The sequence below is a fragment of the Podarcis vaucheri genome (genome assembly GCF_965113315.1).
Source record: "Podarcis vaucheri genome assembly, chromosome: 13".
Taxonomy (NCBI): domain Eukaryota; kingdom Metazoa; phylum Chordata; class Lepidosauria; order Squamata; family Lacertidae; genus Podarcis; species Podarcis vaucheri.
The window spans coordinates 19163441-19449740 of record NC_138751.1 but is presented as its reverse complement, the minus strand read 5'-3'; the positions used below and the strand labels follow the sequence as shown (position 1 = coordinate 19449740).

General features: G+C 46.6%; 8 protein-coding genes and 2 long non-coding RNA genes across 19 annotated transcripts in view; 6 read left to right on the top strand and 4 right to left on the bottom strand.

Moving 5' to 3' along the window:
• The window catches only part of LMTK3 (lemur tyrosine kinase 3), a 34151-nt gene extending 505 nt beyond the window's left edge, over nt 1-33646 (bottom strand). Inside the window, exons 1-15 of one of the 6 annotated variants that reach the window (XM_082196885.1) lie at nt 32642-33642; nt 28111-28244; nt 26775-26925; nt 25793-25869; nt 24681-24799; nt 23621-23708; nt 23193-23341; nt 21743-21827; nt 21000-21121; nt 12942-13091; nt 9128-11571; nt 7773-8140; nt 7206-7317; nt 4658-4918; nt 1-3465 (exon numbers count right to left, since the gene is read on the bottom strand). The exon at nt 1-3465 is cut by the window's left edge and continues 505 nt beyond it. In XM_082196885.1, the coding sequence (XP_082053011.1) occupies nt 3449-3465; nt 4658-4918; nt 7206-7317; nt 7773-8140; nt 9128-11571; nt 12942-13091; nt 21000-21121; nt 21743-21827; nt 23193-23341; nt 23621-23708; nt 24681-24799; nt 25793-25869; nt 26775-26925; nt 28111-28244; nt 32642-32729 (4365 nt within the window). In that variant the 5' untranslated portion in view covers nt 32730-33642 and the 3' untranslated portion in view covers nt 1-3448. Of the gene's footprint in view, nt 3466-4657; nt 4919-7205; nt 7318-7772; nt 8141-9127; nt 11572-12941; nt 13092-20999; nt 21122-21742; nt 21828-23192; nt 23342-23620; nt 23709-24680; nt 24800-25792; nt 25870-26774; nt 26926-28110; nt 28245-28588; nt 29242-29665; nt 29843-32641 lie in introns of those variants that run through there. The other 5 variants (XM_082196886.1, XM_082196889.1, XM_082196888.1 and 2 more) reach the window with 5 other exon arrangements.
• A 7096-nt stretch (nt 33647-40742) lies between these two features.
• RPS9 (ribosomal protein S9) lies at nt 40743-45496 on the top strand. 3 transcript variants are annotated; one of them, XR_014213039.1, is made up of 7 exons: nt 40744-40883; nt 42497-42616; nt 42718-42840; nt 44100-44286; nt 44432-44456; nt 44501-44626; nt 45227-45460. XR_014213039.1 is itself a non-coding variant. In XM_082195657.1 (5 exons), exons 2-5 carry the CDS (start codon nt 42520-42522, stop codon nt 45402-45404), a joined length of 585 nt encoding a protein of 194 aa, XP_082051783.1. In that variant the 5' UTR covers nt 40746-40883; nt 42497-42519; the 3' UTR covers nt 45405-45496. The 3 variants fall into 3 exon arrangements, 1 of the variants encoding a protein (XP_082051783.1); XR_014213040.1 differs by having other exon boundaries at nt 40743-40883; nt 44432-44626; nt 45227-45349; XM_082195657.1 differs by lacking the exons at nt 44432-44456; nt 44501-44626 and having other exon boundaries at nt 40746-40883; nt 45227-45496.
• A 2411-nt stretch (nt 45497-47907) lies between these two features.
• On the bottom strand, nt 47908-54030 carry LOC309517712 (suppressor of cytokine signaling 3-like). The gene is made up of 2 exons (XM_082197142.1): nt 53205-54030; nt 47908-48694 (listed from the first exon to the last, which is right to left on the bottom strand). Exon 2 carries the CDS (start codon nt 48641-48643, stop codon nt 48029-48031), a length of 615 nt encoding a protein of 204 aa, XP_082053268.1. The 5' UTR covers nt 48644-48694; nt 53205-54030; the 3' UTR covers nt 47908-48028.
• A 29405-nt stretch (nt 54031-83435) lies between these two features.
• On the top strand, nt 83436-127446 carry CACNG7 (calcium voltage-gated channel auxiliary subunit gamma 7). 3 transcript variants are annotated; one of them, XR_014213220.1, is made up of 8 exons: nt 83436-83705; nt 84783-85036; nt 99590-99829; nt 102315-102419; nt 111209-111349; nt 116173-116318; nt 121145-125853; nt 126204-127446. XR_014213220.1 is itself a non-coding variant. In XM_082197095.1 (7 exons), the coding sequence occupies exons 3-7, from the start codon at nt 99634-99636 to the stop codon at nt 121400-121402; spliced, it is 846 nt and encodes a 281-aa protein (XP_082053221.1). In that variant the 5' UTR covers nt 83436-83705; nt 84783-85036; nt 99590-99633; the 3' UTR covers nt 121403-127446. The 3 variants fall into 3 exon arrangements, 2 of the variants coding, with proteins under 2 accessions (XP_082053221.1, XP_082053222.1); XM_082197095.1 differs by having other exon boundaries at nt 121145-127446; XM_082197096.1 differs by lacking the exon at nt 83436-83705 and having other exon boundaries at nt 83744-85036; nt 121145-127446.
• Nucleotides 127447-127760: 314 nt separating this feature from the next.
• LOC309517729 lies at nt 127761-174177 on the bottom strand. Its single transcript, XR_014213241.1, has 3 exons — nt 173956-174177; nt 143544-143577; nt 127761-128191 (listed from the first exon to the last, which is right to left on the bottom strand). It is a non-coding gene; the product is annotated as an uncharacterized lncRNA (long non-coding RNA).
• CACNG8 (calcium voltage-gated channel auxiliary subunit gamma 8) lies at nt 140327-165654 on the top strand. The gene is made up of 5 exons (XM_082197073.1): nt 140327-140831; nt 149490-150849; nt 155206-155289; nt 162987-163127; nt 163877-165654. Exons 2-5 carry the CDS (start codon nt 150627-150629, stop codon nt 164518-164520), a joined length of 1092 nt encoding a protein of 363 aa, XP_082053199.1. The 5' UTR covers nt 140327-140831; nt 149490-150626; the 3' UTR covers nt 164521-165654.
• A 165-nt stretch (nt 174178-174342) lies between the features above and the next one.
• CACNG6 (calcium voltage-gated channel auxiliary subunit gamma 6) lies at nt 174343-204764 on the top strand. Its single transcript, XM_082197124.1, has 4 exons — nt 174343-174871; nt 200897-200971; nt 202707-202844; nt 204133-204764. The coding sequence occupies exons 1-4, from the start codon at nt 174547-174549 to the stop codon at nt 204369-204371; spliced, it is 777 nt and encodes a 258-aa protein (XP_082053250.1). The 5' UTR covers nt 174343-174546; the 3' UTR covers nt 204372-204764.
• Nucleotides 204765-217589: 12825 nt separating this feature from the next.
• On the bottom strand, nt 217590-268131 carry PRKCG (protein kinase C gamma). Its single transcript, XM_082196955.1, has 18 exons — nt 266838-268131; nt 248800-248831; nt 242825-242907; nt 240771-240882; nt 238808-238939; nt 235817-235973; nt 235539-235673; nt 235005-235092; nt 234643-234672; nt 231854-231991; nt 229831-230004; nt 229050-229141; nt 225285-225347; nt 223907-224045; nt 222726-222806; nt 222440-222547; nt 221278-221418; nt 217590-220317 (listed from the first exon to the last, which is right to left on the bottom strand). The coding sequence occupies exons 1-18, from the start codon at nt 267002-267004 to the stop codon at nt 220045-220047; spliced, it is 2145 nt and encodes a 714-aa protein (XP_082053081.1). The 5' UTR covers nt 267005-268131; the 3' UTR covers nt 217590-220044.
• A 124-nt stretch (nt 268132-268255) lies between these two features.
• On the top strand, nt 268256-279558 carry LOC309517669 (beta-2-glycoprotein 1-like). Its single transcript, XM_082197041.1, has 8 exons — nt 268256-268592; nt 274930-275085; nt 276316-276501; nt 276714-276825; nt 277586-277662; nt 278073-278252; nt 278420-278617; nt 279214-279558. Exons 1-8 carry the CDS (start codon nt 268523-268525, stop codon nt 279276-279278), a joined length of 1044 nt encoding a protein of 347 aa, XP_082053167.1. The 5' UTR covers nt 268256-268522; the 3' UTR covers nt 279279-279558.
• On the top strand, nt 272778-274923 carry LOC309517730. The gene is made up of 3 exons (XR_014213242.1): nt 272778-272937; nt 273185-273946; nt 274210-274923. It is a non-coding gene; the product is annotated as an uncharacterized lncRNA (long non-coding RNA).
• Nucleotides 279559-286300: the final 6742 nt, after the last annotated feature.

The following is a 286300-nucleotide window of genomic DNA, read 5'->3' as shown; positions in this document are numbered from 1 at the left end:
AATCTGGTCGGTGGTGCTTCTTGTTTTTAAATCTGGCCCCCAGCATCTCCTGCTGCTTTCTTCAGAATATACAAAGAGGGAACTTGGTACTAATGTGGGAGAGCCTTTACCTTGAGTCAGAGCGGCCATTTTAGTCTCAGCAGGTGAGGAATCTAAAATCAGCCCACAAGACACGGGACAAAGATGGCCAGCCTGACAGACCTGATGCTGATTTCCAATCTAGATGTTTTCTAGATTTTTCTGCTTCCTGTTCTCCCTAGCACCGCCTGAAAAAGGCTAGGAATGCGATGCCATCGGTAAGGCCATTTTGGGGGACGGGGAAACATCTTAGCTCAGAGGCATCGTCCCTTAATCTACGGGTAGCTGCCATGGCACCCTTTAGATGCTGTTGAACTACAACTCCAATCGTATTCCTGACCATTGGCCCTAGATGGCTGGGGCTGATATGAGTTGGGAGCCCCACAGCATCTGGAGAGGGTGCCGTGTTGGCTACCCCTGCAAAGGGGTTCTCACAGTGGATAAGCAGGTCTCCTGATGGAGGCACCAAGGGTGGCCATATATCGTGTGAAGACTGGGGGAAAAGAGTCGGGGGACCAACACAGTCCTGCTTGTGAGTTTAGGGCCAGAAGTGATGTGGCTTGGTCCCACCAGTGTTGCCATGGGTGAAGATCACGGGGGCAACTTTTGGAGGTTTGCAGGAGCAGGTAAGAAAAGAGAGCTGCGAGCTTTTGTGCTTCCAGGCAACTCCTCCTATGGGCATGGGACTTCTTAACACACATTTAATGGGATAGCTCAGCTGATAGAGCACAAGACTCTTAATCTTGGGCCCATGGGTTCGAGCCCCATGTCAGGCAAAAGATTTCTGCACTGCAGGGGGTTGGACTAAATTATCCTCGTGGTCCTTTCCAAGTTGTCAATTCTATGATTCTATGACATATCAGGAGGGCAGAGTGCCTTAAATGCCTTTGGGGAGGGATTGGCTGATCTAAGGCGGTAGGAGACTCAAATGAGAGGTTCTGGTAGCCAGACTGAAGGGCCTTATCTTCCTTGCCACACTGCGATAGCTTGGCAAAAGAAGCACATGCTAGCCTGCTCTTAGGTACACATACGTGCCTGCTCAGAAGTAAGCTCTCTTGAATGAAAAGGGACTTACTCCCAGGCAGGGATTGTTAGGATTGCCACCTTAGCCACTCGATATAGCTAGAGGGCACTGTGGCAGCTGCTAGTTCACTGCAGGTCAGAGGACACACTTCTGCCTGGCTGGTAAAATAAAGCAATTTGATTTCAGGATAAAGGGCAGTTTGCAGCTACTTGCTTTCCTGCCTCTCAGCTCACGTGCTCATAAGCACACCTGATCGCTTGGAAATATGCTAGCGCCCCTCCTCTCTGTCAAGTGCATTTGTTGACATCTCTCCAGACCCCTTGGGTTAAGCAAGTAGAGGATGGGTCTCCCTGTGGCTGCTAGCTCTGCAAGCCAGCAGGTGCAAGCTCTAGTTTCAAAGATGGGGCATCTCTGCCACAAACCAGCAATGGATGTTCCCAGCCTGCCTTGCTTTGGCACCTCCCTGTGGCATCTGGCTGGTCATCTGTCTTGCCTCCCCGCAGGTAATTCTGAGTTCCTGTTCACCTCCTTTCCCTCCTTTATTATCTCTCTCCCATACACATGCACCCCAAGTTCAGAATTAAATACCTGTTTCTTATCTGGGCAGAAAAAATATTTCTGAGGGGTGGGGGAAGGAAGGAGTTAGCACTCTAAATCAACCCTTCCCCTAGAAGGGCAGAATGAGCTTGTATCAAACTGCCTCTTATTGTAGGCTCGACCCAAACCAGCAATATGCCATTTGTGGTCCAGTGAGTATTTACTTCAGAAATCAATGCTGCGAGAGCTCAGGAGGAAGTCGACATCTAATCCCACCCACCCAGGCTGGAAGGCAGGTTCATGCATATATCTGCCCACTCCACAAGACCAACCCACATACTGCCTCACACAAAAGATGAGGAACCTGTGTCACCCTCCAGATGTTGCTGGACTCCAACCCCCATGATCCCTGACAGCTGTCTATGCTCCCTAGGGGTGATGGCCATTGGAATCCAACAACAACTGGAGGGCCACAGGTTCCCCATCCCTGCCCCACACCGATGCTTCACTATTGCCACCACAAGCAGAGAAGGGAGCGAGCAGATCCATCATCTCAAGATGCTCGCGGAATAGATAACTCCAAAGTTTCCCTACCCCTCCAAGCTCCTCGTTCCACTCCTAATACAATCTCAGTCTTCACGTGGTGCTTTTGGCACAATTGAATGGTGGCTCCGCAAACCCCTGGAACTTCCAGGAATTTCAACTGTATCCCAGTAGGGCCCAGTAGCCTTTATTAACCTCCCAATATCAACCAGTGGAGGGCTGGGAAGGTCAGGAAAAGGCCAATCCCAATAAAAGCTAGCCATCTCCGTCAACGCTAAGTATGAGCGATGGATATTTTTTTTCCATGTATGACACACCAAGCAGCCTGGGACAATTAACCCATGGCTGTCCATTATATGGCCACTAAGCAGGTGTTGTGACCAAGTCAACATCCTCCCATGTCGGTTCATCCCAATGAGTGCTGAGCCAATGTGCGTCTCTTCTCAAAAATGATACTTCTGGATCATGCCCTTGCAGAGGTGTCAGATCAAAGGGCCCCTACCCAACCAAATCTCATCCACCTGCCTTGTGGAGTCCAATTGTCCGCTGGTAATTCCAAGGCTTGGTGATGCCGACAAAACTCTGTCCTGAGTTTTGAATCAACGGTCTTTTCTTTTGTATATAACGCTGGTTAAAAGGGGAGGATCACCAGCCCTATTCAGTTCCATTTGGCACAAAAAGGGTGTCGTTGTTTTAAATTGGCAGCCATGTTCCACATTCCAAGATGCAGCTGATGAGGTTCGGGGAACTGCAGAAGGCGGCTCATGAGCAGGTCAAACGCCACTTCCTGGAAACCCCTGTTTCCCAACCCAACCCTCTCAATTTGGCACAGAGGGTCCTTATAAGGGACATATCAGATTGCTGAAGGGAAGCCAGGAGGGGGCACAAGGGTTATACATTCAATAGCCAGTGCTGGGCAGGGGCCCCTAAAATCGAGGAAATGCCCCCCTCCTCATCACTCATTGGCTCATGATTGTTTATACAAAAAGTTCTGCCCCTTCCCCGGAAGTGGGGGTGAGTTGTTGGGCAGGAGAGGGAGGGCGAAAACAGTCCCTGTGATGTCAGGCTCCAGTTAGCAACAATGGCCCCCCCAACACACCATGCACGCAAACGCACGCACGCACACACAAACACATCTGTCTGTCCGTCCGCCACAGGAACTGGCGGGTGAAATCTTGGCATCATGGGCAAGTCAACTGGATGACTGGGCGTCGTCCCTGAATGTCGAGAGAAGAAGAGGCGGGGTTGTCCGATTTCTACTTGGTCTCAGTTCTCAATGGGATCTGGGAGAAGGGAAAAAAGGCTTCTTTTAACACATTAACTTAAAACCAGGTCACCTCACTCCACCCTACTGCATTTCACATTACATTTTCACATTGTTGTACATGAAAGTCTGTACCAGTGGATGGACTGTAGTTTACCCACCACGTGTAGGAATGGATTTAAACCCTAGGAGAGGATAATATGCTTGTGATTACAGTGGTGCCCTGCAAGACGAATGCCTCGCAAGACGGAAAACTCGCTAGACGAAAGAGTTTTCCTTTTTGGAGGTGCTTCGCAAAACGAATCTCCTATGGGCTTGCTTCGCAAGACGAAAATGTCTTGCGAGTTCCTGCGGGTTTTTTTCCCCTTCCCCCCCTTTTCTAAGCCGCTAAGCCGCTTATCAGCTGATCCGATAAGCTGATAAGACACTAAAAACCACTAATCCGCTAATCCGTCAATAGGCTTGCTTTGCAAGACAAAAAAAACGCTAGACGAAGAGAATCACAGAATGGATTCTTTTCGTCTTGCGAGGCACCACTGTATTCTTTCCTAACTCACATGAGTGCCATACTTTACAGCTTAAGCTTGGAGACTAAAACAAGGTTGCTTTAACCTCCTAGAAACAATAACCCAGGATGCTTTAAGGCTGACTGGATTTCCCTGGTAATATACCCCTTTCTCCCCCTTAGCAACAACAATCACACACGCACATTGTTTTGTGAACAAATAAAAGTGGTATTTACTTACATAATCTAGGTCTTGAAGCAGCAATTATAGTAGCAAAATGAAGGTAGGTTTATAACTACTAAGTTACAAAAGTATGAAATGTAAGTTCAGAAATGGTGTCTGAGCTGCAGAGCTCAGGTATGCATGTGTGGTCAGCACGCTGAAGAAAAACAGGCTGCCCAGGCAGGAAGGAAGTGTGTAGCTTTACAGCTTCCTGCCAAGGCAGACAAAGGAAGTGATCTCACAGAGTTCTCTCTAGCAAATTTTACAGGAAAGCCTCTGCCTCTTCATGTGCCTATCTGGCAAAACATGAATTGTTGGTTTGACTGCAATAACATCCCACACCAAAGGGGTACAATTCCAGCTACAAAATTACAATTTTCAGGATCTTTGGGGAGAAGATATATGGCACATACGCAGCCATGGCCCATCAGCCCCACTCCATGGATAAGAACCATGTGCATCCATATCCATGCGTCCACTTACCAGCCGTGGGTCCCAATTCGGTGTCACAGGATGAAGAAAGGTGTGGCTCAAGGGCAGGAGAGACGGTGAAGCGAGAGAACCTCAGGGCATCCACAAGGCCGGACTCAGCCCGCTTGGCTGCTGGCAGCAAGGCAGGGGCCATGGGCACAGGCGAGGACATGACCGGGTGGGGCTTGGCTGCGTTGGGGTCGGGCACCACGGAGACGTAGGATGGGTTCTGAGCCATCAGGGGAAAGTCATCATCCCACTCAAAACTGCCACCTGAGTGGAGAAGGAAGAATGGGGAGGGTAGGAAGGAGGCCTAGATTGAAGCGATAAGGAAAACAGCCTCTCCCAGCCTGTTCCCTTGGTTTGATTGGCATCATCTCTCTCTCTCTCTCTCTCTCTCTCTCTCTCTCTCTCTCTCTCACACACACACACACACACACACACACACACACACACTTTCCGGTGCTGACATGCACAGGGATAAAACATCCCTGGAAACAATGAAACGTGGTTATGTAGCAATACTTCTAAGAATATTTATGGTCCTTGTCTTCCAAGAAGTGTTGGGAAATGCCTGAAGCCCTGGAGAGCTGCTGCCAGTCAGTGAGGGCAATACTGAGCTAGATGGACCAAAGGCCTTACAGTGGTACCTCGGGTTACATACGCTTCAGGTTACATACGCTTCAGGTTACAGACTCCGCTAACCCAGAAATATTACCTCAGGTTAAGAACTTTACCTCAGGATGAGAACAGAAATCGTGTGGTGGCAGCGGGAGGCCCCATTAGCTAAAGTGGTGCTTCAGGTTAAGAACAGTTTCAGGTTAAGAACAGACCTCCGGAACGAATTAAGTACTTAACCTGAGGTACCACTGTACTCGGTTTAAGGCAGTCTGCTATGTTCCTGTTCTGCTATTTCAATGAGATAATTCGTGTACTATATTTGTTTGTTTTTTCTCATTTTTATTTGTTTGTATATACACGTGTGTTTTAGTCTTGAAGCTGCCTCGGAGGCCTTTTGCAGGGTGTGGCGGCAGGGCCACAGAAAGCAGAGTAGAAATGTCCTAAAACAAAAATAAATGGAATCACTTGCGCATCCTGTCTTCACTTCATTTGTGCTACGGCACAAAGCTGCCCTGAATCCATTTTTTATAACCAAGAAGGCTCTGTGCTACCATCTGCCTTATTGAGTGTGACAATTTTAGACTGTGTGCTTTCAAGCAGAAATCTTTTAGGAGTTTATCTCCTAAAAATAAACTATTCATGGATTCAATTAAAAAAAAAATCAACACAAAACACACCCTGGCAATATTTCCCGAAGTTCTGTTAGCCAAATTGCACTGGATCAGAATTAATACAGGAAGCACACACTTCACTAATACATCTGAAGCTGGCTTACTTTTAAGGTTGTGGAAAGAGAACAGAATCCTAAAGCTGGTGGTGGGCACCTCAAAGGCCATCTAAGCTTAACCCCGCCAATGTGGGAAACCCACAACTGTACCACTCCTTTGCAAACATCCTGATCCAGCTTCTGCCTAAAAGCCTCTAAAGAAGGGAAGTCCACCATCTTTCAAGGCAGTCACACTGTATGGTAACACCTGCTTTCAAAACACTTGGTAGAATCTATACTACCCCATTAGTTGAACTTAGATCCTAATAAAATGGCTGGGAGAAGAAAGCCACAGCCTGTAATCCTGTAGGTTTTTATTTTAATTATAATCCTTCTCTTTTCTTTTTGTTTGTTTTTTCAGAAAATTTATATATCGCTTGATTATTTTTATTTTTAATAAAAGGCAAACAAAGTGGTTTTGGTGCTGTTGTTAAAACCTTAATTCAAAAACTAAACAAAACAAAACATGGTTGCTAATATGCCACAATAAATGCACCAAGGATGAGGAACTCCACATGTAGTTAGGCTCCAACTCCCATCAGCCCCAGCCCTCATGGCCAATGAAAAGAGTTAAAGTCTGGAAGGCCACAGATTCCACAATGCTGAAGTATGTTAATGAAATAACAAGATGGCCCCAGCCTGCCTTCAGCCAAATTGCCTCTGCTGTACCTCCTTGCCCTCAGCCCGCCAATGGCAGACTAGCATGCCCAACAACACAGTTGGACAGCCATATGCTCTTGAAGTACAGCTCTCACCAACTTTGGCCATCTGCCATGTTGGCTTGGGTTGGTGGGAGTTGGGAGTCCAGCCACCTCTGAAGGCCTCTGCACTGGCTACCCCTGCTCTGGCCCTTTTGATCTCCATCAGCATCCTCTTGAGCTCAGCCTCATGCTTCAAATCCTGGCCTTACTTTAGAACTGGACCTTGTCTGTTTTGGACCAGGCCCCCGTCACAACCTACCCCTCACCCTCCGCACTTAGAAGCTACCTTCCCCTGGAAGCCAGGACATTTTCCTGAAACTCATTTCATATTTTCACACCAAGCACTGACTGAAGTGACCAGGTTACTGTTTCTTTGGCTACACAGCTGGACTAGCTCATTCTGCATTTCAGATTCCTGATGGGGATGGCGACTATTTCCCACTTGCTCTCTCCTCCTTGACCCAATACTCACTGAAGCCATCAGCAGAAGGGAAGGCATCAAGTCCTGGTTCTGCCATTGAACCAGGGGAGGGGGAATCACCATCTGGAGCTCCCTGGGAACTCAGCTCATTGGTTGGTGTCTCCTGCATACAGAAGAAGACAAGAGATTGTGATAGAGCTCCTCCCACTTTCAATTTGTTTCTGACATTCCTACCACAATTAAATATGGGCTGCTGCCTGCTACCTGTGCATAATATATTTTCCACTATTGCTCGATATCACCGAATATTCACTAACTCGCTGAACTATTTAGGAATCTGTTGCCTACGGAATGTTGGCTAACACTTTGTGTGAGGGAAAGTGAAAGGTCAGTATGGCTTAGATTAAACCAGGTGAATGCTCTGTGGGTAGACAAGGGAGCTTAAGTGTGGAGTGCTTAGTAAGAAGACACCTCAAAATAGGAGTGGTAACAGAAAGAGGGGAGTAGAGCCAAGATGGCTGAGGGGAGGAGGACAGAGGAGGGAGCTGAAAGAAGCCCTTCTCACCTCACTGTGGCCAAACTTTCACACCATCAACCTTGGTGCTCTTGACAGCTCACCTGATCAAAGAGGTAAACGGTGACATCATCAAAGAAGGAGACCATCTTCCGCTTACGGTCGAGCTCAGCCGCCGCCTCCTCCGCTGAGCGTGGTGACTTGAGGAGGCCCCGCAAGTTACGGGCGTCATCGCTTTCGCTCACCACAATGGGGACACCCCGCCCTCTGCCTCCAGCCAGGCCTCCTTCCTCTTCCTCGTCATCCTCTTCCTCCTCATCCTCTGCCGCTATGGAAGCCTCTCTCCCTCCCAGCGCTGGACCCTCCCCCAAAGCCGCTCCTTCCCAGAAGGGCCCTTTCCTTCCCCCGCCAAGCGGGGGGAACGTCTGCAAGGCCAGAGGGGGAAGCGACAGAGATAAGCGGGAGAGCTTGGCTGGAGGGAAGAGCCAGACGTCAAAATGGAGGTGGGAGGAGTGATTGGGTCAAAGAGCCAAGATTCAGAAGTCAAGAAGACCAAATGGTACGGAAGCAAGGTGAGGATGGAAGGATTGGGATGAGAGAGACAGAAAGAGAGGGTTACTTCATTAAGAACACGTCCCTAGAATTTCTACCCAAATGTATCTATCCAGGCAGAGGGCCTTCTCGGCAGTGGCGCCCACCCTGTGGAACGCCCTCCCATCAGATGTCAGGGAGATAAAGAACTATACGACTTTTAGAAGACACCTGAGGGCAACCCTGTATCAGGATTTTTTCATGTTTCATGTTTGATTATGTTTTTATATTTTGCTTGGAAGCTGCACAGAGCAGCTGGGGAAACCCATCCAGATGGGTGGGGTATAAATAAAGTTGTTGTTGTTATTAGTATTCTCCTTGTCAGCATTACCATACTGTACACAAACGCATTCCCTAATGCAGCCACACCACAGATTTATATGAATACATTATGATACTGATTGTTTTTGCACATAGATACCCTTAGCATCCAAAACAGCACACACACACACACACACACACACACACACACACAACCTGACCTGTGGGTCTAATTAATTCTGGCAGGTCTTCCCATTTGTCCAATGGCAACATTTTTTGTTAAGCCACACCCACCTGCCCTACTCCTGAGATCATCTATGGTGCCAGGAGTGAGGCAGGGAAAGACATAGCGAGGCAGTGCTTGTGGGCACCACTTGCAAGGGCCCACGGATCAGCTGATTGTTGACATGTACAAAGGCACAACAGGGCTTTGCAAGTGCTGCCGATCAGCTGATGGGCTTGAAGACACGCAGTGTAACTGCCAATCAGCAATTAGACTATAGGTTAAGCCACCGTCCCCCAGCTGGCTTCTCCTTCCCCCGTTTGTTCTAGGAACATCCCAACCCTTTGTTCGTACTTCCACACCAATCACAGATGGAACCCTCACCTTTGATATCGTCACTGGCTTGGTTCGCAGGGACGCCAGGTTCCTGATCCTTTTTGGGCTGCTCAGCTGCTACATATCTGTCTTCCTGGGCAGTATCCTGTGTTTCGACCACAATGGGCACTGCTACACTTTGGGTCTCCATCTGGCTTGGCCTCTCCCCTTCTTTCCTTTTCTCCTCCTCCTCCAGCTCTGACGGCAACTTTTCAGAATCTCCTCTTCCCTCTTCTTGCTGCTGCTGCTTCTTCTCCTCCTCCTCCTCCTCTTCCTCCACTTTATCTTCTGGCCACTGGGAGTCCGTTGCATCTCCATTATGGCTTTTCTTGGCCTCTTCCTCCTCCGTCTCCTTCCCCTCCTCTGGCGCTAAGGTCCACAGCCTGAGAACAGCCTGCTCCTTCAAGGGAGCCGCTGGAGAAAGCCTCACAGTCGGGAGCCTACTCTGACTACAGAGTAGGTTGCGTGTGACATTCTCTTGCAGTGTGACCAACAGCTGCTCCTTGCACACTTGGACCACAAAGCCTCCGTCTACCGTCACCTTCTCTGTGGGCTTCCTGCCCTCAGGCCCAGCAGCAGCCGGTGCTTCAGCCGGTTCTCCCTCCCCGTCAGAGAAGTAGGCTGAGTCCCGGTGAGGTGTTGCTAGCCCCAGGCTCCTCCCTATTTCCTCCTCTAGCTCCGCCCCTTCTTCACTTACTGACAAGGTAAGATCACTAGTGGACTGAGAGATGGATGCTGTTGGGAGTTTGCCAGAATCTTCTTCTGCCTCTGTTTCTTCCTCTTCTCCAGAAGGTGGCGGTGGCGGTTCCTCTTTGAAGATGAATTCGGGTGAGAAAGTGCTCTCCGTTTCGTAGCCGCTGTCGCCAAACTTTTGCCCTGGAGAGGAGTAGTGGGATGCTGGGCTGCAGACATCCGAGGAGCTGGTGTTGGAAGGAATGTCCAAGGAATCCACTGAGTCCAGCGTTCCCCGTTGCCGATCTGGTACCGCGGGGGAGAGGCTTAAGGTCACGGGGCCAGTGGAGAATCCATCGATGACTTCCGGGAGGATCGCGATGGTCTCCTCATCGTTGCTTTCGGCTAGAGTAGACAATGGTGGTATCTCCACCGGAACAATCACATTGCAGCAGCCAGATGGCAGGGCCGGGAAGGGCGACCCAGGTGGGCGAGCGCTCCCCCCGCCTCTCTGCTTCGGGTAGTCTTGGAGCTCATAGGTCTTCACCGCCGTGCCCATCAGCGGGTCGTAGAATTCTCTGCGCTCCCCGCCATCCCCATCACAGTCTCTAGGGGGCAGCATTGGACAGTCAGAAAGGGAACCCCGCTCCACTTTTAGCGAGGAGTCGTCCTCCGTGCCGTAGCTGTCGCGGTGAGGGCGCCGCAGGGGCGGCCCGTGGTTGCTCCAGCCACTCACCATGTCCCCCCGAGGGATGGCGCACGTGCAACGTGCCCGGGTGCACAGCGGGCACGGCAGGAGGTTGTGGCGCCCGCCCCCGATGCTGCTCCCGCCCCCGTCGGTGCTGCTGCCAGAGCTCTGGTCCTCCATCAGCGACGGCTCCTGTTCCCACGAGGGCGAACCCTGGAACTCCGAGGGGTCCCCGGCCAGCGTCTCCCCTGCCCCTCTTTCCTCCATCATCTCAGCATCCCAGCTGCGATGCTGGTCCTCCAGCTCACGGTACACTGTGAGAAGGGACTCGGCTAGGAACGCCTCTCCCCCCGACGTCGGGGTCTCGGTCAGGGACGTCTCCTGGATCTCGCCATCTACGCGGAAGGGGTTGCTGTCCCCGCCGCCCCCGGCCAAGAAGGGGTTGGTGCTGGGCTGCTCCTGCGGCCGGTAGGGGGCGCCGTGGGAGTCCCAATCCGAGGGAAAGAGAGGCTGGGGTGGGGATCCAGGGCTGGGGGCGCAGACGGGCCCCTCGCAGCTGCCATGGTCCTCCAGGCGGATGTAATACTCGCTACTGACCGAAGGGCTGCGGGCGCTGATGACGGGCACGACGCTGGGTGTCTCCAGGCTGTGCCCACGCTGCGCTGCCTGTTCGTAGAAAGGATTGCTGCCCGGCACTGCCAGCCCGCCGTTGCTGGAGGGGTAGTCGGGCGGTGCCGAGGCAGGGCCCTTCCACCGCCCCAGGCGGGCCTTCTCCCACATGTACTCAAAGTTCAGCCCCCCACTGCTCTCTGTCACCGTCAGGATGTCGTCCATGTCGCCGCCGTGGAACCCGTCCAGCAACGGGTAGGCCGAAATCTCTCCCGAGGGGCGGCGGTGGCACGCCGAGGAAGAAGAGGAGGCCGGGGGCGGCGAAGAGGACCGCTTGGGTTTCAGGGCGCTCCAGCGCCACTCGAAGCTCTCCTCCGCCTGAGCGTTGGAGCGCTCGTTCAACAGGTAGCTCACCTGCAAGTGCAGCTCTTCCATGGTTGGGCGGTGGGAAGCCGGGAGCCAGCAGGACTGCATGACCTCATACCTGCAGCGGGGCAGGGACGGAGGAAGGATAGAGGAACAGTCGGAAAAACAGGCAGAAATAGGAGCAGGAGGGGGGAAACAGTTGTGGGGGGGAGATAGCCTGAGAGAACAGTTGGGGGTGGGGATAGGGAACGGGAACATTTTAAAATAATAATAATAATAATAGAGTTGCAGAAAAGATGGTCACAGGCACTGCGAATAGAGTTGGAGACAGAAAAAGAGGCAGAAGCTAAAGGGGGCATGAGTACTAGAATGGGCAGTGATATGTGGAGAAACTGTCAGGAGATGGGTTGTGGGGCAGAGAACAGCCGGAAAGCCAATTGGAAGCCTTAGCAGACACAGTCAGAACAACAAGCAGACATGAAAAGGCAACAGTTGGAATTTCTCATTTTTCCAGTCTTCAGTTTTCCCCACTTCCACATCACTTGATTTTTTTTAATCCTCGCAAAAATTCATCAGCATTTTGGTGCAAATTTCTCCTTATACACTCATGTTTCATAATGCAATTTATGCCTAATATACACATTTTCGCCAAGCGTTCCCCCCAGTTATGATGTGTTTGTGTGTGTTATTTTCATGAATACATTCACTTTTAGGCACAGCTTTTCTTAATATGTGCATTTTGTAAAACATAGTTTGGCTGGAGAACTGCATCGCAAAATTTCAAACTTCAAAAGATGCCTGCGTTTCAGTTCACATATTGTTTCAGGAAAGTGCAATAGATTCACCTTCAAATGTGAACTGAATCTAATTTCTCCCGCCATCCCTACTCACGAGCATACGTCTTGTGGTTGGGATGGTGGGGACTCTCTCTCTTCGCTATATAAAACTTTGCTTAATATTGAATAAAAGTTACAAATAAGCCTGTAGTGTAGATATGTCCTTATGCAGATATGAACAACATCCACAAGGAGATCCATAGCCCAAAAAACAGACAACCAACTGGAAAAGTTGCCAGAAGAATGGTCTGAAAATACAAATCTGGAAGGAGGGAATTTGATTCACAGACCACCAGCGCAGCTGGAAGAGCAGGCAAGGAAAAGGTATGTCACACAATCAGAGGAAGACCTGGCAGAATGACAGTGCAGGGAGGGAAATGGGCAGGCAGGCAGAGGAATAGTTAGAGGAACACAGAGAGGGAAGAATGAAAGAACGTTAGGAGGACAAGAACAATCTTAATGCACAGGGCTGCAGCTACTCCCAAGTCACTAGCTGCTCAGGAGGCACCAAACAGATGTCAAGGATGGAGGAGACTCGGGAAGAAGGTATCCCAGCTGGTGGGCCTTGCTTTCTTTGGAGGAGAGTCCTGGACAACAAATACTTTTTTTCCCCTTATGGGGGGCAGGAGGGAGAAGAGGAGAATCAACTCACCAATAGTCAGAGTAAGGAAGCTTAAGGCGTGGCTTGGCCAGTTTCATCTGCTGCTCCTTGACGACAAAGGTCAGCACTTCCTCGTCGGAGAGGTGGCGGTAAGGCTGGGAGCCAAACTCAAAAAGCTCCCAGATGGTCACCCCCATAGACCTGGCAAACAAAGGGAACAGAGAGATTAAGCCCAGAACTATGGACTCCAGAGAAGTGCAAGCAGAAAACAAAGAAGAAAATCACTGCAGGTGCCATAGGTGAGGCCTTATAACCCCACCCCTTTTACCCTTTCTTGCTTAGCCCCACAAAAACCAAGAATCCCAGCCCAGACACTGAAGGAAATGGCAGCCCAGGGATTTGTTTCAGGAAAGCAGGGAGCTGCCTTATACGGAGTCTAACCATTGGCTCATCTAGCTCAGTATCCTCTAGTCTGATTGGCAGCAGGTGTCAGGGAGGAGATTTTTCCCAGGCTCACCTGGAGACACCAGGGTTCAAACCTGATAGCTTCTGCGTGCGAGGCAGAGCCGGGGTGCCAACCTGAATAAAATATTGGGGGGCCCAGTTAAGCCCCATCCCACATAATTGATCACACACCATTTGAATGGCAATGCCCATCAACTGAGGGAGTCATCAAACAATTTATTTGAGGGCTCCCTCATTTTATTTATTTACTCTTAGAATAATTTATTTGGGAGTGGACAAAGGGACCTCAGCCCCTAGGAGTTGATTCCTATGGCTGAGGCTCTATCACTGAAGTACAATACCTAGGGTTGAGTCTTAGAACAGCTGAAGATTAAGATGTCTCTGAGAATACACATAGTACGTTTCCTAAATGTCTGCAACACTACAGCCTTCCCCCTTCTCCCACTCCCTAGGGGTAAAGCAGTGGTAAATTTGCCCTCCCTCCCAGATGCTGATGGACTACAACTCCCATCAGACCCAGCAAGCATGACCAATGGTCAGAGGTGATGGGAGCTGTAGTTCAGCAAGATATGAAGGGCCAGAGCTTCCTCACACCTGATGTAAAGGAACACGACAGTATTGAGAGCTTATATGGTGCTACAGGTAGCACTAGGCACCATTTTCCCTGTACAAAGAAAATACAAATTTAACCCTTAAAAAAAAAGAAGTCTGAAATTTCAAGACTGCTAATGTTGGTTTTTGAGGGGTGTCAGGGAACTGACATCAGAGGGAAAGGAGGTGGTAGGGCTCCCAGAGACTGGGAGAGACTCAACAGCCAAAGCAGGGACCAGCAGGGGGAGCACGGGGTCTCTGGAGGGGAATCTCAGTAATACTGAGAGAGACGCAGCAACGCAGGCAGGAAGCAGGGGAGAGAAAGGGGTGAGAGACACTTCTAGCGAAAATAGTGGGGAGGTGTCAGAAGCAACTGCAGGGAGACCCATGCTTCGTCGGAAGCTGTCACGTCGTGAGTCCAGGAGACGTGTTTCCGTTAAGGAACTTCTTTGTTGGAGGCGTTTCCGCAAACAGCCACTGTCGGACTCCACCAGTGACTAGAGCAGACATGTCTGATGAGCTCTGTCACACACAGAGGCTTGTGGAGCCGCACAAACTCTGAAGGGGCACACTTTTAAGCACAAGCAGCTAATCAACCCCCTGATAGCAGTCCGACAGTCTTTGTACGCTGCCTGTGCAGGAGAAAGCATCATGAGCGACCCAGCAGGAGCCGGAGCCGGAGGAGCGGATCCAAGCTTGGAGGAAAGATACCGAGCATTGGAAGTCCAACTTGCGCTGCAGACGGCGAGGCTGGAGGAGAGGAGGGCGCAGGATGCTGACAAGAAGGGGAGAACCACTCAGTTCCCCAGAAAGGTACCAGGATTGGTGCAGAAGTTTGGGGGGGACCCCAAGGACTATCATGCCTTTAGGACAGAGATGCAATATGCCCTGAATGTGCAGTTTGATGAGTTCCCTGATGAGGAATCGCGAGTTGCTTTCGTAATTGGGCATCTTGAGAAGGGCGCGCGTGATTGGGTTCGGCCCCTGATGGCAACGCACAACGATATCCTAAAGGACACTATGAAATTCTTTCGTGCAATGGATATCATGTTTTCCAGCGATATTGAGGAAGGGTTGGTGCGCAGACAGCTGATGGCTTGCAAGCAGGGAAACAGATCTGTCCGTGAGTACTGGACTGAATTTACCATGCTGATTCACAGATTGGGGTGGGATTTATCGGCAGCACCCATTCAGATGCTGTTTGAAGAAGGTCTTTCTTCGGCTGTGAAAGACGAGCTGTCCAGGAGCCCCAGGGCTGTGTCGATGGATCAGCTGACCAAGTCTGCGCTGACCATTGGAGCGCGCCAGGAGGCAAGAGCCTTGGAGAGGCGGGAAGGGAGAGGGGAACGTTGGAAGGAGTTACGCATTCCAGACATTCCTGAGCCAGCTTTCCCGCCGGCAGAGCCGATGGAAATCGGAACAGCCCGCGCGCGCGCAGTTTCAAAGCCCAGTGAGGGAGCGAAGAAGGAGGGAAAGGGAGCCCGGAAATGCTATCTCTGCCAACAGCCAGGCCACTTTGCCAGAGTCTGCCCCCAGAGGAAGGAATGGCAAGGGATGGTGGGCGCAGTGGAGGGAGGAGAGCAGGGAGAAACGGAGCAAGTAAAAGCCAACGCCTGGTTGCCGTCAGGGCACTGCAACCAGGCTCAAGAGCAGTGAAAGTGCCCGTACCAGAAGCTCCTCGACCTGCCCTAGTGATTGAAGTGTCGCTAGAGCTGCAAAATGGACACCCCCTACAAATAAAGGCGCTGTTGGATTCCGGCAGCTCTTGCAATTTTATGAGCAAGGAGTTTGCTGCTGAACATCAGATACAGACTATCCCTTTAAGCAACCCCCTGCAGGTGACCACAATCGATGGCAGGGAGCTGTTGGGAGGAGGAGTCAGCTTGCAGACCGTCCCAATGATAATGAGGGTGGCAAGGCACACAGAACTGATAGCGTTTAATGTGGCCACCTTGGGAGGCGCTCCCATTATTTTGGGAATGAGCTGGCTAGCCCTACATGATCCGCTGGTGGGCTGGCATCAAAGAGTGGTTTCCTTCGGTTCAGCACATTGCTTAGAACACTGCAGGGGGGAAAGGGGTTCAGCAGGGGCCCAAGCCACCCTGGCAGGGACTGAAGTAATGGAGAAAGGGAAGGTGCCACCACAGTATGCTGATTTCAACGATGTGTTCAGCGAGAAGGAAGCTGATCAACTACCCCCGCATAGGCCCTTTGATTGCCAGATTAATCTACTCCCTGGAGCCCAGCTTCCTGTAGGCAAGCTGTATGCCATGTCAGACAGGGAGATGCAGGAGTTGAGAGCGTTCATTGACAAGAACCTGAAGAGAGGCTTCATCAGGGAGTCTAAGGCAGCGGGGGGTAGCCCAGTGTTTTTTGTGGATAAAAAAAACACGGACAAGCCGAGGCTGGTATGTGACTTTCGACAGTTAAATGCAGTGACTGAGCCTGCGGCTTTTCCCATGCCCAGGATTGATGATATTTTGACCAGGGTGCGAAAAGGAAAGATTTTTACAAAGCTGGACCTGAGGGGGGCGTACAACCTGATACGTATAAGGAAAGGGGATGAATGGAAGACCACCATGTTCACCCCTTTGGGGGCATTTGAATATCTCGTGATGCCTTTTGGATTACAAACAGGCTCCGCGTGTTTTCAAAGTTTTATGAACCACGTGCTGGGGCCTTTGCTCTACAAGAATTGCGTGGCCTTCCTAGATGACGTGTTGGTGTATTCGGAGAACGAGGAGCAACATGTGAGAGACGTCAGGGAAGTGTTGAGCAGGCTGCAAGCCAACCGACTGTGGGTGAAACTGGAGAAGTGTCAGTTTCATACCAAGGAGGTGGAATTCCTGGGGTACCGCTTGTCCGATAAGGGGTTGGCTATGGACCCCAGCAAGGTTCAAGCGGTGCTGGAATGGAAAACACCCAAGACCAAGAAGGATGTGCAGAGGTTCCTAGGGTTTGGAAACTTTTATCGTAAGTTCATCCGGAACTTCGCCCACCTGACGGCGCCCATCACGGACTGTCTCAGCGGCAAAAAGAAGTTTGTTTGGACGGGGGAGGCGGAGAGAGCGTTTGATGAACTGAAAAAGGCCTTCGCCTCTGACGAACAACTTCTACATGTGGATTTACAAAAAAAGCTGAGGGTCGAAACAGACGCGTCGGACAGAGCCATAGGGGCGGTGCTTCTTCTGCAGCCGGGGAAGGAGGGGTCAGAGTGGCGACCGTGTGCCTTCTTTTCGCGAAAGCTGAACAAATCTGAGAGGAACTACACGGTGTACGACCGGGAACTTCTTGCCATTTATGAGGCCTTCCGGAGATGGAGGCATCTACTAATTGGTGCACAACAGAAGGTGCAAGTGTGCACGGACCATAAGAATCTAGAGTATTGGAGAACTGCGCGAGTGCTCAACCAACGGCAGTTGAGATGGGCCCAGGAGTTCTCCAAATTTAACTTTGAGATTTGTTACGTACCAGGCCCGGAGAACGTTAGGGCTGACGCTCTCTCACGCAAACCTGAATATTTGGAGGGAGAGGGTGCACCCGAGGAGACCCATGTCATTCCCGAGGACCGCTGGGTGTGTGGGGCGGCATTGGTGGGGCAAAGGGAGCTGGTAGAGGGAACGGTGCAGGATGAATACGCCCAGGACAAACTCAGGAGTCTCAGGAGGGAGGGAGACAAACCCGGGGGTTTTGAGGAGAGAAATGGGGCATTGTACTACAAGGGAGCGTTATACATACCTGAAGGGGAATTGAGGGAAAAGGTACTCAAGCAACTGCACGATAACCCCACAGCCGGGCATTTTGGGCAACACAAAACCATGTGGCTGGTCACCAGGGAATTCTGGTGGCCCAAGGTCAGGGAAGATGTGCGGGAATATGTGAGAGGGTGTGACAGATGCCAACGAGCCAAAGGGGAGAGGCGGGCACCGGCAGGTTTATTAGAACCACTACCCACGCCGGAGAGGCCATGGGAGGCAGTGGCAATAGATTTCATGACTGATCTGCCCAGGTCCAAAGGGAAAACAGCCATCATGGTGGTGGTAGACCTGTTAACCAAGATGGCCCACTTTATAGCCTGCTCACATGCGGTCACAGCAGAAGAAACCGCCAAATTGTTTGTGGAAAATGTGTTTAGGTTGCATGGCGCCCCCTTGAGGGTGGTTTCGGACCGAGGGAAACAATTTACTTCCAGGTTCTGGAGGAGACTCATGAGCTTATTGCATGTAGAGGTCAATTTCTCTACTGCCCGTCATCCCGAAACCAATGGGCAGGCGGAAAGAGCCAATGGTGTCCTCCAGCAATATTTGAGGTGTTATGTTAATGACAGAGAGAATGATTGGGTGGAGAAGCTGGCGTTGGCAGAATTTGCCTACAACAATGCAGAGAACGTGTCCACGGGGATGAGCCCCTTTTTGGCCAATCACGGGTGTCATCCCCGAGCCTTCCCAGGGGGGGAGGGGGAGAACTGGAGCGTTCCAGCCGCAGAACAGTTCGTTGAAGAAATGGAAGCTATCCACCGCCAACTTCAACTTAATTTAAACCGGGCGAAGGAGGAATATAAGAGGCAGGCAGACAAAACCAGAAGGGAAGGGGAAAGCATTAGGGTGGGGGACCAGGTGTGGCTGTCCACCCAAGGGTTACCGTTTAAAGGAGGTTGTAAGAAGTTAAGACCCAGAAGACTGGGTCCATTTGAAGTCACGCAACAGGTCAACCCAGTGGCTTTCAGACTCCGGTTACCGAACCACATGAAGTTGCACCCAGTGTTCCACAGATCGTTGCTGTCACCGTATATAGGGGACAGAGAGGGGAGGGTCAATAGGGGACCAGCGATGGAGGAAAAAGAACAAAGCTACCATGTAGCGGAGATTCTCGATTCCAGGTGGAAGGGAGAGCAAGTAGAGTACTTGGTAAGGTGGGAAGGGGAACCGGAGTTGGAAAACACCTGGGTCAGGGCAGAGGATGTAGATGACGAGGTTCTGATTGAAGCCTTTCATCAGAGATTCCCTCGTAAACCCCAGCCAGTGGCGAGGTTCCGGAGGGAATACTTCGCCACCACCGACGAAGAAGAAGAGTTGGAGGGGTTCGCTGATTCCGAGGTGGAGGAGGATTCAGCGAGTCGGAACGAAGACCGATGGAGGGAAATGTTCGAGACGTCTGAAGATGAAGAGGATTCGTTTCGGGGTTTCAGCTCCTCACCGCCCAGAGGAGAGGGAGGGGGCGGGGGGGAAGGGGGCCCTGGAGGGGAGGTGGATGTCAGGGAACTGACATCAGAGGGAAAGGAGGTGGTAGGGCTCCCAGAGACTGGGAGAGACTCAACAGCCAAAGCAGGGACCAGCAGGGGGAGCACGGGGTCTCTGGAGGGGAATCTCAGTAATACTGAGAGAGACGCAGCAACGCAGGCAGGAAGCAGGGGAGAGAAAGGGGTGAGAGACACTTCTAGCGAAAATAGTGGGGAGGTGTCAGAAGCAACTGCAGGGAGACCCATGCTTCGTCGGAAGCTGTCACGTCGTGAGTCCAGGAGACGTGTTTCCGTTAAGGAACTTCTTTGTTGGAGGCGTTTCCGCAAACAGCCACTGTCGGACTCCACCAGTGACTAGAGCAGACATGTCTGATGAGCTCTGTCACACACAGAGGCTTGTGGAGCCGCACAAACTCTGAAGGGGCACACTTTTAAGCACAAGCAGCTAATCAACCCCCTGATAAGGGGCATTAACAATAAATTATTCTAAGAGTGTTAAATGAAATAATATAAGGTATTAACATACCAGATTGAAAATTCTATACCCTGGGTTGGTTTATTTATGTGTATGTTTGTTTTCTTGTACTTGTTCCTGCCTTTTTCTCTCAGTGGGACCACAGAGAGGCCGACCGTACATTATCACACAGCAGCACACAACAACAAAATAACACAACCAGAAATCAGAGCAGAAGTGAAACAGCAATAAGGCTCCCAGCCTCTCACAAAATCCCTAAACCAAAAGAGCATCAATAAACTAGACATGTTATTTTAAAATTTCAAATCAACTAGGCCCCAATTGAGCTGGATCCAGCTGGATCCCTTATCTCCCCCCCACCCCCTGCTGGTCAATTTTTAAACTAGTGGGTGCCCACCTGTCAATCGCCTGATGTCATAACATCAGGTAACCACTTGGAAAAGGCTCACTCTCAGCACCAATCAGCTGATGGATACTGAGAGTGAGCTCCTTTGAAGGAATGGTGTTAGCGCCAATCAGCTGTTTGAGGCTGACAGTACATCTTCAAAGAATGCCCTTTGAAGTTTCTTTACAGGGAGGGTTGCAGTCAGACTGCACTTGCAAATGAAGAGGGAAAATGTCAAGTTTGCAGGTATGGTTTGACACCAAAGAGTGCCTGTAAATGTGCTTTGAAGGCACACAGCCAGGCAAAGTACTGATGATCAGCTTTTGCAAAAGCACAGATCAGCTGGTGTGGGGTGCCTGTAAACCCCACATTACTACATATTTACACCTGACATAGGGCAGATGGTCATGACTCAGCAGAAACAGCCTCATGAGTCATATGAGGCCTGCTGGGCTTAATCAGGCGCACTGGCCAGTGGTTCCCCACCACTGAACATGGTGGATATAAATTTTAATATTTGTAAGCAAAGTTCGGAGCATTCCCTTAAGGATTTTAAAACCAAGTTTGTTTCAGCTCTAGCCCAATGTGGATCTAGGCGTGCAAAAATGCAAACTAAGGTTGAAATCCTATGCACATTTACCTGGGCGTAAGCCCTGTTAAACTTGGTGGTGCTTACTTCTGAACAGACATACAGTCAAACCTTGGTTCCCGAACGGCTTAGTTGCCGAACAAATCGGCTCCAGAATGCCGCAAACCCGGAAGTAAGTGTTCTGGTTTGCGGACGTTTTTCGGAAGCCGAACATCTAGTGCGCCTTGGTTTTTGAATGGTTTCAGGAGACGAACGGACTCCCAGAATGGATTAAGTTCGAGAACCAAGGTCCCACTGTATAGGGTTGCGCTGTGAATTCCCTCAAGCACAGGTGCGTGGGGTGTGAGTGGCTCTTAGCAACTCACCAGACATTGCTCTGCTTGGTTTGATCCACCACAATGAGGCTTCCGTGCATCTCATCCAACAGTTCCGGGGCAACCCAGCGCAAAGGGATCCAGAGCCGGTCCGGAGTGATGTAATAGTCTTCCTATGAACAGATATGAGGAATGGGTGGAACAGGGCTGGAGATGCAGACTCTCCAAAGCTTCACAGATGAAAACAGGGGCGTTGAGCCTTTCCAAGCAGGTGTCTTTCTGTGGGTATATTCCACAATATGTCCCTGACACAATATTGGTGCATTTACTGATGGATTTAGTCTGCTTTATTAACTGTTCTGTGGTGCTTCCTCAATGCTACCCAGTGGCGTAGCGTGGGTTGTCAGCACCCGGGGCAAGGCAAGTAATTTGCACCCCCTAACCCTGGATTTGCGCCCCCTAACCCGTGGATTTGCGCCCCCAACCCTAACCCCCAGATGTTGCGCCCGGTGCGGCTGGCCCCCCCGCACCCCCCACGCCACGCCACGCCACTGATGCTACCCTCTTACCGCTGCCCAGAGGGGCTACAGAACAACAAAAGCAGGACAAAAATAAACCAGATCCTTTGTGATAGCAAAAGGGATTTCAGCAGAAAGTTACTATATATGTGCTGATTGGAAATTATGCAGGAGGATCACCCAAAAAAACCTGATGTCACCAGACACAGGCAAACAAGCAAACACATTTCAATCTACCTGCAGGGGCCTTGTGGCATGGATGGCCCCGCCCCTCACCTTGTAGTTGTTGTGCGACAGGCCGTAGTCTCCAACGCGCACTGTGAGGTCAGAGGTCAGCAAGCAGTTCCGAAGGGCCAGATCACTAGAGTGGGATAGAAAAATACCCAGTAAGGGTGGCTTGGAGGTGGGTGGGCCAGGGGATGGAGAGAGAGAGTAAAGAGCACCTTTCTTCACCAGCTTTCCCTTTCTATTTATTTAATGCAGCCAATTGGCCCAAACTAAACAGAACAGCACTAACTAACCAGGTGCCACCAAGAGCTTGGATAAATAGGGGGGGGAATCAGTAGAAAAAAATTGTAATGGACACCATTACAAGACCAGGTCCACTGGTTGGAGGGAGATAGGGAGGGGGAAAGATGTGCCCTTCTTTGGGCGGAAAGGAGTTTTTCTGTTGCAGGGAGCCAAAGCAAGTGTCCCCTGGATGCCATGGGAAATCCCATGGTGTAAAGCAGTAATTCCATTGGTAAAATGATGCATTCTTGCCAGGGGCAGGCAGAGCAGGAATGGCCCTGGATACAAAGCCTCTCCACCCCCCTCAAAAATCCCAGAATGAAGCTAATCAGCTATACCAGCCTGGTGCTAGCATAGCTAATCTCCCACCCCTGAAGCCTATGGAGGGGTTTAAAAACAAACGGAAAACAAGATAGGCTGAGATGAAGATAGACAAAATTTGCCCTTACCTGTCACTCCCCACCCCAGTTACAACTGCTCTGCTGAATGACAACAAAGCATTCCCAACTCTGGGTGGCACCAGAGAAAAAGTCCTGTTTTAGATGCCCCCCTCATCTTCAAATGTGAGACACTCCGAGTAAGGCCTCAGCAGAAGAGCTCAGCAGATAGGCGGGTTCACACATCTGTTCTGCCCCGACCTGCTCAAGCTATACTCACCTGGACTGAATTTGCCTCTCAGAGGTAAAGTAAAGTAAAAGTAAAGTAAAGGACTCCTGGACGGTTAAGTCCAGTCAAAGGCGACTATGGGGCTGCGGCGCACATCTCACTTTCAGGTCGAGGGAGCCGACGTTTGTCCACAGACAGCTTTCCAGGCCATGTGGCCAGCATGACTAAGCCACTTCTGGCACAACCTCACACCTTGATGGAAGGCAGAGTGCACAGAAACGCCATTTACCTTCCTGCCACAGCGATGCCTATTTATCTACTTGCACTGGTGTGCTTTCAAACTGCTAGGTTGGCAGGAGCTGGGACAGAGCAACAGGAGCTCACCCCATCACAGGGATTCGAACTGCCGACCTTCTGATTGGCAAGCCCAAGAGGCTTGGTGGTTTAGAGCACAGCGCCACCCGCGTCTGGAGTATGGCCCGCTACATTTCAAATCATTAAAATTCATATTAATCAGTAAAACCCTTTGAGTTCCAGAGCTTAAACCATACACAGCTCCATACAGCTCAACATTTCCTGAAAAACCCAAGGATCGTGGTCTCTGGTCTACCTGTGGATGTAGTTGTTTTTATGCAAATGTAGCACTCCCAGAGTGATCTCGTAAGCCATGCGCTGTAGTGTGCTGAGGTCACGGGTCAGCAGGTCAGGAGTCATCCCGTCTGCTTTGCGCTGAGCTCGAAGGTAACGTTTCAGATCTCCCTAGAGGAACACAGGGCGAGAGAAGGGTTGGTGAGCGAAGTCAGCGAAGCTAGCACAAAGTTTCCTATAGATCCAAGCAAATTCCCCAACCTCATGTGAAAAAACAGAATGTCCCTTTTTTTCTGGGACACTTGGCAGCTATGGCCAAACAGATGGAGTGATGTTAGGAGAACCTTCCCCACCACTGCCCACAGCGATCTGTTTGGACCCCTGGCAAGAGCAATCTATTCCTTTTGTGTTTTCCCACCCAAATTCATCTCTCGGCTTAAGTATACTTACCAGCTGGCAGAATTCCATGATGAGAAGGAAAGGGATGGTCTCTGTGCACAGGCCGAGGCATTGCAATATGTTTGGATGCTGGAGGCTTCTTGAGGGAAGTGGGGGGATGGAGAGAAGGGTAGAAAGAGGAGGGGGAAAGAAGGTTTTGCTCCATTCATCACAAAGAGGCGGCACCTGTTTCTGCTCAGTTTTCAAGGGCTGAAAGTGTACCCCAACTGCATTTTAGCAAATAAAATTAAAAAGAGCTGACACTACAAAGTGTTATGTACTGAAGTTCTCACCCTGGGCCAGCAGGGGGATACTGTAGATAGTTCAGGTCCACATATGCAAATAAGGGATCGAAAGTAATGTTCAGTGATTGGATAGTTACAGAAAGTTGTTACAGTTACGTTGTACTGGAGCTCTATATAAGCAGGCTGGATGAACCCTTCAGTTCAGTTCTGTTCTGGCCTCTGAATAAACAAGAGCTGTTTGAAGAATCGCTGTGTCGTCTGATATGTTCACCCACAACTTAACACAAAGCTCGACTGGGTTGAGTATAAATCCATTTAAAAAAGATTCCTTCTTTCCTATGCTCCTCCCTTTTCTTATGTCCCACCAGGCTTTTTTATTTAGAGCAGGGAGTACAGTCGTACCTTGGAAGTTGAACGGAATCCATCCCAGAAGTCCGTTCGACTTCCAAAACATTCGGAAACCAAAGTGCAGCTTCTGATTGGCCTCAGGAAGCTCCTGCAGCCAATCGGAAGCCCCGTCAGACGTTCGGCTTCCAAAAATAGTTCGCAAACCGGAACAGTCACTTCTGGGTTTGCGGTGTTTGGGAGCCAAAACGTTTGGGAATTAAGCTGTTTGACTTCCGAGGTACGACTGCAATTGTGTTACTGGAGTCTCGCCTTTTACATGATGATGGGCTACTGGGGAGACTGGCATGAGTTATAACACTTACTGGAATCATGGACAGCTTTAGCTCTTGCAGCAGCCGCCTCAAAATAAGGTAGCTGTTTATATGGGGATATTTTGCCCCTTGTTTCTTCCTCCCGCTTCAGTTTCTCCTGCTTCTTACCGATATGGTTGGGCCTCTGACAGGAATTTCCTCTGCTCCAGTGGCCCAGCACTCACCCGTAGCTCCTTCACTACCACCTGTGCAGGGGTGAAATCTGAGAATATTTCACCCAGGATAACCTGTGGAAGGGGGGGGGGGAACGGTTACTAACCAGAGCTGTGAACACACGCTCCCATCCAGTGTGATCCTACCACTGGTTTAGGGAAGCGGTGTCCACACGACATTGGGCATGATCCATATCTATCCTGTCATTTCTTATGAAACATTGCACATCCATTTTTTCTCTCTTCCAAACTAGCTTCAGAGTTCAGAAAAAGAATGACCTGGGAGAGATTTAAGCCAGGGATATGTATGCAGCCTGGAAACAACTAAACAGAACACATCTCGCCAGTTATTACAGGGCCACTCTGACTGCCAGTTCATTTCTGGGCACAATTCAAAGGTAATTCGTAATTACCTATAAAGCCCTACCCAGCTTTGTGTCCGGATACCGCCTTTTACCACACAAGACTCACTGAACCTTCTGTTCATTTCTGAAGGCTTCTCTCTATGTCCCTCTAATCTAAATTTGGGCAGGTGGCAACTGGAGAGAGAGGACCTTCTCGATCCTGGTTATTTAAATGTAAGATGGCTGTAGGTTTTCTTTTATCCTTTCCACCCAATATTGAGATTTATTTATTTTTCCTGTATTGTGCAATTGACTGGTCACACCCACACTACACAGTTAGAGAACATTTAACGCACATTTAAAGGACATAAGAATCTGCAGAACTGTCGTTTACCCCTCACAGAGCTACAATTCCCTGCAACCTTAACAAACTACACTTCTCAGGATCCTTTGGTGGAAGCCATGTGCTTTAAAATATATGGCGTGGATGTAACCATGGTTGTTGTTTTATTTACTGTTGTTTCATTTTGTGCATCTGCATTACATAAGTGTCCTGTTAACTCTGTTGTTGTTGTTGTTAGCTGCATAATAATATTTCAAATTATTGCTATTTTTAAACTTACAGTGGCTCTTCATATTCCCTGAGAATAAAACTGGAGCCCGCAGGAAAGAACCTTGGGTCCCACAACAAAAATCACATCCCCAACAACAAGCTTTTGCTCACCTTTCCAAACCAGCCATTTCCAATCTCCTGCAAATAACTGAGGTGTTGTCTGCTGAGTCCCAAGTGTTTAACTAGATCTGAAAGAGAGAGAGAGCGTGGCAGTAACAGAAGTCAATGTCATGACCCGATGACGTGAGCATGAACCTCCCAATTTTGTCCCCCCCCCCCCCCACGTTCAAAAGTTAATAGACAAGCTACTGGGACATAAGCTAGCAGCAGCAGCTGATGGGGCAGGATGGTACCAGATTCCTGGCAAATATAATGAGCGCTGCTTCTCCCTTTGTAGGCCACCTATCATTCCAGGCAAGAATGGAGAACCTTTGGCCCTCCAAATATTGCTGAACTACAATTCCCATCAGCCCTAGCAAACACAGAAAATGGCCAGAGGTTGTTGTTCAACAGTGTCTGAAGGACCAAAAGCTCCCCATTCCTGCTCTAGCCTTTCTGCCATCTATATGGGACCAAGCTGGTGTGGGAAATGTCAGTGATTTGTTTATTTTTACAAATTTATAATCCACACTTCCATAAAAATAGAACTAGGCAGAGTACACATATAAGGGTAAAATCAGAAGAGCCATAATAACAGCAATAAATATCAATAAATACTGGCTGCCTATGAGGGGAGGGGGGAATATTGTAAAAGAAAAAGTTTTCAAACGACGTCTGAAGGAAGAGAGGGATGGTTCCTGCCAAGCCTCCATTTGTAGGCAGTTCCACAGGGCAAGGTCTGCCATGCAAAAGGCCTGGGACCTAGAGATGGCCAACTGATCCTTAGGGCCATGGGGAGCCACCAGAAGGGCCCCATCAGAGGATCCCAGGGATCAAGGTGGAGCATGAGGAATCAGGTGGTCCCCAAGGTACTTTGAGCCCAAGTTGTTTAGGACTTTGTGGATAAACACAAGTACCTTGAACCTAACCCAGTAGCAAATCAGCAAATAAAGAGACAGGCAGGTGCATGCAGCCCCTCTCCACTGCATCTTACCTGTTTTGGGCATCTGCTGGTTGGAGGACGGGAGAGAGACCTCTGAGAGAGGCAGAATGTAGACATCCGGGATAGACTGAGAGGAGGACGTCTCCTCTGCAGGTGGTGTGTATTCTCCAGAATATTCTTCTCCATCAGGGTTCTCAAATTCCTGCCAGGTGGGCAGAGGTGAGTGTAAGGGTGATAAGATATTCTGCTGGTTTCCCCATTATTTCCCAGTCTGTTGCCTGAATTAGCAACCTCAGTGTTTCCCCATGGCCTTGCCATCCCCAAGCGTCAGAACCCACCAACAGGGCTGGTGCCAGGTTTAATGGGGACCTTGGCATGGCCAATGCAACACCACCATCACCAGAGTTACCCCTGCTGCACCTGATCTTCCCCTTTGTGGGACAACACTGCCGCCCTCCTCTTCCCTTCCGCCCTGACCTCTCTCTTAATCCTGTTTTAAAACATTCTTCACGGCTACAATAACAGCTTCGCTGGCACCTCCCTCAGCACCTGGGCTCTGAGAAAGGGCCAAAGACATCCTTTATAGAGACAGGCATTTTGGTGATGTGGTGGCCTGGAGAATGCCTCTGTCGTCACTTCTGCGGTTTGCCATGGTGGCTCGAAAGACTTTTTAAACACAGAGGACTGACCTCTGGCGCTCCTTTCTACTCTTGCGGCTCATTTAATAAGAGCATGAGACTCTTAATCTCACGGTTGTGGGTTCGAGCCCCACTTTGGGCAAAAGAATCGTGCATTGCAGAGAGTTGGACTAGACAATTCTCTTGGGCCCAACTGTACAAGTCTATGATTATTATTTTTAACTTTTTCAAAAAAATAATTGATTTTTTAAAGCCTTTTTAGCTATCACGGCAAACCGCACTGGCGCAGGCAATGCCTGGCCATCTCACCAAGAATGCCAGAATCTGAGAAGAAGGACCCTCTTGCCCCTTTCTCACCAGTGCCCAAGCAAGGAGGTGGAGGTTGCTAGCCAGCTGCTATGGGGTGGAGCTGGACCCAGTGGTGAGCTGGTGGGCAGCAGATCAGGCTGGTGAGGAGCACTTTAGAGTAATGGGGCCCACAGGAAATGCCCAATGTGGTTAACCGCTGGTACAAGGCCTGCTCACCAACACGAGGGATGGGGAACTTGTGTCCCTCCCATCATCCCTGACCATCAGGGACTAATGGGTGGGGTATAGGTTTTGCTTAGGAAACTGTACACTCCAATCCATGATGCTGTTTAGCTTCACAGAATACAAGCCACAAATGCCTCTCAGCAAATAACAACAACAGCAGCATCCCTTCCCCAAAGCATTCCATGTCCACCTCAAATCCCCACAACCAGGCTCACCTTGAACCCCACATCGCCCCGCTTGCAGCACAGGCAGGTGAGGAGGAGGAAGATAAAGGCCAGCAAGCCTGAGCAGGAGATCAGGACCACAGCATAGGGAGGGGCCAGGGGAGCCCGGCCTTGGGACAAACCATCTGCAGGGGAGGCAAGAGGCAGAGGAAGAAAGGGGACAGGGTCTTTCTCTAAAGCACATTTGTCAAAAGCTATGTTCGTCCACAACCCATAATATGGCATTTATAAGAATCTGCCAAAACAGCTGGGCTGACCCAAACTTTTTTCGCTGCCTGAGGCAAAATACAATATGGCACCCTCCTATTACTTGTAAAGAAGAAATGAGACTAGGTTGTACACACATTGAAAGTATATTGCTTCCCCGCGCAGAATCCTGGGCGCTGCAGTATGTTAAGGGTGCTGGGAACTATAGTTCTGTGAGGGGTAAACTACAATTTGCAGGGTTCTTTGGGGGGAATCGATGTACCTTCAATGTGCTTTAAAGACATGGTGCATATGCAGCCTGAGAGCTGAAGACGGGCGACAGGCTAGCCTCCTCCACCTTCCCTGAGGGCAGCATACGTGCTTAGGAGGTGCAGAGAAACCCCTAGGGTACACACAGCTTTGTCCAACACCTCGCTGCCATTGCCTGTCTTCCACCATCCACCACCTAAGGCACCCGCCTCACTCTGCCTAACGCTAGGATCCGGGAGTGAGAGTAAATAAGCAAGCATTCAAATTTTATTCCAGAATTCTACATCTTGGGACTGAGATGCAGTCAATGAGAGAGAATGGAGGACAGATGTCAGGGGTGTGTGTGTTTTTCAACCCCCCAAATGTAAACAGATTCTCTGTGGTTTCAGCCCTTACACATCTGTTCAGGACCTACAGTACCATTCTCCATCTGTTATTTCGTGTTTAATCCGGTTCCTCTACAAATCTGGCTACACACTTATCTAGACCAGGGCAGAAACCGTTCCTTCCACTCATCATCATAAACATTCCTCCACTCCTCATCCTCTTAACAAACTACAGTACTACTTACCCTCCCAGCCACGTGACTCCACTCTCCTCTTTTCTTCACATGCAGACCTCCTGACATCTAGCCCTACAGCGCCCAGTGTGAATGAGTCCTCAGCAAGCTTTTCTCCCAGTCCTCCACACTGCCATGTTAGTGGGCTTTTCCAGACAAATGAAGACACCAGCGCCTTGCCACTCACTCTGCTGCATGTTGGGCTCAGCACCACCACCCATCCCTACCAATTCTCACTCCCCACAACCTTACTTGGACACCCCAGAAGGTTACCAGCAGCTGAGGAAAGCAGCTATAGCTGCCACCATCTTTCCCTCCCTTCAGAATGCCTTTGGGCTCCATGGACTTGAGGCCTAGACACATTCTAGGCGATAAAGATGGCTGTGGCAGCATTTGCTCCCCTATCAAAATGCTTAAGCAAAATTTATATGAAAGGATGGTGGCACCCATCCAGGAGGGTCCTGACATTTGCCCTGACATGCTGGGTGCTGAGGCCGGGTCTTCCCCAATGGAAACTTTTTACCAACTCACTGTCAGTTACTTTATCCATCCCACTTTCAATTCACTGCCAACCACCTGTCCATTTGGTGCCTCAGAAGCAGAACTCTAAACTGAAACTGTGCAGATGTATTTTTCAGATCTAAAACTGAAAAAACTAAAAGTCAATATAGTGCCATGGCTATATAAACTGTTTTATACCTCTCTAAGTGCCATTATAGGGACGTGGGTGGCACTGTGTGTTAAACCACAGAGCCTAGGACTTGCCGATCAGAAGGTCGGCGGTTCGAATCCCCGCGACGGGGTGAGCTCCCGTTGCTCAGTCCCAGCTCCTGCCCACCTAGCAGTTCGAAAGCACGTCAAAGTGCAAGTAGATAAATAGCTACCACTCCGGCGGGAATGTAAATGGCATTTCCGTGCGCTGCTCTGGTTTGCCAGAAGCGGCTTAGTCACGCTGGCCACATGACCCGGGAGCTGTACGCCAGCTCCCTCGGCCAATAAAGCAAGATGTGCGCCGCAACCCCAGAGTCGATCACGACTGGACCTTTACCTTTAACTGCCATTACTGCCACCACCCCCCAAAAAAATAATTCTGGAAACTGTAGTTTGGTGAAGATGCTGAGGCGTCTAACCCCTTCCTCCAAAATAATTACAATTCCCAGGGTTTTGTAGGAACGGGAAATGACCGTTAAACCAGTTTAAGCCTGCAGTTGGAGGTGTCTCTTTTCTAATGGCTTGGGGGTGGTTACATGGAAAAAGTTATACCAGAAATGGAAATCCAGCTGGATTTTCCAGGAAAAATATATGAATCCCTACATTAAAAGAAGCCTGGCAAACAGTCTGTGGTGAGCCCATAGACTTTTTGTTGGTGATGCAAAGAGAAATGTCACATCTTCTGTCCCGAGACCATCATGAAGTCATGGGACTTCCCATCAAGCTGTTTTTCTGACATCACCCAAATGGCCTTGATTAGCCTGTCCCTAAATGGGCTACTAGAACAATCATTTGTTTCCCTATGGATTTATCTGCCCTTGTGTGCAGAAGAAAGCATCTGGGCCAAAAAGGTCCAAGGTCTGCCAAGGCCTCCTTAGCACTCAATCCAGGACGCCCTACCCTCCGGGTGACATCATGGCAAGTAAGCCAATGGTAGCCTGAGCCCCACGGCTCCAGCCTGCAGTATGGCACCAGAGCATGTATAGAACGAGAGGTGAAAAAGAGAGAGAAATATTGGAAGGGTTGTACATGAGGGAACACACTGACTTTGCAAGAGAAAGGGCTTTGATTATAACTCAGGGGAAAACGTTCCAGCTGTTGGAACAGTAGGGGTGACAGGATCCTGAAATAAAACTCATTAGCTACTTTGTCAAGAATAACACTGAATTTGTCCAATGCTGCATACGCACTATAGCTTTAAAGCACATTAAAAGCACATTCCCCTCCCCCTCAAGGAATTTGAGGCAGTGTAGTTTCTTAAGGATTTCTGGGAACTGCAACTCATGAGGGGTAAACTACAAAGCTTAGAATTCTTTGATGAAAAGAATGTGTTTTGAATGTCCTTTAAGGGTATAAGGAAGATAAAACTCCTGGCCTGTTTGACAGGCCGTTTGATGCAACAGTGTTTCAGAATTTACTGTGAGGAACTAATCTTTGTGATTATTTCTGTCTCGCAGAAAACAAGAACCCTATCGGATCGGACCAAAAGTTGATCCAATGCAAACATCCTGTTTCACGCAACAGGCCAGGCGGTTACTTCCAGTAAAACCACAAGCAATGTTCCCTTGTCCTAATTTCTGGTCGCAGCCACGTTATACATTTAAAGAGCATGGTTTCCCCCAAGGAATCATGGGAAGTGTAGTTTGTTAAAGGTGCTGGGAATTGTAGCTCTGTGAGGAGTCATATGCTTTAAATGTATGATGTGGGTGTGACCTCTGTCCCCCACCCCACCCCACCCACCCCACCCTCTCTCTCACACACACACTTGTAAACACCCCACAAGCTAACATTAGGAGGAAAGTCTTTATTGCTTCCATTTTGCAGAAGGTAACCAGTGGATGAGGTCCTGTCACTTACTCTTACCTGTATGATCCATCAGTACATATCCACCCACCCTTCCCTTCACCTGTCCGTCCCTTACGCACACACCCCTACCTTCCTCTCTCTTTCAGCTCATCTTCACAACCCCCCTGTTATCTTCGGGCCCCAAGTACCTTCTCTATCTCAGGCCCTCCCAGCACTTTAGCGGTCCCACAGCACATGCCAATTCCCACAAAACTCTACCACCACTAGACCCTTGTGCCAAGGGCACATCCATAGTGAGTCACGCCGCTCTCTCCAGATGGCTGCCAGACCAAATGTGGCTTCATGCTATATATTCGAGATGCCACAGACCTCACGCCCACCCCTCCCCACCTCTCTCTCTCTCTCTCTCTCTCTCTCTCTCTCTCTCACACACACACACACACAAAACACACACACACATTCCTTGTTTTCTTCACACACTAATCCCAGATCTTTGCTGCTGTTCTCTAATCATGGGCCCCCACCATGTACAAAAACATATTTGTTCTCGTAAGCCCCAAATAACTTCTATTCTTGTTTCCCACTCCTTCAGCCCCTCCAGGTCTACTCAATTTCCCTCGCCAGGGTCGGAAAGGAAGAAGGGATGGGGGGAATCCAGTCAACCAGCAAACACGGCCGGCATAGGCATCTGACGAAAACCAGCAATGATTAATTTGGTCTGTACAGGAATCCCAGCCTTCTCTCCGGAATGGAATTTATTAACCCAGAAAACACCGCCAGCCTCTTGTTTGGGAAGCGAGAAATCCCACAAGCCCTGCCGCCGTGCCCAGCTTTGCACACATGAAAGTGGGATGGTTGTCTGATTTGGGCAGGTAACCCATCACACAAACAGGTGGCCACAGATGGTGGAGGCGAGGGAGGCAAAGGCAAGGAGGGGTGGCCACTGTCACAGATGAATGGGAGCCCTCGCAACCTGCCAAGAAGACTCACCGTTTTCCGAAGGCGCTGCCAAAGCTTTCTCTGGGTTGAAATACGACATGGACGCAGCCAGGAGAAGGAAGGGGCCTTGTCTTAGCATCTTAGGGGGTGTCTGGGATCATGGATCAGGAAGGCGGGGAGAGGTCTCAAGACGTAGGTGGGGGGTGGGGGTGGGGAGTGGAGAGAGAGAGAGAGAGGGAGAGAGAGAGAGGGAGAGGGAGAGATCCGCCACCCAGCAATGCACAGAAAAGCAGAGACACGGTGGGCATCAGTCATCAGAAGGGATAGAGCAGAGCTGAAGACGCCAAGAACAATGGTACCCAACAGATCGTTGTGTCGCCTGCATCCTTCGGAGGAGGATGTGCGACCGCTTGGCTGGCTGCTACCTGGATCTCATCCCCAGGCATCATCTTCTCTCATTGCCCGAGGAAGGGGAGGAGATGGGAAATGGAATAAATAAAGAGGGAGGGGAGGGCAGAGGATAGTCAAAGGTGGCTGAAGAGAAGTGGCGGCAAGGATGGAGGGGGGGCGAAGAAAGCCATTGTAACAATAGGTGATCTCACATGGGGAGGGGGAGGGAACAGGAGGAAGCAGATGTGTGGGGAAGAGGGGGGGTGGGGAAGAGGTGAAGGAGAAAAACCTAAAATCCCAGTTGAAAGGAGGAAGGAGGAAGGAAGGAAAGAGGAGAAAAAAAGAGGGGAAGAGAAAAAGGGGGGGAAGGAGGCTGGGTGTCCCCCCCCCTTCGGAAACCTTGCTCTTCGGGTAGCAGAGAAATTGATGGAGATCAAAGCCCTCCCATGCAGCCGGGGTTGTGGATTGGACAATGGGCATGTCACTTAGGCTGAAGGGAGGAGGATGCAGGAATGGATGGGGGGGGTGTTATCACCATGGAGACCTGCTCTTGGGTAGCAGCAGCAGCAGCAGCAGTAGGGAGTGCAGGAGCAAGAAGGTGAAAGGATGGAGTGATTAAAAGAGGGGTTCAGGGCAGCGAGGCAGAGAGAGTTGCAAAAGGGGAGTGGATATTTTGCACACAAGTAGTGCTACGCCGCTGAGCATCTGCCAGATTCAGTGTCATATTCCATATTCCACAAACACATAAGCATAAGGCGAATCTCCTTCTCTCTCACACACACACACAGGCATAAACAGAGTCTCTCACGCACAAACATACACACACAAACATAACAGATCATGCACAATATTTCATGCTTGCAGAAAATGTCTTACACGTAGATAGGAAGTGTTGCTGTATTTATTTACAGTAGCTGCATGCTGCTTTTCGACCACCAAGCAGTGTCCAACAGTGATAAAAATATTTAAAACGGTATTCCTGTGAAAACAATTAATTGTTATGTAAACAATAAAATTAAAACACTGAATAAAGGGAAACAGCTGCTGAAACAGTGGTGCCAGAATCCCATAATTATCAGATAAAAACAAACAGGAAAAGCAGAATGAAATATATTTTTTCCCTGTCCTCTGGAAGGAAGAGGTGGCAGAATGTGCGAACAAGAACCACAGAATGGGTAGGAGGGAATCCCAGAGCTCAGAGGCTGCCACTGAGAAGTCCCTGCTCCTTCTCAACGGCAGACTAGACTCCATTCCCATGGTGTTATGAACTGTATTTTTTGTCACATAGAACCATTTTCTCAAGGTCATCCATACACGTTGCCTCATGCATCCCAGAGAAAGATTCCCATTCGGATCAGAGAGAATAAATCTTCAGATGACCCATCTTCAACAAACATATGGGGCAGGGGATTGGACCTGCTGCAAGCCACAATCACAGCACTGGATGACACTGAGGCCACATCTGCCTGATAGCCACTCATTCAGCTTTGGTCTGAAAAGAGGCCTGTGTACAGACAGGCCTCCACAATTCTGACCAATGAGGGGTGTGGCCAATTGGTGTCAGAAGGCGGAGTTAGTGGGTGCACTGACCACAAGGCGAACAGCCTTAAACAGGGGTTCATTGTTGTTGTTGTTTAGTCGTGTCCGACTCTTCGTGACCCCATGGACCAGAGCACGCCAGGCACTCTTCAACATGGGTTCAAAGCCTTCCTCAACTCTGATAATCATATTGGATGGTTTTGATCCAGTTACTACCTTCCAGCCTAAGCCCCCTCCTAGGATTTTGTAAAGGAAAATTATGGGATGCTGAAAAATACTCTGCCCTGAGTTTGTTGGAGGTAGAATGCAAACAGGATGAATAAATAATCCAGTGCAAAATGGCAGCAGTTTCCACACATGCTGAAACGGTCTTGGAATCATACGCAGTGTGGTCAATTAAAAAATAATACAGTAAGCCTGCAACTTACACACATTTAACTTGTGCACATTTAGCTTTACGTATGTGGCAAATATAATATTAAAAAACCTAAAAGGGGTTCTGGGGGAAACGACTTTGGCAATCCTACCCGCCATTGAACCCAGTGGGTCTTGACTAGATGTGATTTTGCCTTCAGTCGCCATCCCGAGAATGTAACCCCTGTGTGAGTTGTGGGCTTACAGTAATAATTTCACTGTGTCAGCCATTAAAGCTGCGGTGAGAATTTGATTGTTTAGTGTGGCAGAACTCTGGAACTCCCTACCTATTGAGATCAAGCGGGTGGCTTTGCTATACTCTTTTCGGCGCCTGCTAAAAACATTCTTGTTCAGACAAGTCTGCTCAGATGCTTAGAAAGATGAGGTAATTTTAATCTGTTTTAGCATTTTAAACTTTTGTACGTTGGCTGTGAATTATTATCGGTTTTATTGTTTTACTTTGTCGTAAACTGCTTTGAGGTTGTTGTTTTTTATTACAGCCAAGCGGTGTATAAATTTTATGATATAACTAAGTAAACAAATAATCACAGGCATGCAGACCCCAGTTGCCACAGTGTTTCACTCACACAAAATGGTGGCGCACAGATACCTGGTGCTATTCCTCATGCACCACGGAGTAAGAAGACACACAATTTGTGCCTTCTGACTACCAGGTACTGAAGGCATACAGTGAGAGAGGGACCCTTGCCATCATGCTACTGGTTTGTGGGCTTTCCAGCAATAACTGGTTGGCTACTCAAAACAGGATTTCCAGGGGTGCAGCTAGCTCCATGCACACTATAAATTTAAAGCATACCTCCCCAAATAATCTTAGAAACTGTAGTTTGTTAAAGGTGCTGGGAATTATAGCTCTGTGACGGGCAAACTAGGGTTCCCAGGGTTCTTTGGGAAGAGCTATGACCATTTAAGTGACGTGGCTGACTCTGGGGTTGCAGCGCTCATCTCGTTTTATTGGCCGAGGGAGCCGGCGTACAGCTTCCAGGTCATGTGGCCAGCATCACTAAGCTGCTTCTGGCGAACCAGAGCAGTGCACGGAAATGCCGTTTACCTTCCCGCCGGAGCAGTACCTATTTATCTACTTGCACTTTGATGTGCTTTCGAACTGCTAGGTTGGCAGGAGCAGGGACCGAGCAACGGGAGCTCACCCCGTCGCAGGGATTTGAACCGCCGACCTTCTGATCGGCAAGTCCTAGGTTCTGTGGTTTAACCCACAGCGCCACCCGCATCCCCCACAGTGCCACCCGCGTCCCGCGATACCACTTCTTGACTCTCAATTACACCCTCCTCAAACCATTTTTCTCCTTTTAACAAAAGGGAATTTAAGCTCTGGTGCACATTTGCACATAATGTAAAGTTAAGCCCCTAGTGGTAAACCCGGGTTATTTGTCCTGTAATATGCCGAACGTTCTTAGGGCTTGGACCAGAGAGGCCTGTGTTCAAATCCACACTCAGCCATGAAGTTACATGAGAGAAATGGACAAGATGTTAAGGATCCTGGATACTTTTGTCTTGAAGGCAAATAGATGCCTGGAGCCATGTCTTCTGAGAGGATCATTTGGAGGGAGGGAGGGAGAGAGAGAGAGAGAGAGAGAAAGCGGAGCTTTAAGGATAGAAGCAGGACAGGAGGCTGAGCCACAAACAAATGCTTACCCAAACCTAACTTTATTGTTTTCCCCCCTGCTTTAAAAGACACCCAGTAAATTAGCAGCTTCATTTATCTAGCATTTTCTGTTCCTCAGCACTTTATTGCTTACCAAATGAAAGTGTCTAATGAAAGGGGTGTGATTTACAAGCCTTCAGGCTCCCTGAGCCAAGAGCAATTTTCTACATCCCAGAACACAACAGTGCAGGAGAAAGGGGAAAGAAACTCATTGTCTGGGCAAATTCAGCCACCTACTGAAGAAAGAAAGAAAGAAAGAAAGAGAGAGAGAGAGAGAGAGAGAGAGAGAGAGAGAGAAAGAAAGAAAGAAAGAAAGAAAGAAAGAAAGACACTTTACATTGAGCAAGTTAAAATCCTAGTCATCTAATGTGTGGTTCTTGCTCCATATTGTTCTTTGACTGTATTTACCTCTTAGCGGCATCCAAATGTGTCTATCCCTAAGATATATTTGTCCAGGTCTGATACTTAGTGAAGCATTCCTAATCATTCATTTAAAGAAAAAATAATATGAAGCGGTTAGTGCCTTATGTCTCATGCTTCCTGAGTTCCATATGTTCTGCTGTATTTGCATTCGTTAATGTGGAAATAGTTATGTACAAGCATTCTCAGTGTCGTTCAGGGCCAAGCAAGACACACCATCATTCATACAATTAGCAATTTCAGGCATTAAAGAAAGTAAATCAGAGGCGTGGCAGGTGGCGGCTGCGGGGGGTGGGGGTGCATCTGTTATTTGCCTTGAAATGCAAGCTCCCATTTGTTCAAATAGAAATCTTAATTTCAGTGTAAATATCACATACAAGGAAGACCATTTTCACCCTCTTCAAAACTGATTCTAGCCCAAGACAGAAATGGGTTTGAGAGGAGACCACAGCTTGAAACCAGAGCCTTGCGGGATATCCAGCCTCATATAACCAAGATGCTTAACTCTGATTAAAGTATGAAGAGGTTAAGACCATGGAGTAAGCTGTTCTGCCAGGCTTAGCTGGATCACTCCACCTCACCTTGGGAGGAAGGGTTATCAAACTCTTTGTTCTCTCAATTGCACCATGTGAACCCTACCAATAAGGAGGTCCAAGCTGGTTGCTGCAAGCCATGTGGCTTAAGAAAGCCATCTTTATGTTTCTGTAAAAATAATTTAGAAACACTTGCCATTTTGGAATCCATGTTGTACTGTACTGCCTGTATTTTATTGCTGCTGCATGGAAAAGCACATGAATCTGACCTTTGGAGAGTTTGCAAGTAAACCATTTCTAGCTTACCAAACTGGTGGCCTCTTTCTAAGCTAAGGGAAGTGGGGGACTTTAGAAGCAACTTGGGGTATTTTAAAGGTCAAACGGTCTATATTTCCACACTTTACTTTGCTGCTTGTTTTGTGATTTTTAATCTCTCCTGGGGCTCTCTCACCAAAGAGTACTTGCCCCCAACCTGACTCTAGGCATTCAGGGAATTCTATTTTTAACTTTACCATATCTCTCTCTCTTTTTTATCAAACCAAGAGGCTTGAGGTGAGTGGGGAGGATTGACCAGCTTAGATACCACATAGTAAACAGAGTGCCCAGGTGCTGAACATAGCACATAGCATAAGAATACTTAGCCAGCAGCTGGACAGTGATATGCACAGAAAAGGCCCCTGTGTAAGCAGAAAAGTACAGATGGAAGGAGTTCCACTACCTAGGTGCATTCACACAAAATGCCCTCTGTCTTGCAGAGACTGCCTCTCCTGCCAAACATAAAACCTGGACAGTTAGATATGAAGACAGGCGGTCCCTCAAGCAAACTGTTCAGGGCTCTATAAACTAGCTAGCAGTAAGACTTTTAATTTGGCCCCAGTAGTATATAGGCAGCCACTAAACATCCTTAAGGAGAGGGGTTCTGTGCTGTTGATATGAAACCCCCATCAGGAGCCAGGCTGCTGCATTCTGCACAAGTTCCTGGGAAATACAAGGGAAACCTCAAACAAAACTCGTTGCAGTAGTCTACTTCCAAAGTTAGCAATGCTAGAAATACAGTGCCCAAGCTATCTAGAAAAGTTAGATCTCTCTTATGCTGGATGAAGACCACTTCATTTTCTGAGGCCGTTTAAAATTGCAATGGCATTTTTAGGATTTATTCCACCACTGTGATTACCGGTATATTTTTTGCTGCCTTGCTTTTTATATATATTATTATTTTCATGACATGCTTTATTATTTTCTTGCTAACATGTTCGTTTTACTGTTTGCCACTGTCAGAAGCAGCAATACCGAAGGACATTAGAATACAGGAAAATAAATATAGGCAAGCAGAGCCACACACTTAGACATTGATGTATTTTAATTTCTTTTATTGTAATTTTCATTATTTGTACAAGTTTTTAATTGTTTTAACTGTTTTTATTGATAATTTTCATATTTGTTGTAAATCGCTTAGGGTTTTTTACTACAATCAAGCCATATATAATTTTTGTAAAATAAAGTATTTTAAATTAATGGTGGAGAGGTGAGACCCAAGATAGCTACTGCTGATCCCATTTTCAAACTCCCTCCCCATGCCACAGGCACTTGGTGGACTGACCACTGTGCCCTCTAGCCTGGTGGTGCTGTTGGTGAATACCAGGTCAGTTCACATTAAAATGAAATCTCCCCCATCTACTATTAAATCATGGATAAGGAAGTTGTGCCAGCACGTATTACTGAGACCTGTGTGAGTGTGCAGCATCAAGACAGACTTGATTATTGGGTTATTGTTATTGTTATTGGGTTATTGTTGGGGAGGGTTATTGTTGGGGAGCTGCCACCATGGGAGGAAGTTGTGGGATGTAAACAAAATAAATAGTCCACACAAGTACCATTTCACTAGCCAGGAAACCCCTCCATCCTTGGTCAGGCAATGAGAGTCTGCATTTGGCATAAGGCTAGAAGACATACAGGGGCCTCCTGCTGGTATACCATGCACCCTGCTGCCCAACAACTCTGAAGCATGAGCTTTTCTTGGGCATGGTGCTGAAAAACCCTAAGGCCTTGTTCCTGGAGGTCTTCAACATCCATGCCAAGACCCAGCACTGGACTTCATGACAACCATGGGGCTGTCTCAGCTTGTCACTGGTCTAATACAGAAGCGAAGGCACACCCTGGATTTATCACCTAGTTATGGTCAAACCACTTCCCAGTGGAGTGACCCTCTGGTATAGTTTGAGTACCTGGGTGGGCAAAGAGATGGGCCACTCCACACACACACACACGTCTCTGCAGCGCATGCCGTCTCGGGAAATCAGGAAAAAGAAATGTCTGGGTACGTAGGTAGGTCATGTATGTATTGTATGTATAATATAGTTTATGTAAACTGATGTATAATACTGTTTTTGTCTATTAAAAAAATGTCTGAAGCTGCCTGAGCTCCCAACACTTTCTCTGCCCATGTCCCCCTGCCCCGCCCCTTATTATTTACTAAATCAATTAGCCACTTTTTGCCGCACACGCTCCTTGCCACCACCCTTGTCACAGAGCGGCTGTGACTGAAGCACCATCTTTTCCCCTCTGCCTCTCATAAGGTACTGGCCAGTTGCTGTATACTAGGGTACTACTGGGTGAGAGCATGGAGACAGAAAATTCTAAGAGCTGACACGCATCCTATACCACACACGCACACAAACAGAAAAAGCCGTCACTGGTCACGCGTTTCTTTTGATAGAAACAGAGTAGAACGCCAGGTCTAAAGACCGGAAGTGAGAAACAGCGGCGAAGGTATGTCCGACTCTAACCTTTTTTTGTGTATCTCTATAGCGAAAAGGGAGCGGAAACACATTGTGGGTTCTTTGGCATCTCTATGGTTCAGGGCATGGGGGGGGAGGTGTTATAGGGAAACTGTTGAGACACTCCGTTTCAGAAAGCAGCAGGGACTCCTGTTTATTCTCTTCAGCCAACTTCAAACCGCAGCAAGGGATGGCGGCGGGCAACGAGGGAGAAACTCCCCGCCCCCAGGGAAGAACTCTGTTAGGGCTTCAACCCCACAAAGCAATGGCGGCTCCACTCGCCACACAGACACTGGACCGTTAATGCAACGCGCTACTCTCCCCTCGCCCTCTCTACGTCTTCCTCTCTATCATCCTTGGAGCAAGCGCTAATTGGTTACAGCGCTGCGAAGCAGCCCTCCGCCAATAGGTTAGGCAGGAAAGACGTCGCCTTGCTATTGGCTAGCGGAGACGGTAGGCGGAGCACCGCACGACATATATAAGCAACCTTCATAGGCCGCTCCCTTCCTTTTAGTAGTGGCCGTCAAGCGCGTCAGAAGGTAAGCGGAGGTTTCGTTTCATGGCTACCCGAGGCGCGGTGTCGGGAATAAGAAGCGCCCCGGTGGCCGAGAAGGACGTTTTAAGTGACTCCGAATAAATTGGTGCCTCAGCGGTTGCGCATCCACTTTAAATCAGGGAGTTGGAGCCTTTATTCGCGCGGCCCCTGCCTCACTCGCTCAGTGCGCATGCGTGGGTTGTAGAACTAGGGCAGCCCCGCGTGCGTAGACCACACGTGTCGGGTGGTTGCTTCCGCGGCGCTGCTCGGCCTATTCAGGGGATTCGTGGATGGTGGGGATTAAACGCGCTCCCTCGAACCGCCGGTCTCACGTGATTTTTTTTTTTTTTTAAAGGGGAGTTAGCCTTCCCTGTCTTGTGAATTTTACAAGTGTCACGTTGGGCAGAAAGATTCCTACTAGATGATCCTCTTGGTCCATTCCAACTCTGCAATTTATGATTCTATAACTTGGTGTCACCCCACGTGTTGCTGAAAAAATAGCAGCTATTTCTAGGTGCTCCTTTTTTCAATAATTTTGGTGGAATCGTTTTCAAAACTTTTGTCAGTTGATTCATTGTTAATGTTTCCTCCCCAGAGGCTGGGTGGGTGAATGCTGCTTATGCAAAATCATCCTTAATATGAGGAGTAGGGAATGTGCCTTTCTTTGAGATTATTTTACTGATGGCCCATAACATCTTTCAGCATTTCACAAATTCTCATACCTCCCTGCTCAGTTGGGAACATTTGGGCTTAACCATTGTTATATGGAATCACACTCTTTTTTTCCCTGCTCAGATTATATCCACATTAGAATGCTGAAGTAGCAGTAAATTGTGCCATATATATTACAGGTCTAGCTTAGCTTAGTTTGTGGGGAGCAGGACTTTAAAAGAGGCCAAAGGGCCTTGCTGGTTTATTGAAATAGTTACAAAGTAATAATAATTATTATTATTATTATTATTTGTACCCCGCCCATCTGGCTGGGTTTCCCCAGCCACTGGGCGGCTTCCATAGAAACCAAAAAAACACTAAAATATCATACATTAAAAACTTCCCTGAACGTGTACTTCCCTGAAAGTGTACTTTAGTTGCTTGCTGTAATTCAGTATCTGCACTGAAATGTGGTGCAGTGTTTAATGCTGACTGGATGCAAGTAGCTGCTTTCTTTTGGATATAGCAAGTGGTCCAAAGTGGCATATTGCTTCAACAAACTATTCTCCCCCTTTCTAATGGGTAAGTTTCCATGATATATATCACCTTCAGGGCTTCAACACAACTTTACAAAGAAAAATTGTGACCCTCTGGTGTCCAGTAGTGTCAGTTAAGGGTCAGTCTAGACTCCAGAAAACAAAACTTGTATTGAATTTACCGTAAACTCAGTTTGGGTGGTGTGGTTCAGTGGGTAGTATTGACCTTACAAGTAGGAAAGGCTGGCTTTAGACCTGAAATTCCTGGCCGGCTTAGCCTGCATCATAGGTTTGAATGAATGTATAAATGACGAGACACTAATAATAAATTATACAGAGAAGTAGCTGTGACATATATCAAAACTTCATTTGCTTCACTTGTTTCATCTGCCTGCTACTTCTATAGATCTCTCAACTTTTTTCTCCACAGAACTGGACTCCCTTTAGGCCAACATGCCAGTTGCCAGGAGTTGGGTATGTCGGAAGACATATGTCACCCCAAGGCGGCCCTTTGAGAAATCCCGGCTTGACCAGGAACTGAAACTGATTGGTTAGTTTATCCTGGATGAAAAAAAGAGAGTTGTTCATTTAAACAGTTACTCTCCAAAGGCAGGTGCATGTTACATTTGAACTTTTATATCCCCCTCCTAGGTGAATATGGGTTGCGTAACAAGCGTGAAGTGTGGCGGGTGAAGTTCACCTTGGCCAAGATCCGCAAAGCTGCCCGAGAGCTGCTCACCCTGGATGAGAAGGATCAGAGGCGTCTCTTTGAGGGTATGTTAGGGCTGGGCGTGCCAGTCTTCGGCATCTTTAATGGTTCTTTTGCTGTTGCAGATCCCTTTAACAGTTACCAGCAGATTAAGGGATCTGGGATGTGAGTTCACTTCCTTTATGAATCCTACCAGTTTCTTGGATCTAGTCCAATTAAATTTAAAACCAGAGATTATCAACTTACTGTTATGGACAGTTGTAATATTTTCATCTTTCCATAATGGTTAGTTGATGGTCTCTGGTTTTAGATTTCAGTGTGTTATATATAGATTTTATTGTAAGTGCTACTTTATGATACAGGTCCCGGTCTCTCTCTCTCTCTCTCTCTGTGTGTGTGTGTGTATATATATACACACACACACACACATTTAATGCCTTTCAGATGTGCTTATTTCTTGTGTTAGATTTAAGGGAATAGACCAGATCTATTGGATTAATATCAGTTACCTATGTTGAATTGTTTTTACTGCTGTAATTATATTTATATATTGTCTTGAGAATCTTTTAAATCAGTCCCATATTTCAGATCAGAGACTAAGGCTGAGAGTGACTGTCTTCTCAAAGACTGCCCACCATTTGTGGCTGAGCTAGGATTTGAACTGTGATTTCAAGGTCAATGTAATATTCTATAGTGCTGCTTAGTAGTATGTAACTAAACATGTCAACCTGTGCTAGAAACTGAGATATGAAAGCTAGGAGCTAAATGGCACCTTAAACCTATGTTATGGGTGTTGCAACAGAGTTTCTAGGTTCACTTTTTTATAACAAGAATACAAAGCTGAAAATGAATGAACTGCAGGTAATGTCTTAAGTTCAGTTTTCACATGGTTTGGTCCTTATCTGAAGACTGCAAAAAACAAATCCATACCTCCCCTGCCTGCCCCTGTAATATTATGAGGGTCCCTTCTTCAGTCTTCAGAGTGGCTGAAAGTGAGGAGGCAGAAAAAAGTCCTCCTTTCCTTCTAGCAGTGGCAATTTTAATCTGAAATCTTAGGCGCAGTACTGCACCCAGAGCTCAGAAACTGCTCACACTAATGAAATTCCCTTTCGCAAAGCACACCTAGAACAAAGGGAGTTTCAGATGCAGGCGTCAACTTGGTGCCATTTCTTTCTCTTCTCTCCCCCACCCGTCATTAACATTTCATAGAGAATGCTTTTTTCATGGCCACTTAAGACGTACCAAAATACATGAATCTTGTGCCCACTTCTCTAATCGTGTGTGGGCCTCTTCAGCTTGTTTACATGTCCATATCTTTTCCTAGGTAATGCCCTGCTGCGCCGTCTGGTCAGAATTGGGGTGCTGGATGAGGGCAAGATGAAGCTGGATTACATCCTGGGTTTGAAAATTGAGGATTTTCTGGAAAGGCGTCTCCAAACCCAGGTCTTCAAGCTGGGCCTGGCCAAGTCCATCCACCATGCCCGGGTGCTCATCCGTCAAAGACACATCCGGTATGTTGCCTTGGAGTATGTTTAGAAGTGGCATTTCGCTTAAGCAGAACAAGTCAAAAGCAATGACTGAGTTGCTGTGGGTTGTAAAGACAGGGTCTACCTCTGAAGTAATGCATCTGATGTCTCTTATGTGTAGCCTGTGCAGGGAGATGTGTGGACATGTCCCAGCCGTGTGTCTTTTTACCCCACCAATCCCTCCCCTGGACTGGAACCCTGGATAACCTAAAAGCCCTGCAGTCTGTCTAATGAGGCTGTATGCCAAAAGCACCAACAGTTTCGGCAAGGTTCACTGCGGCTCAGCCGTACACCTTGCGAAGGTCTTGGCGTGTGGGCAGTAGAGGTAACAACTAGCAACTCTGCTCCTTCTCGGCACAAAGTGTTGATGTTATCCCTCTTGTTAGCGAATTGTCTGCTGTTACACCCAGTTTTCAGTATAACCAGGCATTCATCTTGCCATTGTATACTGAGGGCAACAGCAGTAAATGTCAAACTTGAGTCAGTTTCTCCCAAGCATTTCCTGTTGGTTCGTTCTGAACCTTTGTTCTGTGACCAGTTTTGCGAGTAAAAGTTGTGAGGGCATAGTTGCTTTGAGTTGTATTGTTCAACACTTATTAATGTGTAAGAAAGACCTATTGAATGGTGGGGCTTAGTTCTGAGTATCTTGTTTAGGAATTCATTGCAGTGTTAATTAAGGAAGGGGCTGAGGTTAACCCTGGCTTTGCTAATAGGAGCAGGATGTTAATTTCCATGTTCCCAAATGCTGAGCTTTTAAATTTTAAACTCCCTGAGTGCTGGAATTGGGGGATGATCACTTGATTCCTCACTTGGCTCTCTTCCATCAATCACTTTAGCTCTCTAGTTCTGTGAAAAACCATTCTTAAGAAGAATGCTGCCGGGTTTAGCTGGAACGTCTGTAACTGCTTCCTTTTTCCCTCTTCAGTGTAAGGAAGCAAGTAGTGAACATCCCTTCCTTCATCGTCCGCCTGGACTCCCAAAAGCATATTGACTTCTCCCTCCGCTCACCATATGGTGGTGGCCGCCCAGGTCGCGTCAAGAGGAAGAATGCCAAGAAGGGCCAGGGTGGTGCTGGAGGCGGTGATGATGAGGAAGAAGATTAAGCTGTGGGGTGCCCCCCCTCCGCACATGCTGGTGGGGAATCAAACCTGCCTTAACTGTAACATTACACAATAAAAAATATTTGTGGATAAAATATTGTAGCCCTTCTGGTGTCGGGGGTGCATCTCGAAAATACCTGATAATACCTGCAACAAGTGAACTTGCATGGGGCGCTCTGTTCAGATGAGAAACTCAGTTGAGGGTTGTTCCTAGCAAACAGGACATCTGCATAGGAAGGAGCAGCAGCCAATTGTTGGTTGGGAATGGGGCTAGTAGTGGAGTGTGGCTGAGGAGGGTACAATGCGGCAATACTGTACTCTTAACATATACATGCCTCTTTTCCATCTATGAAATGGTTAACTCCATTGCACACAAGGGTCCAAAAACAAGGAGCGGTAGTTGTTTTTTGTCTTCCGCCAACTCCCTCCCCATTGCCTTGGAAAGTTGGAACTGAAATCTGGAGGAGAGGCCATTCCCAATGGCCTCCTGGGTCATTCATTCCCTGGACCCATAATACTATATTTCCCCTTGTTTTTCTGTACACTCTCAAGGGGGATTATTCCTGGAATTAGCATGCATATATGTATAGCTGAATTGCAACCCTTATCTCCAGTAGATGGAAACGATCGCTGCTGAAAATAGCATAAAGGTGAGCGATGATTAAAGAAATTGGCAGGAAACAAGTTGGGATCTTTCCCGGAGGCATCTACGGGAACAGATGGCAGGTGGAAAAGTGAGAGATTTGGGGTCCAGGAGCAGAATTGAGCGCTTTGGGTGCCAACTTTGCATGCACCTCCCATGTGTGCTGTGTCTCATTGCTTTCAAGGAGACTTCCAAGCAAACAGAAGTTGAAGTTAAATTAGCTTTCAAGTTTTATCAGAGCAGCTTGAAGCTCTGGGTCACCTCGCCTTGGAGGCAAATTGGCAGGGACTCCCAGAGTTTCCAGTAAGAGATCTGGCTTGCCAACAAGAAATGCAGAATCTACAACCCAAGAATAAGATTGAAATCAGACAACACATGACTGCAGTTGATTTAAATGGGGGCAGGGTGGCTCGAGTTAACGTTCGGGTAAACTGGAACAGCACAGGATACAAAAATTAACTTCAATTATTAATTGGTCGGGTACAGTTTTAGACAAAGGTAGCTTAAGTTTTTTTTTGTTTTAAAGCTTTAACACATCTGGTATGGCAGGTTGTTCCTGCTGGTTTGTACAGGGTTTGAGTGCATGGCAAGTGTTGAGCATATATGCTCACTGGTATAGCCTAGTCCCTTGTAATAAACTAGAAGCCACTCCTTTCTTTAAACACTGCTGCAGATCTGTGGCCCCCTCTGCTCTTCCAAGCTCCCCAGTGACACGGCCTTTGCACACACCAGGCTGCTAATGAAAACATACACAAGCTAAAGAGTCGCCAGATGCAGCATCAAGATTAGCTGAGCTTGTACTTTCTTTTTGCCTCAAAACGTCTTTTTCTCAACTAGTTTCCTGTGTCAACATTCTCGAGGCCTGTCAAGTTACAGTAATGACCTGCCCTTAGGGCAGTGACTGGAAAGATTTGTGTCACATGTAGAAAAATGGGATGTGGTGGTGGTCAAACATGAAAAGTGAGTGGGAGAAGGCTCTGGTGCGGAGAGAAGGATGCTTTGCAAAGGAAAACCAGTCTGACCTGTACAAAGAATGCCTTTTCCTTGGTCATGGAATGCCCACATCCTTCCCCATACACTATGGGAAGCAAGGGCTTCTCATTTGTAGCATAGTGCACAATTTCTAGCTAAACGTTTAAGAAGCTTGGCTTGTGGCACATTAAAACAGGTATGGGGAACTTTTATCCTTTCAGATGTTGCTGAAGGGATGAGGGGGCTTTTAGTTCGTCAACATCTGAAGGAACGGAGTTGCTCACACCTAGAAGACTGCAGGTTTATTCTGACAAATTACAGTGGTACCTCGGGTTACAGACACTACAGGTTACAGACTCCGCTAACCCAGAAATAATGCTTCAGGTTAAGAACTTTGCTTCAGGATGAGAACAGAAATAGTGCTCTGGCGGCACAGCAGCAGGAGGCGGCCCCATTAGCTAAAGTGGTGCTTCAGGTTAAGAACAGTTTCGGACCTCCAGAACGAATTAAGTACTTAACCCGAGGTACCACTGTACTATACTTCTGATGGTTGCTAGATTTACTGCATCTACCCCTCATTTAACACTGAGCAGTGCATCTCCTAGTGACTTTCTGGTGAATAAGAGAACTCTTACCTGTTCTAGGGCAACAGTTACATCTTAGGCCATCAAGATTGCAAGTGTGAACCTGCAAGGATGCAACTCCTCCTGAGAGCAGGAGTTCTTTATACCTTTCTCTGAATGTGCTTTTGAGATGGGGGCTTGTCTTACAAGCCCACCCAGGTCTTGGAATAGGCAGCTTTTTTCCTTTTCTCTGCTTCTGGTGATACCTGACATCTTGAGAGCATCAGAATGAATTTGAAGGCTTTTGATGAATGAAGAGATGGCTGCCCCCAGTATACCAGTTGGTTTATTCCACAAAGATAATGATAAACAGGCGCCCCCAGCAATACACTGTGCAGACAGGCCTGCTTATGTACTGTACAAGGAATGTTAGGAAGGAAACGAGCCTTTCAGGTGCACAGCGAGTTCAACAGTCCCTGCGGTACTGGCAGCCCCTGCAGCTGAGCCCTGGCATCGCCTCTGCCCCTCATACTGGCACGCACTGCCCGGCGACTCAGCTCTTGCAAGGTGGGCACTTTGCAGCAGAGAGGATGGGCGAGGGCCAAAGGCACTGGGGGCTGCCCCTCCCTCTCCAGGTAGCAAGGTCCCCCTTCTACCGCTCCCAGGCACAGATAGTGCTCTACTAGCCGGACCACACAGTGGAAGGCCGGGGGGTGGCCAGCGCCTGGCAAGGCCTCCAGGTGGAAAGCTGAGCCCTGCTGCTGGATGCGCAGGTTGGTGATGCCCGTGTTGGTGCGGACGCTCAGGGTGAAGAGGTGGTGGTGGTCGGAGGAATCTCGCACGAGGAAGACGCCGGGCGGCTGGGAGGTCAAAAGGCGCTTGGCTTCGGCCCCAGACAGGCTGCCCCAGTAGAAGCCGCTGGCCTCGAGGCGTTCCAGGGCACTTTCCACCCGCTCAAACTCCCCACAGAAACTCTTGAAGTGGTAGGAGCTTGTGGCCGTGCCCGTCATGGCCGCCGCGGCTGGAGCAGGTGCTGGCGGGCAGCACCAGCACAAGGGGACCATTGCGCCTCCAGGTGGCCGGGAGAGACGCTCAGTCGGTTACCGGAGCAGCATCTGAAAAGGAAGGCAGAGACGGTTCATGCAGCAGGAACCTGCTGGCTTCCAAACTCCAGGTGAAAGGTGCAGGTCTCTCCCCTGGACTCCCGTCTTCTTTGCTCGAGACAAAGCATAAAAGCAGAACCAAGAAACTTGGGAAATAGGTCTATTTCAATATGTGCATAAATGGAGACACGCTAACTAAAAACGCTTCATATTATTCCTGTGCATTTGCTGTGAAAGATCTCAGAGCAGCACAACTGAACAAAGCCGGTTTAGCAAAGTTTGTTGGAAAAGTAGCTTTGACATTTTATCTAAAGTAAGTTTTTTTGGTTTGAGAGCCACATTCACCCTTGGCCAAAAACTTCCAGGTGTTGTCCATCAGTGGTGTGTGTGTGTGTGTGTGTGTGTGTGTGTGTGGCTACCTCACACACTTGCAGACACACAACTCCATGCAGATCAGCTGAGATGGGAGGTTGTGGCCACCAGATCAATCTGCCAACTGGGCAGGAGGTAGTTTGCAACATAACTAGGGCACTAGGTCTCTCTGCCCACTCTAGTGCTGTACCTAATTTTTATTTTTTTGCCACGTCATCAAAATTGGTAAGGCCTTGGGGCGGGGACAGAAAAAACCCCTCTTTTGCTGACCAGATCAAACCAAGGATGTTGTGTTGACATTCCAGTGCATCAAGCTGGAGCACTTGGCTTCACAGCTTTCAACTTCTTGCAGGAAGCCTTAGCTATGTTGTCCAGTATTTGCTGGGCTATGATTGAGCAAACTCAGCTCTTGCACAAGCCTTTGCCACTAGTAGCTATGGGAATCATCCATGAAAGTTATACCCAGAAGAACAAAGGCAAATTTGGGTGCCCAGATATCAAAGCAGGGAGGACATATTAGGATCCTGAGTGATATCCAATTAGTCATACAGGGAATACACCCATTAAAATCAATGACTTGTATCCAACTAAGTTCTACTCAGAGGAGATATGATAATCGTCTTCAGATATCTAAAGGGCTGTTAACATGGAAGATGGAGCAAACTTGTTTTCTCCCACTCCAGAGATTAGGACTGGAACTAGTGGATTCAAGTGACAAGAAAGGAGATCCTGACTCTACAGGAATAACTGTCTAACACCAAGCACTGTTCAACAGTGGAACAGACTCCCTTGTATTGGAAGGTGGCAGACTCTCCGTGGAGGTTTTTAAGTGGAGGCTGGTGGATGCCTTAGCAGAGATTCCTGCATTGCAGAGATGATCTTTGGGGTCCCTTCCAACCCTACAATGCCATCATTCTAAGAAGCAATGATATTTCCCCCACAGTATCATCATCCAGGGGATTGTATATCCAAAACAGGAACAGGCTGCAGGGACAAAGCATTGAGAAGATGCTCTTGTAGGAACCTCTTATCTGCAGTGTACAGTGGTGCTCTCCCTTCCACTGCCTCACCCCTCTCCCACCTTGTTCTGCTGACACATCTCCAAAGCTTTTCCTGTTACTAAACTGGACAGAAGCATAGAAGACTGTTTGATCTCGCAGCAGATCTGGTTGTGTGATTACTTGGAACTAATGGCTGTAGCTCAAACATAGCGGTGGATGAGTTGTGTTGCTCTCCTTGGGTGCCAAGCTGAAGAAGGGGTGTGTGTGTGTGTTGTTGTCCAGCTAAGTTCAGAGTTTGTTGACTGTTCTGTCTACACTGCTGGGGCAAAATCATTGACAGGTAGCTCCGGGATCTTTTCATGAGCATTTCTGGGAATGCCTGGGAGCAACAAGGGCATGTTATACAGTCAGGTTTTGCAACCTTGCACAAGCTACATAACTTGGCAGCCCTACAAAACCAGCCACAGAGGGAGTGCTGCAGGCATCCCTCACCCCAAGATGCTATTTATACTAGGACCAGGCCTGCTTAAAGAGTTGGGTTCAAATCCCTCTACTGAAATCACATCTACACCATACATTTAAAGCACATTTACAGTAGTTCAACAGGTGGCTTCCCCCAAAGTCCCCAGGATTCTTTGGGGAAAGGCAGGTGCTTTAAATGTGCTAAACATTTAATGATATGGATATGACTGGTCATAAAATGATTTTGTAAGAGGCACATAAAGGTAAAGGTACCGGTAACCCTGAGCGTTAGGTCCAGTCATGGCCGACTCTGGGGTTGTGGCGCTCATCCCGCTTTATTGGCCGAGGGAGCCAGCGTACAGCTTCCGGGTCATGTGGCCAGCATGACTAAGCCGCTTCTGGCGATCTAGAGCAGCACACGGAAACGCCGTTTACCTTCCTGCCAAAGTGGTGCCTACTTATCTACTTGCACTTTGATGTGCTTTCGAACTGCTAGGTTGGCAGGAGCAGGGACCGAGCAACGGGAGCTCACCCCGTCGCGGGGATTCAAACCGCCGACCTTCTGATTGGCAAGTCCTAGGCTCTGTGGTTTAACCCACAGTGCCACCCGCTTCTATGGTAGTCAAAACCGAGCAATGGGAGCGCACCCCGCCACAGGGATTCGAACCGCCGACCTGACGATCGGCAAGTCCTAGGCGCTGAGGTTTTACCCACAGTGCCACCCGCGTCCCCTGGACCCCCACTTAAAAACATCAGGTAGCAGGTGATGGGAAAGGCAGTAGGTAGATCTACATCCTGGATGGATCAGCAGCCTGACCAGGCATAGGTCAGCTCCCTATGTTCTTTTTCCCCCAGAAAAAAGAAAGTAAATGATTGACTGTTTTTGTGAGCCAGAAGTACCCATCCACAATAAGGCTGCCTCTCTGAGTGAGTCGCTGCTCTAGCTTTCCAGTCTTTGCTGGAGGAGAGAAATCTGGCTTGGATCAGCTGTGCTAGCAGCTTCCAGTCATACAAGAACTGCTGTCAGATGGGTGTTGCCTGTCATATCTCTGTGTGAGTCGGTGCTCTGGGTTTTCCTTCTGCCTTGGGTGCAGTTGGACAATTCACTCCCGGGGGGGGGGAGGGAGCTGCAGAATGGTCCCCTGGAAGAGGTTACCTGTTGAATCTCTGCATGGGTTTAAATCGAGTCCTTGATGGTTAGCCATAAACAAGAGGCACATAGGAATATTCTTGGCACCGGTGATCTTCTAAGGCAGTTTTACTCCGAGTCCCACACACCTTTTTCTCTATACTTAAGGAAGAGTCTCCTCAACGGTGGCATTGCAATGGCAGAACACCCTGCCAAGCTGGCCACACCTCATTGCCTTTCTTTCTTTCTCTTTCTTTCTCTCTTGTTAGCAAAACTTTTTTGCAATTGCTTTGGACTTGAAGGCTTTAGAAAAGGGGATCGCATTTAAAACGGAAGTCTTAAGCATGGGCGTAAGTTTCCCACTTAAATAAACAGGACTTAAATATGCACATCTTGGGTTGGGCTGTAGGAACATAGTAAAAAGCCTTAAACACAGTCAGACAATTAGTCCGTCTAGTTCAGTCTGAGCACCATTAGCAGTGGTTTTCCAGGGTTTCAGACACGGAACATGCCCAGCCGCACCTGAACCAGGGAACCTTTTGCAATGCAAAGCAGATGCTCTTCCTCTGAGTTGCAGCCTTTACCCCAAAAGGCCCCTCCTTTTCTCGCTGCTCTTAATTACATGTTATTGTCTCCTTCATTTTTAAAGCAGCAACAGTGCCTTCAGAATGGTTTACGGAAAGGCAATCAATACCTATTTTGATGATGGCGATAACAAATAATGATGATGTTGATGATACTAGGGATAGAATTCCACAAAATAGCAAAGAAACACTGTTCATCTTTAGAAGGGGAATATGTGGAAATAAGCTGGGGCTTCCAAGCAAGGTTTTGCTATGGTTCGAAAACCAACTCCTAAATAAATTTTCTGTTGGGTTAGCTGAATTTAAAAATCCTGCTGATTTTCCACTTCCCTCCCAATACTCCCAGTTGTGCAATCCCACTAGGTTTTTTTAAGGCGTGTGTGGTGGAAATGGAAAAGTCCTGAATGTAGCAAGTTGGCTGTGCGTATTGTTTTGTTTTAATTACAACAGCCACGAAGATAGAACATTAATATCCTCCAGAAGTCAGCTCTCAAAAGCAAAATGTTAAATGTTTTGGAAGTTTGCATTTTCTCTGATTTTTTCCCCTTTTTGGTCAGATTTCCAATTTGTACAGATTCTAGTCCTTGTTTACCCCCCCCCCCCAACCAACCTAAACCACCGTGTGCTGCTTTGCCTATAATCTGGATTCCCCTTATTTCCCTAAATAATTAATAACCCTCATAATAATTAATCCTTTATGACGAGGATACAAAATTAAACTTGGAGAAAGTTATTTCTCCCAGGCTGACTAGCACCCGACATGAAAACCACCACAATAGTGCTGGAGCCAAAGTTACCAGGCACTGACTACTCCTCGCTTCCAGCTCTGGGCGGGCTGGTCCTGTCTCCTCGTCTTCTCCCCACCTTCGCAATCTCAGCCCTGTCCCCCACTTCTGGCATCAACAATATAAAACAGGGAGTGGGATGGGGGTTATTAATGCTCTCGCCGTCGTCGTTATTTTAAACTCACTTACCTTTGGCGGCGTGAAAGCAGCGAGGTGCCTGTGTGTGTCTCTCCAAGAGTGGAAGAAAAGAGAGGGAGGGAGAAAACGGGTGGGGTGGGGGGGATCAAAATTTAAAAATGCTCTCCCCTTCGCGGGATCCTCTGCCGAAACCGAGCCCAGTCCGATCGCCTGCCTTTGCCATACTTGCAACGCCGGCGAGGGGGGCGGGTTGTGGTCGGGAGGGGGAAGCGGTGCGCCGAGCAGAGTCTGCAAACGCCCCGCGCGCTTGGGGCGCACCGGATGGCAGGCTTGTTCCCAGGCTGGGCCAATTAATCTCTCTCTCCCCCTCGCATCCCCCTCCCCGGCACGCACACACACACCGACCGGATACCTCCCGGATTAGGACTACTCAAGAGGAGTCGAAAGTGGTGGAAGTTGCTCGGGGCGGAGGAGGAGGGGGGGGGAAGGAGTGTGCGCGCAGAAAGGCCGACCGATCCGTTTCCTCTCGCCAAGAATCGCAGCGTCTTTCTGGTTTCCTGGAAGTGCGTGTGAATGTGCGCGCGCGTTTCTGAAGCGCTTTTCCCGTTAGCAGAGTAAAGCGGGGCTGGTCGGCGGTGGGAGGAGGAGGAGGAAGAGAGCGAGAGCCGGTGAACTCGCATCTCATGTCAGCGTGTGGCTGCTGCTGGCCGCATCGTGCTGGGAGCTGGAGGGACGGAGAAGGGCGGGAAAGAGAGCGAGAGCTACAAGAATAATATTTGAGCTGCTCCGGTTCCAAGAGGAGCTTGTATATTTCACGGGGAAACTGACACGCTGGGGGAAAGAGAGGCGTGGATTCCTGGTGCCTGTGTGTGGCTGGGGTGGAGTGTGGCAAGAGTATTTATTTTTATGAATGGTCAGAACTTTCATTGGCCGCCGGAGGTGGCTGGAAGGCTCCTGATTGGCAGGAAGTGGCTGTGTAAACCCCGCTAGGCTCCCTCCGCCTCGCCCTCCCCCTCCTGCCTTTTTTTTTTTCCTGGGTGATTCCTGGAAGTGTGGAGGGGACTGTTGGTAAGGAGGAGGGGAAAGCGAGCTGGTCCCCGCCTATCCCTGCTGCAGAAGAGGGAAGAGAGGTTGGGTAAGGTGATCCAGGGGCTTGCAGGGAGATCCCGCGGGCCGAAAAGCAAAAAAACAACAGCCACGCGAGACCCGTTTAACCCCCTCGCGGCCAGGCGTCCCAAGAGACGAAGCAGGAAAACCTTCCCCCAAGTGGCCGCCACGGCTCCCGCTCCAGCCACCCGCTTTCACTTTGCACATGAGGTTGCCCTCTGCACATGGGCAGTTTGCACTGACGCGCGTGCACGGAGCAGGAGTTTTTGTTCGTGCGCACCTATTAGGCGGTGTAGGTAGAGCGTCCTGTGCGCGGAACATGGAGAGGAACATCCAATGAGAGCCGGTGTAGCGCAGCGGCTAAGCGACGGGTCCGCGGGCCACAAAGTTCCCGGTTCGAATCTCGGCTCTGCCGTGAGCTAACCGCTAGGCGGTCTTACCCAGGCACTGACTTCCACCCGCCCCCATCGCTCCCTGTAAAATAGAGGCCGAGGCTGTGAACTCAGAGAGGAGAGATGGTAATAATAGTGACTTGGCTAACAGAGTTGTTAAAGGGGTTAGAACTGCTTGGCGCACGGAGAAACGCTCTGAACACTTGGAAGTGCTATAGATAGTATTTTACTGCTGAATATCATCACTGGTTTTGCTTTCTGACTTCGTAGGCTGGTTGTCTCTTAAGTTTATTGCAGTTTTATAGGGATTTTTAATGAAGCATCTCATAAATATAATAAATAATACAAATGTGTTATTGTTATTGCTACTTACTACTACTACTACTGCTAAGGGGTGTATAGTAAAATATAAAGGTCCGTATAGTAAAAGCTATGGTTTTCCCAGTAGCGATGTATGGAAGTGAGAGCTGGACCATAAAGAAGGCTGGTTGCCGAAGAATTGATGCTTTTGAATTATGGAGCTGGAGGAGACTCTTGAGAGTCCCATGGACTGCAAGAAGATCAAACCTCTCCATTCTGAAGGAAATCAACCCTGAGTGCTCACTGGAAGGACAGATCCTGAAGCTGAGGCTCCAATACTTTCGCCACCTCATGAGAAGACTCCCTGGAAAAGACCTCGATGTTGGGAAAGATGGAGGGCACAAGGAGAAGGGGACAACAGAGGATGATATGGTTGGATAGTGTTCTTGAAGCTGCCAGCATGAGTTTGACCAAACTGCGGGAGGCAGTGGAAGACAGAAGTGCCTGGTGTGCTCTGGTCCATGGGGTCATGAAGAGTCGGACGCGACTAAACAACAACAAACTAAGGGGAGCTGGTGGTGCTGTGGTCTAAACCACTGAGCCTCTTGGGCTTGCTGATCAGAAGGTTAGCGGTTCGAATCCGCTGGGTGGGGTGAGCTCCTGTTGCTCTGTCCCTGCTCCTGCCAACCTAGCAGTTTGAAAGCACGCCAGTGCAAGTAGATAAATGGGTACTGCTGTGGTGGGAAGCGAAACAGCGTTTCTGTGCGCTCTGACACTCGTCATGGTGTCCCGTTGCGCCAGGAGCAGTTTAGTCATGTTGGCCACATGACCCGGAAAGCTGTCTGCGAACAAACAGTGGTTCTCTTGGCCTGAAAGCGAGATGAACACCACAACCCCATAGTCACCTTTGACTGGACTTAACCGTCCGGGGGTCCTTTACCTTTTACCTACTATTACTTTTACAGCGTGGTGTTCTGGGAAGAGCATGGAATGGGGACCTGGGTTTATGTTCCTGTTCAGCAGTGAAGCTGGAGATGAACATAAACGGTACTTTACAGTGTGGTGATCGGGTGTTTTGTTGAGATTGGGGAGTCCAGGGTGCGAATTCAAGCTCGGCTGCAATGATGGCTATGATGGCTAGGTGGTAACATTGGGCCAGTTGCTGTTTCTCAACCCAACCCACCTCACAGGGTTCGTGTGAGGATAAATCTGCTGACCCTCATTTGCCCCTAAAGCTCCATATACATTACACATACCGTATTTTTTGCACCATAACACTTACTTTTTTCCTCCTAGAAAGTAAGGGGAAATGTCTGTGCGTGTTATGGAGAGAATGCCTACGGGTGGCATGCCTACGGATTTTCCTCCTCTAAAAACTACGTGCGTGTTATGGTCGGGTGCGTGTTATAGAGCGAAAAATACAGTACATTGTTTGTTATAACCTGCAGATACAGTCGTACCTTGGTTCTTGAACAGAATCCATTCTGAAAGTCCCTTCGACTTCTGAAAATGTTCGAAAACCAAGGCGCAGCTTCCGATTGGTTGCAGGAGCTTCCTGCACTCAATCAGAAGCCGCGTAAGCCGCGGTGGACATTTGTCTTCCAAAGAACATTCGCAAACCGGATTTGCGGTGTACGGGAGCCAAAACATACCTGTACCAAGGCGTTTGACAACCAAGGTATGACTGTATTGTGTTCCTTTATCTACCTAATATCTAGGCTGATGAAAGAGTTCGGAGAATGTTCCAAAGCTTGCTCACTATGCAGCAACATTATGTTTGATCCTGTGGGTTTTGGATATAGGATTATAATGCTACAAGTCTTACACATATAGTGGTGGACTTGGGCCAGGGAGATAGCTGGGTTGGAATGAGCCTTGGAGATTATCCTTAGTTTAGTTGCTGGTTTTGAGCCTAACTTAGGAAGGGGCTGAAACTCCGTGGCTGAGCTCATGCATTCCATTAAGCAGGTCCCAGATTCAACCCCTGGCATCTCCAGATACAGCTGGAAGAGACCTGTGTTCGAAACCCTGGACACCCCACTGCTAGTCCTACACTGCCAGCCAGTGTGCTTGGGCTAGGTTGGTCAACTCTATACAAGCCAGTTTCTTATGTTCTTCATAACTTACCTTGTAGGGCTGTTGTGATGTAGACGCGACGGTCCCATGTCTGCCACCTTGACCCTGATATGATACAAATGTGAAAAAGAAATCAATGCAATACATAGGTGGGGGGGGGTCACTTGCTAGTTTTATTTAATATACTTCTATTGTACTGTACCTCTCGATTTTACAGAACCATTGTAACACCAGTACCAAGTATACACATTTTGGGCAGGTGCAGACATGCAGGTGTATACCTTCCCATATGTATAGGTGGATGCTTGTGTAAAATTGGCATGTGCATGGAGCTTGTGGATTTGCCCTGGAGTGTGTGCATAGTGCTGTATTCCTATGCACATTTACTTGCTTCTTGTATCCGTTTATTCGTAGATCATTCCTTAAGGGTAAATACTGCGAATGCATAGCTATGGTTTGTCTGTGCATATTATTGCAGTGTAAGGTGTACATATGTTTGTGTGTCCCCTTGGTGTGTGCACATGCATTAAAATGCCTTCATATATGATGCCCAATGTGGGTGTGTTTATTTCTATTCCTATATCTGACACATGAGGAGCATGCACACAAATATGATTGTGTGCATCAGTACAGTGTCTGTGTACATTTTGCGGGGGGGGGGGAGTGTACACAGTTTGCACACATGGCGTTATATGTACATATCCTGGTTTGAATGTATAGTGTGATGGCGTTCTGGCGAGTGCTTATGGAGCACGTGGGGTCTGTATGGGCAATGTTACCCATGCGCAGATGTGTTTATATGTAGATGTGCATGCAGTGCTGAATGAGTCTGCAAAAAGTGGCATGCTTGACGTACAATGATCATTTTTACATCCTTCGCCGTTTGCAAATCCCTCTTAATGGTTATAGCGACTGGCACTCTCCCTTCTTTTCACAGTAGCTCCCAGAAGTGTGAGCTTAATGAGTATACACATTGCGTCAGGGATGCAGAATAGGTGCGGGTTGCTGCTGCAACATCTCTTGTCCACCCCCGATCAGTTGTGTGTGCAGTAGAAAACAATGGAGTCAGTACATCCAATATCAATGGCTGGGGGCAGGGAAGAGTGGGGGGGGGGGAGATGTATTTCTATTTTACAGCAATCCAACACACACACACACACACACACACACACACACACACACACACACACACTAAAGGCACCCGCCCCAATGGAGCCACGGAGCCAGCCGCGACTCGCCACTCCCCCTTGGTGAGAGAGCCTCGGCATCCTGACACAGCAGCGCTCTGGACCCCTCGCTCCCTGGCCAGAGAACCCAGGCGTCCTGGCCCTGCGCTCTCTCCCTCTCTCTTCCCTGCTCTTCCTGGCTTGGGTGGTGTTTATGAGCTAATCATGCGCAGTCAGGGCCGTTAGCTGTTCCTGGCAGGTCTGAAGTTGCCGGTAAAGGCACCGCTTTCCTAGCAGTGATTAGGGGGAAGCGAGTGCGTGATGGAATGCTAAACAGCAATAACCACACGCGGAGGCAGCGGCGGCAGGAGCAGCAACGCTCCCCGGGGCTTTGGGGAGAGTGGGGCAAAGGGAGGGTCGCGGGTGGGGAGGAACGCCAGGCAGAGGGTGGCCGGAGAGCTCGCCCCCCAACACACCCCGTTTTAAGGCTGCATCGGATGAGATTGAAGCCTTTGCCCCGGAACCATTTTTTTTCCAATGCAAGGGCTCGTCTGTATAATATGTGAAACCAAGAGGGTGCCTCTGAGCATGTGCAAAACGCTTTACTACTGATTCTTCGTGCATCTAAGAAGGGAACGACAGCTGGGGCGGTGGGTGAGATTTAACCCCGGACACATCTGATACCAGAACCTTGGAGTGAAGAGTGGAATGATGATGATGATGATGGTGGTGGTGAATGCCTCATCTATCCAGCCAGCGCTTAATCTGAAAATATTTGAAATCATTCCCGACCCCACACCCGCTACCATACCTTCACACCCTAGGGATATTTGAAGAAGAAAGAGTGCCTCTGAGGTCATGCCGAGTGCTTCCCTTTACCGCAGGAGAGGAACCAGGTCACAGAAGTTAAGCCCCTGCACTTTTCTTTCTATCCTTTATGAGAGCAGGGGCGGCATTCCGTTTTGATCCAATCCTACCTCCAGGGAGCTCAGACGGAACACATAGAAACCACCAGCCTCCATTTAATCCTCGCGGCAACCTTGCGAGGTAGGCAAGGCTGAGGAGACTGACTGTCCCAAAGTCACCGGGCAAGCCCTGAGCCCAAGGAGGGATGGGACCCGGGCCGCCCCAGCCCAGCGCTCTAACCAGGAATGATGCAGGCAATCATTGTCCAAAGTAACACGTTTGTCTGATGTGATGGAGTAACACCCCCACACCCAGGATGCCGACTGTGGGGGGCTTGTGATCAAGGAGACCCCACCACGTCCTTCCACAGCTGGCACACGATGATGATGATGGAGAACATAAGGACATCATTTTTAACTATTATTTCATCTAACGGTTGTTATTTTTCGGTCAATTCCGAAAGTATAATGTACCACAAACTGAAGTGCTGCTTAAAACATTGGTGGAGTGTGTGTGTGTGTGTTGTTGTTTTTGTTTCACGAAGCATTGCTTGTTAAATAGTTAAGCATTTTTATTTTTAAAGGGGGGGGGGCCTTCAAGCAATCTGATCTCCTTCCGTCTACATGCGCATGGATGGGAGACATCCAGGCAGATAGACAATGCTGCCCCCGGCTGGAGCATACAGGAAGTGCGGATGAGATGAGAGCCGGAGGGCGGGGAGGCTATCTCGAGAGTACGGCGGCTGTTGCTATGAGGATCCCAAGCCGTGACAAGTGCGAAACGTCATTTGCAAAAGGAGGTATCTTTCCTTGACCTAGTTTCTCTCGCAGGAAAAGTAAGGGTGTCTTCAGAGAAAGGAGGAGAGGCTGGGTGGCAGATGGTGAGGTTGCTGGGCTTGTAGGATGACTGAGGCATTTGAGCTTCTTGGCTGGAACATAGAATCGTAGAATAATAGAGCTGGAAGGGGACCACCAAAGGCCATCTAGTCCAACCCCCTGCAATGCAGGGATCTCAACTGAAGCATCCAGGACAGGTAGCCGTAGTGCCTGATAAAAGTCAGACTACAGGTCCATTTAGCTCAGTACTGTCTGCACTGGCTGGCAGCAGCTCTCCAGAGTTTCCAGGAATGTTGTTTTTTCCTTCCCACCTCAGGTCATGTAAAGGTAAAGGGACCCTTGACCATTAGGTCCAGTTGTGGCTGACTCTGGGGTTGCAATGCTCATCTCGCTTTATTGGCCGAGGGAGCCGGCATACAGCTTCCGGGTCATGTGGCCAGCATGACTAAGCCGCTTCTGGCGAACCAGAGCAGCACATGGAAACGCCGTTTACCTTCCCGCCGGAGCGGTGCCTATTTATCTACTTGCACTTTGACGTACTTTCGAACTGATAGGTTGGCAGGAGCAGGAACTGAGCAACGGGAGCTCACTTCGTCACAGGGATTCGAACCACGGACCTTCTGATTGGCAAATCCTAGGCTCTGTGGTTTAACCCACAGCGCCACCTGCGTCCCTTTCAGGTCATGTAGGGAGATGCCAAAGAATTGAACAAAGGAACTTTTGCATGCAAAGCGGGTGGTCAGCCACTGGACTGCAGCTGCCCGCCCCTAAAAAACCGGGACCACCGCTCTTTATTTCTAATAGGAATATAAAAAGATGCTTTTCACTTGGTCAGAGCATTGGTCTTCTAGATTTTCCACTCCTATCTGCAGATACCAGAGTTTGCACCTGGGAGCCTCTGCATACAAAGCAGATGCTCTGAACTACTTTATTTTGCTTTCTAAGGAAAAGCCTGTTGGCATCTGTCTGTCTCAAGAGACAATGGAGTGTGCCTCCAGGGTGAAGCCAAACTTCTGTGTTTGCGGCATCAAAGTGACCTCTCTGGGGTGCAAGCCTGGCCAGCGTGTAAGGAGTAAAAGCCTACACCACCCAGTGGGATGCACTAGGAAGATCTCTAGGGCAAGCCCCACATAAATGAACTGGAAATGCAGGAGGGGGAAAAAGCATAATTTTGCCAAGTTCTTGTGTATTTCTCATTCATTTCCCTGAAGTCCTGTGCAGGTGATCTTCCTGGCAGATGGTGGCTCCTGGGTCAGATCTGGCTACGGTCCGCTCCGCTCTCCTTAATGGTGCCTGAAACCCGACAGCCAGTCTGTACGTTTGAGTGCCACATGTCAATAAAAAGCCATTTTGCCTCCGTCAGGCTTCCCAGTACAAAACGCTGAGCTTGAATTGGCAATTTGGCAGGGATGATTTGGCAGGCCTGGCGATCAGGCATCACACAAAGGCAGCCTGTAAAACCTGGGAAGTTTTGTTACTGTTGTTCAATTGGCTATTCAGCTCACCTTCTTTGAGGGCATCCATACAGCTGGGACTTAACAGGCACCAGGAGTACCATTCCCTGCTCCACTCCCTGCAAAAGATATACAAAAATATTTGCCCCTTCCAGAAAAGTGAATAGGAAGATCTTAACAAAATAATACTACAAGCATGCTGCTGTTTTCATCTGTGGAAAGCAGTGATGCCTGGAGCCCCTTGGGCCAATTCCTAGAGTGGAGTAATAGGCAATCCCTCTTCACAGGAAAAAAAGGGACGTGGGTGGCGCTGTGGGTTAAACCACAGAACCTAGGACTTGCTGATCAGAAGGTCAGCGGTTCGAATCCCCACGACAGGGTGAGCTCCCATTGCTCGGTCCCTGCTCCTGCCCACCTAGCAGTTCGAAAGCACATCAAAGTGCAAGTAGATAAATAGGTACCGCTCCGGCGGGAAGGTAAACGGCGTTTCCGTGCGCTGCTCTGGTTTGCCAGAAGCGGCTTAGTCATGCTGGCCACATGACCCGGAAGCTGTACGCCGGCTCCCTTGCCCAATAAAGCGAGATGAGTGCCGCAATCCCAGAGTCGGCCACGACTGGACCTAATGGTCAGGGGTCCCTTTACCTTTACCTTCACAGGAAACTCTGGGAACTGTAGCTCTGCAAGTGGAAGGTGGGTGGGGTGTCTCCTAACTTTTTTTAGTGTCCATAACAAACTACAGCTTCCAGGATTCTTTGAGGGAAGAATGATGGGTTAAAGCAGGGTCAGCAAACTTTTTCAGCAGTTGGCCAGTCCACTGTCCCTCAGACCTTGTGGGGGGCCGGATTATATTTTGAAAAAAAGAAAAAAAAACAGAATGAATTCCTATGCCCCACAAATAACCCAGAGATGCATTTTAAATAAAGGACACATTCTACTCATGTAAAAACATGCTGATTCCCGGGCTGTCAATGGGCCAGATTTAGAAGGTGATTGGGCTTGATCCAGCCCCCGGGCCTTAGTTTGCCTACCCATGGGTTAAAGTAATATAATGGTGCTTAAAACGTAGGGCATAAATGTGGCTTAAGGAGGATGCTGGCAGCCAGGGCCACGCTCTGAGCTGGTTGCAAGTAAGAAAATGGGCTGAGTGCACACTGAAGTTGGCGAGGCAGCACTCCACTCACCCTAGTGGCCCAGCCTTACATGTTGGAAAGGATGCTTACAGCCCGGAGCTGACAGAGACTCCCTTCTTCTCTTTTCCCATCAAAGAACCCCAGGAAGAGAGCATGGGGGTCCTACCCATCAACAGTGAGCAGTCCCTGGAGAGCAGCTCAAGCAGGACTACAGAAGGCCCCAGAGAGTCTGAAGAGGCGGCTGACAATGCCAGCAACTCACACTAACAGGGCCTTTTCAGCCGTAGCCCCCCTCGTTGTGGAAGGTCCTCCCTCGTGAGGTGCATGGCTGCATCCATCATTATTAAATAGCCGGAGGAATACGAAAACAAGCCTGTTTACCCAGGCATTTGGTGGTTCAAGAATATTGTTCCGGGCAACTCTGTGATCGTTGGACAGAAGAATGCTATTTACTGTCATTGCATTTAGAATGTTTTCAGCTGTAACTGCTTTTAGATGTTTTTCACTGCGATTGTTTTTAGAATGCTTTAACTGTTTCAGAACCCCCCTAGGCTATTGCTTAAGGTACAAAGGAATTTTGTGATATATTGAACACTGGGGGAGGATGTTTAGAATTCTCCACTGCAGCTTTTCAGCTCTGCTACAATTCTCAATCCAAACACTGAGGTGTGTATTTTCTCAGTCCTCGTGGATCATCTTTCTTCTGGATCATTCTGTGGGCAGTCTCTCCTAGGCTGCCCACACACCGTGCACTGAAAGGAAATTGAAAGCATACATCCCACCTCCAAAGAATCCTGGGAGCTGTAGTTTTCCTATCACAGTTCCAAATATTCTTTTTGTTTGTGGGGGGATGTGTTTCTGATGGGGTATGTATGCAAGCCTAAAGTAATCAGTGAAGCTCTATGACATAACAGACGTCAGTCAAAAAGAGGCCCCCAGAACTGCAAATGCGCTTTGAGCTCTGTATAGCAGCGTATTGAATGCTGGCATCTGTTGCAGCCCCCTCTTCCTCCTCCTGGCCAGCTGCTCCACCTCCGCCATCTCCACTCCCCACCCGCACCCCATTCCTGTTGGGGAACAAAGCACCTTGAAAACAGCTCCCTCTCTCTAGCTTGGGGACAGCCATGGTGGGAGGGAGGGGAGGCGGTGGCGATTGCAGCAGCTGCCATCAGAGTTGTTGTGGTGGATTTCAGGAGCTCCCCGTGACAACCCTCTGCGCTACACCCCCAGAGAGAATCCAAAAATGTGTGCTGATCCATTATGTTGTTGTTGGCACCCGTCTGCCTCAAGAGACGATGGAACGCACCTCCGGGGGTGAAGTCAAACTGCTATGTAAGCAGTAGTGGCATAGCGTGGGGGGTGCAGGGGGGGGCGGCCGCACCGGGCGCAACATCTGGGGGTTAGGGGGCGCAAATCCACGGGTTAGGGGGCGCAAATTACTTGCCTTGCCCCGGGTGCTGACAACCCACGCTACGCCACTGGTAAGCAGCACTAAAGTGAGCTCCTCGGGGCACAAGGCTGGGCAGTGCGCATGGAAGTCCTGGGCTGCCCAGACGACAAGGCCTCTCTCTCAGCCTCGCTGACGTGGTCCAGAGGAAAGCAGAGCAATATGTCTGGCAACAGGAGTTGTCGCAAGGAGGCATAAAAGGTGCCATCCAATCGTCTTTGAGGGGGTCCACTCTGGATCTGTGTGGGGTTTACTCTTTTGCCTTTTCTTCTACTGAAGATGTCCCACAATGCAGCGGAGGTTTACGACCAGAGCTTTCCTTCTCCTAGATGGGCTATTTCCCCAAATTGAGGAGCCCCATCTGCCCCTCGCTTCTGCATGTGCAGAAACTGCCTTCTTGACCATCGGACCCACTATTGATCTCATCCGCTGACTCCACTGGAGCCTGTCTTCACACCAGAGGAAGTCCCCTCACATGGCTTAGCTAGCCAGTCAAAGACACTCCCAGGTGTGGCCTCTGTCACATTCTGGCAGCTCCAAGAACCGCAGGTGAGAGCACAGTGCAGGGTAGGGATGAAAGGACAAAGTGCCCCAGAAGGAGCATAACATGTCCCCCACCAGAGGTACTACTCCTCTTACACCTTACACCCCCCGATCCCTTATAGCTATGTGTATATAATACCCACTATTACTGGGGTCCCCAATATGGACTCTGTGGCACCCTCAAGCGCCCCCTTGGGGCCTGCCAAGATCCCTTGCAGCTCCCAAATACCGTATTTTTCGCTCTATAACACGCACCAGATTATAGCACGCACATAGTTTTTAGAGGAGGAAAATCCGTAGGCATGCCACCCGTAGGCATTCCCTCCATAACACGCACAGACATTTCCCCTTACTTTCAAGGAGGAAAAAAGTGAGTGTTATGGTGCAAAAAATACAGTATATATTTTTTATCTTTTACCTGAAATGTTTGAACTTCTTTCTCTTTGAGCTGGATTGCTTGTTTCTCAGGGTGGTGACTTTACTATTTGTGATTTATTTGTTTTATTTTGGAAAGGAGGTAGCTGTTTTCCTGGGGGTTTTTTTGAGGGGGAAGCACTAAGCACCAGCGGTTTTTCTTGTATGGAATAATGCGGTGACCATTGCATTTGCTTAGATTTCCAAGTGCAACCCTGGGGCCCTGTCTCCCTTGTAGACATCTGATGCAGAACCAACAGAAGGGCTTTGGCTTTGTGTGGCTTAAACCAGATGCCTCTACCTATGCTCAACCTGTAAACAAATGCAAATATTACAAAAACGTCAGTAAGCCTCCGTTTACCTCCTACCAAATATATATATATACCTGAATCTACTGCATCCTGGAGCTCCTCACTGTTTGGTGGAAGTGGGTTGGGCAGAGCATAGCAGTACAATTATGGAAAACCTCACTACCCTCAAATGTCATGTCTGCCTTTGTGCCCTTGAGCAGAAGTCTCAGTTGCACCCCGTAGTGCACAACCAGAAGTCTTCCTGGATAAAGAAAGCCTCAGCCATCTCTTCCCTGCTGGCCACTCCCTGCCCCTGGATACCGCAGCACCAACGATGGGAAACTGACTGTGTATTGCTACCACTCACAAGGGCGTGTGTGGACAGCAGGGGCTATGTAGCCTTACAGGGATTGCAAGGGCTGCTGGTCCTTGGAATGAGCAGAGTGTGCATAACAGATGATAGCAGATGCGTTCCTTCCAAGCGCAGTGAGGACACATGGCCACCAGATGGCGAAGGATGACTATTAGCAAGGCCTGGAATCCTAGAATCCTAGAGTTGGAAGGGATCCCTGGGGTTGGGGGGTCATCTAGTCCAACCCCCTGAAATGCAGGAAGCTCAGCATGCAGTCCCCCAGCCAAGACAGAATATTTAACAGATAGACTACTACACAGGACACCATGCTGGTTGTAGTAGGACAACATTGGGCTAGAGGGATCAACCGCCTGGCAGCTTTAAATGTTCTCTTTCTTGTTCCCGTAGCTCTGTGGTAAGAGCGCATAGTTTCCATAGAGAATGTCCTGGGTTCAACTCCCACCATCCCCTGTTTTTTTAAAAAAAAGAAATGTCAAGGTAAGCCAATATGGGGAAAGACCTTGGCTGGAGAGACACTGCCAGTTTAGATGGCTGGGTTTAGATGGACCAAAGTGGTCTGGCATATATTTCATTGTCATTAATGGGGATTTTTATTTTATTTTATGCCCATAAAAACACATAAGAGTGGATAGGGTGAACACCATACTTTTTAATTGCAAAGTACCTGTGAAGATAGCTGGAGAGCATGAGAGAATAATTCAATCATCATTGAAAGTCCTCGACTCAGCACACTTAGGCCACTTAGGTTAGTTACCTCTTCATTTTCTGCAGCAGACCACTTGAAAACTGCAGAGCGTGTTGGTGGACCACTTAATGCTTTTTTGGCCCATAGCGATAATTTAGAATGAGCTGTGGTAGATGCTCTATTATTTGTATTTTAATTACTACTACTACTACTATTATTTATACCCCACCCATCTGGCTGGGTTTCCCCAGCCACTTTTAACACTTCTTTTATTTCTTCTATATTGTATTACATTTTAAATCATTATTTATTTAATTTATACCCCACCCCACCCCACCCTTCCTCCCAAAGGAGCCCAGGGCAGCAAACCACAAGTGATAAAACAATTTAAAAAGTATGTAAAAACCATTCCAATACAGTACATAAGCAGATTTCCACTGGTGTTAAATTCCGTAGACCTTTACCACACTTTTAAATTTGCCTCCTCTCTCTTCCTGGCGCTCTGTCTTTTGCGATGATAATCCTCTCCACTCCTTTCATGGAATCATAGAACTGTAAAAGTTGGAAGGGATCAGCAGGGGGGGGTCATCTAGCCCCCGCAATGCAGCAATATTTTGCCCAATGCAGGGCTTGAACCCTTGACCCTGAGATTAAGATTATTCTGCTCTACCGACTGAGCTATTCCATTGGCTCTGTCCCTTTCACCTTCCAGGCAGGCCAGACTGCTGGCTTCTGAGAACACAGGAAAGGTCCCTGCACCCACCACTCATAGCCACTGCCATTTTTTACCAACATGCCATGGACCACTTGAAGGAAGCTCATGTGCCACTGGTGGTCCTTCCTCATACTATAGCCTGGGAACTCAGATAGTCTCATGCATCTGACAAGGGGGGACAATTTAGAGATGTCAATGGACAGGGCTGCCTACTGGGATAGGGGCTGCAGAGGAAAGCAGATTGCTAAAGGAGCAAGGGTGTGGGTCTCCTTTCTCCAAGTGCTGTTGATTTATTTTTAAAAAACAAAACCCTGGTGTGTTCACCTGCAAGTTTCCCCCCTTCTCATGATCACATTGAACACCAGAGCTGCTGGCAGGCTCATTGGGGTTCCCTTTGCATTTGTGCACATGCAGCCCCCACAACAAGAGCCTCACCCTTCAAACCTTCTGGCACTCTCTCTGTATCCCTGAGCAACATTTCCCAGGAGTAAAATGAACCAGTGTGGGTCATCGCCAGCAGAGGGAGCTCTGGTTCCCCCATCTCAGCCTTGAATCAGACAATGTCTGCTTAATCTTGTCCAACAGGGCACATCATATGCACAGTGTTATACATGGAATAAATGAGACCAGGAGAGGTAAGCAATGTGGTGAACCAAGAGAGAGGGGCAGAGGCTAGGAGTCACAAGGAGAGCGAAGCATTTCCCCCCTCTTTTGCTGCTATGACTGATGCACTTGAAGGAAAATGCCTTTTTGAAAGCCCTAAAACTCAGCCCAAGCATAGGGGGAGAAGGGGATGGGTTACCTGAGTTGGCTGTGGCATCCAGCTAGCAGCAGGAGGGAGGGAGGGAGGGAGGGAGGGAGGGAGGGAGAAGCAACTACCGGTAATAATCAGGGGCACTGAGATCCCAGAGGCAACGGGAGGGAGCCAGCAGGACTGATAGGTTTTGCAACACAGGTAAGGAACCTTAGATCTGGGGTGGGGGCAAATGTGGCCCTCCATTCATCATTAGGCCCTCAGAACTCTCCCTGGGCCTCACTCTGCACCTTCAGTGCATGCTTTTGGCTGGTTGGCTTGTGGCCTTGATACCTTGATTATGCGTCTTGTTTGCCTGGATGGCTGATGTAAAGATTTGTGCCTGTTTAGAAACCTCTGGAGTTTTCATGGGTGGAATGGAGCCGATGGTACAAAAATGAGAGTCATGTCCCTTGCTCTGCCCATGGCAGCCTTTGGCCACGGCCACCTCTTGACATGCAGAAGGTTGTCCACGAAGGAAGGAAGCCCTTCGGCTGATGATAAAGCTTCACCCCAGTGTATGGACCCCATAACATACATGAGTAAGGTCACCCTCTAGCCTCCAAAGGATGCTTGGGGAAGCTGTGGCCCTCCAGATCTTGCTGAAATACAACTCCCATCACCCCTGACCTTTGGCCATGCTGCCTGGGGCTGATGGGAGTTGGAGTACAACAACTGCAGCACCACGGCTTCCCTGTCCCTCACAGAGAACTAGACCTCAGAAACAGATGCTGAGGTGTATTGATTTAAACCAGGCATAGGCAAACTCGGCCCTCCAGATGTTTTTGGCCTACAACCCCCACCATCCCTAGCTAACAGGACCAGTGGTCAGGGATGATGGGAATTGTAGTCCCCAAAACATATGGAGTGTCGAGTTTGCCTATGCCTGGTTTAAACGGTTGTGCTCAGGTCTTGCTTTGGGCTTCCCATAGGCATCTGCAAGAACAAGATGATGGACTAGATTGGCCACTGGCCTGATCCAGCGCGGCTCTTATGTTCTTAACAAAAAGCCAGATTCCCCACCCACTAATGCAAAGTAAAAACACAGCATTAGCCCTGACACGCAGCAGACATTGTCAGGGCTAGCCCAAAGCATGTTGCTGCCTGAGGCAAAGCCGAGTGGGCTGGCTGTTTCATCTGACCATCAATGAAATAGGGGCCTCAGAAACTCCAGTGGCAGACTTTGGGCTCTCCAATTTCAGTGGCACCCCATGCAATGCTAAAATTTGCTGCCCCCTGCCTCTTGCGCTCCATCCTGCAGCATTGCTGTGGCGCCGCTTGCAGCACAGCACATGGTCCAGCCAAACTGGTCACAGTATCCTAAAACCACCTCTGACCACACATGGGGAAGCTGGCTTGTTTGAGAGGCCAGATCAAGCCATGTGCCATACACAGCTCGGTCAGGATGAGTCATGAGAAACAGCCAGCATTTGTCACCTGATGAGGTTGCCTCACTTTGCCTAGTGGTAGGGGCTGCTGCCCTGGACATTGTATTAGAAGGGTGGCTGAGGCAGTGATTAAGTCCAGTTGCGAACAACTCTGGGGTTGCGGTGCTCATCGCGCTTTACTGGCTGAGGGAGCCGGCGTTTGTCTGCAGACAGTTTTTCTGGGTCATGTGGCTAGCATGACTAAGCCGCTTCTGGCGAAACCAAAGCAGCGCACGGAAATGCCGTTTACCTATTTATCTACTTGCACTTTGTTTGGTCCCAGCTCCTGCCAACCTGGCAATGAGGATAGTGGTCCTAAAAAGCAAGCTCCTTTCCCCCCTGTCAGGGAACTGACATCAGAGCGAAAGGCGAAGGAGAGGCTCCCTGACTCTGCAGGAGAAGGTACCAGCACCAGGGGGAGACGCAGCTTGGTAGAGGAGGAAGGAAATTGTCGTAACAACAGGGATCAAGAGGGCAAATGGGGGAAGCGGAGGGAGAGCTCCGGGATTCTTCCCTGGACATCAGTGAGGAGAGCACTGGTCCTCCACTACCCACGCCCTCCCTGCGCAGAAGACTCCCGCGCAGTGAGAGGCGGAGACGACTGGGAGTCAAACAGCTTTCATGCTGGAAAAGGTTTAAGAAACGCCCACAGACAGATTCTGCTAGCGACTGAGGCAGCCACGCTGAGATGGGCTGTGCAGTCAGGACGGTTTAACCAAGGCAATTAAGCCCCCTAACGGGGACAATTTACGCACGAGTAACTCAAACCCATTACACCCCCTAACCTGATCAGTTCTGGAGAGTTGTCAATGTGGAGAGTTGGTAGGGACTAAACAGTCACTCGCTTCAGTTCGCTGCCCAAACGCTGCAAGACTGTCCCATCTGCCATCTCCTCCCTCTGCCCCTGAAGTCCTTTGCCTGCTGTGGTCTGATTTCAAACCATGCTGCAAAGCAAAACACATCATCTAGTGTCATTCTGACACCAGGTGATTGGCAGGTGGGCGGTTCTGCTCACCTATCAAAGAAAAGCCACAGAGGATGGAGGGGACATGAGGATCACCTCTCCACCTCTGTCATAAAGCCTAGGTAAAGGTAAAGGGACCCCTGACCATTAGGTCCAGTTGTGACCTACTCAGGGGTTGTGGCGCTCATCTCGCTTTACTGGCCAAGGGAGACGATGTACAGTGCCCAGCATGACTAAGCCACTTCTGGCGAACCAGAGCAGCACACGGAAACACTGTTTACCTTCCAGCCGGAGCGGTACCTATTTATCCACTTGCACTTTGATGTGCTTTCGAACTGCTAGGTGGGCAGGAGCAGGAACCGAGCAACGGGAGGCTCACCCCGTCGCAGGGATTCGAACCGTTGACCTTCCGATTGGTAAGCCCTGGGCTCTGTGGTTTAACCCACAGCGCCACCCGCATCCAACGTCATAAAGCCTAGTTGATAGCTAATAATCACCTGGATTTAGGCATTGCCTAGGCAGTCATCCATGTTTACTTTCTCACCGAAATACAGACATTGTGCTGGCTTGGTGAAGCTCTCGCCCTGCTCTCTGCAGCGCAGAGTCTCCAGCTAACTCTACCACATGGAGAAGATCTCTGACATGTGACTGTCCTTAAGCTTCTGGTGAGATGTCATGTTTACACAGCCACAGCTCAGAGGTTGTCCTTGCAAGGTGGTTATCCAGACATAAGAGGCCTTGTCCATAAGTCCCAGCGTTCTTACCTGGCCACACGCTCTCTTAGAATAATAAAATCATAGAACGGTAGATTTGGAAAGGACCACAGGGGTCACTGAGTCCAACCCCCAGCAATGCAGGAATCTTTTTGCCCAACGTGAGGCTCGAACCCACGACCTTGAGTCTCAAGCTCTACCGCCTGAGTTACATCCATCATAGGCTCTTGCATTGGTTACCGTCAATGCAGGACTTTAGGGCTGAAGTCCAGAAGGGTCTCTAAACAGGGCCAGTACTCTCACTCTCCTGCTGACGCTCTTGATTCATTCGAAGGATGCTTTGTTCCTCTAGGGAACAGCAGAGAAAGCTTTGCAGTTTAAACTGGTGTTGGGATGAAAGAACAAGGACTCAAAAGCCGCCCCCTTGCTGCCAACAAGTGCTGTTGACTCTCTTTCGATTCCCAGCCCCTTGAGGCCTGCTCTGCACACCCCGCAGAACGATGCGGTGGAGAGATAATGGGATGAACCTGGACCACTTCAGACTGAGTGGGAAAGCACTTCTGAGCACCGCATGCAGAGAACCTGCAAGCCAGCTTCTCGTTGTTATTGTTTAGGTATGGTGAAAACAACAAGAAGAAGAACCTCAGAAAATAATTTTAATCCCTGCAAGCAAGAAATAAAATTAAAAAATACTTCAGAGAGGAGGATTCAAGCTCAGCCCTCTCCCAATCATGCCATTTTTTCTACTGTAGGGGGTTTCATGCATAGGGGAGAACAGTGCTTTTTTTCTAAAAAAATGTTTAGGGGTACTCTTATTTTCCTACTCGTATTGAAATACTGCCCCTCAATGAGGCCAAACTTAGATTCACAAAATGTTTAGGGGTATGCGTACCCCTGCATACCCCCCCCCAAGAAGAAAAGCACTGGAGGAGAATTAAAAAACTGGATTCCCCAGCTGAATTGGTACAATCCACACTAACACCTCGAGTTTTTTCATCACTTCGTTTGCCAGCTTATTTTGCTTATTATATTTAGACCAGGTCTGAATCTCCTTTACCTCTTGAGCAAGGGCTGATACAGCTTTGGTGGCCTCAGTGGCCATCCAAAATTTGCTTGTTGCTAACACACACACACACGGGACAAGGTAGTGTCGCTGACCTTACGCTATATGTCTCGGAAACGCAGTGTGAATTCTGGCAGAAAGCACCTATTCATCTTTATGGCTCTAAGCTTAGAATTGAGGCAGGAGGAGGCAGACAGGGCAGAAATTCGATTTGGTGATTCGCACCTTCCTAAAACAATATGCAAACAAAACAAAAAAAAAACCAGTTACCTTTTGGAATTCTCCAAATTCTGGAAGGCAGTTTTCCAAACAAAAAGCGTGTACTAAAGAATGCAAAACAACAACAACACACCATATTTGTGAAAACAACATACAAAATTGTGTGCAGATTGCTTGTAAAAAAAATGTATATAGTAGGAGAACTGTGCATTAAAATAATGACAAATTGTCATGAGGACTTTCCCCAAAAATTACAAATGGATCTGTAAGGGCAGTGAACCAAACCTAAGACTGGAAAACCGAGTAACTCAGAGAAACCAAAATTAAAAGAGTCATCTGCCCCTAGGGGCAGGGAAGAAAACAAGCTCAGAACCAGAAGGGGGCTGAGGGTTGCTGTGCCACAGCCCTTAGCTCACATTGGCTCTTGGTTCCAATGCACACAGCAAGCCAAGATGCTCTGCTCCCACTTCAGTTCAGAGCGAGAGGGTGAGTGAGATAATCAAACACTGCTTTTGAACAAGTATATCAGAGGTTGAAGAGTGTTCAGAAGTTGTTATCACCCAGACTGACAGCTGTGTTTGTGACATAAATTTGCTAGTTGTCCCCTCCATAATTTCACAGACAAAAATAGGGAAACATTTAATGCACACAAGGGATTATTATTTTGACACATGCTCATCCTGCCCCTTGCACCCATATATTGCCAAAGGCTCTATTTGCTGTGTGCAGTAACATGTCATTTCCCACTTTTCAAAACCAAGGTGTTTTATGCTGGGTGTGTGTGTAGAATTGTCCTACCATCTGTTAACAGAAGTTTCAAAGCCTTACTAGCATTTGAAACTGCTGTTGTGTACACTGCGTTATGCCTTAGTGTTCATGCAAAAGCATTTGTGCACATGTGCACTAGAGGTAGCAAGACTCACCTTTTCCTCGCTCAGAGATCTAACTTCTAGGCACCGAGAGAGAGAGAGAGAGAGAGACAGACAGACAGACAGACACAGATAATAATAATAATAATAATAATAATAATAATAATAATAATAATAATAATTTATTTATACCCCGCCCATCTGGCTGGGCCTCCCCAGCCACTCTGGGCGGCTTCCATAAAAACCAAAAATACAATAAAATATCACACGTTAAAAACTTCCCTGAACAGGGCTGCCTTAAGATGTCTCCTGAATGTCAGGTAGTTGTTTATCGCTTTGACATCTGCTGGATAGACATACAGACAGACAGACAGACAGACAGACAGACAGACAACTGAATTCTGAAGAACGACAACACTCACAACTTGGACTAACACATTTTAACAAGACTTTCTCAAAAGCGAGCACTTTCAGGCTATCACTATTTTCAGGTGGGATTCAATTATGTGCTGACAAATTCAGGTTGGTTTGGAGTTCTTGTGCAACAAACCGGCTTCTCCAAAAGATTGGACTTTTTGCAATAAGTGATGGGGACATGCATTGGAAAGTGAGGGATAACACTTGGGGTGGATCTACACCCGGGGGGGGCACTATAAATAAGTCAGAAATTAAATACAAAAGAAAAAAATGCTATGGAAAAGCACTTAGAATTTTGTTTTGCTCTCCTGCGCCATCTGGTGTTACATGTTTATAATGCATTCAAAACACTGTTGTTTTTTAACTAATGTAGCTGAGTCCTTGCTTTGGTACAATGTCATCTAACCTCCCCAGGAACAAATCAGGACGAATGCTCAAGGAAACAGGTTGTCTGGAAGTATCCAAAGTAAGGACAGTGAATTATTGGGACTGTGATCCAGGGGATGTATACTACACAAGGCAGGGGTGTTAATTATTAGGGGCTGGCCCAAAGGGAATTCCCAGGTCTCTTGTGCCAGGCCCCAGGTCTCTTGCCCCTTCCCTCTTCCTTTTTTGGAAAAAAACCTTTGCTTCCAGGGCACCTGCCTACTAGACCCACCCACCCACAGGCCTGCCATACATTTATGCTCATTCATGTTGGGAGCCTATGACCCAGGCCATTTAAATTCTTAGTAACTCCTGCTGTTCCTGGTCACTAAGGGAGAGTGGGAGCCAGGGCCAGCTCTACTATTAGGCAGGATGTGGTGGCAGCCTCTAGCAGCAGATATAGGTGTTGGGGTCAGCGGTGAGTTGCTGGGATGGCAAAGCTATGTGTCACACACAGCCTGCCCTGTGCCCCCTAAGCAGGTCTTTTGCCCTGAGATATTCTGGAGGACGTTGTCTCATCCACTGAGATTCAGCAACCAGTCTGGTCGGCTTCCGAGCATGGAATGGGTGAGAGGGGCCTCTCATCTTTTGCCTCAGGCAGCAAAATGCCTTGGGCTTGCCCTGAGTTGGAGTTAACAGTGGCATTCCAGGATTTGTTGGGCGCTGCAGCAATCTTCAGGAACTGCTGCTGCTGCTGCACATTGTTGTCGGCAAATCGCGAAAATGCAGGGAACCCAGGGACGCTGCAAGGAAATGAGAGATGTTTTGAACAGTTTTGTGCCAGGGGTTTGGGGGAAAACCAGAAGGAAAGGCCAACTGCCTGTTGGTTTATGGGTGTCCAGGGATCAAGGGTCATCTGCAGGACTGGGCAGGGATACCTCTTTCCCCCCACTTCCTCCCATCCCCGGCAAATTGCCTGTTCAATAAATAATGTTGTGTTTCAAAGCAGAGTCTTTGAAGGGGACGTGAGCTGTGACAGCTGAGCAAAGGGAAACATGAAGCTATTAGAGGAGGAAAATGTACTTGGGAGAAGAGAGAGAGAGAGAGAGAGAGAGAGAAGGCAATTCAGCACTTTGAGCTCTGGGTGCTGAGTTCAGTGTTATCTGACACCCGCCCTTGCTCTTCTCTCTCCCCCCCCCCCAATCTTCTTTTCAAAATTTGACTTTCCAGAGCTCCTTCACAATTGCGCCTGGCTCTCGTTGTGGGGGAATAGTTTAAGAAGGGTGATGGTCAGATTGGGAACAGGCAGACAAGGCATTTAATGGGCAACAGGAGAGGGCGAGGCCTTAAGCAGCATCACAGACTGGCAAGGTCTGAGCCAGCCCCCAAAGGGGCAAGGGAACAACTACTTCTTTCGTTCGTGAGCTTTCATAGTTTGGCAAGGGGGCAGTTATAACCTTCTGTGTTTCATGTGCACATATAGGCATCTCCCCACTTACACGGGGGTTACATTACGTTCCCGGCTACCGCACATATTTGTGAAAACACGTGTAGTGGTGAACATAATCCGAAAAGCCTGCAAACACCCTCAAAACCACTGGGAACCCTTGAAAAACCAGCAGCACTTAGCAGACTGGCATGAATGGTGGCAATGGTGGCTCTCAGTCTTGCTCATCACTGATGATGTGGAAACAGCAATGGGGGGGGGTACTCCGGAGTGCCTGGCTGTGATTCAGAAATATATTGGCACCCCAAAGTCCTTGGGATTGCTCTTTTTGCTCCATTTTTGCAGCTTTCTCACTGTTCTTTGGCCATTTTCGCCCTTTTTGTGTGCCTTTTTTGCAGTTTAAATTGATTCAATTATTTCCCAGCCTCGCATATATATGTGGTCACTCACAGGTCAAATGTGCATATGTGGGGAGACACCTGTACCTTTTCCATCATCCTTAGCCATTGGCCACACTTTTTTATATATATAAATTTTTTTATTGGTTTTACAAAGTTTTTTTAAAACAAACAAACATATAAAAAGACATACAAACACGTATAGTTTCATAACATTTTTTCATAAACCTCTTTTCTCAGACTCCCCCATACCTCCCCTTTCTGCATCCCAATGTCCAAAATTTTTTAGCAGCTTCTAAATATTTCTGTCCAACCTCTGTCGTCTTAATCTTTTCTTTAATCTAATCTTATATCGCTGTAACCCTTTCTTTCTCAAAACCTCAACATTCTAACATTCATCAAGTTTATAATAGTCCTTAAGATAGATTTTGAATTTCTTCCATTCTTCTTCCGCCGTCTCTTTTCCCTGGTCACGGATTCTGCCAGTCATCTCGGCCAATGACATATAGTCCATCACTTTCATCTGCCATTCTTCCAAGGTGGGTAGGTCTTGTGTCTTCCAATACTTTGCGATGAGTATTCTTGCTGCTGTTGTTGCATACATAAAGAAAGTTCTATCTTTCTTTGGCATCAATTGGCCGACAATGCCCAAGAGAAAGGCCTCTGGTTTCTTAGGGAAAGTACATTTAAGTACCTTTTTCATTTCATTATATATCATTTCCCAGAAAGCCTTAATCTTCGGGCATGTCCACCAAAGGTGATAGAAAGTACCTTCAGTTTCTCTACATTTCCAACACTTATTATCAGGCAAATGGTAAATTTTTGCTAGCTTGACTGGGGTCATGTACCACCTGTAAATCATTTTCATAATATTTTCCTTTAAGGCATTACATGCCGTAAACTTAATACCGGTGTTCCATAACCTTTCCCAGTCAACAAACAGAATGTTATGACCAATGTCCTGTGCCCACTTAATCATGGCTGATTTAACCGTTTCATCTTGTGTATTCCATTTCAACAGCAAATTATACATTCTTGACAAATTCTTAGTATTGGGTTCTAACAGTTCAGTCTCTAATTTGGATTTTTCCACCTGGAAGCCAATTTTCCTGTCTTGTTTATAAACCTCCATTATTTGATAATAATGGAGCCAATCTCGTACTTTAGGTTTCATTTTCTCATGACTCTGTAATTTCAATTTGTCTCCATCTTGTTCCAAAATCTCCCAATACTTTGGCCATCCGACCTCCATATTGAGTTTCTTCAGTGCCTTAGCCTCCAAGGGTGACAACCATCTAGGGGTTTTGTTTTCCAACAAATCTTTATATCTTATCCAAACATTAAACAACGCTTTTCTGACAATGTGATTTTTAAAGGCCCTATGCAAAGTGCATAGTGCATAGCCATTGGCCACACTGGCCAAGAATGATGGGACAGACTCCCTGCTCTAAAAGATTTGTGCAAGCCAAGAGATGAAGCCCTATAGCAACCTTTGCAAATGTTTTCCAGTCAGCATGCCAGACCCTTATATCCCCCAACCCTAGGGTGGGCTGGGGGGGGGCAAATTTGACACATGGGTAGGGCTACACACCTGTCAATCACCTAGTGTCACTACAATATCAGATGATGCTGTGTGTTGAAGTTCAGATCGCTGCAACTTCAAAGTGCAGTGTAGGGGCTTTTTGAAAGCCCTTTTGCAAACAGCTCTGAGCTGCTCTTTGAACCTCTGAAAGCCAACAGATGAGCAGTGGGAGCGTTCCTTGCTCCAGCAGCAAAGGAACAATCCTAGAGCTCACAGTTGCTCCATTTCAGCCACATCAGTATTTGCCCCACACCTGACATCACGTACATCATCAAATGTGGAGCAAGTGGGCATGGTTTGGAGGGACATGGCCTTGCAAGCCAAACAGAGACCTCTGGTGGGCCAAATCTGGCCTTTGGGATGGAGCTTCCACACCCTTCGAATACAGTCTCATGATCCCTGAAGATTGGCTTGGGTGGCCAGGGCCGATATGGGTTGGAGTCAATGAGATCTGGAGGGCACAGGTTCCCCATCCCTGTTGTAGGAGCAATATGCTTGCCAGACTCCCAGACTGCCTTTCTGGACTGAAACACATCAAGATGGCCTATGCTCTGCAACTTCTGAAAGTACATTTCTAACACCAAAGAGTGTTGATTGCTTAGCCGCCAAATCCAACATGGTAGCGATGCTGTCATCACTAACATTACCACCTATGAAGCTTGGAACCAACAGGTTTGCAGGCAGTGTGAATTGGCTGAGTAACAACATTAGCTCAAGTCACTTCTTTTAAAACTTATTTCATTCATCCTTCTGAAACAGAAACTTGCTCACAAGATATAAACCCCAATCACCTCCGCCCCAAATACCCACATCTCCCCATTTCATAGGGAGGAAATGCTTTTGAGTCTTTCCCACAAGCATCTCCTCCCTCCCTGGCCATCACATCTTTACTCAAATTTCCTCTTAGCTATGAACTCCCTAGATGTGAAAAACGGGGTTGACAATATGCTATCCTTGGGAACTGTGGTATGTGTTAAAATGGCAGGCTGTGCCCTACATGGCACCTTAGCTTTCATGCCCATGCACTTCATCTCTGTGTGCCCAAGGGACTCAATGCATTTACCCACCCACTCAAATTTCTGATGCATTCACCCACTTCTAGAAACCCTGGGGAGGGAGGCTAAACACTGATGCCTCTCTACAGTGGTAGCTCACTCTAGCAAAATGTCAAATGTTAACCCCAGCAGTATCATGATGGGATACTGCTGAAAAATGGGGGGGGGGGGGAGCGAACAGGCACAGCTGTTATCTCTGGTTGGTAGCATGCACAGGCTCAAATGAGGTAGGGGCAGGATGCAGGGATGCGACACTTGTGGCTGCCATCAACTTACAACTCACTCACTTTCGCCATGTTGTCATTGTGTGATTGTTACTCCGGTTGCATATTGCTGCTCCGACCTTTGATAAACCAATGTATCTCTCTATGAATCTGTAGCCCAAAGCAGATTATATAGGGAAGACGCCATTGAGTAGTAGAAAAAGTCACCAGGGCAATTGAGCCTTCCTGAGTACTGGAGCTGCTGCCAGGTTAGATCTGATTGCTGGATGCCAGGAACAGGGCCTTGCTTGCTGTGGCCCCCTGGTTATTATTTATTAAATTTGTATACCACCCTTTGTCTGAAGATCTCAAAGCATAAGCACACATTCCAGAGGGCTCCTCCAACCCCCATTTCTACTCTCTTTTAGGTGGGATTTCACGAACTTAGTTTAGAAGGCCCTTTCCTGTGATCATCGCCCAACCAACTCTACCATGCTCAGTCGTCCAAGGGTCTCCTGCACCCTGAATGGACTCTACCCACTTTCTCTTGCTGCTGCCCATGCCTGGAATCACCTGTGACCATCAGTCCTGTTTGCTTCAAGTCCAAACCTCACATTTCCCACAAAGCCTTTGGATCTCCCGCTGCCCAGGCCCTAAGCTAAAGAACATTTAATTGATGCAATCACATATTCTTCCCTTGCCTCCTCACGTCTCCATTTGCCCCCTTCACCTGCTGCTTCCCTGAGTCTCTTTTAGATTTTAAGTCCTTTGGGGCTGAGTCCTTTCAAACTTGTTATTTGTACAGCACCATGCACATAGATGGTGTGAAAGGCTTTTGTTTTATGCAGAATCCCTGGATTTTACATGCTTTGTTTTAATTGCTTAATGGTTTGTTTGACTGGTCTTAATTGCTCTCATATTGTTGCTTTATTAGGTTTTACAGATTTCTTTTATGTTGAAAAGCAATATATAAATATTATTATTAATAATGATAATACTTATAAAGCGGTGGCAATCACACTCAGTGTTTCTCTGGCTGCCATGAACAAGCAACAGTCAAGGAAATGGATCAGAGCCCTGGAAATGCTGGGTGTGATGACATCACAATACTGAAGGAGAAGGCAAGGAGAAGGAAGTGTCGCAGGGTGGTGGCAGCTGCCTCTCATGACGCGCAATGATGACCTCACTGCATGATCCAAAGTGGTCTGCAAGCAAGTGATGTGTGACTGTGGCAACAACCCTGAGAAGATTACCTCCGCATCTTTTTCTTTCTTTCTTTTAAAAAAACACACCTCTCAGTTTTGGGGGCATAGATGAAGAATTAAAGAGTAAACAGCTTGGTTGATCACACATTTGATTAAAGAACAGAATAACAGAGGAGTATGTCAACCACAGATCAAGGAATATGTTGTTTTTGTATTCATGTTATTGATTTTAATAAAGGAGGTGATTTGTGCCTTTGTGTTTGCATATTTGAGACATTAATTTTACAAATTAAATATCTCAGGCTATCGTATCTCACAGAAGGAGTTGGAGATTTTTAAATACCCTCTGCAGAAACAACTCAAAACTTTTGCAGTTTCCAGCCTACCCTTTGGCCACCTTCCTCCTGTTGACTGTTTACAGTCTCACCAGCTCTGAGATTTCTCTCCATCTTCCCTCATCTCTGTCACTGGAGCAGAGGGAGGCTGAGTTTGTGGGCTGTGGGGGGAGAAGGATAAAAGGAGGCTTCTGTTCTGTTACTGTCTGATGATAAATATATCTCTACATTCGCCCACTCAAAATGCCTCAAGGCGAGGAATGGACACCATTTGGTGTTTTTGCAGCACCTGGTACCAAAGAAGCCCAGTTCTGCAACAGAATGGGAAGGCCCAGCTGCCTTCTGGAGGGGTAAAGGTAAAGGTACCCCTGCCCGAACGGGCCAGTCTTGACAGACTCTGGGGTTTGTGCGCCCATCTCACTCAAGAGGCTGGGGGCCAGCGCTGTCCGGAGACACTTCCGGGTCACGTGGCCAGCGTGACAAAGCTGCCTCTGGCGAGCCAGCGCAGCACACGGAACGCCGTTTACCTTCCCGCTGGTAAGCGGTACCTATTTATCTACTTGCACCCGGGGGTGCTTTCGAACTGCTAGGTTGGCAGGCGCTGGGAACGAGCAGCGGGAGCGCACCCCGCCGCGGGGATTCGAACCGCCGACCTTTCGATCGGCAAGCCCTAGGCGCTGAGGCTTTTACCCACAGCGCCACCCGCGTCCCATACCCTGGAGGGGACAGGGTTGCAAATTTGGGTTTTGTGGTATCTTATCTTTTCAGATTCTTTGAGTGCCTGGTTGTGGTTTGAAGTTCATTGAAGGCTTACTGGGGAATGTTTGCATGTTTCTACAGTCTACATTTGGAATTGTTTTAAAGAGGGGTTTTTTATCATTTGTTGTTTGCGGCTCTAGGCTCCTTTGGGAGGAAAGGTGCAGGTATACAGTTGACAAACAAATAAATGCAAAGTTGGCAACTTCTTTTTTTCCTAGCAGGGCTGTGTGTTTGTGTTGCTTTTTAAACAAATACATGGCATGCAAAAATTCAAGAGGCATGTGATTGTATGAAGTAGTACAGTGGTACCTCGAGTTAAGAACTTAATTCGTTCCAGAGGTCCGTTCTTAACCTGAAACTGTTCTTAACCTGAGGTACCACTTCAGCTAATAGGGCTCCCGCTGCCGCCGCACGATTTCTGTTCTCATCCTGAAGCAAAATTCTTAACCTGAGGTACTATTTCTGGGTTAGCAGAGTCTGTAACCTGAAGCATCTGTAACCCGAGGTACCACTGTACTAAAAAGAGTGCCTCTGAGCACGTGCAAAGTGTGGGCCCTGAATAGTCCTAGCTCCCACACACAGAGGATCAGATTAAAGCATGCTGAAATCTTGAAACAGACCCTCCTTCTTCCTTCACCCCTACAGCTGTATCTACCTGAGTCTCAGTCCCTTTCTTCCTTCCCACCCATCCCCATCAGTTTCATTGCTCCTTGGGCTCCCACAAGCTCCTACAGCTTGCTCCCACTCTCGCAGGCCCTCACTTTCCATCAGCCCCTGGGTCCCTTTACCTGTTGCCACTTTCCTTGAGCACTGGCTCCTATTGCCTGCAGTGGCCAGAAGCTCAGCTCCAAACAGTAAATCATGAAGTATCGGGGGTTTCAGTGTGGCTGCCCCTGCTCTGTGGAACAGCGCCCCCTGTTGAGATAGGCCAGGAGCCCACTCTCTACATTTCCCCAGAAGACATTTTTGCTGCACCCAGCTGGATGAATAAGTGTTTCCCATACGGTGCTCACTCTACATTGTTTCTGTTTATTTTTGTAACTGCTATTTAGCTGTTTCAATCCTATTTTGTGCATCGCCTTGGGACATGTGCGGAAGGTGATGAATAAATCACAACAATAAATTTTTTAAAACCCACTGATGTGTCTCTCCTGTGACTCAGGCTTCCGCAACCAGGTGACCCTCAGACGTCTTGGAGACTACAACTCCCATCATCCTCAGCTGCTGGCTTGCCTCCCAGTTTCTTGCCTCCCAGTTGTCTACAGCTGCTCCTCTCCCAGTTTCTTCCCATTTACTTCCTCCACATACCAAGGGAACCAAAAAACCCAGTTCTGTAAACTCACTAGATTACCACTTGGAGATCCAAGGAATCTGAAGCTTCCAACGTGACCAAAACTCATATTAATAACTATGGCAATTAGCTTCATAAGGCCATGATATCTAATGAGGATCTGATAAAGGTTTTGCCATAATATGGGATTGGGTCATTTCTTGCGGGTCAACAGGATTATCTTCTGTTGTGTACTGAACGAAGTTGTCATTGAGAGAGACCAGGAGCCCTCCTGACTTAGGCTGGAGTCCCTTCAGCTTCCGAAGAAACCTCAGGAACCGAGACCACAAAAAAAAAGGAAAAAAGAAAGCCAAGCCAGATCTCCCTCCCCTTTTCAAGATTTCTGGCTCCAGAGAGCATCGACGCTCAGTCCCCTCACGGCCAGTCCTAGGAACTCCTCGTATGAAGGCTCATTACAAAACCTCTTTTCTCCCTTCGCCACCCATCCTGATGCTCACACTAAAGGGGACTCCGCGCCCGCGTGGTGGTGAGAAGGAGAGTTACGTGCATTTCATAGAGGTGTGCAGAAAACAAGGTGGTGTTCTAAGGCGCAGGTGCCAGTTGTGGGTGTCTCGTTTTGTTATCATTAACATTTTTAACGAACTGTATTTACTTGGCATTATCCCAGCAGCATCAGCTGTGAATCTTTGGTGCTGCTGATAAAGGTAATAATGATGATGATGCTAATGATAGTTGTTGTATATGACAGGTACCAAGAGGGGAAAAACACCTCCATAGGCTACAATGACTGTCTAAACATTGGTTAACTCTTCGCCTTCATAGACGAAATGCTGACAATCCCAGGTCGGTTTTGTGAATGCATTGGGCTCTAAGGCACACGTGTGGTGTGTGTGTGTGTGTGTGTGTGTGTACCAAAACATACGCAGACATCCAGGCTAGCTCATTGTCCGAAATTTGGTGAAGGCTGACTTTTATATCTGACTGTCGACAGTCTAGACCAACACGCGCGCGCTCCACACACATGTGAATGCGGGCAGAGCGAATGTTACCGCGAGTGTCAGACGTATGGAGAATGTCGACATTCCCCACGTTTCGGATATTCACCGCTGCATCCTGCTCGCTTGCTATCTGTCCTGTGCGTTCCTCTCCTATTCAGATCTATCCGCTTTCTGTCTCTCTCTCACACACACCACCCAGCAGACGAGCCCACTTCCCCCCCGGCTGGCGAGGTCGGGGCGGGAAGCCGGGGCGTCGTGTCCCTTTAAGAGTGGTCCCTCTGACATCACGGCCAGCTGCAGGGAGCCGGGCTGGGGTGTGTGTGTGTGTGTGTGTGTGTGTGTGTGTGTGTGTCCTGGGCTGGGGCGATTGTGAATTCTCCTCGCGCCCCTCGTCAGTTCCCAGCCAAGCGGATCCCGTGATCGTGCGGGATCCGGCCGCGGGGGCGCCCTGTGCGTGCCAGCCTGTGTGTTTGTGTGCGTGCGTGTGAGTGTGCGAGTGTGTGAGAGGGAGAGAGGGGGAAAGCAGGAGGGAGGGGGACCGAGAGACAGGCAGCCACCTCTCGGCACCCGACTGCGGCATCACTGCCCGATCGAAGCCCCCCAGGACAAAATCGGTAGCAGCCTTTCTCTCTCTCGAGCTCCCTCCTCCTCCCTCCTCCGGCGCGCCTCCACCGCAGCCCCCCTCGCCCGCTCTCTTTTTCCATCCAACGATCCCTCCCCCCCCCCGCACAGCCACCCTTCTCTCCCCCCCCTTTTGGGGGTCGCCCTCCAGATAACGAGGCTATCTTTGGCTGAGGGAGACCCTCCTTTTCCCCAACTGGGACTTATTGATTTAATTCTCCCCCTCCCTCTTTTACCCGCATCTCTGCTGCGCTCCCTGACTCCCCCCCCCCAAACGGGTTTTCCTCCTGCTGCGATTTCTGATCGCTCCCCACTCGCTCGTTCTCCCTTTCTCTGCTACTGCATTCCCTTGCCCCCCCCCCCAGCCTCTCGCCATTGCGTGGCTTTTTCAGTCCTTTGCCTCCTGCCTGGAAACACCCCCCCATAGCACTCCCCTCTCCTCCGCCTCCTCCTCCGGACCCTCTTCCTTTCCTTCCCTCTCTCTCCTTCTGCCGGGATCCCTCTTCGATTCTCTCTCCCCCTTTTCCGCTTCCCCGATTCCTTCGTCCCTTCGAGGGCTTCCCTTCCCCCCTCCCCCATCCGCTGCACCCCTTTTCAACCCCCCTCTGCCTCCCCCCTCTCCTGCACCCCTCTTTTCGCCCCTCTGCCTCTTCCCCTCCTCTCCTTCTGCGTCCCTCGTTCTGTCGTCTGCTCGCGCGCTCCCTTCTTCTTCCCCCTGCTGCATTCGTCCGCTTGGCTCCCTTTTTCATCCTGTCATTCCCCGTCTCCCTCCTGCTGCTCCTGCTGCATTCCTTCTTCCGGCCCCCCAGCTCGGCTCCTCCGGCCCCCAGCTCCATATTGACCACCGCCAGCTCGCCCTCCTGCTCCCACCCCACAGAACCGCGGCTGGCTGCTGCATTCGTCGCGCCCCCCCCTTCCCAGAGCTCCCTCCTTCTTCTCCCTCTTTCATTCTGCCGTGTCCCCCCTCCTCGAAGAAGACTGCAGCCCCTTCTCCTCTCATCCATCTCTCTCTTTCTCTCTCTCTCTCTCTTTCCTCCTCTTCTTCTCCTTCTCCCACTTTTTGGATGAAGCAAACTTCTGGATGGGGCCTTCCGCGATAGAGACCCATCGTCGCTTGGGGGTCGCGTAGTCACCGGCCCTTCAAGAAGATACCCTCCCTTAAGAAAGAGGGAACGGGTGACATCCCATCCCAACTCCCAGCCACCCCTTGGAAGGTTGGAGCGAGAGAAAAAGGAGAGATAACTAAGAATAAAAAGCAGGAAAGCGATGCAGGTGCGGTGGAAGAGCAAGGATCTCAAAGCTCCGGTGGGATTCTAACAGCAAGGTGAGAGATACAGACCCCGTCTTAGCCCACCTCCCTTCCCAACAGTGCGCTGAAATCCCTGCTAGTAACACAGCTGCTACATTGTCCTGCTTGGGAATCGCCTTCCCTTCGCTTCAAGGCAGGTTCCTCTCTCTGTGTGTCCATCTGCATTAGAGACCCAGAATGAGGAGAGGGGTTATCATGGCTCAGATCAGCTAATAGTTCTAAGAGGATGGAAGCCTCAGAGTTACACAGGACTCTTCCCCGGCAGCCCCGGAGTTCTGTGCAATTAAGAAGCTTGTAACCTGCTTGGCTGGCCCTAAGTAAAAGAGAATCTCGCTAATGTCATGCTGCTCTTTTGCGTTCCCCCTCTGGATGATTCGCCCAGTGTTGTGTTACTTTGGACAACTTTGGCCTGGGTGTGAGCTTGTGGCCTTTCCTTGAGGGGCAGCGGAATGGCTGTTTTGTAGCACCTGATGTGCATTGCAGATGCTTAACTTTTAAGCCCTCTGGTTGGTGTGTTAGTGAATTCCTTCAGATCCTCTTGGATGAAGGCTGGGTTTTCTCTGGTACATAACAGCACAGACTGGCGATGATGTGTTTGGATTCTTTGGTAGTAAGTTAGTGAAGAGAACACACATCCTTAACTCGTTTCTGTGCGGTTCTGTTATTACACTGAGGTGCATGGGAAGCAATTTTTATTGGCATTATCCTCCTCTCCCCCAGAGATGTGGAGTCTGTGCAGGTGGGAACTTCCCTTGCTAGTACATATATGTGCGTATAGTCAATACAAAACACTGCATGTCACTTCATATGAAATCTCATGTTTTTCAGTGTGTGTGATTCCCATTACACCTAGTAAGCATGTACGGTTCAGCGTCCTTTCTGTAGATTTCTCTGGCTTTCTGTAGAGCCAAGCACGAACACAAAACTGATTTCAAAAAGCTGCCTTCAGTTAAACCTTTCCAACTATAACATTACATACGGAGCAGTGTGGGTTCATGCCTTTATACAACACTACACCCATCTTCCTATTTATTTTTTGACGCCTAGTAGATACAAATCCCTTTAAATGCAATTTGTATGTGTGTTGCAAAACAGCCAGAACTGCTAATTTAGATGAGCCGTATGCTGCACCAGTATAGTGTGTGTGTGTGTGTGTGTGTGTGTGTGTGTGTGAGAGAGAGAGAGAGAGAGAGAGAGAGAGAGAGAGAGGATTGCTGGATGTAAATTCATTCTGCACCTTTCTCTGTGCACTGCACTGCCTGGCAGGCAGGATGTCTGTGATTTAAAAACAGTGTTCTATGTTAGGAGAGTGATTCCAGCCCGTAGTTTGGTGCTGTCCCTTTAGCACACTTCCAACATAGCACTAGTATGTTTCACTGGTTTTGTTCTGTTTAAATACAGCATGCAGCATTAGGGTAGCTTTGACACCTTTGTCAAGGTGTTGCACTGGTATGTAATGCATGTGCCTGTGATTTTCTACAGCACTGTGTGTGTGTGTGTGTGAGAGAGAGAGAGAGAGAGAGAGAGAGAGAGAGAGAGCTCCTCTTCAATCCTTTTAACATCAATCTGTCTAGGTTATCCAATGGTGTGTGTCTGTGTTTGTGATTACTATTAGCTCCTGTCTCTCTAGCTTGTGTGTGCAATTTCACAGGGTGGTGTCAATTGAATTATGTTTACGCTTACCTCCCACCCCTCTTCATGTTAGTGCACATGAGGGTACCTGATTAATGGGAGGCCCCTTTAACGCCTCGGTGCTTAGATTACATGGTGCATAAAGATGAGGATGGTGTGTGTATGTGTGTGTAGTCTTATATGTGCATCTTATTTAACTGTTTGTGTGTGTGTGTGTGTGGCAGGAGTAGATTTAATGTTTGCATATTTCCCATTAATTCTTGGCAGATTGCCCTCTTTGAGAGAGTATGTACTGTGGTCGCGCAAGTGAATTCCTTTCAACGTTGAAGTCTATGTGAATTCTATACCCTCGGTGTGCATGTGAATTCTCAATGCTAGCGCACAAATACAAAATTCTCGGAACGAGCCCTTTGTGTGTATAGACTGTGATATTATAATTGTAACAGCAATTCTGAGGTTTCAGCTTGCGCCCAGGAGCTATTCCCAACCCCTCCTCCTCCCCCCTCCGTGTTTTTCTGCTGGATGTGTGAGTCTACTTGAAAGAGAGATGGGTTTCAAGCAAAAAGAGCAAGATTTTGCATATAATACAGTGTATATTTCTGTCTCACTGCGCGCCCCTGAAAACAAACAAACCCACAAATGTTTAATCCCAGATGGTGACATTGCTGTAAGATTGTATTCCCCGCCACAGATGAATATGGTACAGTATTTGCTGGAGGGAAGAGATGTGGTTGCTGTGGAGCTGGGAGAAAGGAAGAGGTATTTGGGGTGGGTTCTGGCATTGAGCTAAAGGGTGAGATTTAATCTAGCATATTGGTGCATGAGATACAGAGGGGTCAAGCAGAATGTGTGCTGCATTTGTGCTAGGTTTGTTACATTTGTGGGGGGCGCGCACACACAACCAACTATACAATGACAACAGCATGCTGTGGGGCAGAATGTGGGGGGACCAGTGTGGTGGTGGTAGAGGAGAAGGAATCGTTTTAGGAGTTACACTAGTGGTTATGGGGAGGGGAAACACTTTTACACTTATTGTATGGGAGGCAGTGTGGTATAGTGGCTAGTGTCAATCCCTCCTCACCCATGAAGCTAACTGGCTGGCTCTGGGCCTGTCATGCTCTCTCAGACTCACGTTCCTCACAGAGTTGTTGTGAGGATGAATTGGGATGGATGGGACCGTTAGTGCCATCTTGAACTCCTTGCGGGAAGAGTGAGATTAAACTGTAACAAAGATGGTTTCCTTTGGCCTATTTATCTGGCCTATGAACACGGGTGGCCCTTTTAACATGGAAAGTCTGTGTTAGGTTGAAAGTGCACCCGTGTGTATGTGTGTGTACATGGGTGCATGCGCAAAAATCTCCTGGGAAATGTTGCTAGTTTTATTTGAACTCTTTTGGTTTTTCTTGAAATTATGCAGAGGCTTCGCCTGAGAAGGAGCCTACAAGTTCATTTTGGATTTCACTTTCGGTGGCATTTCAGCAGCAGTCCTCATTTATATGTTTAATTCATCACAATCTGATCCAGAGTGACCAGGGCAAAATACATGGGCTTATCCCATTTTACCCTAATAATATCCCAGTGTTAGTCTTGCAACAGCTCTCTTAGGCCAATTGATAGCCAAAATCATCCACTCAGTTTCATAACAGAACTGGGATTTGAACCTGCGTCTCCCTAGTCAGAACACCACACTGCAGTCAGTGGCTTAACAGGCCGTAGAAGTTGGTTCATTGGGGCAAATGGGGCACTGCTCCACAATTGGCCTCCAAACAGCCCTTGCCTGCCTGCCTGCCTGCCTGCCTTCTTATTTAAGGCATTGGCTGTCAGCTTCCTCTTGCTCCTGAATCTCCACGTAGAACTCAGCAGGGAGGAGAAGGATGGGAACAAAACTAGAATGAGTTGGTTCTGCAGGTCATTGGCTCTCTGGCGCCACCTACTGACTAGGCTCCCTGCATCCGCCCAACCAGCCCCAACGGACACCAGCCACTGCAGTTAACGGGAAGCTTTTCCTGCCATGGAAATATGTGGCAGCAAAAGCTCCACCAGCTAAATTTCTATGGAGCAGGCTGCTGTTAAAGGCTCAGGAGCAAGACAGGGGGAAAGGGTGGTCACCCTAACTTAAGGGAAAGGGGTCAAATGTCAATACTCATGGGATCCTAGGAAGCTTCCTTAAACCAGACCAGATGACCAGTATTGCCTACTCTGACGGACAGTGGCTCTCCAGGGGGGTCTCGGGGTTCTCAGGACTTGCTACAGCAGATAATGGAAGCTGGCCCATTAGGGCAAATGGGGCATTGCCATCAGCCATCTTCCACCAGCTCCCTGCCTTCCTGCTTGCAACCAGTCCAGGGCATGGCACTGCCTATTAGCATCCTCTTCCTTGGTCTTGTTGCCCTTGTAGAACTCAGAAGGGAAGGGAGCAAAACTAGAGTGAGTTGGTTCTGCCAGTCATTGGTGCTCTGGCTCCACCTACTGTTTGTCCTCCTTCCTTCCACCCTGCCAGTCCCAGTGGGCACCAGATACTACTGAATGGCTGAGATCAAACCTAGGACCTTCTGTATGCAAAGCATGTGCATCTCAAACTCACAGCCTTGGATTATAGGCACTTCACTGCAAGCCCAGCTGAGGTGATGGGTTTATAGATAGCTATGGGCTTCATTCACTCTTAACAACTGGCCAGCATTGGTTCTTGATCTGTAGGTGCTACTCAATGAGTTTGTACTCAGGCTAGGAGCACATACTCAAGGCAACATAGCACAGATTTGTTGTTCCTTAAGTATCTTCAACCACCCTATGGGACTCACGAGTTGAGTTTAGAAATGGGGGGTGAAAAGGGTAGATGTCTCATACTCTCTCATAACATGTTTATTGAGCAACTGGAGTTTGTGATTGCTATTAAAAATGGACAATGGTTATTCCAGATGGTTTTGAGCATGGAAATATAATATCTTACGTATAGAGAACTTCAGGATTTGTGACAGAGAGCACTTACAGATCAGTATATAATAGGTCTCGGAAAGTTGCATTAGACATATTGTATGATGAACCCTGCAGGCCAGCTCTTTGAATACAAGTTCAATGGAGAGATTTCCACTCATCCTGTTCTAGGTGTGGATCTCCTCTCCTGCCAAGTTATTGTCTTTTGCTCATGCACCTCTCACAATCCTGTCTGTTTTCCTTGTATAACTATATTGCCCTTAATTTTTTAATTGGCCCTATCCTGCAGATTCATAGAATCATAGAATCATAGAATCATAGAGTTGGAAGAGACCACAAGGGCCATCGAGTCCAACCCCCTGCCAAGCAGGAAACACCATCAGAGCACTCCTGACATATGGTTGTCAAGCCTCTGCTTAAAGACCTCCAAAGTAGGAGACTCCACCACACTCCTTGGCAGCAAATTCCACTGTCGAACAGCTCTTACTGTCAGAAAGTTCTTCCTAATGTTTAGGTGGAATCTTCTTTCTTGTAGTTTGGATCCATTGCTCCGTGTCCGCTTCTCCGGAGCAGCAGAAAACAACCTTTCTCCCTCCTCTATGTGACATCCTTTTATATATTTGAACATGGCTATCATATCACCCCTTAACCTCCTCTTCTCCAGGCTAAACATGCCCAGCTCCCTTAGCCGTTCCTCATAAGGCATCGTTTCCAGGCCTTTGACCATTTTGGTTGCCCTCCTCTGGACACGTTCCAGTTTGTCAGTGTCCTTCTTGAATTGTGATTGATACTGTGTACGCATTACGACTTACTCTGGCTCCAGTGCGCTCCCACTGCTGGTGTTTGAAGCGCTGTACACATAACATTAGCCACAATCCCTATGTATCTTGAGAAATACAGCTGTTGGAGGCGTTTCCTCACAAACCAGTTCCCATCTGATTTGAAGATGGAAGCCATGGTGAAGCTGAGGTGTGTACGTTAGAAACAGTCATTGCACATGTGCAGATGGCAGGCCATGGCCAGATGACAGCTTCATTGAACAGGAGTTTGGGGGGGGGGGCGCATTGCAGGCACAGGGAAACATAAAGTGCATCGGGTAAAGACATTCCCGCCCTCAGGCGCATACAGCAACATGCAAGTCGACTTGAAATGGGGAGGGGAAGCGACATTGCTGCATTTTAAGCTGCTATTGTGTGCATCACTTCAATGTGAGAAACAACATACCACTTACAGTAAATTATGCAGAAACTGCATGAAAAACTTATGTCATCAAGCTGAGCCACAGTGCAACCCGTCCGTCAGTACCTATCTGCGCATCCATCATGGCAATAAATATCTGTCTGCCAATCATCCTTCCTCTTCTTCTCTTGTAAACGTCTGTCCACCTGTCTGTCCATCCTATAATCTTACCATCTAGAGTTGGAAAATGTATTTGTAGGCTATCTGGTCCAACCCCCCTGGGTGATGCAGGAATTGAGAGGCAGAGCACCTCCATATCTACTATTATTATATATCAATCACAGCATATCTCCAAATAACTCAAGGGGGTGTACACACTTCTGCCTCTCTCTCCACATCATCCTCACAACAACTCTGTGAGGTAGGTTAGCTTGAGAGATAGTGGCCAGCCCAAGGTCACCCAATGAGCTTCATGGCCAAGTGGGGATTTGAACCCTGGTCTCCCAGGTACTCTACTCCCAGGTTCAGTACTCTACCCACTACACTACGGCGGCTGCCCAGCCTCTGCCTAATGACTTCCTGTGAGTGACAGCCTCACCCAGGTCTTTAAACCTCTCTCTGCTCATGTGATCTTCTGTTTGTTTGGGGGGCCACAGCTCAGTGGCAAAGCACCAGCTCTGAGTGCAGAAGGCCCCAGAGTCAATCCCTGGTATCTCCAAGGTTGGCTAGGAAAAGAGACCTTGCATGGAACCCTGGAGAGCCGCTACTAGTCAAAGTTGACAATACTGACCTAGATGGAGCCATGGTCGGACTCAGCATTAAGGCAGCTGCTTCCCATCCATACCTTTGTCTTTGGCCCCATCTGCACAGTACGTTGAAAGTGGTATCATGCCGCTTTAAACAGTCATGGCTTCCTCCAAATAATTCTGGGAACTGTAGCTCACTAAGGGTGCCAAGCATTTTTGGGAGACACCCCATTCCCCTTAACAATCAACCCCTCTGGGAACTGTAGCTCTGTGGGGGGAAATAGGGCTCTCCTAACGAACAACTCTCAGCAAGCTTATCGGATGACAGTTCCCAGGATGCTTTGGGGTGAGGGGGAGCCATGACTGTTTAAAGTGGTATGATATGTCTTGAAACGGACAGTGCAGATGGGACTTGGGCTGTCCTTGCAAACCTCCTCCTATCCGTTCCCACAAACATATCATCCACTCTCTCCCCCCCTCTCCCGCCTCACACACACACACGCTCCTTCTCCCTTGAATGTTGTGTATGCATATACAGATCTGGAACAGGAAGAGGAATGTGTGTGAGTAGGGTGACCATATTGCGCCGCCTTCTGTAACCAAAATAAAACAATCACAGATGGGAGGAATCGAATAAAGGTTCTCCTCTGGGGGGTGGGGTGACACTTCACTGCTAAGGGGCTATAAACAATGCTGTGGGCAGGCAGTAGGGGGCGCTGTTACATAGGGAGTAGGGCAGGGAGGTTGATATTTGTTGTTGTTGTTTAGTCGTGTCCGACTCTTCGTGACCCCATGGACCAGAGCACGCCAGGCACTTCTGTCCTCCACTGCCTCCCGCAGTTTGATCAAACTCATGCTGGTAGCTTCAAGAACACCATCCAACCATCTCATCCTCTGTCGTCCCCTTCTCCTTGTGCCCTCCATCTTTAAAGAGGAAAGGGGGGAGAGGGTATATTTTTATTTCTCTCCTTAACTAGGGGCAGTGTCAGAGGGTGCCACAAGGATCTGACCCCCCCCCCACACACACACAAGGATTTGGGCCCTCTAACAAGGAACTGCCCCCATTACTCCCCCCCCCTTTCTGGACTCTTGTTGTTAACATATGCTGCTATTTCTCTCTCTCAACTACCTAAAAATATACTTTGTGCCTTCTGCACCCCCCACCCTTTTTCTGGTGCCACCCCTCTCCATGACAGACTCTTTGCCATTCAGACTGCCCCTATCCCCACAGCCCTCCATTCTAGGCCAGATACTATTTTCCTATCCTTCACACACATGCAGAGAGAGAGAGAGAGAGAGAGAGAGAGAGAGAGAGAGAGAGAGAGAGAGAGTGTTTAGGTCTTTTTTTTGGTCCCTCTCTTCAGCACAAATGCAGTCGAGGGCATAAATAGAAACCCCTGGAGACACAAGCCAGGGAAAAAAAGTGCTTGAAAATCCATTGTGAGGGGGATGATGCTGGACTCTCTGAAAGCACAAACATATCTTGGAGAAAACCATAGCTATGCAACAGAAGGGAGCAAAGCCTTGATGGCTTGGGGCGTCGGGGGTGGTGTGGTGGTGGAGATGTGCATATGGGGCAGACTGGGGGGGGGGCACCCTGGATTCCAGAGGCCCAGTAATTGGAGGAGACTGGAGGTTGGGGCAGCAGCCATGTACTTGAAGCAACTCACCTCTGCTCTACATGTTTTCAACCCCCACCCCACTGCTGCAAATGTATTTCTCATGTGATTCCCATATACGGGTCTGGGACATGAGGATAGTTGTCATCTTTGTGTTTCATGACATCAACTTCTGCAAGAGATAAATCAATGGAAGAGATGAGTCTTCCATGGAGTGGGGGGTGGGTTGCACAAGAAGGCTTATCCCCCCCCCATCCTTCCACAGAAACCCATCAAGAGAACTGGCCTGAAATTATGAGCACTGGGGGCTAGGAAATTGAGGAAGGGATGAGGGGAGCTCAGCGCTTCAGGTGAGATCTCACTGCTTTCCATTCCCAGAACAGACCGTTTCTGTATCAGTGCTAAGCCCCAGACTATATCAAGAAGATTGTCTCTGAGCATGTGCAGAGTTCCATCCAGCTCTCCCTATGTTTACTACAGCCAACTCAGGCACAACTGGTGCAGGGCTTTCAGGTCAGACAGGAAATCATAGAGGTGGAGAGGTTCGAAAGCACCAGCCAGTTCAACCCACACTGCAAGCTTGAATCCCAGAAGCCATTGGGTGGGGGTGAGAAACCAGCCGCAGGTGTGATGGATAATTCAGGGTGTGGGAAGAAGAGTGAGACTGAGAAGGTATAACGTTGTTTCTGCTGTTTCCAAATCTCTTTTTAAAACATCTACATGAAGGACCAGAAGCAGAGACTGGTGTTTGGGGACAGGCAGGTAGAGCGTGGCTCAAGACTTTGTGGGGCATGTGTGTAGGGGGTAAGGGGTCACAACACTGGGCATCTGCTAAGGCCCACTCCCTGCAGAGGTCCAACTGCCGGCCTCTGGAGCCTCCTGGTCCCCTTGCACTCTCTCCTCTAAGAGAGGAGGCTACACACGCATTGGCTCAAAAGAGGAACGGCGGCGCATCAACAAAAAGAGAGGGTGCCAGGTCTGCGTCAAATTTCCATACGCTGATTTTCTGTCAAGATGCAAATTCAGGGATGCATCCATTCAACTAAGTTCGGGTCAGAGTAGTAGAAAACGCATGCACCTCAGTAAGTCGTGTGAATTTGACTTCAACGGGTCTACTCGATATACAATATCTTTATTGTCATTGTCCCTTGCGGAACAAGGGGCAATGAGTATGACCAGCACTGGCTCTCGGCATGGTTGGGAAAGGCTGCAACCTGGTGGCCTGCTCTGTCTGCTGTTCAGGGGCTCACCAGTGACGGGCACCTTCAAGGCCTCTCCTGCTTCTCCTTAATCCAGACTTGGACAGGATAGAGCCCTTCAAAGAGAGGGCTATCCTCTGTAAACCAGGGCGCATGGTCACCCTATTCTCCTCTGAGTGCTTGTTTAGATTGGCACCAGAAGGAGAGGGCAAGAGGGAGGAGGTCCCAGTTCATTGTACAGTGGTACCTCAGGTTAAGAACTTAATTCGTTCCGGAGGTCCATTCTTAACCTGAAACTGTTCTTAACCTGAAGCACCACTTTAGCTAATGGGGCCTCCTGCTGCTGCTGCGCTGCCGGAGCACGATTTCTGTTCTCATCCTGAAACAAAGTTCTTAACCCGAGGTACTATTTCTGGGTTAGCGGAGTCTGTAACCTGAAGCGTCTGTAACCTGAAGCGTCTGTAACCTGAGGTACCACTGTTTGTGGATTGCAGTCCCTGCCTTTCCTCCGAGGCGCCCCCCCCTCCACCAATAATCTATTGACAATAACTGCTTCTTATGGACATATAGTAACTTTGCTTAGCTTACCTCAAAGGACTGTTGCAAATATAAAAGGGGGGAGGAAGGGGGAAATATACATGACCTTGAGCACCTAGGCAGAAAAGCAAGATACAAATATATGTCACACAGCACAAAATTAAACTCCTGCCCATTGTAGGTATCCCTCCAAGTCTTGCCCTCACAACCCGAAACAAGCACTAGAATGAATGATTCGAAGGTGATGGTGGTGTACTGCTGTGGTTATAAAGCTTTAGTAGTGGACTAGAGCAGGGCTTTCTAAACTTGGGTCTCCAGCTGTTTTTGGACTACAGTTCCCATCATCCCTGACCACTGGTCCTGCTAGCTAGGGATGATGGGAGTTGTAGTCCAAACACAGCTGAAGACCCAAGTTTGGAAAGCCCTGGTCTAGAGGCTTGCAGCCAAAGGTTTGTCTAGTCATTTCAAATCAACATGTGAACCTTAGCCTTGTGAGTTGCTTAGGGTAGCCATCTTTCAAAGCGTAAAAACCAGCACACCCAAAAAGTTGTTGAGCCAAAACACCACAATTTTCGATTGACAATGTGCAGCCTTTCGGAAATTTCCCCTGGATGTTAATTCTGCCTTTGAAATCCCAGGAAAATCTGAACGGATGGCAGCCCTACAATTACTCCTCTTCCCTGTCCACACACACTCCCTTCCCTCCATGTTTCCTGGCCTTTTCTTCTCTGGCAGCATATACACACTGCAAGCACACCTCGTTTTATTGTGCTTCACAGATATTGCTTCTCACAAGGACGTGGGTGCAGGTGCCAGCAGGGGAAGGAAGTCCGCCACCAGTGCTCTTCTCTCCAAGGGAGTGGAGCTGGCTAGCGCTGGGGCTGGTTCCCCCCCCCCTCCCCAGCAGCCAAGGGGGCCTGGCTTAATAGACCACAGTATAGTGCAAACATAACTTTTACATGCACTGGGAAACCCCCCAAAATATGATGTGACTTGATTTATTGCGATATTCGCTTTATTGAAACCATCTGGAACCAAACCAAGGCATGCCAATATACATTTAAAGTAGATTAAAAGCACATGCCTTCCCCCCAAGAATCCCAGGACATGTAGTTTATCCCAACAGAGTCACAATTCCCAGCACCCTTAACAAACTACAGTTCCCATGATTCTTTGGGGGAAGTCGTGTTTGCTTTAAGTCTATGGTGTGTACGTGAATTAGAGTCCAACAAAATCTGAAGGGCCACAGCTTCCCCACCACTGAACTAGACCCTTCTGACTTCCTAGGAGGAAAGCGAAAACCATTATGCCTCCCTCAGCCCTATGTGGCAGCCAGATTTCTTAGTGTATTACAATATAAATTCTTTACCCATTTATTTTTTTTTGCGGGGTTAAGCCCTTACCTGGAGGCAAGCCCCATTGAACACAACAGGACTTATTTATGAGTAAACATGCTCATAATTCACCATTCCCAATCTATGGGATCATTTTTGGTGTACGGTGGTACCTCAGGTTAAGTATTTAATTCGTTCCGGAGGTTTGTTCTTAACCTGAAACTGTTCTTAACCTGAAGCACCACTTTAGCTAATGGGGCCTCCTGCTGCTGTGCCGCCACTGCACTATTTCTGTTCTTATCCTGAAGCAAAGCCCTTAACCTGAAGCACTATTTCTGGGTTAGCGGAGTTTGTAACCTGAAGCGTATGTAACCTGAGGTACCACTGTATTGGGATCAGCTCTACCCAGAGCATTTAAAGTCAGCAGTGTGCCTTATCTCTGTAACAGGCTTGGTCATTATGAGCTGCTGATGAGTTCTCTGCTTTAGTGGTTGCAACGAGCATGAACCGAATATGCTTCTGCAATATTCATTTTGAGGACTGTGGTGGTCTGTTTTGCATCCTGCATTTTGCTTTGTTAAAAATCCCAACAATATTCTAAAGAAATGGGGGTTTTTTTGTACATAGGTGGCCTCCTCATGCCAAGCCAAAGCCTTTAGTCCATCTAAGCTCAGTTTGGCCTACAGCAGAATTCTACCACAGCTGCTCTGGCTGGAGCTGAAGGCCAAAACATCTGGAGGGTGGCAGGTTGGGGAAGGCTGGTCCACATCAATTGGCAGTCCAGCATATCAGGCAAGGGTCTTTCCCCCATGAGACGCTGGGGATTGAACCCGGGACCTTAACTCGGGACCAGAACTCAGTGGCAGAACATCTACTTTGCATGCAAAAGGTCTCAGATTCAATCCACAGCATCTCCACCTAGGACTTGGGACATGGTCAGAAGGACCAAGAAATTGGGATAAGGCAACTTCCACTGTTCCTAAGATCCATATGCTCTACCACTGAGCTACAGCCTTTCCCCACATACATTTTGAGAATCGCTATTCCTAAACTGGCGATCAGGAATGCTGGATTGTTCTGGGGAAGGTGGCAGGAAGGCCCAGAGCAAGGAAGGCAGGAAAGCCACCTGACCCTTTAAAAGAAAACTTGGTGAGATCATGACCATGAAGTGGATTGATTGGGCAAGTGCTTGGGAGCCCACACCCTGGGAGGGTCCACCTCTGACACCTGCCCTGGGTTCCTCTTGAAAAAACAAAGTCTGGCACGTCAGGAAATTCCAGGAAATTAACAGGGCAGCTCTCAGACCCAGATGCCCAGTGGTGATGGCAGCCCTGCTGCAGCCACTATCTGAGGGAGGAGGCCCAGAAATGTAGGACAGGTCCTGCCAGAAGGCACTTTACTGAGGGCCCCTCAGACATGGTAGACACCAGGGTGTCTGGCTTCTTCACATTAGCTCTGAGATAGCTCAGTTGGTAGAGCATGAGACTCTTAATCTCAGGGTTGTTGGTTTGAGTTTCACCTTGGGCAAAACATTCCTGTGCGGTCCCTTCCACCTCTATGATTCTATGGCTCTTGGAAGAAGCAAGGCTACACTGGTTGGAATGAAAACCCATGAACTGTGAGCTAGAGAATTATGCTGGAATGGCGAGAACTATAAATCTTGCTTGCGTCATGTCAGAAGGCCTAATGGGCTAGCTAGGGTATGGGTGGTGGAGATTTCATAACCCAGATTTTTTTGGGAGGAGAGTAAGGAGAATATGTAGGGATGTGGGTGGCGCTGGGGTCTAAACCACTGAGCCTCTTGGGCTTGCCGATCAGAAGGTCGGCGGTTCGAATCCCTGCAACGGGGTGAGCTCCCGTTGTTCGGTCCCAGCTCCTGCCAACCTAGCAGTTTGAAAGCACACCAAAAAGTGCAAGTAGATAAATAGGTACCGCTCCGGCGGGAAGGTAAACGGCGTTTCCGTGCACTGCTCTGGTTTCGGTGTTCCATTGCGCCAGAAGCGGCTTAGTCATGCTGGCCACATGACCCAGGAAAACTGTCTGCAGACGAACGCCGGCTCCCTCGGCCTGAAAGCGAGATGAGCGCCACAACCCCAGAGTCGTCTGTCAGGGGTCCTTTATGGAGAATATGTAGGTGGAAGTAAACATTTCTGGTAGAAGAGTTTTTAAATTATTTCCAGGAAATCTGGAGCTCCTTAGAAACTTACTGTGAGTTTTTTATTGAGACCAATAATGGTGGACCAGCTGCCTGAAGGATATATTGTGGGCATATTCTAGGGCACCAGGAATAGTGTTATTCAGGGTCATTGTGGGAGTATTCTTGGGCACCCTCTCAGTCCTTGTAATAGGTAATCCCAGCAGACCTGGATGACACCCTACACAAACAGAATACTGCCCCAGAATCTTCTGCAGTGTTCTGGGATTTGAGGACAGTCATGAAGGGGTTCCTCATCAGAGTACGAAAGCTAGGAGAGGGTCGTTAGAAGGCCTCTCAGGGTTGTCATGTAGAGTGGAAGTTTAAAATTCGGCAGGTGCCTGCTGAATTCTTTTCTATTTCATTGGCACTATCCAGTCACCTGATTTGGTTCTTAAATTTGTTTTAGATGTTTGTTCTGTCATTTTTAAAAGCTTCCAACTGTCTTTAAATGCCTTTGATATGTTTTTATTTTGTTTTTAACTGTAATTTTTTAAATCACAGAAATATTTGTTGCCCTGAGTCATCCTTTGGGAGAATGGACGGGATATGGATTTATTTTTATGTTTAATAAAATCTACTGGGTCAGAGCAAAAGGAGAGAACTACTTTTGTCCTGTGGGCTGGATTAAAAAGGTGTCCAACCCTCCATGGGTTCACTTTTGATAGGCAGGCAAGTAGAACTAATCCTCACCCCCCAAAGCAGCAGGGCTTGCATCTTGCATCTTGCACCTTGTGCCCTGCTGGTTGCTCCTTGGCAGCTGCTGCATTGCCTATCCTGGTAAAAGATAGGTGGCCATAAAACATCATATGAGTGACAGATGGGCGTGGCTGGCCAAAAACAGCTTCCGCGGGCCAGATTGGCAGGCCTAGTTTAGCCCGCAGCCTGGAGGTTCCTCACTCCTGAGTTAGAAGAAGGTGAAGGGTCTTGTAGCCAAGACCCCTTGGATTCTTTGGGAGGTTTTAGTGAGTTAGGGTGGTGTTTAGAGCCAGCTGTCATGTTCTCTTAGTGAAAACAAAGATATTGTGGTTAAAGAGGAAGCATATGGGAGCCAGTAACTATTGGGGCCTCTGAGAACCCATCGGTTTGACTAGGAAAAGCTCAAATTTAATGTGAGTATAGCTTTTGGGCGGGGTGTGTGATTTGTGTGAATATCTGGTTTCTCTGGCTGATTGTTATCAATTCCTCCTCCAGGTCCTTGCGCTGCATTTGGCCAGTGGCTCCCCCTGTCACCTAGGATGAGTAACTGCAGCAGCCGCGCCCTGACCCTGCTGTCTAGTGTTTTCGGAGCGTGTGGACTGCTCCTGGTGGGCATCGCCGTCAGTACTGACTACTGGCTGTTCATGGAGGAAGGGATTGTGTTTCCGCAGAACCAGACCACCGAGATAGTCATGGCACTGCACGCTGGGCTCTGGAGGGTCTGTTTCTTTGCCGGTAAGAGCCTTGAAAAGTCAAGTTTCCCCGCTCACACCTGGAGACTCCAGTTACAGATGATGATGTCACTAGGCCAAATCTAAACTGCTTCGTTAGGCTTGCATGGCTTCCTCTGCTTCCATAATTTGTGTTTTCATCTAATTGAAGAAAGTGATCATGAGAGGGGAGTGAGTTGTAAGGCCATGTATTGGGGCTTTAAAAACAACACATATCTGGGTTTTGCTCTGTTTGCCTGCAAGTCTACATGTACTTGCAGCTGAACTCTTGCAAAGCTTAGGCTGCTGGACACAATCTGACTGCTGCTTGTTAAAAGAAGAGCAAAACTCTTCCGAGGAGCTGTGGTGTGACACAGCAGCTCAGCTTTCAAAAAGGTTCCTTGAACAGCCATCATTCAGGAACCTTGTTCCTGAAACAAATGTTTGAGATCAAACTGCCCACGGAATCTTAATCTACCACTCAAGATACAGTGGCATCAATACTGGCAGCGTGTACCTCAAAATGTGGAAGAATTCTGTAGGTTCAGAACTGCCTTCAGAGTGAGGGTTTAGCCTACTTCCTTTAGTTAAAGGAACTAAAACCACAAGACCTGAATCCTGTACAGTGGTACCTCAGGTTAAGAACTCAATTTGTTCCGGAGGTCTGTTCTTAACCTGAAACTGTTCTTAACCTGAAGAACCACTTTAGCTAATGGGGCCTCCTGCTGCCACTGTGCCACCACTGCGCGATTTCTGTTCTCATCCTGAAGTAAAGTTCTTAACCCGAGGTACAGTGGTGCCCCGCAAGACGAATGCCTCGCAAGACGGAAAACTCGCTAGATGAAAGAGTTTTCCATTTTGGAGGTGCTTCGCAAAACGAATTTCCTATGGGCTTGCTTCGCAAGACGACAATGTCTTGCAAGTTCCTGCTGGTTTTTTCCCCTCCCCCCTTTTTCTAAGCCGCTAAGCCGCTTATCAGCTGATCTGATCAGCAGATAAGCCGCTAAAAGCCGCTAATAGCCGCTAATAGCGCTAATAGCGCTAATCCGCTAATCCGTCAATGGGCTTGCTTCGCAAGACGAAAAAAACGCTAGACAAAGAGAATCACAGAACGGATTCTTTTCGTCTTGCGAGGCACCACTGTACTATTTCTGGGTTAGCAGCATCTGTAACCTGAAGTGTACATAACCCGAGGTACCACTGTACTTTGGTTGGTTACTTCGAATTATAATGTGTGTTTCATCGCTCACCCACACAGCTGCAATATACATTCTTGGCCGCCTTTTTCTATAATCCCCCTATCCTACCTGTTCACCTCTGAAACTTCCTTCTGTGGTCACTTTCCCCATGCAAGAGCATACATGTATCTGCTGCCTGTAGGCCTTGTGTGAACTTCTCTAGCTCTCATTTCCCCATTCCTCAAATCCCTAATGCAAATGTCCTGCCTCTTCTTCAGCCAGTGCTTCTTCATGAAGCGTGTGGTTAAACTATGGAACTCGCTCCCACAAATGAAATAAATAATAATAATAATACCACCTTGCTGCCGCCGCTTGCTCTATCTAGTATGTGCAGCTCTACCATTGGGCAGAGTGAGGCAGCTGACTAAAGCTTCAGGTGCCTTGGAGGTAGCCACGATGGCAAGTTGTGTGTGCCACATGGCCAGCCTCACACTCCCTAAGCTAGTCAGCTGCCCTCTTGTGTGGTAGAAGATAACTTTCTCAACTTGAAGGAAGAGTCAACAGCTCAGGAGGTTTCTATGGATGGAATACTGGGGAGGGGAGCAGATCACCTCAGGCAGCAAAATGTCCTGGGGCGGCCTTGCTTCCTAGCCCCTGCTTTGCTACCCACGCAAATAAAACCTGCCGTGTGGCAGCACTGGCATGCATCAAGTCAGCAGAGCAGCATACGCCCTCATGCTCTGCCTGCTGAAATATGCGGCCTGAGTTGAGTTGTGTGCTGTCAGTGGCTCGTTGCCACAGTGGCCATGTTACCTACCAGAGGCAGCATGCTTCTCAAGACCAGTTGCTGGAGGAATCACAAACTCTTGTGCTCAGGTCCTGTTTGTGGGTTCTCCTCAGGCATCTGGTAAGAACAGCATGTTGGACTAGATAGGCCCTGTGCTCTGGCGCTCACTTGGCGCAAGGCTGTCTGTGGCCTATCGGAAGAAGCTGAATGGGTGAGAGGTGCAGGTAACCAGACCCTCCTCAAACCAGACTGGCAACAAGGAAACACCACTGCTGCTGGGGCTTCAGCTCCAGGGAATGGCCATAGGGGATTGCCACTGCCTCCTGCTCCTCACAACATCTACCATCCGAGGCACCTGCCTCACTCTGCCTAATAGTAGGGCTGGCCCTGCTGGTCCTCTCACTTGGCCAGACCTACCTTGGCCAGACATATAGTCCTTTCCACCCCTTGGACCTGTATGAGGTTCCCACCTGATCTAACCTTTGGCCCCTTCCCAGAAGCTTTTGACACCATGAATGTGATGTGTTTTTCTTCTTCTTCTGCAGGTCAGAAAAAGGGCAGCTGTGTTGCTTCCGAGTACTTCCTAGAGCCCAGGCCTGACCCTGACCCTGAAGGCCCCCTCGTAACGGAGAACACAGAAAACATACTTAGTAAGTCGATACACTTCTGTTTGTTGGGCATTGAGAAAAATAAAGCTAAGAGGGGCTCTCTGACGGTCGAACTCAGTCACATCTACACATTTAAAGCATATTTATACCACTGCAACACTCAGGGCTTCCCCCAAAGAACCCCGAGAACTGTAGTTTCTACTACAGAGCTATAATTCCCAGCACCCTTAGCAAACTATAGTTCCCAGGATTCCTTTGGGGAAGCCATGTGCTTTAAATGTATGGTGTGGCTATGACCCTAGACATGATGTTAACCCCACTTGTAGCAATAGGATGAATGGCTTACTTCAACTAAATAACAGGCATGAAGGCCCTGCTCCAGACCAGGTCCCAGCTGGTGGGGAAATGGTTAAATCCCCAGGGCCGGCCCACCCATGAACCAAGGTGAGGTGACTGCCTTGGGGAGAAGGGAGAGTGAATGCCTACCCCTCGCCTTTGGCCTTTGTTTCTTCCCATCCCACCCACCACATCTATGACTCCCCATGCACATTTCACAGATTAAAGTAGCGGTTCTCAACCTGTGGGTCCTCATATGTTGTTGGACTACAACTCCCATCATCCCTGGCCACTGGTCGTGCTGGCTAGGCATGATGGGAGTTGTAGTCCAACAGCATCTGGGGACCCACAGGTTGAGAAACACGGGATTAAAATGAGAAATGTTTGTTTGGCCACCTCCACCCACACACCCCCTCCACAATGGCGCAGGCTTGTAGGCACCCTTCACCTGACTTTATCATGTATACAGGGGTTGCCAGCATGGTGGCTGAGGGTGCTCACAGAGACCTCCCCTGGTGGCCCCAGATTCCCCTCCCCTTGCTGAGATTAGATGGGCAAAAAGCATTCGGTTATAACCAACAGGATAGGTTGTGGCATGTTCTTCGTTGCTCTGTGTGTGTTGCCCACAAGAGTTTCTCGGACTTGCACATTGGTGCTCCCTGCTGTTCAGCTTGCCCTTGGCTGATTTAAAAGCCAAGAGGGTGGTTGTCCTTTTGAACAGAACAAGCACACGTAATGGCCGGGCCCAATGTGTCAGCAGCAGTTCGGAATACCCCTCGGCAGCCACAGTTTGCGCTCATGTTCAGGCATTTGCCTACATGCACTGCAGAGAGGCTATGCGCCCACCCACCTGCTCAGAGATTTAACTTCTAGCGACATGGAGCAGGATTTGAGCCCTTGAAGAATGACAGGGCCAGCCACTCATGCCAGCAAAAGGTTAACAAGCCGTTCAACTCCAACTCTCCAAAGCGTATGGATTTATATCCCACTGCTCTCTAAGAAAAGATTAGGGCTCCGTGAGGAGCTGAGTCCCTGGGAATTCCAATACAAACTGAACTGATCCACACTTGCCAGACTAAGGTGAGGATCAGACTGTTGCTATCCGCTGGATTTCACCCTCATCCAAATGTTACGGTGGTACAGCTCTTGCCTAAAAAATGTATGCATTTTAAAGTGCATGGTTTTGACAAGAGAATACATCTATGACTGCCTATTTTGACAGAAAATACATTTAGAAATGTGTATTTGGGGGGCAAAGTCCATTTAGGAATGCTATTTTGACGCAACGAAGCTGCTAGCAATGCTTCCTGTTCTTGCAGGGGAGCCCACTCACAGGCCATGAGTGCAACAGTAGTTTTCCCTGCCTGCAATTCGTGGCAACTGGTATTCAGAGGCAAACTGCCCCAGGCAATGGAGGCAGAATGTAGCCATAATGGGTAGGAGTCGTTGTCAGTAGTCAATTTTTGTCTAATCCTCTTTTAAAGCCAGCCACACTGATGGCCATCACTGCATCTTGTGCAAGTGAATCTATTATTATTATTATTATTATTATTATTATTATTATTATTATTACTACTACTACTACTACCTGAACTCCAGTCTAAGGTGCAGGCTGGATGTATCTGTAGCTATTAGGGCGCCCCCTGGTGGCCCTGTTCCATTACAATGACTAGTTTTTGAAATGCTGTGGAAGGACACGTAACACAAGCTCTTCTCACACCCCAGTTCTACTCTTTCTTGACTTGCAGGTAAGACTTGCCAGTTTCAGCAGAACTGCCTTCCAAAGGGAGCATTAGCTGACCACTCCTATGGGAGCCTGCGGAAGGACTACTATGGCTCTTCCCCACAAAAGGTGGCTGGCACTGCCGCAGCTTTCTCCCCTCAAACATCCAACACACTGTGGACGCTCACCGTATTTTTCGCTCTATAAGACGCACCAGACAATAAGGCACACCTAGTTTTTGGAGGAGGAAAACAAGAAAAAAATATTCTGAATCTCAGAAGCCAGAACAACAAGAGGGATCAATGTGCAGTGAAAGCAGCGATCCCTCTTGCTGTTCTGGCATCTGGGATAGCTGTGCAGCCTGCATTCGCTCCATAAGACGCACACACATTTCCCCTTACTTCTTAGGAGGGGGAAAAGTGAGTCTTATAGAGCAAAAAATACGGTAACTTGGTTTTAAGAGTGAGGACCGAAGGGACCTTTGCAGTGGAAATCCACTTATCTGTTATTTAAAAACAACAATTAATTAATTAGGTTTTTGACCTACCCTTTACCATAAGATCCCAGGCCAAGTTACAACAATGAAATATCCCTGTGGTTCCCAAACTACCTGCCCTCACAGACCACTTGAAAATTGCAGTCTTGGCAGCCCACCTCATGGTTTTTCTACCTGCTGTGGCAATTCTAACGTGCTAGAAGCTATACGATTCTTTAATTGTATTTCTATTGCGTCTTTTATTTCTTACATTGCATTGTATTATAATCTGAAGTCTCCGATTTGAATTCTGTATGAACCTGAATAAAGTTGGTGGTCTATGGACCACAGTTTGGGAAATATCCACTTATTCAACAAGTAGTGCAGTTTGGATTTTGGTTACCTGCAGCTTGGACAACCAAGCCAGAGACAGCCAAAATTGCTCAAGTTTGGTGTAGTTCACCATTCATGCAACAAAACACATATATTTGCTAACTGCTTGGGACTGTCTGTGTGGCACCTGGCATTTCAGGTGGGCTTGACACAATGCTTCTCCTCCCAGGTCAAACTTTGCCAGTCTAGTGCCCTTCACATGTTTTGGACTACAACTCCCATAAGCCCTAGTCACCACAGCTTGGGGGCTGATGGGAGTTGTAGTCCAAAACATCTGAAGAGCACAATGTTGATGAAGGTCTTTGAGGCATAAGTGGCATGGGGGGGGCTAGAGGGAGCAGCACTCTCCCTGGTCAAGTAACCCTCCATCCCACTGCCACTGCAGGACCCTTATGGCTACTTAAAGGAAAGGCACTTTCCACAGACAGAATAGCGCTTTTTCTTTATTTCCAGCAGACAGAGAGAGCGAGAGAGCAGTTCCCTGTGGGCTCACGTCTGTCCAATGGTGACAGAACTGGGGTAGGGAAGATTTTTAGCTCCCTCAAAATTAATAGGATCTAAGCCGACCAGGTGAATAAACCAGGCAGAGCTCCTGAGTGTTTAACAGTTGTGTAAAAGAGGAAATTTCCACAGGTGATCTTGGCACACCAGTTCCACCTGCTGAAATTCCCTTTTCTGTACAACTGTCACATTCACAGTACTAGGGATAGAGGAACCTGCCAACTTGGTTTCTCTCCACGTCTTGTTTCACCAGTCTTAAGTTCTGTTCTCCAAATTACTGCTTCAGTTTGCAATGTATGCTTTCAAAGTCTCCATGAAAATTTGTCTGCATTTTAGTGCAAATTTCTTCCAATAGACACATTCCTGTATGCAATTTTGTGTGATATACACATTATTTAAAGTAGTTTTCCCCAATATAATGCATGTTATATGGTAATATAGGCATTTTAATGCACATTCCCCCCCCCCAATATACACATTTTTGTACACATTCTTTGGCTGGAGAACCGCACCACAAAATTCGGGAGATGTGTGAATTTTGAAGGATTCTCGGTTCATATATTTTTCTGGAAAGTGCAAATTGGGGAGGTTCACATTGAAATCCTAAGCAAACCTTCTATTTTGGCCACCCTGTACTGGGAACTTCAGAGAAAAGATGGGAGCATTAGCAGAAAATATTGCATTGTTTCGCTTTTAAAAATTTCTTACATGTGGCACAGATCTCTCTCTCTCTCACACACACACACACACCCACACACACCAAATTTGCCCCTTGTGTACCTGCCCCCATTTTCATTTGGGGGAGGGTGGGTGTCACTACTGCTTTAAGCTGAGGAGAGGAGTGGAAGCTACCACCACAGCTCTGCCCTGAAAATATTTAGTTGGCCTTGACAACTGCTCTGTGTGCCTTGGCCATGAAGAGCCAACATAGACAATAAAGCTAGCAAACTGACTGCTAAGGCCTTTGCGGTGGGAGCTGGAGAGGCCAGGTTACCTGAAAGGAAAACCCTACTTCTAACAATAGCTTGGTTTCAAGGTTGCCAACTTTTCAGCCAGTCCCAGTGCTCTGAACAAGTGAACTGACGTGCAGCAGGCATTAGCAGAGGAGCTACCATTGATCTCCATGCCATGAAAAGCCTCACCTGCTGTTCTCTTGCAAAATCAATCTACTTTCAAAAGGCACAAGAGCACAGCTTGGTTTTCTGGTCAGTTGACAACAATTCTATTCTGATTATGACATAATTTCTCAAGTTTCCCTCCTGGAGTACCAAATTTATTTCATGCAGTTACTAAACACTTAATCTTGAAAACAGAACTGAGATAATTGTGTGTGTGTGTTTGATTCAGAGAGAGAGAGAGAGAGAGAGAATATCATTGCCCCCTGCTGGACAAAAGAAGGAATAGTTAGGTTCTTATAATCTCAACTGGAAAAATATTTTGAATTTCCAGAGCAGCAGCAAGATTTCTGCAGCTCGTCATTAAGGGTGATGTCACACAAGCAATATCCCATTTTCAGGCTGCAGCCAAATTCACCACCTCCGTACCCCAGTCTTCCCTTCTATGCTTTAACACCTGGCAATCTAAACTGCATGGGATGACATAATCATCGTGCGCTAAGTTTTATTGCCGTTGCCAAGTGAAAGCTAATGAGGTGGAACGGGGACGGCATCAGGCTTTATATTTATTTGAACAATTTATTTCCCAAGGTGGCATGCAAGAAACATTAAGCTATGTTTTAAAGAAACCACAGCAAACAACAGCAACTTATAGAAAACGTTCAGGATCCTTCCCAGTTTGTGGTAAAATGGTGGCAAGCAGAGAGTTCCGCTGGAGGAGGTCCATGGAGGCTGGTCCATAAGGGTGAACAGGCACTGCACCTCAGTTTGCCCTCAGCCAGGCCCTATCCTACCTACCTGCCTTTTTACAGACAACCAGTCCAGCGGGCAGCTCTGTCTGTCATTCGCTCTGGCGCCACCTACTGTTGGACTCCCTGCCTCCCACCCTACCAGTAGCAATGGGTTCCAGCCACCACTGGAAGCTTTGAGATGGTCTGAGTTCCTCTCTTTTCTTCCCACTGGGCAGTTGATGACTGATGACCCAGTGAATACGCAGCTGGAACAAACTCTGGAGTGATCTTCACCTTACCCCTTCTCTCTCTCCTGGAATCATATAGCATGTTTCCTCCTCCTAGATCAGGAATAGGCAATATGGTGCCCTCCAGATGCTGTGGGCTCTTAATTTTGATCAGCTCTGGTCAGTATAGCTCATAACCGGGGATTATGGGAATTGTAGTCCAAAACATCTGGAGAACACAACGTAGCCACTTAGGAGGGCTATTTTTTAGTTGCATCTGCCTTAATGCTAACTGGGTGAACACACTTATTAGTTAAAGGTTGGGTGGAGATTGCAGAATGCTTTATACTACATCAGCTGCATAGGGGAATCATACTTTTCAATGTTCTCCTGCTTTTTATTATTATTTAAAACCTCTCTGTGAGTAGAAAAAAAACAGAGAGGATAATTCTGGAATTTTTCTAGCATATGTATATGTCAGGGACTGGGCAGATGAAGAGGAATGGTGGAGACAGCCTGCCCAGGAGCCTTCCAGGGAGGAGGAAGGGGCCGATAGTATAGACCTAGAAGAGTGGTTCGAGACAGGTCACAACCCAGAAGAAGAAGTTGGGAAATAATGGAAGATGAGGAGCAAGAACCAGGTAGCACAGAACAGGCAGAGCCTGAGCAGTGGCTGACTGACATGCTGTCGCTGGAGAGTACCCCAGAACCCATTCTGACCCCCCAGACCAGGCGTTCATTGAAAATGGCAGAGAAGAGGGTTCAGAGGTGGGTGGCACTTGACAACTGCCGTAGAAGGGAGGAGGAGTCTGATGAAAAGGGAAGTACAGAGAAGGGGAGGTGGAGCTTCACTCGAGGCAACGCCGGATAATGAACGGTGTGGATGGAATTTTGTCCTGGTAATTCTAATAATAAAAAAGAACTGAACAGTTCGCTTTCTCTCTCTCTCTCTGCTTTACTGGGCAAGCAGCCAGTAGCCACCAGCAGCACCCTGACAGTATATAGTTTTCTACTTGCAGGGAGTATTTACACGGAGAACTATCTCCTCCCCACAGTCCACTCTACCACCTTTGGCATTCGACACCCTACCACGATCCATTCTTTTGGAGGTGTGGAGGGGACCTAGAAAAAGGTGGAAGAATCATAGAATTGTAGACTTGGAAGGGGCCATGACACTCATCTAGTCCAACCTCCCAGCAAATGCCAGAATCTTTCACCCAACATGGGACTCAAACCCACCACGCTGGTATTAAGAATTTCCTGCTCTACAACTGAGCTCTGAGGAAGGGTGTTGCATTTTCAATTCTCCCCTAGCAGAAGAAATCTTCCAACAAGCGCAAACCAACTCAGCGGGGAGCAGGCTAGGCCAGAACCTCCCTAATTATAGTTGTGGTTGTTTCTTTAACTTACAGGGAGGGCTTTACAAATGAAGAAACCGAGGGAGTATTCAAAAATGTGATGCATTCAGCTGAAGTCTGAAATGCTGCTGCACATTTACCACCTCAGAATTCAACCTCCTCAGATCTGCAGCATGTGCAGACCAGGCCTCAGTTCCAGCCAAGAGAGGTGTCTTATTGTTTGGAAGTGAACCTTGTAGTTCCAGAAATGGCTAGTAGTAAGCTGCTGTTACACAGAGTGGAGGGCAATCAACTCTGCACATATTCAGTGGCACTCTTAATTTTTTAAATAACTTGACATTGTCCAAAAAGGCTGGAGCCCTTAGCTAGAGTTCTGAGCCATCAAGGTTTGATGCTTTGGTGTTCAGGGTTGCCAAATACAAATGGGGTTCATGCCCTTTTAACAGAAGCAGGAATCACCTTATCAGGAATCACACTTGACATGCAGTTTAAAGAGACTTTTAGAAAGGCAACTTTTGGGTAATTGAATCTCATGTTCTGGAAAACTCAATTTTTGTGTGTGAAAAAGTATATTTCATGTTGTATACCAAAGTCAAATTTATGGGTTTGGGAAGAGGGCCTGACAAATAGGATAGACTAAGGTCGACCTAAGATCATACTCAAAAATGAAAAGAACACTTTGGATCAGTTCCAGAATGTATTGGTGCAAGCATTTATCCAATGGACTGTGTTGTTTTGTCATGTGGGCCATCTGCATGCAAATAAGAATTCACCTGTATGTGGAAATGTTCCATGTGCTTGGGAAACAACTGAGATACAAGGGATTTAGTTTTATCACCCATGCACATTTGTACATCAAAAAGGTGTGTGTGTGTGTCTAAAGATAAGGACTCTTGAATGTAAGGGCAAAGAGATGTTTTGATATGTGGTGGACATGCATCTAGTGTAGCACTTGTAAGCTTACATTATTATGGTGCATGTATTACGGTTTACATACTTTTGTACGTTTCAATTCAGGCATCTTCAACCTTTGCAGATCCGGGGCCCACTTTACTGAATGTCATAGCAGATGTTTACCTCTGCCCCTGCCTCAGCTCTTTTAATTCTGGGAAGCCACATCTATGGTCCTATAGGAAGAGATGGCAGGTGGCATAGCAGTATGAATTTTTTTGCTCTACCTACTGATCTGAAATAAAATGTCCCTTTAAAGTCAATTTTGGATGTGCACACACCATACATTTAAAGCACAATGCCCCTCCCAATAATAATCCTAGGAATGGTAGTTTACCCCTCACAGAACTCCAATTTCCAGCACCCTTAACAAACTACAGTTGCCATGCTTTAGTTGTACCATGTGTCTGTAGCCTTTGTACATGTTCAGAGGAACTTTGCACTGTTGCCTCAGGCAGCAAAATGTCTTCAGCCAGCTCTGCCTCAAACATTTCAGTCACACATGTTATCTGCTCCCCTCCTTCTACCCCCCCTTCCATTTAATCAAAGCTCAATCCTGAAATTACTTTGGAAATTTTACTACATTTGTTTGCCACATTCAGATGTGAGTTATTTTATGTGTGGAGTATTCCTCTGCGATGTCTATATGACCAAATTCTAGAAACAGGGCTATGTTAGGAATTTCAATTTAAATAAATAGAGTTTGCAGAGAACCAGGCATGATTTTGCATCCAACTCACTGAAACTTGATGTGTGTACTGTGGGGTCATTTCTAAAAGAAAGAGTGCTAGTTTAAGCCCATCTAAAGCCCCAGCCCTTTTACTCCTAAAGGAATGCATGCTGCCTGTGGTTACTCAGGAAGTAGGGGGAATATATCTGTGCGTCCTCAGGGGGGTCTCCAAGGAATACAACTGCTTCACATGTCAGAAATCTGAGCATTCAAACCTGGTTCTAGGACTGCGCTTTGGTGAAGAGGATCGACTCAAATTTAACTCTTCTCTTTCTCTCTTTATCTTGGCAGAGACCATCCGCACAGCCACCCCTTTCCCTATGGTCAGCCTCTTTCTCGTCTTCACAGCATTTGTCATTAGCAACATCGGACATATCCGCCCCCAGAGGACCATCCTGGCTTTCGTTTCAGGAATCTTCTTCATCCTCTCTGGTGAGGTGTGGGGGAACGTTCATCAGAGGGCAATTTATTCCTGGAATCTGTGTGCTAACCATGACATTTGGGATAGCTAAATAAATCCTGTGTAGTAGTCTTCAGAGTGGAGCAGGGTCATGGCAACAGGGGGACTATAACCCTTGAAGTGGGCCGGTGGCTTCTGTTAAGAATTGACAAGCCACAGAGTAGCCTTTCACAACCTTGTTCCATGGGGGTTTTCAACACGGGTGATGGTCCAAGCACAGAGGAGGTCCATAGTCCTAGGCCAATAGGATCAGCACCTTGGAGAAGGGTCAAGGTGTGGATTTCAGGACCATGGTCAGCGATCATGCAGCTGAGCCAGACTGTATACATTACTGAAGCACCTAATAAATAGTTCTTCATAGCCTGGCTTAGCTATTTATTGACTAGCGGCTACACCATATTAATGCTTCATTTGGCCAGTGAGGCCAAAGTTTTTATCCTGCAGCCATTGGCTGCTTCTTCTAGGCCCTGGGCTTTCAAGCTGTGGGGATCTCTTCACAGGGATCTTCCAATCCTCTGAAATCTGTGGTCCAGCCTTTGGTGTCTGGTGGCAGAGGTGACTCCTCGGGGTTCAGGGGAGGAGAGGTAGGCTGTAGCGACTGTAGCTCCACATGAGACTGCCATCATCTGAGGACTGTCTCTGAAGATTCCTAAGGTAAAGGGACCCCTGACCATTAGGTCCAGTCGTGGCCGACTCTGGGGTTGCGGCGCTCATCTCGCTTTACTGGCCAAGGGAGCCGGCATACAGCTTCCGGGTCATGAGGCCAGCATGACTAAGCCGCTTCTGGCGAACCAGAGCAGCACACGGAAACGCCGTTTACCTTCCTGCCGGAGCGGTACCTATTTATCTACTTGCACTTTGACGTGCTTTCGAACTGCTAGGTTGGCAGGAGCAGGGACCGAGCAACGGGAGCTTACCCCGTCGCAGGGACTCGAACCACTGACCTTCCGATCGGCAAGTCCTAGGCTCTGTGGTTTAACCCACAGCGCCACCTGCGTAGTCTAGGGCTATTTTGGACCACAACTCCCATCACTTACCAGCTGACATGGCCTGATATAGAGTTTAGAATGAGCACTTGCCTTTTGCCAAGGCAAACCATTGGTCCACCTAGCTCAGGGCCAGGGAGTCTGTGGTCCTCCAGATATTGTTGGATACCCAGCATTGCCAATTAATAGAGATGACGGGAAATGTAGCCCAACAACACCTGGAGGGTCACAGTTTCCCCACCCCTGATCTCACTGGCAGCGGTTACCTAGGATTTCGGACAAGCATCATTCCCAGCTTCACCTGGAGATGCTGGGGATTGAATTTGGCACTTTCTGCTTGAAAAGCAGGTGCTCTGCCCCTGAGCTATCACTCTCCCCTCCAAGACAGCTTCAGCAACGCTCTCTTCAAACACCCTGAAGAAGCACTGACTAGAAAGGAGCTGGAAAAGGTGGCGATATGCCTTCCCTGTTATACCCTTTCTCTGCTCCCCCATCAACACTTACATTTCAGAAGCCAGGGGCAAGGTCCTACCATTATTTTTTCTACACCCCAAATCCAAAGTCCAGCAGTCTCATGCCTCCCCCCCCACTCCAAGAATCATATTCATAATTTTCTTCTTATTCCAAGACTCCCTGACATTCTTTCCATCCATCTTGGTAAAAGCAGAACTGAAAAATTACAGGATTATTACTATTAATCACCTTCTAAACCACCATCTCAAGGCAACTTACATATAAAATAAAAAAGTTTTTTAAAAAAACCATAAAGGGCAAATGCATTTAAAACAAGGCTAAACCCCTAACTTGCAGACACTTGCTATAAAGACTCATTTATCCAGCTAGATATTTAGAAACTGGATGCTGGTTTGTACAAATGTGGAGTTTCTCTGTGTCCAGCTTTTCTCCTCTGATGCTTTTGTCTGAGAATTGCTAAAGCACCCACTGTATTTTTGCAAGAGAGGAGGACAGGAAAAAAAAACCCAGAATTGCCTCTGGCTTCACCTCCCATTAGCTTCCCTGCCCACCAGCTCCAGCAGTAAGCAGCCATCACTTCAGAAGGCAGGTGAGCTGGCGTTACTGCTAAGGCCTCGGGGGGGGGGCACACGACTCCCTGGCCAGCATGGGAGAAGGAGAGGAAGCGGAGGAATGGCAGCAAAGCAGGGAGCAAAGAGCTGCACCCTGCCGCATCCACCCTCCGCTTCTGTCACGCTCCAACTCAAGCATGACAGAAGTGCCAGAACACAACCGAAGCACAAAACGGCCTTTAGATTTACGACAAAAGCCCAGTTTTGTCCACTTGCTGCCACTGCATTCCCCAGTGTGGGAGGAGGGGGAAGAAGAGGGAAGAGGGCAGGGCAACCATAGGCCCACATCCATACTGGGGTCTGGGGGGCGGATCAGAGGAGGAGGAACAAATGGTGCTGCCTGCCTGTGCATATTTATCAAAACATTAATGCAATAAGTAGCAACAAATGCAGGTAGCAATAAAGCAGCGGGGCATAGTAGGTAGCCAGCATGATGTAGAGGTTAGAGTGCTGGACCTGGGAGACCAGGGTTCAAATCCCCCCTCAGCCATGAAGCTCACTGGGTGACCTTGGGCTGGTCGCTGCCTCTCAGCTTAATCTACCTCTTAGGGTTGTTGGGAGGATAAAGTGGTGAGAGGAAGAACCAGGCAAGCCACCTTGAACTCCATGGAAGTAAAGGTGGGGTGTAAATGTAATAATGAAACACAGGGCTGGTACATCCCATTTTGTAGGGACGCGGGTGGCACTGTGGGTTAAACCACAGAGCCTAAGACTTGCCGATCAGAAGGTCAGTGGTTCGAATCCCCGTGACGGGGTGAGCTCCCGTTGCTCGGTCCCTGCTCCTGCCAACCTAGCAGTTCGAAAGCACGTCAAAGTGCAAGTAGATAAATAGGTACCGCTCCAGCAGGAAGGTAAACGGCGTTTCCGTGCGCTGCTCTGGTTTGCCAGAAGTGGCTTAGTCATGCTGGCCACATGACCCAGAACCTGTACGCCAGCTCCCTCAGCCTATAAAGCGAGATGGGCGCCACAACCCCAGAGTCGGCCACGAATGGACCTAATGGTCAGGGGTCCCTTTACCTTTACATCCCATTTCACCACTTGAGATGAAATGGGAAGCGCTGCTTTCCCCTGCCCCTGCCACCTCCACCACCTACCTTCTCCTGCCCTACCCCCAGCTGCATCTGAAGCCACCTGGCACTGATTTTGGGCAAGAGCACACTGATTTCGGGTGAGATTTCACTCCAAATCACATGAGATCTTGTGTGCTCCTCAAGTCCCCCCCCCCATTTCAGGCAAGATCTTGCTCCAAATGGACATGATCTTGCCCAAAATTGGCACTGATGGCAGTAGCGCTTCTCCATCACTGGTGGAGGCAGTGGGGCAGGTGGGGCACCCATGGGCTTGTTACCTGTGGGGTTTCTGCCTCCTGAAGCAGTGGCTTTACCCCACATAATGGCTGGGCCAGTTCTGATAAAATATATAATAAAATAGTAAACCCCCCCCCAAAAAAAAAACATTCCAAAGCCTTGCAGAGCCTAATCAGTTCCACTTAGAGAATAAGTGTGTTTAATTTGGAGGGGTGAAGGACAGAGGGGCTATGGGGGCCAAGGCAATGGGGCCAGGCAAGTGAGGCTGAACAACAATGTTATAGTTCTAATTGCATGGCAAGGGAAGAACGGGTCATGGAAGGCAATTATGTCCAGGTTGGTCTTCTTCAGTTCAGATGATATTACGAGTTGGTGAAGAGCAATGGCTGCAAGGCAACCCAAGAAGTAAATCTGCGAGCAGCCGAAAAGGGCAGCACTGGGCCCTTAATGGGAAACAGAGGAAGAGCGGCACATAGGCCAGTCTGCAATGCTGCATCACAAGCACAGTACGGCACCGTGCTGCACTACTGAGCCAGCTGCATTTTAGCACTCTTTCTCTTTGTCCCATGCTACTATGACCAAGAAATGCAATGCAGGGTGAAGCTATGCAGCTGAAGGGGTGCAATTATGTAGATAGGAGCAGGCTTGATTTACAGTAGCTCTCGCTGCCTTCTATATGATATACGGCAATTAATAGACAGAAATATGGGCACGCTGTTCACCACCACCACCCAACACATATAGTCTGAAAGGAACCCATAAAGGGGCGATGTGTGTGCATTTGTGTGTGTGTGTGTGTGCACGCGCACTGCGGCTGGTTGCAGTGGCATCTCTGCTCTGAGCTAAATGTGGAGAGTGAGGTAGGTTTATGGTACAACATACGAACCGAGGGAGGTACCTTATACTGAGTTTGATCATTGGTCCATGTAGCTCAATACTGTCTACACCAGGGGTCAGCAACCTTTTTCAGCCGTGGGCCAGTCCACTGTCCCCCAGACCATGTGGTGGGCCGGACTATATTTTGGGCAAAAAAATGAACAAATTCCTATGCCCCACAAATAACCCAGAGAGGCATTTTAAATAAAAGCACACCTTCTACTCATGTAAAAACACGCTGATTCCCGGACCGTCCATGGGCCGGATTGAGAAGGCGATTGGGCCGCATCCGGCTTCCAGGCCTTAGGTTGCCTACCCCTGGTCTATACTGATTGACTGAAGCTCTCTCCCTGGGTCTCAAACTGAAAACGCTTCGCCCTACCTAGATATGTCAGGGATTAGAACTGGGACCTTCTGCACTTGTGAAGCAGGGGCTCTGCTACTGGAGCTGTGGCTCCTCCCCACAAGTGAGGCCTTTATGAACAGCTGAAGATAACAGCCTCTTCCTTCCCACCCCTCTCCCTCTGTGCTCTTTCTGCAGGGCTCTCTCTGGTGGTGGGCTTGGTTCTGTACATCTCCAGCATCAATGACGAAGTGATGAACCGCCCCAGCGGCTCAGAGCAGTACTTCCAATACCGCTACGGATGGTCCTTTGCCTTTGCTGCTTCTTCCTTCTTGCTCAAAGAGGTACACTTCCCAGCATTTATTTATCGATTACATTTTCAGCCAAGGAGCTCAAGGTGGTGGACATGGTTCTCCCCACTCCCATGAGTCCTCACAACAACCCTGTGGTGTAGGTTAGGCTGAGAATTTGTGTGTGGCTGGACCAAGGTCACCCAGTGAGATTCATGGCTAAGCAGGGATTCGAACCCTGGTCTCCCACGTCAAAGTCCGGCACTCTAACTGTTACACAACACTAGCTCCCACACTGCACTTGCACATGTGCACGCGCAAACACACACACACACACACACATTCTCCTGACTCCCAATCTTGAATCGCAGATTTAAATTTTGGCCAAGGGGTAAAGCAAGTTTTCCTTTGCTGGCTTTACGGGGCTTTTAAAGCCAGAAGGCAGAAAGGGCGGCCACTGTACCATTGACAATCCATGTCCTCGTTAGGAGTCTAACAAGTGGGACCATCACATCTCCTTCCTCCTAAGGAGATTGCTCCTGTTTAGGGTTCCTGCCTGTCAAATCACCTAAGCAGGACAGCCCAGAGTCTGCCACTCCCTCAAGTTTAAAGTTATTTTTATACTGGATCAGATTGTTACTATTAATGTTTGCTGTATTATTATTATTATTATTATTATTATTATTATTATTATTATTATTTGTTCTGTTTCTTCCACTACCCCTCAACTGCCACCAATATACTTTTATTTTATTTTAACTTCTGCAAACCCTGGAGTTTGCGTGGCGAGTCCCCTCCCGCCTTGTGAAATGAAGACACAGACACGTTATTTAAGGTTAATGGGGGTAAAAAGGCCACAACTTTATTGATTACAGGAATTGAGAGGTATTGGCCTTAGGCATTGGCTCCTGTCGACTACCAGGCATGGAGACCGGAGCAGCTGAAACGGGGAAGAGCGGGAAGTCTCTGGGCATGCCTGCCTTAAGTGCACTAGGCCACGCCCCCCGGCCTGCTGATTGGCTGCCCGAGGATTCCCCTGCTCTCGCGGGGGCTGTGAGCCAGCCCCTGTGTGTGTGGCAAGGGGGTGGGCCCGCAACCCCACCTCCTCCCCAGCTCGGAAGTAGCTTTCCCCAAGCATGATGACCCCCCTCCCATTTTGGCTGGAGGTTGGCTTCAGGGGACAATTTCAGTTTTGACTTTTGCTGCAACTTGATTAGGGATTATTAACAGGGAATCAGAGTACTGCATTACTCCTATAAAATATTCCCTCCCAGCTAGGGATGGGCAAATGTATCAGTTTTGATTTCTCTTTCTCAATTTCTCGATGGTTTCAGTTTTCCAGATCAATATGCAATTACTTTTTAAATTTTTATTTTTAAAAGTCCTCACAAAAACTGCCAGCATTTTAGCACACATTTCTCAAATATACACACTTGAGCAAGTAGTTTCCCTTAATATAATGCATCTTTGTGTGTTTATTTCAGAAATATATGCACATTTATGCACACTTTCCTTCAAACGTACACATTTTTGTATATAGCTGAAGTCTGCACCACAAAATTCAGAGTGGTGTTAATTTTTGAAGGCTACCTGACCACATGTTGTTTGGGGAAGTGCAGTTTAGGTAGGTTCCCATCAAAATATGAACTGAACCAAAATTCTCCCCTATATTCAGCACAGTCTCTCAACCTGCAGTAAGGATACAGCAGTGAGCTACACCAGTGTTCCCCAACCTTGGGTCTCCAGCTGTTTTTGGACTACAACTCCCATCATCCCTCGCTAGCAAGACCAGTGGTCAAGGATGATGGGAATTGTAGTCCGAAAACAGCTGGAGACCCAAGGTTGGGGAACACTGAGCTACACTACAAGAGCCACACTGTTGATTACTAGTCTCTCAAGCCAACCTGAAACACTCGACTAAAAACTAAGGATAACATTGCAGCTGTGTTGCAAGCTACTGCCCCATGTTTGGTCAAACCCCAGGCTGCAGTAAGGTTCTACCTCTGGACAACATCTCTCGACAGCACTGTAGGACTGTTGCAAACCACTTAGAGGTTAAAATGTTCCCTGGCCTCCATTCTGTGTGAATGTTACTTCAGGGCTGCATTATAGCCAAAGCCTTTCCTAAACAGATATTATATTAGCTCCCAAAACATGGAAGGGTTTTAGAGGGTAAAAAAATCCCTGAATCTGAGATTGGCACATCTCCCTGACTCTCTTTTAACAGGATAGACTCGCTTTTAGTCATACCCAGAGGAGGCCCATTGGCATGGCTAACTTAAGTTCTACTTAAAATTAATGGACCTATCTGGATACAACCCAAGTCTCCTTGTCTATGACAAGAATTAAAGAAGGGGCTCTGCAAGATATTTTTTTAAAAAACCTCAAGTCTACTGATCTACTGGTTTTCCAGCTGGCAATGTGAACCACATTTGCTTTGGAATTTATATTAGCAAAAAAATAAAATAAAAATCTTTAAATGTTTCACACTGAATAAGAATTGCATTAAAAAGAAGAGGAGCTCTTTCGTCTCTTTGCTGCTACCTTTTGGAGTTTTGCTGTCTGGGTGGGTGGACACAATGATGCCCAATTCCAGTTGCGTTAACATTTTGGATGCTATCCACTTATACCTATGGGCAGCTCTTCCTTGCACTTTTCTCTGAGGACATTTAAAAATAAACTCCGTATGAACCAGGAAATTACCTGTCCGGACAAAAATGATGTCCTTTTTATCTCTTTGTGCCTCTTTCTCCATCATCTTTTGGTGTGTTTCTCTCCAGCAAGGAGGGAATCAGAGCAGAGAGTGGTTCTTGCCTTCTTTCACACCTGCCCGAGCAGCAGAGTTTTGAAGCTTCCCTAGTTGTTTCAGCCACATTATCCTCTTCCCTTGATCCTTTCAGCCAGCCAGACGCACACGCACACACCCAAAACACACACACACCTTCAGTTTTCCCTGCCAACTAATTCAGTATTCTGAAGCTACCGGGGGGGGGGAGGGATTCCCCTTAAGTTCTGTTTGTTTGTTTGTTTGTTTGTTTGTTTGTTTGTTTTCTGTACTTCTACAAATACTGGGCTTTCAAGCATGCTAATACTTCCTTGTAGGGAAGAAAGCGAATGTCTAGATGTTTGGTCCTGGCCTTGAATTGCCCCGATTCAGCCAATTTCAGGCACGGTTGGTTGTCCTCAAAAACCGTGATGGGCAAACAACTCACTCCACAGAGCTCCTGGACCAAACAAGCATAGAACTCCAACTCTCTGCACATTCCTATTGTGCATGAATGATTCTATTTTGTCCTCATAAAGACTGGCACTCACCCCCCAAAAAAAAAACATTGCTAAGAGAAGAAATGTTGGTGCATAAGCTAGCCCTGACTCTCACAGTAATTCAGCAGCAGCACAAGACATTGGGCCAAACTGGACATGACTATGGCTGGGGGAGATATTTGATTCAGTTTGCATTTAAATGTGACTCCACCTAAATTGCGCTTTCAGAAACAGCAACGGCACCGAAACACAGCCAACCAAAATTCGCGCGATTCTGAATTTTGCAGTGCACTTCTCCTGTACAAATAATTTGTACAGGAATGCATTTACTAGGGTAAAGTGTCCATAAAAATGCATATTTTGGTGCAAATAACACACAAAAAAGCATTATATTAGAAAAATTGCTTTGCCAAAACATGTAAATTAGAAGAAAGCCACACTAAAATGTGGATCAATTTTCATGAGGACTTTCTTTCTTTCTTTCTTTCTTTCTTTCTTTCTTTCTTTCTTTCTTAAATGCAAAATGATGAAAAAAGTGAAGAGAAAATAGAATAAAAAAGAAGATAAAACAGTGAATAAAGCCAACCAGGATAGATAAATGAAACCCTCTTATATGAAGGCAGCATATTTCTATGTTCCAGTTGCTGAGGAGTAGCAACAGGGGATAGATATCACCCTCCTCACCTGCTTGTGAGTTTCCTAGTGGCAACTCCTTGGCAGCTGCTGAAAACTTGATCTGATGATATAAGGCAGTTCTTAAAGTTTAATTAGTGGGGTGGGGGACAGGATATTTCAGTGCCGATTTCACAAGCACACATCCTCCAGGCTTGAAGAAGGCTTTGGCATAGTGCCTCTAGTGGCTCCCCTTCTAGGCTACTGGGGCCCCCAATTGGTGCCTGATAATTGCCACTTTAATTTCCCATATTGCTCCCTATCTCTGAGGCACTGTGGAAATTAAAATGGTGGCCATTTGATGCCGAACACAGGGGTTGGGAGTTGAAGGATCTTCAATACACGTTGAACAGAAATCATGAAGGACGTTCTTGGGATGTTTGGCATGAGTCAAACATCTATGGGCTAGGATGATCATGCCCACTTGCAAAAAGCTGAGTATCATCACAGTGACCAACAGAATGCTTTACGGCCTTAAGTCTACAAAAGCTTCAGAGTTACTTGTGCATGTGCGCATTCCAGAGCATGACTCCTCATGCCCTGAAGGCATCCTTGAGTGGGATGAAACTGGATGCAGTGAGCCACAGGTGAGCTACAACGAGCGACACGAGTTACAGACATAACACATACACAAACATTTATTTGTTTATTACACTGTGCCCCACTTTTCATCCAAGGAAGTCAAGGTGGCCTGCATGGTTCTCCCTCTTCCCATATTATCTTCACAGCCTTGTGGTGGTAGGTTAGGCTGAGAGACTGTGGTTGCCCCAAGTCCACCCAACAGGCTTCCCTGCGAGGATTTGCGCCCTGGCCTCCCAATACTTAGCCAAGCACTGCAACTGCTACACCACAACATACTGGCACCACAACTTGTGAGACCATATGGTTGCATCTAAGGGGTATGTCTTGTTCTTGATCTTTCCCTCTGTAACGGCTCTTTGCAGGGCGCAGGGGTGATGTCTGTCTACCTCTTCACCAAGCGCTACGCTGAGGAGGAAATGTACCGCCCTCACCCAGCCTTCTACCGGCCACGCCTGAGCGACTGCTCCGACTACTCCGGCCAGTTCTTGCACCCCGAAGTGTGGCACCGTGGACGTAGCCCCTCCGACATCTCCAGCGACGTTTCCATCCAGATGACTCAGAACTACCCACCAGCCATCAAGTACCCTGAACATATGCACATATCCACCTCACCTTGCTAGACGCACCAGAGAACGAGCTGGACAAGGAAGCCAGCTTTCGCTTGCAGACTATATCGTTCTACCCCAACCTGCCTAGGAGACTCCCCTACCAGTGTGGGTTGTCTTCCCCTCTCTAAAGACTCTTTACCACCTACTCTGCTAGAAATGTCCTCTCTCTCTCTCTCTCTCTCTCTCTCTCTCTCTCTCTCTCGTGGGAACTATTCAACCAACTTTTGAGATTGCCAGTGCCCCCCTCACCACCCCTTCCGCCCTCTTGGAAACTGTCCTTATTTCCTTGCTTCCCTGGGAAACTACCAATTTGAAAAGCCCACCCCTCGAAACTCGAAGTCACGCATACACCCTGTTCATTCTCCACAGAGCAGCGGAAACTAAGGATATATCTCCCAGTTCAGTTCTGCTGCCTCAGAATACTTCTCCTTTCACTCAGGTGGTTGGAAACCTTAGTGGGAAATGACTCGTGAAGCATGTTCCCCTCAACCTTCTCCCTGAAGAGGTTTCGACAGCAAGCAGGTTCAAAACCATCTGCATTTTTCAGATCTTGTGAGAGGAACATGCCCAGAAGCCGTTTTCTCCCATCAATCCAATTCCTGAAAGGAGAGGGCTCATTGCCAACATCTCCCTCTGACAAAACAACAACGAAGAAACAAAACTAGCTTGACAAGAAGTAATTGCTTTACCATTGTCATCATTCTCTAGTTTCCTGACCATAAACGACATCTCCTTGACATTTTTACCTCCATCCTTCAAAGGCCCTAATTATTCAGGCTTATCCACCTGACAACAGCCATCCATCCATCCCAGCTTCTTAGGTGATGACAGGAAATACATTAGACTGCCATCTTGGTTCAACCAAAAATGACCAGGTAAAATGTAGTGCTATATTTTCCATTCCCCTTTTCATCGTGCCGGTTTGTGACATAGCTCTACAAATACTGCTATGTTTATTTGTCTCAAAACAACTAGCCCTGAGAGGAATACTCTATTCAGTTTATTTCTACCAATATCTCAATCTCAGTCAACCAAATTATAGCATGAAACTGTTCCCTTGCCGTTCTTCTTTGCCCTAAATGTCCTCTTCCCTCCCCAGCACGCACACACAAACCTGCTCCCACTGTGCCTCATTCTTGCCTTCTAGGTTCTTACAGGAAATGACTAATCATCATTTTTGTATGCCCACAAATGACCAGCTTGGGCATCAATCCTGTAGGTTTCATTATTCTCTCAGGCACTTCCCCTTGGAACACAACAGCAAAGTACTGCACCACCATTTGGGGTTGGCTAAAATAAGGCCTTTTCCTGTCAGGAAATGTGCACGCCCCCACTCCCGTTTCTGTTCTTATTGTTGAAGAAAATAGTCTGACATCTGAATTTTCTTCCAAGATCTCATACCATTTGCTTTCTTCCTGGCTCCACCTCCTGGCTCTTCCACCACCTTTATTTTTGTCAGCGTTTTAGAGGAGAACCCAATGTATGATCTGAAAAGACCTTTTTAAAAAAAAAAAAATGGTGCCCCTACAAATGAGACAACTAAAACACAATTGTGGAGGGGTGAGGAAATAACTGTGTCTTCCAGCCAACAATGCCTCAAAGATTCCCACCCCATCATTCAGTTGTCCATCAGCAAGGGGCCACGGCCATGTCATCGTGGTGCAAATGGAAACTCTTAAGAACTCTTTTTTAAGCATGTCATGATGATGCCACCTGGGGTTTATGAGGCTAAAGACTCAAGGGGAAAGGAAGAGAGAAAGAGAGAGAGGGAGAGAGAATTTATTATCCAGCTGTCAATCATCCACCACACTAGGGAGTAAAGTTTGAACCCCTGTTTCCTTTCCTTTCCTATATTTCTCACTCTTGGTTTTCCTTTGTTTTGACTTAACCTCTTATATTTTCTGCATCAGTTTCTTCTCGTCTTACTTTTATTTTTGTTTCATTTGCGTAACAGTTTCCCCCCCATTTCCTCACTCACTCGTGTGTGAGGTTTTTTCTCCCTTTCTGCACCCCTCTTAATTTTTTTCCTTTCACAACATTTCACCTTCTTGGGCTTTCTGAATTATTATTTTTGGATTGCTAAACACACACAATCATTTTCTAAGGACTCCGTGTGCATAATTCTCTGGTTTTCCTTCCTTGCCTCTGCTTCTTCCTTTTCCCCGCCCATCTCATTTAATTCCTCTTAACATTTCATGCATTCCCCACCCCCCCTTTCATTTTGAAACTGTCTCTTTCCTTTCCAGTTCCTCTCTCTATAATACTCCACTGCGCCTTTGCAACTCCAGCTCCTGCATATGGATACTCTGTGGTTCAACCAAAGAGGGAAGATGGTGCAGGGAAAAAAGGAGCCTGAGATTAATTTTGAGTAGAAGAGGGATGCTGACAGGACACACACAAAAATGGTGGGAGTGGGGGAGGGAAGGGAGCTGCTGAAGAGGGAAACCTGAACGGAAGGAGTATGGGAATGGGGAGGGAAATAAAAAGGGGGGGTGCATGTGGTGGAAAAATTGTAAGAGGAAAATGGCAATGAAAAAAGGGATATTACTGGATGTAAGATTGAATAGAAAGAGAAGGCTTGAGGGGAAAATCTTGTGGTGTTTCTGGCTGCTCAGCTCAAACTATTTTCGCTCTCCCTGTAAAATTTAATCCTGCTTTACCCCCCGCCCCCAGTTTCGCTTCAGCTACAGGAAAAGGCTGTTGCTCAGTGCGGTAAATGAGCCTATTTTTCAGGCAGAAGACAGCAGTATCAGTCTATGGGCGTAGCCAAGGGGAGGCAGGGGGAGCAGCTGCCCTCCATCAAGTAAAACAATAGAAGTACTTAACTGACCAATCACATTGGTCCTTCCCCCCCCCCAACAAAAGTTCTGCCCACTCCCTAACAAAGTCCTCCCCCCCCCAAAAAAAATGCTGGCTACGCCCATGTATCAGTCCCTGGTAGGACTGGAAGTCTTCCTGCCTGAAATCCTGTTGCCAGTTGATGCAGGGCATCGGTCTTCAAGCGATGGGTTGGGCACCCACTACAGAAACACAAGCTGATCTAAAGTGGGTTGAAACTTTGGCATGACTGCCATACAAATATATGGTAAAAAAGAAGAAGAAGAAACTGGGCCTCCCCAAATCCATGTTTGGTTGAAAGATGGGTCCTAAGTTTGAAAAAGCTGGAGGCTACTGGTATACTGACCTAGATGGACCAAAGATCTAACTTGAGCTAAGGAAGAATTCGTGTTTTCTCCCTCTCTTTCTCTCTGCCTATCACCAGCCTCTTTTCCTGTCACACAGTAGTAAATTGAGTGATGGGGGAGGACTTCCGCTCCTGTCCTTTGCAGGGAAAAAGGTGGGGCAGGAAATGACATTCTTGTTAGACTGGGCTAGTCCCACCCGTTTCCCCTAGGGCATTCAAAGGTTTAAGGAAGGGCATTATGTGAGGCACAACGGGAAAAAGTTTCACTGTGTTTGCAGGCAACATTGCAATATGGCTTCCTGTGAAGAGGCTTCATGCCAATGCATGGATTTCCTCATGGCACTGCCCCCCCCCCCCAGTCTTCCCAATCTGAAGCAAGTTTTAGCACCCACTATGTCAGAATTCCCTTGAGCAAAAGATGAATTATATCCTTGGATGCTATAAATGCAATCACAACATGGACCCATCTTACACAGAGGGAAGAGAAGGCAGCAAGGACTTTTGAAGGGTAAGGAGCAGATGCTTGTTTGACTGCTCTCGTGCCATAGCTATGAAAAGGGATGAGAAGAAAGATACTGCTGAATCAGCTAGAGAGAGAGAGAGAGAGAGAGAGAGAGAGAGAGAGTGTGTTCTGATTCTCTTTTTCCGCATGTCCCCCCCTCCTCCCACTGCAGAGTCAGCACCAGCTGCAGTTAAGTTCACCTTCATGCATTGCTTAAGAAATCAGAACCCAGCACTGGTTTCTGATTTTCCTGCTATTTGTCAAGTGGCCTATCTACAGCATCACCATATTTGCACTCCACCCCATCTATTCTTTCAGGGGTCCACAATCATCACCTACTGCAAGAGAGCGCCCCCTGTTTCAGTGAGTAGCCCTTCACTTCTGGGAGTTGTTTCTGTGCCAAAGGAGAGTTAGGGATGAGGTGTCGTCTCCAAGCCAGAAGGCTGTGGAAGGAAGTGGTACATCACAGCACTGTATGCAATCCTACAAATTAATGCTTTACAAATAACATGTTTCTGGTCCACTTGACCTCATCGAGCTAAGGAAACATTGTAGTGACAGATAGCCTACACTTCTGTTTCCCATTTGGTTGGTGCCTGTTTGGTGGAAGGGCCACTGTGGAGGTAGAGGGAGCTCTATTTGGGGTGTAGGGTCTCACTCTCTCTGACCACCCTAACAGAACCATAGAATCATAGAGTTGGAAGAGAACCCCTGGGGTCATCTAGATCAACTAGTTGTTATGCAGGAATCTCAACTAAAGCATCCATGACAGATGTTGTTGTTGTTGTTTAATCGTTTAGTCGTGTCCGACTCTTCATGACCCCATGGACCAGAGCACGCCAGGCACTCCTGTCTTCCACTGCCTCCCGCAGTTTAGTCAAACTCATGCTGGTAGCTTCAATAACACTATCCAACCATCTCGTCCTCTGTCGTCCCCTTCTCCTTGTGCCCTCCATCTTTCCCAACATCAGGGTCTTTTCCAGGGAGTCTTCTCTTCTCATGAGGTGGCCAAAGTATTGGAGCCTCAGCTCATCTGTCCTTCCAGTGAGCACTCAGGGCTGATTTCCTTAAGAATGGATAGGTTTGATCTTCTTGCAGTCCATGGGACTCTCAAGAGTCTCCTCCAGCACCATAATTCTGCTTAAAAACCTCCAAGGAAGACACCAGGTGTGTTCTGACCAAGTCAGAACAGAGCACAACTATTACTTCCCTTGATCAGGACACCATAGTTCTGTTGCTGCAGCCTAGAATAGCATTAACTTTTTTTTTGCTGCTGTATTATACTACTGACTCATGTTAAGCTTGTCGTCCACTAAGACCCCAAGCTCATTTCACATGTACTACTGGCTAGTCAGGTGTCCCCCATCTTATATTGGTGCAGCTGGTTTTTCCTGCCTAAGTGTACAACCTGGCCTTCGTCCCTGCTGAAGTTCATTTTGTTAGTTTTGGCCCAGTTCTCCAATCTGTTAAGGTCACCTTGAATCCCGATTCTGTCTTCTGCAGCATTGGCTACTGCTTCCAGTTTGGTATCATCTGCAAATTTGATGAGCCTCCCCTCAATTCCTCCACCCAAGTTGTTTATAAAGAGGTTGAGCAACAATAGGCCCTGGACAGAACCCTCTGGCACTCCACTGGTCACTTTTTCCAGGTTGATCAGGAACCATTAATAAGCACTCTTTGGGTTCTGTTAGTAAACCAGCTACAAATCCACCTAGTATTTACCTCGTCCAGCCCACATTTTACCAGCTTCTCTGCAAGAATATCATGGGGGACTTTGCCAAAAGCCTTACTGAAATCAAGCTAAACTACATCCACAGCATTCCCCTGATCTACCAGACTTGTAACTCCATCAAAAAAAGAAAGAAGTGAGATTCATCTTGCATGACCTGTTTTTGAGAAACCCATGCTGAGTCTTAGTAATGACAGCATCTTTTTCTAAGTGCTCACAGACCAACTGTTTCTTCCCTGGTACTGATGTCAAGTTACCTGGGTCGGTAGTTACCTGTGTCTTCTTTTCCCCCCTTTTTGAAGATAGGTACAACATTTGGCCACTTCCAGTCTGCAGTTGGGTTGTACCAATCATAGCCCTAAATCTATAATTTGCAAATTAGGGGGAGGGAAGAGAAGGCACTCACTCCTCAACCTTCCATTAATCCCATAATAAGTCCCACCCCATTATTTCCAGTTGTCCAATGCACTCAATCATTGCTGCCCTTGTCAAGCTATATTGAGTTTGGGAACCTGTGTTTCATCTGTTGTTGTTGTTGGGATATTTATTTATTTATTTATTTGCCGGTATTTATTTATTTATTTGCAGGGGGAGGGAAGCTCTGGAAATGCAAGCAGTTGCTCAGAAAGCAGATGGGTGCAACTTTCTTTTTTTTTTTTTTATGCGTAATTTTTATTGGTTTTTCAAAAGTTACAATACATAACAAACTTTATCCAGACTCATATCCATTCACTTAAAGAAAATAAGTTGACTTCCTTCAGTCGTTCCACGAATCGTCCAAAATAACATTAAATCAACCAATCCGCATTTCTAAGTTTGTAAAGCCATAAGTCATTCTCATCTATCTATTTTCTTTTAGCTTTACCCTTTACCTCTTACAGAGCTAGATGGGTGCAACTTTCAGGACTGCTGACACTCATGTCCCTCCCTACTAGGGCCTCAGGTTTTTTTAAAAAAATAACTGGACTGTTGTGAGCCAAGCTTCCATAGCAATACCAGATCAGGGAGGTGGTGGGTCCATAAATGTAGAGATTTAACAAAAATGGCAACTCAGAATGCAGGAAGGAAAGAATACAAAGGATGGCTTCTGATTCCAAAGTGCAAATAAAGAGAGGAAAGCAGAGTGTGTGGCTCAGAGGTTCGGTCAGGTCAGCAGCAATAGCCATTGCCAAGCAGCAACATAGGTGCAGTGATGATGGCTTCTTGTAGGGGGACAGCTTTGCAGCTAATGGTTGTAGGGTGTCAGTCTCCTTTTTTTGGAAAATAGATTTGATAGGCATGGAAACCTCCTTGGAAATCTGCTTGACATAGGACCTGCAATTTTTCCTTTGCAACTGGGCATCTAGTCTCCGTGGGGCTGGGGCTGTGCAATAAATAAATAATTGCCTGAAATGGGAGGCAGAGAGAGAGAGACGGGGTGTGAAGAATTTACAGAGGTCATGGGGCAACTGCAAGCAAAGTTGCCAACTTTCCACGTGGTCACTGTAGTAGTGCTTTTAACAGCAGTTTGATATACAGACTTCAGCAGGTGATGGTGTCAGTCTCCAGGTTTTGAAAAGCATTATTTGCTCATTTTTGCAAGTCAGGTTGATGCTCAAGGCATGAGAGCAAGCCAGCCAATGGTGCAGCAAGGTTGTAGACAGGAAAACAAAGCAGGCCCAGGCTGGCTTATGGGCCCTCAGGTTTCCTGACATAGGTCACCATCAGACAAAGCAGATATTGAACCATCCTCTTGGTTTGTTTTCACAAAATTTGTGCAGAGGTTCTATGACGTCGCCATCAAGTTGTTACCCTGGTCTTCCCATTGCAGTTTTCCACCACTGCTCTTACAATTCAGAAACAAATGTAATGAATGCAACACTCACCAACTTAACTTCTTACTGCTCAACCCTATGCATGTTTCCTCAAAAGTAAGTCCCACTAAGTTCATTTGGAATTACTTCCCTAGTAAGTAGGCTTAGGATTTAAGCCCATTGCACTCAATTAGACTTATTTCTGAGCAGACTTCTAACATTATTATTATTATTATTATTATTATTATTATTATTATTATTATTATTCCGCCCTTCATCAGAAGATGGCAGGGTGGTTCACAACATAAAAATACAAGATGAGAACAGAAATTACATTTAAAAAAACCAAGACAGACTGATAACCCTCCCTCCCACAAACACATTTAAAAGGACACAGAAAGTTAATCAGCCCAAGACTTGGTTAACAGAACTGTACTATAAATCAAATCAGAATAAATGTGCATATAAGGTGGGGGTGGGGAATGGGCTGCATCCAATTAGTCATATTCAGAGATGACCCACTGAAATTAATGGGCATTACTAACGTAGGTCCATTAAGTTCAGTGGGTTTACTCTGACTAGAACCCAGTTGGATACAGCCTAATACAAACTTTGTTTTTACATGATGTTAATCAGGGGCAGCTTTTTTTAGTCAATCAAAATGTTTTAATTGAGTTTACCTGATTGATTGATTGATTGATTGAGCATTGCAGCCCTAGTTATAAGCATGTTATTTAAAAGTAACACACTTGAATTTATGGAGTAGGGAGTAGTGTTCCCTACCCCTCCTCCCAAAGTATTATTTGATACAATATCCCCCATTCAGGATGCTCAATTTTCTAAAGGGTTATGGTGGCTGTTGTTTTTAATGCTACCAATCATACATCTCAAGACGATTCACAAAAAGCAAACCCATTTAGCAGAACCACGACAACATACAGAATCCATACATGAGCAGTTTGAACGCAGGATCATGTTACAGCAAGGAAAACTGAAGCACAATCCAATGTATGTTTACCCGGAAGAAAGTCTCACTATGTTCAGTGAGGGCATACCCCCAGGTATGTCTGCATTGGATTACAGCATAAGGCATGTTTTGTTTTGTTTTGTTTTGTTTTTTAAAGTATTGCAGGGTGTGTGTGGACTTCTCACACATCAAGAAAGTGCCAGTGGACTAGGAATCATGGCCCCAGCAACTATTGCTGCTTTCTGCATGGGCAACCACCTGTGTCTTCATCCATTGCAGTACAAGAGGCAAAACGCTCCAGCAGGAGACCCTGTCCCTAGAGATGCAGCAATGCGGGGGAAACTTCAGCTATGCATTTCTTGAGTGTCACGAAGCTCTTAAAGACACAGGAGTTTGTCCATTAAAATTAAGGCAACTGTCAGCTTCTCGGTAATCTCTATCCCACTTTACATGAATTTCACACGGACGGCTGAGATGATCGCCTACGGTGAAGTTGTTCGCTCCACACTGCAAAATCACCTTTGCATCATTCAGACAACACACACTTTATTTATTATAAAGGATTTATACGTCACCTTTCTGATACCGATGTATCAGGCGGCATCACTTGAGTTCTTTTGACAGGTAACTCAACCACCCACCCACCCCACCCTGATTGAATGTGTGTACCAAATCCATTGGGGGGATAAACATTGCTCTGAGATGATAGGAAAGGTGTATCAATCTTGTCTGGTATCGAATGGCTCATTCACACAGGCAAGTGAACCCTTGCAGTCATCAAAGGATAGACTTGCCCTCTACACCTCTCCATCAATCCAAGTTGATCTGTGTTCCTCTCCCTGCGAGCTGAGGTTGTTCTTGGGGAGGAAGGGAAACCATAGAGAAAATGTAGCAAATTCCCTTTAGGTAAGGTTGGTGGGCCTGCCTCTGAGAGGCTTTCTGTGCCTTTAAGAGTAGAAAAAGCCACACCCGGGAAGAATTTCTCTCCCATGCAAGCCTTGAAGGTACAAGGGGATTCTGAGTCTAGATCTGGCAGCTCTGCATTTGGGGCTCTCTGTTGAACAAACAGTCATGCTAGAAACCAGAAAGAGTTGAGAGAAGCGAGGGAAAACGTTTTGCTTTTACCGTTTTAAGTAATCTGCCATCTTTGGGGAGGGCAGAGCTTTCTCCTGTGGCTTTCACAGGTGCATGAGGACAAACAAAAACTCAACAGGTGAAGCCTTCGCCATCACTGTGAAAAGCTGCACCTGTTCAACTTCCACCCACCGCGGAGTGGTTAGAAGTGCAAGAGCCCCACAGGAGAGGGGGCGAGGGGTGGCATATTTAATAGTGCCGTGATGAATTTTGGTACTGAAAGCATTAAAACATCTCTAAGCCTTGCTTCCTTCCCCCCTGTGCATGGATACAAACAACCCTTGGGATGGAAGAAGTCATATAAGGGCTAAAAGCCATCTTGTACATTTACACAGACTAAGGAGAATGGGAACAGGGGCATTTTGTCAGCAGCATTAAAGCTAGAAGAAGCGTTTTGGAATAAACAGACGTATATCGATATGTGTGGCACACTCAAAGGCAAAGTGTTAGTTTTTATACCAATTAAATCATTTCCTTTCCCTCTTGTGAAAGCTCTCTGCCGCACCTGGGCAGAGGAAGTGGAAATATTCTGGTGGTGCTTACAAGACTTAAATTTGCACACACAGAGAGACATCTTGGAAGCAGCTGAGTATTTTATTCTCTATAAGCGTCTAAGGTTAAATATGGAATGCAACTTTTGGAACACGGGGAGGAGAGTGCCTGCCACGGTGAGAAAAGTGGATCCTGTGGTCATGGAGGCAGAATTGATGCAGCTGGTCTGGAGAGGTGGCACTGATTCTATTTTCTTAGGCTGCATCCTAGAATTTTGGGGTGAATGGGGTTGGGGGGAAGGGGAACCTAAGGGGAGGGGGAGGGGATTAATTAACCAACAAAGGAACCTTTTTTAAAAAAAAGAAAAAAAATAATTAATTACAAGAAAATTGTTATTAATGGTTATTAATTATTATTATTATTATTATTATTATTATGGTTAATAAAAATGTCCCGACCCCAGTCCTCCTTGCTATGGAGGAGGGACTGGGCCAAAAAAACAATCCATTATTTACTCTGTAATATAATGTAAATAAAACTTCAATAAACTTTATTTCAAACAAAAATATCTCTTCTTCATGACCATAGAAACAGAGTTCCCTGTGAGATAGGATCTAGATAGATTGATAGGTATCAGAGTATCGATTAGGCTACTAAAAAACTCATATTATGAGCTGCAATGATTCCTTCCTCACCAGGCAGGGATGGGACTCTGGGAGAGACTGCCTGAATTCCTTGAGAGCCACTGCCACTTTGCATAGACACTTCTGAGCTAAATGGACCAGTAGTTCGATTCATTAAAACGTAGCTTCCTTTCCAGCTGTAAGAGGGGGATCACTCTGTGTGTGCTCAGAGGCACTATCATCTTTATTATTATCGCTTCGCACGTTTTAGGGCTGAGGTGGAAGGACCCCCTGGCTGTCTGAGAAAAGGGAACAATAAAGTGATGGGTATTGTGATGGAGCGACAGGATCCAAGCTGGGATAGCTCAGTCGGTAAAGCATGAGACTCTTAATTTCAAGGTTGTGGGTTCAAGCCTCATGTTGGGCAAAAGGTTCCAGCATTGCAGGGGGTTGGACTAGGTGACCCTGGTGGCCCTTCCAACTCTACAGCTCTATGATCTCCAGAGTGCAAGAAGGTTCAAGGAGCCAGTGTAGTGTAGTGGTTAGAGTAGACTAGAGACCAGAGTTCAAATCTCCACTCAGCCGTGAAGCCCACTGGCACCTGAGTGAAGATGGACCAGAGGACAAGGCTGGAAGGCAGGAGAACTCTGGATCTTTCCCCATTCCTTATGGGTGCATTTCCCTGTGACTCCATTTCCCTAGTCTCCATCAGGAACCAACAATGTCAATATAAGAGAGCTAATGGGCTACACTAACCTGAGAAAGGAAGGGAAGGCCTAGCGATAAGAGCACCCTCCTCCTCCTGGCAAATACGGAATGGGTTAATGGTCACCATGGCAATGAGCTGGGAATATGGTACCTTGGATGCACACGTGGCAACGGAGGAACTGGCAGAAACTGTGCCGCATAGAGAAGACGGGAGGGGGGAATGGAGGGGGATTGTGGAATCAGGAAGGATGCAATGAATGTGGAATGTGCAGGGAGAGATCAGGGAGAGTGAGGATTCACTTTGATGAGGGAAGAGAGCAGAAGAGAAATAATAGGAGGAGGAAATACAGGAGCAGCTGGTGCAGGCAGCTGAATAAAGCAAATGTGTTTGGAGGAGTGTGAGATTTTGGGGTACAGGATCAGTGGCGGCGGGGAGAGTTCTGGAGAAGGGGAAAGAGATGAAAAGAAAAGGCTAGGAGGAGGTGGGTAGATTGCGGGAACAACGACTGCAGCTAATAGGAGGAGGAAATCAAATGCAGAGGGGGGCGTGGAGAAAAGGGAAAGGAGGAAAAACAAGCTGGGGCTGCAGAAAAGGGGAAAAAATGCGGCAAGAGGAATAGGAGGAACACGGGGTGGGGGAGAGAAGTCTGGGAGACCAAAAGGAGTGGGGGCAGGAGGGAATGATGGGGATGGTTGCATCAAAAGCATCCAGGGTTCTGCAGGGGGGGAGATTTTTGGCAGTGAATGTGGGGGAAATGGATCAGAGGAGCAAGGAAGGAGAACCTCTGCTGGGATGGGAGGGGGGATCAATTAAACAGGAACTGAGGAAAAAAGAGCACGAGTCTAGTTAGCAATATTTTTTGCTGGAGGGAGTGATAGAATCTAGGCAGAATTGACTACAGAGAAGTAGGGAGGGTGGGAGAGCAGATACGGGGGAAGACATTAGGGCGACAGGATGTGGGGGAGGAAATTAGAGGAAGAAAGGGAAGAGGAGGAGGAGGGCGAAGAGAAGAATAAATCTCCTGTCTGAGAGATTGGAGGTGGGGAGGAAGACTGAGTGGGTGCAGGTGGAAGGGAAGTCACGGAACAAAGAAGGGATAAGGTTGGGGTTGCGGGAAGGCCACTAGTGGAAGATGTGTGACCGAAGGGAGCTACTGGTAGGGATGCAGGAGAAATCAGATTCAGTTACCACTTAAAAGCAAACTTACTTAATTTGCTATTTCTGAACAATACGTGAAACAAAACTAAGCCACCCATCAAAATCCACACTCCTCTGAATTTTGCAAAACAGCTCTCCATAGAAGTAACGTGCACATAGGCTATGGCCTAGGGTCCAAATGTGCTTATAAATGCATGTATTAGTGAAAGCAACCTACAAAAATGCATGATGTTAGGGGAAATTGCTTTGCAAACAATGGGTATACCAGGCAAAATTGCATACAGAAAGATGCACATTAGGACAATTCACACTGAGAAGTTGATGAATTTTTATGAGGACTCTGAAAGGGGGGGTGGGACACAGAAATTTAGAGAACAGAACTTAAGACTGGAAAACTTGTCATGGTGCAAAGGCAGTTAATACCTTTTTTGTTTTACAAAATTTGTATACTGGTTAATCACAGTTGTCTCTAAGCAGTGTACAGGAGACCCGATGCAATAAGACTAAAAATGAGTTACAACCCTAAAATCAGAATTCAATTTAAAAGTTTGTCTTCAATATGTGCCAGAAGTTCAACAGGGAGGTGGACATAAGAAGAACCCTAATGGATCAGGCCAATGGCCCATCTAAGTCCAGCATCCTGCGCTCACAGTGGCCAACCAGATGCCTGTGGAAAGCCCACAAGCAGGATATAAATGCAACAGGGCATTATTCCCCCTTGCAATTCCCAGAAACTGGTGTTCCGAGGCATGCCACATCCAACAATGAATTTCAAAAGAAGGCAGTGGTTTGTAGTCATGTGCTGAGGAGTTGTTGTTGTGTGTTTTACCACTTAGCTACTATCAGCCAAGAAGCTGGAGAAGCAAGACCATGGTAAACATGTTCTAATGTTACAGCCGCCCCCCTTCCTGTTTGGTGCTATGCAAATTTACAGGAGCTGAGCATGTGCTTTCGAACTGCTAACCTAGCAGTTCGAAAGCACATCAAAGTGCAAGTAGATAAATAGGTACCGCTCCAGCGGGAAGGTAAACGGCGTTTCCGTGCGCTGCTCTGGTTCACCAGAAGCGGCTTAGTCATGCTGGCCACATGACCCGGAAGCTGTATGCCGGCTCCCTCGGCCAATAAAGCGAGATGAGCGCCGCAACCCCAGTCGGTCACGACTGGACCTAATGGTCAGGGGTCCCTTTACCTTTACCTTTATGACCTACGATGTAAATAGATGACTGTAATTGCTCAGTGAGAAATGGAAGCATACAGTGGATGCAGAGTTGAGGAAATAGGATGGAGAATGCTCCCAGTATGGAAGCTTGGGAAAGGTTCCACAGCGAAATTAAAGGGATGCAAAGAAGAATCGAGAAAAGTGGAGGTTCACTGGATGTGTGAGTCTGCCTGCGGAACAGGAAGAGCTGTTGAAGAAATGCAAGAAAAGAAAGAGATCAGAATCATGGAGGCACTATTGGGTCAAAAGGATTAAAATGGTTCATAGCTCACATTTTGCAGAAGGACCCTCACAACAGTTTTATCTCCACTACAAACTTACATTGGCTTTTAATTTCCAAGAAACCCAGGAACTGAAGTTTGGTGATGATGCTGAGATCAACACATGGAATTACAATTCCGAGAATTTCTTACGCTTTTCCTAGAGGAAGAGGAAATAACATAAATCAAGATAAGAGTGGAGTCCTATGCACACTTATCTAAGAGAAAACCTCGCAGAACAAAGTGGGATCTCCTTCTGAGTAAAGATCACACTGCATGGTCACCCCCAAACTGTCACTATCTTGATGGAGGGATTCAGCTGCATACCAAAAAGTTAGGTTTGCCCAAATAAAGTGGATTTTGGAATAACAAATCCACTTTTTAAAAAATCTAATATTTTGCAGTTAGGAAAGTGACAGAGAAATGCGCTAAAAAGCGTGGGTTAATGATTGATGGAACGGAAGGAATGCAACCTCTGTGCAAATAAATCAGAATGAATGTCTGTTGTTGACTATCCTCCCCACAAATAAATCAGAACAAATGCTCATTGAAGACAGGACATACTGGGTATGCTTTGTGCAAGCAAATTAGGATGGATGCTCGATAAATAGGCCATCTGGAGGAGCTTCATATCTATAGTGTATGTATACTTTTGATGCTTCCAGGCAACCTGTATATTGGACATTCATCCTCATTTGTTTGCATGAAGTTGGAGGGGGCAGCAATATGACTCTGGTGGTTGGTTGAGCATTCGTTGGGCTTCCCCTATTCAGTAGCTTTATCTTGTTCAGAGGCTAGCATCACAATAATCTCACTAGGGTGGAACCCCGGAGAGCCCATCAAAGCTGGCAACTCATCATTTGTATTTGAGGAGCTCAGTCCATAAGAATAGAATAGGATCAAGTCTGTGCCTATGTACATAGATTTCCTTTTTGTTGTCATGAGTTATTATTTCTTACAAGGGCCGCTATCCCAGCAGACAATGCCAAACTTTCACAAGACTGACAGGCGACGGATGGTGCATTCAGGGGTTTGACTGAATGAATTGACTTGTCCTCTATTGACATGTTTTGTGATCCACATTGCCATCAACCCCTGTTGCTTTGACGCAGCGTTGTCAGAGAGGGAAATGTGCCGTTCCCAGACTGATGAGCTCTGACATTCAAAACAGGTTGTGGGGCTGAACCCTCGCTCAAATAAAGCCGAGGAGGAGAGAAGACAGGGAGTTCTTCACAACAATCTCAGAATCACCCCCCCCCCTCCACTCCTCCTGCAAGCCTAGACTTCTGGGTGGGAGAGAGGTGGAGTTGTGAGCACTGGCATCTGCTGTACAGAGAGATACAGCATTCTGCATTGGCATGGCAACCGGGGCAGGGAGGGGGAGAAGGGAGGCAGCAGCTTCCCGGCTGTGTCTGGAGCTCACAATCAGCAGCAGCATATGCCAAAAGAACAGGGGCAATCCACACTGTGCAGCAGTGTGCGCTGTGTGCAACCCTGGATAGTTCTAAGTTATGCCGAGGGGACACCAGTGCTATGCAATGCGGCAGCAAGGCTGTGCACAACTTCAGTGCACGGTGACGCAAACACAACAGGCAGATAGTCACGCACAACAACAATGCAGTTTGCGTGTGCACACTGCACAGGGATATGCAACAGGCACCATGAACAGTGAGCATAAGGCATGCATAGCCCCCAAGGCCCATGGATTTATGTAGAACAACACAGCCTGATAGATGATGGTGATACATAGCTGACAATAAAACACATAAAAATGCCACTATTCCTAAGTAATTAACAATTCGCAGTGCTACTGCAACGAACAGCACAAAACATATAGTACACACCTGCTTTGCAATACGCTAACACAGTGTTGTGTAATAGCTCACACACTGCAGCACAACAGAGAAGGGAGATGCAGTAACCTGTGGCAATGACATTTATCACAGGTATACAACCATATACTCTGTACAAATGTTAATACATATTGCACGGCACAATGTAAGGATGCATTATGTGCAACAGTACGCATCAAAACACCACAGAACAACACACATAACCAACTATAATCAGGACACTGTGATGATGACTTGCATTGGTCACTCAGATTAATCACCCAGTTCCTGGCTTTTGTCTCTTTGTCACAATCTAGCATGACCAAAGCAGGGAAGGCAGGGTGGTCATGTGCTGAGAGAAGCTCCAGCCACAGATTCTGCTGCTAGGTGGATTCCACCTGACTCCCTCCACCATCATGGTGGACGTGCTAACAATGCACATTGATATGGAAGGGTAACCGATGCCCCAGATGGTATTGGACTGCATCTTCCATCAGCCCCAGCCAGCGATGCAAGTCCCAAACAATGCAAGGTATGGCAGATAAGTATACAATCAATCTACCCTTGATTCCTTCACAAGTTCATCCCTCCCCTCTTTAGAGCCCTCTGTCTTCCTTTTGCTTGTGAAAAGCTCAGTCTAGCATGGTGAGTAGGTGGACCACTGTCACCTGTGGGACCCCTGGGCTCACACAGAGGAGGGGAGCTGGTGAAGCCAAGCCTGGAAAGGACAAGCTCACATTCAAGGGCTGGTGCACTCTGCTGAATCACTGCATATTCCAGCCTCTGTAAAATGTTTTGAGTGTAGTTTACATGGTAACACAGAAAGATGGACACAGGTGAATGCGCTTATGCATATGTAACAGCTCATCCGCTCCTGTCCACTTGCTCTCGTCCCCTGTCCTGAAGCCTTCAGATGACAAATCCAGGGAGACTGTATGCACACGGGGAGGAATGAAATGAGGACTGCAATGACAGGTTCCATTGCAAAACCTGCATATCCAATAGACTGCCAAACCTTGCTCTGGATATTACTGTGACTACATAGAAGGGGACTGAATCGCATGCTCCTCCTTGACCTCTATATGTCTGAAAAAGCCCTCTCATGAAGATGGATCTCTTCATGCCATCAGGATCCCTGAATTGTCAGGGCTCCTGTTCACAGATTGAGCACGCTCCAGATGCCCTGCTCTATCAGGTATTATCAGACAACATGTGGAAGTCAGGAACCCGTGATCCACATAACATCCATACAGGGCATCACAGTAGACCTCACAAGTGTGTACAAACCATAGGCATACGGGGTTTCTGTGCATGACCAGGAACTATTCTGCAGTGCAGCAATACTGCTTGCTTCTTTATTTCTGGGTGCAATTCAAAATATGATTATTATTTGTTAACCCACAGACTCCATTGGGAGTCTTCCCATCCACCAAGACCCACCAAATATTTGGAGAAGGCCCTCCACCAAGAAACCTGCCCACTTTGCAAGATCTCATAGCAGGACCTTCCTAAAAGTGGCTCCTCCATAATTATGCAACACTTTCTTCAATAAGCCCCACCTACTTTAGATGCCTTTAGAAAAGGCTTGGGGAGCCCTTTTAACTCCAAGGGCCTCATTCCCTTCTGGGCAACCTTTGGTGCGGGAGGGGGGGGCGGTCACATGCCAAGTAAAGAAGAGGCATTATCAGAGTTCAATGATAGATTACACCCAGGCAAAAACACCACACTGGGTGACCTTGGCAAGTCACTGCCTCTCAGCCTAAACTACCCCGCAGGGTTGTTGTTCAATGAGGAGGGGAAAACTGAATGTGCCACCTTGAGCTCATGTTATGATGCAGGTAGACTAGACATTTGTGGAACCAGTAAATAAGCAAGATAGACACATACCTTGCATAATGAAAAATCCAGAAACATAAATCACAGCAGGAACTGCTGATTGTTTGTGACTCTACATTGCAGAGTAAATAGCTACTGTGTAGAGCAAGGGTGCTTAACCTGTGCTCCTCACCCCAGATACTCTCATCAGCTCAAGCCATCATAGCCAATAATCACTGGATTATTGGAACTGCAGCTCAGCAACATCTGGTGAACCACACTTCTGGGTGGCTAAATAAATGGAGTTCTGAGGCAGGGAATGCACATGGAGGTTGTGAAGGCATGAGGGCAATATGTACGGGGGACAGTGGAGGCTGGTTCATGAGGGCAACGGAGACATTGCCTCACCAACCTTAGTCTGTTCTCAGGCAACCCCCTCTTCAGAGGCTGGCAGGTTCCTCCCCCTTTTCTCTCAGAATTGCCCCTGTAGATCTCAGCAGGGAAGAGGATGGGTGCAAAACTAGAGTTAGTTGGCTCTGCTAGTCATTGGATTTAGCTCTACCTACTGTTTGGGCTCTCAGTCCCAAAAGGTACCTGCTAGGACTCAGTTTCTCTCAAAGGACCAGTTAAGATGCCTGCACATTTAATCACTCACACAACAAGCGGACGCTTTGGGTTTGGAATGCCTGATGTTAGAGACACAGGTCCAAATCCTCACTCAGTCATGGAACTCCCTCCATGGCCTTGGTCAAGCAATTCCCTCTTACTCTAACCTTCCTTTCAGGACTGTGATGAAGGAAAGAACATCTACAGGTTCTGGCCTTTGAACCAGATTATATAGATGCTGGATAATATAGTGCTGTCACAAACGTTATAGGATCAGGCCATTTGGTCCAGCATCCTGTTCTCACAGGGGCCAGTGAGATGTCTATGGGAAGCCCCCAAGCAGACCTGAATGCAAACCCAGATGTGATATTGAGGCCAGTCCAAGAGGAGCACCAGCAGGAGTTCAACGAAACACCCAAATACACCCATACTACAGCATAATGCTATATGATAGTGATGCAGTACTAAAAAATGATGGAAAGCCACAGGAAATGGACATAATCTAAAGTGCAACCAACATGCAATGGCACACAACCAGCGCATCATGCATTAGCCAGATGAAAGTGATACACAACATACAACAATGATGTGCCCATTCTGGATGTTGCATCCCAGCCAGTACAATCCAATATGACCAGTTGTAATGTAATGGCAGCCAATGGAGACTTGTCTAAGAAAACTCAGAAAGACATATCCTCCCCCCACAATATTTATTTGTATACTTCCCCCAACACACAATGCAATGTTACAAATGCAACACTTTAGGGTATATAACCATGGAAGAACATACATAAGAACATGTAAGCAAGAAGATCATGTCTTGTCACGTTATAGCTCCAAATATACTGTGTAGGGAGGGGTTGCAGCACAGATAAGAAGGATGCATATGCACAACAACAACAACGCTCACAACAACACTTGTGTGACACCACCCCAAGTCTCACTGTTTGCTCATCACACACACACAAACATTGCAGCTCACAACAATGCTCAAGTGATCCATCCACACAACACACAGTAAGCAATCCATTCTGGTATGCGTGGTGGCCCAATGCAGAAACACACACACACAATGCCTAACAACGCTCTGGCATCACACAGCCCCCCCATCCTCCCCTCCCCTACATACACACATCCCAACCCCATATGCCTCTCCGTTCCTTTAACCAGCCTCTTTCGCTTGCTGCTTCTTTTTTTCCTTCGTCCAATGGTTTCTCCCAATGACATAATAACAGCATGCTAGCATCTCTCTCCTATACAGCAAAATACCCCTCGATATAAAACGCCATTTCGCAGAATCTTCTCTGGCTGGTGCCACCAACAACCCACTGCTAGGTGGGGGGACAAAAAGAGAAGCCGTCTCTCACCACCCCCAGTGTGTGACACCTTTGGAAAACAGACCCCCCCTTTTTTGCAAGGTAAGCCTGCTAGCGCTCTCTCTTTCTTTCTTTCTCTCTCTCTCTCTCTCTCTCTCTCTCTCTCTCTCTCTCTCTCTCTTGTCTGTCTGTCTGTCTGTCTGTCTCTCTCAATATTCCCCCCTTGTTCTGCAAAAGATATACGTGCAAGACATTCAGGAGCTGGGGGTGGTGGTGGTGGAATATCCCTGTGATTTACAAGAGAAGGATTTTACAACTGTGTCATGATTCTCTCTCATGCACCAAGGAATAAATCCACAACTCCCCAGTTGCTAGAATGAATTTCTGGTCCTCCCAGGCACTGCCTTTTCCCTCTTCGCTTCAGGTGATGTCCACCTCCGGACTGCCTTTGCTAAAGCATATATGCAACAGATCTACTGGAATAAATTTCCCTTGGCACCATACTTTTGTGTCCCTCTCCTGTGGATTTCTTTCTTTTGGTGAATTTCCCTCCACGTTTACTGCTTGCACACACAGGCTTGCATGTGCAAGAGGGGGAAATAAGACATTGAAGGTGGGTTTGAATTGTATACCACCCAGGTTTTTTGCATTGCATTTCCCCCCTCTTTTATTTTCTGACACTTCCCCCCTTCCCCCTGTTTTGGGAGACAAGGAAAAAAACATACACATGTTGGGAATGGCAGCATGGCTTGAGAATACCGGGGAGGGGGGCGGACGAGGGGAGGCTGGTTGAAATTTCCAGCGATGCTGGGGTTTTTTGGCCTTACTGAAAAGAACTGCCGATTGGGAGCAGCTGTTGAATGAATGGGGAATTCAGCAGGGAGGGCTTGGAGGAAATCAAGCAAAGGAAGAGATGCCCATGTCAGTGTTAGGTTGAACTGTGCACGGCGCTGCCACTCAGCTGCCAGCTCTTCCCGGCATTTTGCATTGAGGCTTCGAACCAGCCATGCCTTTAATAAGAAGATGGGGGGAAAGGTATCATCACCACAGACCACCTTTCCAAGAGTTTGGCTGCAAAGGTTAAGGCCTTATTCTGCAAAAGAGGGGCTACGCACACCCCAACAAAATGCCAATGTTTGTCTGGCTTTCCAGGGTTCAGATCCATCTCCCATCTGGCCATTTGCCACTGACAAGAGAGATTTTCTTGTTAGAAGAATCACCAGAATATTGGGGGGGGGGGGGAATGGACAACCTCTGAAAATGCAAAGCATCAAAATCCCTGTAAAAGAAGGAGAGGGGTTTTGATAGTGGGACGTGGGGAGCCCTTCCTGGCTTTCCTTCCTGGGACTCCTGGGTTCTGCATAAAGGAAGTCAAGTCCTGTGGCTTAGAACAGGGAGTGTTCCAATGCTGAAAGTCAGAACTCCTGGGTTCTCTTGGAAAGAAAGGGTTATACAGATTTACATTAGGTTAAGATGGCGGGGGTGGGGAGTCTCCAGGGTCCTATGTGAGAGGGGAGCTGCAACTAGCAGGTAAAGAAACCTACCTACCAGTACTTCTAGAGTCTATCTGGGTGCTTGATTGTCCAGTCTAGAGGGCCTCGGATTCAGAACCAGCTGTATAATATGGGTCTCAGTCCTCAGCATTTCTGAGCTTGCATAGTCTTCAAAGTGGCAGTTGGAAGTGGCTTTTGACTAGAGCTTTTGAACCTGCTGATACAGTTGACTCTGGGCAGGAAGAAACAGAGAAGAGCTGGGGCGGGGGGGGTGTCATGTGCAAGACCTTTTGACTGATAAAGGCGTTTAGAGCATCACCTTGAATAAGGAGAACTGTGTTGCATTTGCTTATCAGAGGTGGTTGTTTTGAAACCCTAGTTCAGTTTCTCAATTCCCGTTGTAATTACAGTATTTGTTTTACTCTGATAGTGTGCTTTACTATGATTCCGCTGTATTATATGGGGCTATGGGGCCACTGTAAGCAGCCCAAGTAAAGCCGATTATATATTACCATACTTCTGCTATTATTATTATTATTATTATTATTATTATTATTATTATTATTATTGATGGCTGGGCACATGGTACAAGAGAAACCTCCACCAATGAAAAGGATACAGAAAACTGATGGATGTTACTTAGGCTCCTATTAGGATAATAAGGTCAAGTCTTTCTCTATCTTGTTCAACTCTTAACTCAACCATCTTTCACCATAAACTTATTCTACCAACCCATCTACTAGTTAACCAGTTGATCTTTAAACATAACATCCTATGAATTAAAACATTCTACCCCTCTTTCCATTAGCACCCCTAGTGTCTCTCCTGGTAGTATCCATTCATCTCCCTGTGTCTATCCAGCCATTCCAAAACCTACACTCCATCCATTCATAAACCCTCACCAGCCAGTCGACCTACCTCAATTTCCCTCCTCCATCTATTCATTCACCTAACTACCTACACCCAGACATATACTCATTCATTCATTCATCCATCCCCAAATGAGCCATCTGCCCATCAAATTCCTCCTGTGTCCAAGGCTCTCTAAACCAGATGTAAATTTTCCTTTCTTTATTTTTCTTTAGCTATCTCAAGCAAAGTTCTTACCTAGCAAACAAAATGGCTGAATGAGTCGCATGATGAGACAGCTGAAAGAACTGAACGAAAGCAAACCCCCCCCCCAAAAAAATATGGAAATTCAGATGGGTTTGACCATATCAGTCAGGTCATATAGTGTCAAGCAGATGCTATCAGGCAAGTGAGACAAAAGATGGCAAAGAAAAAACATCTTGAACACACTAGTCAGAAAGTAAAAACTCACCAGAAACAGTGCAGGTATCAATATTCAGCCCAATCTGGTAAAGGAAAGAAAAAAGAAAAGATCTATTTACCCAGCCAGCTATCATAGCTGTGAAAAATTAACCAGACCATTCCTGAATCCTTTCCATGTTTCAGTTATCTACCATGGTAAAGCACACTCCTTATTTTACAAATTTGGCTCCAAGGTCACTGAAGATGGCATTGCCTATCTATCTGCATCTCCACTATTCTCTAGGCCTCAAGGCAGCTAGTGGCGGGGGGTGGGGGGTGGAGTTAAAGCTCTCACCAATATTTTATAAATGGTATCCATGGATACTGATAGGATAGATTGCTTCCCACCCATCAAGGGCACTCTAGCAAGAGAATAGGCACTGCTGGCTTGGGGGCTATAAGCTACCACTCTTTGGATTCAGTAGTTGTGCAGCAGAGAACCATAGACTCAAACAGCAGGAGAGGTCCTTTGAGACAGGAGGACGCCTGGGTTCTCTCCGTCAGGGCTGTAGCGAGCTTGGTGTAGTTTTCAGAAAATATTGGCTAGTGGAGGCCGTCAAGGCATCTAGAATTTTTAGAAAAGGAATGAGGCACAGAGAGCAAAAGAGGCTTTCAAGCTCCGACAGCCATGTCCCACCACCTCTGCCAGAGGCCTGCTGCCTCTGAATACCGGTTGCTAGGAATCACAGGTAGGCAGAGTTGCGGTTGCGCTTGAGTCCAGCTTGCAGGTTTCCCATCTGGTCAGCCGCTGTGAGAACAGGATGATGGACAAGATGAGCTACTGGCCTCATTCAGCAGGCCCACTTTAGGTTCTTATATAAGACCAGGATCCAATTTCACTTACTTGAAAATAAAGGCACTTCCAGACTTATCCCTATTTCCAGGTAGCACAATTATTGCTGATTGCAAGATCTTGTGCAATCCCCAAAGATCGGCCTTTTTGCAGTAAGGAAGGTGATTGGGAAATACAGTGGAAAAGGTGAGATAACCTTTGCTTTGACTAGTCATCCAACTCCATTCCCCCCCCCAAAAAAAAATCTGAATGAATGCTCATTAAGTAGCCAACATCTTCTGTCTCCCTGCAGACAAATCAGGATGAATGCTCAATAAACAGGTTATCTGGAAGCACCATGTCCCATTGAATTCAATGGGCTTACTTCTAAGCAGACATGCATAGGATTGTGTAACCAGTTTATTATTATTGTTGTTGTTTGTTTGTTTGTTTGTTTGTCTGTTTATTATTCGCTTTTATTATTCTTATTCTACTGTAAGTAAAGGTAAAGGGACCCCTGACCATTAGGTCCAGTCATGACCGACTCTGGGGTTGCGGTGCTCATCTCGCTTTATTGGCCGAGGGAGCCGGCGTACAGCTTCCGGGTCATGTGGCCAGCATGACTAAGCTGCTTCTGGCGAACCAGAGCAGCACACGGAAATGTCGTTTACCTTCCCGCTGGTGCGGTACCTATTTATCTACTTGCACTTTGACGTGCTTTCGAACTGCTAGGTTGGCAGGAGCAGGGACCGAGTAACAGGAGCTCACCCCATTGCGGGGATTCAAACCACCGACCTTCCGATCAGCAAGTCCTAGGCTCTGTGGTTTAACCCACAGCGCCACCCGTGTCCCTTTTATTCTACTGTACAGTAGTTAATTTCTAACTATGTACACCCGACTGCTACTGGGGTAGAGAACATTGAAGCTCACATTCCCAATCAGTCTGTTTCCCTGGTGCTGTTATTATCACCCATCTTTGCTTGGGAACTGTATCTTGCAGTCTTCTGAATGTCTGGGATGGGGGCGGAATATTTTGGGACTGGGTGAGAGACAGGGTGTGATAAAGAGATGTAGATGTGGGAAATCTGGAGAATAAGAATCCAGGATTCTCTGCAATGGAAAGGAGCACCCAGCAAATCAATAAGGCTGTCAAACCAGGTACAAGATGACCCCAATATTAGGTTACGTCTCTGCCAGCCAAAATTAGTATTTATAGGAGGCCAAAAACAGCAAAGCAAAGAAAAACACACCTGGGCGCTGATTTGACAAGTGACACTTACTGTATTTTGGTGCTCGAATCTTGCACATGTGTAATTCAAATGAAAAACTAGGTTGGCTAAACTCAGCATTTGTCTGGCACTGTGTACACAGCATGCCTTGAAATCATATACAAAACTCATTCCCACCCTCACAAAAGAACCCTGGGAACTGTAGTTTGTAGTGGGTGCTGGGTAAGCACTTGGAACCCCTGGAAATATAATTGGTTTTTTTTAATTACCCCCCTCATGTTTTTATCTGCTCTTATTTTATCTGTAAACCACCTTGAGAGGAAAAGTTGGGATATAAATAAATATATAACAATACTGATAAGGTATTATGTGTATGCATCCTGGAGGAGGCTCTCTCTTCACTTTTCTGTCTGCCATTAAAATATACACAAGGCCAGTGGGGTTTTTTTTCCTAAAAAAAATTATAAAAATTTAGGTGTCTTCTCATTTTCCTACTCATATTGAAATACTGCCCCTCAATGAGGCCAAACTTAGATTCACAAAATGTTTAGGGGTATGCTTACCCCTGCGTCGTCCCCCCCCCCGAAAAAAATAGCACTGCTCAAGGCATTTCAGATTTAAATGTGTTCCCATTGCTACTTGTGAATTTTTGACAGGTCTGGGCAAAACTCCACAGTGGTTGGCAGGGCTGGAGATTTGGGCTTGTCCGAGGAAGAACCCAAAGTAAGAACTGCAAGGTATACAAGGGTGGAATATATTGCTTTCCCCTTTTCTGTTTGGTTGGCAACGTTACTAAATCTGCACAAAAGCTAAAACAAGATGCCTCATATTCTATGTTTGCGATCACTGTTGTCTTTTGGTAAATTCTGAATTCCATACAGTTAAAGCACACGATTTCCCCGAAATAATCCTGGGAACCTCACACAGCTACAATCCCCAGCACCCTGAGCAAATTATAGTTGCCAGGATTCTTTGTCGGAGAAGAATATGCTTTACATATATGGTGTGTAGCCTTAGGCTACTTCTGTACAGTTGGCTTGCAAGACCTTAGATCTCATCTCTTTAGTACTTCAGCTTCATAAATGTGTGGCCTATTTGCAAATTTGCCAATACCTTCTGTATCATTTCAGGTGGAGCCAGATGATCACTTACCACCCAGTGCCCAAGTTTTCGCCAATAACTGCTTTTTAGTCATCCCCTTAAACTTTGTTAACTGGGCCTTCCAGGATACTGAGGGTGTGGAGGCGGGTGTGGGAATAAACTGAAGAAAGAAGGAAAGATGAAAGAGAAAGGCTGGGTGCTATGCTATAAAGGAATTAAGAAAATAAGCCAAGTTTTGTTTAAAACCTGCATGGCGTATCCTCACACAGTAGTCGCTTCCAGACAATCTGTTTATTGAGCACGCACCTTGATCTATTTGCACAAAGTTGATGGGGACGTCAGATGACATTTGCTATTTATTGAGCATTCATTCTGGTTTGTCTGCATAGAGGTTAGATGTCGTTGCATCAAGCAAATGTTATCCCACACTTTCCGGTGCGGACGTTTTCTTTATTGCAAAAAAAATGTGGTTTTGGGGGAAGCAGGTTTGTTTCACAGGAGCACCAAGTCATCTTTCATGCTGCAACCTGAATTGGTCAGTATGTTGACTGAAACCCTGCTGAAAACAGCAATAGTCTCGAAGGGTGCAATGTGTTGATGAGGCACAGTGGAACAGCAATCTTCATACAAAACTAACAAGGATACGGGTCCGCTTCAAATTTGTATCAATTCTATACCTGCTTAACATTCATGGCTTTCCCCAAAGGATCCTGGGAATTTTAGTTTGGCGACAGGGCAGAGTATTCTGTTTGAGATCTGACAGACTCCTAAGGTCCAGGCTTGCAGAAAGGGAATGACTGTGAAACCAGTTCACACCTGTGGTGTAGATTATGTACTAAGTACTTAAAGTTGAAATAAGCTTAAATTTCTGCAGAAGCCACAGACCTCTTCTCTGAAATCCAATCCCTGCCCCTTCATAGGGGCTTGCTATGACAATTCAATGGTTGTGAATTCAGCACATGATCAGAGGCAGCCTTTGTGCCTGGTCACCCAGCAAGTGAAGAAATAAATGGTCCCACCTGATGTGTTATATATATTTTTTGTTTTATTCCATTGACAAATGGTGGCTTGGGTATGCACTGCATAAACATAGCTGGAAAAATATAATTATGTTCCCTTGCAATTGGCCAACCTGCAATTGATAGAAAGGACTCTAATTGGTAGTCCTGCGTATTCGGTGATGAAGGCTCTTCATTATGCACATGCTAGACAGAGAAGCACCCTTTTAGTGTTGCTTTATGTTTCTTGGCTTAAAGCCTGAAAAGGAGTTTGCATGTTTAAGCCATCTCTCAAACTAATCTGCATATATCCCCATAAAAATCAGTGTGGCTGTGGGCATATTTCCCACAAACAGATGTATATGCAGTATGAGGGAAGCAGTTATTCATGTGACACACACACACGCCAATTTGCAATTAGAAATCCTGTGGCGGAGTTTGGGCTTTCAAATTTCAGCAACGTCTTGTGCAACGCCAAAATTCAGTGCCTCCCCAGCCTCTTGCCTTCTGTTGTAAGTCACTGTCGCAGGGGACCCTGCGGCCCCCTCTTGGCCTGGCACCCAGCGCAGGCGAACTGATCACGCTCCCCTAAATCCACCTCTGAGATATGGAACCACCCAGAAGGAAGTTTGTCTCTTCACCTGCTCTCTGTGGGCCAAATTAGACATGGGCTGCGAATATACCACACAGTTAAAGCACATGCCCCCACCTGCATATATTCCTGGGAACTGTACTTTCTTGAGGGTGCTGGGAATTATAGCTCTGTGAGGGGTAACTTGCAGTTCACACTATTCTTGGCATGTGTGTGCTTTAAATGCATGTGTCGATGCAGCCATGGTGATAGGGACTGTAAGTGCATCTTCCTTTCACAGAAGATTCTATACGAGGCACAGAAAAATCCTGATTATGGGGATGACTGCAGCGGGGGAGCAAGTCAATTGGGCATCTCAGGCAGTGTGCGTGCCCTGCGCCCAGGGGTGGGGCCAGCCGCGTGTGGGGCAGGGTGAGCCGGGGCAGGACGCTCCACGGGGCCTCCGAGGAGTCTGTCTGCCTCCTCCCACTCAGCCGCCCTACAGCTGAGGGGGAGACAGCAGGTATACCGTTTGGGGCAGCGTGGAGCCTGCGGATGCCCAAGCTGCCGCATCACTCCCAGGAGAGACGCATGGCTCGGGCACGCTGTAGGCCCCGTGGTGAGTGCTGCCCAGCATTTTGTCACCCCCCTCAGTGGTGACACCCGGGCGGCCACCCCCACCGCACCCCCTTTCCTCCACCCCGGATGACTGCAAAGCTATTGTAATCTTGAAAGAAAGTAAAATACAAGTCTGAGAAGAACCCATCAGAGGGCAACTAGCCTATGGTGCTGAGGGAAAGTACATGTTTGTGAAGGAAGGACACAGAGCTGGGAAATTCGGTCTTGAATTATTTTAAGCACCACCTCATCAAACTATATACTTTTAAACTGTGTTGTTTAAATTAATAATGTCTTGTTATCAAATGCCTTTAATAGCTTTGACTAATGGCTGAGGCCCTTTTCATTGCCTTTTACTGTTTACAGGTGCCTACATTATTTTTACACTCAATTTCTCCTGCTTCTGCAGTTGTTGCTGGTTTTGTTATTGTAAACCACCAAGTCCACTAGCAATAAGGATAGGAGTGCAAATCACTAGATGAACTATTGATTTATTTAATGAATAATAATTTATAAAATAAATAAATAAATAGTTTATCTGAGGACCAGAATACCTGCAATGAACATCAAGGTATCAGGGATTGGGCTAAAAACTTTTCCCCTCTGCATGTCTTTACTCAGTTTCTTCTTTTTTTCTGTCTCTCTTCATTTCCTCCCCTTTGCCCAGAAATCATTAAGTCACACAGCTAGTTGGCTCCATGTCAAACTGAGTCAGAGAGATCAAGCGATCCACATAAACCGACGTGTGCCTCAAACTGAAGAGCAGAAGCTGAAACTCAAAGTCTCCCAAACTCAGAGAAACCCGAAAGGAAGAAACAGAGGACAAGCACATTTAAAAAAAGGAAGTCAAGTAAACTTGGCATAAAGAAACGGGAAACATTTCTAGGCTTCCCTGAAACTTGCTGAAGCTGCATATTAAGAAGAAACAGAATTTTACGACAAAATATATTTGAAAGTCGAAGAAGAAGAAGAAGAAGAAGAAGAAGAAGAAGAAGAAGAAGAAGAAGAACCTAGAGGCGATCCAGATTTCCCCCCAGAAATCTCTAGTACCTCTCCAGTTGTAATTTAGTACACCTCCAGAAAGGCTCTTGCAAGCTTCCAGAAAATCTCCAGTAGGTACCTAGATATTCCATAGTAGCCTTCCAGTACTCCACCAGTAGGCATCTAGATGCAATCCAGATGAAGCCTCCCAGAGGTTTTTCTACCTGCTCTTCAGGATTTGCACAACAGTGATCCAGAAACTCTTCAGTTATCCTCCCCTGGCTATTTCCAACTGCTACCCAAGCCTTCATCTTCTGACTGTGGCCTCCAGAGAACTTGTCTGACAGATCTCCAGAATTTCATCAGAAACCATCCATAAAATTCCCAGCTATTCTCCAAAAATTATTGTATCTTCTCTGGAAACTGATCTTGAAGTCCAACTAGATAATCTACAGAATATCTGAAGAGAGCACTTTCAAGAGAATCTAATAGTCAAAAGCAATTCAGAAGGAGCTCTGCTTGTGTTCTTCACAGGATTCCCTAGGGTTTTGCAACAGTTGTAGGACAACCTTCCCAGCTCATCTTATATCCCAGTTTCTTCTACACAGTGAACTTGGTGAAAGACAATATTCCCCTGGTGCCATTTTCCAAAAGCTCTTGTGCTTTTAGATTCTGCCCACTGGAAGAGGAAGCCGACCACAATAGACAAGACACTCATCACCTGCTTCCTTGAAAGCATCACCATCACTATTTTTCTTCACCACTCCCAGTTTTCTTTCTTGCCGCCAAGCTGGAGTCACTTAAACGCTGGAATGAGGAGAGGATGGTCTGGTGTGAGAAAGGTGTCCAGATTCTGCTCACCACTGTGGGGGCCTTTGCAGCCTTTGGCCTCATGATCATCGCCATTGGCACAGATTACTGGCTGTATGCCCGTGCCTTCATCTGCAATACCACCAACATATCTACTGAGGAAACCCCACAGAAAGACAAGAAAGATCCTGGAGGGCTCACCCATTCAGGCCTCTGGAGGATATGCTGCTTGGAAGGTGAGGGGCGCAGTCCAAACGTTGTTAATCCATTCAATAAAATTCTGGAATAGGATTCAGGGGCGGCCACTGGCCAGGAATCTGAACACCCTCTCTGGAAAAGCAAGTTTAGGGGGGGGAGAAACACTGGAAAATAAGGAGAGGGAGACAGGAGAATTGTAGGACAGTACACCAAGCTGGAGCAAATAATAACAAAGATGCGACAAGGGAGAAGCCCTTAGTGTACAATTCATCTAGCATGAGAAAAGGCTGGAAGAAGAGGAAATGAAACTAGTGGAAAGAACTCCAGAGAAAAGTATTGGGCCTAGGTCCTAAGGCATAAATCTTTGTAGTTCAGTGCTGATTAAAAATGAAGGGCATCTACAAACAAGGGCGGTTTAGTACTGCTGAGGCACTGCTTTCCCCCACTTAGCATGAAAGAAAATTCAGGTGGTGGTTCTGCTCATGGCTAATATGGTTGCAAAATGTTATGTAAGCTTGATTCAGCAGACGCCCCCTGCAACTTTACTTGGAAGCTTCCTGCATCGCAGGGGGTTGGACTAGATGACCGTAAGGGTACCTTCCAACTCTTCTACGATTCTATGATTCTCCTTGCAGCTTCTACCTCTAATTGCTTCCTATGTAATGTGTCAGCAGTATTAACTATGAATCCTCTTAATTGCTCCTAATTAGTGAGTTCCTACCCTGTGGGATGGGAGGGTTTGATTACTGATTTCCCTCATTATTTTGTCTTCCGTATTGTAAAATAAAGTTATTTCACAATAAGAAAAGAGGAAGAAAATATGAGAGGATACCAGTCATCAACACCCCCCCTCCCCCGGCATTTACGGGGAATAGAAGCTGCCTAATTACAGGGCAATTCACCAGCCATGCTGAATGGGAAGCAATTAAGAGGCAGAAGCCACAAGACAGACACTTCTAACTAAAGGCACAGTAGCTCAGAAGAGTTTAATGGTTTCCTGCTCCACACCAGACAGGCTGACGCAGCAGTTTTATTGCATAAATGAATAGAAATAATACAAATTGGTTCTGAAGAAAACACTGGAATGCAACAAGCTGGCAATAATATCTGGATTCTCTGTAAAACACAAGTGAGACAAAGGATGACAATTCCAAACTTAAGCTGCAAGCTTGGCAGCAACCCAATATCCAATAGTATGGCCTAGCAGCTGTTGACTGAGAGATTCAGTTGATGAGACAGTATGAGAGGAAGGCAGCTGGAGCAGCAATGAAAGAATCTGTCTATATAGATATATTCTAAAAGCCAGCCACCAACATTCCATCCCACTGTCCCACCATTCAGCCACACTTGTGCCCAAGAAACAGAATACACAATGGAGCAAGGAGTAGTCTTGATTCTTAATGGGTGGGGTCACCAGAGGCAGGGAGCAGGGTTAGTCCCTAATCTGGAGTGTGCCCCTTTGCTTTCTCCTATGTAACTAGGAAAGCATGCCATCTTACAAAAGAAAACCTAAGCACTGTCCTTGGAGATACAGCTGCAGTGAGGGGGAAAACCTGCCCCATCTCTCCTCCCCCATGTGGCCCTTGCAGTCTGCAAACCCACCACAATCCTGCCTGGGCAGGACACCAACAGCAATCAAGTACATATTGTTGCTGTTATGAAGCTCTCTCCTTACTCTAGAATTCCTCACTCTACCCACATAACAGTAAACAGGCTGCCATGTTGCCCACACAAGGCTCAGTCAAAGATCCCAGGTTCTCACCAAAAAAAAAGGAAGCCTTTAAAAGCTCAGAGGTCTGCAGATGCTTGCGCTCCCTGCCCTCTTCCTCCTGCTCATGCTGCCACACCCCACAGAGCAAAATTAGGGTCCTTCCACATTAGCTGCTTCCCTCACCTGTGGCCCTAAATAAGCCTCTGAAGCCCTGTTCATACTGAGAGGAAATCCCTTGTTGGTGCTCTAGTTTTATAGAGTCACGGCTTGTGGTGATATCTCTGACCCTAAACAGAATCATTGATAGCTCAGTGGATTAGAGCATGTTGATATACTGAGGTTGCAGGTTCCATCCCCATATGGGATAACTGCATATTCCTGCAATGAATATGCAGGCATAGATCAGGCATAGGCAAACTCGGCCCTCCAGATGTTTTGGGACTACAACTCCCATCATCCCTACCTAACAGGACCAGTGGTCAAGGATGATGGGAGTTGTAGTCCTAAAAACACCTGGAGGGCCGAGTTTGCCTATGCCTGGACTAGATTATCCTCAGGGTCCCTTCCAGCTCACCAGATCCACTTGGGACCCACCTGGCATAGCCTACAATCTGCGATGGTGACAGAGTTGGTGAAGCCCCTCAGCTCTGCATGACTTGCCCCTGCATTCCTTCATTACACTGTCACTACCTACCACTTGTACCTGAATTCCAGAGACCTTTCAGAAAGGTTGGAATGATGCAGATTATCAGCTCCAGAGAGGGAGACTAATTTCAGCCCCCGTCCTTTTCCTCATCAAGCTGCTCATTAGCAAGATTTTTGCCTGCATTGGCTTCCTACGCTTCCATCATTACATGGCCAGCAGCTAAGGATGGATGAAACTGCCCAATTTGAGTTCTCTCTGTTTCTCATTTTTACAATCTTAAATCCAGTTTCTGCATCAACCTGAATATATTTTTAGTCCTCATGGGGGGGGGGAATTGTCACCTTCATTTTGCACATTTCTCCTAAAATACTTATTTTTGGATGCATTTTTGTCTAATACACATATTTGTACAAGCTATTTCCCCCTAATATAATGCGTTTTTTGTTTGCCATATATGCTTTTTGTGCGTGTTGTGTGGAACAGCATTGCAAAATTCAGAGAAATGTACATTTCAAAGAGTAATTGTCTTTTGGTTCACTGGGTAGTTTCTCGGCAAAACAGAAACAAATTTGATTTTTTTCTTTTATCCCTACTTGCAACGCAGTCCCTTCCTTCCCTCGTTACTTTTTAAACAGGCTGTCATTCACCTTTTTCTGGGCTGTTTTTTTAATGTTCATTCCTTTTTTGCTTTTCTTTTTTTTGCACTAAAGCACAAGAATTTAAAAAATAAAATTAAAAAGAGACAAACACCCAAACTCCTGCTGGTGCAACAATGCTGCCTGCTTTTGCCTTTTCCATGGGGAATGGGCACTGTGAGATTGTTAAGAGAAACATAAATGCAGTGCCATTTAAATGTGACATCATAGTGATAGGCCTGCTTCTATCTGACTGAATGCCTCAGCAGCACAGGACAACAAGGCCTGGTGTAGAAAGCAGAACAGGCAGGGTCAGTGGAGGAGCGATGGGTGTTGTGGCCCAAAACATATGGAGACCACCAGGTCTGGTGAAGGCTGACACCAGAAGGGTCCTGATGGACCACAGAACCATTTAATCCAGCATCCTGCTTTCCATAGCAACCAAGCAGACAGCTCAGAGAAGCCCAAAAGCAGAACGCAAAGATAATAGCCCTCCCCACATTTACCCTGTAGTGAATGGCACACATAAATATGACTATTTTATTTAGTCATTGTGGCTGGATAGCCATTATAGAACTGTCACCTGTGAAAATATGCATCCCTTCTTAAATCCACCCAAGACCCTGACTATCACCACATCTTGAGAATGAAGTGGAGACTCGCCCTGTGCCTTAAAGTTTAGACATTTTTCCTGAATGAGCTCGCAACCACCGTATAGGTCAGGCTTCCTCAACCTCGGCCCTCCAGATGTTTTGAGACCATGATTCCCATCATCCCTGACCACTGGTCCTGCTAGCTAGGGATCATGGGAGTTGTAGGCCAAAAACATCTGGACGGCCGAGGTTGAGGAAGCCTGGTATAGGTCTTACAACTAGCCAGTCATAACTCAGCTTACTGGGGGACTATCAGAGCAATGTTGGTGACTATGGTAACTTACCACTCTAGGCCAGAAGAAGGTCCCCAGTGCCCCTAGGTGCTCTAGGTGGCTTCTTGGGAAGGGCAATAGCTCAGTGGTGCATCAGCCTTGCACTCAGAAAGTCTTAGGTTCAATTCCCGGCATCTCGAAATAGGACAAAGAAAAACTCTGGTCTGAAACCCTGACCAGCATATACAATACCGAGCTAGATGGATTTGTTGTCTGACTCAGTAGAAGGCTGTTTCTTATGTTCCTGTGAGGTAGCGCTTAACAGTGGTCGGGCCTGCCTTGAGAAATGGGGCTTGGCAGACTGCGCTGAGATTTTGTAAGAGCTTGGGATTTGGTAGGGAACATTGTGTGTCACGGAAAATCCAACGAAGTTGGAGCCAGTTACCAGGAGATGCATCAAAAAACGCTGCTCTGAGCTCAAGCCGCGTTCACAGAACTGCTTTGAATGCTGGTCATCTCTGTCTCCCTCTGCTCTAGGGCTAAAGCGAGGGGTGTGCGTGAAAATCAACCATTTTCCAGAGGACACAGACTACGATCACGACAGCGCGGAATACCTCCTACGTACGTATAAATAGGGGGCTTATTCATTCCCCTGCCTTGGCCTCGGCAATAATGTGTCTCTACTGTTCTTCGTTACCAGGGGAAACAGAGTTTGAATACCACTGAATCTCAGTGTCAGAGGTTGCTGGGACTTAGATACAGAAGCCGCCCTCAGGATTTAGCTGGAGATGAACAGCAACTCCTACGTATCAAAGGGGGGGGGTGTGTGCATCAAATATTGTGGTTTCCGGGATGGGGGGAGTTACTGCACTGCAAAAGGGATGGAGTTGCTTCTCAGTGCCATGGATTCCTTTGAGTTTGCCATGTTGCAGAGAAGGAGTTCACTCATTGTTTCTTCATGCTGAGGATTACTGACAAGTTATAAAGAGGCAGCAGCAGGGTAGATGCAGCTGTGTCAGAAATGCCAAGGATTCCCCATCAGTTCTGCTGAGAGGCTTCTTGCACCCCCCACCCCACCCCTGCCAGGTAAATACCAAAGGCAGGGCTGGAATCATCATTACGCTGACTACTCTCTGGGGTAGAGGATCCAGCCAAATTAGGGCTCTGCAGTGATTTAATTGCCTTGAATTTGCAAAAGCAACTGCAAAAATAAAAAAAGTATTCTTCCCTGCCCTGAATATCATTTAATTTTTTTCATGAAACTTTCTTAAGGGAAGGGCGGGGTGCTGCCTTGATTCACATATGTAGGTAAATTTAAATGCAAACTGGCTGGTCAGAAGGAGATGAGGGAGAGAGAGAGAGAGAGAGAGAGAGAGAGAGAGAGAGAGAGAGAGAAATGCCTGTGTGCTTGCATATAAGTAACATTAGCCCTCGGGAGGTCATTCATGTAAAAGGATTAGACATTCATGGGGGAATGGTATTAACCATGACAGCTAACTGCATCCTCCATATTCAGAAGCAATACAGCTCGGATTACCAGGCGCTTGGAGCATGTGGCCATAGATAGTTATCTCCTTGTTTCTGTTTATTTATCTGTCTATTTATTTTTATTTAATTAATTTATACCCCTTTTGCCAAACCAACTTTCCAAAGTGACTTATATTCAAAGAAAAATAATTATAACAACAATATCATACAATATTAGAAATCAAGTAGAGCACAAAAATAGAAAAACATGGGAGCATTCAAAACCAGCAAAATGCAGTGCTGTCGATCATATTCAAGCACTGTCTAAAAGTGGGAAGGGAAGGAGCTTGTTAGACCTTCCCTGTGAGAGAATGCCACAACAGTGGTGCTGCGGCTGAGAAGGCTTTGTCCGTGGTACCCACCAATCAAATAATTTCTAATGGTGCACCAGCAAGCAAAGTCTCCCTTGCTGATCTAAGCCTAGACAGGTTCATATGGGCAAATATCAAGATAATCTTTAAGGCCCTAAATGTTCTGAGACCAAGCTATTAATCAGCACTTTAAACTGATCCTTGAACACTGATTGGAAACCACTGTGTTTGAGGTCACATAAGTTGCATATGATTCAACTGCATTGCTCCTATCAAATATCCTGGCAACTGGGTTTTATACCAATTCCAAGCTGCGTTGTTCTCCTGTAGAGAACAATGGTACAGGCCAGTCTGTATGTAACTGGTGCATGGGAAACTGAGGCCAGATCCACCTCATCTCATTAGGGACACAGCTTGCAAACCAGCCAAACAGGTGAAAAGAGTTTCTGGTGACAGACATCCAACTGGATCTAGGAGTACTCTCAGGCTGTGGATTTTATTTTTCAGGCAGGGGCAGCTGCAGCAGCCAGGGGGCGGGGGATAGTTCCATCCCAAAGCAGCCTCCATCCAGATGAGATTTCCAGGGGCATCTCATTGGCCACTGCTGGAGACACAATACTGACCTCAGGTCCTAATCCAAATTGTACCTTTGACACCAAATAGTGCCTTTGATACCTGAGGTGTATGTTTTCAAGGCCCATCCTATTCTTGTATTCTGTTTTACCTGTTTTTAATTCTGAATTCTAAATTGTTGTAACCCACTATGGGACCTGCTGGTGAAGGGCAGGTAATAAATTTTATGATCACCACCATAATAACAACAACAACAAGAAGAAGAAGAAGAAAACACATATGGAAGATCTTATTCAGAGACCTCCTGTATCTCACCTCCTCTGACCCAAAGCCAGCTAGCAAGGCTAGTTCAGTTCATGAAAGCTTTGGTTCAAACAGCACACTTATAGTACACTTTTGGGGATGACAAAAGTTGGTGCAGATATTTGTCCAGAATAATGTCACCTCTAAACACTAACCTGGGATGCGGGTGGCGCTGTGGGTAAAAGCCTCAGCGCCTAGGGCTTGCCGATCGAAAGGTCGGCGGTTTGAATTCCCGCGGCGGGGTGCGCTCCCGCTGCTCGGTCCCAGCGCCTGCCAACCTAGCAGTTCGAAAGCACCCCCGGGTGCAAGTAGATAAATAGGGACCGCTTACCAGCGGGAAGGTAAACGGCGTTCCGTGTGCTGCGCTGGCTCGCCAGATGCAGCTTTGTCACGCTGGCCACGTGACCCGGAAGTGTCTCCGGACAGCGCTGGCCCCCGGCCTCTTGAGTGAGATGGGCGCACAAACCCCAGAGTCTGTCAAGACTGGCCCGTTCGGGCAGGGGTACCTTTACCTTTATACACTAACCTGGACAGTAAGTCTCTTTCCGTGGTGAGAGGGAGGTGGGGGAGAAGGAGCCTTCAGGCCAGTGATGGGTACAAATATCCCATGTATATTTCTAGGACCGGGTGCTCAAAGGCAAAGCCTTGTTGCCCAACATGGGTGTTCTTCATGACCAAAGCAATTTTGGAGGCGCTTCTCTATTTGCAAGCCAATGTCATCTTAATAGTTTTACTACTTTTTACTCTCGTCTTTTCAATTAAAGATTAGCCAAGAATTTATGAATGACAATCTTTTCTGCCAGGTGCTCTTAACAGTTCCTTCTTCTCAGAAGTCCTCACCTTTCCCTTAAACAGCTCCATCAGGCCTGTGCCTACAGATGATTTAAAATAAATAAATAGATATTTTAAAATAATATCCTGATATTTTTCAAAGGGAAAGAGGAGCAGCCATTTCACATTCCCCTTTAACCAAAAACGATGCAAGACAGATTTGCCTTCCTCCTTTCCAATGCCTGTAACAGCTGAGACACAGAAGCTCACCTTTTGGAACTGACATTAGCCCTGGCGGCAAGAGAGTTCTCTTGGTTGTCCCTCTGAAAATCCATTCTGATTTGACATGAGTTAGGATGGAGTCACTTGCGCATAGGTAAATCTACTCTTCTACTCTGAAAAAAATTCTCATATGCTGCTCCCTGTCTCTCTTAATCAGAGGCAGTACCTTCTTTTTTCTGGACCTTATCGCTGTTAAACTGCTGCCCCTATTCCAGTGGCGCGGTTAGGTAATTTTAGACTTTGGACTTACGCCCTCCCTCTCTCTATAGGTGTATTACTTCACAGTGACCTGGTTCACATAACACTAAGCTGTGGCTTGTTTAACAAACCATGAGTTATCCACAATTTGTCCCAAAGATGGTCAAACAAACCATGGCTTGTTCCCCCCAAATTTGGTTTGTTTCCCAATTACTCTGGCCTGGTAGTTTGGTGAGCATCTGGAGTGCAGGGGCCAAAGAAACCATGGGAAAGTGTCGCTGACTGTCTGGCCAGAGTGGTGCATGCTCTAGTTATCTCCCGCTTGGACTACTGCAATGCGCTCTACGTGGGGCTACCTTTGAAGGTGACTCGGAAACTACAACTAATCCAGAATGCGGCAGCTAGACTGGTGACTGGGGGCGGCCGCCGAGACCACATAACACCGGTCTTGAAAGACCTACATTGGCTCCCAGTACGTTTCCGAGCACAATTCAAAGTGTTGGTGTTGACCTTTAAAGCCCTAAACGGCTTCGGCCCAGTATACCTGAAGGAGCGTCTCCACCCCCATCGTTCTGCCCGGACACTGAGGTCCAGCGCCGAGGGCCTTCTGGCGGTTCCCTCATTGCGAGAAGCGAAGCTACAGGGAACCAGGCAGAGGGCCTTTTCGGTGGTGGCGCCCGCCCTGTGGAATGCCCTCCCATCGGATGTCAAGGTGATGGAAAACTACCTGACATTCAGAAAACATCTTAAGGCGGCCCTATTCAGGGAAGCTTTTAATGTATGATATTTTAATGTTTTTTTGGTTTCTGTGGAAGCCGCCCAGAGTGGCTGGGGAAACCCAGCCAGATGGGCGGGGTACAAATAATAAATTATTATTATTATTATTATTATTATTATCACAGTTAAAACAAAGCAGGGTTTGTATACCAACCACAAACTATGGCTACAAACCGTGCAGGGGCAGAGCTAGCTGCCCCGAAACCCAGGGCAGCACGGGGGTGGGGCTAGCCGTCCGCCTGGCGAGCGTGGGGGGGGTGCCGCTAGCCGCCTGCATGATAAACATCGGGAGGGGTGTTGCTAGCTGTCTGCGCAGCGAGCGTGGGGTGGGGTTGGCACGGCGATGTCAACCACCCTCGCGGCTGACATCCGGTGCGCACCGCACCTCCCGCACCCGCCTTCCTCCGCCAGTGAAACCATGGCCACAAAACCCCCACATTGTTCAGTCACTGTGACACTGTTTAAACATAATGCTAAGCCATGGTTTAACAAAACATCATTAAACAGACTGCGGCTTAGGATTATGTGTGAACCAGGCCAACGTGGTAAGCCAGCCCTTCTGTGTTTGGGATTCCCCACTGATTCTGCTGAGTGGGGCCCTAAATGACTGATCTAGCTTTTGAGGATGCCTAAAGTACAGTGGTGCCTCGCAAGACGAAATTAATCCGTTCCGTGAGTCTCTTCGTCTAGCGGTTTTTTCGTCTTGCGAAGCAACCCTATTAGCAGCTTAGCGGATTAGCGCTATTAGCGCTATTAGCGGTTTAGCGGCTATTAAAGGCTTAGCGGATTAGCGTCTAAAAGGCTATTAGCGGCTTAGCGGCTTAGAAAAAAGGGGGGAAAGGGGGGAAATCGCAAGACTCGCAAGACTTTTTCGTCTTGCGAAGCAAGCCCATGGGGAAATTCGTCTTGCGAAGCACATCGAAAAACGGAAAACCCTTTCGTCTAGCGGGTTTTTCGTCTTGCGAGGCATTCGTCTTGCGGGGCACCACTGTATGTGTGAAATATACTAATATTGTTGTTCATCAAGGTTCGTCTCCCTCCTGAGGCCCCCATGACATTGAAATATCTGAGTGAGGGGTAAGATACATTTTGTCTCTAGCAGGCAAGCACATACTCTCCCAACAATTTTCACAGACAAAAATAGGGACATGCTTATTACACCCCAGCTCTCATAACCAAGGATAGCTGTCTGAGCCACCCTCCCTCCCATTACAACATTGCTGAAAGCCCTGGTCATTGACTTGCTTACTTTAATCATTTACTTGCCTGCCCCTTAACACAGATTTAATAGCTAGGAGACTGCTTGCTCACTTGGTTAAAGCTAGGGATTTTTTTAAAACTAAGTGATGTACAAACAATTGAAACGGAATAAACCTATATGAAAAATAATAATAATTGTCATAACAATAAGTTACAACATTTTAAAATATACGTCAGCAGCTGCAGTGTGTGGAACAGCTGGCTGTACACTGCATCGTACCCTTGCATGCATGCACATGCATTGAAAAGCAACAAGATGTATTCACTGTTCACTCTGACATGAAACCTCTAGAGATTCCAGGAAGAGAGCAGAATTCCAAAGGCTGACAGTTCTCACACTCTCAGAAACCAACAAGACATCCCCAAGAGGCCAAAGGGGAAAATAAAGAAAAAGGACAGAAGGAAAGAAAAGATTGTGATTTGTGAGGGATGAGTACAAAAATAAAAAAATCAGGGATGACCTATGGCAAATAAGAACAACTAGAGTATCTGCAAATATATAAATGTCTGTGCATGACCACTAAGGCACCATGTAGTGCACAGCCTGCCCCCTTCTCATGCTGCAGTTTAAGAGGTCTGACTTTAAAATAAATGCAGAACACAGGAGGTGGAGTAGAGCCTTCATCAACATATAATAAAGGGGCTCAGAGTTGTGAGGTGGTAAATCTTTCTATGAGAATCAGAGTGTTACAAGCGTGCCCTTTACATTTTCACTCGTGAAATGTTGGCAGGTATGCAAGGTCTGGTTCCAGTGGGCTTTGATTGTTGCTTTTCTTTGTGGGACAGGATGATTTATTAAAAATGGCCACATGCTAAGGGAACGCCAGGAGGGAAGAAGTGTGGGGAATGGATTCAGGGAATGTGATTGGGCAGTCAAGTGTTCTATGTGCAACTCTAAGAGGTGGCTCAAGCCTATTTATTTATATTCAAGTTATGTACCACCCTTTATCCAACATAATTTATGCAGCAGAATAATAACAACATAATACATAGCGTAATAATAAAACAATCATAATAACAGCCCCCCCATTTAACAGACAATAGATTTTTAATGGCCAGAGGCCTGGGTAAAAATAAATGTTTTTGCCCGATGCCTAAAGACATGTAATGGTGGTGCCAGGCAAGCCTCTCTGGGGAGAGCATTCCACAGATGGAGAGCCACCACAGAAAAGGCCCTTTCTCATGTTGCCACCCTCCAAACATTTTGGGGAGGGAGGACATAGAGGAGGGCCTTGGATGACAGGTGCAGAGTCCGGGTCAGTGTTGGTATGAGGAGAGGTGGTCATTCAGGTATTGAGGTCCTGAAGAATGGAACCAAAAACTGTCAGCAAGTGCAGCCGATCCAAGATCAGTGTTATATGTTCAAATCGTCTTGTTCTGGTGAGCAACCTGGTTGTTGAATTTTGCACTAGCTGAAGTTTCCAAACCACCTTCAGAGGCAGCCCTATGTATAACACACTGCAGTAATCCAACCTAGAGGTTACTGGAGCATAGGCCACAGAAGTTAGTCTACCACTGTCCAGACAGGGGCGTAATCGGGCCACCAGACAAAGGCACTCCACACCACCGAGGCCACCTGGCAATGACAGTAATGGATCCAGGAGCACCCCAAAGCTACATATTTGCTCCTTAAAAGGGAATGTAACCCCCTCAAGGTCAGGCGGTCTCCCATCCATCCAGTCTAGGAAGCCACCCACTAACAGTGCCTTTGTCTTATTCGGATTGAGCTTCAGTTTACTGGCTCTCATCCAGTCCATTACTGTGGCAAGGCACTGGTCCAAGGTGAATTACAAAAATTTCAACCTCTCCTTCCAAAGTGTTGTGGGGGAGATAATTAATATGAACAACATCTTTAACCTTTCGACAGGAAACATTTCCCACACCAGTTTCCAACAGCTTCTCCAGCCCACACACAGGCACACAGGGTGTGTCATAGCTCAGTAGCCACAAGTCATCAATGCTGTGTTACAACCAATAAAACCAGGCAAGTAAATGAAGTTGGCTCTAGAGAGGCTGTGGATTGATTTAGCCATTACTTATGTAAAGCAAACTATTGGCAGAATCTTGTAGCGTTGACCTTGCTGGATTCCACCATTTCAGAGTGAAGGTACAGACTGCACCATCAAATACTTCTTTCCCTCTATATTTTTTCTGAAGAAATCCTGTATGCATAGAAAACCAGCATGTCAGGATGAGGAAGGCTGGTTCAGAACACACCCTGAGAGACTAGTTCTCTCTGTGGAGAGAGCTCTGCTCTCAGACATATATTATTTCCTGCATTGTAATCTCCTCCAACCTACCTTCCCCTCCCCACAGGTGTGGTACGAGCCTCAAGCATCTTCCCCATTCTAAGTGCAATCTTGCTATTGCTGGGAGGGTTCTGCGTGGCTGCCAGCCGTGTCTACAAGTCCAAGCGCAACATCATCCTAGGTGCCGGCATCCTATTTGTTGCTGCAGGTGAGTGGGGGTAAACAATCCCTCTCTGGTTCTCTAGTGTAGTTCCATGTGTGTGTCTATTCAGTGGTCAGTTCACACACACAACAGAGAGAGAGAGAGACAGACAGACAGAGAGACAGAGAGACAGACAGAGATCCAACAAAAACTTTATCCCCCAGTCTATAGCTGTGTATACACTCCCATTTGCTTTGCATCCAGGTGTTCCCAACACTGCATTGGGAAGAGGTATACACATGATGTAAGCCACAATCTGTATCAATTCTTCCATTTCTTATGAAATGCTGCATTTCAGTGCATTCCCCCCCCCTCAAACCAGTTTCAATTTGAATTGGCGAAAAGAACAACCTAGCTGTGTTTTAAGCTGGATATGTGTACACAGCTTATTTCTCTGCCAATCTAATACCCTTCCTTTATCACTTCATGCATGCATCTACAACTTCACAACCATTTACCTCTACCTTCTTACCCATTCCCTCATCTTTCCTTTCTCTTCCTGCTCATCCCACCAGAGGTGGATTTAGGGCAGTGCAGCCACAGTGTCTCAACATATAGGGCAGCTGTGTACGGAGCCAGGAGCTCCCAATTCAAGCCTTGACAACTCCTGACGTATCCATTCACTGCCACCATTTCCCCTCCCGCTCTCATCTTTCTCTAACCCATTTCCATATGCAGTGAGTCATCTGCCTTCTCTACCTGCCCACCCCACAGCCTCCCTCATTTCACTGTTCTTTATTTCCACAACTCCTCAGGCCTCAGTAACATCATCGGTGTCATCGTCTACATCTCAGCCAATGCCGGAGACCCTGGCACAAAACGCGACGACGAGAAGAAGAGCTACTACTCCTACGGCTGGTCCTTTTATTTTGGTGGCCTTTCCTTCATCCTGGCCGAGATGATTGGAGTCCTGGCCGTCAACATATACATTGAGAAGAACCGGGAAGCCCATTGCAAGAGCCGCACGGAGCTACTGAAAAACCCATCTTCCTCGTCGTCGGCCATCTTGCGCCTGCCCAGCTACCGTTTCCGATACCGCCGCCGGTCACGCTCCAGCTCCCGCTCCACCGAGCCATCGCAGTCTCGGGAAACTTCACCGGTGGGCCTCAAAGGCTTCCCTTCCACTGACATCTCCATGTACACACTATCGAGGGACCCCTCCAAAGCCAACGTCAGCTCGCTCTACGGCGGTGCCAGCGAAACGGCATCGACGGGCGCGGCTGCATCGGGCGCAACTGGCAGTGGCGGTGGGTTCTTGCAGCTGCACAACACCTTCCCCAAGGACCCTGGTGTCACCGTCACAGTGACTGGGCCTGGTGTAGCGGGGGCGACTGGCACCCTGGGCAAAGACACCTCCTCCAACACCAACACGCTCAACAGGAAGACAACGCCAGTGTAGGGATGGAGTTAAGGGAGGAGGGGGCATAGGGAGGAGGAAAGAGGAAGAGAAGACACAGCTCAGAGAGTAGGTTGGGAGAGTCAGAAAGTTGCAAAGCGAGAAAACAATCCATCCATGCATTTCCTCCCTCCCTCCCTCCCTTCCCTCATCCATCCATGAACTCGCATTGCTTTCCTTTTTTCTAACCCGCCAATAGAACCCAAATTCACACCCCACACCTTGGGGGAGGGCAAAGTAGCGGAGGAGTAGGTTCACCAGGGAGCTTTCATGAATGAAGTGACAGGGATCAGCCATTCCTACAGCTTAAGAGACACTTAAACCAAACATCATTGCCCTTTCAAAACAGGCACCTCAAGGATAACCTAGATGGACTTTTCCCCACCCCACACTGGGATGGAGAAGAGGGGATGCTGTTGTGTCTTAGAGGTGCTTGAGGAAGGAGGATAGTTTTCCTTGCCTACTTGGTTAAGATCTCTAATGGGCAGCCAGATTCAGAATCTGAAAGGGACGTGCATTTGTGTGTATATGTTTTGAAGACCCTGGCTCCTCCACTCGTAAGCCTCTTACAAGATGGCTTCCACAGCGTACTGTGCCAAATTTGGGGCTGCAGTGTGGATCAAGAGGGTGTTTTGTTCCTCAGCGGGTATAAGGGAACCCTCTCTTCTCCTTCACTGCAGCTTAATTAAGGGCTGACAAAAAAGTTTGTGCCAAAACACAGTGCCAGAATTTATTTATTTTTTAAGGGCGGGGAAGGTGTTTTAAAATCCAAAAGGACCGACTGCCCCCTGGTGGCTTTTAGAAGTATTTCTAATCCACTAGGCTTTGCTTCAATCTCCTTCTAGTCCATGTATGGCTGTAGTATTTTTCAGTTTCCAGCCCATCTCTAACACTGAGCCATAGCTCTTCCTGAGATGAAGAGGTCTCTGGGGAGGAGAGGGTCCCTGCTATTTACACAGGCACCCTTTACCCATTGAAATGATAATCAACCAGTCATTATTGACTTTATCTGTTTGTCTCGTCCATTTAATAGATAGATAGATAGACCCCCTTTTTTAATCTTCTTTTCGATATTGGGAAGAAGAACTTTTAAAATGAAACAAGAAGTAAAAATAGAAATGGATTACACTTCTGCTCATCCCTTACATGTATTATAAATATATAAATAGATAGATATAGATAGATAGATATAAACAACAACAAAAACCACACATATATATGAGAAGACGAACAAAATGATTGTGAAGTTTCTTAGGACTTGGTTGATTTACGTTGGTTGTTTTGTTTTTTTAAAACAACAGTGGGATTACTATTTCCCCAGCGGAACTTGTGCCAACTGGCAAGCAATCGGTTTTACAATCCTGGTATCCTGATCCTGAACCATGCTCGACTTTGCTCCCCCCTTCTGCATGCAGAAACGGGTCTGCAGATCCTCACTGCCGATCCGGATGGATTTCCTTTTTGACCGGGTGCCGCAAGATCCCAAGTGGCCCAATGTATAACGTATACCCCTTTCCATCTCCTTAGGAAACATAATCTCCCAGAAACTAGTTTTACTGACTGCTTTTCTCGGGGGTTGGACTCACATATCCTGCATCTGCAGCAAGAGCCGAAGGGGAGACTGTGTGGTGTAGTGGTTAAGAGCGATAGACTCGTAATCTGGGGAAACCGGGTTCGCGTCTCCGCTCCTCCACATGCAGCTGCTGGGTGACCTTGGGCCAGTCACACTTCTCTGAAGTCTCTCAGCCCCACTCACCTCACAGAGTGTTTGTTGTGGGGGAGGAAGGGAAAGGAGAATGTTAGCCGCTTTGAGACTCCTGAAGGGGAGTGAAAGGCGGGGTATCAAATCCAAACTCTTCTTCTTCTTCTTCTACAGTGCCAGGTAAATTAAGGCCTATCCTGGCAACACTGGCAGCAGGGGTATCAGATCAGAACCACACTATTTATTTTTATAGCAACCCTAAAACATGGACTCAGGGAAGAGTTACAATAAATAGATATTAACAAAATGGATATATTTCACCATTAATTGGGAAGGGGGAAGGGAAGGGGAAGAGAAGGCAGAAATCAAAAACTAAACATAAAAAATGACAAGACAGCCACCCAATTTCCACTTCTCTTTCTCCATGAATGAGAACAAAACTGGAACAGAATGTCTCACATTCGGCAAATATATAAAAAATATATATGTTAAAATAAAACTCTAACCAAATTGTATAACCAAACCAAAATGACTTTGGAAAGGGTGGTGCAGACTATTGCCACCTTAAACACACTTAGTAGGAAGGTAAGCATAATGAGAAGCGGTAGGACTTCGTTCTGATTAAGCATGCTTACTGTCTGGCTAATAAACCAGCTGACATAAAATTCAGGTCAAGAATTTTGGTTTGAAATTCTCCGACAAGAATTAAGGGTCAACCTATGAAGAATTCAAGGATCCCTGAATACAGCACGGTTTGATTTAGCCTTATTGTCAAAGACAATATGTTAAAACTTCAAAACAATTAAGTGCTTGGGTAATAGAAATATTGCTTGGTAAGAGGGTTGTCAGAGACTACTACACTCTCGTCTTTCAGTAGCTAATCTTATGGGAAAGCCATGTCTGAAAAACAGTTAGAAACTGTGATTGTCTCTTTACTGTTTCTTCCTGCCTTTTAAGAAGTAGTATTTCCCCCCCTCATTTGTTTAAATGAAAGTGTATAGTTTTTTTCGGAGGGGGGGCCGCTTAGAATTGTGTAAGGAGGTGGGCTTTTTTTCCTTTTTTTGTGGTAATGTGAGAGGATGAACAATTTAAAATTTGAGAGGAAAAGTGTACGTTTTAAAATGTGCAATGAGAAAGAAAACCTTTCAGTGGAAAAGCCTCACCTGTTCTAATTTTTTTCTGTATAAAAGTGGGTTTCATATTAAAAAAAGACAAAAATACAAGAACTTTTTTTTTTCAGAGGGACAAAATCCACTTGATTGTGCTACTTACTGGTGAATAAAGCAAGAGGAAGGGGGAAAAAACAATACAAATAAAAACAACAGTCTGTTTGTCATAACAACAACAAAATGCATGGATTTTTACTGGAATCTACCTTTCAAATAAAGTCCTATGAAAATATGTCCAGGGGAGGTTGTTACTGAGGGGAAGGGACACAGCCAAAATGGCTTATGTCACAAAAGGAGGCATTGCTCCCTTACTATTAACCACAGAGCTGCTTTCTAGAGGAGATCACAGACACACGGGCTGCATATGCCCCATGCATTTAAAGTACATGGCTTCCCCAAAAGATCAATGGGAACTATAGTTTACCCACCACAAAGCTACAATTCCCAGCACCCTTAACAGTTCCTGGGGTTCTTTGATGGGGGAATCATGTGCGTTAAATATATTAGCCCCACTGTTCATCAAGTCTGGGGATTTTGAAAAGGGTGACCCTCTCCTTGCACTAGAGTAGGGATGAGGAATCTGTGGCCCTCTAGATACTGTTGGGCTCAGCCAGCATGTCCAATGGCGACTGCAGTCCAGCAACACCTGGAGATTCTTTGCTAGGTTGAGGGTGAGTGGCTGCGCAGACAGCTAGCTCATAGGCAGCTCTCGGTCTCTCCCACTCTGTGGTCTGTATTTCCTTTGGGTGCCATCTCTTCCTTATGTTTGGCAACAAGCTTGCTGTCAAGACACGTTTGAACTGAGGGAGAAAAGGAAAGAAGAGCACTAATCCACTAATCCAAGGTTTCAGGCAGGAGTCTTTCCCCAATTCTACCTGGAGACACCAGGGATTGAACCTGTGACCCCCTGCACACAAAGCAGATGTTCTACTGCTGAGCTTTGGCCTTCCCCTCTGACTGGCAGTGGCTCTCCAGCAGAGACAATTCACACCACTTGCTGCTGCAGGCGGTCATAGGGATGAGGCCTGATGCCTTCTGCAGTCAAAGCATGTGTTCCCTGCTCCTGAGCTAGAACTCGCTAGCAGCCTCATGCTCAGCATTGTTTGGGATTTTGAAGAAACAAAATAATAATCCAGTTTTGAAAACGATGGTTAACATCGGGGCAGTTTCCTGAAAGATTCAAAATGGCACCCAGTTGTATCCAAACATAGACGGAAACCAACTCCATGATCTCTGGAACCATGATGCAAAATTGGTTAGCATCAGTGCAGTTCTCAAAGGTTTGATCCGCCTGGCATCCAGTTGAATCCAAACATAAGCAAAAACCTGCTTGGCTATCTCAGAAACCATTATGCAAAGACGTGGTTATGATATTTGGTTTGGAAAGGTTCAGGTAAGTCCATTTGTCTTTCTAGCCACATCGGCAAGTGGCTCCCCAGGGGCTCAGGCAGGTGGAGGGTCTTCCTCACCATATGCTATCTGATCCTTTCAGCTGGAGATGTCAGAGATGGAGCCTGGATGTTTCTGCATGCAAAGCACATGAGTGCATGTTGTCTGACTAAGAACTAGTGGAGGCTGGACCAATAGGGTGAATGGGGCACTGCCCCATCAACCTCAGACGTTGTATGGGGTAAAAGTGCCATAGGATAAATAAATACTTCTTTATTTCCCAAAACGTCAACTCTTGTCACCTCTGCCCTTAGACGCTGACAGCTGTCACAGAGCAGTTTTGAGATGCAAATAATGTGCTAGCCTAGCTTGCTGCAAATAATGTGCTAGCCTAGCTTGTTGCTGACAAACCTGACTTAATTTTCAGCAAAGCCCCATGGTACAATCACACATTTCAGGTGTTAATAAAGCAGGACACACATAACAAAAAAATTAATAAACAAAGCAGTACTCAATTCATCCTTCTTCCTGACAGCACAGCATGTCTTCTCGGCCTGCATCTCACTCCCTGCAGCACAGCACCCCCTACAGATCTCCCACTGCCATTTCCTGCCAGCCCTGAAACAGCTGTCATTTCATGCTAACTCAGTATTTTTCCTCAATCAGCTTGTGCTGAGAACACACAGCATCCTGCTCCCCGAAGGCAGTGGGGCGGGGGCGGGGGGACTGTGGCACCAGATGCTCCAGCCTGCTCCTAATTGCATGGATGAACACTCTAAAATCGCCACTTGGCCCTCTGTTGATTTTACTTAACACCTTCAGGCCTGGACCCTCCTGTCCTACACTCTTCCTTTAGCCCTTGTCTAAAGCTTAATGCGTTTGAATTATGGTGCTGGAGGAGACTCCTGAGAGTCCCATGGACTGCAAGAAGATCAAAACTATCCATTCTTAAGGAAATCAGCCCTGAGTGCTCACTGGAAGGACAGATCCTGAAGCTGAGGCTCCAATACTTTGGCCACCTCATGAGAAGAGAAGACTCCCTGGAAAAGACCCTGATGTTGGGAAAGATGGAGGGCACAAGGAGAAGGGGACGACAGAGGATGAGATGGTTGGACAGTGTTCTTGAAGCTACCAGCATGAGTTTGACTAAACTGCGGGAGGCAGTGGAAGACAGAAGTGCCTGGCGTGCTCTGGTCCATGGGGTCACGAAGAGTTGGACACGACTAAACAACTAAACAACAACAACAAAGCGTAATTTCATGAGAAAATCTGCCTCCTGATGGGCAACAGAGGGAACGCTGGACAATCGAAGGGGAGGTGCCCCAAGATTGCTGCCAAGCAGTGGCGTAGCGTGGGTTGTCAGCACCCGGGGCAAGGCAAGTAATTTGCGCCCCCTAACCCGGGGCAAGGCAAGTAATTTGCGCCCCCTAACCCCTAACCTGGCGCCGCTGCCAGCTTCTTCTTGCTGCTGCCTGGTCTGGTCTGGTGTGGTTCTCTCCCGCGCTCAGCGCTGCGCTGGGCGGCCGCTGCACTGTCCCTCCCCCAGATAGTCCCTCGCTCTCTCTCCGCACCACACGCCTGGCACCCACCCCCTCCACAGTGGGCGGCGACCCAGCGGCTCGGATCGGATTCGCACAGTCAGCACTGCAGTGAGAGAGAGTGAGTGAGCCAGGTAGGGGCAGAGAGCTGCGAGTGCGAGCGCGCGCCCCCAGATGTTGCGCCCGGTGCGGCCGCCCCCCCCCTGCACCCCCCACGCTACGCCACTGCTGCCAAGCAACTGTGATCCATTCAGAAAAACAGGAACATTGCTACTACTCCCACTAATGCTGAACTCGAGTGGTCTGTGCCAATCGAAATGTGGCCAAAAAGAGACAAAAACAGCCATTCCAGCATGCCCAGCTAATGTATGCAGAGTTTCAAAAGAAATTAAAGCCAGACGCCCTAGAAGGGGCAAAATCTTCCAAATGATACATGTCTGCTGAGCATGCATGCTCCCCAGGAGTGACTCACCCTGCTCAGTTACTCTTATCTCCTGTTCTAAGCAAGGCTTGTGCATCAGGCATTTGAAAGCCATTTCAATGGCTCTCCGCTGTGTATGAAGGGAGGAGGAAGAACCAGGAGAAAGGAATTGGTGGTGGAGGGAAGACAGGAACAGCCGGAAGAGCGAGAGACAGAAGGGAAAGGGGGGCAACAGATGAGATGGGGGGGGAGAGATAGGAGCAACAAAGAAGGGGGTGAGGAGTCAGGAGCCAGAAACAGCAGGAGCAACAGGTGGAACAAGGGAAGCAAGAAACAGAGACTATATGGAGCTCACCAAGGAGAGAGCACATCATTCTGCAACAGGTCCCATTTTCATTCTTAGGTTCTGAACAGGTGCCACTGTGATGGAACACCTGTTGACAACCTGCTTGGTCTCATTCCCCTTCCAGAAATCCAGGAATCTACGCAAGGTTGCAGGTGGTGATGCCTTGCAACACAAACCGCAGCGTATTTCTGCACCCCCACCCCAAGAGGAATGTTGCTTTTCAGGGACATACGTAGCCAGCATGGAATAGGAGCCTTGTTCAGGCCTCTCAGGAGAGTGTGGTAGCAGGAAGGGGGGAAAGATTTCTTCTGAAGGAGGGAAAGGAAGAAGTCTTCTCTCACCTCTCTGAAAGACTTCCCCTGCTCTGCCCTACAGCGCTAGAGATTTCAAACCCTTGGGGGGTGCCAACCCCCTGAATCTAATCACTTTGTAGCTAAATGGGGAGGAGAGTGTTTTGGTGAGAGGGAAAGAAAAAATGTATTCTTTTTCCTTTTGTTTCTCCTGAAACATCCATGGGTGTTTTTTTAATCTCATAGCATGCATTCCACAACCCTAATCCTGTCCCCCTCTAAAACATTATTACCCCCCCCCCATTTTCCAGCTTCTTCTCCTCTCTCTCTTGCCACCACAACATTCCATACATTCTGGAACTCACAGGTCCTTCCTTGCCCAGCCAACTTTTGCGAGATTAACTTTTCTTTTCCTTTTAAGTTGCAAATTTATAAACTTGGAAATCTCCAGAGTATATAAAAAGCGCCGTCCTATATTTGGGTGGCCCAATTTTGTTTACAAACCAATAGACTTTCAACCGCCTGAGCCGCATTTGAGGGATAACAATAACAACAACAAGAACAGCAATATGCAATTAAGTTTAAAAATTATATCCAAGTCACCAAGAAAAAGGAAATATGAGGAGTGAGTGAAGAACCGGAAAACCAGCCACCGGCCATTGGGAACCACAGTCCTCTCTCCCTAGCCTCGTAGTCTACTTTCTTAATTAAGGATGAGATGATTGGACAGTGTTCTCGAAGCTACTAACATGAGTCTGACCAAACTGCGGGAGGCAGTGGAAGACAGGAGTGCCTGGCGTGCTCTGGTCCAGGGGGTCACAAAGAGTCGGACACGACTAAACAACTAAACAACAACAACATCATTCTTTTAATCCTCTATGTTCACACAGAGGATTAGATTTAGATTTAGATTTAGATGCCTCTAAAAGGGTAGAGTGTCAACCCCCCCAAAGTGTTTATACTTCTTCTTTCTTTCTTATTTTCTTTATTTCTGTCATCCTTCATTCCTTCCTCAATGTGTGTTGCACTTGACAGTGATGCGTGGCACCAGCCATACACATGACATTTTACGAAATACAAAAAGACAGGTCACTGCCCTGAGGAACCTACAGTTTGAAATTCTTCACAAGAAAGGCTTCTCTTATTTGGTAATATAAAATGCTCAGCTATGCTTGTGTAAGGAGATTAAGTTGGGATGGGGGAGAGAAATGATTCAGTTTGCATTTAAAAATAAATTTTCTCTCTAATTCTCTCTTTCTGAAACAATAAGTGAACCAAAATGCAGCTATGCATCAGAATACACACATTTTCTAATTTTGCAATGCAGTTTTCCCTGCCAAGTTATGTGTACAGAAATACAAACTGTACATATACATGCATATTTTCTATTTGAAAAATGTATTGTATTAGGGAAAGCTGCCTTGCAAAAATGTGTATATTAGGCAAAATTGCATACAAAAATTTGCAAAATAAATCTGTTCGTTTCACATTTTCCCTGTCAGTTTCTGTTAATTTCCTGTCTAGTTCTCATTTTTTTTCAAATTTAAATTCTATTCTGCACAATCCCACAGTGTGTGATTTTTTTTAAGTCCTCAGAAAAAATCATCAGCATTTTCATGAGAATTTGCCCTATTTTTGCAAAGAATTTCCCCCTCTTACAATGCATTTTTGTACACACACACACACACACACCCCAACAACAATATGTGCATTTTTAACCCTAATATGTGCATTTCCGTAGCCAGTACTTAGCTGGAGCCCTGCATCGCAAAATTCAAAAAAGGTGAATTTCGTTCAGGAATTGTTTCAGAAATCACAAGTTTGGTGGGTTTTCCTTTAAGTGCAAATGGAATTTGATTTCTCCCCCAGCAATAGTCCTTATTGAGTATTCGTTCAGATCTGTTTATGGGGCGGTTATAAGGCAAGGAGCAGTCTGCCTGAATTCATCCAGATTTGCTTTTTCGGTAGTTATTCATCTTCCCGTTAATCGTTTGTCCATCCCACACTTTTCAGTCCACTCCCCCACCACTTTCCTAACCGCAAAAAGATCAAGTATGTTTTGTAAGAGGATTTGTTGCATCAGGCCAACAGAGCACATTAATTCTCTTTAATTGCTCAAATTTCTGGTATGCACTAAATCCCTCCCACAAAACACTGATGGTCTGGAGATGACCACTTCCTAATCCTGACAACAAGCCGGAAAGGTCAGTCAGCATTGCTATTGTCTGTATTGCGTATTGGAGGGAGGGGAGGGGAGGGAGGGCTGAGAGACAGCAGTTTGCCTAATGGGAAACTCACGGCCCCCCAGATGTTGTTGAACTCAAAAGCCCATCATCTCTGGCCAGCATGGCTCAAAGAAAGGAGCTGTAGTCCAACAATGTCTGGAGGGCTACGGCTTCCCTACCTGGCCTAAGGAAAAGTCATAGCAGAGGTAAGATTTACAACTGCAAATGCAGAAGGAGGAAGCGCTGGCATACTTGCTTGGAAAGCACTTGTTGAAACAACGCTTGCTTCCCGTGGGACTTCTAAAGAAGTGTGCCTAGCAGTAGACAGACTTGTACATGATTTTAGTGCTGTGCATACTTGCTGTTAATCAGGGCAGTGTGAATCCAAAAGAGGTATTGCAGCCGGTGCAAGTTCCAGAGACTTGTGAAAATGCCTTGAGGTATTCCGGTCCCAGCAGGGGGTGCTGTCGTAAGGTGGGGCAAGAGGGTCCCCCCCCCCTTGCTGCTGAAAGAGCTTTCCATTTTGGCCTCTGCATCGTCAAAACCTTCAGAGGCGCACAGGCACACACACACATCCAGACTGTCTATGCGCCCTGGAGCCTTAAAATAACCCTGATTGCCTAGGCGATGAAGAGCAGGAACAGGTGCTCCGCACATTTGCCAAGGCGGCCGGGGGGGTGGGGTGAGGTAGCTGCTGTTCCAACCCTGGCCTCACCCTGGGAAGCCAGGGCATTGGGCAGAGAAGGCAGGGGTGGGGTGAGGGTGGCCAAGCAACATTTCAGCCCTGCATGCAACGTGTTGACCTAGATAGGAGCCAAGAGAAGCTGCGAGGAGCCCTCACCGAAGACCCAGCTTAAAGCCTGGGGGGTTTGCAAACCGGGTTCCGGGTAGCTATTCTAGAGCCAAAATAGATCCCTTCAAAAGACAAGGGGGAGCAGGGCAAGGGGCTATGATGTGGCCAAATTTTTTCCTCCATGACGAGGAGCAGCGCATGGGGGGGCGCACGCGGGCAGGGGTCAAGCGGCGCAAGGTCCTGACGGATGAGCAAGAGGGCAAGATCAAGCTGGCCTTCTTTGTGGCCATCGTGGGGATGACCCTGACAGTGCTGGCCGTGGGCACAGAATTCTGGGTGGAGCTCAACACCTACAAGCAGAACCAATCCCTCGTCTGCGAGGCGGCCCACTATGGCTTGTGGAAGTTTTGCCACAAGAAACTCTGGATGGATGTTGTGGAGGAAGAGAGGGCTACCTGTGGACCCGCAGAGCTGCCTGGAGGTAACGGTTTACCTGAGCATGTTCCCGTTTTCTTTTCCCTTACTCCCCACCCCACCCCACCCACACTTTCATAAACAAACACAGACACACACCCTGTTCCTGAAGTTGCCCCCTCCTTTTGATCAGCTTCCTCCACTTCCCAGCATTGTTGTGTCCAACCCCCAACCCCACCATCTTTTCTGCTATGCATCTGGGGAATGTGGGCTGGTGTTTCCATGTGATGCAGCACATTCAATGCATTACATGCAGGATCATAAGGGATGGGATGTGTGGACTAACAAGGGACGATGGTGGCTAGATCTGGACTGCTGGCAGCCCCTAGTTAAGTGTGAGGCCCTCCTCCCCAGTTTAGTAAAGCCCTCCATTATCCATTCTTCAATTAATTATTTCGTTGCATATGCCGCCCTACCCAATACATTGTTCTCATCTATTTACCAAAAAGCAGTCCAGTGTGTTTGTCTTTCTCCCTTTCCTTTTTTGCTCCACCCCAGCCACATCCATCAGGCCTTCATGTGACCCGCGGCTCACAACCTCAGCCTTGGCATCTGTTTGCAATTTCAGGCTTAGCCCAAGCACTTGCAATGCAGAATGCTGATGCGTTGATTACCTCCTGCTAATGAAGGATAATCTCCTTGCCTCTGCTAAGCATCTTTCTTCCATCTCCCATTCTGCAGGGAAAGGCTCTACCTGAACACAGTATAGCTTGAAACGGGGGAGTTATGGTTGAAAGTATCATCTTCTGTTTGACGTAAGGATGACAGTTCACAGAATCAGGAACCTCCATAGAGACCCCAAAGCCAAGTTTTCCATATTAACTGTAACTATTTTTTCAGTGCATGTGTAAACTGGAAAGGGAAAAAAGAGTGCCTCTGAGACTATGCAGAGAGTCTGCCAGCTAACACTTAATCAAGACAACCAACACCCATATATTTGATGTTAGATTAGCAGAGCTTCTAGGGAAAGATATGGCCAGGACACTGGGGTGGGTAAGGGGGATTGCCCCTTTAATTAAAAAGGTTGGCTAATAGCATCAGGTCTGCTCCTGCCTTAAGACTTTCATTATTTTACTTAACAAGATATAAGCATAAGCAAAAGCAATGTAAGTAGTTTTCTACTCAATCATTCATTACAAAATCATGCAATTAAGTAACTGCAATATTGAACCCCCTGTATTTATCTTCTGGCTGTTCTGCAATGATCCTGCTCCTGCCCAGGCCCCATCGCCACAAAATCTCTGCCTACAAGTCTGTGTGGCTTTCAGGCAGGCTCAAAATGTGGCATTTCCCATTATAGGCATTGAGAAATGCATTAATCCAGCCATCTATTTGTGGGCCAATTTGCACGATGGTTTTCACTTCACGACAGCAGGGCGTGGGTTCCATGTGCGCCACATGATGCACTCACTAGCTAATCTGTCCATCCGTCTCCCCTCTGTGATTTTTGTCTGTTTATTCTTTGTGTGTTTTCAGAATTGTTTTATTAGCAGCTTTGTGTGTGTGAAGTGGCGTTTTGGGTTTTGTTATTGTTCTGCTGTTGGTAGGTCAAATTGCGGTTAGGCACAGTTCTCACTGAAATCACTGGGAGTGCCTTAAACTTGAAAAACCTTTTTTCCAACACTCCCCCCCCCTCAACTTGTATCTTAACTTATGGATAGAAGGAGTGGCTTCTTGGGCCATAAATTGCTATCAGCTGTTTTCATTCCTGAACCTCCATTTTGCAACAATAGGAAAGAGAAGGGCTTTGTTTCAGAGAAGCAGCGAGGAACTGCTTTTTAAATCTTTTAATCTCCCTCCTTTGGGAGGAAGGGTAGGGTATCAATTGAAATAATAATGAATGAATAAACAACAACAGCTTCATTTGTATTGCCACATCCCGTGAAGCACTGCAGAGTACTTTTAGCTTTAACGTGTCTGCCCGCCCACACACCAACTGACTCTTGCCAGCGGCAGAGGAAGCCGCTCGGGTGCCTGGACCCTGCAGTGGCGCGCCCAGGGACAGTGCGTGCCGCCCATAGGGGCGGGTGAGGGCAGGGCGCACTGCAGGGCCTCCAGAGTCTGCCTGCCTCCTCCCACTCAGCTGCCCTATAGCTGGGGGGGGGGAGGCAGCAGGCGGACCGTTTGGGCTGCGCGGAACCTGCGCACACCCAAGCCACCGCGTCTCTCCCAGGAGACTGCCTGGCATTTTGTCGCCCCCCCCCCCAGTGGTGACACCCAGGGCGGCCAGCACCCACCACACCCTCCTTCCTCCGCCCCTGGCTCTTGCACAGGCATTTGCCTGACTCCTCTCTCCATGAGAGAGAGAAAATGCTGTCTACTAATCAGCAACTTCCCACTGTAATCACTGGGTTGTGGCAAGGAATTTGATATTAATTTTATTAATATAGCACACTCTGCCCACTAAATGGCAATTCCATCTGCAATGCCTCAGCTGTGAAGAGCCACCCAGTACAGATTGCCCCTTAGTTTTCTCCTACAACAACCTCTGCAGGTGTGCAACTTAATCTTAACAAACATTTTCTTATTATTGTTAACTCTGAATTGGGCCTCTGTCTCACGCCTTCCTAGACTATGCATTGGATGATGAGGTCTAGTTTGGAAGGGAAATCAGAATGCAGAATCATAATCTGCACAGGTCTATTTTCTGATTCTATTTTTTGTTTCTCCTGGCTTATGGTTTGGAAGCAGAGATCTTTCAAATAGTTCTTTTTCTCACTTGGCTGCTTTTAGACAGCTATGATGGGCCATTTGCAGAACTTATACATGTGGCTTTGGACTGGAACCTGTGATCTCAACCTGGAGTTTAGAGACTTTGCATACACAGAAATACACATACAGTATTCCTCACGTACATAAAAAACCCATACAGCTGATCTCCCCTGCCCCAAATAGGCTACATATATAATTCTAAGCTGCAAGCGTCTTGCGTTTCACTCCTGAACTTGTTTGCTCATCTCTATTGTTCACTCGCACATCTTTTAATGTAAATCCATTGTTTGGCTTTGAGGTTGAGTAAAATAAGGGACAGATGACAGAAGACTGGTTGGGATAGAGGCAGCGAAGACGGTGCACGCAGAAAACCCATAAGTTTGAAGAAAAGTTATTTTGGGGTTTCAAAGAGTCAGATTATATATTACAGTGGTACCTCAGGTTACATACGCTTCAGGTTACATACGCTTCAGGTTACAGACACTGCTAACCCAGAAATAGTGCTTCAGGTTAAGAACTTTGCTTCAGGATGAGAACAGAAATCGTGCTCCGGCGGCGCGAGGCCCCATTAGCTAAAGTGGTGCTTCAGGTTAAGAACAGTTTCAGGTTAAGTACGGACCTCCGGAACGAATTAAGTACTTAACCTAAGGTACCACTGTACACCCAAAGATCCCTGGATGATCTCCCATTGCTGATGTTAAACGAAATACACCTGTAAGGAAGGAACACAGGAAGCTGCCTTATACCAAGCCAGAGCATTGATCTATCTTGCTCAGCATTGTCCACACTGACAGGGAAGTGGCTCTCCAGAGTTTCAGGCAGGGGTCTTCCCCAGCCCCACCATGGGGATGCCAGGGAATGAGACTGGGACTTTCTGCATACAAAGGAGAGGCTCCACCACCAATAGGATTGAGGAAGAAACGCGGAGGTTGAGGTTACGTAACCCTTTGCCCACACCCCTAGCCCATAGCTGTCAGCTTTTCCCTTTTCTTGCGAGGAATCCTATTCGGAATAAGGGAATTTCCCTTTAAAAAAGGGAAAGGTTGACAGCTGTGCCCTAGCCCATGATACTTTTCTGATCTAAACTGCTATACCACACAAACTTTTTGTTGTGCTGTAACCCCTCTGGACAGTAGTAATGTGGTAGCATTGGAGAAGCATTGCAGAACAACTAACGGAGCAGAATCAATTCACAACTGATGCACTGTTGTGTCGAGAGGATGCTGCAAAATACATCAACAATAAGACACCAGTGTGTGGGGGGGGGGTGCTTCATTCATTCTGTCTGTGTCACACTGAAAGTGTAATATATATTTATACAGGTCAAGTACAGAAGAACTAATAAATGTGGGGGGTTTAGGAATTAAGCCAGCAGGCACAATGCTATCCTGCTGTTTGAAAACTATAGCATGAGTGTTCCTACATTTGGTGAGCTGAAAATGGCCCTCATGAGAGATTTCCCAGCAATGTGAAACAGCTAAGTTAGGTTTCAACCTGAGAACAAGGCAGTGGTGGGCTTGGGGCTTAAAATTTCAGCAGCGCCCTGTTACAGCCTGAAGAGGAATGGGCGTGAAACCACAGTCAGCCTAAGGGAGAACCACTGTGGGAACTCCTTTCTTCTTAGTCCTTAAAGGGAGGGGGGCACTTCCCCTAATATAATTGATTTTTGTAGCTATTTTTTGTGAATCAGTGCACTTCCCCCTAATGTGTGCATTTTTGTACACATTTTTTGTGTGTGCAAAATTCAGAAGTGCAAATTTCAAAGAATCCCCCTGTTACAGTTTGTGTGTTCTCCAAATTATGTAGTTTCTCATTAAATGGCAAAACAAAATCAAGTTTCTCTCCCATTCCTAATGTTCGCCTATATGCACTTGTGCACAGTGCTGGCACAGGACACTTTGATGCCTGAAGCAGGGCCCAAATAACGGGTCCCCACTTCCTAGTAGGGTCAATACTTTGAAAGGTTTTGTTTGCGTCACCCTCCTTCATGACAGAGCCAACCCTATGTCCACACACTGGGGACAGAAAGAGAGGCAGAGAGATTTCACCTTATTTGGCCTTCACTCCCATCATCCAAGACAGCCATTTTAAAGAGATTCAAATCCACACTGAAGGATGAATTCAGTTCATTCCACATTTAAAGGCAGATATACCTAATTTGCACTGCCCCAAACAATACATGAACACAACCATCCTTCAGAAGTCTCATTTCTCCAAATTGCAAATGGCACTCCAGCCAAATAATGTGTGCAAAAGAGCACAGATAAATGTGTATAAATGTGCATATTAGTGAGAATAACATTAAAAATTGAACTGTATTTGCAAAATATGCAAATTAGGAAAGAATGCATATACAAATGTGTGTATTAGGAGTAATGCACACTGAAAAAGCTGACATATTTTCATGAGGACTTTTTAAAAATTGCAAACTGGCACAGTAATGTGAACTGAACTTCAGGTATGAACAATGAGAAACTGAGCAAAAGTGAAATTGACAGATTTGCTCATCATAACCCATATCTAACCCCCATTTCTTAGATTTCCAAGAAACTGTGGTGATCATTAAACACAAAGGGAGAATTCCGGCCTTTCAATAGCTGCATTAGAGAGAATTTCAAATGGTCCAGGTTGTCATGCAGGGATGCAAAATTCTGATCCTCCTGAAACTTCCTGTCCTACACAACTTTAAAATGTTTTAAGAGTATTATTATCCTTTGCTTCTGCATCGACACATCATATGGGTTTTCTGAAACATCTTGCCACTAGCCACTATCTAGAATTGTTTCTGAATTTCACCTAAATCCAAATCTCAGGAAATTTGGAGTAGCCTGTTCAGGGGAAACATCTATAGAGATTTCTTGGGACACACACACACACACACACACGATCAGCCCATTTTCTTGGAATGATTCATGTATCTCTTCTCAGTGTTGAAGACAAGGTGTTAGTCTGTAGCCCCGGAAAGCATTACAGTGGTACCTCTAGTTGCGTACTTAATTCGTTCCGGAGGTCCATTCTTAAACTGAAACTGTTCTTAACCTGAAGACCACTTTAGCTAATGGGGCCTCCCGCTGCCACACGATTTCTGTTCTCATCCTGAAGCAAAGTTCTTAACCTGAGCTACTATTTCTGGGTTAGCGGAGTCTGTAACCTGAAGCGTATGTAACCTGAAGCGTATGTAACCCGAGGTACCACTGTACTCTTTCCACTTGAGATATGCTAATATCAGCTATTGATTACATTTAGATCCCACTCTTCCTCCGAGGAGTTTGGGGGGGGTAACACACATGGTGCCCCCTTTAACCCCCACCACATCCCTGGCAGGCATATTGGGCCAAGAGATGGTGACTCTCCTAAGGTCATCCAGTGACTTCATGATGGAGTACAGATTTGTATCTGTGTCTACCCTAGTCCTGGTTTGCATTTCCTTGCCAGGCAATGCTGAAAGACTCCTTGTTCAAGTGTGGATTATTTGACGGTGTTTTAATCTGTCTCTTTCCTTTTTTCTTTCTTTCTTTCTTTCTTTCTTTCTTATTTTATTCATCAGTTTCTTTCTTTATTATTTTGTTTAGACCATTTCTACACTGCTTAATATGTATAAGAAATATCCAGAAATATCTAGAAATATCCCGTGTACAGAAAACAAAAACAACAGTTATGCAACTCTGTTCTTTATAGCATTTGCTCTCTAATGCAGAGGTGGGCAGCTGAGGTCCTGGGGAGCAGATACAGGCCATAAGACCATTTTATTTGGCCCTTGGCAGTCCTAACCAATTTTCATCAAGATGTAGTAAAAAGTTTGTTCCCCATCTTTTTGCTCATAAGGGAAAAGCAAGAAAAACGCTACAAAGCTATACACAAAGGAGATACTCCTTGCTTTAATTATCCTCTCTTGGATTTTTTATGTCAGATTTATGAAATTTGAGCTGTGCCTGAGTCCATGTTCTCTGTAACTTATGAAACCTTTACTGCTAGATAGCCCCAACTTTACTATGGGTGAGGTGTCAGCTCATATACAGAAAATATAGTTCTGGTCTCCAGACTGCCTACTAGAGAACATATTTACCCCTGAGAAAAGGGCAAGGTGCCCGTTCATGGTTTAATCCCCCTTTCCCCCTGAGAACTTAAACTTTCAATTTTTTATATATTAAATTTAGAAGCTGTAAAACAAGCAGGTTCATTTTTCTAAAAAATGCCCCTCTGTCCCTTCTATATTAGCTGATTCCTGCTACCAACTACATGTTCTGGGGGGAAGGGGAGGGAGGTGAGGAATCAATAAATAATGGATGCACATCAATCATGCTTATGCATATCATTCCACAGTGAAAGCCACTGACTAGCTAAAGCCAAAAAGAGCATTTGTGTCTTTTAGACTTACTTATATGTGATGTCTGCTACTGAATTTGCATAATGTATTCCTTTTCTAGCATTTGGGGTGTGTCTCACAGAGTGAGTTGGGAGGAGAAGATAAAGCACAGTATTTCTCTACAAATGTCTGAATTTTCTATTGCACAGTGTCTGCCTCTTTAAATGCAAAGATCCTCTGCTGCATGGAATCTTGTTTATAGAGTATCAGGTGTTTTGATGCAGGCAGAGATTTTGTGGCGATGAAGTCGCCTCTGGCAGTAATCGATTAGAGCTGCGCTAGCATCACAGAAGGACAAAGCATGTCTCTGAATGTCATTGGCTAACACAGTCTGGGCCTAGAGCGGGGAATGGCAGGAAGCAGTATGTAAGGAAGAAAGGATGGAAGTTGCAGAGGGCTTAGGGAAGCTGGGGCAGAGGGTATGGTCCAGAAGGAAGGAGGAGACAGAAAGCTTGGAAAGCGAATGGGCAGAGGAGTGAAATGCATATGTCATGGTGAGGAGGTAGAGGTGAAGAAGGCTGAAGTTTGCCTATTAGTGTCTTAAAATGATGGATCAAACTAATGTTTATTTATACTATTACTAGGACAGTCACCCCTGCTCACTCTACTCCCCAACCCCACCTACTTGCCAACCCCTTCCTACTCCGCAACCCCTACTTGCCAACCCTGCTTCCTTTACAGCTGCCAATCCATCCTCCCTTTAACCCTCCCCCCTCACCTATCTCTCCCCCCCACTGCTTGCCACAAGCCTTCCCTTCAGCCTCAGAGCTCATCCCCAGTCCTTCCCCTCACAGCTCACTACCACTCCTACCCCCTTTTAAAGGAAAGGGAAAGCACTTCAGAGCAGTTTCCTGAAGTGCCTCTCCCCACTCTGTTACAGCCCCACCGCAGCTGCATTTAAAAGAGGGGGAAAGAAGCACCACAGAACGTTTGTGAAGCACCCCCCCCCACTCCCGTTGTTAAGCATGGCTGCAGTGGCATTGAATGAATGGAGGGAGGAACTTCACAGAGCAGTTTGCAAGCACATTAAACTGCTCATCTAGGTCATTTACCACCCTGTCGTCATGCTGGGGTTGGCATGTCCACCTTGGCACCCATGGAATCCTCAGCAAGATGACAGCCTCACGTTTTTATGTATATAGGAAGATATTTATATCCCACCTTTTCCTTCTAGGAGCTCAAGGTGGCATGCATGCTTTTTTTCTCTCCCATATTATTCTTACAGTAACCCTGAAAGTTAGGTTAGGCTGAGAGACAGTGACTGGCCCAAAGTCACCCACCCAGTGAGCTTTTTGGCCACATGGGGGCTTGAACCCTCTCCCAGGTCCTAAGTTCAGCACTCTAACCACTACACCGCTCTGGCAGGCCTCCAGCCAGCTTCTAATGCAGACATTGTGGAGTGATTCATGGCTACCTTTTGCCTAGAAGCAAGGGGCCATTTTGGCTAAGCAAGTACAGTCAAACCTTGGTTGTCAAACACAATCCATTCTGGAAGTCCATTCAGCTTCCGAAATGTTCAACAACTGAGGCGCGGCTTCTAATTGGCTGCAGGAGCTTCTTGCACTCAAGTGGAAGCTGTGTACAGCTTCCAAAAAATGTTCGGAAACCGGAACACTTACTTCTGGGATTTTGGCGTTTGGGAGCCGAAATGTTCCAAATCAGAAGCGCTTGGGAACCAAGGTTTGACTGTAATTCAGCTCAAGAATGTCTCCTGTTTTGTTATTGTCAGTAGGGTATGTTGGGATGAGGCCCAAAGCTGGAATAGCAACAATCGAACTTGCAACATGCCATGTTGTTTCAGGAAAGTGGGTAGGGGACGTTCCAGAAGGTAGGGTGTTATGTACTGAGTTGAATAGGATCCAAAATGCAGCAGTCTGATTGGTCCTAGAACAATAGGCTCCAGAATGCAGCAGTCTGATTGGTCCTCAGGAGCCACCCAATCCAACTCCAGGTGGAAGTGAATCCACAAACTGATTGGCCTACAGGAGAATCCCAGAGTTAGCCAATCATGTGGGGCCCATTGTGTAAATAATATATATAAAGCAGACATTTCGGGGGAACTTCCATTCCTCACTACTATGAGCTGAATAAAGAGCATGAAATCCACACTTGACTCTGAGTATATTTCACAGGACAAGCCAGAGTGTGATATAAAAACAACTGGCAAGTGAGACCGTCAGAAACAACAGGCACCCAAGCATAGTGAGGCCAAAAGCCAAGTTAGTGCAGGCCCTGTTGTATGGAGTCAAGAGGGGAAGGAATTGGAAAGCACCAGGCTGGAGCCAAGTAGGAGTAGAGAAAGGCCAGACAAATTGTGATTTCATCCAAAGGTGGGCAAAGGGCAGGTCTGGATCAACTTGTAGATAAAAATGTGCATATTAGTGAAAGTAAGCTACAGAGATGCAAAAAATATGTACACTAGTCAAAACTGCATACTAACTGTATTCACTGGGAGATATTTGCCCTAAAGTGCTGATGAATTTTTATGAGGATTCTGTTTATAAAATGGCAAATTGCAGAAATGTGGAGAACTGAATTTAAGATTAGGAAAACGAGAAACAGAGAACTGAAATAGACACCTTGATCCATCTCTACTCTCTACTCTAGATTATATTGCAGAAATGAAGCAAGAAGGGGGTGGGGGGGTGTTAGAGTAACCAGGAGTGGGTTATCTGAGCCCCTTTCAGTTCTGGTACTCAAGAAACAATATTGGGCTCGGAATAATTTAATTCTAATTGTATGTCTTTTGCACTGGGGTGCAGCTGGTGGATATGGGGGTTCTAGCAAAAAGCAAAGTAGATCCCAGAAGCCTAAAGGTAAAGGGACCCCTGACCATTAGGTCCAGTCGTGACCGACTCTGGGGTTGAGGTGCTCATCTCGCTTTATTGGCCAAGGGAGACGGTGTACAGCTTCCGGGTCATGTAGCCAGCATGACTAAGCCACTTCTGGCGAACCAGAGCAGCTCACGGAAACGCCATTTACCTTCCTGCCAGAGTGGTACCTATTTATCTACTTGCACTTTGACGTGCTTTCGAACTGCTAGGTTGGCAGGAGCAGGGACCAAGCAAAGGGAGCTCACCCCGTCACGGGGATTCAAACCGCCGACCTTCTGATCGGCAAGTCCTAGGCTCTGTGGTCTAACCCACAGCGCCCCCAGAAGCCTAAATACTGCCAAACCCTGGTTCCGTGTCAGGATCCAGGGTTAGCAAAAACTAGTTAATAACTAGTCCTTCTGAGGTCCAGGGCAGCATCTCAGCTCTACACCTAACCCGGCCATTTCCTGGAAACTGATACTAGAGGAAAATAAAACCATTTGTGGATCTTTAACAGTGCTGCTGCTAAAAGTTCCAATTTCTCACAGCTGAGGTGGACTGGTCCTCCTTGAATAAATGAACAAATGGGGAGGGAGGGAAACTCACATCTTGATAGAAGTGCTGAAATGGCTACCATGGGCATAAAAACATGACGGTACTCCTTTCTGATGTGTACCGTGACAAAAAAACCCCAAGCCCTATATAAGTTTTAAATCCTCCAGCAGCTGGTGCCCAGCGCTGCATCACTTCAACTTTCTCATCACCCATCAGAAGCATTCTGTTGATGAATGAGCTTCCTTGCATGGCGCCGCAGGCAAAAGATCACTGAAAAGTTCCTCTCTCTCAAGCCCCGAGCAAGCCATTGATTCATCTCCAATCTTGGGCACATGCCAAAAATTAAGATTGTTTGAGAACCAAACTGCACATCACCTTTGCTGATTCTTTATGAATGAAATGCAGCTGTGGGAGCTCGTCAGCTCGATCGGAGCAGCTGCATGCACCACTTTCCAAATCAAAGTCAACCCCTCAAGCCTTGTGTGTGTCTTACAATGTACATGTGTGAATGAACCTTCAACACCACTGGCTGAAATTTCATACCACCTCATGCTTCTGAGAGGTTGCCAACTTTTTACAGCAGCTTTGTGGTTCAGGATTTGTTGTGCAGGTGACCACGTTTATCCCTGTGCTGTGCAATGTTTCACCTGATGGTTTTTGTATATGGAATTGTTGTTAGAGGCACATGAGCAACCAGGTTGGCTGCTGAAGTGTGTTAAGTGCCGTATTTTTCGCTCTAGATGCACCGGACCATAGGAGGGGGAGAACGGGGGGGGGATTCTCCCCCTCTCTGCTCAGCGCCCCTTCAGCGAAGCGGCAGGAGAAACGGAGCCCCTTCCATTTCCCCTCCCGCTTCGCTGAAGGGGCGCTGCACAGAGAGGGAAAACTATGCAGCGCCTCTCCAGCGAAGCAAAGCCTGGAGAGCAAGAGGGATCGGTGTGCACCAACCCCTCTCGCTCTCCAGGCTTCAGGCGGCTATCCACAAGCCTTCAGAGCGCAGCGGGAACTCCTGCTGCTCTCCGAAGGCTTGCGGATAGCTGCCTGAAGCCCCCAGAGGGCAGCGGGAGTTCCCTGCACTCCGGGAGCTTCAGCGAAAGCAACGCGAAACCTCTGGAGCGCGGGGGGAGCTCTCCCTCTGCGCTTCAGAGGCTTCGCGTTGCTATCGCTGAAGCCAAGGAGCCTGCATTCACTCCATAGGATGCACACACATTTCCCCTTCATTTTTGGAGGGGGAAAAGTGCATCCTATAAAGCAAAAAATACGGTAATTACCTGATGAAAAATTAAGACGCATGTGTGAACTGGCAGACAATGGCTCAGTAGAGAAGCAATCTTGGCAAAAGACCCATTGCCCTGGGCTAAATTTTGCCTGCTATCAATAGTTATGTCCTCTCAAAACTCACGTCAGCAAACTTACCAAGGCCAAAGTTAGAAACAATGTATTTGCCAGGACCAAATACTTGCTTGGTGTGCTGCTTTGACAGGGTTTTCCTAGCCAGCCTACATTTTTCTGAAGGCTTGCCCTTTTCACTCACACCCAAAAACCTTTCTGCTTCATTTCATCATAGCAGAGCTGCTCTTAAATCACTTCCTGGCTAAATGACTGTGAGCTCCAGGTGCAAACCTATCGCAAAAATGGACTAAAAGAATCCTTTGATGGATTAATCCTTATCATTATGGTCCTCTTCCCCAAACAGCAACTACTCCATCCACAATCATTTTGCAGACAAATTGGAGAGCTTAGAATGCCAGACAAATGGGAGGCAGGCAGAGAGACGGAAGGAGCAGGGTAGTTAGCTTGGAGAAAAGAAGATTAAACGAAGGCGTGATAACTGGTTTCAGATGCTTAAGAGGCAGATGGAACCCATGAAGGAAAACAGAGGGAATGAACACCCCTTCACTTCTGAACTGTGAAAAAAAGTATTGTGCTTTTGAATTAGGTGGGCTGGGTCAGTTTGGCTTTACACTTCACAAGAAAAATGCCTAAAACAAGCCAGGTTGTGGCAACTACTTCAAGAAACAGGTTCAGAACATAATTAAAGGGCATTGATTTATTTCATTTATTAGATTTTAAAAGGTGGTGTTATTAGTATCATCATCAACACACTCATTGTTCATGATGTTTTGCAAAGCGTAAGAGATCAAGTCTCTGCCCCAAGGAATTTACAATCTATCTATCACACTTCATTTCATGGTATGTAATGATTTGGAGGGAAAGGGTTTAAAACACTGGGCTGTTGTTTAATAAAAAGGCAACTTGATGAAGAGGGGATAGGATTCTTGGTCATGGCAATGGCAATGCATGGATTTATTCATTTATTTATTTATTTATTTATTTTAAATAACATTTACTCACCTTATGCTTACACATTCCATTAAAAACAGCGTTACGGAACAGTAAAGAAGACAGATCAGTTATTAAAAACAGTAAAATAGCAGAAAACGACAAAATACTAAGCAGCAAAAAAATGGCAAAAAAATGTTCAAATCAATAAGCAACATTAAGCAACTAATACAGCTGTGCAACCACTTCAGATGAATCTCAAACCAAAGCAAGCCTTGTCTGAAGTGAGTCAAGACAGCTCCAGATTGGTCAGAAGTGAGTTTGATTGATACAAAGTGCTTTGGACCAATCCAGAGCACAAAACACTCTCTAAGAAAGCCAGATGGCCTGTCTCCAAAGTGTTTCAAAACAACACCAAATAAGAAGAATGTAAGGGCGGGGAAAGGGGAAGCAGGAGAGCCAACACTTTTCCCATCAGTGTTTATGGGGAGAGGTAGAGAAGTGTTAACAACTGCTCTCACTGCTTTTCACTCATTGGGAAGCTCTCTGAACACTAGAAAGTATTGGATAGCTTTTGCTGCACTTGTATTTTACTTATTCTTCAGTTTCCTACTCAGTCTTTCATGTGTGTATATATATATCTGTTTGTTTTCCAACCTTTCCTAATCAATCCCTGTCCCATCCTCAGTCATCTGTTCAGTTTATATTATGTTAATCCTTCAGTTCATACCAGTACCCAACCTTTCTTATTTAACTGTTGGTTACAAGTCCTTTCCCAATCATTCCCAGTTCCATCCTTAATCTTAAAAATAAAAACAGTTTGTTGTCTTAGTCTTACTATTGACTCAGGCTGTGTCAGTTCCCTTATCCCTATCGCCCACAATTTTGGTCCAAGTTTTTTTTTAGCTTAGGTATTCAATCTGCGTGGACGGGCAGAGTCCCCAGATCCCGAGCGGTCCCCCCCCCGTCATGTAGACTAACAACTCAAGACAACGTGCTATGGGATTAAATTGGCCACAACTTTATTAAATTTCAAATGTGGGTAGACCTTGGCTCAGGCATTGGGCGTTCTCCCTCCCCAGTCCCCAGCCGGGGACCTAGAGAGCATCAGGGTTATCCAGTGGGGGGGGGGATGGGCCGGCTCTGGAGAACATATGTTCAAGCAGAGATAGCCACCCCCGTTATGCCGCCGCCGCAGGGGAGAGCAATGACGACCTTTCAGCGTACGGTCAAAGCCTCCCTTCAGAAGCCCCTTTAACGGGGAACACTGGTATCGCCGCCGCAAAGAGGAAGATGGACTAAAGGATTCTGCCCAAGGCCTGATACCGCCAAAGTTGTGACGTTTTGCTACAGGAAAGGCGAAACCTGCCAATGCAGGGAAATTCCTTTCCAGCCCTTTAACAGCGACCTTAACGTAGCAGCGCCCGCATACCTGTGAAGAAAAGTTAACCTGCAAAATAAGACATTAACTGAGGGTGGGGGTAGGGTGGGAGAAGCTCTGGAGCCAAGTGAGGATTCCCAGGTAAGATCCTCCCTCTATTGTGTGGGCAGGTAATCCCTCCCCTACGTGGCCTGGTCTCCTTGGCAACGCTTCCCCCAGGTGGGATTGGACAACTGACTGAGGTAGGTGGAGACCTCCAGGTATCCCACCTGAGGGAAGGCAAAGCCAAGCCTATGCTGATGGAGCCGCTCCAGATCCAGGGGCTGCACGCATCCACGCAAAGGGCGCCCCCCGTTTTAAGCGGGGAGCGGTCATTATTTGCAGCCATGTTCTGTCTTCTGTGCCTGCCTTTGTTAGTACTTTGGCTTGAGCGTGTGTGCCAGAAAGTCTTATAAGTACATTGTACACAGTCAGTGCACAAGCACACAGTGAGTGTATAAATATTGAAGTTTTAGCACTAGCATGAGACATCTACAAAGCAACCATGGTGCCACCACCAGAGGCAGAGATGGCAGAGCTGCCAGCCAGTACCAGAGGCAGAGATGACAAGCAGTGCTGGCAGTAGCAGCAACAGCACTGGCCAAATTGGTCCTTTTCCCAGTTAAGCTAGTCTATCCTAGTGGAGTCTGTGGTGGTGGGCAGCAGCAGCAGCCCATGCAGATTCTTCCTTGTCCTGAGTCTGCTGGTAGTGGGAACAAGCCTACTCCAATTGCCAAGAGATTATTTGGGGAGGAAATAGGCCCTGGCAGTAGCAGCATTGTAGGGGCATCAACTGTGGTTGGAAAGGAGAGGAAATCCAGTCCACTGTTGGACATCAACACCTCTGAGGAGATGTGTCTGCTGTCCTTAGCTGCCTGAACATGGGAGCTTGAGAAATGGCAGGACTGAGCACTATGCTGACTGTACAGTCTTTAAAAATACTGTATATGTTATTTTTTGAAAAAGACATAATTTAAAGGTGGCTAGCACACACCGAAAAAGCTCTGGATCCAGGCGCCTGCAATTTGGTACAGATACTCACCCCTGGAAGGCCTACCATGTCTCTAAGTTGCATTCTTGAAACAACAAGAAGGTTTTGGCCATTTTACCTTTAAAGTACTTACAGTATTTTAATTTTTTGGGGGGAGGGAATCATCTTTAACATGGCTAGCACAAAAAACCTGGATTTACCTGTCTGAAATTTGGTATGGTTAATCCCCTCTGTGGAATGCCCTCCTACCAGATGCCAAGGAAATAAACAACTATCTGACTTTTAGAAGACATCTGAAGGCAGCCCTGTTTAGGGAAATTTTTAATGTTTGATTGTGTTTTTAATATTCTGTTGGAAGCCACTTAGAGTGGCTGGGGAGGCCCAGCCAGATGGGTGGGATATAAATTATTATTATTATTATTATTATTATTATTATTATTATTATTAGGCTACCACGTCACCAACTTTCATGCAAACAAACAAAAAAATATGGCTGTGTTTGTTTCCCAGTACAAATTAATGGGAGATCTGAAGGTTCATATTTCTGAATTCAGATTTGGGGTTCGAATCACGTCAGATATGCATTGATCTGAACTGAATTGGGCCCCAAACCAAAGGGCGGGGAGGCTTGCACATCCAACCACCAACCATTTATTTATAAGTCAAGTTTCCTAATTTGGCAGAGACTTCTAAACTCTTTCAACTGAACACACATAGATACCTGCTGAAAGGAGCGCATGCACGCAGGGTTATTGGGCGTGAGGCTTGCATGCCCCTCTGCACAGTTTTGACCCTTGCCTGTTTAGGCAAATGCTTGAAGACGACTACAGTGTATGAATGCAAAGATGCCCAGTGTTGGGGCTTTCCCTGAAAATGACACACAGATTATAATCCTGTCCTTCCGATATGAAAATGAGCCATCACCCTGCAGCTCAAAAAATAGTCCAGTGATACAGTCTCAATACAGAGCTCCAGAGACTAAAGACCAAGGCTGAAAAGGGGGGGAGGGACCGGGGAAGGTTTAAAGCAGGCATGTCCAAAACCCGTTTCAGAGGCCTAATCCGGCCCGCCAGTTGATCTAATCCGGTCCCTGTGGCAGTATATGTCTTGGGTTAAAATTGTAAAGGGGGAAAAAAGCTCAGCAACGTTAGTCAGCCCTTGCGCATGTTCATTTCAAATCTGGCCCTCTTTGAAAAAAGTTTGGGCACCGCTGGTTTAAAGAAATAGAAATGAAAGAGTGCCAGTTATATCTGGACACATTCCCAGTTTAGAAACGAGGCACCAGTTTTTCACAGCAGGAGGGTAATGACTTAGCCAGGCGGCCATGGCAGGGAAACAGACTCTCTCCATCAAACAGAAACTAGACGCCTGTCTAAAAGAGACAGAAGATGGAAGGGCTTGATTTGGATGTCCCTCTTGGCTTTAATCACAGCTTTTCTCATACACTTTGGTTCTGCATCCAGTTGTCTGCACAAGCTTAGCACAATGATATAGACAGGCTAGACAACTGCCCAGGAGGACATAAATCAAAGGCACCACTTGGTGCAGGCTGTAGTCCGTTCCCAATTTGTGGGACAGAGCTCCTGCCCACCCCCCACCCCTGGAAACAAAAAATCTTGAGCCCTTATTATGCCCAGGAGAGAGAGGGAAAGGACAGATAGTTAATTAGACAGATAGATAGACATGGACGCTGTGATATCTGTTTCTAGAAATTAAGGAGAGATACATTTCTAGATGCTGGGACTCTAGACAATCTAAAAAGAAACAGTGGTACCTCGGGTTACATACGCTTCAGGTTACAGACTCTGCTAAACCAGAAATAGTGCTTCAGGTTAAGAACTTTGCTTCAGGATGAGAACAGAAATTGTGCTCCGGCGGCGCAGCAGCAGTGGGAGGCCCCATTAACTAAAGTGGTGCTTCAGGTTAAGAACAGTTTCAGGTTAAGTACGGACCTCCGGAACGAATTAAGTACTTAACCTGAGGTACCACTGTACTGTATATGGATTCGTGATGAGAGAAATGCACACTGTGCCTCCTCAGGGAAAACTTTAACCATTTCTTACTTCAAATGTTCTGGAGCTCAGTCCTGTCACTGAAAACCAATGCAGCTCGAGTGAATAGCTGTCTGAATAGCACATTTATATTTCTGTCTGCTCTGTTTTTATTTTTCTGATTTTTTTCTAATAATATTGTAATGATTTTTAAGCCAACTGTTTTCTTTCCATTAACCTTTTCTTTGTTTCTGTTAGTATATTTATGGGTACTTCCAAATGGGTGTTTGCTGTGGGATCAGTGCTCCTCATGAATGTATTTTATTTTATTATCATTATTTTTGCAGAATCCACACAATGTCATATACACCAAAATGCCAGCCTATATTCCCCACCCCACCAAACTTCAATTTAATCTGGATCTTCCCTTTCTGGGGAAAATCTGATAAATTAAAAAACAAAACAAAACAAAAAAACCCCTGCTTACCAACTACCCATCTGTAATACCTCAGCAACCTGCTTTACAACCCACCTGGAAGCACCCTATGCTATTAACCTATTGCAAGCAACCTGGTCATTGTTTGGTAGGAAGTAGTGACCCCAAGATTAAATTTATATAGGAATCAATTTCAGTCTCTAACTTTTCCAAACCTGTGTTTAGTTAGCTCAATTTCCACATCAGGTTGTTTTTTTAAGTCTGCATGGAAATTTGTGCACAGTATCATGTATATTTATCATGCTAGCATTCTTGTATGTATTTTGTATGTATTTTGCCTAATATACACATTTTAAAGAAACCTTTCCTAATACAATTTTTTGTGTACACTTTCCTTTACACTTTTTTTTTGCATTTTGCAAATTTCAAAGGATAGCTGTGTTTCGGTTTTCCTATGAATGCAGAAAGTGTGAATTAGACAGACTCAAAGGAAAAAATGTGAGCTAGATGAATTTCTCCACCATCCCTAAACATGAGTACTGCTTCCAGACTGAATGAGTTAGCTATTGGCCTCCTCCTGTGACTTGACCCAGTTGCTTGAGTAATCTAACACCATTTGGTTTGCCAGCCTCTTTCTACATCAGCTTTCTCTCTTTGGCACACTGGAACCACCAGGGCTGCATTGGTTAATCTGTGGGGACCAGCAGGCAGGCAATTCTTTGCTATGGAACAGGGCAAGAAGGATGATTGTTGTTGGTGCCGTGACTTCGTCTTTCCTTCGAGCGGCAAGTTTCTTCATGCGTGGCGTGAAAGCACAAAGGAAAATGTGTGAGTGATGTGTATCCCCAGTGTCTCATGCCAGGAGGAGCTTGAACCAACTCCCCATAGACAAGATTCACAAGCTGTTCCTGTAGTACAGGGATGGGTAACTTTTCCAGCTGTTGCTGCACTACAATTCCCATCATCTCTGACCATTGGCTATGCTGGCCGGGGCTGATGGGAGGGGGTCCAACACCATCTGGAGGACCACAGGTTCCTATAGCCCAAGGATATGCTTCTCAGAATAGGGAATGTATGAACAACCTCCCATATAAACCAGTAATGCTGCTAGATTAACCAGTGGTCCATCTAACTGAGCAGCAGCACTAGGCTCTATTTTGACTGGCAGTAGCTCTCTAGGGTCTGAAGCAAGAGATTTTTCCTCATCCCAGTATCCTTTCTCACCCAGCACTGCCAGGGATAAAACGTGGGATGCTCTGTCACTGATCTATAGTCACTTCTCATATGAGAAACCAGAAGCATGTTAGGAAGACATACGATTGAAGCACACACCTCATACTCTGCTTTCATGTTATGTATTTTCTTATCCTAAGATGTAATGCCAGCAGCAGAATACAAAATGAGCTAAAGAACTGACTCCTTTCCCCATTGTGTAGGTTCTAATGAAGACCCTGGTTATGGCCTACAGCAGCCATTGAAAACAGAGCTTGCTGAAGATGAAGGGTGAGGTGGTAGAGTTGAAAGGATATAGGAAGAGGAGAAACTCTACAAGATTTGAAATGTTTTTTTGAAGTCTGGAGAAAGTTCAGATAGGAAACCTGTAAGAAAGCATATTGTCGAAGCAGAGAGACAGAGCAGAAGAGGCAGAGAGCTATTATTTCCAAAGAGAAGACTTTATTGCAGAATCACTGGGGCTCCTTGTCATTGATAGAAGTTTCTGAGAGATGATTTAAACAAAGGTGATATGACCTAGGTTCTGTCACTCCATAAATGAAATTCACATTTGGTGTCTGGTGAACTCCAGTCCTAGAGCTGCAACACTTTACTGGATTTCTGAAGAATTAGATTTGTCTGATATCCAGCTATATGAATGACCTTTGACAGCTGTGACCCTCCCATTCTCTTTTTCAAGTTGAGCAATATCTGAAGAAGAATGAAGCTTAGAATAACAAAAACCTCTCAAAAGTCTGAGGATTTTTAAAGCATGCTTCAGCATTAATTATCTAACAAGTACTTATTTGGGAAGCAGCTGGTGGCAAAGCTAATCAACATAAGGTGAGTAAATTAGCGGCAAGGGCCAAAATCGGATATATAATAAACATAGCAGCAGCAGGGCATCAATTAAAAGCAGCAATACAAACATAAAATGTTATTTTAAAAACTCAGGGAAATAGAACTTCATTTATTTATTATTTTTATACTCTGCCTTTCCTCCAATAAGCTCAAGGCAGCATACACAGTTGTCTTTCACATATAAATTTTATCATCACAATATTGTTAGGTAGGTTAGGCTAAGACAACTACTGGCCCAAGGTCACTAGTGAGGTTATGGCAGGTGAGGTGGGGGGTGAACCTAAGTTTCCCCCATTCTAGTCTGACACTCTTAACTACAACATCACGAATCTTTGTTTCGTTTTTTATTTTGTTTTTAATTGGACTATCAGCAGCAGCAAAAATACACATCAGGCTGGCACAATAAAAATAAAGGGCTGAGCACACGTAGAATAAAATAAAACCCATTACTGTGAGGAGACTCCCAAGGGCCAGACAGAGAAGCTTGGGGTGGGGGGGCTGCAGGTTTGCAGCTGCCATTTTAATTCCTCACAATCCCACCACCAAGCACCACTCTGGGGCATTGTGGGAAATTTAAATGGTGGGTACCCAGACCTAGCCACCTGCCACAGTCCCCCTTAGACCATGAATAGGCACAGGAAGCTGCCTTGGGTTGTATTGATTGGGCAAGGTGGTGCGCGACCTGCCTCAGGTGGAAGAATCTGGGGCATCATTAAAGATATATTTTTTCTGTTCAGTAATATATGCATGCTATTAATGAAACTAAAGCCCAACATATTTTAACGAGAGTGTTTGTTATTAATTATAATTATTACCATAATGGGGATGGGTGCCTGGAGCATGTCTGACTGAGGGTAAGAAATCAGCATGTGGCAACTCCAGACGATTGATTCTGACCTCAGAAAAATGCCCTGCACTAAGGCTGCTTTCTTGTTTCCTTTTTAATTTTCAAAATTTGTAGAACTCCTCTATCCCCATAAAGCAAACAGGAGGAGTCACAAGGTTAAAAAAGGATCATAAGGAGATGAACAAGGAGTCAGCTAGTAAGAAGGCACCATTGTGTGTCGCAACTGCTACACCTGTGAGGTGTAATGATTTTGAGTGTTAGATTTACATTCAAAGCAGTGGTTCCCAAACTGTAGTCATGAACCACCAGTGGTCCACGAGGCTCATTCAGGTGGTCTGTGGTGTGTCTGTGGGTTTGTGGCTGGATATGGGAGACGGCACATCCATCACATTAAATATCCATTTTGATTTCCGTTGTATATTTATTGCTTCTTTCATTTCTAATACAGTGGTACCTTCAGGTTACATACGCTTCAGGTTACATATGCTTCAGGTTACAGACTCCGCTAACCCAGAAATAGTACCTTGGGTTAAGAACTTTGCTTCAGGATGAGAACAGAAATCGTGCTCCGGCGCAACAGCAGCAGGAGGCCCCATTAGCTAAAGTGGTGCTTCAGGTTAAGAACAGTTTCAGGTTAAGAACAGACCTCCAGAACGAATTAAGTTCTTAACCCGAGGTGCCACTGTATTGTATTACAATTTGAATTATATGGAACTGCAATTGTTGCAATGGGCAGGAAAAAATAATTAAGTGGTGTGTGTGTCCCCGGGCCCTCAGCAATTTTGAAGTGGCTCATGGGAGGAGGTTAAATTTGGCAACTTACAGGGATCTGGGTTCAAACCCAGCCCTTAGCCACAAAGCTTATTCGGTGACGCTGAAAACAGTCTCTTTAAAGCAAATTTGGGTTTTCTGCGGATTGGCATTTTTCAGTAAAGAGGAAGTTTCCGCAGGGAAAACTCTGGAGCGAAACAAAGCGTGGTTGCACACGGAGCTTTAAAATGTGGGCCATGGTGTAAAAAAATGTGGAGGAAATTTAAGTGCGGATGGACCCTGAGCCCCAACCTGCTTCCCAGGGCTGTTGTGAGAATGAAAGGGACACACAGACACATTCACACACCTGGCTCTTGGCCCTGAGTTCATTCAAGGAAGGATGGGATTAAAAATACATCAAGCAAATAAATCATGGATTAGCAAAATGGACAACCAGGCCTCACTGGAATAGGGTGTAGCTTGATGGCTTACATCTGGCTGAAAGCCAGGACTCCTGGATTGTCAAGGAGAGGAAAGTGAAATCAGGGGAGTTGCAGCAACCGTTTCTGGTTGCTGTGGGAAGGAACTGGGGCTTGGTGTGACATAATGGGAAGGCCGAGAGCCAGGGCCCCTATATTCAGCTGTCTCCCACGGTTGGGTCCATGAGCGATTGGTTTCTTTCTTAGCCTGACAGGGTTGAGTGACTGTGCTGTAACTCAATCATTGGCTTGGGCTGGTGGGCCACAGCTTGGAGCGCAGCCCGGAAAACAGGGATTGGAGCCAATTACTTGGCTAATACTCCTGGCTTATCTCCCTGTAACCAGAGCCATCCCTGCGTTTTGCTGAGCTAGGCCCGACTCTGAGTAACTAACCACTGGAAGACATGTCTGGAAAGTGTACACATGGCAATCATATGCAAGTTTGCTGGCGTGTAATAGGTTTAGTTTTTTAAAGTCATCGATGGAGTTGTCTTGGGCAAAAGCACTATATTTCAGCAGTCTACCTCAGCATTGCTCTCGGCTCACTGACAAAGCTTTACAAACAAAATTAGTGTCTGAGGAAAGGAAGTGGGGCTAATATCGCCCCCCCCCATGCCGCCATCCGTATGCTCAAACTGTGTGAGCCAGTTTATATAATCTGTTACGTACTGAAGTTCTCTCCCTGGGCCAGCAGGGGGATACTGTAGGTAGTTTTCACTCAGGTCCGCATATGCAAATAAGGGATTGAAAGTGATGTTCAGTGATGGAAGAGTTACAGAAAGTGGTTACTGTTGCGTTGTAGTGGAGCTCTATATAAGCAGGCTGGCTGAACCCTTCAGTTCAGTTCTGTTCTGGCTTGTGAATAAACAAGAGCTGTTTGAAGAATCGCTGTGTCGTCTGATATGTCCACCCACAACTTAACATAATCAACAAATCAAATTGTAAAGTCTTTCCATGACTGTTCGATGTTGGGGTGCAAATTTCTATTGGGAGAGAGACAGGGAAATGCGTCCCTGTTAATTCTCCTCTGCCTCTCAGCAGCTTTTGATACCATCAACCATGGTATCCTTCTGGAGCAGCTGTCTGAGTTATGAGTGTGTGGCACTGCTTTGCAGTGGGTCCGATCCTACTTTGATGGTCATTTCCAGAGGGTGGTATACAAACGTACCCTTTTCTCCAATCTATTTATTTGATGGTAATGGTGGCTCCAGCGAAGGCAGCAAGCGAAGGAGGATGGGTTTCCCCTTCTTCCTCTGTTGCCTGGTGTTCTGCTATGCAAGTAGCTGCTGGGAAATTTATTTTCCCAAGGACAACTGTAGTGCTTGAAACTCAGCAACCAATTCAGATTGATTGCCATCACTAATCTCCATTCTTCCTTTGCCCTTATATAATTTTAATATAATACGGTGTGTGCCTTGAACTCTCCCCAGTTCTAGAGGACAGTTAGATAAGACATCACTGCTTTTCAGGGTGAGATAACTCACCATTTAATAATTAGAACTGACATCGAAAAATGAATTTTGGGCCGGAGTGCAATTCTGAACCAAATTCAATTTAGTCTAGTTAGCCTGGGGGCGGAGTTGAGGAGAGATCTGAAAGTATACTGTATTCTCTAATTCAACGTTGTTTTTGTATATTCCAAATAAATTTTCCTGGACCAAGCATATGCTCAGAGATGCCTTTCTTTCATTTTTTCATAGTCTATGTTGTTCAGGACCAGCACCACATTTGAGGGAGCCCTTGGCAAATTGCCCTCTTTTAGGGCTCCTTCTACATTAATAGGACCCCAGTGGTGTGCTTAGCTGGTGGTGACAGTGGCAGGCAGTCATTTTAATTTCTCAGAGTGCCCCAAAGCGACACTGCATTGAGATTGCTCTGAGAATATAAAATGGCCGCCTGCCACTGGCAGGTGCAAGGCAACTAGGGGAGGCACTTGTACCAGTAGTGGGCCTTGTCAGAACACTATGGGCCACATCCTGCTCTACACACTTGTTAAACATATCAGGCCCTGCCACACTATTAATATATTGCGTATACATCTCACAACTACATGTGATGTTGTGCCATAACCTTCCCCTCTTTCCCTGCCTTCCTTTGAATAGAACCCTACTGGTCAAAAACCTAGAGGCAGCTGTTATTGGGGAGAACCAGGGAGCCAGTAGACTTAACATTGAGCATTTTTGTGAGCACAATTATAATTCCTGTAAATGTCTCACACATGCATGCATGCACATTCTCTCTCACTCAACCACATGGTGCACTTGCTCCCCATACCCTGGGGCTACCTGGAATTTGTCCAGCTGCAAAGGCTGCAGTAATTGCTAGCTCTTCTCTCTCTGGGGACACAATTAAATCCACTCCACCAGGCAATGTAAAATCTCGGAAAGGACAATCCCTGAGGCTTGAGAGGCAAGGAATCTTTCTTTGCCCCCAAAACCTCTGCTTCGGTTGCCATGTTCTAGAAATTGTCTCCTTCCTGAGCAAAGTGTGTGTACATAACGTTGGCTAATTACCTTAACTCCCGAGTTTCTCAACAATATCCCTATATGACGCTTAAAATCTATATCCACCAGCAAATATGGTGGGAATTTGGAAAATCTAGGCATCTATCCGTTTCTAAGTTACCACAGAACTGTGCAGCATTTTAAGAAATCATGATGTGCTCTCTGCTTTTTGCTTTGAAAGGCTTCTCCAGATGACCTGTTCATCCTGTTTTGCTTGCACAAATCTTATTATGCCTGTTCTTTCTTGAGCATTCATTCTGACTTGTTTGCAGCGAGGTTATAGAATCACAGAACTGTAGAGTTGGAAGGGACCATGAGGGACATCTAGTCCAACCCCCTGCAATGCAGGAATTTTCTGCCTAACGTGGGGCTCGAAATCACGAGCCTGAGATCAAGATGCTCCTCATGCTCTACCAACTGAGCTATCCCAGAGCCAATGTTGTATGTTGCAAAATTAGCAGATGCACTGCAAATATTAGCATGTGTAGTCTAGAATAACCTCCTAACAGTTCGACTCCACCCCCAAAGGCACACTCTTCCATTGTCTCCTGAGACAGGCAGATGCCAACTAGTTTATAATGTATACAACTGTAGGAAAAAGGGACTGTCACAACATTTGTGGTTAAACAAACTGAGCTATTTTCCGCTCACATATTATATTTTAGTGATGAGCTCCACATGTATGTATATAATAATAATAATTTACGTGGTACGCTGGCCTATCAATTTATTGTCACATGGATTTTACTCCTTACGTCTTCATCAGCCACTGGTTTTGTGCAAGTTTCACTGCAAGTTTGCCTATTTTATAACAATTCCTTGAGGCATCCAAGCAAAAAATTTATGTAACTCCCCTGTCAATGCAGGATTTGTTGACAGGGGCCGAAGAGCCTGCGCAGCCGAGGTGAGCTGTAATAGTCACTCAAAACAACTCCCTCTACGAGCATCTTATGGTGAACTGTCACCGGATCTGCCACCAGCTGGCAGAGAGCAGCTCCCAGGTGTCGAGATATAAGACTCGAGCCTTTCTGATGCTCGATTACAAGTGTCGACACAGTGCCAACGAAACAAAAAGTTGAAAGAGGTACTCATCGTACCAGTTAGGGATTAGAAGCAGTAATTATTTGGGGTTTACTTATAAAGCCTGTGACCCACTTGCAAAGGCTTTGCAACAACCCACAGGTTGGGGAACTCTGCTCTAGGAGAACGGACCCACGGTGCATTTTGCTCTTGCGTTAAGCAGGATAGAGAGAAAGCAGGCATATATATTTGCATTTTAACTTAAGCATCCTAGCTAGCGGCATTTTAGAGAAGTGAATTTGCATTCTTGTGTTCTCCACTACCTATGTCGCTCCAGACCGGACCACACCAGCTTTTACTATGTGTTTGCAGCTTTTTGCAATTCCATTTAATTTATGTAACACCAATTTTTATGCTCCCCCCCTTGTAAATTAGAGTGTATCTGATACAGGGATAATCTGACAAATTGGGTAAAACTGGGCTTCAAAGTGCTCCACTCAGGGTCACATACTATTTGTTTCTGTGTTTTGGGGTGGGTGGATTAATTGACACTTTCTGCTACTCCCCTTCCCATAACCACTATAATTCACTTATTTTCTGTTTCTTTCGATCCATCAGATTTGCACAAAACCGGAAAACTATACCACCAGCAAAGCACATTTTAAAAAAATTCTGCACCATATATATCTGGCACAAAGTGTGTGATGAGAATTTACAATAGCTTCCATTTATTTTCCCTCCTTCGCCTTCTGCTCTTGTTTTTTCAATGCCCTTTTCCTGCCTTCCTTTCAGAAGCCAACTGTTCTTATTTCAAATTCTTCACTACTGGGGAGAATGCTCACATCTTCCAGAGGACTACTAAAAAAGGTGAGTCCATCAACCCATTGAAAACAGGGAGCCAAATTAAAAACGCCCATGTTTATTATGTTATTATCCCACCATTCTGCCCAAGAGCTCAGAGTGGTTTACAAACTTAAATAAACTATCAATAAAACACAATTAAAATGATATATGACAATGGCCCTTTATGTCACTTCTAAACAGGATTCTTCAATGCTGGGGCAGCCAATCCTCTTAAAGGAATCCTAGATCAGAATAACAACAACAGCTTTATCTGAGCAGTTAACAAACAATATTTAAAGAGGCAAAGGGTCGGGGGGGGGGGTCCTTCCTGCTACACATAGGCATTTGTATCTCCTCACCATCCAGGGTACTTTCCTCCAAGCAGTTGCCACCTAGCTGGGGGAAAAGCAACAGGAGAGACAGATTTTGAATTACCATATTTTTCTGTGTATAAGACTAGGTTTTCCCCCTAAAAAATAATGTCAAAAATTAGGGGGCATCTTATACTCTGGGTCATCTCTCTCCCCCCCCCCCCATTTTCTTAAATATGAGTCTCCCAAAATAAGGGGCATCTTATACATGGGGGCTGCAGTATAGACGTAAAAATACGGTAACTGAATTGCCCGCCATTTTATGCTCATCTGTTTTACAGACTTTGGGTGTGAGGGGTAGGATAAGTAAATAATAAAAGTGACAGAACAAAGGAACACTTCGGCTCACACAAAGACATGACCCTGAGCACCTCTTTAGTCTGTTCTACCACACACGCCCTACGTGATCCATGTACAGGGAAGGACCACTCTTGAAGAGCAAGGGTCTCTGCCATCACACACAGTGTATTGTGCAGGCTTTTGAGTTTCACAGAGCTCCTCCCTCAGGCAGGCCGTTCTACAAACTGAAACTCGAGGAGAAAACGGGGTTAGTGCTGGGACTGCCACCTGATTAAGGAAATCGCAGTCAGTGTCCCACGCGTTTTCGTGATTGAATCCACTGAGCAATCATTTGGAAACACAGACATTTTTGTTTTTATTAAAAGCAAGAGCTCTGAAGCAACAGGCTTTTGTTTTTGGAGCATGTGTCATATAGCAAACATCACCACAGTTAGAAGAGTGGGAGGGAACCAGGAGGGATTTTGCCCAGCACCTGCAGGTAAAATAACTTTTAGAAAATTAAAAAGATCTGCCCATGCTTTTGGTTGATTAGTCAATCCATCACTCCTGCCCTAGTTTAACAGGAGTGGGGTGGCGTGCTGCTGTCTAAAGCTTTTAAAAACTGTTAAGAATCTTAACCTTAAGCAGGCTATTTAGGTTAAGGCCTGTGCCTTGTTCAGAGGATCTCAGATTACACAGAGGCATGCTGGGACAGACAAGCAGTGGCGGGCGGCTCTCCCTTCGAAAACATAAAATAACCTGCAGTTAGCTGAATCTCTCTCTGGCATTCCTCCCCGTCTGCAGCCCAAGGTCCCTTCAGGCTGGTTTACCATGCCTCTCTCCAGCTGCCCTGCTCCATCTCCTACACTTCCATTCTTATCGGGCCTCACTCAACACCACTCCTCAGCCATGGCTGTTTATCACATAGCACATGATTGTGTCGCTGTGTGTCCCTGTAATGCCACAGAGGCTGAGCATTCCCTTCTGTGCCACACACACAGAGGAAGCAGGTCAAGTGGGTAATTGTGAATCCGTCACTCTTTGTGTCTACAAATGTCTGCTTTATCTCCCTCCACCGCCCTGCTGGCTTGGTTGGCACCGCTGTGTAGAACTGAACATCACGGCGGCCATTGTGTCCCTCGTCAGCATCACCCTAATGGCCATGGGGTCCCTCTGCATCACGGTGGCTCTGAGCAAAGGGGTTGAATTTCTCCTGAAACCAGCATCTTGCTTCTTTATCATATCAGGTAAGGCAGCTCACCCTGCAAAACCTCCTTCCCTTGTTCAGGCCTGCTGCCCCAGCCGCTGCGTTCCTGAAAAACAAATGTCATTTCCAGGCAACCTCTTTATTGGGCATTTGTCCTAATTTGCTTGCACAAAATTAGCAGAGAGGTTACACGACCTTTTTAAAGTCGTTGATGCCCATCTCATTTTACTCTGTGACATTTTTTAATCTATTTTATTCTCTTTCACTCTGTTGCATTTTTTATGTGCTTCCTATTTTGTTTGCTTGGCATTGGGCATCGAATACAACAATAAAGATTGGGTATTTTTTCAGCAGGGAGGTTACACAATGCTGTCTGGTTTGGATCGTTCTTTTTTGTCCATGCAGAGGTTATACAATGCTGCATCAAGCAATGGTTACCCTACGCTTTACTTTCCCATTGCTTTCCTTCATGAGTAAAGGGGGAGTGGACAGAAGCAGGTTTGTTGCAAAAGAACTTCAAGACTACTTTAATTGTGGAAACCTAAGCTTACTAAGCAGAGGGACATGGGTGGCACTGTGGCTTAAATTACAGAGCCTAGGACTTGCCGATCAGAAGGTCGGCGGTTCAAATCCCCATGACCGGGTGAGCCCCTGTTTCACAGTCCCAGCTCCTGCCAACCTAGCAGTTCGAAAGCACGTCAAAGTGCAAGTAGATAAATAGGTACTGCTCCAGCGGGAAGGTAAACGGCATTTCCGTGCGCTGCTCAGGTACTCCAGAAGCAGCTTAGTCATGCTGGCCACATGACCCGGAAGCTGTATGCCGGCTCCCTCGGCCAATAAAGCGAGATGAGCGCCGCAACCCTAGAGTCGGCCATGACTGGACCTAATGGTCAGGGGTCCCTTTACCTTTAAGCTTACTAAGCAGGACGGCTATGCTCTGCTTCCATGGCTGAAGGCAGTGATGCATCTGAATACTAGTTACTAGAAGCCATGGCGGGTTGCAAGGAAAATGCTCCTGTACTCAGGCCTGCTTGTGGGTTTCCTCCAGGCACTTGCTTGGCCACTGAGAGAACAGGATACTGTACTAGATGGGCCAAGCACCCAGAGTTAAGTGAGCGACTGGTGACAGTTAAAAGAAAGCACAACACAATGTACCTTCATGTGGTCCAGTTAACTCTAAGCCAAATGTCTATCCGGGAAGCTTCCCATAGTCCTTTGTTTGCGGTCTTTGTTCACAACTAGAATTTGGGGAGGATGCCAGGGATGGGGCAGGGAGGTTGTCGAAACTCCCGGGACTGTCTTCTCACTTATTCTCTCTCCCTCTCTAGGCATTATGGTGCTCGTATGTCTGGAGGTTTTCCGGCACTCGGTTCGGTGGCTTATCACCTCTGATGAGACCATCCCGCTGGAGTACGAGTATTCCTGGTCCGTGGCTTGTGCAGTGGCAGCTGGGGCTATCCTGATCTTTGGCGGAGGCTGTTTTATCCTTTTGTCCATCCCTGGCTTGCCCAAAAAGCCCTGGGAATACTGCATGAAAAGCCGCAGCAGCAGCAGCAACGCTTCCTAAAAACCGTCCGGGAGAGAACCCCAAAGTCTCTCTTTCTCTCATTCTGCCAACAAACACAATCACAAACACAATCACACACACACAAACAAACATACATATACCTCCACCCACCCCTAGGGGGCAGAAAGAACCGACCTTCTCCCTCCTACATGCCTGCCCTCTTTCTCCATCCTCTGGACTCAGTTTTCTCCCTTCCCTGTTTTGTGACTTGTAAATAGAACCTCTAGTGCTTGTTTTGTTTTAGATTGGCGGGAGGGGGGGCAGCTATGAGGAAAGGGCTCTGCTTGTGAATGAGGGGACAGCTGTGCTAATGAACTGAGAAATTACGAGGGGAGGGAGGATAAAGGGCTGTATTTTAAACCCGGTTTTTATAAATGGCTATTTATAGCTCAATGGAGGGGCCGTGTCTTGGACTCCTTTAAATCTACGCCATGCGGTCAAGCGTTAGATTCTTGTCTCAGTTCCCCCCTTGAGTGATGTGCCACGCTGAGCAAAAATCCCAATCCTTCCCCTGTAAAACTGAGTTTCTTCCTTTTTCTTCTTCGTACAACCTCCAAGTACAAAAATTAAAAGCACCCTGTCCCCAACTGGCCCTATGACTCTTACACGGTGGCAAAAAGCCACACACAGGATCAGCCTAGAAATCCCAAGGAATTATGGACAGGTACCCTGAAACACAGGGCAATTTTTAACGAGTCATTCTGGGTCAGAAATTCTGGGTCCATAATTAATTTCTGTCAAGGGCCCTGCCAGCAGCCATGAAGCTCAGTGCTTTCAAAAGTGAGGGGACTTCCAGACAAACTGCTTATTGGGCACCCATCCCTATTTGTTTGCAAGGAGATGAGGCAGTATTGGCTATTTAATGAGCATTACGGTAATTCTGATTTGTCTGTGAGAAATTTAGGCAAGGTGGCATCAAAGCGAGTGCCATGCCACACTTTCCTGTGCATTTCCCTGTCCCTTTCCTTACTGCAAAAAAAGCAGATCCTTTGGGAAAGCGGGTTTGTTGCACAAGCTCTCCCAATCAACTAGAATTGTGCACCCTGAATTTGCCGGTACGCAATTAAATCCCACCAGAATACAGTGACAATCTGGAAGCCCCCAAAATGAATTTAGAGGCAACCTTCTCAAAACATGAATTTTTCCTGTAAAAAAAGTAAAATTATCCTGCTTTCACCTTTAAAAAAATAGTTAACGTTTCCCAGTTCTTCCTGTTGTTAGAGGTGACGTATTAAAGAAAGCATGGAAAATATTAAATGCCAAGGACTCAGTCCAGCTGGCAGCTCTTCCTCAGGTGCAGTTCTCTGCTTGTGGAGAAAAGGTGGGAGTAGAAAATGCCCACCTTAAGAGCACTGTGTGGAGAAGAGGTACTAGGGGAACACAAAGAGCAACTGGATCATATCCTGAATTCCGGGCATTTGTGCTCAACAAGACTCCTTAAATCTTAGGTCGTTGAGATAAATGTTATGGTAAAGGTAAAGGTACCCCTGCCCGAACGGGCCAGTCTTGACAGACTCTGGGGTTTGTGCGCCCATCTCACATCTATTGGCCGGGGGCCAGCGCTGTCCGAAGACACTTCCGGGTCACGTGGCCAGCGTGACAACGCTGCTCTGGCGAGCCAGAGCCGCACACGGAACGCCGTTTACCTTCCCGCTGGTAAGCGGTACCTATTTATCTACTTGCCCCCGGGGGTGCTTTCGAACTGCTAGGTGGGCAGGCGCTGGGACCGAGCAGCGGGAGCGCACCCCGCCGCGGGGATTCGAACCGCCGACCTTTCGATCGGCAAGCCCTAGGCGCTGAGGCTTTAGCCCACAGCGCCACCCGCGTCCCTAATTATTAATAATAATAATAATTAATAATACATACTTCTCGCAACTTGAAATTCCAGATTTGACTTTGTAAATGTACCACTTTTTGAATCTGGGAAAAGTTTCCTTTCAGCCCTGGCAAAGACCATGCAGTGAGCTGTTGGCAGTCTCCCTTGAAGCTGAGAGTTCAGGAAGTTCTGTACCACAATCTTATTATGGCAATACACCAGAAGCAAGTGCCTTAAACAATAACAGCTGTGCAGCGGAGGCTGGCCCATCAGGGAGGGTGGGGCACTGCCTCACCTGCCTCAGTATACCCTCCGCAAAAGCCTGCCTGCCTTCTGCCTTACAAACGAGGGCGTGGGGTGGGGGGCTCGGCTTGGCTTGGCTCTGGCTCCACCTGCCATTGGTCTCCCTGCCGCCTACCCAAGCACTCCCAGTGAACACCAGTCACCATTACAACTGTGTGCTTCCAACTCTCAGGCACAGCTGTTAAAAGTTTCAGCCGATTGACCTGTTGATTAACGTTTGCAGACCTTCTTGTCTTGGGAGGCTCAGCTTTCCATACAGCTGGAGGTACACTCATGAGCCCATTTTTAAAAAAATAAAAGGAAGAAGGGTACACCTACCAAAATATTCTTACCAAAGCAACTGCCTTTTACAAATTCTTTTAGAAGTTTAGCTCTAGGCTAGGGATGCGACCTTCCAGAAGTTGATGGACTCCCATCGGAGATAGTGGGACTTCAACAGAATCTGAAGCGCCAAAGGTTCTCTAGATAGGATGGATATTACACATTGGTGCGAGATGCTCTCAGTTGGACTCCTTCCACCTTGCTGACATCACTCATTTAGTCTCCCTTTACCTCTGGCCCCAATCCCCACCACCGCCCAGAAGGAAAGGGCGGATGAGTGAACAGGCAATGGCAGGGACTGCCCCTTCTCATATTTATTGCTCGGTGGCATGATCCCACTAGGCCACAGGGATAGTGTGAGTAAACGAGTGGCCATGGAAAGGGGGAACGGCAGCACTGCAGGGCCCTCTGTGGAGGCATGGGCCTTGCCAGCTGCCAGACGATGCCAACCCTTGATGGCAGCCCTGGCTCTAGGCTGCATGCTTCCATTCTCCAGCATAAGTGTTTACTTCCTGTGTTTAAAATCAACACTGACCAATGAACAGATTGCAGTTACCTTGAAGCATAACCAACCCACTCTGAGCAAGGCTATCGATTCCCCACACACGCACACTGTTTGCGAACTGGATATTGTGCTAATAATGCTCAGCTGGGGCAAATGTGCTTTAAAAAGAAAGAAAAAGAACTTTCCCTCTCCTGTGATCTGAAAAGGCTCTCCATGTTCTTATAATTTCAGAATATACTGTCCAAGCCTTACCACGAACGAGCCACTGAGGCATCGTTGCCAGGCTGTCCGTTCGGCTTTGCATCTAAGTGAATTTCTCCAAGAAAGATTGGGGTGGGAGTTGGAGAGAGAACTCGTTTTCCTTGGTGTACTCTGTGTGCTGAAAATTCATGTGTTGGCTTGGGTTGATGGGAAGAGACGACTGTCAAGTTGTAGCATCAGCGAACCAGGTGACAAGCGGAACGCAGATCTGAGGGCAAAAAAGCAAGCTTTGAGAGAAGATGGGAGTGTTACACTCTCTAAAGTGGAAAGAGGTTAAGGAATAAAGGAGAGAGGGAGCGACAGGGACTGGGTCCCATGGCAGGTGGTAAAAATCCAGTATCACCTGAATCTACATCGTGGAGAATTTGTAGCTGTTAAGACTCTTGGGTTCCTTTTCAAACAAACAAACATGGTTTCTAGCCCTCAAATATACCGTATTTTAAAGGATAGATGGCATGAAAGGAAACCATCTTATCCATGGTGTTCAGGCATCCACAAACTTGTGGAAGATTACTGAGATTATGGTTGAGCTGCAAACACACAGACTGCTAGGGTGTAGTGGTTAGAGCATTGGGCTGGGCTCAGGAAAACCTGGGTTCAAAGCCATGAAACTCACTTAGTAAACTTGGGACCAGTCACTATCTCTCAGTCTAACCTCCCTCATGGGGTTGCTGTAAGGATAAAATGAGGGTCAACCATGTACACTGCCTTGAACTTGGAGGAAAGGTAGAATACAAATAAATGTAGTAGATAAAATATAAAAGAATCCTCACAACTCCAACTTCCCTGAGATCTCTAAGTCTCCCCTCACTACTTATCAGTTTCTCCCCCTTATTTTTGCCTTCTGCCTGAGACTTTCTTCCATCCTTATTTTCATAGCAGCCTAAAGATACGAGACTGAGATACATCACTCGCCCAGTCAATTTATACCTAGGGCCCATTAATGGTAATTGCTCTTTAAAGCTTTAACACAAAAGGGCAAACCATAATCATGGTTGCCCTGCTGATGAGAGACATCGCTAAGTTTGGCCTCATCCATACTTGTCCCATGCCTAGAAAGCATAGGTGTGAGCAGTTTCCTGCTTGTGCCGTGTTTTCTAGGCATGGATCCGAGCCACTTCCTCCCAGAAAACCCGCTCTTTAGTGCTAAATTGGAACAAACAGCAATCCACAGAAAACCCGATTGCCGTTTGTTCCAATTCAGCGCTAAAGGGTTCAAAGGGCACTCGGGTGCAATGACGAAGGTTTGGGTGCTAGGTATGTGGAGATCTTGAGAGTTTTGGTGTTCCGAAGATGTCTGTGTCTCAGATCCTCCCCCACCCTGATTAATTGCGAACAAGCAGTAATGGGGATTATGCCAATCTCACAACTGTATTGAATTGAGAATGCTCTAGGCGCTAATTCCTGATCAGAATTAACTGTACTTATGCATGGGGGGGGGGGCCAGAAGCACACCCACACTCAGATATATATCCAACATTATTACTTGCTGATCTGTGTGCACATGTGAACCAGCCCTGCTGGGTAGACCAGTTTGTATTGCCCAGAACCACTTCAGGAGGGTGTAAAGAGTAACTTGTGGCATCCACAGAGGATCATTTCCAGATGGCTTTGAGGGGCTTGGCACACACCGTATTAAAACAGGTGGCTCTATTCAACCCGTAATCTACTTCTAACACCACGTAGCATCCTGTGGGTTTGGTAAGGGTACTCACTGGGGAACTATGCCACAAGTCAGCCCTAATACCAGGGAAGCAGCAGGAGATCTCCATTTCATTACTTGTGTTTATTCATGAGCAGCAGAGCAGCAACTCAACCGCTCCACAGACAAGGTTAAGGTTACATTGGGTTCCTAATGAGCTATGGAGGTAACCAAACCCAAAAAGGGTGAGAAGAGTTTCTCATAGAGGCAAGGCCGGTCTCTTAAAGAGACAGGCTGCACTGACTACCCTGCACAAACTTTTTTTTTTAAAAAGCAGGCCCTTTTAAGAGTGCGCACCCTATAAAAAGTTTCCCTGGAATTATTATGCCACACACACAGGTTCCTTGAAGGGCCAACATGACCCAGGGGCAAATAAATTAATGTAAAAGTCTTCCCGTTGGTTAAAATGAGTTTCCAATGTGCTTTTGGACCTTTTGGTAATGCCTTTTGAACAGCACAAATGTGAAAGCAGAAGAAACGGCCGTTTAAAAAATAATAATCAAATTCTTAAGAATCAGAGCAAACGTATCTTCTAGTCACCGCAGCATGATGTTTACATGACACAGAATTATCATTATTTCAGTTTATTATCCACCTTTCACAATAATCTTCCAGGGCAGGTTACAGCAATTTTAAAAAAATACAATATTAAAATCAGTTTGGAACAAGAGAAATGCCAAAAAGCAATTTAAGACAGAGATACTCCCCTGCCCTAGCTCCCCAATACAAAGAGCCATCTTCATTTTTCGCCCAGGCCTGAGGCATGGCATCCGCTGTGGCAAGGCCAGGAGGGCTCTTTTGGGGCATTGTGAAGGAAGGTGAGGCGGCGGGGGGGGGGCAGCAATTGCTGGAAACTGTGCCTGGCTTCTTCTGCCCAGCCGTTGCTACACAGGGAGCCAGCGGCCCATCTTCCATTCCTCCTTGTCAGCATCTCAGCCTGGGGACAGGGCGTCCCCACTGGGGGTGGGGGCAGAGAGAGAGGGAGAAGGGGATGCTCTCCAGCAAGGAACACGTCTCTCCCCTCGGTTATTCTGGTCCTCCTGCCCTCAGGCTCTCCAGTTACACCCTGAGATGTAAACAGGGCGAGGGAGCTTTTTTTGGTTCTCGGCAGTGTTTTGCGCAGCAAGGGAGAGGCAGGTCAGGAAAATACAACCCGGCAGCCCTGCTTCCTAGGAGCACACCCTTTTTGTTAACCTCCAGTCCCTCTTGAGGGAACTCTGGTGGGGCATCCATTCCAGAGGAGCAGCTTTCTCACAGCCCTGCCAAGGGCTGCACCTGTTGAATTTCTTTATCGATCAACGTCTACAGAAGCCCCGCCAGGGTTTTGTTTGTTTTTAAGCTGCAGCTCTACCTTATGTACGCTCCTCTCATCAAACCCTGGAGTCCTGGCTCCAACCATAATCTGTTGTATGTGCACTTAAGGAATAAAATTGCCAACTCAATGTGGGGGGGGGGGATGTTTCTTGAGTGCTTTTTTTTTTTTTTTTTTACTTCAAGAGGAACTTGATCTGATTAAATCAAGTGAAGCCTGTTTGGGGATGAGAACAAGCATCTGCTAATAGTCTGCCATCCAATAGGTTAAAGGTGCAGGAGGAAATGCTAGCTAAGAAGTTGGCAACCCTTCTAAAGAACCCAGAATTCCTTCATTTCAGCTGCTTCCATAATCTGTTATATTCCCCAACCATCTTTCACATTCATCCCCAGAGAAACCGAGGAGTTTTCCTAACTGCTGCCCTCCCCTATGGCTGGTTAGCCACATTTTAGATTCAGGTAGGTAGCTGTGTTGGTCTGATGCAGTTGAAAGAAATTAAAAAATTGTCCAGTAGCACCTTAGAGACCAACCAAATTTGTTCTGGGTATAAGCTTTCATGGGCCTGAAGAAGTGTGCATGCACACGAAAGCTTATACCCAGAACAAACTTAGTTGGTCTCTAAGGTGCTACTGGACAATTTTTTAATTTATTTCAGCCAGATTTTAGACATCACTGTAATTCCTTCCCAGGCACCCAACTCGCTCATATTCTTCTGTTGATGATATTGCTATATTGTGATATGCCGGGGGGAAGGAAAGAAATGTCATTAAAATACACCCCTTTTTCAATTAGAATGCATCCAAGAGCAGGTCTCATTAATATTCCCACCACCCCACCTGGCCTCCAATGAAAATGTGAAATGGCTCCTCTCTAGTCCTCTCCTGTGCAGCCTGCTACCCTCTCACATCTTCATTTCTTTTGCAGAGAAAAAGAAAGAGGGCAGAGGGATGCCCAGCTGTCTCTGTGTCGATCTCAGACTTGGTGACTGGAATGTGAATGCACAACCACTGCGGATAGTGACGTCACACACACATAAGCACCTCTCTCTCACACACCCACATCACCTGGAGATACAGAGCACACAATCGCAGCCACCAGCCAGATGACAGAGAAACATGAAGCGGGAGGCGGGGAGGGAAACCCACATATACATCAGAGACGTATCAGCCTGACTGGAGAGAGACCAAGCTGTTTATATGCAGCAGACAGACAAAACACACACACACACACAATGATGTATGAATTAACTTTAAGCCTCAGGCCATTGCCCACACCATTGAAGCAACCCACTAATGCCGCCCATATTTACATAATGGGAATGGCACCTACTGTAATCAGGATCTACTCCAAGTAATACTGTAGGCTTAATAAAACTGCTTTGCAATTTCATTAGGCTTTGCTAGCTGGAATATAACTTGGGAGGCAACCATCAAACACCCAGACCATGCCAGACAACCGTGTATCTCTTGCAAGCAACAGCTGTATGCAAAGGGCACACACAGAAAAACTGCTAAAACTGATGCTTTTGGAAATAAGACCCAGCGTCCAACACAGTATGTGACTTCATGGGATTAAAAGTGCAGCCACTCAATGGACAGTGTATTAGCTGGTTTAAATACAGACCATCATGTCCCCATTCACACCCATGCACCCCACATATCCACTCATACATCTCCAGCTCTCTGAATCCGTAAAAAATCTGGAAGGTGTCCATATTAAGGTTACCAGATTTTTTTCAATGAATCCAGGGATACTTTTCAACTTCCTATTAAATACCGTAGATGGATTTTGTCAGGGGACTGATTTGTAAATGCGGGGACTGTCCCTGGGAAACGGGGGCGTCTGGTAACCTTAGTCCATATAGAATATATATATAGTCCATATATACTGGAAGTTCAGCGGGGAAGAATCTTGCACAGGAGTAAGCCAATGTGGTGCCCCCACCCATGTTTCTGGACCACAACTCCCATAATTCCAGAACGCCAGCCATGCTGGCTAGTGCTGGTGGAAGTTGTAGTCTCTACAACATTTGGGTGGAAACATGAGTTATGGCTAGAACCTGGCTGAATCTGAAGTTTACTGATTTTTCATGGTTACTTGGAAAGAACACACTGGTTAGTTAAGAGAACATGTTTTACTGGTTGGCACAGTGAAGAAACGCTGGTTGTAAACATGGTGCCAGCTCTTTCGTTCCCTCAGATCTCTCCTCAAAACACATGTTCCACGAAGCCTTAAAAGCAAGGTCCTGTCTTCAGGTGAAAAGAAGTCTAAGTATGTATCATTGCTTTTGATCCACAGTCAACATTTAGCTTGTAACAAGTTTGTTTTCTCCTGCTCTGGAGGGTAGGACTCGAACCAGTGGCTTCTAGTTACAAAGTAGATTCCGACTCAACATCAGGAATAACTTTCTGACAGTAAGAGCTGTTCGACAGTGGAACGGTCTCCCTCAGGAGGTTGTGGACTCTCCTTCCTTGGAGATTTTTAAGCAGAGGTTGGTTGGCCATCTGCCATAGATGCTTTAGGTGAGAAAATTCTGCATTGCAGGGGGTTGGACTAGATGACCCTCGGGGTCCCTTCCAGCTCTACAATTCTATGATTCTATGAACCTCCCAGAAGCAGGGACCCTTCCTGCCACTTGGGGTTAATATATATATCAATATATAAAATTAAACATAAACACATGGGTAGACAGAACATACAGAACTCGGATCACCTGGAACACATTTATTTGTAATATTTTGTGATACTTGCAAACCATTTAGAAATGTTAAGTGGTCTATATATTGTCTAAACACCATGCACTGAGGACTGCCACATAAAAACACGCACAGGTGGCATCTATCAACCTGATCATCTGGGAAGGCAGGATGACGCACAAATAAACACCCACACCTCTGCAAGATGCTTCAAACAAACTATATTTTGCTGAGGAATGCTAAGGCAGGAATGTTAGGCATCAGCAGTTAAATACATTACCTTGGCTGCTTCCAGGCAACCTGCTTCTTGAGCATTCGTTCTCATTTCTTTGCAGGGAAGTTAGATAACATCGGCTATTTAATGAGCATTCGTCCCGATTTGTTTGTGTGGAGGTTAGACGACATTGCGTCAAATCCAGTGTCATCCCACGTTTTCCAGTGCATTTTCCTATCACTTTCCTTATTGGGGAGGGGGGAAAGTCTTCTCTTTGGGGGGGAAGCAGGTTTGCCATACAAGATGCCCCAATCAAGTATAATTGCACAGCCTGAATTTGCCAGTAGTATGTGATTGAATCCCACCTGGAAATAGTGAGCGCCTGGGAGTGCCCCTTGTTATATTTGCTGAAGTGTTTAAAAATGTTACAGAACTGGGGGAAAATAATTCAAATGAGAATATGGTCAAATTACAGTACTCATTTTAGAATATACATTTTCTCTCGTATTGTAAAAGGGAAACGGAATAGTGCTCTTTAAGATAAGGGCAAAAACTGGGCATTGCCCTAGACATTCCCAGTTGAAGCATCTGGGCCAGCCCTACCATTAGGCAGAGTGAAGCAGCCACCTCAGACTTTGGATGCTGGGAGGGTGGAGCAGCAGCAGGCTCACTCCTCAGCCCAGCAATGCCCATCCACCCTAAGCCCTCCTTTCCAGGAACTAGAGCATAGGAAAACCTGAAGCAGCTGAATTTCTTCCAGACACAAAGCTGTTGTTAAAAGTGCAGGAGCCTTGCTAGATTGAGGCTGGGGTGCAGGGAAGGTTGCAAGCAGTAGTTTTCATTAGTTGAGCATTGCTCTGTCCTGCAGCTCCCTCTTGTGACCATTGTCTTTAGCTACATTTGGGGGGAAATGAATTGTCCACTGAAAATGTCAAAGAGCACACTGTTCTTCAGAGTCCTCGGGGAATGAGGTGCAGAGTGCCTAGAAACTGACTTTCCTGCAAGAAAGGGAAGGCCAAATGCCTAGTGTCACTAGAAACATCAGAAACAAAAGATCCACCTGGATCTAACCTTTTGGGCTTCCCCCAGTCCTGGGATGTGCCCACACTAGGGTGTTCATGCATATGTGTTTCACTGTTTCTATTTGAACAATTAAGCAATTAAGCCTTCCTTTCTCTCTCCCAACTTATTATTATCCCCCACCCAAAAAAAATTTATTTGTTGTAAGCAAGACTGGTATTTGGCTAACAGCAAATAAATGGTAGCTACCCTTACTCTTTTTGGAGTAAATATACAAGGGAAGAATTGATGCTTTTGAATTATGGTGTTGGGGGAGACTCTTGAGAGTCCCATGGGCTGCAAGAAGATCAAACGTAACCATTCTTAAGGAAATCAGGCCTGAATGTTCACTGGAAGGACAGATCGCGAAGCTGAGGCTCCAATCAGGCCTGAGTGCTCACTGGAAGGACAGATCATGAAGCTGAGGCTCCAGTACTTTGGCCACCTCATGAGAAGAGAAGACTCCCTGGAAAAGACCCTGATGTTGGGAAAGATGGAGGGCACAAGGAGAAGGGGACGACAGAGGACGAGATGGTTGGACAGTGTTCTTGAAGCTACAAACATGAGTCTGACCAAACTGCGGGAGGCAGTGGAAGATAGGAGTGCCTGGCGTGCTCCGGTCCATGGGGTCACGAAGAGTCGGACACGACTAAACGACTAAATAACAACAACAACATACAAGGGGGACTGTTCCAATCAAGGAGATTTGGGAGACAGGCTTGTGGCAGGGGAGGGGGATGGAGGCGTAAGATAGAAAAGTGAGCCTCTGATTATTCCCTTAAACAGTTCATACTTTAAATAGGAGCCTCCTACACCAACTCCATCAGTGGAAACCATATTGCAAAAGAATCCCAGATTTGTAGATCTGTGAGTGCATGTGATTAATGTTTACAAGGGCATGCATAAACCAGGTTCCCTAACAATGCAATCCGAACCCAAAATCCAACAGCATGAGATTTGGCAGGTGTTGGTCTTTCCTCGCTGAGACTAGGCACAGCTGGGGCTATGCTGGCATAAGTCCCTAAGCTTAGCTCAGCTGGAGATATACCAGCTTAACTCCCTAAACTGGGGCACAGCTGGCAGAACTTAAAACCGGTGTAACTTACATCAGCATGTCCCCAAAAAGGGGTGTTCCAGGGGCGGGGCAAGGATTTGCACCTATTCCAAACACCTTTCAACTCTGGGACAACTTAGCAACCCAGCAAAACATAGCCAGAGAAAGGATGGTGTAAGAAAAAATTGTCCTGAACGGAGTTTGGAATAGGGGTAATTCAGGTGCATAATTTATAGTTTTCTTTATTTAGGATTGCTCTGTTAAGCTGGAACAAGGCTGTGATCCTCCCCGTGTTCACTGGGGATGGGAGCAAGTCCCTCTAAGCTTATGAGGTTTTACTACTGAGAGTGTGATGCTGTGTACCCCTGGGTAGTCTGCACCCAACTCCACTTTAACTGTGGTGTGAATCATAGCCTGATCTTTTCTCCCAAATGTGGCAGGGATGATCCCAATTCTCTCTGCTTGACCAACATCTGAAGTTCTGTTCAGGTGGAGATCAGCTAAACCACATGGGGTTGCATCAATTTAGACAACATTCCTGGACAAGATCCGGACATGGAAACTTTGTAAGAATTCTGTAGAAATCTCTGGAGGATTCATCTGGGCAAAAGTGGCTAAAACCCGGGCTGCTGCTGGACTGTCACTATTTTGGGCTGAGAGTCAATCACATTCCAGTAAATTCGGGCTGTATTTCTAAGATTTGGCACCCTGATGCAACAAATGTGCTTCTCACCGGCACCAGCAAATTGGACCTTTTGTTGCTTCCTGATGACCTGTTCACTGAATATTCGCCCTGATTTATTTGCACAGGGTTTGCATGGTGTTAGATGCCATTTGCTATTTATAATGTGAAGAGGTCCTGCTGCTCACCTGGCCTCAGATTGGCTGAGTTCCTGCTGCTTGCCAGGAGGTAGAAGGGGAGGAGCGAAGCAGCAGCAAAGTAGGCTCGGTGCAAATGCATCAGCAGAACCAATCTCATGCTCCTGCTGCCGCGTTTGCACCAGACGATGCTCCCCGCTGCCTCTCCCCTGCACCTTCCAGCAAACATGGGTCAGGTGAAGGGTGCCACCCCACCGTCCGCTTCCCTTCTTACTCCCTGGTCATGATGCTTAGGGGATGCAGCCCAAGTCCCTTTCATCCAGTATGACAACGCAACATCTCGCCAACCAATACAGAGACAGAAAGGCAAGACACACTGCGGGTTGGATAAATATCTTTTATATTGAAATGCATAGGTGAGTCCATTAATCTATGGTACTGGCTACAGGGAACCACAAGCCGAAGGGAAGGAGGTGTGCATGGATTATTCCCAAGCTGCGGGGGTGGGAGGGATGTCAGCAAAGAGAAAAAAGACCGAGGCTGGAAACTGGCGGAAGACTGATGTGCTGGAAGGATCAGGCAAACCAAAGGGGAAAGAGCTCTGGAAATGACTCAGGAGAACAATTCCGGTCCTATTAGCAATCTTACTCATCTTTCATGAGCGCAGCAGTTCTGGATCCCAACATCTTCTGGTCTAACGACAGGCTATCTCTTCCTTAGGTAGGTACAAGGTACTTGTGGTCTAGCTCCCATGCTCGCTCTTAACCCCATGCCCTTGCTGAGTTAGGGATGGGCTGAAGAGGGCTACCCACTTTTGACGCCCATTTGCCCAAGCTTATAGCCTGCTGGGTGCTTGATAAAAACCCTCTGCCAGAGAAGGAGGAATGAGGTCGGCATAGAATGGGCAGGCATGAGGTGACAGAGGCCGAATCTAGCTTCCACCAATTTCAAAGTGAGAGGAGAAAGGTAAAGAGGGACTGTTGGCCCAGATGCACCAGAATCTGCAGCCTGATGCATGAAGGGAAGACAGTGGCGTAGCGTGGGTTGTCAGCATCCGGGGCAAGGCAAGTAATTTGCGCCCCCTAACCCGTGGATTTGCGCCCCCTAACCCTAACCCCCAGATGTTGTGCCCGGTGCGGCCGGCCCCCCCTGCACCCCCCATGCTACGCCACTGAGGGAAGAGAATGGCCTTGAAATTTTTCGCTTGGCTCATCTACATGACCTGCCAGCAGAATATAATTATTTCTCCGCCCATCAATCAGTCGCCGACTAAGACCAGTTTTTGTAACTTTTGGCACAGCAGAGACACCCCAGGATCATCTTACACACACCCATTTAACATGGCAAGCACTCGCTTTTACGGAAATCGCCAGCATTGGGCAAATCAGGACAAAGACCAGTTCTCGATGGGCCTCCCTCATGAGGTAAAAACAAATACCAGTCTTTTGCCACATAATGAAAAATATTCACAACACAAGCTTGACAGGGTGTCTTTCCCACATCAAAAAGCATCAGGGTATTCATGATAAATGAAATGATCTGTTAAGAGGAGTCCCAGAGAATTGGGGGGGGTGCGGGGGGGGGAGAGAAGGTGCCATCTTCAGTTTACCACACACCTCGAGTTTTAAAGCTGGAAAGAGGCTGCCAGGTGTTAACTTGGGAGGGCAGATGCAGAGGGTTGGCGGTGTCCACTGAGCAGGATGGAAACGTGGAAGATAGGTATCAATAAATAAATATACTATAATGTTCATGTAATATAGTCCATGCACCAGAGAAAGAGAGAGAGAAAGAAAAGAACAAAAGAAAAGTCGCATTTGGACATGCTGTGTGTTACTATAAAGGAGGGCGATATTTTCTCCTCAAGAGTCTAGCGCGCCACCTCTGTTGCTGTCATCGCTTCCTTTCCAAAGTCTGGTTTTCAACAGCTGAGTGGGTGATGCAAGCAGCCATGTTGAAGGAAGCAAGGCAAAGGTGTCAGTGCTGGGGGCCGGGGGCAATGGGGGACGGAGCCATCGGGGCTCAACAAGGGCAGGGCTGTGTCACAAAGAGGTGGGTGGGTGGGTAGGGGTGTAGAGGAAGGGCCAGTTTGGGGTTCTACACTCTTTTTGTACAGGCAGGCATCCTAGCTATGCGTGAAATCGAAGGGCTCCAACTAAGTTGGGTAAGATCTATCGAGTTCAAGGTTACATCGTCACACTGTAGCAGGTAAGGAAAGCACCACGGAGACGAAATTTAGGACTAGGATCTGGGAACAGGGCAAGGGATGAAGACCAGAAGGGTTTTCGGAAATTATCTGAGCAGTCAATCAGCAGGGGAGACAGGGAGAGAGAGGGAAGGAAGGTGTTGCTTCCTGACATTTCCCCAAATTTAAAAATTACTTCCAGGGCAAACAGATACTCAGGATCATTTAAACGTAGATTAGGCATCCCTTCATATTTTAAGCCTGTATAAAGGGACTGAGGAAGCTGCCATATACTGAGTCAGACCACTGGGCCAATCTAGCTTTGTCCTGTCTGAACTGATTGGTGGTGGCTCTCCTTAGGGGTTTCCCAGCCCTAGAGAAGCTAGAAATTGAACCCACGGCCTTCGCTCTACCACTCAGCCATGGCCCTGTGAAGGAAAGCTCATGATCAGGACAGACAGCAGTGAAAGGGTGGGCTCTCCTCCCCCACCCCCCCACCTTAGTGCAGAGCAACACATGGAATAATAATTCACAGGCTGCTATTTTGGTCAGTGATCACATGCTCACCTTATGGTTGCTTCTTCGATTCCAGAGAATAATTATGCCCACTGCATTCCCCTTATCCATTAGAGAAACCAAACTCACCAAAGAAAAATTTGCAAGGGCCAAATAAATAAACAATCGCATGGCCTTTTGTAAGGGATGAAAAAATACACGTTGAACTAAGGAGTTCCATGACTGCTTCCTGTTTGGACCTCTGTTTTTGCAACACACCTTCATTTCACTGCCTACTCAACCCATTTGCCAGAACTTTGCAGTCATGTGGCCAGCCTGGATTTAGGGCAGAGGGCATGTCTTCTGGGCAGATTCCAGCCACAATTTCCATTGTTTTGTCACAAAGTGTGTGCAGTCCTGTCTGTTGCCCCCTTGCCTGCTTAGGCCATCCCATGTTTTGGTCAATTTAGAGGAATTTCTGATGGTGTGGAAGCTATCCACTGCTCTGATTATAGGGGGGAAACCTTGTAAACACAGTACTGAAGGGGCCATTTTTACAGAAACGCCTGGCACAGTTTTCTCTCTTTGTGCCAACGCAAACTCTGTTTAATTGGGGGATGCTCAAAAAAGATTAGCCTTGACCTAGGGAATATTCCTATTTTATTGGTGGAGTTTAAAAATCCCTCTATAGATATAAGTGTGCTTTCTTAACCTCACTGATCTGGGTTTCACCTAGTGGAGGTAAGGAAGGAGGGAAGCAACTCACTGGAGACAATTAACAACACAAAAAGTGTTTTCTAGGGGAGGCAGGGGTCATAAGGTCAAGCGTAGGGTTTATAGGGCTGAGCTCTGAGCAGGAGTCATGCTCCCGGGAGCAGAATTCTAAGGGCTTGAATTGGGGTTCTTAGGGTCAAGGGTCATCCGGGAGACACTCTCACACCAGGGAGGTTGGGGAAGGGATCATCCCGGTTGGAGAGAGGGGCATGCTGGTTGGAGAGAGGGGCATGCTGGTTGGAGAGAGGGGCAGGGCTGTTGGGGAGAGGCTCCCCTGCCGCAACGTGGACGGGTGCACAAACTCAGGGTTGATGTAGGTGAACCCCTGGAACTCGCTCTGATCAATGCTTGCGAGGACCAGCTGGTCTGGGGGTGTCAGCGCTGGAGGTGCCCGTGTGAAAAACTTGTCAAAGTTTTCGCCGCTTCGGCCGCACTGGATGGGGGGATGGGGGCAGAGAGAAAGAAAAGGGGAATAGGAGGGATGAGGGGAACGAGGAAAACGGAAAGAGAAAGGGAATAAGTATTATCTCTGTTGGTTTCTTTAACACAACCCCTCCCTCTCCATTTTATAATCTTTCTTGAACCTGCTACGTCTTCAAAGGCGTTCCTTCATAACGTTTCCAGAATTAAAAACCAAACACAACATTTGAATTTTTAACCTTAAAAAACCCCACCGCTCTGTTACCCTTCTGAGTTTTGTTTGACATTTCTTTCCATCTCAGGGAGACGGGGGAATGGAAAGGAGTTTGAATTGGATCTACGGGTATGACTAACATTGGATACAGCCCTGAATCTTGATCACCGTTTTATTTATTCCTGGTGCATGTCATTATATTGTGTTGTGTGAAGGTCTCTGCATGCTGCAGCTTAAATATCTAGAGCTGGTGTCTGTGGGTGTTTACAGATATTAATAGATATGAAACGCAGTATTGTGTAGTAGTTTAAGAGTGTTGGAATAAGTCTGGGGAAACTCAGGTTTGAATCCTCATTTGGCCATGAAGGTGACCTCAGCCAGTCACACACTCTCAGGCTGACCTACCTCAAGGCTGCTGTGAGGATAAAATGGGAGGGGGCACAATGTACACTGCCTTGACTCCTTGGAGGAAGGCATACAGAAAGTAAATATACTAATAAAGTGATCTATGCATGTTGCAATGAATGTGTGAAGAGGTTCAGATTTGTAGATATACAAAGTTCTGCCTGAGTAATGTACAGCAATGCATGTATTCTTAATGGAGGTACGTGACACTGTGCATGAGCCACAGGTCCATAGGACAACCTGAGTGTGCCCATCCACATGCAAAAATACAGGTGTGTGCCTATTCACACCTGGTGGCAGGAGTCTGCATGGCTGGATGTGGCCGAGCTCATTTGGGGACCCAAAGCTACTCACTGGGCGGGGGATGAACGGTGGGGGGATTTCCAACTGCTCCAGCCTCTCCCAGTCCATCCAGCGGAAAAAGCCGTGCTCCCGGATATCCCGTTCCCCTTCTGGTCCTGAGCCCAGGCGCTTCAGTGGATGCTTGGTCAAGAACTGGGGAAAGAGAAAGAGATTTGCTAGGAACACCCTCCTCTTCTAAGGGGTGCGGACCACAGTCCGAGATTGCCTATTACAGGATGGAAATTGGACATTCTCTCAAGAAATGCATGTCTCCCAATCTGCATGCACCAAGACAGGGAAGCAAGTTGAGAGCAGTGCTGGAATTACATACAGTGGTACCTCTGGTTGTGAACGGGATCCTTTCCGGAGGTAGGGCCGCATCCCGAGGAATTTGCAAGCGGATAAGCGCTTCTGTGCATGCGCATGCGGTGAAATCCAAAAAAATACTTCCGGGTTTGCCATGTTCGCATCCTGAAGTTTACGTATCCAGAGGGATATACTAATAAACTGATCTATGTATGTATCCAGAGGGATACGTAAGCGGAGGTACAACTATATAAGCTAAACAAGCTATAGCTTAGGGCCCCACTCTATTGGGGGCTCCCCAAAAAATTGAATGGGGAAAAACTGGATGTACATTTCCAAAATATAAGATTACTTTGATATCAATAACTTTGTACTTTGTACTTTGTACTTTGATAAAATACATATTTTGTTATGTACAAATGGCTTTAGATACCTATTAGATCCATAAATTACCATATGGCATATATTCAACACAAAAAATAGCGGCAATTCGTTGTTGACAAAGGACAGCTGGACATATAAAGGGCCCCATTACCTTCAATAGCTTAGGGCATCATCAAACCTAAATCCAGCCCTGGGTGAGAGGGAGAAGCGTTTAACCCTTTACAACCCTGCCAATTCTCCCCTGCGGATCCCTGCTCCCCCATTATTGCTGTCCATTAAAAATGTCCAGGGGCAGAACAATCAGCTTATGAATTCAGAGTTAAGCACCCCCCCCCACCTTCTGGCCAATTCTTCCCTGAAAGTCCTTTTATTCCCAATGAGAGTCACCCATTGTTTCACTCACAACCACCTGTTTTCAACCTTCAGGGCAGCCAAAGGAAATGTGGCACGAAGCCTTTCCCCTCTTGGATGTGCCAGGACTCACCCCTTTGCAGATGGAGACAGCCTCACGTGAAAGAGATTTAGGATAGGACACCGTGTGTTCCATGATCGACTGGAAGAGTTCGTCCTCGTCTTCTCCATCAAATGGTGGCTGTGGACCAGGAGCACCAGGTAAAGCTAGAGTGAGAACTATGGCAGGTGGAATATTTAGACTAAGGAATTAATGCCTTGAGGTCTCTTGGCAACAGCCACAAACCATCCCCTGATACCACAAATGTATCCCTTGACCTGGACTGGATCATGAAAAAAACCCACCTCAACATACTTACCTGCCCAGCTAACATTTCATACAGAAGGACACCAAATGACCACCAGTCCACTGACTTCCCATATGGCTGATAGGCAATAATCTAAGATGGGTAGAAATGGGAGGTTAGGTCCTTCAAATCTACAGACCTTTTTCATTCCATTTTTTTTTAACCCAAACAGGTCCAACAAAGCAGCTTACAAAAATAAACTCTAAAACCGTAAGCAACGTAGTAAATAACAACCAGTAACAGAAATCCAAACCATATAAACCAAGAAGTCCCAATAGAGGCAACAAACACGATTCAATTGGTCCCAAATGTCCTTAGAAATTAAGTTGCTTTTGCCCAATGTCTGAAAAACTAGTAGAGAAGTAGCAAAGCGAGCCTCTCGGGGGAGTAAAGGTAAAGGGACCCCTGACCATTAGGTCCAGTCGTGGCCGACTCTGGGGTTGCGGCGCTCATCTTGCTTTATCAGCCGAGGGAGCCGGCGTACATGACCAGCATGACTAAGACGCTTCTGGCAAACCAGAGTAGCGCATGGAAATGCCGTTTACCTTCCTGCCGGAGTGGTACCTATTTATCTACTTGCACTTTGATGTGCTTTCGAACTGCTAGGTTGGCAGGAGCAGGGATCAAGCAACGGGAGCTCACCCCATCGCAGGGATTCGAACTGCCGACCTTCTGATCGGCAAGTCCTAGGCTCTGTGGTTTAACCCACAGCGCCACCTGCGTCCTCTGGGGAGTAACCTCGTCTATAAGTCACCAAGGCATGCATTGGAGAGTTAAGTTCTAAGATTCCTGGCAAGAGGGTGAATTGGGATAGCAGATTCATTCATTCAACAACCTGCTTCGTCCCGAATGCTCTGATGGTCAAACGGATTATGAAAGGGACACAGCGAATTAAGGCAGCGGAGGAGGCCAACTATTCCACTCACAACCCCACACATTTAACTGTAAAATTAGACCCCAGGCACAGGAATATACAATAATGGCTGTGCCTGTCACATACAGTTGTTTTGGATCCGAGCATAAGAGGTAGGAATTTGAAACCAAGGCTCTGGAGTTTTTAGAAGGCAACAAGTCTAACCTATAAGGTTAAATCCCTGGGGAGAGTTTAGATTAGAGCAGAAGGAACCTGATGTTTCTTTGGAAGGGTGGTGAGTTGTGTGATTGGGAATGGGAGACTTAGGAGCATTCTGTACCTCTGGAGCGATGTAGTCCGGTGTTCCACAAAAGGTCCGTGTGGTGATGCCAGGAAAAATGTTTTCTTTACACATCCCAAAATCAGTAATCTTAATGTGACCATCAGCATCCAACATTACATTGTCCAGTTTCAGATCCCTGGGCAGGAGAGACAAAGCAAGCAATAGGAGTGCCCAGCAGAGGGTGCCAAATTACAGCTAGGAATTACGTCCTCCAAGTAAGGAAGTGATGGGCAGATTTATCAATTTCAGCTTCTCCCAGTTTCTCACTTTTCCAGCTTGAAATTCAGTCTTCCACATCAATTTGTGATTTTTTGTCTTGTGAAAATTCACCAGCAGTCTAGTATGATTTTTTTTCTTGATGTGCACATTTCTGCAAATCAATTTCCCCTAATATAATGAATTTTGGAAGTTATTTTCATGTGTACGCCTGCATCTTTGTGCATACTTTATCTTAGGATATGCATCTTTGTGCACATTACTTGGCTGGAGAACATTAGGAGAAGCCTGCATTTCAACCACTGGCTATGTTTCAGTTCGTGCAGTGTTATGGGAAGTGCCAATAAGGCATGTTCACCTTTAAATGCAAACTGAATTCCTCCCCCATTCCTAGTTCCAAGAGGACAATCCAGAATGAAAGATGATTTGCCTATTAGAATATCTCTTTATATATATATATATATATATATATATATATATATATATATATATATATGCAGGTTTTGGTGTCTTCGGGTGTCTTCCCGTGTAAGAGTCGGGGTGTCTGTGCGACGTTTCGACGAGGTCTCACTCGTCATCTTCAGGCTGGTGCTTTCGGCTTCTTGTTACTGGAACAGAGCCAATTTGAATAGTTATTGTAAAAAAATGCAGGGATGTAAGATATGCAAAATGAACCATGGAAGGAGAAGCAAATATATATATATATATATATATATATATATATATATATATATATTCTGTTTTACGATTTCAAATAAACATTTTACATACTTTAGAATATCCAATGACTTCCCTTCTTCTCCTTCCATGGTTCATTTTGCATATCTTACATCCCTGCATTTTTTTACAATAACTATTCAAATTGGTTTTCCACTGTTACATCCATCAAAACTTATTTACTCTGTTGAATTTATCGTAATGTTGCCAGCATTTTTTGCCTGTTAGAATCTTGATAGTGGAAAGAAGGAAGGAAGGAAGGAAGGAAGGAAGGAAGGAAGGAAGGAAGGAAGGAAGGAAGGAAGGAGGCAGTCCTGTAGAGATTTGGAGAGGGGGCAGGGGGGGGCAGAAGAGATGGAGCCAGAACCCCTGGATTCTCAGGGGGGAAAGTGGGGTTTTGCAGTCGAGTCTGGGACCTCTATAGAGAACAGAATAGACTCACCTGTAAATAATTCCTTTGTTATGCAAAAAGAACAGGCCAATTGCAATTTCTGCAGCATAAAACCTGTAACAGAGAAGGGGAAAAGGGTGAGGACGGTTAAGGGAGGGAGAGGGAGGAAGGGAAAGAGATAACATGGCAAGGATTTCATTAGCAGCATCACTGAAGTCATCATGGTGGCTCTGATGGCCACTTTTCACATGATGTTTGAAAAATACAAGCAGCCACACTCACTAGCCATGCCATTCCAGTACCATACAGCTCCTCCACACAGTACTTACCACCTCCCCCACTCTCCACCTTTGTAATAATACTCATATCAGAAAGGTAATATGTTAATTTGTGCATGATCACAAGAGAGCTTTTTATTCTGCGTACAAGTGGCTGGAAGTTACTGTGTGTAGACCTGCTTTCCGCTGCATCAAGTTAGGATTGAAGCATTTTCCACGTGCAGGTACCAACCTTTACATGTCACCAGGGAAGTGGGTTGGCAGGCACACAGGTTAGTTTTCATTCTTGTGAATTTAAAGGTTTTCTGTTATCTATATGGCACCAGCAACATACACGGTGCTGTACAGAGCAGTAAGAAGGCAGGTCATCGTGCCAAGGAACTTACAATCTGTAATCAGACCCAGTGGAGGCAATAGAGGGGCGATGCAGGCAAGGATAAATAGGAAGAACAATGTATGTATGTATGTATGTATGTATGTATGTATGTATGTGGTGGGGGGAGACAGTGCAGAGTGTGGTGGTTGGAGCAAATATGGGGAACCTCCAGCCCACAAGTCCAGCAGTGACCCTAATTTTACCAGAGAGGCCATTTTCTCCAGCTGCACGCACCAGCCCTACACCAATGTTGGCTCCATTTTAGAAAGAGATAGGAACACAGGAAGCTGCCTTCTATCATCTCAAATCAATGGTCCGCCTAGCACAGTGTTGTCCACCTAGCAGTGGCTCTCCATCGTTTAAGGCAGGAGTCCTTTAACATGGGACCTTCTGCATGAAAGGCAGAGCTAAGATAAGGTTAGAGGTATGTAGTGGTCCCAGAAATGCATACAGGAGATTGGCCACTCCACACCCCAACACAGCACGTCAGGAACAGGAGGGCTGCTATACACATCATACATCTTAAGCACATGACTTCCCTCAAAGGATCATGGGAACTATCGTTTGTTAAGGGTGCTGGCAATTGTAACTCTCTAAGGGGGTAAACTACAACGTGCTTTAAATGAATGGTGTGCAGGCAGCCTAAGACTCTGGCTTTTCACACAAAAGGGATCCTATCTCCAACGTAGCTGCCTGCCTTGTCATTCTCACATTCCATCTGAATGTCATTTTAAGACAGGGGAGTCGCTAGCAAAAATTGGTAGCACAAGCTTACTTCCCATGGTTCTTCTCAGCGGCTTGGACAGAGGTTGGGTGAGTGGGTGTTTTAAACTCCTTCTCAATCATGTTTCTTTTTAGAGCAAGTGGACGCTTGTTGATTTCACATTCAGGTCACTCAATTACACAACTTCACTGGAGTGTAATAATTTCCCATGAAACTGAGCTCTGGCATACGTAAGCATGCAGAATGAAGCGGTAGAATCCCGAGGCCATAGAGCAGACTGTACCACTTCAGACCGCTGTGAGAGGGTGGTGTGTGTGTGCCACATTTTTGAACACTCATCCAGGTAAAAACTCTCCACAAGGAGAAATCTAGTACGTCAGGGAGAACAAATTCTTGCCCAGCTAACTCCCTGCCGTGCTCATTTGCAAGTGAAGGAAGTGGGTGCTGCTTGCTTTCCTTACATAGAAAGGTATTTAAATGTGAGGTCTCACCTGCAGTCTGAAGTGGTACAGACCACTCTACAACCTCAGAACTCTATTAATTACTTCACTCCCACTTCATTCTGCTACATATGTGGAGCACTCCTGATTCACCTGACACGGAAGTGGATCATCAAACACATGGCTCTTAGGACCAAAGTACGCATTTCACCAGGAATCCTCCATTGAACTCTAGACATTTTATTTTATGCTCTTACTAAGTGCATTCGCAGGGGGACTGCATGCACCATGCTGGAATGTTATCAGCCACAGAGCAAACAGCAAGTGTGCATGTGTTCGGGTGACAAAGGATTTAGATCAGGAAAACAACACAGTTAAAGGTAAAGGGACCCCTGACTGTTAGGTCCAGTCACAGATGACTCTGCGGTTGTGGCGCTCATCTTGCTTTACTGGCCGAGGAAGCCGGCATACAGCTTCTGGCCAGCATGACAAAGCCGCTTCTGGCGAACCAGAGCAGCACACAGAAATGCTGTTTACCTTCCCGCTGGAGTGGTACCTATTTATCTACTTGCACTTTGATGTGCTTTCGAACTGCTAGGTTGGCAGGAGAAGGGACTGAGCAACGGGAGCTCACCCTGTCGCAGGGATCTGAACCGCCGACCTTCCAATCAGCAAGCCCTAGGCTCTGTGGTTTAGAGTACAGGAGGTGTAAGCATTAAACACCTACACCCCCAAGCTATTTCTCTGATCCAGCTAGCACCCCATAACAGCCTTTAGTTACACAAAGGATTTAGACAGCGGTCATATGTAGTTTGTCTCTTAAACAGTGTTAAAACTATGTTCCAGAGATTTTGATGATATGACATATAAGATCCCTGTTGAGAGAATGCCAAAAGTAGGTAGTGAACATAGGTGAAGGGCGTACAATAGAATATTCATAAGAATACTTACTAGGCTTCTGGCAACAGGAGGAGAAGCGGAGACAATGACATGATTTTTCTTTGTATGAAAGTCATTGTGTTCATTTAATGAATACTATTGCAAAATCAATAAAAATATTGGGGGGGGGAGCAGTGCAGGTTCCAGGATTTGGGGAATCCCTAAATTAAGCATCTTGAACTGAAAGAGTTTGGGTGTGCAGTGACACTTGGGACTGTGCGCCCATCTGCCAAACACGAGGCCTTTGCAAATGCCCAACCTGACCACCCTTTGAAGCCAACCCTGGTCTTACGATATGTAAGAAAAGCTGTTCTCAGGTGTCATCATGTTTTGGACTGGAGTGACTATGCATGTAAAGACAGGCAGGCAGAGGGTACTTCTGGACAAGGACAATTTAGCAACACGCACTCAACACTGTCCTGCTTGAAGCCGGAAGTGGAATAGCAGCTCTACTTACAAACCTCTGGCATTCTGTAGCCGACTGGGCAGCCCCTCTTTCACCTGTTCCAAATGTTGGAAGGCAATTTTCATTGGGATCATTATGTGGGAAGAAAAAGTTAAAGACTCCTTCTCCACCACTCCACTCCCAGTAATGGTAGTGTCCCCCCCTTCTGCAATTTAGGGAGGAGAAAAAAAAGATATAGAAAGCCAAAGCTATTTGGAAATGCAAGGAATGGAGTGGCAGAGCTGATTCTTACGGAGGGGAGACAAATGATTGAGAAGGAAATGGCTGGAGGACATCCCAGGAAACAGCTAGAGCAATCTAGTAGGATGAAATAGCAGCACATAGGCTGTCTACAGCAAGGGAAATTGTGCACTGAGTTTTCTACAAAGAGGGGGTTAGGTTTTACGAGCCCCCAGGAGGAAAAATGTGGGGAAACTTGAGAGGGGGGGTTTAGTTAATGATACTGTACAAATGCCCTGTAAGAACTGAGTGAAGAAGCAGAGCTGTTCCAATGTGAGAGCAGAGAGAGGGGGGGGGGAGAGAGAGAGAGAGAGAGAGAGAGAGAGAGAGAGAGAGACCCATTCTCAATTGAGTTCCCCAAGAGACTCACGTACATAGCATGAGGTTCCTTGAATTTCCCAACCTGCTGGATATGATACATCAGGTCTCCTCCATTGACATACTCCATGACAAAATAGAGCCGGTCCTTGAAGGGGAAAAAAACAGGATGTGTGTCCATTATTGCCAGAGGCAGATAAAGTGAAAGATCCAGATACCACAGGATGCCCCCCTTCCCTCTCTGTAATGCTTAGTCAGTTAAATCAATTAAGACAGGGATTCCCAAACTTTTTCTCTCATGGGCCACTTGAAAATTGCTAAGGGTCTTGATGGACCTCTTAATTATTTTTCTTGCCTCTAGTAGCAATTGTAATGCACTGTGCCAGATGCTATATAATTCTAAATTGTATTTTTATTGCTTCTTCCCACCCTATCCCCTTTATTGTATTAATGTTTGGGAATTCCACAGAATTCATATTGTGTGTGTTCCTCACGGACATGCCACAGACGCCTGAATGAAGCACAGTGAACCATTTGAGAACCCCTAAACTAAGATTGAATGTGACTCAATTAATTGGACAGCAACCTTTTGAAACTTATTTTAACCACTAGTTCTAAAAAGATATAGCTGCCATCTTATAAGAAGACATTCCCTCCTGCGCAAGAGAGATGAGGGGAAATGCCTCTTCCGAGATGTTGCTGTGTCATCCATTTTCATCCATTTTCTCTTGCATGCAAATTTAAGTGGATGCAATGAATTACTTAATCAACAAAACAGCATACAGTTAAATAGCTACGGTTTCTTTAATCAAGTTTTAAATAACCACACGCAATTACTGCAGTTTGGAAGGTAGAGTGCAGCTGGGTTAGGAAATGTGGACGCTCCCCCATGGCCAAAACTCTCTTTTCCACCATAGTACATTCAACGTCGTCATCTTGGATGATCACGTCTTTCTTGAGGATCTTGATGGCAAACAGCTCGTCCGTTCCACGGCGCTCCGCCAGCATCACCTGTGGGGTAAAGGTAAAGGGACCCCTGAACATTAGGGCCAGTCGTGGCCGACTCTGGGGTTGCGGCACTCATCTCGCTTTACTGGCCGAGGGAGCCGGCATACAGCTTCTGGGTCATGTGGCCAGCATGACTAAGCCGCTTCTGGCAAACCAGAGAAGTGCACGGAAACACCATTTACCTTCCCACCGGAGCGGTACCTATTTATCTACTTGCACTTTGACGTGCTTTCTAACAGCTAGGTTGGCAGGAGCAGGGACTGAGCGACGGGAGCTCACCCCGTCGCGGGGATTCGAACCACCGACCTTCTGATCAGCAAGTCCTAGGCTCTGTGGTTTAACCCACAGCGCCACCCGCGTCCCTCACCTGTGGGGAGAGAACCCCAAAAGTTTGGGTCTTGCCCACACCTACCCAAAGCAAACTCATGACAACCTGGGCTTCTCTAACCCTTCAGGGAACACACACACTCCAACCCTTACACAGAACTTACTTCCCACATAGGGACAGTAGTGTTTGGGGTTTTTTACTGAATTCAAGGTGGTATGATAAAAACATTGTTTTCCTATGAACAGAGACAGTAGGTGATGCTAAATGAAAACAGCACACAAACACCCCTAACACAAATTGAAAGCCCATTGGCAGGTGTTGAATTTTTGTAGGGAACATTCTAGCATGTTTCATAGGGCGAAAATTGCCAAATGATTTATGGAAGGGACGTTTCCATGGGCAGTGGAATGCAGTTTAGTTATTCCCTCCCCACCCCCCTTAAACTTCTTTTAAAACTTTGCAAAGTGCTCTTTTGACCTGGAAGCTTCCATTTACTTATTTGTTCTTTTCCTGAAATACATTACATTTTGCCTTTCCACTTTAAAAAAACAACAACCACCAACCAATATAACTTTTGCAATACAACAGACAACCAGCACATGGCACAATTAAAAACTAAACAGTTTAAAGGCAGAGAAAAGATGCAAGATAAAAAATTCAGAAAAATTCCCGGGAGCAAAAGCACCATCAGCTTAACGACAGGCCCAAAGCCTGTCAAAATGAAGCAGTTTTCCTGAGGTGGAGAAAGAGAGAGAAATGCAGGCTTCCCTAGGCTGTGAGTGTCACAATGTAGGTGTGGCCACAAAGGAAGCCCTCCCATGTTCCCCAGTCAATTGCATGTCTGATGCTGGGACACAGAACAGGTCCATATGTCCTGTTTGTTGAGCCTTCCTCCTGATTGTTATACAAGTGGTGTCTCTTAAAAGCTTCAAAGTAGCACAAGCTTCAATATGAATAGGAAGGAAGGAAGGAAGGAAGGAAGGAAGATGATAGATAGATGATAGATAGATGATAGATAGACAGATGATAGATAGATAGATAGATAGATAGATAGATAGATAGATAGATAGATAGATATAGAGATATAGAGCTAGAGAGATATAGAGATAGAGATAGAGATAGAGATAGAGATAGAGATAGAGATAGAGATAGAGATAGAGATAGAGATAGAGATAGAGAGATAGAGATAGAGATAGAGATGTTAGATAGATAATTCTCTGGGTGGATGAGAGTTCCAGCACTGCAGAAGGGTGTGCTCAGCCTCCAAAGAACCAGAGGAGCAGGAGGCAAAAAGAAAACAAAGAAAGGTTCTCCAAATCCCGTGACCGTTCTGCAGGGGAAGCAGGTGACTTTACACACATTCTTGGAGGTGAAGTATTTCGTGCACGTACATCCTTTTCTCGCCATCGCACTTCCCCAAACAGGAATGTGTTCAATGTGTTGCTGTGCCTGCAGTTGCAAAACATTCCCTGCTCCTCTGCGCACATCCCTATCCGGCTGCTTAAAAAAAAAAAGCAGGCCTACCTTGCCGAAACTGCCCTTGCCCAGCACCATCAGGAAGTTGAAGTCGGAGATGTGGAAGCGGTTGATGCCAAAGAACCCGCCACGCTTGGTGTCAGTGGGGCTGGGGGATGGCGATGGGATGGGGCCATGGCGAACCTTCTGCAGGGCGCACCATGGTTCGAGGCAGGGAGGAAAGGAAAACACAGACAGGGATATACATGAGTACCATCTCCTCCTTAAGCTCAGAACAAGGGGCAGGAGAGCCGGCAATACAACTAATGCAGTATCTATGCCATTAGTGGCACACTGGTTTATTTTAGTCAATATGTCCCCTGCCCCATGTTTACTCACAATAATAATAATAATAATAATAATAATAATAATAATAATAATAATTTATTCCCCAACCATCTGGCTGGGTTTCCCCAGCCACTCTGGGCAGCTTCCAACAAAACACTAAAATACAATAACCTATTAAACATTAAAAGCTTCCCTAAACAGGGATGCCTTCAGATGTCTTCTAAAAGTTTGGTAGTTATTTTTCTCTTTGACATCTGGTGGGAGGGCGTTCCATAGGGCGGGTGCCACTACCGAGAAGGCCCTCTGCCTGGTTCCCTGTAACTTGGCTTCTCACAGCGAGGGAACCGCCAGAAGGCCCTTGGCGCTGGACTGTGCGGGCAGAACGATGGAGGTGGAGACGCTCCTTCAGGTATACTGGACCAAAGCCATTTAGGGCTTTAAAGGTCAGCACCAACACTTTGAATTGTGCTAAGAAATGTACTGAGAGCCAGTGTAGGTCTTTCAAGACCGGTGTTATATGGTCTCGACGACTGCTCCCAGTCGCCAGTCTATTACCTTATTACACACTCTGTATGTTAGGAAGAGTTTGTGAAACTTGTGCAAAAGCTGTAAAGTAGCTTGGTTGCATGTGTAGTTCCTTATAAACATTTATAAAGCAGGGGTTGTGTGCAGTTTGTGGAGTGGCAGATGCATGCAATGAAGAAGGGACTTTCAATGGCTCAGGGCTTTGCATGCAGATGGTCTCAGGTTCAACCCCAAGCAACTCCAGTTAGCGAGATCTCAGGACTGGGAAAGCGTCTCTGAAACCTTGGAGAGCCACTGCCAGCTAGAATGACCCTCACTGGACCAATGGCACCTGGCACAGTGTGAGGCACCATGCTATGTTCAAGGGTTTATCCAATATGGGAGGCCCAGGAATAGCCAGTCCTGTCTCAGAGCCTTCTGCCTTTCTTTCTTTAATCCATTTGCCCCACAAGTACTTTCTGCCTTCTGCTCATCTCCTGCAGGAGGTTCAGGGCAGTCAAAAGGAAATATTTCCTCTCTGTGCAAGTGTGGATTCAAACAGCAGCTCAGGGTGGCCACTCATAACAGAGGGTTTGTATCGACATCTGTGGCTATGAGCCATGATACAGAATGCAGTGCCCGTGTTCAGAAGTATTACACGTGTGTGTGTGTGTGTGTGTGTGTGTGTGTGTGTGTGTGTGTAGGTAAAGGGACCCCTGACCGTTAAGTCCAGTCGTGGCCGACTCTGGGGTTGCGACACTCATCTTGCTTTATTGGCCGAGGGAAATGGCATACAGCTTCCGGGTCATGTGGCCAGCATGACTAACCCGCTTCTGGCGAACCAGAGCAGCACACGGAAACACCATTTACCTTCCCGCCGGAGCGGTACCTATTTATCTACTTGCACTTTGGCATGCTTTCGAACTGCTAGGTTGGCAGGAGCTGGGACTGAACAACAGGAGCTCACCCCATCGCGGGGATTTGAACCGCCGACCTTCTGATCAGCAAGTCCTAGGCTCTGTGGTTTAACCCACAGCACCACCCACGTCCCATATATATATATGTGTGTGTGTGTGTGTGTGTGTGTGTATATATATATATATATATATATTTGCTTTCGTAGATTTTCACGGGTACAGGAATGCAGGTTTTGGTGTCTTCGGGTGTCTTCCCGTGTAAGAGTCGGGGTGTCTGGGCGACGTTTCGACGAGGTCTCACTCGTCATCTTCAGGCTGGTGCTTTCGGCTTCAAGAAGCCGAAAGCACCAGCCTGAAGATGACGAGTGAGACCTTGTCGAAACGTCGCCCAGACACCCCGACTCTTACACGGGAAGACACCCGAAGACACCAAAACCTGCATATATATATATATATATATAGACACACACACACACTGAGAAAAACAACAAGGGGGTGGCTTTCTCCCCTAGGCACCTGCTTCTGTGGTTCGACTGCTTTAACATTTCTGCTACGTTAGAGGGAGGGGGGAAAGGTGGGGGACACAGAAATAAAACAGAATTTGCATCTGCTGCCCTGACACTAAATACACTGACTTGGGTATAAGCACCACTTTGTTGCAGAAAAGGATAATTAATTGATTGATTGGTGTCTGCAACCATGTGCATTTATAGCCAGCTGCCCCCTATATAGAGCGCTATTCAGTTTTTTAAAAAATAATAATAGTAATAAAAGGAAAGGATGCCCATGCCAGCCCAAGTGCAGATGCAGGGCCTGTTTGCTGCTGCCCTCAACATCAGTACCCGGAGATCCAAATCTGTGTCACTGCTTGGAGCTCACGTTGGGAACTGCTGGTATTGCTGGACTTTCCCCCCATCCAAGCGTAGCTGTTCCTCTTATGTTGCTTCCCTCCCACTCTATAAAGCCCTTGAAATCAGCTCCAAGACTGACTGGTGTCCTTACGGGCAGCAAATGGGAAATCAACTTCACCCCCTCCCCATCTCATTGCAACAGGAAAAAGGCAGAAGAAACTAAGGGAATCGCAGGTACCTCATAAAGCTCCAGTGGGAAGTTGCAAGCCTGGAAGACCAAAAATAAAAATAAATCAGGGTTTAAGACAGATGCACAAGTAAACTTTGCCCTATTCCTATCTCCTGGCTAGGAGTACCATTTCAGGTCAATTGCCAGTGATCGAGTCCGACCACCCTCTCTCCCTCCCTTGGAGTCCTAAGAGAAGAAGTGATTCAGAGGTAGTCCCTCCAACCTGGTTCCTTTCATCACAGCAGTGGCCCTGCCACACCACCCCCAGCTAGGGGTGTGGTTTGTGTTTGGGCTGGATATGGCACATAGTTGGCGGGGGCAGACCAGGGGAGGGTGCCAGTCCAAGCGGGGCCAGAGAGCCACAAGGTTACCTCAAATTTCTGCAGCAGCCCACAGTTTTCTGCATCGGCCACAGGGACACTATAATATTCGCCCTCCTCCTGATTGAGCAATTTGTACCTGGGACAGCAACGCAGACAGGGACACCAGGCAGGGAGGAGGAAGAGGAGGAGGAAGATGAACAAGAGGAGGGAGTGATTAGGGAGAGAGATGGATGGGGAGGAATGCAGAAGGAAATGGAAACAGAAGAGTGGGGTGAGGGGTGGGAGGAGAAATGAGGGGTATTTGATGGATTAGATAAGATAGATAAGTAGTTAAGGTAGATTAAAATAGATAAGGTAGATAGATAAGGCAGAGAAGACAGGTAGATAGATAGACAGATTGGATTAGATAATGGAGCCATCCAGGCAAACAGATAAAAACCCAAAGAGACGCCAAGACGGACGGGGAAAGAGAAAGAAAATGAGCCACTGGTGGTCCCCCGAGTTGCTCCATCATACTTTTCCATCTTTGCTTCTCTCCACCGCCCCCCCTCCGGCCCTGCTTCCCCACAGATTTCCCCTTACCAGCCTTCCACAGGACCCTTGAAGAGCTCAGACACCCCAAAGGACATGGCTCCCATGAAATCATTGCGGGTTGTCCGGTCCCAGTCCCACACCTCGATGGAGAGGCGCCGCTCCATGTCCCCTGGCTGCAGGGTGCTGGGGAGGTATAAAGAAGGTCAGAGTCTCTCTCTCTCTCTCTCTCTCTCTCACACACACACACACACACACACACACACACACACACAAAACCCCACCATGGCTCTGGCTTCTAGGTCCTCCATCACATCCGCAGGACTTACAAAGTGAAGGTTTCATTCCACACTGGGTTGAGGGTGGATCTAACGGTCCGAGTCTTTTGCTTTGTTAGGTTCTTAGGGTCAGGGATCAGCTTGAGTTTCACATAGGGGTCCGAGAGGCCATTGGGATCCATCGGGATCAGGTTAAGGGCTTCACCAACTAACAAAGAAAAGGAGGCAGGGGGGGAGGGGAGACACGCATATTAGCTTCCAACAGAGGATTAGCTTCCAGCAGAGTAAGTACTGGAGGAGAGGGCGGGTGGGCGGGAAGACAGACCTCCTGCGTTCCCTAGTGGGCGGAGGAAGGAGGATCCACTGGCTCCCATCCCAGGCCACCTGCTGCGGGCCAAGGAAGTTGCTGTGGCAGCAATTGCTCCCACCCTCATATGTGGCTTGTGTGCGCGTTGGGGGTGGAGAACGTGAAGGAGATAGTAGAGGGGTGGGTGAGGAAATCCCTTTCTGTCAAGAAAACTGCAGCGATGGCTTTCTCCTCACCACCTACATGCAGGGTTCCAAGAGGGGGGGGAGGGAAATGAGAGAGCGGGGAAGAAAGTGTGCAGAGAAAGAAGGTGTGAAAAGCAGAGGCGGGGGATGTCAAGTTCTGCAGCTAGGAATAGAACCCAGGCGTCCTGGCTCTCAGCCTCCACCAGCTCAATCAATCCCACTCGCCGCCCCAGCCAGAGCCACAGCCAGGCCTCCTGCTCCCATGCTGTTCTCCACCTGCCTCAACCCCAAAAGGTTTTCTTCTCTGCTGCAGAGCCCAGCAGCCCCATTATCTGGCCTGGCTGTTCTTAATAGCAATGCCGTCCCTGACTGTCACTATTATCAGAGAGCCAGTGTGGTGTAGCAGGTAAAAGTGTTGAACTAGGACCTGGGAGACTGGGGTTCAAATCCCCCATCATGAACCTCACTGGGTGACCTTTAGCCTGTCACCATCTCTCAGCCTAGCCTACCTCACAGGGTTGTTGTGTGAATACAATAAAGAAGAGGAGGACTATGTGCACCGCCTTGAGCTCCTTGGAGGCTACAGGGGATATAGATGCAATCGATCAATCAATATATTGTATTACAGTGGTACCTCGGGTTAAGTACTTAATTCGTTCCAGAGGTCCCTTCTTAACCTGAAACTGTTCTCAACCTGAAGCACCACTTTAGCTAATGGGGCCTCCTGCTGCCGCTGCGCCGCCAGAGCACGATTTCTGTTCTCATCCTGAAGCAAAGTTCTTAACCCAAGGTACTATTTCTGGGTTAGCGGAGTCTGTAACCTGGAGCGTATGCAACCTGACCTGTATGTAACCCAAGGTACCACTGTATAACAATAGCCATTATTGTTATTTTGAGGTAAATATAAAGAAAGGAAGAGAAATAAATAAATAAATAAATAAATAAATAAATAAATAAATAGTTACATACTTGTGTTGAGCTGTGCATACTGAGGGACACAGGGAGCTGCCTTTGACTGAGTCAGACCATTGGTCCATGTGGCCCAGTATTTCCTACACTGACTGGCAGCTGGCAGCTCCTCAGGGGACAGAGGGTGTTTCCCCCCAACCCTAACTGGCTGTGCCAGGGGACTGATCCTGATAACTTCTCCAGGCAGAGCAGGTGCTTTACCACTGAGCTACCGCCCTTCCCTGTGCACAAGAACGCACGTTCAAAGATTTGGCACCAAGGCAGTTTTCAGTCCAAGAAGCAAACTAAGCTGAATCCTGTGATCTGTATGAATCAAGCAAACGTTGCATGAATTATGCAAATTGAGCAAGTGTGCATGCATTTGCATAATTTATTCCATCCCCGCCTGCGACGGGGAGCCAGAAAAGGCTACATGGAACTCTGAATCATGGCTCCAGACCCCTGGAAGTCTACGACAGCCCACTTTCCTGTCTATCATTCTCAATTCACCTGACACCATTTCAGATGTATGCAGAGCAGCATGCCTGGAGTTTGTGTCTGCATCAGCTAAGATTAAAAAAATTAAAAATAAGCTTTTTAATTTGTGGCATGACAGTTTCTGTTTAAAAAGTGAGGGCTCACTTTTAGAATATGAAGATTTCCAGTTAAAATATATCCCTGATGGCTGGTACCCGCCAAAAAGCAAGTAGTACTGGTGGCCCAAACTGCATCCCTCTGCAAGAGATGCAGAGAGATGAGGCTGCCTTGCCTCTCCATCAAGCTCTGCTGAAAGACCAGGAACTTCTGGCTCCCAGCCAATTTTTTCCATTCCTGCTGTTCACTACAAGATCCCTGTAACTATGAATTAGTGCCTGGGCTTGCTTTTTCCCTACTCCCTCCCAACTCCCTTTTCCTTTTGTGTTGTGTCTCTTAGAACACAAGTGTAAAGGGTGGGATTTGTCAGCCACTGTGGGAGACTTTTTCAGCTGAAGAAATGACGTTGTTATGCAGTTGTACCTCCTTCCTCAAACTCTCAAAATCACTTGGGGAATGGGGCTGCCTTACATGTGTCGTTGGTCCCTTAAAGGCAGAATCAAGCATCCTGAACATCTCAGCTTTTATTTCAATTGTATTTAATAACAACAATTCTAGTCCTCGTCTGCTATAGCAATAAGCTTTGCACAATGGCTGTTGAAATCTCAGTCGTTAAAGAAGGGCTGAGCAGGATTTTCCCTGGCCAAAGAGGAAAGCCTCTGATCTAGCTACCCCATCACATCTTGTTTGCTCCCTTAAATATGAGACAACTGAGAGCAGCATAAGAGGAAAGGAAGGGTTCTCATCCTAGTTCATCACAGGACTGGGCAAAAAGAGCTACTGCAGTTTGCCATTGAGAAGAGAGAAGAGATGGAGCCAAACATTGGTTTCCTCTTGAGAAGGTAATCCACAACTGGAGCATCATGCCAGAGAAAGCGTAATTCTGTATTGTTGTCACCCACCTAAGCTCCAATGAAGATGTCAACAAAGAGTCAGCTCCGGGTGAGAGCAGGCCGACCTATTCCTATTCTTCCCCACTTACCCCAGTCACCACCATTCTCTTCTTACCAGTCACATGGATCTCGTCACTCCCAAATGTCTCAATGTGGAGCTGCAGGCGTCCCCTGCGTTCTGTGTGGTCCACACCGCACAAGCTGGGCACACAGTGGACGCAGCGCTTGTGCACATTCATCTCACAGCCTGCAGGGGGCAACAGAGGTGGGCGAGTTAAGCTAGGACCAGATAACCATAGACGGCCGTTCCCTCTGCAGCATTTAGGCTGCCATCCTAACCCCGCTTACCCGGGAGTAAGCTCTATTTAATTCAATAGGACTTACTTCTGAGCAGACATAGGAGTGTCCAGGCAACTAACTGGTTAGTTGTTTTTTAAAAAAAACAAGCAACAGAAAAACCAACGACTTCCAATTCACTACAATTGTGTTTTATTAATCCAACAGATTTTAAAGAAATGTTTTGATATAGGATACACACTATACTTGGCTTACATTAAACCTGGCAATTTCAATGTATTGATGATGATGGTGAAAATTTCATCCATTTGGCAGTTTCATGTGCATGAATTTGCAAACTTCACAAGAGCCTTTCCTTGTATGCTCAGGACAATCTGTAGGGGCTAGCTTGCGATAGTGATGTGTGCAAAACTGCATCAGATTCCTCTTACTCCAAATATAAATGTGGGTATCAGTCCAGCTGTTGTTAATAATGACTAGCTCCCACTGAAATCCATGAAGCTTAATTTAGTGGTTAAGCTAGACCTAAGAGGGACGCGGGTGGCGCTGTGGTCTAAACCACTGAGCCTAGGGCTTGCCGATCAGAAGGTCGCCAGAAGCAGCTTAGTCATGCTGGCCACATGACCTGGAAGCTGTCTGCGGACAAACACCGGCTCCCTCAGCCTATAGAGAGAGATGAGAACTGCAACTCCAGAGTCGTCCGTGACTGGACCTAACGGTCAGGGGATACCTTTACCTTTAAGCTAGACCTACACATGCAGAAGGCGAAGGTGGGATAGGAGGAAGCTAGTCCATATGGGTGAATGGGACACTTCCCTCCACCTGTCTGCCTGCCTTCTTTCTTACAACTAGTTTAAGAGGTGGCAGCTTTCTCCTCCTGATTTCAGTACTGCCCTAGTAGAGCAGAGAGGAGGAGAACAACACTGCCTGTCATTGCCTCTAGCTCCACCTACTCGTGGTCTCTTTGCCTTCCAACCTACCAATCCCAATGGGGATCAGTCCACACTGGGTGGGAATGATGTGATATAATAGCCTATAATACCAATTCAGACTGCAGGCAGGTGAATCTCTCCTAGGTTTTCTGACTGGGTATTGTTTACTTGAGGAAATCTCCCCCCTGCTGTCTTCCTAAGAGGCGCAGTCTATTTTCTTTCATCTCAGGGCACCATCATCTTGTCCTGCTGCATACGTAGATCCAGCCTCAATCACAGCTAATTTTCACTACACTGAGGCCATGGATAATACACCCTCTGCCTTATCGGTCCACTTTGTAAGACTAGCTGATGTGTATGCATGGGTGTAGCCAAGGAGGGGCAGAGAGGGGAAACTGCCCCCAATCAATAAAAATCAATAAAAATACATAGCTAACTGAGGTTCTGCCACCCCCACCAAAAGGTCTGCCCCCCCCCAACAAAAATCCTGCCTACGCCCATGCATGTATGGACCACATCTCCTAAGTCATTGAAAAGATGGACATATGCAACCTCAGCCACTGTTGAGGCAACCCTGGAACATAGTCTTAATAGTAGTGGCACAGCAACTACCTCCACATTGCAGATATAGAGCAGAGGTTGAAGAATACCACCTTACCTACCCAGTGCATGATGGAGCTAATTCTGAACTGAGGATTTCCTGTTCATAGCACACACTCTTAACCCCCACGCTACAACAGCCTTCTGACAAAAGAGGCTTTTGCTCTAGAGACCCCATGACACAGTTAGCCTTTACAGCACCACAGGATTGATTTATTTCTTTTTTGCAGAAGGCAAGTGGTTACTTACAGGTGCATTTCATCCCCTGGTGCACCAGCCCATAGAGGAGCGAGCCGCAGTGATCGCAGAAGGTTGGGCTGCTGTAGCTGTGAATTTTGAACTTGTGCTTGTTCCGAGGATCCTGTCAAAGGGGAAAGGCACAGAAGCACAGCATCTATGACGAAGGGAACCTACACACGATTCTCTAAAACACTTGCATCTTTTGTCCTAGTTCCATCCCTACCAACACCACCCGTAAAAACCTCTGGCATGCAGGTTGTTAGGGGAGACTCAGCCCGCCCCCCCCTCCGCCGCCGCCTTTTAGAGGTTGGAAGTGAGAATGCACAGTTGTTAAGAAGCACGTGGAAGGCAAAAGGTATGGCTTGGAATGTGAATGTGCAGTTTGTGTGCAAGTGAAAAGGACGTTTTATGAGAGTGCTCATGGAGTGGAAACAAGTACATGAGAAAAAGGGGGTGCACAATGTACATTGTGACACCCAGGGGAGCACTAGAAGCTGCAAGCATTACCGTATTTTTCGCTCTATAAGATGCACTTTTTTCCTCCTAAAAAGTGAGGGGAAATGTGTGTGCGTCTTATGGAGCGAATGCAGGCTGCTCAGCTATCCCAGAAGCCAGAACAGCAAGAGGGATCGCTGCGCAGCAATCCCTCTTGCTGTTCTGGCTTCTGGGATTCAGAATTCCCCCCCCCTTGTTTTCCTCCTCTAAAAACTATGGTCTTATGGTCTGGTGAGTCTTGTAGAGTGAAAAATACGGTATTTTTCTTTTACTCCAATATCAGCCCAGTGGCTGGGGCAACAAAATTATTATTATTATTATTATTATTATTATTATTATTAGCCATGTTGGAAGGGCAATCAAGATCAGAGTCACGGTGTATGGAGGGCTTAACCTCATCTTTCCTCTCCCTACAAAGGTACAATTCATCCCAGGAGGGAAGCTCACCTTGAAGCTCCCCTCCCAGATGTAATAGCAACTCGGGAGGATTTTAATTGGGAACACATCACAAAAGGTAAAGGTTAACCTCATGAACAGTGGCTATTTAAATGGTGGGGGTGAACATGTTGGGAATACATGTTGCTTCCAGTGACACATTTAGCATCATGTGTAGTTTGGCCCTAAGAGCCTTTAAAAATAAATGCTAGGGACTGATTCTGGGACCTCAAATATAGATGCTACATGTCCTCCTACCACACAATTATGGATTATAAACATAAATTGGGGGTCTATGGGTGTGGATTTCCATGACTATTCTATGAATATGTACACAGTACATTCCACAAGCATGTAGCACTGCTTAGATATTTCAGTAAATAAGCGGTATAGAAATAGCTGCAATAAATAAACAAATAGGTGTGCATGCTAGCACAAAAACATACTCAACATTCGGAGCACAATTAGGGTGGCAGAAACACATAATTTCAAACAAAACCACATAGTACCAAATGCTAGATTTTTAAACACGTGTGCTTAACAACTCTGCCTTTAGGGCCTGGGCGCCACCAATGCATCTTCTTCTCCCGTAAGAACATGCAGGTCTGGGCATGCATGTTACAAGCTTGGATGCAATTGAAGTTGCATGACACATGCCTCAGTGCATGCAACTGAGAAGGCACTCAGGGGACAGGTAATTCTGTGCGAAGCAGTTCTGCAAGGCAATTTGTTTGCAATTGAAGGAGCGAGTCAGGCAAGCCCTCCCATCCTTCCTTATTCCTTCCCTGGGATTTCCAGGCCAAGGACAACAGAAATGGGACAGTGTCAGCCTCATGAAGACATCCACTCCCCACTCCCCCTCTCTGCAATATAAATAGCAAGGAAACCGGGACGCTCACCTGGAGTGGAGGAGTGAGGCCTGAAGTCCTGGCTGCCAAGCCCTCCTCCCCACAGTACTCTGCCCACCAAAGTCACGGAAACAGAAGTGGTTAACTTATCTATTTCCCCCACCCCCACCAACCCATAATTTATTTTCCTCCCACCCCGACAAATCCCCATCAATTTTGGAGGCAGCAGCAAAAAGAGTTATAAGTAGCCACTTATAATTTGACAATATGAAGGGGTTCACTTACATCTGTCTGGGGTCCTTTCCCAGCTCCTGGGCACTCAAAAGTGACAAATTCATGACATCTCTTGTGTAAGACAAAGCTGCACACTAAGAAAAGGGACGGAGAAAGAGAGAAAAGTTTACTGGGGAAAGGGTGGGGGGGATTAAGTGCTGAGTAGAAAACTAAACATGGCAGAAAATGGGGGGGAATAAATGTTTGTTGTTCTTTATTGGAGGAAACTGCATCGTGAAACCATACATGACCCAGGTGTCTAGCAGCACAAAAACATGACCATGTGACATTACCGTATGCTGAGGCAGACCATTGGTCCTTCATTCCAGGTTGCATACAAACCACAATTAAAGCACATGACCATAGCTGTCAACATTTTCCTTTTTTAAGGGAAATTCCCTTATTCCAAATAGGATTCCTTGCAAGAAAAGGGAAAAGTTGACAGCTATGGACATGACTTCCCCTCCCCCAAAGAATCCTGGGAGCTGTAGTTTTGCTTTGCATTTTGAACTGTGATGGGTAAGCTACCATTCCCATGGTTCTTTGGGGGAAGTCATGGGCTTTAAGTGAATGGTGTGTACACAGCCCCCGTGTTATCTATTCTGGCCGGCAGCGGCTGGCTAGAGTTCCTTTCCTATCCTTGCTACTTGATCATTAAAGACAAAACAAAGCCTGGACTGAATGCGAGACCTTTTGCTCGCAAAACATGAGGCCTACCACTGAGCTATGGGATCTCCTCCCGGCGCTGGAACTTAGTACTCTGTGTTTAATGCTGCGGAGAAAACTATCACCTCACTGGCTTCTGGCACTGGCTATGGCAGATTAGAATCTTTACTTCCCCTATCCACTTTCACTGAAATGGTGAAGGCAGGGAGGGCAGACCCTAACCTTTTACCACCTCTATGTTAGTATGCCAGGCTGTCTAAATGGGCCAATATTAATATGTGCTAATTGATCTCGACTTTGTACTCATGGGCTTTTCCATTAAATCCAAGAAGCAAAAGTGCAAGGAGTGAGTGGGCTTTCTGAGGGGAGAGGAGAGACTGGATATTTATTAGTCTGCAAATGCAGGTGCAGGGTGAGGGGGTGACTTTTCTCTCCTTTCCTCCCCCCCCCCCACGCCTTCAGCATCTTCAGGCCTGAGATTTGGAAGATGGGTCTCCATGGCAACAGGCGGGGGACGAATCCACAAGTACCCGCACACAGCGGGGGAGGGGGATCGGACGGAGTCAGAGGAAGGGGGCAGGGAAGACATTTGCTCAGGCACACACACACACACACACACACACACACACACACACACACTGACATCCCCTGAGACAATTAGGATACAGCCCTCTCCCATAGAGCCTAGGCCTGCTTTTCACTTATCCATTCAGCGCCCCCTCCCCACAATACAGTTGTCCCTGTTTCATTTGCAGATGGGCCGAGTTAACAGGCATTTGACCTACAGCAAACAGAAGGGGATCGTGTGCAGTCCAGCCGCTGAAACCTTTGCCTGCTATTTCCTGTTCATCTTTAAGATGCCATTGTTGTTTTGCTGCTGTTTCCTGCGTATCCAGCCGCTGTAAAATACACAAGGGCAGCCCAAGCCCATGACTTTCTAGCCAGTTGGCAACCCCTATCCCTGATCCATATCTCTTGCTCGCTCACTTTTGTCAATGCCTTGGGTTCCCATGGCAACGGATTTCCCAACTGAGCCATTGCCGTGTGTGTGTGTGTGTGTGTGTGTGTGTGTGTGTGTGTGTGATGTCCAGCGTACATTAAGGGGAATTACAACATGATGTGAAGGTGGTGGATGCTGAGACCTAGAATACCTAAGGGTGGGGTGGGAAGGGGCAAGAATGGTACCCAGAGGGCTATGATGGAACATCCCTGGAGCCAGACTTCCTAAATTCTCCAGGAAAGGAGTGGCGGCTGATGAGTTAAGAGAGCAAATTGGGTGCGGGAACGAGGATGTTTGGGTCCTCTCAGCTGGGCAAAGGGATGCATAGTTGGAAAAGTAGGATATGATATGGGACATCAGTTGATTGGCAGGTGTTGACAGAGCTGGCAAGTGAGGAGGGGGGTTGCTTAGCAGCCGTAGTGTGGTTTCTTAGCAACCGGCAGGTCTGGACACAGAGAGCTGAAGATGTGTTTTGCAGAATGTAATAAAGTTGCGGGGCGGGGGGGGGGGGCGGTGAGAGGGGAGGCAGGCAGGGGGAGATCCTTAGGCCTCCATGGGGAAGGGAAACCTGAACCTAGAAAATGAACTGTGGAAAGAAGCAGCAGGGGGAAGCCATAAATATTAAACTGGACGGGAGCTGACATGAATGTTTGTGAAAGGCAGGGTAGGGGCATCTCCAGGTGTTAAGTGCTGGCTTGCCAGCATGACTCTTCTTCACAAGTGCAACTGGTAGAGGAGGAAATTCCACACAAGCATATGGGCCTGTGAAAATGTGCAGGGATGGGAGGCCCGAAATGTATGTTCATGGGAGAATTTCTGCACGTGCTCACATGCATGAGGGCGAACGTCAGAGAGGGGGGGTTGGAGACCTGTCGGAGAAAGGTGTCTGTGGGGGGGGGGCCTCGCATCTCATGGCAAACGAAAGGGCATGAGCACATGGCAGGGCATGTGCGTTTACATTTTCATTGGGTGTGCAGCAGAGCACATCCGTGCTGTCTAATTAAGCACAATTGTGTCTACGGCCCAGTTCACATGTCATGAAGGGGCCTAAAAGGGCTCTTTCCCCTGCTGACACTTTTGTCTGAACCAGGAATCGTCTGTTTTGCTCCAACGAACCACAGTCAGTATGCCAAGAACAAATCTCGTCGATAGGTTGTGGTTTGTTGGCAGTGAAACAAGACACAGTCCCTGGTTAAGACATAATGCTAAGCCAGGGCTCGTGAATTTCTTTCTTCCGTATGCTCGCAGGGAGGAGCAAAACAGACCAGAAAGGCACAACCCAGTAAGCAATTAACTTATGTTTTTCTGTAACATGTGAGAAAGGCCTATGGATAAATGTGGGCCTAACTGTGCATGGCACATGTTGTTTATCATTTTGGCGTTTTACTTATTTTGCAAAAAAAACCCCCGCAGGATGTGGTTTTTCATAGAGGCCTGAAGGATATGGGTTACCAACCACTTACCCTCCAGTTTGTCTGCTGAAGCGGGGGGAAACATACCACAAGCTGCTTCCCCTACTCCCAGCAGAGGAAAATATATAGGTGACTTTATCTTTTCCCCTGTGGGATGAAAACCCAATTGTGTGTGATTTTCCACAGGAAGATACTGGAGGATAAAGGGATAAGGAGCCACTCTCCTCTTCTGGTCTTTAGTGGAAGGCTGCATACTTCACAGTGCTGGAGAGCTGGTGTGATCAAATAGTGGCTAGAGTGCGTGATCCCACTGAGCTATGAAGCCCACTGGGTGACCATAAACCAGTAACTCTGTATTCGATTGTGTTTACATTATCATTTACTCTTCTTCCAGTGCAGTCTCACCACAGGCTTTTGAATCTGTGTATACGCACAATGTTACCCACAATGCAGGGCTATTCTGTACTTCCTTGAGAAATACTGCTGCTTTGAAGCCACATTCACTTCACAGTGAAACTGAGGTGTGTACACTTGAGGCAGCCATTGCACATGGGCAGATGGCAGCTTCATGAATATGAATCAGAGGAGTTGCAGGGGCTTGCAGGGGCAGGGAAAGCAAATAGGTCATCGGGTGCAGACATCTGGTGTGTACAACAGCATACAAATGCAACTCTTGAAGCAAAGGGGTGGGGGTGGAGACAGATGATCTTGCTGCATTGTCAGCCATTAACATGTACATGGCCTGAGTCTAGCCTGTGTTGTGAGATTGTCGTCAGAATAAAGCGGAGAGGGAACCATGTATGCAGTCCTAAGCTTTCTGGAGAAGGAGAAATAGATAAAAATGTAGTCAATAAATGTATATATGTATTTAAAATCAGGGGAGTATGGAGTTGCAAGGTAACCACATACGACGGCTTTATGCAGAGGTTGATCCGAAGAATTAGTGCATCTTCATAGACTGTAATTTCCTATGCAAAAAACAGTCCCATGGACTGCAAGAAGATCAAACCTATCCATTCTTAAGGAAATCAGCCCTGAGTGCTCACTGGAAGGACAGATCGTGAAGCTGAGGCTCCAATACTTTGGCCACCTCATGAGAAGAGAAGACTCCCTGGAAAAGACCCTGATGTTGGGAAAGATGGAGGGCACAAGGAGAAGGGGACGACAGAGGACAAGATGGTTGGACAGTGTTCTCGAAGCCAGTAACATGAATTTGACCAAACTGCAGGAGGCAGTGGATGACACAAGTGTCTGAAATGCTCTGGTCCATGGGGTCACAAAGAGTTGGACATGACTAAACAACAACAACAACATGCAAAAAACAACAACAACAACAAACAACCATTTCTATATAGGGGGGAAATGTGTATACAGTAATGGCATAAAGTGCAGGGTTTGTTTCTGGGAGGGTGTGCAGGGGGATTCTGACATGAACACACACGGTGGAAGAAAACACTCCTGATAAATGCACAAAATGTGAAGTGGATACACACAACTCCAAACATACTTTGAACATGTTTTGAGTTGTGGTGGATTTTGTTGGCCCTCCAAACATATTGAAACCAATTGAGGTAGGATCTTCTAAGTATGAGGTGGAGATTTATGGCTAACTTTACAAGTATCTTGGTGGATGGTGTAATTGCCATCTTCCACACTACTGTGCATATGTATACTAGCATACACACACACACACACACACACACACACACACACACACACACCTGACTGTGGTGGGGGCAGAGCACAAGGAAGCTGGAAGCAGGTGCAAATGTGAAGGTAAATTTGGACTGAAGTGTCAGGTACAAGGGGAGCGGAAGAGACAGAAGTGTATATAAAATACAAGAAGAATGAGAGAGAGATTTCACAGCCCTAAAATAGACGAAGAAATCTAGTTCAGCGAAACAATAAAACCTGGCTCAGGGGCCATGTGTGTGTGAACTGCCTGATTAAAAAGGGAATTAGGGAAATTAGAAGCAACCCAGCCCAGCACCCACACAAATCCAGCTCTCCCTTCCTACTAAGAGCCTGTGAGTCCTGAATCCCAGCTCTTCTGTCCCCTACATGCCAGCCTGTACTCCACAGGAAGTAACTCTTCTCCCAAAGAACCCAGGTGCCCTGGCTCTTATTTAAAAACTTCCCTAAACAGGGCTGCCTTCAGATGTCTTCTAAATGTCAATATAGTTTATTTCTTTGACATCTGATGGGAGGGCATTCCACAGGGCGGGTGCCACTACCGAGAAGGCCCTCTGCCTGGTTCCCTGTAACTTCACTTCTTGCAGTGAGGGAACCGCCAGAAGGCCCTCTGCGCTGGACCTTGGTGTCCGGGCTGAACAATGGGGGTGGAGACACTCCTTCAGGTATACTGGGTGAATCCTGCCCTTTGTTCCCAGCTTTCCTGTTCCAACTAGATCTGCTGCTTTGTCTTCCCACAGAGGTTCTGTAAACTGAAAAGCTACCCAACAGAAAGAAATTCAACTGGTGTATCTTCTCCCTAACTCCATGTCACAAGAACACTGTTCTTGTTATGATCTGTTGTAAAAGTCATGGAACCGCCATCAAAAAGAAAGATTTCAAGTTACACAGCCCTTTTCCCCCAAGAGCAAACTCCTGACCCAGAATTTGTCTTTACACACATACAAATTGAGTGGAGAGAGTGCCTCTGAGGAACATGCAGAGTGCACTTCTTCCCTGAGCACTGACGTGCTACAAGCAATCCACCACATTATCTGGGCTGAGCGATGCATGTGGCTTCCGCTCCCGCAACCTCTCTTTTATAAAATTGCAATTCCTTCCCCGCTGTGACCCTGCTGGGGTGCTTCATATGCCTAATTGTGCTTTCACAACATGTGGTGCTCTCCTCATGAAAGGAGGACCAACCCAGAGAGGAAAGCCAAAAAAAAAGTTCTTACCTAAGCACTGGAGCCCCTGCTTTCCAATCCCCCTGCATAGAAAGTTAAAATAAAAAGAAGGAAGAAAAGAAACAGGTTGTTAGCTCACACAAAGCGTAGGATGCCAGCTTTAAGGAGCACTCAGCTAGCAAATCCCTTAGATGTGACTTTAGCAGCACATTCATGTGCCAGGGAGAGGTGGGGGATAAGACAGACTTATAGGAAGGGAGTCATGCTGAGTGGTTAGAATGCCAGAAAACAGTGTGGATTTCAAAAATGCAAAGTCTCTTGTACCATGCCCATACAAGTTAGGGTTGCCATATATCTTAGACAAGTCACTCGGGGGTGGGAGTTCAACATTTTTGGGGTCTTCCAAAAAAAGGGGGTGTCCTGGTTTATACTTTTTGAAATATGGCAACCCTAATACAAATTTATGTCCATTAACTGGAAAATTTAACCTACAATAACAATAATCCTCCTGGTTACATACTCATAATCCTTAACATGGGTTACAATCTCCATAAGCAGAGAGTGGGAACAGAATCCTCCATTCTATTACACTGATGATAATTATCGCTGGGTGATTGAAAGCACAATCCGATGAATTTTACTTACGAGTAGTCCCACTGTGTTTGGGCGGGGGGTATAATCCCAGGTAAGTTTGTGCAGGATTGCAGCCTCCATGCATTATTATTTATTAAATTTATCAATCACTTCTCTCTCTCTCTCTCTCTCTCTCTCTCTCTCTCTCTCTCTCATCAAAAAGTACCGTATTTTTCGCCCTATAGGATGCACTTTTTCCCCTCCAAAAATGAAGGGGAAATGTGTGTGCATCCTATGGGGCAAATGCAGGCTTTCGCTGAAGCCTGGAGAGCGAGAGGGGTCGGTGCGCACCGACCCCTCTTGCTCTCCAGGCTTCAGGAAGCTATCCCACCAGCCCGGCAAGCTCCGAGAGCGATGGCGAACGTGCGCGCACCTTCGCCATTGCTCTCTGACCCGTTCTGGGGGCTGGGGTCGGGGGAAGCTCGGGCTTCCCCCGCCTGCAGCGTCGCAAGCTCCAAGAGCGATGGCGAACGTGCGCGCACCTTCGCCAGCACTCTCAGACCCGTTCTGGGGGCTGGGGAAGCTCGGGCTTCCCCTGCCCCAGTCCCGTGCCTGGGGGGGGGATAATTTTTTCCCCTTTATTGCCCCCCCCCAAAAAATCTAGGTGCGTCCTATGGGCCGGTGTGTCCTATAGGGCGAAAAATATGGTAACTCAAAGCTACACACAACAGAAAAGTAACACATACATTAAAACCAGCATAAAACGAAAACAAAATGAAATCTGAAACTCATCTGTATTTTTAAAATAAACTAATTCCAGCCACAGAAGGAGGCCACAGATGATTAAAAACAAACAGCCTGGAGAAGAAGAAGAAGAGTTTGGATTTGATATCCCACTTTATCACTACCCAAAGGTAGTGATAGTCTCAAAGCGGCTAACATTCTCCTTTCCCTTCCTCCCCCACAACAACTCTGTGAGGTGAGTGGGGCTGAGAGACTTCAGAGATGTGTGACTGGCCGAAGGTCACCCAGCAGCTGCATGTGAGGGGCGGAGATGCGAACCCAGTTCCCCAGATTACAAGTCTATCGCTCTTAACCACTACACCACACTGGGGAAAGATAAATCTCCCCCCCCCCCCGCCTCGTGCCTAAAGATAAGTAGCGACAGCACCAGGCATGCCTCCCTGGAGAGAGTTCCATAAGTGGGGAGCCACCACTGAGAAGGCCTGCTCTTGTGTTGATGTTCTCCACACCTCCCTCAGAGGGGGAACATGGAGAAGGGTCTCAGATGATGAGCACAGGGGTCAGGTTGGTTCATGTGGGGATAAACAGTCTTTAAATTAGTATCAGATACAGTCTTAGCTCATTTTACTGCCTGAGGCAAAGGACAAGATGGCACCCTCTCTCCCCACATTTCCATGGGCAGAAGCCAACACTAGACTAACAGGTAAATCTTATTTCAACACTGACAAATGGGCAATTGTGTTCTCATGTGGGCAGAATGCTAGCTTAGGGGGCACAGGGCCCTGAACATCTCTTGTCCAACAATTTACTGCTGCTCCTTATCCTCCTCACCGGGACAGGTTGACCACAGTCAGAGCCACACTACACATTTAATTCACATAAAGGTAAAGGCAAAGGGACCCCTAACCCTTAGGTCCAGTCGTGACCGACTCTGGGGTTGCGGCGCCCATCTCGCTTTATTGGCCGAGGGAGCCGGCATACAGCTTCTGGGTCATGTGGCCAGCATGACTAAGCCACTTCTGGCAAACCAGAGCAGTGCACGAAACACCGTTTACCTTCCCGCCAGAGCGGTACCTATTTATCTACTTGCACTTTGAGGTGCTTTCAAACTGCTAGGTTGGCAGGAGCAGGGACCGAGCAACGGGAGCTCACCCCGTCACGGGGATTCAAACTGCCGACCTTCTGATCAGCAAGTCCTAGGCTCTGTGGTTTAACCCACAGTGCCACCCGCGTCCCATGGCTTCCCCCAAAGAATCCTGGGCACTGTAGCTTACACATCCACACAGTGACCATTCCCAGCACTCTTAACCAACTACAGTACCCAGGATTCTCCTGTAGTATGAACCTTTAGACTGAAGCAAAGGTGGGGGGGGGAGTGGAACAGCCAGGATTCTTAGTTAAATATGTCAGCTGGTTAAATCCACACATACGCACATGCCATGGTAATAGTCTCCAAAAATTGACAGCCAGTATCTCAATGTTCCACCAGCTCTAACAGACACTGGAGATGGCAAAGCCTCTTTCAGCATGTAGGGAAATACGGTGTGTGTGTGTGTGTGTGTGTGTGTGTGTGTGTGTGTGTGTGTCTGTACTTCTCTTTGTAGTCATTAGAATACTGATGATGTCGCTTTTTTATTTTAAGGTTCAGCATTTGGCTTTAATTAAAAATGCACAAAAGGAATAAACTAGCCAAGCAGGAGGTTATGATGACAAGAGCAACTGGGAACATGAGGAGGGGGGCGGGAAACAAGGTGCTAGAAAAGCGAGCTGCAAACATCTCCTCTCTGCCACATACACAAATGCACGTATATTTTAACTCATGGTAAGTTTTTAATTGGGCACTAGAAAGCTGCCTTGTACTGAGTAAGGTCATTGGTCCATCCAGCTCAGTATTGTCCACACTGACCGGCAGCAGCTGTCCAGGGTTTCAGGCAGGTGTCTCTCCTCACCCTCCCCAGAGATGCCAAAGGATTGAAAGTGGGGTGCTAATCAGGATAGCCAGAAGCATAAGAGGGCAGGGATCCTGACCTTTTAAAAGAGGGGATTTCAGCAGGTGTGGAGTCTGCTTACTCCGGGTCTAAATATAAATGAGAAATAATAGGAAATGGGGGGGGGTATGGGGGAGGAGCCTGAGAAATGTAGGACTCTTTGGCTGTTTGTGAAGGAAAGGGGCTAAGGGGCAAGAATTAGGATTCAGCAGTCCTGAGTTCTGAGCAATCAGAAAGAAAGGAATTCTGGGCCAGGAATGGTGGTCACAAATTTTGTTCCTCCTGCCCACCCGTCCACACAAAAACAAAAATGGGGCATGTCCAGTTCCACACAATAGTTTTTGTAGACTCTGCTCATGTATGCAGGGTTTTTCCCAGCATCCACATGACACTGTCCTCACCAAACTGCTATTCTGCATTATTTTCTCATTGCATCCAGTTTTACTATATCTGCAGAAATTCTGATACGCAAACAAAAAAAGGTAGAAATGGTAAATCCAGAGTAAAGGAGGGTGGGAATGGACTTGGAGGAAGAAGGTGTTGTGTGGAAGCTGTAGGAGATTTTGTGCCATTAGAAACGAATAAGACATGCTGTGTACGCATTACTGGCTTAAAGCACAGCAAGGCGGTTCTTTTTCTCAGTTTGAACCAAAGCTGGTTTGTGAGGAAGATGCGTCAAAACTCGAAATGCCGTGTTTCACAAGAAAGAACTGTATGGATACAGGATATGGATTGTGGCTGGAGTCATGTGTATACCATTTCTCAAACCAGCAGTGGGAGTTCACTGGATGCAGAGCAAACAGGAGTGTGTGTGTGTATTGTGTGCAACTTCCCCCATCCCTGCATATCCTTGTGGGGGAATGCTCCACTTGTTGAATTTCTGCAGGGCAGGAAAGTGTGTGTTAAAAGCAGAGAGTTTCTGCCATAAAGGGAAGAAAGCAATCTTACAAGAGGAGTGTGGGTTTGGAGCGGGAGGGCATAAAGGTGGCTGGCATTCAGGAGACCACCCTTTTATTCCAGATTAAGGAGGCAGTCCTATTTGCATTTCACCTGGGAGTAAGTGCCACTGAACTCAATAGGACTTACTTCTGAATAGGAACAGGTAATCCAAAATAATTACTATTGTCTGCCAATTCATGATCGCTAGCAAGGATAGTAATTCCTAAGATGTGTGACAGGGCGCTTTAGCCTGTCATACAAGAGATAGATATAGATAGATAGATAGATAGATAGATAGATAGATAGATGCACCTTGTGAACCTACTGCAAAAGGAGGCTGCCCACTGCATCTCTGAATGAGTCCCTGTTCTTGCCTCACCTCTTCCAATCACCTTCTACTGGTGGCAAGTCATTCTGCTGCATGCATTCTCAGGGGGTTGGACTAGATTACCCTTGGGATCACTTCCAACTCTACAATTCTATGGTCACTGCTGCAGGAAGGATGAATTCGTACAGCAAGAGATGCAGCAGGGTTACATACCCACAACTGGGTTGAATGGTACTCTTATTCAGCAAAACAGTTATTGGATTGCACTGCTGTTTTTAGTGATGATTTTATATATATATATATATATAATTTTATTATGTATATTGTGCTCTTATAAGTTGGAAGCTTGTGAGGGCTTGGCCCTTAAAGGCAACCTAAAAATATCTTAAATAAATAATAGAACAGTGACTCATGTGGAGGCACAAAATGTGGGCTCTTCCTTCTAAGGTAGATCTTCCTCTTGGGGTAAATGATACATAATCACAGCGGACATGTGTTTTAAAACTGGATTCCTATAGGGAGGGGTGGAGATGTAGGACCAACATAAAGCATAGTATGCGAGGGAGGGGAGGGCTGAATCCTCCTCACACCCATGTCTCCCCCAGGCACAAAAACAGCACTATTTCCCAAGCAACTTTTTCTTCACTGGAGCTCTAAGAAATGTAAATAGATGAGAAAGTTTGGTGGAGGAGACTTGAGAAGATTCATGCCCCTTTCCGTCTCTCCAGGATTGTGTTTTCGATCTCCACCCCGCTTTATAGGAATTCACCCCTCCCACATTCTAACATATGAGTACAACAGGGGAGTGTGTCTCCCATTTATCACCAAAAAACCGTGAAGAGGAAAAACAAACTTATTTTTAAACACACACACACACACACACAGAGAGACCCCCTCCCTACCCAACTATGGATAAGAAATGTGAGCTGAAATATGTTTTGTAGCAATTACTCCACAAGGAGAGATCCCGAAGATATATATGCCTGAGGGGCGTTCTCTTCCCAGGCCTGAGTGGGTGAATACAACTAGAGAAATTGACCCAGAGATTCTGTGGAGATATTTTAAGAAAAAAGGGGGTGTAGAAAGAAAAACAGCTCATATCTCTGGGTCTGACAAATGTTTGGAAAAGGAAAGCTGGCAGGGTGGGGCGGTGGTGGTGAAGACCCTGAAACATTTGATCCCACCTCTTGGGGGGGGGAGGAAAGCCTAATGGGTGCAGTGAAAGGGTTTGATTTCTCTGTTTTTTGACTGGTGTTTTTATTTATTTCCCCTCACTACAGGTCTATGTCTTTGAGTTTCCAGATCCCTTGGTGTTCCTGGTGTTCCAGGGATGGATCAAAGCCACTCTACATCTTTACAGCTTTTAAAATGTGAGGACAAAGACAGAGCAGGAGGTGGCCAGGAAGGATGCTGAGATATAACCCAGAATTGTAGGCTTTGAATTCTGGACAAAGAATAGATTCTGCCCCACAGTTCGGGTTGCCAGCCTTTTTCCCTGTCCCCGTCAGAGCCTCTCTGCCTTTTACAGCTGCCTCATGACAAGCGGACATTTGACAGGTGATGCTTTTCTCTCAGTGGAGGAGCAGCGAGGGGGAAGCCTACAGATCCCTTAATGGGGATCACAACAAACAAGGCTGACAAGCTGAAGATGGCTCCTATCCTAGTTCCTTATCTGCAGTTCCTAGTTCCCTATTTTTTAGTTGGTTTTTTTAAAAAAAAAACAGGTTCAGAACAGTGCAGGAAAGTGGGAAGGGGGTTAAACACAATTGTACACCAAAATAGGATTTGGACCACCCCAAACCATATATCCCTATAATGGGGACATTGTCGTGTGTGTGTGTGTGTGTGTGTGTGTGTGTGTGTGTGTGAGAGAGAGAGAGAGAGAGAGAGAGAGAGAGAGAAAGAAATCTACTGACTGGTGAGTCCACACCCTTTCAAATAGGTTGTATGTATCATCTCTCATGTTAAAATTACAACTATAAAGGACTCTAGGATCAGAAAGTACCTCATGAAGACTTACCAAGGACTATTTGGGAGTGCAGTGCCCCAACCCTTTATTATAATTGTTATTTTAATGTGAGGGTTGAAGAAAACCCACTTACAAAATTGGACAGCTCCTTACAGCATCACATATGAGGCAGTTTCTCTGTTGTATGGAAATATGATCTAAGGTAGTTCGTTGATTTTCTGAAGGGGCAGACATACTTGAACCGTCATCCAAGATTCACCCTTGCTCCTTTAAGTCAAGTAGGGAGCCGGGGCCTGCAAGTAAACAATCAGGAACGACCCTGGGGGCTCATCCATACTTCCGCTTGTCCTGTGCCTAGAAAGAACGGGTCCAAGCAGTTTTCCCCTTGCCTCGCTCCTTTCCGAGGGAAAACCCACTCTTTAGTGATAGATCAGAAGAAATGGCGAGCCGAGGAAAACTTGAATTGCTGTTTGTTCTGACTGAGCGCCAAAGAGCAGTTTTCCCTGGGGGAAACCAATGGGACATGAGGAAGTATGGATAAGCCTTTAGTCTTGTGCCTGTTATGCCCTATAACCAGCTCAATAACCCCACCTGTTAGGGGGTGCTGAGCAAAAGAACGTAAGAAAAGGTTGTTTGGATTAGGCCACCAGACACCTCAGAGAAGCCCACAAGCAGCATTTCTTCCCATCTTCCTCCTTTCTGAGTTCTATAAGGGTTAACACTAAGACTAAGGGCATAAGAAGTCCTCGCTGGATCAAGCCACCTAACCCATCATCCTGTTCTCACAGTGGCTAACCAGATGTCTATGGGAAGCCTGAAAGCAGGACCTGAGCACCAGAGCACCCTTCCCTCCTGAAGTTTCCAACAACTGGTGTTCAGAAGCATACTACCTCTGACAGAGGAGCTAGAAAAGAGACATTAGAATTGGTAGCCACAGATGAACAGGGAAAGACTGGGTTTATATAAATATTTTTCTATGACTGCTGGATTATTCTTTGCAGGGGACAGTCTGTGTGTCCATGAAAACATGTGTTTTAATCATTCCAAAACTGCACACAGTGCAATGCTTGCTCCACATAGACACTTCTGATTTTGCTGGGGCATGCATAATCTTGGAAAGTGATGCCAAAATAAACAGGCACTGTGTGGTGTGTGGTTCACACCGGCCCCCTGCTCCTCTGCTCTGCATTTAACAGCAGCTTGCTCTGAAGACATTAGCAGGTGATAATGTTTGCCACCAGGCCTTGAAACGTTTTACTGTATTTGCTGATGTTTGCAGATCAAAGTGTTGTGAATGGTACAGGATGAGGTCAGGGGGTTTTCCTACTGATAAATCTGGAAACTGAAGGGGGTTTGGAAATAAAGTTCAAGAGAGAGTTCTGTCTGCATAGAACGGAGAACAGGCAAACATCTGCAGATGCCCACCATAGTAGGTGAATGTCAGCAGAATCTGTAACCATAAACTGTAAGTCCTGTTGATTTAAAAGGAACTTGCTGCCACATAAAGGGCACGGACTGGAAGTGGCAGCTCTAGCAACATCTAGCAATACTCCCCTACCCCACCCTTCGCTCTGCATGCTGCAGTTCAGTAGCACTAGAATCTAGAAGGAGTTGCATTTTGATGCAGGACTCAATCCCTCCTGGCTGTGGAAAAAGGCCTTCTGTTTTTGCCACTGTGTTCTCAGTGGTAACCTGAAATTGAACTGCAGGCCTTGTTTTAAGGACCAAACCATAGGTTATACAGGAAAGCCATGATGTTTTCCCCAATTTAAATTCCTCGAATTTCGTTTAGAAATCTTCCCCAGCCCTCCCTGGAGATGCTAGGGACTGCACTTGGGGCCTTCTACTTGCAAAGCATTAACATTAACACTCTTTCAAGACCTATCTTTACAGCCTTAAGGACTAGAAACTTGGTTCATTTTACTTGAAAGCTAAGATTCTCAGGATGCTAACTTCTGCACACCATGTCAAAATGCACATGTGGCCCCATGCTTTAGCAGAATCTCAGAACTCACATGGCATGTTCATGGCTGTGGTTTTTCTTATGGACCACACAAACATGCTTATTAGAGAAATGCCCGGTGGGGAGAACATATCATTCGCAATTGTGCTTATGGAACCAGGAGATGGTAGTTATTCTACTTAATCAAGGTGGGGGGACCTGTCTTGTGTCTCTGTCTTTAACTGAGGTTTAGGACACTTCCAGACTGTAGATGTTTTCGTGTGGGATTCAATCACATACTGGCAAATTAAAGTAGCATAATCAAAGTTGACTTGGTACTCTTGCAACAAATCCACTTCCTCAAAAACCCACACTTTTTGTGGGTAACAACTGCATTGTGAAGCCTCCCCATATAAAAGATCAGAATGAATTTTCCATGAATAGCTTGTGTTGTCTAACCTCCTTGCAAACAGTGTACAAAAAAATCAGGATGAACATCCAATAAACAGGCTGTCTGGAAGCGAGACCTTGTTCTACGGAAATCAGCAAGCAAAGCTTTTCATGACACAGAGCTAAACACCTAGTATCAATTGCCTGGTAACATCTGCAGACCAAACGGCACTTTAAAGCAGGGGAGTAAGTGTTGGTTCAAAAAGGGGCTGCCCTACTCCTCAGTCCTGTTTTGCTGGCAGTTATCCAGATGAAGGTCACAGTCAAGAGCACCTTGAATGAGCTTTGGCCAACAAACCAGCTGAAATCCCTCCTTTCCGACTAGGAGATGCAGCACGCTCTCATGCATGCAACAGTAACCTCTCATTTTAACTGCTATGGGAATGCATTGGCACTGGGCTGCCCTTGAAAATGACTCGGGAGCTTCAGGTTCTGCAGAATACAGCAAGCCTGCTCGTTAGCCAGCTTGAGTAGGAAAAAGGTGTTTTTACTCTGGTGCATGACCCATCTGCACTGGCTTCTAGTTTGCTTCCTTGCCCAGTTCAAGGCAGTGTCCTAGGTCCTGTTGCTCTAAGTATCATGGAATTGTACAGCTGGAAGGGACCACAAGGACCATCAAGTCCAAGCCACTGCAATGCAGGAATCCTTTGTCTAATGTGGAGCTCAAACCCACAAGCCTGAGATTAAGAGTCTCCTGCTCTACCAACTGAGCTATCCCAGCATCTTCTCCCTTATATGCCACTGCACCTGCTCTGTAAGATCAACAGGGGAAATATTTTAGCCTGCTCCAGAAGGACCGTGTTTATGGTGGTAACTTCCATTTAAGACCTTCTTCCCAAGAGAGATTGGGGTGGTTGGCCCCTTTCCCAAATGAGCATTTGACACACTAGTGGGAACTGTTTGGTTTCTTCAGCCTTTGCCAGCATTCTGTTTCACAGCCCAAGCAAATGCACATTTACTCAAAGTAAGTCTCACTGAATACAGCGGAGTTTTACTTTCAACAGACTGCAACTTTGCTTCTTGCCTTATGAGCTGGGAACTGGATTTGTCCCTCTGTTGTTTCTTCTCTGCCTTAAATTCTAGCAGAGTTTAGGGTTGACGGTTTTCATTATTTTTACTTTTCTGCTTTTACTGTGTTTAATGCGTTTTAAATAGATTCTCTGTATGTTTGTGTTATGTCACTTTGAGCACCCAATATGGGCTACAAACGTTGACTCACGAGATTTTATAAATAAATAAAGAATGAAATAAATACGAGGGTAAGATCTGGGTGTCTATGTGGCAAGTCCCCAGCTGTCACATCCCCCAAATGGGGATGGAAATGTTTGTATGTCTTTGGAGTTAGTAGTTATTATAAAGACTTCTGTGCCCTCTGCTATGTGAGTCATTAACAGAGATGAGGGGTTTAGCATATTTTGTCTCTGCCTGACACTAACTCCCGAGGCTGCGGGGGTGCTGGTGTCGAAGCTCCAGGTTTTTCCACAAGCTGACACACAGATGCCTTTTCGGCTAACTTCAAACAGAATTTCATACCTCTTCCAACAGCCTTTTCTCCTCATCACATCCTTATCAGTCTTTGGGAAGGATCCTCTTATCCATACAGTGCCATTACTGTATGTGGCACTTTATAGAGTCACACAATCGTAGCAGAACTCCCTGCCCTGTGGAGCTTACAAATCTAGATAGTATGGAGGATAACAGAACAAAGGCAATGGTTAACAAGGGAGAAATATTGTGCAGAATCAGGGCCATGTCTGGCATGGCATGACAGGAGATTCAAGAGCAGGGATTATTATCAGGGGGTTTTTCCCAAGTCCTAATATTTTTTTGGCCTGCTGGGCAAAACATATAGGTACCTGCAAGTTTTCCTCCACGGGACAAACTGCCACTTGGGAAGAGATTGTTTTAATTGAGCAAAATAGCACTGAAAGAAAGTGTTACACTCCCCTGCCTCTCTGACCTGTTCCGAACTGAAGCTCCTTCTCACCTCAGTATGGTGGGGGGATTTTTGCTCTGTGGAGGGGTCATGCAGGAACCTGTATCCTTTCCTGGAGGGGCAGGGAAGCAGCCCAGGGGGTTGAATGGGAAAGCAGCTGGAAGGGAAAGGGGTAAGAGGCACATCTCTCCCTTTACTACTTTCTCATATCCATGAAGAAAACAGCTTCAGAGGCAGCCTTTGGTTTAAGGGAGAAAATCTGATAAAAGTTCCTCATAGCCGAGTGTAACATGTAGTTCACCCCTTTGAAGAATAAGGTGGATTCAACAGGGCTCACAGCCCTATAAAAACACCTAAGATCAGGCTGTAAGTACTGTACTTCAGCAGTCTAACTGGTCAAGGGCTTATCCACACTTCCTCTTGTCCCGCTGCTTCTTCCTGGGGAAAACTGTTCTTTAGCACTCAGTCGGAGCAAAAGGCAATTGGGTTTTTCCGAGGATTGGCATTTGTTCCGATTCAGAGCAGGTCTTCCTTGGGAAGGGAGTGGGGCAAGAGGGAAACCCACTCAGACTCATGCTTCCTAGCCATGGGACTAGCGGAAGTGTAGACCACCCTCAGTGAGATCAGACTCCACTGCCAGCACAGTCACTTCTGGCCATTTGGCCATGATGCAGCCATGTTGACCCAGATGCCTCCCATCTCTTCTACCCACCAGTGAGAGCACAGGACCACCACCACCACCCACCCACCAAGTCAACACTCCACATCCCATTACAAGCAGAAGCTGCTGTGTTATCTAAAGAGTAGCCAGCAGAGGCCAGCGTAGTGTCAGGCAGTGGTGAAAGTGTTGTCAGGGCTTAGGAGGGAAAAGCGAGGGTGCCCCTAACGAAATCCATAAGCTCCACCCCTTGGCTCCCCTCAGATTTAGCTACATGATGGACTCCGACCCCCTGCGATGCAAGTACTGAGTACTGGGCCTAGGAATGGAGAGACATAGGTTCACATCCTTGCTCAGCTGTAAAACTTACTGAGTGAGCTTGAGCCAGTCATCGGCAATCTGCCCAACCTGCTTCACACAGAATTGTTGAGTGGGACAAAAGGGGGGGCCATGTTTATGCCCTGCAGCTGCCTGAAGGAAGAGGTCGCTGCATAAAATGCACACATAACCAGATGGTGTGGCCAATACTGTAACTTCATGAACTTTCTGCTGTCATTTGTACAAGTTCTCCTTAAATGTGACAGACCCTGTCATTGTTCCCTCTAACAATGAACTCAGCTGGTGAGTGCCAACAGGACGCTACCTAGTAAGAAATAGCAAGGTAGCATCAGAACCTCTGGTTGAATGCTAACCTGCAAAAAGTACAAAGAATATATAGGAAAAACAACCTAATGGGCACCCCCACCCACCCACCCACCCTCAAAAAGAGCAGCCCAAAGCAGGATTTAGCATGCTCAGTGGCCACAGACTGTCTCTTGGGGGTGGAGAGCATGAAATAGGAATCTTAGAGGAGATCATGGCTGACTGACAGACCCAGTGAACCAGAGCACTTCAACATTTTGTTGCAGGTTCCCATTTGGGATCTGTGACATCATTCTGCTTTCCCCCTACCCATGATGTCTTTTTCGAAAGCAGGGGAGGAGTTTGCTGCTACGCCACAGTGAGCTAAAAGAAGTACAAACCTTGGTTAGCCTAGAGAGAGCTAAATTGCAAGCACCCAGGTTCGGGGAACACACTAAGCCAAGCCATAGATTTTCTCAGCATGGCACAGCAGCAAAATCAGGAGTAGGCAACCTAAGGCCCGTGGGCCGGATGCGGCCCAATTGCCTTCTCAATCCAGCCCACAGGCAGTACGGGAATCAGCCTGTTTTTACATGAGTAGAATGTGTCCTTTTACTTAAAATGCATCTCTGGGTTATTTGTGGGGCATAGGAATTCGTTCATCCCCCCCCCCCCAAGAAATATAGTCTGGCCCACCATTCCACCCCATTTCATCTTCCCATCACTTTCCTTACTACAAAAAGTCTGAATTGTTTTGAAGTGGGTTTGTTGCAGAAGAGCTCTTTGATCCACTTTTAGTTGTGCAATCCGAATTTTGCCAGTATGCTGCTGAATCCCTCCTGCAAAACAGTGACAGTCTGGTGGGGACCCTGATTTCTTCTTTTCTCCTTCTGCCCTGTTCCCTCCATTCCCATTGATTTCCTACAACATCTTGCCCAATACAGTGGTACCTCGGGTTACGTACGCTTCAGGTTACATACACTTCAGGTTACAGACTCCGCTAACCCAGAAATAGTGCTTCAGGATAAGAACAGAAATTGTGCTCTGGCGGCACAGCAGCAGCGGGAGGCCCCATTAGCTAAAGTGGTGCTTCAGGTTAACAACAGTTTCAGGTTAAGAATGGACCTCCGGAACGAATTAAGTACTTAACCCGAGGTACCACTGTAAACAGTTCTAGAGAACTCAAAAGCTTGCAACAACTCTGTGACAGTTTGGTTGGGCCTAACAAAATTAATACCCTACGGTGGATATCGGAGGGGTTTTTTTGTTTTACTTGTGGACCAGCACCTTTGCTCTTTTACCTGAATTTGTTTGTTTCTGTTCATATAGAGCTATCAAAGTTTTGTAGCAGCTTACAAAGAACAAGAAGGCAGGTTCCTACTGCAAGGAGCTTACCATCTAAAATTTGACATGAGGCACCTGTTATGCTTCTTTTGCTTGTTGTTTTTAAAAATCAATAAAATCCACGGCTCTTAACAAATGACCTCGGGGAGTCAAAAGAGAGGGGGAGAGATGTAGGCTAAGAATTTCACGCCCTTGTACTAAGGCTTCAGTTTCAGTAGGGGTCAGGGACTAAGGCAGGGGTGTGGAAGCTGTTGTCCTCCTGATGTCGTTGGACTCCAGCTCCCATTAGCCCTGGCCAGCATGGACAATGACTAGGACTGATGGGAGTTGTAGTTCAACATCACATACAAGGACACAGTCCTAGATGAAACCACCACAGAGAAGTGTGGAAAGGCATACAACTGTAACTGCAATAAGAAGCTTACAATGCAAAATATCGTTGCAATATGTACATTTCAGCAAGGCTTGCAAAGAAACATATGGCACAACAATAATTATTATTGCATCGAAGACTGCTCTAAGCAGTTGACAACAGACAGGCTTCTGGATAAGGTCCTGCTTCGAAGGCCTTCCTCAGATGACAAACCCGCAAAAAGCATTTCGAGGCCCCGGCCGCAGTTTTCACAACCAGAATGTTTATATCTCCAAAGAAGTTGCTTGATTCCAAGAGGATAACACCATTGCTAGGGTGCAAACTTGTAGGCAGCTGCACTACAGAGCCTTCTTCAACGCAATAATAATTGTTGCTGAGCCATATGGTTCTTTGTAAGCTGTGCTGAAATGTATATGCTGCAATTGTGTTGGCATTTTGTCTACCTCAATATAAAGATTGTACCGTGGTACCTCGGGTTAAGTACTTAATTTGTTCTGGAGGTCCGTACTTAACCTGAAACTGTTCTTAACCTGAAGCACCACTTTAGCTAATGCGGCCTCCTGCTGCTGCCGTGCCGCCGGAGCACGATTTCTGTTCTCATCCTGAAGCAAAGTTCTTAACCTGAAGCACTATTTCTGGGTTAGCGGAGTTTGTAACCTGAAGTCTATGTAACCTGAAGCGTATGTAACCCGAGGTACCACTGTATATCGTTGCTATAGCTGTGCGCCTTTTGGTACTATTCTGTGGTAGTTGTAGTTCAACAACATCTGGAGGGCCACAGCTTCTGCATCCCTGGACTAAGGGGTTACAGAAAAGGTTGAGGGGAAGGGTTGAGATGGAATTTGAAGGAAGTGAGAGAAGCAGCATCAGACAGGAATTCTGCAAGGCCTAAATACAGCATTGCCTATAGCAGGGTTTCCCAAACTTGGGTTTGCAGCTGTTTTTTGGACTACAACTCCCATCATCCCTAGCTAACAAGAGCAGTGATCAGGGATGATGGGAACTGTAGTTCAAAAACAGCTGCAGACCCAAGTTTGGGGAACTGGTCTATTGTCTGACTGGCAGGGTTTCAGGTGGTCTTTGCCAGCCCTACCTGGGGATGCCAGGGACTGAGCCTGAGATCCATTCCTCAAAGAGCGTATCCTCTGCCATCGAGCCATGTCCCCTACTGACTGCAGCGTGGGAGAAAGGCTGGAGTCATTTGTGAGAACAGGTGACATTTGGATGACTGAGGTCACATCCACAGCATCCATTTAAAGCACTCTTATAGCTTTAACAGTCCCAGAGAAGCCTAGATGCTGTAGGTTTTTTAAGGATGCAGGCCTCACAGAGCTGCAGGTTCCAGCACACACTCTCTTTTGGGTGGGGTGGGAAGCCATGACTGTTAAAAGCGCTATAAAAGTCCTTTAAATGGATGGTGTGGCTTCAGCTTGAGGGTGGTGAAGCTGCTGAAGGAGCAATAGTCTTGGAGAGGGGATCTGTATTGGGATCTGAGCGCAGAGTGATAAAGGGGGCAGCTTAACCATGAGAAAGATCTCATCAGCATGATACATTTAACACAAAACACTTTCTTTCCATCCCCCTGTTTTTCTCCATTCAGCTGCAGAGGAATATGGCTTGCTCTCCTTGTCTATTCATAGCAATCCAACCTTTCTGCGTACTTGAAAAACAGTTGTTACCTGAGCCTTACAACCGTTGCTTTGCCTCCCACCTGTTGGTTATATTTTTACGGATCCTTCATGTTCTCTGCCCATAATAAGCAGAAAATGTATTATGTGCTGTTTGGTGTGTGCGCGTGTTGTGTGTGTGTGACCACAGAACCATGTGTCAGAACAAATTTCCATCACTTCTGCAGCCTTCAGGAATATGTCTGAGAGAAATGTGTGTGTGTGTGTTTGAGAAAAGGCGCTTCTGGAGGCAGCAAAGAGGAACCCCAAATAAGAAAGGTTGCGGAGGGGGAATCATACATAATTGTGGCACATTGATATTTAGAAATATAGGGCATCACATTGTAGTTTTGTCTTGCTACACCCACTCTGAGAGCTGAAATTGCCATTTGGTATATAAAGGAGTGTATTAGGCAGCAGGGAGCTATATCCCATACTTAATAACATATGTATCTCTTAAAGATGACAAGAAGCCCATGAGAGTACTGTGATTTCAGCAACTCCCCTGATGTCCTACTATATAAAACTTAAATGCTCTTCCCCCACTAAATGGGTTTAATGGAGGGATAGTCCACCATTTGAGAATTTACAAACACAGCAACACTACCACAATTGTGCACCTGTCAGAACTACAGGCTGTAGGAAAACAATCCCAAAATGAGGACAACCAGTAACAAAATACATTGAAACCAAAGGCCAGGGATATCTCTGACCAGCAATATCTCTTCAGAATACCTGAGTGTTCCTAGGCAATGCATGGGCCATGCATTGTTGCATAAACTCAGAACCTATTTCCAAACTTCCAAAATATGGGTCAGGATTATGGATCTTGGAGATGATGACTATTTAAACACTATTTCTAGTGTGGGTTTTGACATCCTAAGGATCGCATCCTTTAAAAATATATATCCAAGTTTCTAGTCCTGGTTATTATGCGTTTGAAACATCTCCTTGCCCTTCCCTCACTTAGAATCATAGAATCATAGAGTTGGAAGAGACCACAAGGGCCATCGAGTCCAACCCCCTGCCAAGCAGGAAACACCATCAGAGCACTCCTGACATATGGTTGTCAAGCCTCTGCTTAAAGACCTCCAAAGGAGGAGACTCCACCACACTCCTTGGCAGCAAATTCCACTGTCGAACAGCTCTTACTGTCAGGAAGTTCTTCCTAATGTTTAGGTGGAATCTTCTTTCTTGTAGTTTGGATCCATTGCTCCGTGTCCGCTTCTCTGGAGCAGCAGAAAACAACCTTTCTCCCTCCTCTATGTGACATCCTTTTATATATTTGAACGGCTATCATATCACCTCCATCAACATCACTTCTATTCACCTCCATCAATATCATCTTTGCCACAAATAAATTCTACTTATTTCCACAGCTGAATCACAGAAAGTAAGATGAATTATGCAAAACTAGACACATTACGCCAATATACTTAATTTGCATAATATATTTTGATACACTCAATTCGCCCAACACATTCTGATTGCAGAATTAGATTTCCCGGAAGCAGAAATGTGGGCGAAAGAGAGAAGCACAGAATACACACAGGTAGTCATGGGGGCTCTTGGCTGAAACTAAAGGATCTGCAGGGTCAAACTGAATTATATAGGGCCATGGGTTATAGGAGAGATGGAGGGACAGAGGATATGGCAAGATGTAGAGATATATTGGAAAGAACTAACTAGATCAATTGTGACAAAGGCTTGGTATTACATGCAAATTCAATAAATATAAATAAGAGGCTGCATGGATGGAAGTATGGATTTATAGATTGAGGAAAATCTCTAGAAACAAAACTAGGGTGGTAAAAGGTGATCAGCTCATGTAGATCTATGGGGCTTCAGAGACATATAGAGGAGTAATGGGATTATAGGACAAGGAACATCTGCCAGAAGGAAGACAAGAGAGAGAAAATCACTTTGCTTGTATGAATTCCTCCGTTTGAACCTTGGCATCATCTTAGGTGGCAGAGTAAAAGTAGATACCTTAGTTAGAAAAACTTGAAATAAAAGCCAGTAATGGTAGGGGAGGACAGGACCATTGGTCAGCTCAACTTCAGGACCAAGACTGCCCAAATTCTCCAGCAAGAAATTATATGACCTATCCAAATTTTACATAAATTAGCATCACTTTTCTGTTACAGAGACGAGCAAGGACTTACACTGGACACTGCAGCCTTACCCCCTAACCACTAGAATTCCTACTTAGTAACCTCTGAGTTTTAGAGATTTCACCAAGCATGGCCCAAGACTAATCTGCACAACCACAATGAGGACTAGAAAAGTACCTAAAAAAATAAAAACAGAATAATCAGGTTATCAGGGTGCTGAATTCTGTGCCTGCTACTGTTTCAGCATCTAGACAGAACTACAGAACACAGGAAGCCCTGAATAAGATAGCCCTTTATGGAGTAGAGTGATAGGACCACGGGGTTATGGAATGTGGGGCGCAGGGTTGCACAAGCAGCAGTAAAAGGGGTGGCAAGATCAAAGGCAAAGGGTTACAGGGGGTCAATGCAAATAGGGTCAACATCACAGGGTCAGGTTCTCTCACCAGATAAAGTCTGTGCAATGGCTGCAGAAGGTGGGTTGCTTGAAGAAGCGAGCGGTGAACTTGTGGCTCTTCACCTCGTGGATGACCTTCTGGCGTAGTGCCCCCTTGCGGCAGAAAAGCGGCTTAGTCAAGCATTCAGTCTCTGTTGGGGAGCTCAGCAGCGCCATGGTGCCACCTGGGGGAAGCCCCAGCACCTTAACTGCTAGGGTCTTCAAGAGGGAGGGGCGGAGGGGTAGGAAAGAACCAGAGGGAAGAGGCGATTAAAAGCAGGCAAGAAATATATGGGAGCTGGAGGGAGCAGATGGATGGATGGATGAGGAAGAGGGACCGGTGGATCGTGCAATGAATGAGAGAAGAGGTGGAAAGTGGAGAACTGATGGAGGATGGAAAAGGACTGGAGGGATGTAGAAGGATGGATGGGGAGAAAAAGGAATGGGGAGGGATGGGAGATGAAGGAGGGGTGGGCAACGAAGAGGTGAATGGAGTAAAAAAGAGAAAGAGAGAACAGAAAGAGAAGAAGATAGTGATAGGGAGACTGGCAAAACTGGTGATGGAAAAAAAGGGAAGAGGCAGAGGGGAAAGCTCCCAGCAACAGCTCCACAGAAGGAGAGACAGAGAGAGATGGAGAGAGAGAGAAACAAACAGGTTGTGGATTTGGGCTGTGTCTGTTTCTCACCCAGGAATGGGAGATTTGGACGGGGGAGGCTGAGGCTGAGCAAGGGGGGAGGAGGGGGAGGAGTCTGAGTTTAAAGAGGAATCGCTGGGAAGGCTTTTCTCTCCCCCCACAGAAGCAGCCAGGGATCTCTCCCCTCTAACCCTTTTTCTACATTGTGCTGCCCACTAAGAAAACCCACCAGGTGCCTTGGTATCCACCCCTCTCTCGCCCACACACCAGGCACACGCACACACCCATCGGATTTCTTTCTCACTCCCTGAAGAAACCAGAATTTCTGAGCAAGAGTAAGGAAAATCTAAAGAGATTGGTGAAAGCAGCTGAGGGGAGAAGCTGAGATACTAAAAGGATCGCCTCCTGAATGGGATTGTGGAAGAATAAAGCGGTGCTATTAAAGAAGACTCACAACAGGGAGCCAGCCTTTCTGGATTCTCTGGGGGAGCAGAGAAATCCAGAGTGGAGAGAGTTAGGGTGATCCCTTTTTGAGAAGAGTAGGGCTTAGGCAGGTGTGGGATCTGTGGAGGTTTAGGACTCCTGGGTTCCTCTCTCCATATGTTGACAAGCCCCCCCAGCTGTCTGTTGTCTTGCTTTGGAGTTCAGAGTTCCCTGTGACAAATGTGGAAGGCAGGTTGCCCTTTGGCAGGGTCCCATCCAAGCCTTGTTAATGAATAACTTCGGACACACAGTGGGAGAAATGGACATATATTTCAGAGGGGTGCTCAAATCCCAGTTACTTATAAGGCCGTCCCCTCAGCCTGCAAGACAAAATCCAGGAGCTTCGGCTGCCACCCTGGCACCCATTAATTTTGGTTCCTTTCTCAGAGCACCCTGGAATCTTGTATCTCTGCACCCTTGTCTCATTCTGCATTATCTAGGAGGCGCTAATACCCACTCCCAAAAACTTTCCTCGGACCAACTAACCATTGCCTCTCTCCCAGAGAACGCAGGAGAGAACCTGTCTCCCCAAAACATAGGTGTAATCAAGAGACGCAGGTTGCATCCTCCTCGCATCATGTCCTCGCTCCTTTTCCTGGCACTGCTGGCGGTTCTCTGGTTCTCACAAGGCTCTGGACAAGTGGGAGGTGAGTCCCCACAGTCGCTTCACCCCTTTTCTGCTTTCAGTCCCTCTACCTGACTTTTCACCTCCCCTTCCTCATATTCCTTGTTCAGTCGTCCCTTACAAGCTGCTATATTAGGAAGGTCGGTAGGTGCCATATACCAGGTCAGGCTATTTATCAATCTAGTCCTCTGTTGTCTGACAGGCAGGAGCTCTCCAGAGTCTGTCCCAGGCAGAAAGGTCTTTCCCATCAGCTCCTAGCTGATCCTTTTAACTGGAGGTGACAGGGATTTAACCTGGGATGTCCAGCACGTTAAGCAGTGAGCAATGCTGGGCTGGCTCTACCATTAGGAAGTGTCAGGCAGTCATGATTTGGGGTATCATGAAAGGGAAACAGAATTGTGTAATTAGTTTTTATATTTGGCAAACTGCTTGGGAGACTTTTATTTTTCATTAAGGATTATATAAATTAATAAATAATTATTATTTAAAATAACAACAGCGATTTAGATTATTATTGTGATTTATTTATTTTTCATTTCCTGGGAGAGGCGTGTGTGAGAGATTTTCTGCCTCATGTGCCAAAGCAATCCTTGGGAACTACTATGTGCCTTCACTTTGGCAGGGCAGGTGTGTTATGTGCCATCTGCCGCTCCTTCTCAGGCAGCAAAATGTCTTGGGCCAGTTCCGCTCCACCTTCCAGCCACTGACGAAACTCAAAGCTCTTGACTTGCTGAGGGAGGGACAAGGGAAGGCAGCATTTGCTACTCTACCTCAGGGAGAAAAATGTATTGGACCGGCCCTAGAGCTGTGCTCAATCTCTACACATTGTGGAAAAAATGTACAGTGGTACCTCAGGTTAAGAACTTAATTCGTTCTGGAGATCCGTTCTTAACCTGAAACTGTTCTTAAACTGAGGTACCACTTTAGCTAATGGGGCCTCCCGCTGCCACCATGCCGCTGGAGCACAATTTCTGTTCTCATCCTGAAGCAAAGTTCTTAACCTGAGGTACTATTTCTGGGTTAGCAGAGTCTGTAACCTGAAGTGTCTGTAACCTGGAGCATATGTAACCCGAGGTACCATTGTATTTGTGTTCTGCCCATTTGCAACTCGAGCTACCATCTTATATAAATGCAGGCTGCTGGGCACAAGCAAGCCAAACATAGTTACAGCAACCATTTTTGTTAGGCCCATCAGTGAAATGACATATCCTGGCATCAGCTGCAATGTTGCAGGGGGTACTGGAGTATTCTGGGGCTCTGACTGTAGTGCTCAGCCACTTGGAGCAGAAAACCCCCAGCTGTTCCAGCTGTGCGCCTCAAAGAGGACACAGGAGAAAATAATATACTCTCCCCTGCCCCCAAAGACGAGTAGGTTGGAAGGGCCATAAGCTCAGTGGTAGAGCAGCTGCTTTGCAGGCAAACAGTTCCAGGTTCAATCTCTGCATCTCTGGGTAAGGCTAGGAGAGAAAGCAGTCTGAAATCCTGGAGACTTGCTACCAGTCAGTGCAGACAGTGTGGAACTAGATGAACCATGGTCTGACCTGGGATAAGACAGCTTCCCATGTTCATCTAGAGGGTGACTTTGTTACCTGTTCATTTTCTCTCACCCCTTTGTACTTTTCCCTAAAGCATTTTTCACTAAAGGCTCAGGGTGCCAGATTTTTCTGATCTCGTTCCGTGTTTGGAGAGGATCATAGGATACAAGCAGCCCAAAGTATAACGCACCACTTTGTGGGAAAACTGTAGAGCCACAGAGTTGTAGAATTTATATATCCTCAACTATCCGTTGGCTTTTGGCACATACTTTAAGACGCCAGGGCTCTTAACCTTCTCCTGTGTCCAAATAGTTTTCCATTTACCTAACATGCTCTACCCTCATAAAGACACTTGCATATATTTAGATTTCTAGGCTCTCCAGTCTTAAAACTGAGGATGTATAACCAGAATCCCTTCCCTCGCAGTCACTTCCAACACATTTTATAGAAAGAAAATTGAAGCAAAAGCCAAGCCTACAAAGAGAGAGACTGGAATTGGGCTGAGCTACGATAGGAATCTAGTTAGCTTACTCTGAGCCCCTTACTCATAAGAACGTAAAAAGAACCTGCTGAATCAGGCCAGTGGCCCATTTAGTTCAGCATCCTGTTCTCACAGTGGCCAACCAGATACCTTGTTCTCTGCCTACTGTGGAAGATTGCCAGGTAGGGCTTCTTTCTTTCTGCTGTTTTCCTAACTTCCATTCACTTTTCTTCTCCCTATTCCCACACATATTCTCTCTCTCTCTCCATCCTGTGTACAGTTTCTAAAATGGGAAGTATCAAGGTTTTATGCCTAATTTTATCTCTGTCTATTATTAAATCAATGTATCTATCCATCTACTCATGGTGCAAATTGTCAAAAAAAAAATTATTAAAATGCACACAGTTGTTACTAATGTGTTGCCGAGGATTAATGGGTTTGAGAAAGATCCAGACATCTTTCTTTTAAGCTCACGCTTCTATTTCAAGGATATCACATTTCCCCTGCAATTAAAACCATATATATATATATATATATCTCCTACCAATCCCAGAAAATAGGTTTCCTGTCCCTCCCCCACAAGTTAGTTCTTGAATTTAGAGGGCTATGTGAAGTAACGTGACTGCAGAATGGATGTAGCACTATTGCAATTTAGCTGTGGGCTTATACAAAGCAAGCAAGGCAACTGAGGCTCGCTTTGCAGATCATCAGGGTAAGCACATTGACTGCTACATAGCTAGGTTCTTACCTGCACAAATAAACCATCCTCATGACGGACTGCATAAGTCATGTTATTAAATGTAAGCTGTTTAATAATAGTATCTTTTTATATATTTGATTGAATATTCAATATACTGTGCATTTTATTTTAATTTTGTTAGCTTACAGGACCATTAAAATTTGTACCTCGGTGCAATATAATTTAGGAACTGAGTTTACAAGCTGATGTTAGAGCTACAACATCCAATCTAATTCTTGTACTTTTCCTTGTACTTTCCCTTTGTCCCTTTGCCTCCTGTTTTGTGTAACACTTTGCCTGTTGCAGAGCTCTGGAGAATGTAAAAGCTTGCTATTATTTTTTAATTTGGTTGGTCCTAATAAAAGTGGATCTTTGGGGTGTGTGTTTTTTCCAAAATCCAGCTTTTGGAGGTTTTTTTCATTTCTGGGTCAGCTATAATTAGGCGTGTTACCTTTGGATATATTGCTACTCACATGGCACCTTCGAGTGTTGCAGTCTAAACACTAAAATAATATTTTTTTAATAGAAAAAACACATATGGAAATAAACAGGTAGACAGCATTTCTTGTACGTATAAGGCAGCTTTTCAAGCCAAGTATATATTTCTCCACCTGGTGGCCATTGCCAGCATCACAACTTTTCTCATTCAAGTTTGGAAAGGAAGGAAATGTTCATTTTGCTTAAGATACAAAGCTCTAAATATCCCTCTTTTTAACCCTCATGCCCTTCCATACAGAATATATTTAAGCCAAAGTCTCAAGATCTCTTCAAATGAGTGTTACTTCCCATTAACACCCTACCAACTGCTGTCATGCTCACAATTAGTTTTACAGGAATTAGCAGGTGATAATGTTTATTATCTCCATAGCGTGGAAAGTTCCACTGGCTGATTTCACTGGCACATGCAAAAGGGCCGTTAAAACTATGGGAACAGCATGCCAAAGAAGTTTCTTTCTGGTCCATTTGTAACCCTTCCCGTAATCAGGATCAGTGATTTCAACATGCGCATATGTAGAATTTCAGCCCCACATTTGAGACTGCAAGTACACAGTCAAGGCCCATGTCTATTTTTTAAAAAATACGGTAGCCTAGCAGACAGGGAACACAACTCTGGGACTTTTGTTCAGGCCACCAGTGATTCTGTCATCTGTAAGAGAACCAGGGTAACTGATGAACCCAACTTGCTTTGGAAAGCGAATGATGTGATAATGAGAGTTTTAGAGGGAGTACAACCCTGACCGGAACATGTCGTCTACCTTGGACTGGGAAACTACAGCCGGTGGAACTACAGCCCATTAGAGTGAATGGGGCACTGCCCAACCAGTTGCCTTTGGCCAGCCCCCATGTGTCTGCCTTCCAAGGGGGTGGCACTGGCTGCCAGCCTCCTCCTCCTGCTGCTGCGAATCATTAGGAAAGGAACTGAAAGGAACTGAAAGGAATTGGCACACTGAAAGTGCCAATATTATAAACTGGTTACACAAATTCATGGGGCAATCCTATTTGGAATGCTGTGTACAGTCCTGGTTGCCTTACCTCAAAAAGGATATTGTAGAGTTGGAAGAGGTTAAGAAAAGCACAACCAAAATAATCAAGGGATGGAACAACTACAGTGGTACCTCGGGTTAAGTACTTAATTCGTTCCGGAGGTCCGTTCTTAACCTGAAACTGTTCTTAACCTGAAGCACCACTTTAGCTAATGGGGCCTCCCGCTGCCGCCGCGCCACCAGAGCACGATTTCTGTTCTCATCCTGAAGCAAAGTTCTTAACCCGAGGTAATATTTCTGGGTTAGCAGAGTCTGTAACCTGAAGCATATGTAACCTGAAGGGTATGTAACCCGAGGTACCACTGTACTCCCCAGTGCAGGAAGGTTGCAGCATTTGGGGCTTTTCAGTTTAGAGAAGAGGCGAGTAAAAGGCTAGAAGTTTATGAAATTACACATAGCATGGAGAACATGGATAGAGAAGGGGGGGAAATCCTTCTGCCATATCACTAGAACTCATGGACATCCAATGAAACTGAATTTTGGAGGATTCAGGACAGACAAAAGAACGTACTTCCTCACACAGTACAGACATAGTAAAACTACAGAATTTGCCGCCACATGAGGCAGTGATAGCCGCCATCTTGGATGGCTTTAAAAGAGGATTAGACAAGTCCGCTGAGGTAGAGGCTTTCAATGGCTACAAGCCACAAAGTCCACACTCTGCCTCCCCAGTCAGAGGCAGTACGCTTCTGAATACCAGTTGGTGGCAACCACAGGAGGGAGAGGGCCCTTGCTCTCAAGCTTCCCAAAGGCATCTCACTTCTCTCCCACCTCAGTGGATATTCCCTGCTGTCAGCCTTTCTCTTCACTGAGCAGCCCCCAAATATCTTTCCCAAAATCTCCAGATGTTATTCTGTTTTTATGTGCTCATTGTGATTCATTCTGGTTGGAGCCGGTGGGGTTAGCACAACACGCTGGGGGTTTTTTTTGGGGGGGGTTATGTTCTATTGTACATCACTTAAATACTGGTTTAATAATAAGCAGTTTTTAAATGGTTTTGAATTTTTAAAAATAATAAAAACAAAAGATTTGGCTTTTTTTTAAAAAAAAAAAAAAGCTAGGTTCATATTCTAACAGGTAACCCAATTCAAAATAAAAAATTCCTTCCAGTAGCACCTTAAAGACCAACTAAGTTAGTTCTTGGTATGAGCTTTCGTGTGCATGCACACTTCTTCAGATACACTGAAACATTCACTGAAATTCTTCTGTTTCAGTGTATCTGAAGTGTGCATGCACACGAAAGCTCATACCAAGAACTAACTTAGTTGGTCTTTAAGGTGCTACTGGAAGGAATTTTTTATTTTGACTATGGCAGACCAACACGGCTACCTATCTGTAAGGTAACCCAATTGTTGTTGATGGCTGTCAACAGATTCAACAGATAATAATTCTTATTCTGTTACAATTCGGTTGGGGGGGTGAAGGTTCTGCGTGGTTTTTTGAGTTCAGATTTAGGTTCAGTCTGACATCCTGCTTGTACACAAACCTAAACAAACAAGCACCCGGCAGGAGACGGAACATTGCGAGAGTAATGAGGCACAGCTTAAAAATTAGGTTCAGCTGAGGGACATTTGAGAAGCTCGCTAGGAGGAAATGAGCCACGATGCCGAAATTATCTCATTCACCACAGGGAAAAGCAGGACCAGGCCTACCATGAGACAGCCCACTCTGATGGGAGATTTCAAAACAACGTTAAAGGACGGCCAACTGCCAATTATTTAGTTTACTGTGATATTTTGTATCGCCTCAAAAGGAGGAGACACTATTTGAATTTTTTGTTTGAGGCAACAAAGCATCTTGGAGCTTCTTGTTAGGGCATAGCTGTCAACTTTTATCTTGTGAGGAATCCTATTCGGAATAAGGGAATTTCCCCTAAAAGGGGGGAAATGTTGACAGCTATGTGTTAGGGAAGGGAAGGAAGGTATTTCTTTACCTTCGACTCCCCCATTACAGACACATAGACGTAGCTCTTAAATACGATTGTATATCATCACTCGCCTCTTTCCCCGGTCTCATTCCCTCATATCTGTGTAACCACTTATCTTTTCTTCTATTTGCAGTCAGGAATCTGACCGACCCCAAATGTCCACTGCGGAAGAAGAATTTTACAATGCTGACAGGGCAGACGTGCCAGAAGAACTGTGAGCGCCGCAGGTGCTCTAAAAGCAGGAAGTGTGAATGTGACGGGGAATGTGGAATGAGCTGCATTTCTACAGGTAGAAACTTGACCACCTAGTCCACACACAGGAATATTCACAGAAAATCCAGGCATTTACATGCTTCCCAGTCCTTCCTACCTAACTCTGCCCTAGCCACTTTATAGAGATTTCAGAAGTGCTCTGTTACCAGAAAAAAATCCTTTAAACCAGTTTTGAGAACTTGAAACTTCTGATTCCCAAATTCCAAACTTCAGCCATATAGTCTTCATCCCCCATTCCAGAAGAACCTAAGATTTGTAGTTTTATGTCAGTTTCAAGATATGTATGTGTTTGCTTATATACTGAAAGTTGCTTTGAGTTACTTTGGTTAAAAAAAATTCAATAAATACCGTATTTTTCGCTCTATAACACACACCAGACCATAACACGCATGTAGTTTTTAGAGGAGGAAAACAAGAAAAAAATATTCTAAACAAAATAGTGGATATGTGATTTCTGTGGTTCATGCTGTGGCCACAGACCTGTGATCTGACAGTGAGTTTGGAGTAGCCCAATGCAAAAATCCTGAGGATCCATGTGGATCCATGCTTTGTAACCACGGAGGAGGGAAGGAAGGGGAACCATGGATCCTCTGCTCATGACTGCAGCAGATCCACCCCCACCTGCAGACATTCGCTCCATAACACGCACAGACATTTCCCCTTACTTTCTAGGAGGAAAAAAGTGAGTGTTATGGTGCAAAAAATACGGTAATCAATAATTGTTCCCAGATGCTTTTCTCCTCCCTGCACATCTCCAATCACATTCCACTTGCAATGATCCTAAGATGCTAGGTCATAGCCTCTCATTTTTCCTTATGAAACAGGTTTCATTCCTCTTCTGGCTCCCATAACTCCCAAACACCACCTAGCCCACATTCACCATCCCACTAGGTGCGAAGAACTGTTTTCTAGTATTCCCAGCCCTGCTCTAGCATCTAGCCTTCCATTTATTCCTTTTCCAGAGGAGTCCTGGCCTCCAGATTCCTTAACCCCTCCTTTGCCCCATTTAAGAAAATTCAATATTCCTGATTGCCAGTTCCCTGTTGCTTCTACCTACTCCACCCCAAAAGATCAGAACTCCTGGTTTTCATCTCTTTCTGTCCAATAGACTTTCTGTTTCCTCACAAGAACCCAGCAGTTCTTCTTCCAACATGGCTCACTAGACCCTGAGAATCCAGGCTCAACTCTTTCCCACAAAATTCAGGGTTCTCATCAGCCGCCATCTTTCTTTCTGTATTCTTCCAAGGCTTGAGGTGTGCATGGCCGGTGACAATTGACAATGCTGAGACACAGCTGGTCCAGGAATCCACTATGTTTGGGGACTTAATGGAGGTGACATGCAAGCCTGGATTTCTAATGGCTGATGGGCTGGAAGTGGCAATAAGTCGCTGCCAAGGAGACGCAAAGTGGAGCTTCACTTTACCCTGTGAAGGTAATCAACCATTTCCTACCATTGTCATCAATAATTACCAGGAGGGACCAAGCTCGCAAGCACCTCTTATTCAATCTAGAACAGCCACTGCTAACCCTCCACCACTACAGTGCCTCCACCAGGTGACAAACAAAATCCAACAATTGGTCTAATGCACCAAGGATACAGACTTACCAAGCATTTTTTCCCTCCCCCTTCCTCTTCTTTATCAGATGCTCTTAACCCACCATCCCACTGCAAATCTCCACCAGAGATCGAAAATGGATCCCATGAAGGGGGCCCTTACAACACAGGAAGGGAAGTGCACTACTTGTGTGACTATGGGTAAGTCAGTTGTTCAGGTTGTGAGCCTGAGGGCAGGGACTGTCTTAGAACTGATTTGTTCTAAGTGGCTCAGAGAGTCTTTCTGGGCTAAAGAGTGTGTTGGAAATGATGTAAATAAAACTATCCTCAACTCCATCACTTACTCCAACACGCTGATCAGCATACACATCCCATTTAATTTAATTTAATTTAATTTTTGTGGCACTTAGGGCTTGCTGATCGGAAGGTCGGTGGTTTGAATCCCCGCGATGGGATGAGCTGCCATTGCTCGGTCCCAGCTCCTGCCAACCAAGCAGTTCGAAAGCACATCAAAGTGCAAGTAGATAAACAGGCACCGTTCCAGGGGGAAGGTAAACAGCATTTCCGTGCGCTGCTCTGGTTTTGCCAGAAGCAGCTTAGTCATGCTGGCCACATGACCCAGAAAAACTGTATGTGGACAAACGTCGGCTCCCTTGGCAAGATGAGCACCGCAACCCCAGAGTCGTTTGTGACTGGACTTAACTGTCAGGGGTCCTTTACCTTTATCATACCATTCTCGTGCAAAAACACCACTGAGAGTGTCTGAACATATATATATGTTACAATTTCATAGAATGAGGTAGAACATTTACCCAAAAAGTCAGTCAGCTGTTTTTAAAAAGCATAAAAACATGGTCTGCCTCAAAATATAAATCTAATAAATACTATCTCATATCTGCCCTCAAGTGGAAAGCTACTGAATACTTCCTTCTGGTTTCTTCTTCTTCCTCCTACCTCACAGATATCGCCTAGAGGGACCCAGCTCTCTTTTATGCCAAGAGAATGAGGAATGGTCACACACAGCCCCAACCTGCCACCGTAAGTAGTCAAGATTATTGGGGTGGGGGACCGAGCTTCTTTCTGGCCACTTGATTAGTATTCAGTAGTATTCTATTCCTTGGTAACACAGGTCCACACATTTTACCACATATACCTCAAATAAACCAGAAGAAACTCCACCTGGAAGTACATTATAAGTTCTGAGTCAAAGGCCAAGCAACTTCTGCCTTTACCAACCAATAGGCTGATATATCCATCCATTCACATGCTGACCTACCCAATAAAGCATCCATCACCCTTCTATAGATCACTCCATATTTATTTCTCTGTTCATAAATCCAAATAAACACCCATCCATGAGTTATCTATCTGTACATCTGTACATCCTTTCCATCTATTTATGCACACACACACACATACTTAGAATACTTTTCTTTTTCTCTCCCTAGCTGTGACCTGTTCGCGACCCCCCAATATTGCTGAAGCAACCCTGGTTGCTGTGCATCAGTCTGAATACCCCGTGGGAACTGTCATCTATTACTTGTGTAACAAGGACTTCCTCTTAGATGGCTCTAACCGAGTGGTTTGCCTGGAGAATGGAAACTGGTCCCAACTACCCTACTGCAGAGGTACTTTCCTCCTAATCCCCACTGCTTTTTACATACTGACAATTACTTTACCAATCCATCCATTAGATTCCATACCAGCATCCCCATTGTCTTTGCTGTTCCAGATGGTAAAAAGCCAATGGGTCTGTCAACCGTACTTAACAGGCTTTGTTTCTTACCCTTACCAGCCCGCTGTCCCATCACTGCCAAGAGGAGCCGGATGATCTACCAAGGGCGTAAGCTCTGGGTCTATGAGATCCCTGATGGTCTGGTTCATCATGGAGAAATTGTCACATTTTTCTGCCGTAGTGAGAACAAGACCTGCAGTTTTACGGCCGACAGCCAGTGTTTCGATGGTGTGTTGAAGATGCCCGACTGCTACGATGGTGAGACAGAAAACAACCCTGCACAAAACAACATTGGGTGTTAAGTTTTGGTAGACTGGGGGCAGGAGACTGGAACTGTTATGAATTTTATTGCTTTATGCTCTTGGGAGGCAGGTCTCCACAAGCTAGTCTCTCTTGCAATATATCTCAGAACATTGAGCTCATGACTGGTGCGATATGTGCCATATTCCAGGCACTGTCCTCGATTTGGGGCTCCACTTCCAGATTTCATTGTGGAGAAGTTCAATTCCTCATTAAAACGAACTTGAAGTCTGACAAGTATATAAAAAAATTCATCCCTCTAACACCAAAATTGTGCAATCAGCACGCAAAGGAACCGAAGTACACTTGAGTAATTAACCGCAATTATAGAACCGTTCGTTTCTGATCAAAGAGCTTGAGATGGGATTGGGAAATGCATAGCATAAAATCTTAGTATTCCTATTTTAGATATTCTGCTAGCTTCACAGAGGATTTGCACCACCCCCTGTTTGAGGGATGGGGGACACCATACATAGTCAAGAGGGTCCATTTTCATTAAATTCCAACCCTCATTGCAAACAGCTTTGCTGATTCCCTTCTCTTTCTTCTTACAGAGCCTACCTATCTGCAATACCACCTGTTCCCCAAAAGAGTTGTATCTGAAATACCTGCTTGTTGAGCACACCTTCAACCCATACATTCCCCAATGAGACGCTTCCTTCTCTTCTTGTTCTGGCTCAGCAGGCCTCTTGGAAGTGCAGAAAAGACAGATGGAAAAGAGGCAATCAACACAAGCAAATAGGAAACCAGCCACATTTGAAACAGAGATCGGGCCTGGGAATTTAAGTATCCTTATGGCCAACAGCTAGCTATTTTATTGTACGCTATTTATTTTCTATCTTTGTTGCTCCCCAGATGAGCAAGAGATCCCTTTCAGGTCATAAAAACATGCAAGTCAATTTCCTATGTACCCCTTGTTTTTCTCCATTCATCAAGCTGTATGGCTGGATTGACAAATCAGTGCCAACATGATACCACTGGAGGTATTTTTAAACATGAAGGCAGTTTCATGCAGTAGTTTTTATATAGGGTGTCAAGCATTCAGTACACTTCACATAAATTAATTGCAGTGATCCTACCAATAGCCCTGGAAGGTGAGATTTGAATTATCCATTATATACGAGGGGAGGGCTGAGTCTGAGTAAACAGTGAATGGCTAAGGTTACCCAGAGAGCATATGTGGCTCAAGGAAGTTAATCTGTACCAAGGACTTCTGATCTTATACAGTGGTACCTCGAGTTACATACGCTTCAGGTTACATACACTTCAAGTTACAGACTCCACTAATCCAGAAATAGTACCTCGGGTTAAGAACTTTGCTTCAGGATGAGAACAGAAATCGTGCTCCGGCGGCGCGGCAGCAGCAGGCGGCCCCATTAGCTAAAGTGGTGCTTCAGGTTAAGAACAGTTTCAGGTTAAGAACAGACCTCCAGAATGAATTAAGTACTTAACCCGAGGTACCACTGTATTGCAGTTCATATCTTACGAATTATGCTACACCAGCTTTCTGTATGCTTAGAAAATATTCGTCCACCACAAAAGTGATTATATTCAAGTAAATTAAAAAGGGGGAAGGAAAAGAGTTTAAAGTTGCAATCTTATGCATTCTTACTTGGAGTAAACATAAATTAACTTGATGAGGGAGGCTTGCAATGCAGTCCTACACATCTCATCAGAAGTATGTCCCATTGAGCTGAACGGAGCTTACTCCCAGGGAAGCTGATGTAGAACTGCAGCCTTCTTTCTTGCAACTCATCCACAGAATTGAGCTGTGCAACAGGCAAAAAACCCTGAACATAGCCTCAGATTGGTGGTGCTACAGGAAGCAAGCTGAAGCCAATCGTAACAATGGGCAAGTGCAACATTCGTCCCAGGCCCCGAGGCCTTGTGACATGGGGCTGTGTATGAAGAGAATGGAAACATAAGGCAACTGAAAAACAAGCCTGGAATGAGGTTTACAGCTGATGCTACTGAATACTCGTGTAAATTGATTTGTACATAATAAACTGCACTTGTTATACAACAGTGTGAACTTGTGCTCACCATGCAACAGAGAGAAACAAAACAGACCTCTGAGGTGCGCTGGTCGTGCTGCTGCAGACGGTTTTAGAGTTGCCACTCTTTCTAGCAGGGCTTTTCCACAGATGAAATTAGGGACATCGCCATCACTTGGGTGGGTGGCACTGAAACTCCTTAATGTAAGCTTGGCTCCCATCCAAAGTGGCTGTACGTCATGTTTTGATAACCTGGGGTGTCATTAAATGGGACCCAGGTGAATGTCATGATCCACTGCGATCAACACAGGAGGTAGGCATTTCTGATCATACATTGCTTTCCCAGCACTGATATGTCTGCTCTAAGTCAGTTTCTAATTACTATAGCTTACAGTCTGCTATCAGCAGGTAGAAGGACATCAAAAAGAGCTTGTGCTGATTCGGAATGCAGGGAATCCACAACAAATTCAGATTTTACCATTCTAACAGGACTACAAATGTAGCCCATACTGCTCTAACTATGGCAAGGCCTACAAGTAGCACTGTCTTGAGGTCCCCCTGAACTGAGGGCTCTGGCTGCATCTGCATATCCTCCAACATTTCTCCAGTGAAAACAGGGATGTCCCATTCCATAATTTTACTATTTATACCCCCACACATCTTCCTGCCTTGCCCCAGCCATAGCTTCCAACATATATAAAAATATAATAAAACATTAAACTTTTTTTAAAAAAAACTTTCCTATACAGGATTGTCTTCAGGCAGCTTGGGGGCCGGATAACTCCCTACCCTCCAACATTTCTCCAATGAAAATAGGGACGCCCTAAGGAAAAGTTGGACATTCTGGGATCAAATCAGAAACTAGGATGGCTTATCTAAATGAGGGACGTCCCTGGAAAATAGGGACACTTGGAAGGTCTGCATCTGTTGAATTTCTGCATTTCATGTAGCTCTTAAAAGTCAAAGGAGCACTACTTGATGGGAACACAGCAATTTGAGGTTACTGGCTAGCATTCACATGCACCTTCTTCTCTCCACCCCATGCTTTTTGGCCAACCATTTTGGCAGTTCAAGGGGAGAGAGCCTAGGCCGAGATTTAGACTGACTGGGGCCAAGCATATTTCAGCCTGATGAAAATGTGGAAGGGAAAACCATGTATTGTGCCTCCATTTTTAAGCTCCTCTACAAATAGAGACAGGAAGCATTTAGCAGTCCCCTTTCTGTCACAAAGTGCTCCCCAACCCCTTCCTGGCTTGTTGCTAGGCAACAGGCCTATTTCCCCCTGGAGCCTTAGCAATGGTGACAGGGGTTGGGGTACGACACCAGTGCCTAAACTGAGAGAAATAAAAGGAACATGGGGTGGGGGGGAGGTGTGAGTCTCTGAGGAGGGCCTTAAAGTTTCCACAAATATCTGCAAGTGAGGTCAACTCAACCCCTTAGATTAACAAAGAGGTGACAAGATGTTGGGTGGGAACTGGATTTTACCTCACTAGGTAACGTGTGGAAAAGGGAGGCAGTAAATCTAAAGGCTACACAAATCCAAAAGCAACACAAAACCAGGAAATTTAGTATTGAGTATGATGCCCTTCAGTGAGTCCTACCCAGTGCACTTTGAGCTGGAGTGACTCTAGTTTCATTTTTTTTTAAAATAAAATTTTTATTGGTTTTACAAAGTTTTTAAATAACGAACAAACACTTAAAAAGACAAACATACACGTATAGTTTCATAACATATTTTCATAAGCCTCTTTTCTTGGACTTCCCCTTCCCCCCCCTTTCTGCATCCCAATGTCCATAATTTTTAGCAACTCCCAATTGTTACTTCCACCCTCTGTCATCTTATTCCTCTCTATATTCTGACCTTATATCACTGTATCCCTTTATTTCTAAAAACCACAACACTTTAACATTCATTAAGTTTATAATAGTCCTTAAGATAGCTTTTAAATTTTCTCCAATCTTCTTCCACCGTCTCCTTTCGTTGGTCACGGATTCTGCCTGTCATCTCAGCCAATGTCATATAGTCCATCACTTTCATCTGCCATTCTTCCAGAGTGGGTAGATCTTGTGTCTTCCAATACTTCGCGATGAGTATTCTTGCTGCTGTTGTAGCATACATAAAAAAAGCTCTATCCCTTTTTAACACCAATTGGCCGACAATGCCCAAGAGAAAGGCCTCTGGCTTTTTAGGAAAAGTACATTTAAGTACCTTTTTCATTTCATTATAGATCATTTCCCAGAAAGCCTTAATCTTCGGGCACGTCCACCAGAGGTGGTAGAAGGTGCCTTCAGTCTCTCTACATTTCCAACATTTATTATCGGGCAAATGATAAATTTTTGCCAGCTTGACTGGAGTCATGTACCATCTGTAAACCATTTTCATAATATTTTCCTTTAAGGCATTACATGCCGTGAATTTAATACCAGTGTTCCATAACCATTCCCAGTCAGCTGCCATGATATTGTGCCCAACATCCTGTGCCCACTTAATCATAGCCGATTTGACTGTTTCGTCCTGTGTACTCCATTTCAGCAACAAGTTATACATTCTAGATAAATTCTTAGTATTGGGTTCTAGTAACTCAGTTTCTAGTTTTGATTTTTCCACCTGGAAGCCAATTTTCCTATCCTGTTTAAAAAACTCCATTATTTGACGATATTGAAACCAATTTTGTACTTTATGTTTCAATTTCTCCTGGCTTTGTAGTTTAAACTTATCTCCATCCTGTTCCAAAATTTCCCAATACTTCGGCCATCCGACCTCCATATTGAGTTTCTTCACTGCTTTAGCCTCCACTGGTGACACCCATCTAGGGGTTTTGTTTTCCAACAAATCTTTATATCTTATCCAAACATTATATAGTGCTTTTCTAACAATATGATTTTTAAAGATACTATTAACTTTGTCATACCATAGATATGCATGCCAACCAAAAGCATTGTTAAAACCCTCCAGATCCAAAATGTCCGTATTCTCGAGGAGCATCCATTCTTTCAGCCAGCAGAAAGCTGCTGCCTCATAGTACAATTTTAAGTCCGGCAGGGCAAAACCCCCTCTTTCTTTTGCATCTGTCAATATTTTAAATTTAATTCTGGGCTTTTTGCCCTTCCAGACAAATTTCGAAATATCTTTCTGCCACCTCTTGAAACATTCCATCTTGTCAAGAATCTGCAAGGTCTGAAACAAAAATAGCATTCTAGGCAATACATTCATTTTAATCACCGCAATTCGGCCTAACATTGACAATTTCAAATTTGACCATATTTCTAGATCTTTTTTGATTTCTGACCAACATTTTTCATAATTGTCCTTATATAAATTCACATTTTTAGATGTCAAATAAACCCCTAGGTATTTCACCTTCTTAACCACTGTCAGCCCTGTTTCGGAGTGACTCTAGTTTCAAGCCCATGTCACTGGTTATCAAAGTTACTATTACAGACTTGAAAAGACATCAGAACTGTTTGACTGAGAAAATCATGCACAACCACAGAATAAAGCCATTGGGACTAAATATGAAGAAACATTTCAATAATCACCATCTTCAAATATGTTCATTATTGCTCACAAACCAGACAAAGACAACTTAGGGCTCATCCAGTCAACCTATTTGTTGAGCATTCATCCTGATTTGCTTGAGTGAATTGGTGCTTCCATCATTTTGGGGAAGGATACAATCACATCCCTGCAATTGCAGGTTGCACAATTATAGTTGATTAGGAGGTCTTGCAGAGCAAAGCTTCTTCCCCCAAAGGTCAGACTTCTTTGCAATGAGGAAAGCAATGGGAAAATGCACCGGAAAGTGAGGGATAACACTTGCTTTGATGCAATGTCATCTAACCACACTTGCAAAAAATTCAGAATGAATGCTGATTAAATAGCCACTGTCTACTAATCCTCCCTGTCCCTGCAAACAAATCAAATAGGAATACTCAATCAACAGGTTGCCCAAAGTTTATGGGGAGCTTAGATTATATCCAGTCTTTATTGAGCATTTGTTCTGATTTGGTTGTGGGAAGGTTATATGACACTGAGCATTCATTCCAATTTGCTTATGGGGCGTGCATTTGTCTTCCCATTAATTCCCATTTTTCAAGCCATTTCCCTGTCACTTTCCTAGCTGCAAAAAATTGGTTTCTTTTTCAAAAGTGCATTTGATATGCTAGAATGACTGATCTACTTTAGTTGAGCAAACCAAACTTCCCTGGTATGCACATGAATCCCTCTCTCAAAATACTAACAGTCTGGACGTTCTTTAAAACAAAAACAAAAGAGAGGAGAGAAGCATACAAACGGAAGATTTACAAACTGCATGCAAGCTAAAGATTACAAAAGATAAAACGAGGCAAAAGGTGAACAAAATGGCTGGGCACAGGATTGCCCTTTGTGTTAATCATCGCTTTTCTAAAATAAAATAAAAACCTTCAGTTTTTGGATATGCAAAGTATAGCTGCCAGCTGCTAGCAAAGGTCATGTACACAAGCATTTATTCCAGAAAAAAAAAATCCCTGACAGTTTTTGTATGCAATGTGTGACCATGTGTGTAGGAAAAAGAGGTGAAGGTCACTATTGACGACAAAATGATCTCTCTCTCTCTTGATATCTCTCTCTCTCTCTCTCTCTCTCTCTCTTTCCTGCCAAACCACCAGGCCAAGTATAAGTAATGGTTGCCACTGGGATAAAAGCAAAAACACAGCCTCCACATCCCTCCAAGTTCCTGGAAGCCACCTAAAAAGGGTGAGTGACCTAGTGAGTAACTAGGATGCTATATGTTCCAGCTGCCAGGGACAGCCCCTATTATCCAGACTCTGGTAAATATGGACAATCTTCTTTTCTTGTCCCTAATTTTTGCTTTTAAATGAGATGCCTTGTTAAAATGTTAATGGAGTGTGAGCTGTGTGGTATTCATGGCAGGACTTGGGGGAGGGGGGGCAGAATCCAGGACCCCAACAATCGGAATAAACAGACACCTTCAAAAAAATGCAGCATTGCTATCTTACATTATTCTGCACCTAAAGATGCGCACCCCCATAGAAAGTCCAGGGCCTAAAAATTACCTAAGTGTACCACTGTGTGAGTTGAGTTGCTGGCATTGCAAATATTCAGTGTTTCACGGTCAATACAGAAATATGTGAAATATGTGTTTGCATTTCATGTATCTATTGGAAGGAACGAAGGAAGCCAAGATGTAGAAGAAGCAACCAGAGTTAGGACCACAGCCGATGAGGACAGAGGGATACCTCTTTCTCCTGTACTACCAACAAAAACCCTCACCCTCCAGATCTTATTCCTCCAGAATGAAAGCTGCCAGGGCAGCCATCATCTCTAAGTGGGGAATGGGTGCACATTGTCCTGCCAGATGCTCTGGCCTACAATTCCCATCATCCCTGATCATTGATCTTCAGCTGGGACTGATAGGGGTTGTAGCGCAAAACTTGGTGGCAGAGCACCACATTGGCAACTGCTGCACAGCACCGAAGGCACATGCACAAACACTATGGCATCAGGCCTTGGGCATGATCACAAAGCATGAGCATAGCCCGCTCCTTCCACTGCTGAGTTGACAAGATATTCTAGGACAATTATGTTTTCTGTAAAGCGCCATCAGTTACTCTTATGGTTTCTAGGAGCACCCATTGGGCAATT

Bases quoted from the DNA above. Each gene is read 5' to 3' on its own strand.
- LOC309517669 (XM_082197041.1), top strand. From the start codon at position 268,523: ATGTCCTCGCTCCTTTTCCTGGCACTGCTGGCGGTTCTCTGGTTCTCA. The intron at 268,593-274,929 runs GTGAGTCCCCAC...TTCTATTTGCAG, and splicing joins AGGCTCTGGACAAGTGGGAG to TCAGGAATCTGACCGACCCC. The intron at 278,253-278,419 runs GTACTTTCCTCC...TACCCTTACCAG, and splicing joins CCAACTACCCTACTGCAGAG to CCCGCTGTCCCATCACTGCC.
- CACNG7 (XM_082197095.1), top strand. From the start codon at position 99,634: ATGAGTAACTGCAGCAGCCGCGCCCTGACCCTGCTGTCTAGTGTTTTC. The intron at 102,420-111,208 runs GTAAGTCGATAC...TTATCTTGGCAG, and splicing joins GAACACAGAAAACATACTTA to AGACCATCCGCACAGCCACC. The intron at 111,350-116,172 runs GTGAGGTGTGGG...CTCTTTCTGCAG, and splicing joins AATCTTCTTCATCCTCTCTG to GGCTCTCTCTGGTGGTGGGC.
- CACNG6 (XM_082197124.1), top strand. From the start codon at position 174,547: ATGATGTGGCCAAATTTTTTCCTCCATGACGAGGAGCAGCGCATGGGG. The intron at 174,872-200,896 runs GTAACGGTTTAC...CCTTCCTTTCAG, and splicing joins ACCCGCAGAGCTGCCTGGAG to AAGCCAACTGTTCTTATTTC. The intron at 202,845-204,132 runs GTAAGGCAGCTC...CTCCCTCTCTAG, and splicing joins TTGCTTCTTTATCATATCAG to GCATTATGGTGCTCGTATGT.
- CACNG8 (XM_082197073.1), top strand. From the start codon at position 150,627: ATGGTCTGGTGTGAGAAAGGTGTCCAGATTCTGCTCACCACTGTGGGG. The intron at 150,850-155,205 runs GTGAGGGGCGCA...CCTCTGCTCTAG, and splicing joins GAGGATATGCTGCTTGGAAG to GGCTAAAGCGAGGGGTGTGC. The intron at 163,128-163,876 runs GTGAGTGGGGGT...ACAACTCCTCAG, and splicing joins CATCCTATTTGTTGCTGCAG to GCCTCAGTAACATCATCGGT.
- LOC309517712 (XM_082197142.1), bottom strand. From the start codon at position 48,643: ATGGTCCCCTTGTGCTGGTGCTGCCCGCCAGCACCTGCTCCAGCCGCG.
- RPS9 (XM_082195657.1), top strand. From the start codon at position 42,520: ATGCCAGTTGCCAGGAGTTGGGTATGTCGGAAGACATATGTCACCCCA. The intron at 42,841-44,099 runs GTATGTTAGGGC...ATCTTTTCCTAG, and splicing joins TCAGAGGCGTCTCTTTGAGG to GTAATGCCCTGCTGCGCCGT. The intron at 44,287-45,226 runs GTATGTTGCCTT...TTCCCTCTTCAG, and splicing joins ATCCGTCAAAGACACATCCG to TGTAAGGAAGCAAGTAGTGA.
- PRKCG (XM_082196955.1), bottom strand. From the start codon at position 267,004: ATGGCGCTGCTGAGCTCCCCAACAGAGACTGAATGCTTGACTAAGCCG. The intron at 235,093-235,538 runs GTAAGGGGAAAT...TTGCTGTCCCAG, and splicing joins AAGGGTCCTGTGGAAGGCTG to GTACAAATTGCTCAATCAGG. The intron at 222,807-223,906 runs GTACAGAATGCT...TACCCATCTTAG, and splicing joins CGGACTACATCGCTCCAGAG to ATTATTGCCTATCAGCCATA.